This window comes from Doryrhamphus excisus, linkage group LG8 (genome assembly GCF_037039965.1).
Source record: "Doryrhamphus excisus strain RoL-2023G ecotype Guam linkage group LG8, RoL_Dexc_Guam_v1.1, whole genome shotgun sequence".
Classification (NCBI taxonomy): Eukaryota; Metazoa; Chordata; class Actinopteri; order Syngnathiformes; family Syngnathidae; genus Doryrhamphus; species Doryrhamphus excisus.
In genome coordinates, this window is record NC_136364.1 from 22,201,040 (window position 1) to 22,462,318 (window position 261,279).

At 40.5% G+C, this 261,279-nt stretch overlaps 21 protein-coding genes and 4 long non-coding RNA genes across 46 annotated transcripts; 11 read left to right on the plus strand and 14 right to left on the minus strand.

Annotated features, from left to right (window-relative positions):
• Positions 1–508: 508 nt before the first annotated feature.
• On the minus strand, positions 509–9,850 carry tmem25 (transmembrane protein 25). 2 transcript variants are annotated; one of them, XM_078793038.1, is made up of 10 exons: positions 9,528–9,850; positions 7,900–8,006; positions 4,992–5,336; positions 4,599–4,889; positions 4,395–4,526; positions 4,286–4,319; positions 2,838–2,938; positions 1,532–1,618; positions 1,285–1,419; positions 509–888 (listed from the first exon to the last, which is right to left on the minus strand). In XM_078793038.1, exons 2-9 carry the CDS (start codon positions 7,979–7,981, stop codon positions 1,346–1,348), a joined length of 1,146 nt encoding a protein of 381 aa, XP_078649164.1. In that variant the 5' UTR covers positions 7,982–8,006; positions 9,528–9,850; the 3' UTR covers positions 509–888; positions 1,285–1,345. The 2 variants fall into 2 exon arrangements, with proteins under 2 accessions (XP_078649164.1, XP_078649165.1); XM_078793039.1 differs by lacking the exon at positions 7,900–8,006 and having other exon boundaries at positions 9,528–9,849.
• Positions 9,851–11,379: 1,529 nt separating this feature from the next.
• sik3 (SIK family kinase 3) lies at positions 11,380–35,899 on the minus strand. 7 transcript variants are annotated; one of them, XM_058078990.2, is made up of 26 exons: positions 35,570–35,899; positions 29,087–29,203; positions 28,833–28,896; positions 28,376–28,537; positions 28,106–28,230; positions 27,134–27,257; positions 26,532–26,650; positions 26,193–26,303; positions 25,671–25,805; positions 25,385–25,462; positions 24,264–24,373; positions 23,939–24,095; positions 23,684–23,833; positions 22,318–22,391; positions 21,551–21,685; positions 19,945–20,086; positions 19,189–19,308; positions 18,504–18,562; positions 18,249–18,358; positions 17,843–18,009; positions 17,616–17,743; positions 16,339–17,096; positions 16,110–16,264; positions 15,501–15,630; positions 15,294–15,423; positions 11,380–13,768 (listed from the first exon to the last, which is right to left on the minus strand). In XM_058078990.2, exons 1-25 carry the CDS (start codon positions 35,858–35,860, stop codon positions 15,299–15,301), a joined length of 3,846 nt encoding a protein of 1,281 aa, XP_057934973.2. In that variant the 5' UTR covers positions 35,861–35,899; the 3' UTR covers positions 11,380–13,768; positions 15,294–15,298. The 7 variants fall into 7 exon arrangements, with proteins under 7 accessions (XP_057934973.2, XP_078649162.1, XP_057934974.2 ...); XM_078793036.1 differs by having other exon boundaries at positions 15,274–15,423; XM_058078991.2 differs by having other exon boundaries at positions 15,294–15,420; positions 35,570–35,898.
• Positions 35,900–37,369: 1,470 nt separating this feature from the next.
• Positions 37,370–49,452, plus strand: sidt2 (SID1 transmembrane family, member 2). Of its 8 annotated transcripts, none has more exons than XM_058078997.2 (27): positions 37,370–38,210; positions 38,290–38,411; positions 39,775–39,939; positions 40,078–40,123; positions 40,592–40,693; positions 40,894–40,977; positions 41,074–41,239; positions 41,319–41,412; positions 41,607–41,662; positions 41,906–41,932; positions 42,661–42,699; positions 42,774–42,860; positions 42,999–43,061; positions 43,781–43,896; positions 44,691–44,764; positions 44,850–44,916; positions 44,983–45,056; positions 45,140–45,263; positions 45,715–45,832; positions 46,003–46,139; positions 46,215–46,323; positions 47,598–47,674; positions 47,743–47,789; positions 47,872–47,977; positions 48,056–48,166; positions 48,708–48,821; positions 48,890–49,452. In XM_058078997.2, the coding sequence occupies exons 1-27, from the start codon at positions 37,959–37,961 to the stop codon at positions 48,950–48,952; spliced, it is 2,640 nt and encodes an 879-aa protein (XP_057934980.2). In that variant the 5' UTR covers positions 37,370–37,958; the 3' UTR covers positions 48,953–49,452. The 8 variants fall into 8 exon arrangements, with proteins under 8 accessions (XP_057934980.2, XP_057934982.2, XP_057934989.2 ...); XM_058078999.2 differs by having other exon boundaries at positions 42,777–42,860; XM_058079006.2 differs by lacking the exon at positions 42,999–43,061 and having other exon boundaries at positions 37,372–38,210.
• LOC131134122 (uncharacterized) lies at positions 38,300–63,751 on the minus strand. 3 transcript variants are annotated; one of them, XM_078793040.1, is made up of 16 exons: positions 63,519–63,751; positions 62,967–63,062; positions 62,759–62,844; positions 62,568–62,650; positions 61,917–62,028; positions 61,537–61,720; positions 61,249–61,350; positions 61,043–61,140; positions 59,352–59,574; positions 57,888–57,980; positions 57,625–57,722; positions 51,815–57,544; positions 51,397–51,507; positions 51,121–51,277; positions 50,962–51,030; positions 38,300–38,409 (listed from the first exon to the last, which is right to left on the minus strand). In XM_078793040.1, exons 1-15 carry the CDS (start codon positions 63,669–63,671, stop codon positions 50,983–50,985), a joined length of 7,374 nt encoding a protein of 2,457 aa, XP_078649166.1. In that variant the 5' UTR covers positions 63,672–63,751; the 3' UTR covers positions 38,300–38,409; positions 50,962–50,982. The 3 variants fall into 3 exon arrangements, with proteins under 3 accessions (XP_078649166.1, XP_057934970.2, XP_078649167.1); XM_058078987.2 differs by lacking the exon at positions 38,300–38,409 and adding an exon at positions 49,534–50,595; XM_078793041.1 differs by lacking the exon at positions 38,300–38,409 and adding an exon at positions 49,534–50,595 and having other exon boundaries at positions 57,888–57,953; positions 59,349–59,574.
• A 2,226-nt stretch (positions 63,752–65,977) lies between these two features.
• Positions 65,978–71,738, minus strand: LOC144894436 (uncharacterized). Of its 3 annotated transcripts, XM_078793042.1 has the most exons (5): positions 68,708–71,738; positions 67,211–67,339; positions 66,844–67,039; positions 66,692–66,752; positions 65,978–66,616 (listed from the first exon to the last, which is right to left on the minus strand). In XM_078793042.1, exons 1-5 carry the CDS (start codon positions 71,725–71,727, stop codon positions 66,309–66,311), a joined length of 3,714 nt encoding a protein of 1,237 aa, XP_078649168.1. In that variant the 5' UTR covers positions 71,728–71,738; the 3' UTR covers positions 65,978–66,308. The 3 variants fall into 3 exon arrangements, with proteins under 3 accessions (XP_078649168.1, XP_078649169.1, XP_078649170.1); XM_078793043.1 differs by lacking the exon at positions 67,211–67,339; XM_078793044.1 differs by lacking the exons at positions 65,978–66,616; positions 66,692–66,752 and having other exon boundaries at positions 66,843–66,936.
• Positions 71,739–79,349: 7,611 nt separating this feature from the next.
• Positions 79,350–81,601, minus strand: LOC144899686 (uncharacterized). Its single transcript, XR_013628025.1, has 3 exons — positions 81,463–81,601; positions 80,020–80,124; positions 79,350–79,424 (listed from the first exon to the last, which is right to left on the minus strand). It is a non-coding gene; the product is annotated as an uncharacterized LOC144899686 (long non-coding RNA).
• Positions 81,602–86,439: 4,838 nt separating this feature from the next.
• On the minus strand, positions 86,440–88,763 carry LOC131135079 (uncharacterized). The gene is made up of 6 exons (XM_078793051.1): positions 88,647–88,763; positions 88,161–88,229; positions 87,614–87,725; positions 87,309–87,495; positions 87,054–87,167; positions 86,440–86,568 (listed from the first exon to the last, which is right to left on the minus strand). The coding sequence occupies exons 2-6, from the start codon at positions 88,219–88,221 to the stop codon at positions 86,440–86,442; spliced, it is 603 nt and encodes a 200-aa protein (XP_078649177.1). The 5' UTR covers positions 88,222–88,229; positions 88,647–88,763.
• Positions 88,764–88,777: 14 nt separating this feature from the next.
• On the plus strand, positions 88,778–96,601 carry LOC144899685 (uncharacterized). The gene is made up of 3 exons (XR_013628024.1): positions 88,778–88,812; positions 93,468–93,578; positions 96,523–96,601. It is a non-coding gene; the product is annotated as an uncharacterized LOC144899685 (long non-coding RNA).
• Positions 96,602–96,624: 23 nt separating this feature from the next.
• LOC131135087 (apolipoprotein A-I-like) lies at positions 96,625–98,635 on the plus strand. The gene is made up of 4 exons (XM_058080944.2): positions 96,625–96,696; positions 97,122–97,173; positions 97,247–97,391; positions 97,690–98,635. The coding sequence occupies exons 2-4, from the start codon at positions 97,131–97,133 to the stop codon at positions 98,294–98,296; spliced, it is 795 nt and encodes a 264-aa protein (XP_057936927.2). The 5' UTR covers positions 96,625–96,696; positions 97,122–97,130; the 3' UTR covers positions 98,297–98,635.
• A 3,771-nt stretch (positions 98,636–102,406) lies between these two features.
• On the plus strand, positions 102,407–103,796 carry LOC131135086 (T-box transcription factor TBX1-A). Its single transcript, XM_078793053.1, has 7 exons — positions 102,407–102,434; positions 102,502–102,676; positions 102,757–102,858; positions 102,948–103,119; positions 103,207–103,362; positions 103,431–103,498; positions 103,631–103,796. Exons 1-7 carry the CDS (start codon positions 102,407–102,409, stop codon positions 103,794–103,796), a joined length of 867 nt encoding a protein of 288 aa, XP_078649179.1.
• Positions 103,797–105,652: 1,856 nt separating this feature from the next.
• On the plus strand, positions 105,653–113,289 carry bace1 (beta-secretase 1). The gene is made up of 9 exons (XM_078793047.1): positions 105,653–106,370; positions 108,218–108,306; positions 109,299–109,515; positions 109,607–109,744; positions 109,806–109,940; positions 110,027–110,128; positions 110,323–110,472; positions 111,261–111,432; positions 111,628–113,289. Exons 1-9 carry the CDS (start codon positions 106,068–106,070, stop codon positions 111,864–111,866), a joined length of 1,545 nt encoding a protein of 514 aa, XP_078649173.1. The 5' UTR covers positions 105,653–106,067; the 3' UTR covers positions 111,867–113,289.
• Positions 113,290–113,535: 246 nt separating this feature from the next.
• On the plus strand, positions 113,536–125,922 carry pcsk7 (proprotein convertase subtilisin/kexin type 7). Of its 2 annotated transcripts, none has more exons than XM_078793048.1 (17): positions 113,536–113,556; positions 114,716–114,987; positions 115,382–115,603; positions 115,768–115,902; positions 116,219–116,384; positions 116,487–116,577; positions 116,675–116,729; positions 119,602–119,740; positions 119,824–119,924; positions 120,907–121,074; positions 121,242–121,346; positions 121,779–121,881; positions 123,084–123,240; positions 123,336–123,430; positions 123,515–123,620; positions 124,726–124,843; positions 124,951–125,922. In XM_078793048.1, exons 2-17 carry the CDS (start codon positions 114,754–114,756, stop codon positions 125,227–125,229), a joined length of 2,274 nt encoding a protein of 757 aa, XP_078649174.1. In that variant the 5' UTR covers positions 113,536–113,556; positions 114,716–114,753; the 3' UTR covers positions 125,230–125,922. The 2 variants fall into 2 exon arrangements, with proteins under 2 accessions (XP_078649174.1, XP_057936910.2); XM_058080927.2 differs by lacking the exon at positions 113,536–113,556 and adding an exon at positions 113,865–113,967.
• A 945-nt stretch (positions 125,923–126,867) lies between these two features.
• On the minus strand, positions 126,868–135,408 carry tagln (transgelin). Of its 2 annotated transcripts, none has more exons than XM_058080948.2 (5): positions 135,245–135,408; positions 130,774–130,962; positions 130,461–130,632; positions 127,545–127,647; positions 126,868–127,455 (listed from the first exon to the last, which is right to left on the minus strand). In XM_058080948.2, the coding sequence occupies exons 2-5, from the start codon at positions 130,951–130,953 to the stop codon at positions 127,317–127,319; spliced, it is 594 nt and encodes a 197-aa protein (XP_057936931.1). In that variant the 5' UTR covers positions 130,954–130,962; positions 135,245–135,408; the 3' UTR covers positions 126,868–127,316. The 2 variants fall into 2 exon arrangements, with proteins under 2 accessions (XP_057936931.1, XP_078649175.1); XM_078793049.1 differs by lacking the exon at positions 135,245–135,408 and adding an exon at positions 132,576–132,719.
• Positions 135,409–136,947: 1,539 nt separating this feature from the next.
• cbln18 (cerebellin 18) lies at positions 136,948–139,329 on the minus strand. The gene is made up of 7 exons (XM_058080945.2): positions 139,196–139,329; positions 138,523–138,628; positions 138,039–138,218; positions 137,817–137,951; positions 137,660–137,748; positions 137,508–137,588; positions 136,948–137,433 (listed from the first exon to the last, which is right to left on the minus strand). Exons 2-7 carry the CDS (start codon positions 138,626–138,628, stop codon positions 137,305–137,307), a joined length of 720 nt encoding a protein of 239 aa, XP_057936928.2. The 5' UTR covers positions 139,196–139,329; the 3' UTR covers positions 136,948–137,304.
• Positions 139,330–142,597: 3,268 nt separating this feature from the next.
• Positions 142,598–143,654, minus strand: cbln20 (cerebellin 20). The gene is made up of 4 exons (XM_058080946.2): positions 143,499–143,654; positions 143,309–143,410; positions 143,108–143,248; positions 142,598–143,032 (listed from the first exon to the last, which is right to left on the minus strand). The coding sequence occupies exons 1-4, from the start codon at positions 143,506–143,508 to the stop codon at positions 142,605–142,607; spliced, it is 681 nt and encodes a 226-aa protein (XP_057936929.2). The 5' UTR covers positions 143,509–143,654; the 3' UTR covers positions 142,598–142,604.
• Positions 143,655–145,500: 1,846 nt separating this feature from the next.
• Positions 145,501–150,351, minus strand: ftr86 (finTRIM family, member 86). Its single transcript, XM_058080929.2, has 12 exons — positions 150,314–150,351; positions 148,461–149,071; positions 148,255–148,350; positions 147,906–148,139; positions 147,667–147,832; positions 147,518–147,592; positions 147,404–147,445; positions 147,275–147,316; positions 146,488–146,535; positions 146,355–146,420; positions 146,066–146,268; positions 145,501–145,937 (listed from the first exon to the last, which is right to left on the minus strand). Exons 2-12 carry the CDS (start codon positions 148,971–148,973, stop codon positions 145,602–145,604), a joined length of 1,821 nt encoding a protein of 606 aa, XP_057936912.2. The 5' UTR covers positions 148,974–149,071; positions 150,314–150,351; the 3' UTR covers positions 145,501–145,601.
• nudt8 (nudix hydrolase 8) lies at positions 149,388–153,369 on the plus strand. The gene is made up of 5 exons (XM_058080933.2): positions 149,388–149,957; positions 150,580–151,353; positions 151,423–151,555; positions 151,673–151,750; positions 152,764–153,369. The coding sequence occupies exons 1-5, from the start codon at positions 149,875–149,877 to the stop codon at positions 152,956–152,958; spliced, it is 1,263 nt and encodes a 420-aa protein (XP_057936916.2). The 5' UTR covers positions 149,388–149,874; the 3' UTR covers positions 152,959–153,369.
• Positions 153,370–153,434: 65 nt separating this feature from the next.
• On the minus strand, positions 153,435–161,885 carry mfrp (membrane frizzled-related protein). 2 transcript variants are annotated; one of them, XM_058080930.2, is made up of 13 exons: positions 161,615–161,885; positions 160,954–161,062; positions 160,689–160,814; positions 159,321–159,464; positions 159,038–159,257; positions 158,830–158,960; positions 158,614–158,739; positions 158,371–158,447; positions 157,177–157,325; positions 156,185–156,315; positions 154,977–155,111; positions 154,739–154,866; positions 153,435–154,663 (listed from the first exon to the last, which is right to left on the minus strand). In XM_058080930.2, the coding sequence occupies exons 1-13, from the start codon at positions 161,666–161,668 to the stop codon at positions 154,439–154,441; spliced, it is 1,755 nt and encodes a 584-aa protein (XP_057936913.2). In that variant the 5' UTR covers positions 161,669–161,885; the 3' UTR covers positions 153,435–154,438. The 2 variants fall into 2 exon arrangements, with proteins under 2 accessions (XP_057936913.2, XP_078649176.1); XM_078793050.1 differs by having other exon boundaries at positions 158,614–158,960.
• Positions 159,846–163,080, plus strand: LOC144899688 (uncharacterized). The gene is made up of 3 exons (XR_013628027.1): positions 159,846–160,577; positions 160,672–160,821; positions 162,945–163,080. It is a non-coding gene; the product is annotated as an uncharacterized LOC144899688 (long non-coding RNA).
• On the minus strand, positions 162,750–170,378 carry pnkp (polynucleotide kinase 3'-phosphatase). The gene is made up of 17 exons (XM_058080569.2): positions 170,077–170,378; positions 168,955–169,001; positions 168,475–168,738; positions 168,107–168,406; positions 167,933–168,012; positions 167,804–167,861; positions 167,622–167,729; positions 167,333–167,404; positions 167,216–167,264; positions 166,650–166,720; positions 166,312–166,404; positions 165,589–165,685; positions 165,445–165,506; positions 165,052–165,161; positions 163,650–163,737; positions 163,504–163,571; positions 162,750–163,384 (listed from the first exon to the last, which is right to left on the minus strand). The coding sequence occupies exons 1-17, from the start codon at positions 170,195–170,197 to the stop codon at positions 163,264–163,266; spliced, it is 1,809 nt and encodes a 602-aa protein (XP_057936552.2). The 5' UTR covers positions 170,198–170,378; the 3' UTR covers positions 162,750–163,263.
• LOC144899687 (uncharacterized) lies at positions 163,398–164,869 on the plus strand. Its single transcript, XR_013628026.1, has 3 exons — positions 163,398–163,794; positions 163,870–163,971; positions 164,834–164,869. It is a non-coding gene; the product is annotated as an uncharacterized LOC144899687 (long non-coding RNA).
• LOC131134887 (TRPM8 channel-associated factor homolog) lies at positions 167,211–180,135 on the plus strand. The gene is made up of 15 exons (XM_058080560.2): positions 167,211–167,324; positions 168,655–168,762; positions 168,860–168,918; positions 171,238–171,303; positions 171,457–172,126; positions 174,117–174,330; positions 175,173–175,464; positions 175,538–175,839; positions 175,931–176,105; positions 176,191–176,285; positions 177,272–177,482; positions 177,660–177,896; positions 178,691–178,914; positions 179,003–179,116; positions 179,219–180,135. Exons 5-15 carry the CDS (start codon positions 171,480–171,482, stop codon positions 179,459–179,461), a joined length of 2,754 nt encoding a protein of 917 aa, XP_057936543.2. The 5' UTR covers positions 167,211–167,324; positions 168,655–168,762; positions 168,860–168,918; positions 171,238–171,303; positions 171,457–171,479; the 3' UTR covers positions 179,462–180,135.
• Positions 180,136–184,789: 4,654 nt separating this feature from the next.
• On the minus strand, positions 184,790–188,064 carry LOC131134721 (endonuclease domain-containing 1 protein). The gene is made up of 5 exons (XM_058080285.2): positions 187,963–188,064; positions 186,668–186,768; positions 186,385–186,499; positions 186,122–186,278; positions 184,790–185,247 (listed from the first exon to the last, which is right to left on the minus strand). The coding sequence occupies exons 1-5, from the start codon at positions 188,038–188,040 to the stop codon at positions 184,853–184,855; spliced, it is 846 nt and encodes a 281-aa protein (XP_057936268.2). The 5' UTR covers positions 188,041–188,064; the 3' UTR covers positions 184,790–184,852.
• Positions 188,065–200,696: 12,632 nt separating this feature from the next.
• dpf1 (double PHD fingers 1) lies at positions 200,697–249,128 on the minus strand. Its single transcript, XM_058080819.2, is given in 13 exon segments — positions 200,697–202,733; positions 205,398–205,479; positions 206,415–206,527; positions 209,967–210,086; positions 228,708–228,839; positions 228,926–229,004; positions 229,531–229,620; positions 233,271–233,398; positions 233,585–233,692; positions 234,899–235,059; positions 237,098–237,127; positions 248,904–248,971; positions 248,973–249,128. Coding segments are annotated over 13 exon segments (1,320 nt in total). The 5' UTR covers positions 249,111–249,128; the 3' UTR covers positions 200,697–202,662.
• A 2,597-nt stretch (positions 249,129–251,725) lies between these two features.
• LOC131135026 (zinc finger FYVE domain-containing protein 1) lies at positions 251,726–258,759 on the plus strand. Its single transcript, XM_058080818.2, has 12 exons — positions 251,726–251,930; positions 252,867–253,148; positions 253,464–253,686; positions 253,896–254,113; positions 254,216–254,322; positions 254,551–254,659; positions 254,756–254,853; positions 254,933–255,050; positions 255,375–255,545; positions 255,821–256,013; positions 256,704–256,802; positions 256,940–258,759. The coding sequence occupies exons 1-12, from the start codon at positions 251,814–251,816 to the stop codon at positions 257,170–257,172; spliced, it is 1,968 nt and encodes a 655-aa protein (XP_057936801.2). The 5' UTR covers positions 251,726–251,813; the 3' UTR covers positions 257,173–258,759.
• The last annotated feature ends 2,520 nt before the right edge of the window (positions 258,760–261,279 follow it).

Sequence of the window (261,279 nt, forward strand, 5' to 3'; positions counted from 1 at the left end):
TGTTGAAAATTGTATTCAGAAAGTCCTCAACAGGTTTTCATATTTAATTTATTAATATTGAATCTGACTTTGAATCCTAATTTATTGTGTTTTGTCACAACCGTTTTGTCACTTCAAGGGAAATTTGACACTAACAGGGCCAAACGGTATGGAATAATTTTTTTTCAGGTAAAACAAAGACCCATGCATGACTTTGTACGTTCACATTACTAATTTAATTTTTTATCATGGTGTCGAAAAAATGTAAAAAAGTTTGTGTGTGGCAAGATGCAGGAAAGACGTTCCTCCCCCTGCTCAATACCACTTCCTGTTAGAACAGTCACATGAAAAGTATCAGACCTAGAATCAGCACCTGGTGTCTTATGCATATACTGTACATACACATACACACTACACATAAACATACACACTACACATACACACACGCACTTCTTTATCCTGCACCTTACTGCACCCCCTGGTGGAAGACAGTAGACCCACAGCAGAAAAAACATTGACTATTGTCATCTTTATTCAATACTACATAGTATACAGTACACATGTACATATGCAAACAAATATACATTACGTGATGTTATGTTGCATGTGCATATATAAATACATACATACTTTGCATCAACTCCATATGCCATTCTGCAGTATGATTGGACGATGAACAACAGCATGGAAGATAAGACTATCAGCATGGTTACACTTGGTGTCAAAACATATAGCATGTACTAGTAAATAGTACTAAATAGTAGTTTAGGTGTTTAGGTGTTCACACACGCTTTGTTGAGACATCACACCCACGATTTCATGTTGGAAACACACCAAAAAAAATTTTGAGTTGCAGAAACGGGGAATCCTTTTGCAGTTTTTTTGCAGTTGAATTTGTTATGCATGCACATATAGCACATATAGCATATATAGCATATATAGCATATATAGCATATATAGCACATATAGCATATATAGCATATATAGCATATATAGCATATATAGCATATATAGCATGTATAGCACATATAGCATATATAGCATATATAGCACATATAGCATATATAGCATATATAGCATATATAGCATATATAGCACATATAGCATATATAGCATATATAGCATATATAGCATATATAGCATATATAGCATGTATAGCACATATAGCATATATAGCATATATAGCACATATAGCATATATAGCATATATAGCACATATAGCATATATAGCATATATAGCACATATAGCATATATAGCACATATAGCATATATAGCATATATAGCATATATAGCATATATAGCATATATAGCATATATAGCATATATAGCATATATAGCATATATAGCATTTGTGTTTGGGGTCACTCAGAGCCAGATCTCCTCACTGCTTGTGCTGTTCACCTTGTAGATGTATCCCACCATTGGATATCTTGCAAACCCTGGGAGAGATCACGCATTAGAAAAAGAGTAGAATTAAAGAACTACACTGCTCTTCGTCTGTATTGGAAGTACTGCATACTGTGAATACTCAACGTAATAACATGACCTGACCTCTGGCTGCGTATGCTAAAGACAGGTCTTCATCCTCCTCTTCTTTCTTCTTCTGTCCACCACCGTTTAGCTGGCTTGTCTCTCGTGCTTTGGAGTCATGTAGGCATAACGGGGCAAAAAATGGAGTTTAGGAGCAAATAAACGTACGTGACGGCAAATATACTCGTGATCAAAACTGTAAAACTAGCTGGAAAAATGCAAGAATTTACAGTTTGCACTTTTACGTCTTAATTGGTTCTAAGTAGAGCTTCAAAATGTAAAAAGAAGGGTTGGGGTTAGGGGTTAGAGTTAGGATTAGGGGTTAGAGTTAGGGGTTAGGGTTAGGGTTAGGATTAGGGTTAGGGGTTAGGGGTTAGGGGTTAGGGGTTAGGGGTTAGGGGTTAGGGTTAGGATTTGGGGTTAGGGTTAGGGTTAGGGTTAGGGTTAGGGGTTAGGGTTAGGGTTAGGGTTAGGGTTAGGGTTAGGGTTAGGGTTAGGGGTTAGGGTTAGGGTTAGGGTTAAGGTTAGGGTTAAGGTTAGGGTTAGGATTTTGTGGTTGGGGTTAGGGTTAGGGTTAGGGTTAGGGTTAAGTTTAGGGTTAAGTTTAGGGTTAGGATTAGGGTTAGGGGTTAGGGGTTAGGGTTAAAATTAGGGGTTAAGGTTAGGGTTAAGGTTAGGGTTAGGATTTGGGGTTAGGATTAGGGGTTAGGGTTAGGGTTAAGTTTAGGGTTAGGGGTTAGGGTTAGGGGTTAGCATTAGGGGTTAGGGTTAAGGTTAGGGTTAGGGTTAAGGTTAGGGTTAAGGTTAGGGTTAGGATTTGGGGTTAGGGTTAGAGTTAGGGATGGGGAGGGTTAGGGTTAGGGTTAGGGTTAGGGTTAGGGTTATGGTTAGGGTTAGGGTTAGGGTTAGAGTTAGGGTTAGGATTAGGGGTTAGGGTTAAGGTTAGGGTTAGGGTTAGGGTTAGGGTTAGGGTTAGGGGAGGGTGTTAGGGTTAGGTTTAGGGTTAGGGTTAAGGTTAGGGTTAGGGTTAGGGTTAGGGTTAGGGTTAGGGTTAGGGTTAGGGTTAGTTCAGTGCAAAATCAGCTTCAAAATGAAAGCACAGCACACCCGGATTCTACAACCATCATACTTATTTTTAGATTATTAGCCAATGGAAGAAATGAGTGTAGCAGCTACGTATGTTAGATAAGAATATAAACTATATCAACCACTGATGGAAAAACAAGATCAAAGTAATGGACTAAAGATGAAAGTGAATATCAGAAGAGAAGAAGCGTGATTATGTACGTAGTATATTCAACGGTGATGAATCGAGTTGAAGATGTACCTTTCTTCAAAGTGCTGAGATCATGGAGCTGCATGTTGGAAGGCAGCGACATGTTCTCTCTTGGGATGTAAGGAGTCACTGCTTTTAGGTTGGTGGAGTCACTATGCACATACATAATACACACATAATAATATTTATTATTTCTGTTTCCTGTACGGCACCGTATGGATGCTGGGAGTGGCCTGCCTGCATTGTAATAACAGTTTCTCATTTATTGCTTTGGCTCCTACTAGAAGAACCCCAATTTGCATCTACGGTGTTTTTATTTTACCTTTCCTGAGGCTCTGATTGACCAGAGTGTTGGATGTTGACTATGACTACTGCTAGAATACTTTGTTATTTTGTCTCATTATAATTGCTGTTCTTGCATTTAAAAATAAAAATAAAAATAAAAATAAAAATAAAAATAAAAATAAAAATAAAAATAAAAATAAAAATAAAAATAAAAATAAAAATAAAAATAAAAATAAAAGTAAAAATAAAAATAAAAATAAAAATAAAAATAAAAGTAAAAATAAAAATAAAAATAAAAATAAAAATAAAAATAAAAATAAAAATAAAAATAAAAATAAAAATAAAAATAAAAATAAAAATAAAAATAAAAATAAAAATAAAAATAAAAATAAAAATAAATTTTAGGCTACACTGGAACCTTGGTTAGCGCCATTAATTAGTTCCAATAGGTCCAAGACCAATTTTCCCACAAGAAATAATCTAAATCCAATTAATCCATCCCAGAAAGCCCAAAATATTGACACAAAAAACATTTTGTCCTTAATTGTCTTGATCAATACAAGCAGTTGATGTTTGCTAAATACAAGGATGAAGAGTCTTGAACCAGTCATGATGTGCTATATATATCACTATATTGACACTTACTATGGTACCCATTATGGCATTGGATGCTCATATCACCTTGTACTTCGGTACGTGACAAAAAATGTAAAAAATAAAAAAAAATTAAAAATTAAAAATGTTCTAAAAAATTTAAAAAAAATAAATTTTAAAAATTAAAAAAATAAAATTTAAATAAAATAAAAATAAATAAAAATAAAAAAACCTTAAACTATATTAGGAAAGCAGGAAGTGAACAAATGTAACAGTTAGTGATTGTAAAAGTACCAGATGGAGGGGTAGGATTTAATAAGCTTTGCTTCTTCCTACTCCTTTTGGACATGTGGAACTGGGAACTGATTATGGGATGCACTCAATTGGAATCTGATGCATGTTCAAATCAAATTAAACCATTACCATTACCATTACCATTACCATTACCATTACCATAACCATTACCATTACCATTACCATTACCATTACCATTACCATTACCATTACCAATACTATTACCATTACCATTACCATCTACCATACAAAGGTCTACTTTTATCGCCATTTGATTAAAATGTGATATTCCATAATGGCTGACCAGGAACTAGCATGGTATTTACCTTTTCTTGGTCATCACAATCTCCACTGTATCATCTGGAACACAAAACGATAACGTTTAATATACTTCCTGATTTGTGTCACGCACCCATAAGGGGCCACACTTCTCACCGATGGACTTGTTCTTAGTTTTTTGCATGAGGCAGAGGACGATCAGGCTGAGGATGAGAAGGGCCATGAAGGCCATGGCCCCCCCGGTAACGATTCCCAGCATCGGCACCTCCACGCGAGACTGCAGGAACTCTGAGGGAGACACAGGAAGGCTGCGGTAAACGCCGGTCGTTCAAACGCGTTCCCTGTCCGAAGCCCAGTGACCTGCCAGGGTGAGGTTGCTTTGCGCCGCGCCGACGCTGTTGCTGGCGTTCAGCGAGATATTCCCTGATAGGCTGCCGAGTGTGACTTTCAGCGTGTGGTTGGTCAGGTAGGGGTAGCTACGTGAGTCGAGGACGAGGATGTCCGAAGTATTGGCCACGAGCTGACCCGACTGGTCCACGAAGGCGAAGGTGGCAGGCGGGTTGGACTGAACCAGAGCAAAGAGGACTAAGATAAGGCCGGGGTCTGAGGTTTCGCTGTAGTGTGCGCTGACCCTGAGGATCTCGGGCTGAACTAGAAGACAAAGCAGAACGATGCTAAGAACCTCCATTGCAGACCTTTTACAAGAACTCAGCGTGTATTCGGTCAAAAACCGAAGTATTTCCTGGTACTCACACTGGACATTGAGCGTGACCGTGGCGTTGTAGCTCTCTCCAGACTCGGGGTCCGACGCCACGCACACCAACTCTCTGTCCCACTTCCTGGCCCGCAAGGAGAACGAGCTGTTGCTCTGATTGGCTCCTGATCTCCTCATCGCAGAGTCTTTATGGGACGTCGTCACGGGGGCGCCTTTCGGACGGAGCGCCCTCTGCTGCTCCCCGTTCAGGTACCAGGTCAGCAGGGGTGGGGCCTGCCGATCCCAGCCGTCTGATTGACAGCGGAACTTGTGTGTCATGTTTTCTCTTAATGTTACCGCCGCCCGATGGTATCCGTCAATTTTGGGGGCGGGTTCGATAGCGCCTGTGGGAACAGGAAGTAACGTTTTTGAGGACTGAATTCGGAACTCAAGAAGTAGCAAAATGAAGGTCAAATATGATGGACTTTTGAATATTAATCATATATATCGTACTGTAGATGTGTTGAGGTGAACTTCTACCAGTGCTCCTTCACTACATCCATAAACCTCCTCTTTGGTCTTCTTCGACAACTCCTACCTGGCAGCATCCTTCTACCAATATATGGACTATCTCTCCTCTGGACATGTCCCAACCATCTCAGTCTGGCCTAAAGGACTTTATCTCCAAGGTCTATAACATGTAATGTCCCTCTGATGTACTCCTTCCTGATCCTATCCATCCTGGTCAGTCCCAATGAGAACCTCAGCATCCTAGACCTCTTCCATCACGCCTGACACTCTTCTCCATCCGTTCCATCCTGCCTCCACACGCTTCTTCACCTCCTTCTCACAATCTCCGCTCTTCTGAACTGTTGACTCCTTCAAATTCTCCACCTTCTGTGGCTCTTCTCTTCTGGAACCTCACTCTTCACACTTTTGACCAACATCCATAACTACAGTCGTAAAAACTTCCAAACATAAAGCTGCTTTTCAGAGTTCTTGTGTTTGAAATAATGCTGGGATAGGTGCAGATTCTAAAAGATCTAAAAAGGTTTCTGTGTGGGTTATTGTGTGTAGCTGCTCTATAGGAGTCCACAACTCAATACAAAGGGCCACAAATGAGCAACACGGCTCGTGTTTTTAGCAACAGGGCCCCTTCCACCTTCTGTAGCTCTTCTCCCTGGAACCTCACTCTTCACTCTTTTGACCAATATCTATTCCTACAGTCGTAAAAACTTCCCAACATACATCTGCTTTTCAGAGTTCTTGTGTTTGAAATATTGCTAGAATAGGTGCAGATTCTGGAAAATCTAAAAAGATTTCTGCGTGGGTTATTGTGTGTAGTTGCTCTATAGGAGTCCACAATTCAATACAAAGGGCCACAAATGAGCAACAGGGCTCATTTTTGAGCAACAGGGCCCCTTCCACCTTCTGTAGCTCTTCTCCCTGGAACCTCACTCTTCACTCTTTTGACCAATATCTATTCCTACAGTCATAAAAACTTCCCAACATAAAGCTGCTTTTCAAAATTCTTGTATTTCTTTGAAATATTGCTGGAATAGGTGCAGATTCTGGAAGATCTAAAAAAGTTTCTGGGTCGGTTATTGTGTGTAGCTGCTCTATAGGAGTCCACAATTCAATACAAAGGGCCAAAAATGAGCAACAGGGCTCATTTTTGAGCAACAGGGCCCCTTCCACCTTCTGTAGCTCTTCTCCCTGGAACCTCACTCTTCACTCTTTTGACCAATATCTATTCCTACAGTCATAAAAACTTCCCAACATAAAGCTGCTTTTCAAAATTCTTGTATTTCTTTGAAATATTGCTGGAATAGGTGCAGATTCTGGAAGATCTAAAAAAGTTTCTGGGTCGGTTATTGTGTGTAGCTGCTCTATAGGAGTCCACAATTCAATACAAAGGGCCAAAAATGAGCAACAGGGCTCATTTTTGAGCAACAGGGCCCCTTCCACCTTCTGTAGCTCTTCTCCCTGGAACCTCACTCTTCACTCTTTTGACCAATATCTATTCCTACAGTCATAAAAACTTCCCAACATAAAGCTGCTTTTCAAAATTCTTGTATTTCTTTGAAATATTGCTGGAATAGGTGCAGATTCTGGAAGATCTAAAAAAGTTTCTGGGTCGGTTATTGTGTGTAGCTGCTCTATAGGAGTCCACAACTCAATACAAAGGGCCAAAAATGAGCAACACGGCTCATGTTTTTAGCAACAGGGCCCCTTCCACCTTCTGTAGCTCTTCTCCCTGGAACCTCACTCTTCACTCTTTTGACCAATATCTATTCCTACAGTCGTAAAAACTTCCCAACATACATCTGCTTTTCAGAGTTCTTGTGTTTGAAATATTGCTAGAATAGGTGCAGATTCTGGAAAATCTAAAAAGATTTCTGCGTGGGTTATTGTGTGTAGTTGCGCTATAGGAGTCCACAATTCAATACAAAGGGCCAAAACTGAGCAACAGGGCTCATTTTTGAGCAACAGGGCCCCTTCCACCTTCTGTAGCTCTTCTCCCTGGAACCTCACTTTTCACTCTTTTGACCAATATCTATTCCTACAGTCATAAAAACTTCCCAACATAAAGCTGCTTTTCAAAATTCTTGTATTTCTTTGAAATATTGCTGGAATAGGTGCAGATTCTGGAAGATCTAAAAAAGTTTCTGGGTCGGTTATTGTGTGTAGCTGCTCTATAGGAGTCAATACAATACAAAGGGTCAAAAATGAGCAACAGGGCCCCTTTAAGACATTATCAATGTCCATCCATCCATTTTGTAGACTGTTTTCTAATATTTTTTTTAATAAGAGAATATAGTTGTGCACCACTTACCATCGCCTTTAAAACCAACAGGTAGCATTTGAAATTTGAAATTTGAAATTCCATTCCGAATGTATTATAAACGATGACTTCACATATGACAACAGTCCAGTTGATGAGACCAGAGATCTGGTCATCTTTACCTGCATAGGAGAAGGCCAGTGTCTGAAGAAACACAACAGCCCGACATCCAGATGACCACCATCTCTTGCACACATCGTCCATACTATCTCCGCATACACAAGCCTACCTGATGGGAGATGAGCATTTGATTAAAAAAAGAGTGGAGCACCATTTTCAAGAAAAAGCGAAAAAATGGTCTTGAGGAAGGGTGGTTGGAAAGTTGAAATACATGGACCGTTCATCCTTGCTAAATCCAAGGATGAAGAGTCTTGAACCAGTCATGATGTGCTATATATATCACTATATTGACACGCACTATGGTACCCATTATGGCATTGGATGCTCATATCACCCAGTACTTTGGTACGGGACCAAAATAAAAAAAAAAAAATAATAATAATAAAAATAAATAAAACTAAAATAAATAAAAATAAATGAAAAAAAAATTATGTCATTGTATGGTCATATCACCTTGTACTTCGGTACATGACCAAAATAAAATTAAAAAAAATAAAATTAAAAAAAATTTAATAAAACTAAAATAAATAAAAATAAATAAAAGTTAAATATTATGTCATTGTATGGTCATATCACCTCTTACTTCGGCACGTGACCAAAATAAAAAAAGAAACAAAAAAAAAATAAAAATAAAATAAATTAAAATAAATAAAAAATAAAAATTATGCCATTGTATGGTCATATCACCTCATACTTCGGTATGTGACCAAAATAAAAATACATAAATAAATAAATAATAGAAATTATGTAATTGTATGGTCATATCACCTTGTACTTCGGTACATGACTAAAATAAAATCAAAAAAATAAAAAACAAAAAAAAATAAAATAAATTAAAATAAATAAAAAATAAAAATTATGTCATTGTATGGTCATATCACCTTGTACTTCGGTTCGTGCTAAAAAAATTTAAAATAAATAAATAAATAATTAAAAATAAAAAATAAAATAAATAAATATATAAAACTTAAACTATATTAGGAAAGCAGGAAGTGAACAAATGTAACAGTTAGTGATTGTAAAAGTACCAGATGGAGATGTAGGATTTAATAAGCTTTGCTTCTTCCTACTCCTTTTGGACATGTGGAACTGGGAACTGATTATGGGATGCACTCAATTGTAATCTGATGCATGTTCAAATGAAATAAAACCATTACCATTACCATTACCATTACCATTACCATAGGATGTCCCATGAAGTTCTCGTACCCGCGGTTTAAACAGTTTGGACACCCCTGATTTGATGATGTTGTCACTTCCAAATTCATGCAAAGTATAGATGCTCTGATCTTCTCTGTTGGTTGAAAACATTACATTAGTGGTTGAACTGATGCCAACGTGCATTCAGGATTGCAGTTCCTGTGTCTGCTATTGGAGCCCAGCATTTGTGTCACCAAGGACGCAGTCCTGGTCCTCATCAGCCTGCCATGATGAGCAAGGAAATGATCCTCACCCAAGCGACGCTTGCTTCACACCAGCAAAGCAAGGCCGCAGGGACTACAAAAAAAAGGTCCACGCACATCCACAAGGCTGCATGCACGCTCGTACAGATGCTTGTGCTTCACGCATTTCATCCCTAAATCCTTCACCACCTTCATCACGCTCATCACACTCATCATCACAGTGTTACCTCAGCCCTTTGTGCAGACGCTGCTGTGATTCAGCCTGCCGGATCTCCATGGCAGCAGAGGAGTGAAGGATCGTGATGAGAGTCAGCCTTTCTGACTCAGTAGCTTTCCCATCTGCGTCCACTCAGCTACACACACACACACACACACACACACACACACAAGGTTCTCTGCAGGATACGGCACCTCCAGTAGCAGCATTCACTCACTGGTGAAGCCAGCTGACTCAGGCAGTCATTGAGAGGAGAGTGGGAGGGAGAGAGAAGGGGAGGTAGCATCCGAGAGGATGAAAGGATGAAGGGAAGACAAGTAGAAAATACAAAGGATGCTAAACAGGACAAAGGGAAGAAGAATTGGACTGTGGTGGAGATGAGAGCAAATTTAATATCTCCTTGTCGTATTCTTTATCATCATCAGACACGTTAAAGATGCACACAACTGCTGCTCATGTTTTCTGAGCTCCATTATTTTAGACTATAAAGCTTCTGCAGTGCAGCTGAACAGACAGACAGAAGCAGCCGCACACAGAGCACTGCAGCTATATAAATACATAGAACAAATGTGACACAGGTCCAATATCTGGAAAGCAGACTTCCATCACATTTTTACTTACATCCTATAAAGTCCAGTCAACCTTCACGTTCCTTCTCGGGTGTCCAACATGGAGATCCAACACTCAACCATGGATGAAGGCTGGCCTCCTCGTCCCCTCCACTGATGTACCATGTACCATGTCCAGTACCCGCGTGCAGGAGATGATGGTAAACAGGTTTTCTATGCTGTAACTACAAAAATATTCCATCCATAAATAAGGAATCCTATATGGCAGAAATTCACTCATCACTTTTTTTGCTTAATTTGTTCTTTTAAGTCACTATTGACAATATGTCTCAATAGCATTGACGACTACATAACTTATTATTCATTTCCAAAAATGCTTTAGTGTAGTTCAAATGCTCACTTTTCATCGGCTTTTTTTTTTTTTGCTGTAACTACAAAAATATTCCATCCATGAGTAAGGAATACTATCTGGCAGAAATTCACTCATCACTTTTTTTTTGCTCAATTTGTTCTTCACTTTTCATCGCCTTTTTTTTTTTTTTACAGATGGGTGTACTCGTTAAAGTGCCGCCATTATTATTTGAGTAAAATTCAATTATTTTGACTTTTGGTCTGAATCTGGCACTCTTATTAAAAATTGTTGTGAATTTGGTGCTATATATATTTGTATAATATATTATTTCCACTTTTAAAATAATAATGCCCAAGGAGTACATCAAATTGCTTAATTAGGCAGATTGCTGTAATCGCTTTAAGGTCCCCGAGGGGGGCCAACTCAATGGTAGGGTCCAAATAGTTGAGAGAGTGGGATTTTGCCTTTATTATTTCCACTCTAGGCTAATAAAATGATATTTTCTTAATATTACAAGTTAATTCATATGAAATTGCAACTTCTTTTCTACAAGTTTTTGTAGTTGTAGACTTTATTCTCATAAAATTATAGCCGTTTTCTCCATTTGTGTTTTTTTTTTCATTTCGGAAATATTATTCTTGTAATTATGACTGATATATATATTTTTTTAAATTATGTAATATTTCTACTTTGATACTAAATTGAGTAATTTTCTCGTAAAGTGACTTTTCCTCATTAATCATCTTTTCTTGTAAAATTTCTGCTGTTTTAGTTTTTTTGGTAAATTATGTTTTTAGAATAAATATTTCTTATATCAGTGTTGACTAAATTATATTATTTGGTTTTGCTCAGTACCTGAAAAAGACAAGAAATTAGTTTAAAATAAAAATATTCCAGTGTAGACCATGCAATGACTAGGTTGCACAAAGACACAGGCATCATGAGTTTAAATTATTTCTTTATTTATATATATATATATATATATCTATATATTTTTTTATTTATTCATCTTTGTTTGGTTGATATTCTTTTAATCATTGTTGTTGCACTTTAGTATTTTTGTAGTCAACAAAAATGAAAATTAAAAACAAAAGGCAAAAAATGATGACATAACTGAGTGGAGCAGAGAGCCGGCTTGCTGAGAAGGAAAAGCTGAGATGAAGAGTACACACACACACACACACACACACACACACACGCACACACGCACACACAAGGGCATCATCTAGGATCCAAAAACAGAAAAGGAGAAGAGTAGGATCAGTCTGGTGTGTGAAGCAGCTCTCTCCTCCCCGCTCTGCTTGAATCATGTGCAAGCCTCACTATTTGGCCACCCTGCCACTTCCTGTTTTCATGTCACATCCCATATCCATGGTCTTCCATATCTGTTTTGGCTTGGCGCTACACACGGAAAAGCAGTATAGTAGAATTGTGTGTTTTGTTCAGTCTTTCTTTGCAAACAGGAAGTGATGGGAGCGCCAAATCGTAAAGCACCGACGCATCATGACACCGACAAGAGTCGGCTTGCAAAGCCTACAGTAAGTCAACCGTGCAGTCTGGTATTGTGCAAACGGGCCAGTAGAAACATTTACAAGTCAATCCCAAGCTTTAGTCTGCACCAGTTTCTAGTTTGCCGTGACGTAACAGGAAAAGGTTGACAATCGTGTGTTGTAGCTTCCATAAACGTGAGCGCGCAATCATTCCCGAAACTTTGGAATTCATTTGCTCCAATCCAGAGTCCAATTTAGAATTCACTTTTCCAGTAAAGCTGAAATGTTTCCCGTTCTGCTTTTTTCAGTCCAGAGTCCAGGTTAGGACTACAAGGTTGAGTCGGGAAGAAGGGTCATCTATCCAAGATGGCGGAAGGGTGCAAAGCCACAGAACAGGGTGTGGTCAGTCTCCATCCTTGCAGCGTTTGGGATGATATGTCTGCTTCCTGTAACAACTTACTCCCTTTGTAATGTTTTTGTTTGGTTCACCCGCCCCGAGTGGGGAGTCTGTAGCACCCAAACCGACTGGGACAAACAAAGCCAAAAACCTGACCCTGTGTAGCCTGCCGCAGCTAGCTGAAAACAGGCCAATAGAATGACAATAACAACAAATGAAATACTTTAAAAAGCAACAAAATAATTACTCTCCGCATATTCAAGTGTCTTGATATAATATTAAAACAAATAAGAACAATCTTTTTTTTTTAAGACACAGAAAGAGCCCTGTCTCTTTTTTTTTTCTTTCTGTCCTCTTTTGGCAGGAAATCTCAAGATTCATACAGCAAAAAAAATAAGCAAACTTTTGGAAAACACTGAAAAATTAAAAATGACAATATTAAAAAAAAAGCCTCAACATCATCAACAAAATAAATGACAGAAATGGAAATAGCGTTCTATACACGGCATCGCTGTACAAGGAAAGTCTGGGAAAACTACCCACAAGTTCATAAACTGTTACACATGAGGGGGGGTGGAAAGATGGAAGTGGTAACTGTGGGGGGGTAAAAAAAAAAAAAAACATAGCATGACATCATGGGGGAATAAGGGAATAAGGAGAAAGGGAAAGTTGGGGTTGAGTCCAAAGTGCAGATATTTTTTTTTTAAAACGGTCCTCCTTGCAACAAAGAACATTTTTCTACAACATTTCAATAAACCTTTTTTTTTTGTTTTTTTTACAAGAAACCGTGATACCAAGAGTAACAATATTGACCGTTATGTCGAACATGGACATTACTATTTGACAATAAAATAAAATGAACAAAAAAAAGGGAGCAACTGAGTGTGAACAACAGAAGAAACAAGCTGGTTTGTCTTGAGTGATGACATTAAGCTCAGTCTTTGGAGGCTGGAATGATCTGTAGTCTGTAAGCATGGGGGGGGGGGGGGGGGGGGGCCCAGTAACGACGCCTTTTTCTCTCAATTCTAATAATGTGAATACTTTGGATCTGTCGCAGCGGTGTGTTTTTCTTTGTGTTTCACTGAATCCATCGCATATCGATGTACCCGGGAAAGGGTGACAGAACAAAATGGAGGTGAAACTCAAACTCAAGGGAGGTAAAAGAAATTAAAAAAATAAAAAAATGATTGAAGTTTGTGCAGGAGATGCTGGCACTTTGACCCTTTGAACCCTGAAACTGCGACGCCACCGCTTTTAAGTCAACATCCGGACAAACTTCCTAAAGCAGACCCCGCCTCCAGGAGACTGATGGAGACAGATGGATGTAAGAGCCCCCCCCCCCACACTCGGGCAAATGATGGTGGTTTGGCATGATGCTGCTAAACTCAAGTCAACAAGTCAGGGTGCTTGATATGGACCGCTGTACATAGGATACACTGCATCCTGGAAGGAAGGGAAGCAGACAAAAACACAATTTATCAACGCTATAAGTACAATACTGACCACAACCATCTACTCATTAAAAATATCTTTTCTGCATGCTCTTTTCAGCAATTTTTTTGAAGGAGGAACCAAGATGGCTGCTGTGTTTGGCTTGTCACTTGTTTTTTTTTTTAAATGTTTTAATGTTGTGGCGCCGACTATTGTTTATGATTGTCACCACCATTTTGTTCTATACGTTCTATCAGCCCACTTCCTGGTAAATTACGCCACAGAAGATGCGGAAAGAGCGGTGGATTAAACGTCAGACTGAACACGCACCTTTAAAATTTTCTAAAATCAAATACTTCAACTTGCTGATATAGTTCATCTTCAAACAGCTAAAATAATGCATAAGGCTAAAAATAACCAATTAGCTAAAAATGTCATCCAATACTTCTCTACAAGAGAGGAGAAATATGATCTCAGGGAAGAAGTACATTTGAAACACTTCTATGCTAGGACTACGTTATGCTAGCCATAGCATTTCAGTATGTGGAATCAAACTATGGAATGGATTGAGTAAGGAAATCAAACAATGCACAACGATGAGCCAATTCAAGAAACAATACAAGCAGTTGATGTTTGCTAAATACAAGGATGAAGAGTCTTGAACCAGTCATGATGTGCTATATATATCACTATATTGACACTTACTATGGTACCCATTATGGCATTGGATGCTCATATCACCAAGTACTTCGGTACGGGACAAAAATAAAAAAAAATAAAAAAATGTTTAAAAACTAAAAAAAATTAATAAAAATTAATAAAATAATTTAATAAATAAAATAAATTTGCTAAATACAAAGATGAAGAGTCTTGAACCAGTCATGATGTGCTATATATATATCACTATATTGACACTTACTATGGTACCCATTATGGCATTGGATGGTCATATCATCTACTTCGACAAACAATTATAAAATTTAAAAATAAAAAAAACCTTAAACTGTATTATGGAAAGCAGGAAGTGAACAAATGTAACAGTTACTGATTGTAAAAGTACCAGATGGAGGAGGGGTAGGATTTAATAAGCTTTGCTTCTTCCTACTCCTTTTGGACATGTGGAACTGGGAACTGATTATGGGATGCACTCAATTGGAATCTGATGCATGTTCAAATGAAATAAAACCATTACCATTACCATTACCATTACCATCCCCTCCAATGGTCAAGTCATTGCTGGCTGGAGCCATAGCAGCCCGCCACAAAGTTGATACATTCTAAAAAGACGACAAATCCACACATTCTCCACAACAAAGATGAAGATTAATCGGTGGCGTACTAAATTTGTGGTATGGAATGCATCGCTGCTACATCAAACCTTGAACTGGACAGTTGACTTGGCTTTCTTTACTTTCTAAAATGCTGAAAACCAAAGACCTTGCTATCATCCTTACATCTGACATGAATTAATAATTAAAAAAGGCAAAAACAGTCCCGATCCCCATCTTGTAACTCACCCAACAAAAGGATGACGTACCATTGCTAGACTCCGGCCTGCTCCATGCTGTACTGCAGGTCAGGGGGCTTGTAGCTGAGGAGCATATCTGTGGTGCAGGAAGAAGGATAGCAGGCCGCCGCATGGAGCTCCCCTTCAACGTCACATACTGCTTTAAATAGATATTTCATTGCTGTTAGGGATCTTCTGGGGGGCTGTTTTAGGTCATTTTGCTTTTTGACTGCTGACCTGACTCTTCCCGCTGGTGCAGCTGCTGGCTTCCTGACAGCGACGTCTGGCTGAGAATGTCTGACATGCGAGCAGAACTCAGGGCCTTCCCGGCCAACAGGCTCATCCCAGACATGGGCTCGGTCTGGTCCTGGGCGGAGAGTTTAACATTTCTTATAAACACAGGACATTTCAGTAATATTTATGGTTCATTTTATATTTTATGAAACCTGAAGAAGCTGAAGCTTCACATTATTTCTGTCTATGTTCCGATCGTGGCAAAATTTTTATGGCGGTTTGGGGTGTCAGACGGGACGTGACCGCATAACCGCCTTGCCACCGGTGTCGCCCCCTCCTGGCAGAAAATTGTAAATGCCAAAATTGTAAATCCCTTACGACTTTTCCGATCACCCCGGTTTTTTGTACGCCGTGTGCGTGCGCCCATCCGCTCATGCGCGTAGCCCCGAGCGCGTCGGGGTGCTCGAGCCCGCTCACTTATTGATTCACGTGTGAGGTCGTGGTGACATTTTGGAACATTTTTGGTTAGTGGTGTGCCACAAGATTTTTCCAACGTAAAAAAAACGTGCCGTGGCCCAAAAAAGGTTGAACAACACTGGAGTAGTCACTCACGTATGCGTCATCACACGTCTGGATTGTGTGGTGGCGTTGGAGTTGTCCTCGGGACCGGTACACATCTCCTTGCTGACCTCGTGAAAAGCCCAAACCATTATGATCAGGCACCTCCATGGCTTGCCCCGCTGGTCTACACTCTGCATGTTCAGGGTCTAATACAAAATAGTTCACGTTTAAACTAATGATTGTTTTAATTCATATTTGAATTAGCGTTTGGTCAACTAACCTCGAGTTACTGGGGGACTCAGACTGATGTATCCATGTCTGTGTGTAGGGGAGCTGTAGGGAGGGGTGCCACCTCTAGGAGGACTCAGGAGCTCATGACCGTCTGCCGCTTTGGCCAGCAGGCCCTCGTGTGTGTGATGGTATCCAGAAGGTACCTCATCTTCTTCCATGCTCTCCGAGTGGGGCAAACTGGGATTAGTGGCTTGCTGTGGCTGGACGTCTGGCGGTCGTATCTGGAGGAGGTGATGGTAGTGTTTGCCTCCTGGGGACCCCTGGGTTGCCTGCGGTTCCAAACTGTCACCCTGGCCAAGCTGGCGCAGAAGCAGCATCTCTTCAAATTCCGGTGCTGCGCTAGAGGGTTGTGTCGGAGGTGCTGGGCATGAACGAGGGATCTGCCTTTTCTGCAGTGCAGCCAGGTCCTGAAGCGGTAGTCTGGGATCCGCGTGGCCTGTTAAAGAGTGGCGGGGGGACAGCAGCCCCTGCAGAGTGGGTGTTACGTGCTGTTGTGGGGGACGGTAGTCCAACGGAGTCGGGGAGAGTAATGCTTGCTGTAGTGTCGATGGGGTGCCGTAACCACTGGTTCCCAATGTCCCGCTCTGGTAGCCTTCCAATCCTGGTACATTGAGAGAGGCTCCCTGCAGGTAAGGGTTATACGAGCTCACCACTCCAGGGGAGCCCCGGGTGGTCGCATCACCGGAAAAAAGGTGGGGATTGAACTGGGTCTGCTCATAAGCTGATGTGAAGCGTCCAAGGCTTCGACTGGAAGGACACGGGAAAAGAAAGCATGATAAGCAACCTGTCGACCAGTGACAATGTTGTGCATACAATGTCAAAGAGGTCACTACATCACTCCACACAGGAAGGACAAAACAAATTCAGGCACAAGTCTTCATTGAGAGATGTATAAAGAAATTTGGGGTATTTATGTAAAAATGGAAACACATTCTCTCAGTGAAGGCAGTCCAAAAATGTGAATATCAGTGACACGATACTTCCAATTAAACTACTGCTAACGTGTGCTTCCACACTACATAACGTACATCCACTCACCAAACACACAGTTTGAGCGAGCCTTGTTGTTGTCCGTGAGGCAACATATATAAACGCTCTAATCTAAGTGACAGTGTTATTTGATGCACAAAAATATAAATGAAAGAAAACATTGTGGTTTAAAAACAGAGGTCCGTCATGTTCCCAGGTAGACGTCAAATTAAAAAGTCAGTTGGCATTGCGGGCTTTTGGTAGTGATCGTTAGACCAAAAGGAAGATTCTGGTCACCTGTGCGACTCTGCATTGTCTGCACTCAACTGCTTCCCAAGAACTCTGTGTCCACAAGGCGTAGACAAAAAGCCGCCTTGTCTCTGTTGTCCGCCTCCTAATTCCACTTCCTGTACCTGGATCGTCACCTGAATAAGACACACGTTAGTTACCTACAATATCTGTTTACATTATCATATGGGGATTCCCAGGCAACAATAGATTAAATTAAAGCTATTAAAACTCACTTGCTGCTGCTGAGGTACACCCTGAGCCATTGGGACAGACGGGTGGACAGATGCTGACTGCTGATTGGTTGGTAGCGATACTCTTTGAAGACCTGTGGGGGGTGGGCTACCACTTTGGGCCTGGTACAGTGAGGGAGAACCGTGTTGGTAGGGGACTGAAGATGGACCTAGGAGGACAAGCACCAAACAAAGTGTTGAAAAATGGTGTTAAAACTGCACAGGCCTTTTATTGTGGCCATGGAAAGTGAATTAATTATGACTGCTCACTAATATGGGAGCAAAAAAAAGAAAAGCAAATTGTATTTTCACTGGGTTTTGATTGTTTTTTTCGTCTTTTTCCTGATTGAATAATATTTTACCTATGGTATGGTGATTATACAAGTATAATTAGAGTAGTATTACTTACCATGCCCTTGCATAATGCCTGCAGAGCCAGGCGGAGAACTCTGATTTGGCTGTCTGAAGAGGTGGTTGCTGGGATGTGTTGGCGGAGGACTGGATGGTTGGATGTGCAACCTGGGGGAGGGCGGGAGAGTGAGTAGGAGAGGAGAGAGATAAGACGATAACGTAACACTTGTATCGACAATGCTGCATCCCAATATCAAGTTCACGCTTCGATAGCTGAGGAAGCCTGCTATTGTTAAACTACTGTCAACCTTACCTCTGGAGCTGGTGGGTTAGGTGACTGGGCTGGCTCTCTCCGTGGCCTAAAGATAGACCCTGTGGGGAATAATTCCAGATTAAATACATCACTTGATTTTGCAAGGCTGGATGCAGGTGGTAATATAATAATAATAATAATACATTTTATTTGTATAGCGCTTTTCAGGATACTCAAAGACACTTTACAGGAAAAATGATCAAAATAAAATAATGCTGAATAAAAACTGTCGATCACTTGATTTTGCAAGGCTGGATGCAGATGGTAATATAATAATAATAATAATAATAATACATTTTATTTGTATAGCGCTTTTCAGGATACTCAAAGACACTTTACAGGAAAAATGATCAAAATAAAATAAAGCTGAATAAAAACACAACATTCAGAGCTAAAAACATGGCTAAAAGCGGGGCACAGCAGTCAGTCAGGTTGTTTTTTTGAAGATGGGAAGGTCAGGGCAAGCATGGAGGGAATAGGGCAAGGAATTCCAGAGGGTGGGGGGCACCAATGGAGAAGGCTCTGTCTCTTAAGAACTTAAGTTGTTAGGTGTCAAAGCCAAACATTGTATAAATATGGTATTATTACAGTTGCTTTTATTGTCTACAAAGACGTCAACACTAATGTTCTGAATAATCCACACATACAGCAATGCAGAAGCATTATGGTAACAACGTGCGCATACCTGGATTTGCTGGTGGAGGATTTGTTGCTCTTGCTGGTAGAGGACATGCTGTTGCTGGGTGTGCTCCAGGAAGCGCTCATCTTGCTGAATCGCATACATTTTCTGTAGCTGTTCACACTCCTGTAGAAAATTGAAATGTTAATTCTCCTCATTTGACATTCTCGCCAAGGTAATAATATCAGATTGTATTAAATGAAGTATTTCTTAAGTTAAATTGGGTGTTTTTATTTTTTGGTATATTTATGTACCAATTACCGAGTTACAACGTAGTGATTTAATATGATATAAAGTATTACTATAACAACCTTGCTTATTTATGAGAATTAAACAGAATATTAACAGTGTTTAATACATTACCAAAACTTAATATTTTGCCAATCTGGGCATATTGATAATACTTTTTGTGTGAAATGACAAAAACATTTACTACATTTCCACCCATGTTCTATCCTTTCAGTACAAGCAGAGGTTAACTTCTTCTCCATCGTGATTTCAACACAGAAGAAGCGGTGAGTGCACTGAATTTTAACCAGTAATGTGTTAAAACCAATGAATAAATAAACAATAGTGTGATTAGAACATAACACCACAAATGTCCCCCATCACTCTTTCATGTCTCATATCTGTCAGTCTTTCAGTCAGTGAAAAAATTTCACAAAAAACTAGTGTGACCTTAAGACAGAATAACTAAGAAATTAAACTCAATCTTTCAAAGCATGAATTGTCATGGGATACATGTAGTACCCGGTGGAATACCTGCTTGAGCTGCTTAAGGAGGCTACCATTCTCTAGGTGCGTTTTGAAGGCTTGGATGGTCGCGGCTCCATCAGAGAAGCGTCTGACGGGTGAGAAGCGTTCCATGGGAAGGTGGAGGGTGTTGCAATCTTTATAACTGGATCTGAGGAGATAACCACAGGGAACCAACAGACAAACAAAAAAAAAAACAAAACAGAAAATATCACACATGCACACACACATAATAGACAAAGACAAAGAAGCAACCAAAGACGGAGACGATGACGCATTCATGCACACACACACACAGACACACACAGACGACAGAAACACAAATAACAAGGATTAGGTAAAACTCAGTATAACTCACAACATCAAACCAGGTTTAAAATATCTGATTTTTGGGTAGCTGCAATGCAGGATACATCATCTTTTTTTTTTTTTAATTTGGGCAAATATATGAAACATTACAGTGCATTTCTTACATCAATCAAAATATAACTTTCCATTATTTATATTTGTATTCAACTATCTGATCACAAGCCCAAAAGGAGTAGGCTGAAGCAAAAGCTTAAAAATGCCTACCCCTTTTTGCAAGATATAATCATGTTCATGCCACTGTCTTGTTTTCCCCTGTTATTATTATCATTGTAATATTATTATTGTTATTATCATTATTGCCATTTTCATCATTATAGTTAACAATTTTTGATTTTTTTAAAATTAATTTTACAGACTTCATTGCTTCTTGTAGAGTGCTGTATCATTCCATCTCGTTTTCTGAAATCCGCATTATTTGTGCTTTGTCAATTTATTAGCCCACTTTTTTGTAACATTTACATATAATTTCCTGGATGCATGTGTCTAATCTTGTGCATTAAAAAAACAAGAACTTCAGACTGTGTCTGGACAGGTGACCAACCCTAACATCAGTTTCGTCTTGTTAAGCCCTACCTTGAAGTTTTTAGACGTGTTTTTTAGTTTGTGTGTGTCTAGTCTTGTGCATTAAAAAGCAATGTTTTAGGTAAGTTAATCAGTAATATAAATTTAAAGCATGCGGATGGAAATTTGACGATATACACGACCACTTCCTGGTATAGTGAACTAGACATGGACAGTTTCACGACCAAATTTAAAAAATCAATAGCAGATTCTCAATGTCCACATACATAAAGCCCCCACATGGATCAGTTGGAGCACAAATGATCAAACTTGACAATTGCTATTACTGCAACAGGTTTTGCCTACAACTGCATCAATCAAAACAACAAGAAGAATGCCATCACCCCCCCCCCCCCCCCCCCACACACACACACAGTAACTTGAACAACTCACCTACAGGGTTTGTCTACACAAACAGATATTTGTCACATACCTTCAACCAAGCTGGGTAAATTGCTGCTGTGGTGGTGCTATGACGGCCATGTTGTACGCATGTCCACCACCACCATTGGGGAAAAAAAAATCTTTCTTTCTTTAAAAAGGTGCAATTATCTTGAACAGCGTGTGTGATCTGTACTGTGTATGATTATGTGATAAAAGATGGGCGTAATGTGCCATTTCCTTTATGTTGGTCTACGGGTGTCTCTGTGCATAATAAGAGCTCGGAGTGGGTGTGTACCCTCACCGGGTGTGCAAGTCAGGGGCCCAGCCCACCCTCTGGCGGGGGCCCTGTGACCGCTGGGGCTCTGCCGAGGGATCGCCATGCGATGTGCTCATGAGTGCGTGCGTCGTGTGCCGCTTGCAGCGGTTCGCCAGGTACCTGGGCCGCAGGGAGGGGAGGACGGGGTGAGGGTGGGGAGACATGAAGCAGTGCTGGTCAGCTCACTGCCCGTATTTGCGACTACAGACAGGGGGAAGGCCCACCCATTTCCACCACTGCCATAAGGGGGCATCATTACATCCAATTGTATATGAGAAAAAAATGTAACATTTTAGAGTTTATAGGTAAACCACATCCCCCCGACATTCAAATGAAGGATGTTTAATCCACTGGCTTTGCAAGCGTTAAAGTTAGCAAAGCTGGGAGAGAAAGAGAAATCAAATGAAGAGGTGGATGACTGGATTTGTGTTGGCTGAGTTGAGAGCCAGAGAGGAAGGCACGACGGTAAGAGGAGGAGAGATGGGGGTGAGCACCACAGCAGAGTGGCCAGCACCCGTGGGGGGGAAAAAAAAAGCAGAGCAGCCTAGAGGCGCACACTCCCAGCAACCCAGGACACCAGCAAAATATACAGTAGGTGCTGTCTACAGAGGGCTACTTGAAAGAGCTTCCTTTGGACCGATACTCCAGCACTCACACACAAAACCCATAAAGATCAAGTGCCATGCTATCCTGTTTTGACAGCACCTCTGTATGAAATATCCCACCACCATAAAGCGGTCACAGCTGGTTACCTTTGCACCGCCTCTTGATCTGGTTCTCCGTCGGATCCCTCTTCATCCACTGGAGCGACAGCAGGGATAGGGTGCTTGGAGGGGCACAGAAATTGCTCTTCAAAATTGTGTTGTATTAACTACAAAAATATTGAAATTGCAAAAACAGACATAACTACAGCATCCTAAGCGACCACCAGGCACACCTCACTTCAAACCTGAGTTCAAATGCCTGCGTTTCGCACCTCTCTTACGCTTTTTATCCTTTGGTACATAAAATATTGAAGAATATTAATAAACATGTGGGCAGACTAATCCCAGCATTGCTTGTTTATTCACACTTAACACAGTTTACTGTACTTTTGTAATGGTAATGGTAATGGTTTTATTTTATTTGAATATTCATCAGATTCCAATTGAGTGCATCCCATCAGTTCCCAGTTCCACATGTCCAAAAGGAGTAGGAAGAAGCAAAGCTTATAAAATCCTACCCCTCCATCTGGTACTTTTACAATCACTAACTGTTACATTTGTTCACTTCCTCCTTTCCATAATACATTTTAAAGGTTTTTTTTTTTTTTTAATAATGTACCTCGTACCAAAGTACTGGGTGATATGAGCATCCAATGCCATAATGGGTACCATAGTAAGTGTCAATATAGTGATATATATAGCACATCATGACTGGTTCAAGACTCTTCATCCTTGTATTTAGCAAACATCAACTGCTTGTATTGTTTCTTGAATTGGCTCATCGTTGTGCATTGTTTGATTTCCTTACTCAATCCATTCCATAGTTTGATTCCACATACTGAAATGCTATGGCTAGCATAACGTAGTCCTAGCATAGAAGTGTTTCAAATGTACTTCTTCCCTGAGATCATATTTCTCCTCTCTTGTAGAGAAGTAATGGATGGCATTTTAGGTAATTGCTTATTTTTAGCCTTATGCATTATTTTAGCTGTTTGAAGATGAACTATATCAGCAAGTTGAAGTATTTGTGATTTTAAAAATAAGGAGTTAGTATGTTCTCTGTAGGCGGCATTATGAATTATCCTTACTGACCTTTTTTGCAGTACATTTAGCGAGTGAAGATTGCTTTTATAGTTATTACACCATATTTCCACACAATTGTCCATTTCATTTATCATTGTAATTATTTTTGCATTGTTTTATGCATGTAAAATTCTTATTCTCTACAAAATGTATATTTTGGATTATGTGGACCGGATTAGTTGGTTTTAATATTCTTACCTAAGGGAAAAATCGCAATTTGTATTGTACCAAAAACAACTATGACCTGTGTTCTTATGTACAAAACATCTGTATAGCGGCAGACATACTACAGTAATCCATGGTTCCATAAGTAATCCGTAAATATACTCACTGGACTGGTAACAAGCGGTGATGGGCCCCGGGGCCTCTTCAAGAGCTGAGCATGTAGTTGTATGTTGGCACCACCATCTGAAGCTCGTCGACCCAGGGGTCCCATACCATTGAGTAACTGCAGAGTGGGCGGTTGTAGCAACGACTGCTCCTGAAGTCCAAGCACACAAATCAATGAATTTGGTCCTCACACATAAAACGGCGGACATTGCACGATCTCGATGAGTTCAAGAGGACCCGACCGAAATGATCATACCTTGTATTCCAACTGCTGTGTGGGCTGGAGGCTCTGGGTTGGCATGAGAGTGTGCATTTGTCCCATTGCTGGCGAGAGCGGAGGAAAGGGAGGCTGAGGCACTGCTCCCCGAGGAAAACCAGGTGGCAGTTTCTGGAGGTCCTCCTGCATCTCCGTCCTGCAGTACAAAAGGTAAAAAAACATGAGTCAACAGCTTTGTAATGCAGTTTCAGCATTAATAATCAGTGGCCTGAAGAAAGGTATTTTTTTTCAAATAACCTAAAATGCAGACCAGAGAGGTAATGATCAAAGTGATTCAAAGTGTCGATAACTTAATATTGGTTACCTTTGGTCTGGTACACCCACAGTGTGCCGCCTCATTGAGAGGTAGCGAGCCATGGCTTCAGGGGATGGCTCTTCACCTTCATCGCTGTCCAGTGCCATATTGCCCTCCGGCTAAGGAAAAGAAACACAAGTCTGGTAATTGAGAGTACGTCATCACATGATGACACAAAGACTATGATGAAACACTGATTTGACTATGTTGGACTCTCCTCCTCCTCCTCCACAGTGCCATGAGTCTTTCTGGTTTAGTTTCAAGCCTGGTGGCCTTCCTGACTCGAATTGAACCCATGTCCTCTGCCGTGAAAGGCACATTATTAAATATTCTGATGAGTCCTATACAGGCAGTGGGAATATTTCGCTTTTAAACAGAATTAACACGGTGAGCGCATCAACAGTTTTCCAATGCTTTGACACTGCGCTGACGATATAATGACAATCGTTCATCTGCTAATTGCATGCAATGACAGGGTTAAGGGTTAGGGGTTAGGGTTCACACTCCCCCCGTCGAGAACGGTAATAAAAGTGAACTGCTTGACAATTAATCAAAGATTTGAAATTTGCACGCATCGACTTCTTGTTGATTCTTGTAAGTAACAACGCTCAGAGCTGCCATCTGGTGGCATCTAAACAAACTACACACATCCATCCCGGGCGCAGTAATATACCATCGATCGTGAGCGCAGAAATCGATCGATTTGTGTGTTAACGATGGATCCATCTCGGGCGCAGCGCTATCGATCGATCGCGCAGATCCATCGTTAGCACATAACACATATACAGGCTACTTCTGTGTCGAGCTAATGTCTCACATAGGTACAAGGTAAACTAGTGGCGTGAAGAAAACCTCTCAAAACTAAAATTAATGAAAAAAATGGTCTAAAAATGTTGCGCTAATACTGAATAGCGACTATATTTTGAAGCACAATAATTAACCAGCAAAATGAGTGACTTTGAGACAGTTAATTTGTAGTTCATAGCAGGAAGTAGTCAGTAACTTTAAATGATAGCAGTTTATAACCTCTTAATTCACTTTCTTTCATTTATTCTTTACTCATGTAGACAAAACAATATAAACAGTATAAGATGCAAATATTTAAATGTGAGAAAAAAATGCGATCGCACCTCCACAATTTGGTTCTCAGGGTTGATGAGCTGGACATGAGGAACAGTGATGCTAACTGGATTACCCTGTGGATCCATCTAAGACAGCAAACACAGACAGACACGAAAAGGTCAAGGGAGGATTGCGCTCAATATTGCAAAACAATCCGCTTAGAATAGTGGCTTGGTTTTCTGAGATTCCTGTAGTACATACTGCAATACTGTAATACTGAAGGTGAAAACTAGCCTGAACAGATTTTGCTGAACTTTGGAGGTTCCACTATACTGACACAGAACAAAAATGTACCTGTAGAGTGTTCAGGGGATAGCTAATGGAGCGTGGAGTGGGTGGAGCGACACGCAAAGTCTTGTGTTTCTTGAGACGATCCGATAGCAAAGTATAGATAGCGCTGTAGTGATCATATGCATCTGTTTGTAGGGACTGAAAAAGCATAAAAAATAAAATTAATAAAGTTTTTTTTTTTTTTTTTTCAACCTTGTTCACTCTAAGGGCAAATTATGACCACTTGCACAATTTTATTAATGTCCCAAAAGGGGTCTAGCAGTATAGAAAACAAATGGACTGATGGATAATGCTCAAAACTCAGCCAGAGAGGTATACATTTAGAATATATTAATTATTGTGAGTGTAGTCAACCAGATGCGGTACAATTCTACACCCGTGCAAACTACAAGCACAATAAACAAATATAAACATATTGTTAAATACCTATCTGGCAGCATCATTATCGTTGAATATGCTGAATAATATAGTGCAAGGGCTCATAATGTTGCAGGCAGAGGGTGAAATATAAGATTTTCACCTGACCTGTATTGTACGTTCTCGGTCCAGGCCCATCTCGGACATGACTATCAGCACCTGCTCGTTGATGAGTTCGGTTTCCCTCTCGGTCTTAACCTGCTCACACTCTGCTATCAACTGGTTGGGACAAGTTCAAATCAGAATAAAGCAAAGAACAACATGCAACACACATATATGATGTCAAACCTCCACAACCTCTTTGATGTCATAGCCACTATGATGATTCTTCAAACACATTTAAACAAAAGCAATGACATCCCATAGTTAGGACAGTCGTACAGTATTAAACATTACTAATATACTTCTTGGAATCCTGATGCATACGGCAATAGTCTGAAAGCTCACCCTGTCAAAGTCGGGGTCTGGGTCTCCTTGTCTCATCCACTTGTTCTTACATATCTGTTCCATGCTCAACCGCCTGCTGGGCTCCAGCACCAACATGTGTCTGATCAAGTACTCACAGTCTGTACAAACATACATAGTAATATATAAGTGTAAAGGTGACTACAGGGGTGTTATGTCTAATAATGTTCTCTAATAATGTTAAAAAAAATATTTAGAAGGAAACGTAAACAGGTTAACTACAAAAAGACTGAGATTGCTGTTATGTGTGAGCACAAGCAATGGACATTTTTCCTGAGTGCTCGCCATAAACCCCCATCATCTTTTCTGTCAGAAAGACAATTAATGCCAATTTTTATGCAGTAAAATGTGAAAAACTTACACCTTTTTAGTTCAATCTGTTCTTTTAAACTACTATTGGTAAAATATGGTAGTCAGTGGTGGTGTTCTTATATTTTTTGCTTGAAAAAAAATTTAATTTTCAGCCAGTTGCTAACATTCCCGTTAACCTTCTTCTGCAGTGTGTTATATTTTTTTCATTATCTGCTAAGCTTGACATGCATTTAGTGGTATCATTCTACAACTGGTGAAAGAAGATGACCTACCTGTAGACATGAAGAAGGGGATACGGAATTTGCCACTTAGGACACGTGCTCGCAAATTCTGTAGAGTACTGCCATCAAAGGGTAGAGCGCCACACACCAACACGTATAACACCACACCTAAGCTCTGAATGGGTAAAAGAGGACAAGACTGTATTAAATACACAATTTGTTTGTTTGTATTGGGTAGAAATGAATGACAAAAGATTCAGTCAAATCAGGCACAAACAAAACACGGAAAATGTTGATTTTTACACATTTCCATGTAAGATTATTTGTGAAAATCCAAGAATCTAATGTTTCTGAAAAAAAAAAAACAAGTTGTGGTTGTAAATTCAAATATAGTTTAGAGCCGTTTTCAAATAATTTTTACAAAGTGTACCCATTTGTACACATTTTTTTGGCCCTTTGTATCGAGTTGTGGACTCCTGTAGACTCCTACAGCTACACAAGCGTTTTAGTTCTTCCAGAATCTGCACCTATTCAGCTGTATTTCTTTGGATTCCGTGATTCCTGCGAAAACTGTCTGTTTTAATGTATTCCACCCATGGCCCGCCTCCAGTCACGCCCACTCTTCTGTGGTTGGTCACACTGCCGAGTGCATAAAAAGCGTTCCGTTTGTGCCGCTAACTTTATAGGAGAGGATCAACGGTATAGGAGTTGATAATGAACGGTGAGTTATCTTTTTTTAAATGTATGCTTTTAACATCGAGCCTTATGTGTTGGATCAGAAAAGTAGAAAAAGCATAATAGGTCCCCCCCCTTTAAAGGAAATAAACCTTCAACCTTGTGTTATGTATGTATGGCTGTCTTTTGAAGCTTCAAATCAATGTCCTAACATAATCTCTGAATCCATGCTGTTTGATAAGCACTTCAAAGCGGTACTTTAAAGTCCAGCCAACCAAATGTTAACAACCTATTTAAATAAGAAATCAAAAGAAACAATATAGCTTGGTAAATGACACTTCAACTCACCCATATATCTACTTTCGGCCCATCATACTCCTTGCCTTCAAATAGCTCTGGTGCAGCATAGGGAGGGCTGCCACACCAGGTCTTCAACAGCTGGCCTCGGGAAAACAGGTTACTGAAACCAAAGTCTGACAGGAAATACAACAGCAGTTAATTCAATTCCATCCCTTCCCTTTGCTATACAAAGATGTTCATATGTTCATATCACACATGCTGGCGCTTGCCTAGCCGACTCGTATTAAGAGTCACACTCTGTGGTGCCAACTCACACACCTGCTATTTTGATGTTTAGATTGTGGTCCAAAAGAAGATTCTCGGCCTTCAGGTCTCTGTGGACAATGTTACGGCAGTGGCAAAAATGAACTGCTGCCACAATTTGCTTGAACTTCTTCCTGGCATCCTTTTCTGCCATACGCCCATGAGCAACCAGGTGGTCTGGACAAGCAAAGCATAGTTGTTAGATTAGCCTGTGTGGTGTCATGGTACACTTTGGGGGTTCCATGGCCATAAAAACACTTGTATAAATTAGGCTTAGCTTGTTTTCCCTTACAGACAGGCCGAAAAATTGGCGTCTTTGGGTACCAATATTTTTGACCATGGCTGTATGCCAGTAAAAATCAATACATGAACACATCAAGTCTGTTACAATTTAATACATTTTACATGTTTACGTGTTTATGACAAAGCAAAGGTCAACGATATTGTGATGAGTATGGGGGGGTCTCCTTACCGAAAATCTCTCCACCACTAGCATATTCAGTTACCAAATAGATCATCCTCTCCGTCTCCATCACCTGAGGACAAGAACAAATGCTTATTACAATCAGAACACATACACAGATACGGGACATCATTTGGTAAAGGCATTAAGAACATTGACTGTGATTATTTTTTACCTAAAAGAAATTGGTGGCATTATGAAGTTATAATGTTGCATAAAAATAGAAAATATACGGTCATGGATATGTGTGGATGTGTATGCACCTGGTACAGACGGATGATGTGGGGGTGCTTCAGCAACTTCATTATTTGCACCTCCCTAAAGATCTTTTTCAAGTTTTCATCATCCAGCTGGGTCTTGTCCACTATTTTTATAGCCACCTAGAAGCAAAGAGACAGAGATGGATCGAGTAAGCGGGGGAGAGATAAGTGAAAGTTGTGAGTAGTGAAGTTGTCGTAGCTCAGTCCATAAAGGTAATGATACAAATTAGAAATAAATGTCAAACTAAGAACTGTAAGAAATTATAAATGGACGAAAACCAAGAAGTTTGTGAGTTATGCTGGGTCCTGTCTCTAACTTTGCTGACAAGTACAGGTGGAGATCAGATTGCTGTTCTGACTTCTGCCATTTCGAGCACATCCCCAAATGACCTCATTTTGGTCCGTACACACTGAACTAACTTTATTTCAACATACGGACGCAGTGGATCAATACTGCACAGTGTGTCTCCTTCACACTAAATGAATGACGTTACTTAGAAATGTACATTTTACACGTCATTATATCTACCGAGTGTAAGGCAGGTCCCTCTGGTGGAAGTGTGCTGAGAAAAAAAAAAAACATCACCATGTAAGTGAAAATAGATATAATTGAAAGCTCTGTGAGCCGCACTTTCGGTTTTAGCCGTTCAACTCTGACATGTATCATTACGGAAAAAGGACAAATCTGCTCCTATGACGACAGTGATAGCTAAGGAATGCTTGTGCTCTGGATGGAAGAATAGTATCAACATTGTGTCCCAGTTAGTTTTAGACCGATTCAGGCAGTGATCCTGAACCCTCGACATGAGCATCTCCTGCATCCTCCTCCTAATAAAACACAAAGATAAAAGTACCGTATTTTCTGCACTAAACGGTGCACTTAAAAGCCTTTAATTTCCTCAAAAATCTATGCTGCGCCTTACTTATATGTGCACCGAGTTCAAAATCTGTACAAGATTTTGTTGTGTGACTTTGGCAAACGCTCTGGTTCATTCACTGTCAGACCATTTCTTGATGACACAGGGACGTAATACATACAGTAGCAGCGACCAATCAGAGAACAATATTTACACTTAACGCTCCGCTACCGTGTGAAAAACCAAGTGAAGCAAATTAATTCGGAGCTTGCAATTCAGATACAAAAGATGGTTTCGATGGATTTGTGGGAGAAAATTAATTTAAAAAAAAAAAGAGGTGACTCGTAGATAATAAACAGTACAATAAAGTTCAACTAAACTCATATGGAACGCATATGTAACCCGAAAACCACCTGTAGTGAAGAAATAGTTAATATTTCAATCAAGAAAGACAATATGTTTGTTCTCCCAGTATTTTTCCCAGGAACCATCTGGGTAACATGGCCTCAACTATGACCTTTGACAGTGACTCATACTATTACATAACTACAGATTCCCCAACAATGGGATCAGCAGTGTGGAAGATGATGGCGTGTGACAGAATTTTGCTCTGCCACTTAGGAACGACTGGATTCCTTTCATGATTTACTCAAGCTGATCTAATGGGACTGTCCAAAAATGTACCTAGTGCCAAAAATAAATGAATGCTTGTTCAAGTGTGACTGGGAAAATTCCAACATGTGTGTCCAACATTAACCACATACACAATACGAGTATCCTCTGTCAAAATCTGTTTTGTGCCATCCCAAGATCCCTTTTCCGGACAACCGAGGAAAGATGGCAGCTTGACAAGACAGATTTCCTGTTAGCAGACAGGAAGGGGAAGTGAGGGAGAGTGAGGAGGGGGGGGCTCCTGAGACACCACACAAGAACATGAAACAATGAATATTCTGTATTATATAATATATTCACAAGTAGTTTACTGACCAAGTTTGACACTTTGAGTTTAAAATGTTTTTGTGAACCAGGGCTGGGCGATATGGACCAAAACTCATATTCAGATATATTTAGTTTGAATATTCATATACAATATTTTTCCACAAACTGAATTTCGACAAAAGTCAAAGCCAAATATGCGTGCAAAGTTTTATTAAACTGTAAACAGGCTGAAATAAAATACTATATTCTCTTTTTTCAATAAATATAGAAAAAGTTACATTGCATTCACGGTAGCCTCTCTTAGCGCTTCCATCTCACGTTCCCCATGATGACAGATAGTAAACATGGTTTATACGGTCTTTGTCGGGCAACCTTTGTACAGTCTTTTTCGCTGTTCACTCCCGCTATACAGCCTCTCCTCCTCTGTATCTCCATGGGGATCTCCAGTCGCTCGCAGTAAAGGGGTGCTCAAAGCTAACAGTTGTTCCCAAGTGTAAACATTAGCGCAATAGTAAAGCAAGACGAAACAAGATGAACAAATGAACATCCATAGCTGGCACAAAAAAATAATTAAGTAATGAATAAAGCACTATTAAAAACACTACAAACACTGCAGAAGATAGGGAACTGTCGTAACTAGCGTGCACTCGGGCAGTGCCATCTTGAAACATGAGACTGACGCAAAATCCAGTCTATATCGATATGTTTACTTATGATATCGTGCTTAAAAGAGATATCAATATTTGTAAAATATTGATATATCACCAGCCATACTGTGAACAGTAAAACTGAAGTGCTCCTTCATTAGCCGCTGTTAACTCGCTAGCCTACCTACTAAGTTTACTAGCATGGGTAGACTCTCAGGATGGGGCTAGTACCACATGTATTTATTTATTACATTTATTTAGTATAATTTTGTTTATACTTGGGAACATTGGAATGACATGTGAACAACTCCTGATTGCCATATGAATAGGACTTTATGTTTCTGGTTTATCATAGCTTTATGATATCCAACAAATACAGTACATATCTAACTTTGCTTTGAGCACTTTACATTGGAATTTCACATTCAACAGTAGGTCCATTGTGCATAGACACAAGCTTAAGGGAATAGTCCAGTTTTGTTTTTTTATTTATACATGAAGCTGTATCACATCCATATCAGCGGTGTAGTGCACCCCCCATTTTGTCCTGTGAGTCTAATTCTGGTCGGTTCACGTTGTCGAGGAAAATAGTTCTGTCTAGTTGCTGGGATCTGTTAAGTGTTTTGCTTTTTCGAAACAATATGCACTCAAAAGAGTAATACATTTGCATCACAAAACCACTGCCCACAAAAAGTCAGACCTCTCAATCGCTGTGTAATTTCTCTCCGTTCGCATCACTGAGCGCTGCCGCTTGTCCATTGTTTGTATGCGTGGATCAAGACCGCTGCGATTCTAACTCTTTTGCGGGATCTTGCCAAAAAGTTAGGTCTCAGAAATAATCCACTGAGTCCAAACTCATGGCTTTGCACTTCATTTATAAGTTGAATTATCATTAAATTATTAATGCACTCGCTTTGTCATATGCAAAAACAGAGAGCTGAGTTGAAAATTGTAAATGTTGAACCACGGAGACACAGAAATAACATGTACATAAGTACATAGGATACATGAAGTAAAACCAGTTTGTTTGGTAAAAGGACAAGGTACACATATGTTCTATGGGCAAGTTTCCTGGTTTGACCAGTAGATTGTGTTGCACAATAAAAAATTAAATTGCATAAAATTAACTGTCCTTCTCGGAGGCGGTGGGGGGAGGCACAACCTCCAAATATAATGGTAGGGGAAACACAGTAGTATTATGCTATTTGCATGAATTACAGTGGGATGGAAGACTACAACCTGTGTTTTTAATTTTCTGTATGCAAACCAAAATGTTTTCTGGCTACCTTGCTTTTTAAGAAAATCAACCATGTCTCTTTTATGTGACAAAAAAGATATCACCCAGGTCCACTCAAACAATTAAATTATTTTTTTAAATGTTAGATTGGACTTGTCAGCAATTCTAATTGATTACAATAACATATATGCCATAGCATGAAAGGAATGATCACAATTTGATTGACATGTCTACAAAACTAAAAAATACAATCAACACACACAAAAAGAGCAAAAAATATCTGCAAGCATCAATGAACATAACCCTCTGCTACTTCAACAAAGAATTCATGTCATTCTTCCAGAAATCAAGTGTTGTATCTCGTATTTCAATGTCACACCATCAGATAAAACACCATTGTACATGACATGACATGACACGGCACAACAGACGTCTACCTGGGCCTCACAAGCTATGAAAGAGGCTATGCTCACATGTACACATATTTTTAAAACCATATTTTACATTGCTCCACAATCAAAAATGTGTACATCTAGACACACTGCATTTAAAAACACATTCCGGCCAATCACAAGGCCTGTGATGAAAATCAATAAATCGCACAATAGAGAAAAATGAAGTATATTGACACGGACAAGGGTGTTTGTTTTCCTCCTCTCGCTCTACTAAGCAGGCTGGATGCAGGAGCTTTCACTCTATGTGCATCTGTCTCAACACCTGGGTGCGTTGATTCTATAGCGGAATGAACACAGTGGGTCTCTCCTGTCAGTCATTGAGTCTTGTCCCAGTCGAGAGGTAAAACTTAAATAGGTCCACATACAGAAACTTTCCTCAAGCTTCGGTATGACTCTAGTTTCTCCATAAAATGTGTGGCGTAACCATGTTATTTTATTGGCATGCTTTCATTTTCAGTTGTTGATAAAGTAGCTTCTGTGTTGAATACGCCTTACTATGTTTTTAACCTTCCTCTTGTGTTAGCTTTCTGGTATCATCTCTTATGTTAACGGGTCGGTTTTGACCCATGTACTAAATCAGCTATAAAATACACTACAAACACTGAGTTACCATTAAATTAGCTTCTCATGTCTTGGTTACCTTCTTAGGCTTCCTCATCCATGAAAATGTTGGTTTTAATACTTTTGGTGTGGGCATGTAGGCCTTTTGTGGTCACTATAACACTCAATTTCAATTTCCAAAAATGGTAAAATGAACCTCAAAAGAATCATATTAATAAATTGAAGGTTCGTTTGTTACCTGGTTATTACTGAGCGTTATAGAACATCCATTCGATTAAATTAGTTTTATTTATTTTCTTATTTTAGTATTAATCACTAGAACTATCTATGGTGTCCGGGTCAATTTTGGCCCTATATGTATTAATGTCAAGAAAAGGTAGAAAAAGTGATTGTTTTCAGCAACAGAACTTTAGTATAAACTGAAATCAAAAAGCAGAACAGGTCCAGATCTTGGTTCACTGTACTTCTTGCCATTCTTTCCATGATCCAAATTGTAAATGTGAAATCAGCCAGTCAAATGAGTGAATTCACTTCACATGTAAACTGGAAAAGCGGTCAAAATGAGAATCCCCTGAAGCTTACATGATGAGAAGACGAGCTGGTTGTCTTTGTGTTGGCTAATTGTACACTTATGATCTCAGTTGTGGCTCAAAACATTGCTTTCGAAACCGACCCTAACAATACAGTGGTCATAATTTCACCCGGACTATTTTAAAATGTAGTAAAAATTGTTTTTTTTAGTTTTATTTTGTTGAAATAAAGTTTCCTGACAAAGTCAAAAAGCCTTGATGCAATAAACAAATGTTTTTCTTGTGAATGTGATTCTTTTTATGCATTAAAATGTAAAACGGGTCGGTGCCAACCCTAACACAAGAGGAGGCTTAACCCACACACAATGCAGCTTTCACTGTGTCACTATCTTTTCTCTATACATCACTTGTTTCGCCTTTCACTGTAACGCCCTTTTATTCTGGCATATTGCTTACTTCACTTGTCTCCTCTTCTGTTTGTTATAGTTTGAGTTGCAATTTCTTACCATGACTGGTAATGACTGGTGGTCTTGAACGTAACCCCGGTGATCTAATGTACTTACAACTTTTACAATGATTAAGCAGCCCTTTTCCCAAAAGCTATAAAAAGGCCTCAAAATGGATGAAATAGTTTGAATGTAACTTGAAGAGGATGCGGATGCAGCGTCTCAGCGTGACTATTTGGCATTCATTTGATGTGAAGGGAATCAAGGAGTCAATGATTATTTCAAAGGGAGCAATGCAACTGTCACCGTAAAGAGCTCCGCGGCAGGACAACTCAAGAAAACCAGATTGACGTTCGAAATCTTGTTGTGATTTAAAGACAAAAGTTATAAGTGGGTGCAATGGCATCCGTCCAATATGTCTCCATCCAAACAAACTGCTAATTCGCGGCTAAAGCTAAGCTAGCTGCTATACAGCGGGAAGGCTCTCTTAGATCTTCGTACCCTTCTCTCCGTCCTCTGCGCTTCAGCGTATTTTAATCACGGTAATGTCGTAGCGATGTTATTTTCTAATTGCGTATTTTAAACACGACCGCTTTGTCTTTTTGACGAGCGCGTTCGGTGTCAACAACTCCCAGGGACGCCTGCTATTGAATGAACCCCGACAAGCAGCGGTGTCACCAACGCGAGCTGGCCGTTGTGTCTTGGGAGCTCGAAGGCCTCGTCCTCAGTGTGTGATTTCAACAAAAGCTCTGACAAACAAACAGTGACAACTTGCTGTTGTTCGCATTAAACGCTCAGACATTTATCGCCTTACCTTTGCTTTTGTGTAGATGTGCGTGGCGAGTTTAACAACCGCGAAATTTCCCTTGCCGATGGTCCGCTCGATCTCGTAGTGGCCCACTCGGGCAGGGGGGGGCCTGGTGGTCGAAGTCTGGACAGGATTGGTGATGCACCCGGCGGCGGCGCTCGGACGACTGGCGTGGCTGAGCCCGGCGGATGGCTGGACTCGGTTCTGGGGGCCCATGCCGGCGTGGGTCGGTCGGGCAGAGTGCGTTATCCCGGCCGCGGGAGTCCCAGCAGCGCCTCCGCTTGACACGGCCGCCATCTTCTCGCCTCTCTGCGGGAACAACAAGCAGCCTTGCGCAGCGCGCGCACACCCCCGCCCTGCGTCATTTTACGTGCGGCGCTACTTCGCAGCGCCCTCTCTAGGTTGTTGCCATGGAAACGACCAGCGTAACACATGACCTCATCTACAAGAACGTGTTGCGGTCGCCAAGGCGACGCGAGAAGTGCGCATTATCGCTCTGGCTCCCATCATTCCGTGATCCATTGCAGAGTGAGGGGATGAATTTGACTACAGCGTTAAACCATTACTGACCATGCGCATTTTAATAAGGTGTTCTGTCATAGCCATTGCAGCATTAGCACGAGCATGCTATAGCCATGTTATTTAAAAATATCGCTTAGATCATTTTCAGATAATTATCCCTTGCACAGATTTGCTGTAAAATAATCAAAAAGAGGGTGTGAAATTAAAGGCCATATTCTATTCTCTTCTATTCTATTTCATTCCATCCTACCGTATTGTACAATTCCACAATGTTGTAGACAGCGCCGTTTAGTGGTGAAATAAGTTATTGCACCTTATCAATAAAACATTTTCTAATAGGGAGAGTAAATAATAGTTACTCATTCTGAAAAACAAATCAAATAACTAAATCTACATTTTCTAATAGGGAGAGTAAATAATAGTTACTCATTCTGAAAAACAAATAAAATAACAATCTAATATTTAATGTAATATATTAGCCTATTATTACTATCATTATTCTTCTGATTATGACTACTAGTAGGTTAGTATTAGCCTGCTTATTGGCTTGCTTATTAGCCTGTTTTTGCCTTATTATATGAAATTTTTCAGAGATGAAGCCCCCATAAAATATTGCACAATTCCACAATGTTGAAAACAGCATCGTTTAGTGGTGAAATAAGTTATTGCACCTTATCAATAAAACATTTTCTAATAGGGAGAGTAAATAATAGTTACTCATTCTGAAAAACAAATCAAATAACTAAATGTAATATTTAATGTAATATATTAGCCTATTATTACTATTATTTTTCTGATTATGACTACTAGTATGTTAGTATTAGTCTGCTTATTGGCTTGCTTTTTAGCCTGTTTTTGCCTTATTATATGAAATTTTTCAGAGATGAAGCCCCTATAAAATAGGCCTAATGACGCCACTGATACATGCCTCTGACAGTGTCGATTAATACAAATATTTTTTTAATATAGAATTTTAACTGTACGCAGCCTATCGCCCAAAGTCGGCTGGGATAGGCTCCAGCACAACCGTGATCTTAATGAGGATAAGTGGTATAGCAAAAGGATGGGCGATTTATTTTTTTAATTGTTTTAAATGATAACAATATTATTCAATAAAAACAAAAAATAAACAGCCTTTATATGTACAATCAGAGTATAACACAATGTAACAATGCATCAATGCCTATACGAACAATAAAAAAAATATATATGAATAACGTACACACGTATCGATTCTATACTGGTATCTGACTACCGACACTTGGATCGATCATCCCATCCGTATTGAACAGGTACGTCTGTGTCCGGCAGAGGGTGCTGTTGTTACATGTTATTTCCCCGTGAGGAAACAAGAGAATTGCTTCAAGCTCAGCCACTATTTCAACAATCACACAAGCCAACGGCGACGCCACAAGCTAGTACAAATTGTGACACCAGGAAGGACCAAAGCGATTTGAAAGCTCCGAGCCTCCCTGTTTTTCCTCCCATCAGTGTCGTCGGACTCTTAACTTGCACATCAAAACATGGAGCTGTTGACTTAGCTCGTGATGGTAGCCAGCTAGCAGGACTTAGCACAACAACAGCAATGGTCTCCTCAAGATTGGCTTTGTTTCACAGAAAAAGGAAGGCTTTAAAGACGGTTTTCTTTTGACTTGCTATCTCGGACCGTGTGACTTTTAAGGTGGACAACCCGGAGCCTGTTGTCTCCATCGGGTTCGGGACGAATCACAACTGTAAAGCTACAGTAGGTGTTCCTATGCTAGCAGCTATTATTCGGGGTCATGGCTGGACCCGACACAGTTTGACTTGTGGACCTGTTTACTGAGACTTTGGAGTCATTTCAATGGAGGTTTGACAGTTTTCGTGAGACAAAATGCTGTTTCGGAGTCACTGGAAATCTCGGTATAAAACTATTAGTGGAGCTGCTGACTGCTGGTGGCGGCCATGGCTGGTCCTGTTGTGGTGGTCATGCCTGACCCAGTCAACCTGTGGCAGCGGGGCCCTTGAGGAGAGCAAACATCTCGTCATCCAGAGAGAAGGCGAGTTTGACGTGACCTACAACGACACGGTTACCAGCGAAAACCAGACCATCTATGCTTTCAATCATACTGTCTCCTGGAACAAGGTACCCGAATATAAGCCGGATGTGTGTCACAAAGTACAGTGTGTGTTATACCTTTGTCGTTTGTGTGTTTGGTCTTCAGACGGAAGGAGTGCGTGTATCCGTGGACGTGCTGTCACAGAACCTGAAGAGTCCGATCCTGTTTGTGGTGCGACAGAAGCAAGCGGTGCTCTCATTTCAAGTCCCTCTCATCCTTCGAGGCCTGTGAGTGATGGTGGTTTGGAATCACTGCTTTTCAGAGTACATGAACCCGCCACACCTTTTGAGTATACCAGTTCTTACCTGAAGTACTAAAAGACCCATTTTGTAGCACAAGATCTGAAATATAATGCTTTCGGGGTTTCGCATATCAATTTTAGTGATCAGATTAACTACAGCGAGCGATTGATTAGGTCTGCAGAGATAGACGTGCTCTTGAGACGGAGTCACAGATCATCTGTTTGTTGCGGTCGCCCCTTTTTATTGGACAAGGAAACATAATTGGGCTTAGAACATTAAGGGTGAGAGGACTGGCCTCTAGTCCATCACAGGGCACGTATAGACAACCATTCACACAAAGGAACAATGTACAGTAACAAACAACTGCAGGGTCTTCAGACACTTGCAAACGAGAGAGCTAGCGACCTAAACGGTAGCCTTCAAGTTATTTCCTTTCAACTTAAATAGCCAAAAACTTACCACTTCCACACAGACGGGGAGGATAACTATTAACGGTTATTTAACCTTTAACATGAACATTAATCAAACGTAATAATTTTTTCTGGGTACATGATACCATACAGCATCCATATCAAACTTGCGCGGGCTGCACTAACATTAAACTTTCATATCAAGGTGGGGGCCACGTGTTTGAGACCCCTGTCCTAGCATATATATATATATAATATATATTATATAATATATATAATGGTTGTTTTTAGCCTTATGCATTATTTTAGCTGTTTGAAGATGAACTATATCAGTAAGTTGAAGTATTTGTGATTTTAGAAATAAGGAGTTCGTATGTTCTCTGTAGGCTCTGTAAGTTCTCTTCATAGTCATTGAACTGTAAAAGCGTTATGGTGCACAATGCTATTAAAATATTATATTACTTGTTTGTGTGACATGCGTGTTGCGCGTCAGCGGTTACGGGATAGATGGCTTTTGCACCCTGCCAAATCAGATGGGCCTTCATCGTAGATTAGAAGTCCGGTCTACCGGCCAACTTGTCCCATCAGTGACGTGATCATTGTCTCCTCCACCCTCGTGAATTGTGCAACACCACAGTTGACCTTTGACTCTCACATGCTGAGATGGTAGATTACTGTCAAGTCATCAGTTGTTAAAGTAGTGACGCTACTGATTCGTGGAGTTTCTCTTCTCATTTTGGATGATGCAATCCTGCAGTTTTTACAGTTCTTTCCAAAGTTTCATTTATTGGTGGTGGCCCCCTACAAATTTGATACCACAATTTCTGTATCTACATGTTTATTTAATTGGGCAAATCGTGATTATAGCTGAGTACAAACCTGCAACATTTACGGTTGGAGTTAACTAATATCCCTTAATGTCTCTGGACTCCCTCCAGGTACCAGAGGAAGTATCCATACAATCATTTAGGCCGGACATTGTGCCAGCCTCCAACAAAGTCCGCATCGGAGACGCAGTACTTCTTTGTGGATGTTTCTACACTTTCCAACCAGGGTACAAATTACCAACTGAGGGTCAGTCGGGTTGAAAGCTTCACCTTGCAGTGAGTAACACCCAATATGAAATGAATAATTATTATAAGTATTATGCGAACAGTGAGCGGTATTACCCTATTTACCATCAGCTAAACTGTACTGCTTGATTGATTTGATTTTGATTTTGACTTTTTACATTGATACAGGACAGACAAGACATTCAGCTTCACTGCGTCCCCATCCCAACCTCAGGTACACATGACATTCACACTCCAGGGTTCACATTACAGGAAAAAGGAACTGGGAAACAAAGCACAGATACGGGAATATTTGATTTTACACAATAGCAGGAAGTCTTACGTGTGTAAACGTGTGACTCAAATAACATGTTTTAGTTGACTTTTTGTAGCAGTTTTCACACATCTTGATGATTCAGTACAAATTACATGTAATGTAAGTCAATATTGGATTTATTTTTTGTATTTCTGATCACCTTACCTAGATCAGTGGCCCTCAATTTCAGTCATGTTAATTAACTGATTAGAAATACTATTGAACACTTGATAATATTCATCTGTACAAACCACTGTTATGACTTCCTCCCTGCCCCTGACACCCCACACCACCCCGGTATTTTGAGAAGCACTGACATTGAGACACTGAGGTGGATCAAGAAGAAAATAGAATGTCCCTTTCCTGAATCCTTATCTCCTCTTTCAGTACTTCAAGTATGTATTTCCTGAAGGTGTGGACACTGTGATTGTGAAGGTCAGCTCAGACATGAACTTTCCCTGCTCTGTCATGTCCATCCAGGACATTCAGGTACAGTTACGCTACCTATTATTGTGTTCTTATCTCTCTGTTCCACCACAAGGTGATTTTGATATACACATGAAGGCGACCATAACGATTATTTTATATCAGTAGGGTTGTCAAAGTGAGTGAAAACTGACAGTCAGTTTTTCATATTTTATGAGATATTTTAGCATGTGATTAACTTTGATGCATGCATCTGTTTTCAGTGCCCTGTCTATGACTTGGATAATAATGTGGCCTTCATCGGGATGTATCAAACTATGACCAAAAAAGGTGCCATCACAGTACAGGTACTTGTTTCCCAGATGTAAAACATAAATAAAAGCTTTTTAACTCGAGCTTAGAGCTTGTGAATGTATTATAATTTATTTGTATTTTTTATCCAGAGAAAAGATTTCCCCAGCAACAGCTTCTACGTGGTGGTCGTGGTAAAAACGGAGGATGAGGCCTGCGGGGGTCCACTGCGTTTTTATCCACTGCGACCAGATGAGCTGATCGATGCTGGCAACCGCAGCAAAATCCTCGATGTTGTAGTCTCCCCTGCTATTAAGTGTAAGCAACTTTGTTTTTTCATGTGCATAAATGTGTTGTTTCCATAATTGTATAATTTAATGTGACGCGATCTCCACAGCGGAGGTGTATGTGATGGGCATGCTGTTCTGTCTGGGTATTTTCCTCTCCTTCTACCTGCTCACTCTGCTGGTGGCCTGTCTGCATAATAAACGGTAAGGTTATGACATCATCTCTGGAATAAAAAGTACTTCTGAAGGTCTAATCACAGCCAGCCTTTAAAGGTAGAAGACTTACTTTTGTCCGGCGAGTCTCTGCGTTTAGCTGCAATATTATGGGTCACAGAGGGGCCCGACTTCACTGAATACAAATGTACCTTATTTGCATATCTCTTCTTTTGCTCATGCAGAGCCAAGAAGAGAGAGCTCTTTGAGAATCTTGCTGACACATCACCTGCTGAGACAGGTAAACCAAGAACCAGGCGATGGGGGCTCAGTATTTACATAGTATCCTCTTGTATTGGTGCTTTAAGTTAAGTAAACAAATGTCTGATGCTCTAAGTAGCCAAAGATAAAGGTCATATAAGCATATTGCACTGCTAGTTGGTCTGAATCCCTTTTCTACATAATACTATCTGCGTTTATATATATTTTTGGAATAACCATGTGATCTCTTTTATTCTCTCTCCTACCTGCTCACATGGTTTAGCCTCTCTGCTTGGAAAAAACGGTGATGGTATAACAACACAGTTGCTCCTGTCTTTTGCTTGTTCATAGATGGTGTGCATACAATCACACTGAATGCCTTGCTCATGTGACTTCAGGACTATTTAGCATGTTCTTGCCTTGCGCTACGAAAAAACAAAACACATATACATCTGCATGCTATTTTATGTGTATGACAAACATATACGCACATGCTAAAAACTGCTCAGACTATACGGTGTCGCTCCGTAGTATAATCAAAAAATGTGTCATGACGAGCAAAAATGGTGGACTATTAAGTCGCATTTATTGAACAAAATTCAAGACCAAGAGTACACAGAAGAACAGGTTGAATAGTTGTATGTTAACGTAACAGTTATTCAGTTATGCACTAGCAGAACATACCTGGGAGGCTGGATAGGCTAAATTAACATAAGCAAGTGCAATAAGCAAGTTGCTAGTAAGCACATTCACCAAGTTCCCGATCTCATTGCACATCACTGAATGACAGGAGCAGCCTATAGTAGCATACCTGACTATAAGTTGCCGCACGAGCCAAACTATTAAAAAACTGATTTATAGTCTGGAGAAGAATGTAAGCTAATGTAATTAAATTTTGAATTTATTTTATTTTAATATTTTAACATCACCATGTCACATCCATTTCTAACTGAATGTGTGCATGTTGTGCTGTTCTTCTATGTGTGTTTACATTGATTTGGTCATTTCACCGTTTGAACTTTGTGTCCGCATCTACAGGCAAGACTCCAGCTTCCCCAAATGAATATGGCTCTCTTAGTGAGTTTTACTTCATATTGTTTTTTTTTTGTTCGTTCGTGACGCTTCATTTGAATCGCTATCTTACTCTCCAGCAGACAGCACCGTGAGTTCAGAGGCGGTCACCGACGGCGCACCCTCGCTTGACAGTGCCGCGTCTGCCGACAACTACGGATATCTGGGTATTGACTACATTTTTACCTAACCTCCATCTCTATCTACTGAAGCATTGACCACATCATTCCACCATCTGGACCATAACAACTCCTTGACGGACGTTCTGGTCCCTCACTGCTTTCCTGTGTGTCTTTGTTCATCAGGAAGGGAGCCTTTCAAACGTCGACCAATCCTCAATCAGACGCATCATATAGCCATCCGCTTTGGTGACGCACTGCCACATAATTGGCCAAAACCAATCAGCAAAATGTTAATCAAACTTCTGAAATGTTTCCTTATGGGACTAATAACTGGCATTTACGGTGTTGACATTTTGAAAATGGGGTGTTCCAATGGTTTCGATGACATGGAAAAGCAAGATTCAAAGTGGCAGCAATCAGTCTTTATTTCTAGACCGGGGGTGTCCAACCTTCCCCCAGAGGGCCACATACTGAAAATCAAAGAACGCAAGGGCCAGTTTGATATTTGACATTTTTAAACCCATGTAGATATGCAAAGAAATTACATATACTTCAAGCAAAAAATATATTTCAGCATTTACAAAGAGGTGAAAATACTTGCCCATTTCTGCCAATGTCCACTCCAAAAATTCCTGTTCTTTTTGGTCACCCTTTTTATTATTACTCCAATTATTTCAACTTTATTCTTGTAAAATGAATTTTACGAGTGATCATATTACAAGTGATAGAATGTGACCCAAATGGCCCCCAGACTGCACTTTGGACACCCCACCCCTGTTCTAGAGGATATTGTCAGAATGCGTTGCATTTAAGCACCGCCAAAGGTAATTCCAATAGTAAAGCAACAATGGTTTAGAAACTCTAAATGCAAATTAAAGGGGGATTTGAATCATTCAGAATGCAACAGTATTTGTAATCCCAATTGTAACGGGAAGTAAACCAATAGCCATTTTCTTTTCCATCAGAACGTCCTTTGGAGAATGTTGGAAGAAGCAGACAAGAGTCTTTGAGCTCCATCGAAGAGGATGACTATGACACACTGGATGACATCAACTCGGACAAAAACATTGTCCGCACAAAGGTAAACCTCATGTCGATTTGGAAAGGACATTTCCATGGAACGTGATTTTTTTTTTTTTCTTCTAATACTGTAAATTTGGGTGTATAAGCCACAGAGAGGCTGACGTCATCGCAACACCCCAATGATTGCGTCGCTGAGACACAATGCAGTATGTGACTAGTGCTAGGAATATACATTTTCACACACGTGTAGTATCTTTTTAATTTTATCACATGACTATGACACACTAGATGACATCAACTCGGACAAAAACATTGTCCGCACAAAGGTAAACCTCATGTCAATTTGGAAAGGAAATTTCCATGGAACCTGATTTTTTTTTTCTTCTAATACTGTAAATTTGGGTGTATAAGCCACAGAGAGGCTGACGTCATCGCAACACCCCAATGATTGTGTTGCTGAGACACAATGCATTATGTAGTGCTAGGAATATACATTTTCACACACGTGTAGTATCTTTTTAATTTGATCACATGACTGACACACTGGATGACATCAACTCGGACAAAAACATTGTCCGCACAAAGGTAAACCTCATGTCAATTTGGAAAGGAAATTTCCATGGAACGTGATTTTTGTCAATTTGGGTGTATAAGCCACAGAGAGGCTGACATCATCGCAACACCCCAATGATTGTGTCGCTGAGACACAATGTGACTAGTGTTAGGCAAATACATTTTCACACACATGTAGTATCTTTTTAATTTGATAATTTTTAAATCATTTCATTTTTTAAATTTATTCCACCCACGGCCCGGATGACTACTAATTATTGTGTCCTCTGCCAATGACAGAAGTATCTTTGTGTGTCAGACCTGTCTCGCAAAGACAAGAGGGTCCTCAGCAAGAAATATCAAATCTACTTCTGGTGAGAACTTATCACTCATTCTCATTTCTCTTGAAGTATACCTGCGTAAAAAAAAAAAAACATGTCATTACTGTGCTCCCTTTAGGAACATTGCCACCATTGCAGTTTTCTATGCCCTGCCTGTGATCCAGCTGGTCATCACCTATCAAACGGTACACTGAAACTAAACCGTGTGAAGTAAATACAAATCTAATAACGGCGGGTATCGTCTTTATCAGGTTGTTAACGTGACTGGAAACCAGGATATCTGCTACTACAACTTCATGTGTGCTCATCCTCTGGGAGCTCTGAGGTTTGTGCCGTTTTAATTAAACGCATATTGAACGCCATGATGGTATAGCTGGTTAAAGTGAACTCTACTACTACGCTACACAGTGCATTCAACAACATCCTGAGCAACCTTGGCTACGTGATGCTGGGACTCCTCTTTCTCCTCATCGTCCTCAAGAGAGACATCGTGCACAACAGAGCTCTGTCCTGCCAAGATATCAACGCATTGGTAAGTTGTGGATGTGCTTTCTTTTCAAAACTGGATTCCAAAACAAACCGGTTGCTGGAGACGTGCTAGTCTGCTTCGAGTGTTACTTAACGTTTTCCTCATAAATTACACAAACAATTTAACAATTCACCAGCCCCGGCAGACCTGTCTCCATCCATCAAATCCATTTTCTATGCCGCTTGTCCTCACTAGACTTGCCAACATGTACAGTTTTTATAGTCTTTAGTAAGGGCGTCATGAGATGAGATTTTAACATCAAGTACAACTCCAAAACAATTCCACGGCACATCATAGTCCGACACCTGGGGTTGCCATTATTTACTGCAGGTTGATCTGCCAAATATTAAATAACTTTCATCAAATGTAGAATTACTACAGCCTCTTCTTTAGTAAAGTAAAAGCATTATTCTACAGCACGGTTAGCCAACTAAATGTTTCATTTCTTATGCAGGAATGTGGCATCCCAAAGCACTTTGGTCTCTTCTACGCCATGGGAACCGCTCTCATGATGGAGGGCTTACTCAGCGCCTGCTACCATGTCTGCCCCAACTATACCAACTTCCAGTTCGGTAAGAGAACACATGTATTGTTTGTAAAACAGACATTGACAAAGGCCATTCAGAAATCTCTTGGGGTTACATGCAAGCATTGCCTGCCTTGCTAGCAACAATATTAATAAAAAAACATTGATATGTTCCTTTTGTTTGCATAATATGATTAGTGTGTCATGTCCTCTCAGACACGTCCTTCATGTACATGATCGCTGGCCTGTGTATGTTGAAGTTGTACCAGAAGAGACACCCGGACATCAACGCAAGTGCTTATACTGCCTACGCCTGCCTGGCTGCAGTCATCTTCTTCTCCGTGCTTGGAGTTGTACGTGCACACACACACAATGCTTGGTTGACGCTCTAACAATACATCGTGGTGACAAACTGTTTTTGATTTCAGGTGTTTGGGAGAGGAAACACTGTGTTTTGGATCATATTCTCGGTGATCCACATTTTGGCTACACTGCTCCTCAGCACGCAGCTTTATTACATGGGAAGATGGAGGCTTGGTGAGTTGACATGCCGGACTTATAGGTTATCACATGGTTTGTCTGGTATCAGGCCAGGTATCATGCCCTCGAGTGTCAGTATCAGCCCGAGACCGAAGGTCGAGACCATGTGATGATCTTATTATCACATACTATTTAATCATGAGCTTATTATTATTATTATTATTTAAATAAACCAAAACAAACGCTGTGTGTTCACGCTCGTGCGCTGTTCTCTGATTGGTTGTTTCACGGGCACGATAAGATTAAGATATGCCTTTATTCGTCCCTCAGTGGGGAAATTTGTATTGCACAGCAGCAAGAGTACAGAGTCAGTTAAGCAGTACAAAATACACAATATAGAAAAATAAACAATATAAACAACCCAAGTATTAACAAAATCAACAGTTTTTCCCAGTTATATACAAATACAGTATGTAGATAATATGAAACGAGATGAGATATATGACTAGTCTATACACTGAGATCATGTTGTAGAGTTAATATGAGGCATTATGGAAATACTTCCATTTAGAGCCCTTAATATTGCACATGGAGGTTGATCAGTTATTGCACAGTGAATGGGGTCTGGAGTAACTATATTGAGTATAAAAGTATTACACAGATGTACATAGCGGTGTAGAAGCTACGGGGGCTGATACTGGACATGGTTAAACTCTATATTTTATCAGTATCACTGCCCTGGGCTTTGACACAGTATCATTTCGGCCTTTTCCCGTATCAGTCATGGGCGGTTTCTAGGGTACAGGGACAATTAATACTGTAGTATGTGATAATGTACATTATAGGGACTGATGGCAAACTGTTCACACGGATACAGAAAATACTACAGTCACAGATGCTCCCTTTCAACTTGAATACTTCAACCTATGAGGTTATTTGTCATTGGAAGGACTTTTAAAGCCAACCTAAACAACATCACCTTCCTATGTGGGCCAACAGTGCCATCTAGTGGCCAACAGACACAAAGACAAGCCAACCTAAACATCACCTTCCTATGTGGGCCAACAGTGCCATCCAGTGGCCAACAGACACAAAGACAAGCCAACCTAAACATCACCACCTTCTTACGTGAGCCAACAGTGCCATCTAGTGGCCAACACACACAAAGACAAGCATTATAGTTAGGGAAGGCAAACACAGGCCTGACTTTTTCTAGCTTTCTTGAGGGGGACAAGAACATTTTTAGACATTCTTATTTATGTACATACTAGAACCCCTTGTCTATGCAGATGCCATCAACTGTCCATGAAAATGTGTAATCTCTGTTTCAGATTCAGGCGTCTTACGTAGGATGGTTTACATCGTCTATACAGATTGTATCAGACAGTGCAGCGGGCCCATGTACATTGTAAGTACTGTGTACATCGTAAGTAATGTCTGCAGTTAGTTTCATTCATCTTCTGTTTGTTTGCTTAGGATCGCATGGTTCTGCTGGTCATGGGAAACATCGTCAACTGGTCACTGTGAGTAATAAATGTTCTTACTGAGTGCCGTCATGGCGGTAAGGTAATGTAAGGTAAGGTAATGTAATGTTGGTCTCTGCAGTGCTGCCTACGGCCTCATCGAGAGGCCCAATGACTTTGCCTCCTACCTGCTGGCTATCGCCATCTGTAATCTTCTGCTCTACTTCGCCTTCTACATCATCATGAAGGTGCTTCACACGTCACATAAATACACAAAGGCTAATTTATTTATTTGATTTTAAAAGCGTTTCATTTGTTTTAAAAAGCTGAGGAGCGGTGAGAGAATCCAGTGTCTGGCGCTGGTGTGTATTCTGTTCACGGCAGTGGTGTGGGGCTTTGCGCTCTATTTCTTCTTCCAGGGTCTAAGTACCTGGCAGGTCAGTCACACAAACACACACACGTATCCTCACTGATGTGTCCCTAATGAAATGGTTTTTCAACCCAACTGCTCAAATTTGTATTTATACATCAAAAGAATTTTTTCTGGGTACATGATACCATACAGCATCCATATCAAACTTGCGCGGGCCGCACTAACATTAAACTTTCATATCAAGGCAGGGGCCTCAAACTAGTGCCCTGCGGGCCACATATGTTATCGTTGACATTTTGGGCCGGTATTGGGAAGAACGGCTCTTTAATGGCTGGCACTCACTCTTTTTTTTTTTTTGTTCAAATATATGAATAAACTGACAAGGGTGGTCTACAAATATTTTCCATGACTATTATAATGCCTTGAGGTATGCCAATGTTTTTCTACAGAACAATTTTTGAGACCCAAAGGGCAATTTTTGTGAAAATGAAATTTAGATTATTTAATTACCTATTTTCTCATTTTTGTATTTTTGTGTAGCCATTTCATCTGGCAAATTTGACCATGCTTGATTGATCATACCAGCATTGTTTCCCCCAAAACAGAAAACACCGGCCGAGTCACGTGAGCACAACAGAGACTGTATCCTGCTTTCATTTTTTGACGACCACGACATTTGGCACTTCCTGTCGTCTATCGCCATGTTTGGATCCTTCTTGGTTAGTCCCATCATTGTGTCGGAGTTATGGCGCAAACACATGTTAACCTGTCCTGTTCAACACTTAAGGTTCTCCTGACCATGGACGATGACCTCGACACCGTCCAGAGAGACAAGATCTACGTGTTCTAAAGTTCATCAGATCTGAGAAGTACATTCTACATCTTGCCTTATTGTCCTTCTCAATCCGTCCATGTGAAAAAGCAAAGCAAGTCGCCTTCCGGGATGTCCGTGTGTCCTCCAATCAAGACTTACGTTAAACCATTTTCTCATTGCTGCCATTAACGATCTTGCTGTTTTACTTGATACTGTGTACAATGATACTGTGTACAATGAAGTTCAACAAATAGCCGAAAATTATTTATTGTTGAAACTGTATTGAAATGTTTTTTGTTGACTGCAAATGAATGTTTATATGCTGTATGGATGCGTCAAATGTCTTTTTACAAACAAAAAAAAATGTCCGTTATGTGTCGACAAGCCAGCCAATGCAGTTTTCTGGAGAATATTTCAATGATTGTATGTATTGTAGGTCTGATGGAAGTATTTTTTGCACTAAAAAACGTTCATGTCGGACATGGCAATCAGCAGTTACTGAATAAAGGTTCCTTGTCCGGTAAACAAGACTCTTGTGATGCTGACATTTGATACGCTGTTGTCTTTTTTTCCCCAAAAAATATCGATAGATATATATAGAACAATATATCAATACATAGGAGGCATACATGACATTTATTGAAATGATAAGACATATATAATTTTTGTATCTCATTGCTGGGCCAATTTCCTGGTTTTCAGTCATAAGAATACCCAGAAAAAAACAATATTAAGCTTAATTAATATCTTCTGGATCCAAAGGAACAAAATATATCAAGCACATACTATCTTTGCTCCCAGCTCTCTTGACATCATTACCCGCTAAGACTCGTGCTTACTCATAAGAGGTGAAATCTTGTTTGGTGCCCGTAGTGAGATTATCGTGTATTGGCTAAGTGCGTTACTAATAGTTTTCTGCGCTCCCAACTCTCTTGAGATCATTAACTGCTTGGACTCGTGCTTACTATAAGAGGTGAAATCTTGTATGGTGCCCCGGGGCAAGGACTGTTAGCTTGTATTGGCTAAGGGTGTTCTAATGGTTTTCTGCGCTCCCAACTCTCTTGAGATCATTAACCGCTAAGACTCATGCTTACTCATAAGACGTGAAATCTTGTATGGTGCCCCGGAGTGAGGACTGTTATCGTGTATTGGCTAAGTGTGTTACTAATGGTTTTCTGCGCTCCCAACTCTCTTGAGATCATTAACCGCTAAGACTCGTGCTTACTCATAAGACGTGAAATCTTGTATGGTGCTCCGGAGCGAGGACTGTTATCGTGTATTGGCTATGTGTGTTACTAATGGTTTTCTGTGCTCCCAACTCTCTTGAGATAATTAACTGCTAAGACTCGTGGTTACTCATAAGAGGTGAAATCTTGTACGGTGCCCCGGAGCGAGGACTGTTATCGTGTATTGGATAAGTGTGTTACTAATGGTTTTCTGTGCTCCCAACTCTCTTGAGATCATTAACTGCTAAGACTCGTGGTTACTCATAAGAGGTGAAGTCTTATATGGTGCCCCGGAGCGAGGACTGTTATCGTATATTTCTGGTCATTTTGAATCATTGAATGGTGGTCTCCTTCTCCCCAAGGACAGGACTATGTTGGACGCTTCTGAGCTTTTTGGTACAAAGCACAGAGGCTCTGATGCTGGAACTTTGGACATGAATATGGGACAGCCATCTATAAAAAAATGACCAATAATAATGAGTCATATGATTGATTGTACTGTATTTTGCGGATTCTGGTTGGAATTGCGACTATGATTGTTTTTTCAGTCATACAGCCACAAGAGGGCCCTCAAGGCTTGTGTGACAGAATCACTCTTGTACCGCTGAAAATGTACAACGTAAACATCAACTTACAAAGACGGAACACACAAATATTCTACAGATGACAAAGTTCAAGTAGTGTAGTACAACCTACTTCCTATTCACATTACGTTAGTTCTCCATTTTATTGTTATTATTTTAATGTTATTACCGTATTTGCCTTTCAAGATGAAATGTCTGCATTGTGTACTTTTGGTTGATGCAACTTGTTTCTTACCTTCTCCATCACGTCACAAGCTCAGCAAAATAACGAATCCGTCAGATCCGAAATCTTCATATCTCCAAGCTGCAGAGACAGTCGCTTATTAAATCATGACTAGAGTAGTACTTCAAGGTACTGTATACTATGTAGAGGTACCATGCTGAATACAACTACCTCAGGCTTGAAAAAAAACAGGTTTTCCCTGACGTCTTGGTGCTTGGTCTTCTCCTCTTGCAGGTCCTCTTCTGAGTCGGCCTTCAGATGGTCAAAGTACTGCCTCCTCGGGTGGCCAGACATCCTCTTATCGCCGGATACGTCCGTAGTTTGGAATCTGAAAAAAATTTAAAAGATTTGAAAATAATCAGCCGTCGTGCCAGAGGCTTTGGCAAATTAATCCTAATTAATCCAAGCCATACATGGATTAAAAAAAAAAAAAAAAAAAAAAAAGACCTGAGTTGGGCTTCTTCTCTTTCCTGGACTGATGGTGTTAATTCCTCCTTCTGGCCAGATAACAGAGCCTCCTCTTCTCTCCTCCTTGCCAGGAGACACAGCCGCAGAGCCCTTAGAGATGCAATAGAGATCGATTAATCGAGTTGACACGGGCTGGTACGAGATTCTGACACATGACCCTTGGGCAAAAATATCATGGTTTCATATATGTATTATCATATTGTTATTTCATATATGTATTGTCATGTGATTGTTGTTAGCAACTGTTACTAAGCGGAGAGGAGACTATTGCGTGAATCTGTCTGTAGTGTCAACCATGTTTGTTTACAGATCCTGTCTGCGCCGAACCTCCGCTTTTGTCTCCTCCACCCACCTTCACACCGTGGTCAACACTGCTCTGTGTGGTTGTGTGAACTACCTCAGCCTTTCCTTGTACTCCAGCTTGAGTTTCTTCACCTCCTCTTCTCCCCTGGTGTCTATTTCTCGGAGACGCACCCTCTTTTCTTTGTCGTTCCCGTCCATTTCCCCCTCTGGGTCGCCCTTCACTTCCAGCTGGAAGATGCACCTTTTCTTCTTCTTCAATTGTTCCACCTCCTCTTCTTCCTCCCTCCTGAGCTCCTCCTGGCGGAGATGCAGTCGCCTCTCCTTCCGCCTCTTCAACTGCTCCACCTCCTCCTCTTCCTCTCTTCTCAGCTTCTCCTGACAGAGGCGCATTCGCTTCTCCTTCTCCCACTTTAGCCGCGCCATCTCCTCCTCCTCCTCTCGCTTGTGTTCTTCCAGACATAGGCGTAATCGCTTCTCCTTCTGCTTTCTCAACCGTTCCTCCTCCTCCTCCCTCCTCAGCTCCTCCTGAAACAGATGCATTCTTTTCACTTTTTCCTTTTTTAACTTCTCAGCTTCCGCCTCTTCCTCATTCTTCAGATCTTCCCGGTGTCGAATCATCCTCTTCTCCTTTTCCCTCCTCAACCTCTCCGCCTCCTTCTCTTCCTCCTTGCTCAGCTCCTCATAGCGAAGACGGGTTCTCTTCTCCTTCTCCCGCTTCAGCCGCTCCTCCTCTTCTTCTCGACATAGCTCCATCTGGTGGAGTCGTGTTCTCTTGTCCTTCTCTCTGTTCAACCTGTCCTCCTCCTCTTCTCTCCTCAGGTCCTCCTGGCGAAGACGCATTCGCTTTTCCTTTTCCCTCTTCAAGCACTCCACCTCCTCCTCTTCCTCTCGCTTCAACTGCTCCTGTCGGAGTCGTATTCGCTTCTCCTTCTCCCTTTTTAAAAGCTGTTCTTTCTCCACTTCATCCCTGCGAAGCTCCTCTTGTAGGAGGCGCGTCCTTGTCTCCTTCTCCCTTTTTAATTGCTGCATCTCATCCTCCTCTTCTCTCCTCAGCTCCTCCTGGCGTTGACGTGTTCGTCGTGCTTTCTCCTTCTTAAATCGATCAGTCTCCACCTCTTCTCTCCTCAATTCCTCCACCTCCTTGTCTACCTTCAAACTGTCAGCTTGCTCCTCTTCGTCTGTACTCGTTTTGTCCTGATGGAAACGAACGTGCTCCTCTTTCTCTGGCTTCAAAACCTCTCGCTCCCTCTTCTGCTCGTCCTGAAGTACACACGCTTTCTTCTCCTTTTCCAGATTTGGTGGCTGCGTCTCCTCTTTCTCTGTAATCAGTTTCTCCGGATGGGAAGATGTTCTCTTCTTCTTCCACGGATCCATCACCTCCTCTCTCCGTTGCTTTTCCTGAACACGGCTTTTGGCTTCTTTTTCCCTCTTTGGATGCTCCGTGTTTTCCTCTTTCCGATTTCTCTCCTTCTCCTGACGTAGATGTGTTTTTCTCTCCTGCTCCCCATCTTCTCTTCTCAGCTCCTCCTTGCTAAAAGGCATTAGCTTCTCCTTTTCCTTTTTTAATGGCTGTGGCTCCTCTTTGGTCAGATCCTCCCTGTGGAGACATGGCTGTGGCTCCTTCTCCCCTGATAGAGAATTAGCCTCCTCCTCCTTGATAACCTCCTCTTGGCGGACATGTCTTCTCTTCTTGTCCTTCTCCTTCTCCCTCTCCTGGCGGAGACGCAGCTTCGTCTCTTTTTCGCTCTGCGACTTCTCCACTTTTTCTTCTTTCTCTTTCCTCGGCTTTTCCTGTCGGACACGCATCTTCTTCATTTTCTCCCGCTTGAACTGCTCCATTTCCTCCTCCTCATCCCTCCTCAGCTTCTCCTTTAGAAGACTTACTCTTCTCTCCTTCTCCCTCTTCAAACACTCAATCTCATCCTCCTCTTCTCTTCTCAGCTCCTCCCGGTGCAGTATTCTTCTCTCCCTGCCTGTCTTCATTTGGAACTCTTGTTCTACCATCTCCTCCTCCTCCTCTCTTCTCAGCTCCTGCTGGCGGAGAAGAATTCTCCTCTCTTTTTCAGTGTTTAGCTGCTCTGCTGCCTCTTCTTCCTCCCTCCTCAGCTCCCCCTGATGGAGGCACATTCTTACCTCCTTCTCCTCCTTCAAACGCTCCACCTCAGCTTCTTCCTCTTTTCTAAGTTCCTGCTGGTGGAGGCACATTCGTTTCTCCAGCTCCCTCTTTAGATGCTGCACCTCCTCGTCTTCCTCTCGACGCAGCTCTTCCAGGCAGATGCTCATTCTTCTCTCCGTTTCCGTTTTTAAACGCTCCAACTCATCTTCTTCCCCTCTCACGAGCTCCTGCTGGTGGAGGCGCATCCTCTTCTCCAGTTCCCCCTTTAAACGCTGTTCCTCCTCATCTTCCTCAGTGCGTAGCTTTTCCGCCAGGAGGCTCATCCTTGTCTCCTTTGTGGTCTTAAAACGCTCCAGCTCGTCTTCCTCTCTCGTGAGCTCCTCCTGCTGAAGACGCAGCCTCAACTCAATCTCTTTCTTCTTCTTCCTCTCCTCCCTTTTCAGCTTCTCCACTGCTTCCTCCTCTCTCTTCAGCTCCTCCTGGCAGAGGTGTATGCGCAACTCCACAGACTTTTTCAACTGCTCCATCTCCTCCTCTGCCTCTCTTTTCAGCTCCTCTCGTAGGAGATTCATTTTTGTTTCCTTCTTGGCCTTCAACTGCTTCACCTCCTCCTCTTCTTCCCTCCTCAGCTCCTCCTCGCAGAGACGTATCCTGGTCTGCATGTCTGTCTTCATTTGCTTCACCTCCGCAGCCTCCTCTCGCTTCAACTTCTCCTGTCGTTGACAAAGTCTCATCTCCTTTTCGACCTTCATCTCCTTTGCTGCCTTCTCCTCCTCCTTCTTCAGCCCCTCCCTGCAGAGGCGCATTTTGGAATCCATGTCCAACTTTAACTTAGTCGCCTCCCTCTTCAGCTCCTCCATCTTTTTTTCTTCTGCTTTATTCAATTCCTCACAAAGGCACCTCATTTTTGTCTTCTTCTCCGTCTTCAACTGCTCAGCCTCCTCCTGCTCCTCTCGCGTTAGCTGTGCCCTGAGGTGCTCCATCTTCAATTTCTTTTCAGCGTTCAGCTGCTCCACCTCTTCCATTTCCTCTCTTCTCAGCTTTTCTTGGTGGAGATGCATTCTCGTGGCCTTCTCCGTCTCCAACTCCTCAGCCTTCACTTTCTCCTCCCGGCTTAGCTCCTCCAGGCGGAGTTGCATTCTCGTCTCCATCTCAACCTTCAAGCGCTCAGCCTGCTCGTCTTCCTCTCTGTTCGCATCGTCCCGCCGCTGGGACATTCTTAGTTCCATCTTTCTTCTCAACTGCTCTGCCTCCTCCTCCTGCTCTTTCATCAGCTTCTCCTTGCAGAGGGACATTTTAGCACTGATGGCTATCTCCTCCCTTTTGAACTCCTCCATCTCCCTTTCTTCCTCTTTCCTCAGCTCTTCTTGGTGACAGCGAATCCTTTCTTCCTTCTCCCTCTTCCACTGCTTCACGTCTTTGTCCTCCTCTCGAACGAGCTCCTCGTGGTAGAAATGGACTCGAGTTTCCTTCTCCTGTTTCAGCCTGTCCATCTCCTCCTCCTCATCTCTCCTCAGCTCTTCTTGGAAACAGCGAATTCTTGCTTCCTTCTCCGCCTTCCACTGCTTCATGTCTTGGTCTTCCTTTAGGATCAGGTCCTCCCTGAACTGGCGTACTCTCGTCTCCTTTTCCTCTTTCAACCTGGCCATCTCCTCCTCCTCCTCTTTGCTCAGCTCCTGCTGGCGGAAATGTTTTCTCATCTCTTTGTCCGCCTCCAACCGCTCTGCTTGCTCCTGCTCCTCTTTACTAAACTGGTCTTGGTGGAGGTCGAGTTTGCGCTCCTCCTCCTCCTCCTCTCTCCTCAGCTGTTCCCTGCGCTGACACCTTCTCGCCTCTTTCTCTGCTTTAAAGTTCTCCAACTCTTCCTCCTCCTGTCTTCTCAGCTCCTCCTGGTAGACGTGGATTTTCATCTCTTTCTCCAGTTTCAACCTCCTCGCCTCCTCCTCTTCCTCTTTACTCAGCCGTTGCTTGTAGAGCTGAATTCTCTTCTCCGTCTCCGTTTTGGAGCCGATCTCCTCTCGCTCTAACACCTCCTCTTCCTCTCTCCTCAGCTGTTCCCTGTACTGACTCATTCTTGCCTCTTTCGCTGCTTTCAACTGCTCCAACTCTTCTTCCTCCAGTCTTCTCAGCTCCTCCCGGTAGACACGAGTTCTCTTCTCCTTCTCCACTTTCAACCTCCCTGATTCCTCCTCCTCCTCTCTCCTCAGCTGCTGCTTGTAGAGCTGCATTCGATTCGCCGTCTCCGTTTTTGCACTTGTCTCTTCCCGCTTCAACACCTCCTCTTCCTCTCTCTTCAACTGTTCCCGGCGTTGACGCCTTCTTTCCTCCTTCTCTGCCTTCAGCTGCTCCAACTCCTCCTCTTCCTCTCTCCTTAGCGCCTCCCGTCTGAGATTTATTTCATTTTCTTTGTCAATCTTCAACTGCTTTATCTCCTCCTTTAATTCTTCTGTCATCTCCTTCTGGTGAAATAGAATTCTGGCCTCCCTGTCTTGGTTGAATCGCTCCGCCTCCTCCTCCCTCTTCCTCTCCTCCAAGGTCAAATGCCTTTCTCTCTCTTTCTCTCTCATCAACTCTTCTACTTCCTTTTCTTCCTCTCCTCGTAGCTTTTCCAAAAGGAGGCACATTCTTCCCTCCTTGTCCCTCTTCAGCTGCTCAATCTTCTCCTCCTCCTCCTTGCTTAGTTCCTCCTGGTAGGCCTGTGTCCTCAGCTGCTTCTCCTTCTTCAATTGCTCTGCCTCCTCCTGCTCTTCTCTCATCATTTCCTTTTGGCGCAATTGTCTTCTCTTCTCCTTTTCCTTTTTTAATTGCTCCACCCATTTTTCCTCCTCTGAACTCAACTCCTCCATACAGAGACGTATTCTCATTTTCATCTCCTTCTTTAAAAGGTTCAACTCCACCTCCTCCTCCTTCCTCAGCTCCTTTAGTCTGAGGCAGGTTCTCACCTCTTTTTCCCGTTTCAACCTCTCAACATCCTCCTCCTCCTCCCTCCTCAGCTCCATCTGATAGAAGTGTATTCGTTCCTTTTCTCTCATGAAGTGCTCCGCCTCTGCCTCCTCTTCTCTCCTTAGTTCTTCCAGGTACTGTCTCTGTCTGGTCTCCTCCATTATCAACTCCTCCACCTCGTCCCTCTTCAGCTCATCTGGACAACGTTGTGCTCCTGCTTCCTTATCCAACCTGACGTTTTCTTCCTCAACTTCAACTTCTATCGGTTGTTGCTCGTGGAGTGGTCTTTGCTTCTCCTCTCTCCTCATGTCCCCCTGGTGGTTGCAATTTACCACTTCCACCCGATTATCCTGCCCAAGTGGCTCCCTTTTGTCTCTCTGCACCTCACTGTCGCCGAGATTCATCTTCATCTCCTTCCCTCGCATTAACGGTGCTCCGTCCTCCTTCCAGGCCCAATCATACTCCTCACTCCCTTTCTCAAGCTCTTCAGTTCTCGCTCTCGGAATGCTCTCCCCTTTTTCAGGACTGGACTGACCGTTTCTGTCCCTCTCCTCTTCTGGCCCGGTTTCACAGTTTTGGTCAGGTTCCCATACGGTGTTAAAATCTTCTACAGGTGCTTTTTGTTGTTTGATTTGGGATTTGGAAGTAAGATCACGTTGGCATCCAGATGTTTCAGTTGTTTGCAGGTCAAGATCTGCTTGATCTCCTTGCGCCACATCGAGAGGACTTTTGGACAGATGGGTGCCATCTTTGTCTGAGCAGAGCCTTGGCAAAAATGACGCCAGTATTAATGATGTCATGAAAATGTATAGAAAAATCAATAGTAGACATTTTTATGAACGGACCTCATTCCATTTGCAGCTTTTTCTGATCTCCCCTCTTCTATCCTCGCTTTCATTTCTGTCGCCATGAATTCACCAGCATCCAGCAGCCCTGCTGACACCTTTCGGAGATGAAAACAAATTGTAAAAGTTGATTGTTGAATAGTTTAATTCATTTTAATGACATAATTCAAGGAGGAAGTAACATTTGGACAAAAAGTGCCATCACAAGTAACACCGAACGCTACCAATTTAAAGTGGATGGATGCGGACCGCAGGACATTTACCTTTGGTTGAGGGTATTCAGTTGCATTGACTTCAGAATTGGCCTTTTTAATTTCTTCTGTAGGATCCACGTGAGAACCACATAGCTGCTGATTCTATATAAAAACAAAGAACGATGAAACAGAATAAGGTAGAAAAACAGATTATCGGGTGCAGAATTTATTGTTAGCGCGCATTTTTAGTCAAGAATTCACCATTACGGTACAGTATTAGTAATATAGTAGATAGTATAATAGAGAGCTGCACGGTGGTCTAGTAGTTAGCGCACAGACCTCACAGCTAGGAGAACAGGGTTCAATTCCACACTCGGCCATCTCTGTGTGGAGTTTCCATGTTCTCCCCGTGCATGCGTGGGTTTTCTCCGGGTACTCCGGTTTCCTCCCACATTCCAAAAACATGCTAGGTTAATTAGCCACTCCAAATTGTCCATAGGTATGAATGTGAGTGTGAATGGTTGTTTGTCTATATGTGCCCTGTGATTGGCTGGCTGGCCACCAGTCCAGGGTGTACCCCGCCTCTCGCACGAAGACAGCTGGGATAGGCTCCAGCACCCCCGCGACCCTCGTGAGGAAAAGCGTTAGAAAATGAATGAATGAAAGAGTATAATAGAGAAGATATTTGACATACAGTAAGATAACACTCTCACACTGGACAACATACAGTAAAGTCTCGTTATATCGATATTCTCGGGAGTCGGAAAAAATACCGATATAACCGGACTATCCATATATCCGATCCTGCGCCGAACTGCATTAAAAGTGGGCAATAATGCACTCGACATTGTTCTATAGTATAGAACTATGTCGAGCAGCTTAAATCAATCTTTGCTTAAGGATTTCAATACAATTGATTTCAATTGATTTAAGCTGCTTTTGTATTGATATAAGCAGACCAAATTGGCTGGCGGGAGATGAAAAGGGCATCGTAGTAACCGGATTATCATAATAACCAGGTATCGTACTAACGAAACTAATTATATCATAAAAGACTAGAAATTTGCCGGGAAATGAAAATAGTATCGTAATAAGTAGTAATTCGTTTTAACCGATATCAATATAACAAGACTTTACTGTACTTCCTTTGGTGGTTATTGTCTCATCATCCATTCATTTTCTATACCGCTTATCCTTACTAGGGTCGCGGGCATGTCTTTTAGAGGCTTTTGGTGGCCAGCCAATCACAGGGCACATATAGACAAACAACCATTCACACTCACATTCATACCTATGGACAATTTGGAGTGGCTAATTAACCTAGCATGTTTTTGGAATGTGGGAGGAAACTGGAAAACCTGCCACGCATGAGGAGAACATGCAAACTCCACACAGAGATGCCCGAGCGGGGAATCAAACCCTTCACGCTAACCACTTCCCACCTGTCTCATCACTATAATGTTCAAATTGTGATGTAGTAAGGGACAACAATCAAGTTTTACTTTTATGTTTACTAGAGTAATAATGACTCACTTCCTGTGATTTGAGTAAGTCCTTGGTCCTTTTCTTTGCCTCCCGTTTGGCTTTCATTTTCTTCTTGTTCGCCTTGACGCCAGAGGCGCCCTTAACAGCTGTGCACTGGAAACGCTCACGCTCTTGAACCACCAGCTCACAGTAGCAGGCCTTGCTGGGATGTTCCCAAATGGATGTGCCCGTCTGGAAGTTGTGACGGTAAATATTCCCACTCTCATCTTCTCTGGATTTATGAATTGAGAGGAGAGGATAAAAGAAAGCATAGATTTCAAATGTAAATATTCTATTGTTGGATGTCGTAGAATAGTCCACTATTCGATTCGGAGGAGTCTGATTCAATCAAACAAAAATGTCATGTGATCCAAGTTAGTAGTATTTTGACTACATTGGGGTGCACACAGCTGCTGCTGAGCAAACAAGTCTTTGTTTTTGTAATAAATAGCCTATTTTGATACAAATTCATCCACATTTGTGTTGATAAAGAATTTAAAATGATGTGTTTAACACAAGTTCGTCCAGATTTGCAGTTATTTCGCTCATGTCGGGTCTGGCTTGGGTATTGGATTTTGCAACACCAATGTTTTTAACCCCCATTTTCAACTCGTCCCTGAGCTCTCCAGTGTACTGAAGTAAGGTAGCAGCCAGGTGGAGGCGCTAGCAAGTGGCGTCGAGGGCTATACTCAGATCAGTCAATCAACTCTTTCAGAAATGTACACTTCAAATTGTTGCTGCAGTCTGGAATCTTTAGAAAGAAAAATGACTATAAATAAGATCATTATCACATGTCATGTGATTAACCCTTAGATGCATAAGTGGGTCAAAAATGACCCGGTCAGGTTGTTTTCTTGAAATATCTTTGTAATGAAAATTTTTTATCATTTCATATTCCAGGTATTCCTCAAAAAACATGTTTTTTATATCATGCCATTCACATTTTTAACTTACCTTTTATACATTTTAAGAATTTTTTGTTTTTGTGTTACTACACCAACCTTCCATAAGTGGGTCAAAAATGACCCGGTCAGGTTGTTTTCTTGAAATATCTTTGTAATGAAAAATTGTTATCATTTCATATTCCAGGTATTCCTCAGAAAACATGTTTTTAATATCATGCCATTCACATTTTAAGAAATGTTTGTTTTTGTGTTACTACCCCAACCTTCCATAAGTGGGTCAAAAAGAACCCGGTCAGGTTGTTTTCTTGAAATATCTTTGTAATGAAAATTTTTTATGATTTCAAATTCCAGGTATTCCTCAAAAAACATGTTTTTGATATCATGCCATTCACATTTTTAACTTACCTTTTATACATTTTAATAAATTTTTGTTTTTGTGCTACTACCCCAAACTTCCATAAGTGGGTCAAAAAGAACCCGGTCAGGTTGTTTTCTTGAAATATCTTTGTAATGAAAGTTTTTTATGATTTCATATTCCAGGTATTCCTCAAAAAACATTTTTGATATCATGCCATTCACATTTTCAAAGGTGGAAAAAAGTGAAAAATGAAGATGTTTCTAATATGAAATCATTCTTGTGTGGTCCTAAATATAATACTAAATATCATACAAGTGATTATTCCTAACCAAAATGGCAAAATTGGCATAAAAACGCATGGATTCTAATATGACCCACTTATGGAAGAGTGTAGGATCCAGTCACTCGTGCATCTAAGGGTTAAAAAAACAACACACCTCTCTGCAGTCTGTTGTTCCTCGTTTTCTTCAATGTCAATCTCTTGCCCGTTGTCATGGTAAATGAAGTGGTCAGAGACTACAAACTCTGTAAATTGCTTTGGGACAAAAAAAGGACAAATGGACAGTTTAGAAAGTTGCCTCACAAAGACATGACTATGAGAGTACGGCTTGGGTAGAATACAAGTACTAGGCACACCGTGTACCTGTTGTTGAAATGTTTCACTACTGTCGCTGCACTCAAAATGGGCTGGGTTGTGCATTTCTGTCTCCATGATCTCTTCTCCTGCGTCAGCACCACTGCAGTCCTAAATTGTACACATGTAGAGAAACCTACCATCTTACCATTCAGCATTCACAATCAAGTGTTTGTGGTAGCACTTTTATCGGAAACAATGATAGCACGCAGAACTTCTACAGTATAAACTTTGCCGTGTTCTAAAGTAAACAATTTTATACAAGACTGCTTAATGATGCTTTAACTTGTGACTTACATCGGTTTTAACTGCCCCCTCTTCTCCTATATTCTGTTTGCCTTGCGAGGCCAAGAGAGCATTCTGCTGGATGCGCTCACGCTCCTCAGACACCAATTGACGGTACTTGGTATCGCAAGGATGCTCCCAAGTGCATAGACCTAAACCGTCGTTGTAATAGAAAACATCCTTACTCTCATCCTGGCTGTGGGGATAAAGTTAGAGAACAAAGTTTCAGTCAACAGTGATGTTAAAGATTGGCTGTGGCAATTACTGGGGAAACATCTTTTTCATGTAAAAACTGCATTTTCTGTTCAGATGTGATACGATTGACATATATCTGAAACGTTTCAGAACACTGTATATGTATGTGTAGAACTTTTGATGTTTTATCCACTTACAAAACAATCCAATCTTTGGGCAGTCGGGCATACATGGCCTCCTCGGCAAGCCACATAAGATCCGGCTCGGTCTCTGGATCGATACCCATGTCTCGCGCATATTCATTGAAGCCTGATGAGGTGGAGAAAAACATGCAAATGACAACCATTAGAATATGACTCAAGTACAGTAAAATATTTAAACAGAAACGCCCCGAAAGTTACACAATTTAGATTTCAGCTCTAGTGATGTTTTGGAGAAAAATTGGGAGGGAATAAATTCATTCATTCATTTTCTACCGCTTATCCTCTGGATAAGGCTGGAGCCTATCCCAGCTGTCTTCGGGTCGCCAGCCAATCACAGAGCACACCTAGACAAACACATTCATACCTATGGACAATTTGGAGTCTCCAATTAACCTAGCATGTTTTTGGAATGTGGGAGGAAACCGGAGTACCCGGAGAAAACCCACACACACACACGGGGAGAACATGCAAACTCCACACAGAGATGGCCGACGTTGGAATTGAACTCGGGTCTCCTAGCAGTGAGGTCTGTGTGCTAACCACATCAGTGGGGTTATGATCTATGACACATTTTAGACTGGAACTATTTGATGTTGAGCTGGCGAGTTTTAGATGTTTGAATATTGGAAATATGAATATTCACACCTTCTTCTGATAGTTTAAAGTCTTCATCAGGGTGCTCCTCAAGGATCTGAAAACTATGGATAGCTCCTGTGAACGGAAAACAACTAACAAAACAATGCTCATGCGGTCTGTGAACCAACATTTCAAACAAAAACTTTCATCTGAATTGAAGAACTAAAAGCACAAATGTGATCATAAAGAGAACTGGAAACCTCTGAGGTGCTTTAATCTTCTTATTTTTCACCAAACCACGCTCCGCTTCAACTACCGTCCCTCGAACATCCAATTCTCCTGACAGCTTTGCAAGAAATAAGAGTTTTACATCAACTTGGGCAACATCCAAATACAGTTAACAATAAAATAACAATAAAGTAAAATAATAAAACACCACAATCTAAGCAGACTTGACAAGCGTTGTACCTGTTGTCTGGGGGATTCAAAACCATGGTCTCCAGAACTGGCTTTTGGTATGTCTTGGTAGTCGTCATCTGGATCTGGATCGCTGCTTTTTGAATCCTAACACACACGTATACAGTCGATTAATTATCACATTTCAAAAATCCACTTTTCCAGAGATCACCATCGATCAAACGTGATCACGGTGAAGCATCTACAAGCCTCGGTTGTTTAGGTTGGTTACCTTCACGAGACACATCATGAATGACCAGCCACAAATTTGAGTCTACGAGACAATACGAGATAACTGATATCGCTGATTCTATGTAACAAACGCGCCAAGGTGCCGAAACCAATGCACAGAGTGAACCCCCTTGTTGCCTGTTTAGGCAAGAAACAAAAATAAGCACATATCATGTGTATGGAAATACATATATTGAGGCCGGCAAAATGAGTTCAATTTCATTTAATGTGTGATTAATTTGTTATTTGCTGTCCCAGGCCAAGTGCCCACAAAAACAGTTTGAAGAAATCCTGTGACACCCTTATTCAGCATAGAGAGAAACAACTACTCACTCCCTGGATTTTCAACACGTCTTCCACTCCTTCTTGTTGCTCCTCTTTTTCCTTGACTTTCTTCTTCTTTACCGCTGAGGCCACGTCAACAGCAGAGCGCTGGAAACGCTCGTGCCTGTACTTCACTTTGCACGGATGCTCCCAACTGAACATGTTCAACTGGTGGTTGTGATAGTAAAGGTTCCCGCGCTCATCTTCACTGCAGGGATCCAGTGACAGAAGGCTTTCGTCAAACAAAGGTGACAGCTATGAAACTCCAGACATCAAAGTACAGATTTCAAATACGGTTCTCAACTTTGATGTTTTGATGTCTTTTTGTTTCATTTCTACGTTGTAAATATATTTTTATGGCATTATTACTTTAATGTTATGCTCAACATTCTAACAAAATATTAATAAAAAACATAATAGGTCCCTTTTAAACTTACCGCAACCACCATCCTTGAGGTAATTGGGCTTCTGGATGAATGTCTATGTCCTTTGCATAATCTCTAATCTCTGATGATGATGAAAAACAATACATAATTACAACATTTGATGAGGATGATGTCGAATTATGAGCAAAAAGCTATTTAAATAAAATTAAACACACTGAAAATAAAATAAAGTTAAAATGAAAAACAAAATAGACAATTGTAGTAATTTTTCATGGAAAAACTGTAGTAATCTTATAAAGCTGAAATATTAGTCATAATGTTATGAAATAAGTTGTACTTGAATTAAAATAAAACCAAAAAAATAATACCCAGCATCCATTTATTCATTTTCCACTGCTTATCCTCACGAGTGTCGCGGGGGTGCTGGAGCCTATCCCAGCCATCTTCGGGCGAGAGGCAGGGTACACCCTGGACTGGTGGCCATCCAATCACAAGGCACATGTAGACAAACAACCATTCACACTCACATTCATACCTATGGACAATTTGGAGTCGCCAATTAACCTAGCATGTTTTTTGGAATGTGGGAGGAAACCGGAGTACCCGGAAAAAAACCCACGCATACACGGGGAGAACATGCAAACTCCACACAGAGATGGCCGAGGGTGGAATTGAACCCTGCTCTACTCGCTGTAAGGAATATTAAACAGATTTAATTAAAAATATTAATGTATTTTAGGATTTTTTTAAAAATAATTTCCATTATATTTTTACACTAGAAGACAAAAAAATCTGTGGGCCACAAACGGCCCTCGGGCCACACTTTAGACACACCACCTCACGAATAATATTGTAACGTCGTAGAATGACGACAGTCAGGGTGGCTCTATCGTTGCATGATTTTTATTTCCAAGGCAGCATGGAAAAACAACTTACTGGCCTGTTGCAGACTTAACTAACTAGCTGGGCGCACGGCAACCGAACTTCCCCTTTTTTCCCTCTCGTTCCTCTTCTTTGTTCCCAAAACGGCCGCTCCAAGACCGCGAGCTGAACATGACTGCCCCCCTGCGTCCATGCGTGAAACTACAGCCCGGAATACAACACACACGCAACGCTACAATATTATCATTTTAATATTTTAAATTCTACTTTTAAAATATAAAGTTGCGTCCAAACCCTTTTTAACATTACTACTACAGTTTTATTCCTTTCTCTTACTGTACAATGAATGTTTGTACACCGTAAACACAGGAAGTGAACCAATTAGCAATAATTGCTACTCTTCGTCTTCATACGCCTTGGCGGGCATGAATTATGCAATATGTATTTCATTGCAACTTTAAGAAATGTTCAAAATGACTAAACCGTAGGGGGGAAAATCGGACACCTGTTTATTGAAGAGTTAATACATATAATAGGAACTGTACCTCTACAGACGTCGACGCTGCTTACCTTTATCAGAGATGTCAAAATGTTTATCGTGGAGTTCGACAAGGATCTCCGGCCCACTCATGACTGCTCCAAAATGATTAACAAGACATTTATAATCTATAACAAAGTTAGTATTTTATGTGTAAATTACATTTAAAGCGTACAACAGACCGGAAATGGCGATCACAGCAGTTGGGGGAAAATAACTTTCTGCTGTAAAAAGCAGATTCGTCACTATTTCGGACTTACGTGTTTCATAAATGACTCTTTGAGGTAGTGTGACGCTACGTGACGGGCAGAGAGGTTGCTAATCCATGTCCACATTCGATCCAAAAATATGGAAAAGACAAACGAAATTAATTAGTCTGGTGTTTGTTGAATTGAGTAATTACGCAGCGGCCAGTAGCTAGGGATGGAAGCTACTAAGGCAAGGACCATCACTATCAATAAATGTTTTTTTTTTAATTGAATTGGTCGTGGTGATGTTTTTAAATATTGTTAAATTGCAGGGAATAAATTCTTAGACACAGATTGGCTTTGAATGAGAGACAAAAGTCAATTTAGTTTATTTTGCTTACTAGTAGTACATTGTTGAATTTGCTAAATTGTTCAAACAATTTACCTAAAATGTCCTGCGTTGTATTCTTACACACCACATTATATATTATGTAAATATATAATACACACACCACACTATTCACAATGAGGGTGAGGGATATTTTCAGTGTTCTGGTTGAGGTTATCTAATCAACTTGCAAATTTTTTATTATTATTTTTTTATGCAGATCAGAGGATGTGCTGGAGTGGAGCTTCTGATTGGTCGGCCTCATTAGACTGATATCCAACAGGCTAAACTAGACAATAACAGTTTTCAAGCCAAAATCCAAATGATTGCACTGCTTACACTATTTATTCATAGATAGATACAGTAACAAGGATAAAGTTCTTATGAGGAGGCAGAAGGAATCCGGTCACTTGGACTTTATTTCTGGAACTGCCGAACTGTGATCTCGTTGAAGCTATTTAAGCTCAGCTGATCGCAGTATCCAGAAGGGTTACCTAGATAGGCCGTGGAGATGAATGAGTCTTCAGTCGCTGCTGCAGTGAGGGGACTGGGCAGTTGCTCGGGAGTACTCAATAAGGTATGCGTGGGTCTGTAGGCGGGGCAGTAGACGGTGGCGGTGGGCAGCGACAGAGCAATGGACAGAGCCGAATTGAGGGCCGGGAAGTGGGTGGTGTTCAGACGAATTGGCCCCAAACCACCTGACATTTGATTCTGGGACTCCATAGCTGTTGATGAAAGATGAAATATGATCCATTTTATGTTGTGTAGTTACATTTTTTTTGTAATTTGTAAGATATTACCTGTCTCACCGAGTGGCTGAAAGGCGCCGCATGAGCCCGAATTCAGCATCATCTGTCGTGCCTGTTCAGACACAATTTCACTTTGTGGTTCCCAAACTTAACAGTACCACTTCAGTCATTTGGCCTGAAACCAAGACACTCAAAAAACAAACCTCAGGTGTTAGAAAGTGCAAGTTCTCCTCCCGCTCGTCTTGAAGCCTGGTTTTCAGTGCGTGCAGCTCCTCTTCTGACTCCGCCCTCAGATGCTGAAAATAATGCCTCCTTTGAGTCTTCAGTCTGTCATGTTCGGCCGCTCGTTCTTCATCAAGCGCAAGGCAAATTGTTCTGAGAACAGCTTCACGGTCCTGTCTAAACTCAGACGCATAAATACACAGGTACATTGATAGTTTGCAGCATTATTCATAACCATAAAACACCAATGTGAAAAACTTTGTGTCGATTTATTTATTCCTTGACTCAGATTTTATTTAGAAATCTTTTGCAAAAATGTGCGTTTGTGCAATTGTGTGTGTGTCTGACCTGAGCTGAAGTTGCTCCTCATCTGGCTCCTTCTGGACAGATTCAGATAATCCTTCTTTCTGCTCGGATAACTTGTTCAGTAATGCTTCCTCTTGTTTCCTCTTGGCCCGAAGATACAGTCGCAGAGCCCTCAGGAGGTACATATACACAGACTATTCTATTCTATGTACTATACACTGAGTATTCATCAGATACTTAAAGCTGCACTCAACAAAAATAGCAATGCAACACTCCTGGTTTTGTTCCCATCGTTCATGAGTTGGACTCAAAAGTTTTCTCACACAAAATGCACAATTCTCTCAAATATTGCTGACTTCTCCTTTGCTGAAAATCCATGTGTCATATCAAGACATGAACCCTTAGATGCATAAGTGGGTCAAAAATGACCCGGTTAGGTTGTTTTCTTGAAATATCTTTCGTAATGAAAAATTGTTATAATTTCATATTCCCGGTATTCCTCAAAAAACATGTTTTTGATATCATGCCATTCACATTTTTAACTTAACTTTTATACATTTTAAGATTTTTTTGTTTTTGTGTTACTACCCCCAACCTTCCATAAGTGGGTCAAAAATGACCCGGTCAAGTTGTTTTCTTGAAATATCTTTGTAATGAAAAATTGTTATAATTTCATATTCCAGGTATTCCTCAAAAAACATATTTTTGATATCATGCCGTTCACATTTTTAACTTACCTTTTATACATTTTAAGAAATTTTAGTTTTTGTGTTACTACCCCAACCTTCCATAAGTGGGTCAAAAAGAACCCGGTCAGGTTGTTTTCTTGAAATATCTTTGTAATGAAAATTTTTTATCATTTCATATTCCAGGTATTCCTCAAAAAACATTTTTGATATCATGCCAGTCACATTTTTAACTTACCATTATGTAACACACAATGGATCCGCACATTTTCTATTGTTGTACGGGGTCATTTTCCTTTTCAAAGATGTTAAAAAGTGAAAAATTAAGATGTTTCTAACATGAAATCATTCTTGTGTGGTCCTAAATATAATACTAAATATCATACAAGTGATTATTTCTAACCAAAATGGCAAAATTGGCATAAAAACGCATTGATTCTAGAATAAAATAATAAAATCAAATAAAATCAAATAAAATCAAATAAAATCAAATAAAATCAAATAAAATCAAATAAAATCAAATAAAATCAAATAAAATAAAATAAAATAAAATAAAATAAAATAAAGAAAGCAGGAAGTGAACAAATGTACCAGTTAGTGATTGTAAAAGTACCAGATGGAGGGGTAGGATTTAATAAGCTTTGCTTCTTCCTACTCCTTTTGGACATGTGGAACTGGGAACTGATTATGGGATGCACTCCATTGTAATCAAATGAAATAAAACCATTACCATTACCAAAAACAAAGACCAAGAGTCAACATGTGAAATTTGAATGGTCAGCCCCAAAAAAAGCCTCGTTCACAACAAAGTAACTTGTTGACTTTGACAGACGATGAAGGCAGAGGAACTCACCTCAGCTTTTGTTTGTACTCAGTTTTCAGTTTCCTCTCCTCCTCTTCTCCAATTTGGTTGATATGACGGAGACGCATTCTGTGCTCCTTCTCATACTTCAATCGCTCAATCAACTTGTCCGCCTCTCTCTTCAGCTCATCCTGGAGAAGACGAATCCTGTGTTGTTTTTCTCCGTTCAACCTCACCGCTTCCTCCTCTTCCTCTCGCTTCAATTCCGCCTGACAGTAATGCATTCTCTTCGCTCGCTCCCGCTTGAAGAGATTCACCACATCGTCTTCGTCTTTGTGTAACTTCTCCTGGCAGTACAGCATTCTCCGTTCCTTCTCCTTCCTGCATCGTTGCTCCTCCTCGTCTCTCTGAAGCTCGTCCTGGAGGTAACATATTCGCTTCTCTTTTTCCCTCCGTAACTGTTCCACCTCTGCCGCTTCCTCTCTCCTCAGCTCTTCCCGGTGGAGCTGCATTCGCTTCTCCTTTTCCCTCTTCAACCTGTCCGCCGTCTCCTCTTCCTCGATCCTCAGCTTCTCCAGATGGAGACACATTCGTTTGTGGCGGTCCAACCTAGACCACTTCTCCTCTTCCTGTCTGCTCAGTTCCTCTTGGTGATGCCATATTCTCCTTTCGTTTTCCCACTTCAGTCGATCCTCCTCCTCCTCTTTCCTAAGCTCCTCCTGGAGGAGACGCATTCTCTTCTCTTTGTCCTTCCTTAACCTCTCCGTCTCCTCGTCTTCCTCTGCCTTCAGTTCTTCCTGGAGACGGCATATTCTCTCCTCCTTTTGCCTCCTCAATTCATCCGCCTCATTTTCTTCTTCTATTCTCAGTTCTTCCTGCTGTTTGCGGATTCGGTTCTCCTTTTGTATCTCTAACTGCTTCACCTCCTCTTCTTCTGTTTTCAACTCCTCCTGGCAAAGACGGAGTCTTCTCTGTTTTTCCCTCATTAAAAGATTTGCATCCTCCTCTTTTTTCCGCTGGGAGAACGCCATTAACTTTTCCTTTTCCCCAATGAACCCTTGCACCTCCTCCTCCGCACTTCTCAGGTCCTCCTCACTGAATTGTCTTTTCAGTCCCTTTTCCCTCCTTCTCATATCAAACTTCTCCTCCTCCCTTTCAAGGTCTTCCGGCCAGCGATGCCGAAAAAAAAGGAAGTGCTTTGCTCCATTCCTTTCCTCCTCCAGTTCTTCTTGGTGGCCATGTTTATGAGCCTCCTTCTTGAATTGTTTTGTGGCCTCCTCTTTCTCCTTCCTCAGCTTTCCCTCTTTTTTTAATAGCGCTGCCTCCTTCGCTTCCACTTTCCTTAAATCTTCCTGGGAGAGCTGCCGTCTTCTCTTCCTTTCCCTCTCAAACTGTTCCGATTCCTCCTCTTCCTCCGTGCTAAGTTCATCTTGATAGATATGCGTTCTGTCCTCCTTCCTCCTTTCTCCTCTACTTCCATGTTGGCGCGGTGATCTGGTCTCCCTCTCCCTCTTCAATACATCCTCCTCCTCTCTTCTCACCTCCCCTTGGCGCAGCCACCTTCTCATTATGTCCATCTTCAAGCACTCTAAATCATCTTCTTCTGCTCTCGTCACTTCTTCCGGGTAGAGGAGCGCTATCATCTCCTCTCTCCTGAAGTGCTCTCCCTCCTCTTCATCGCTCCTCATATTCACTCCATGGTGCGGCGCTTTTTTATGGTTTCCCCTTTTTAGTCGCACCATCTCTTTGTCCTCCTCTCTGATCACCTCCTGCTGGCGGACACGCATCCTTGCTTCCTTTTCTCTCTCCAACTGCTCCATCTCCTTCTCTTCCTCTCTGTTCAGCGCCTCCTTGTGGAGATAAACTTTGGCCACGTGTTCTCTCTTCAAAGACTCCATCTCATCCTCTTCTTCTCTCCTCAGCTTCTCCTGGTAGAGCCTCATTCTCTTCGCCTTCTCCTTCTTCATCTGCTCCAACTCCATCTCATCTCTGGTGTGTTTGTCCTGCAGGACAAGAGAGTTTCTCAGTTCCTTCCTCATTTGCTCCCTTTCTTCTCTCCTTCCCCATTTCTCCTTCATCGATCGCTCATCCTGCAGGTCTTCTCTTTCCAGGTCGTCCTGGTGACCAAGACGTGTTACGGCTTTTTTTCTCTTTGGTCGCACAACCGCGTCGTTCTTCAACCATTCCTGCTCCTCCTCGTCCATGGCTTCTTTCTGGACGTGGTTTAGGGTGTCCTCCTCCCGTGTGTTCAGATGTTGCATGTGGCGTTGCATTCTCCTCTCCTTTTCCTGCATCAGTTGCTCCACTTCCTCCTCTTCCTGCCTCCGGAGCTCCTGGCGACATTCATAGATTCTTCTCTCTTTCGCCTCCTTTAATTGCGCCACCTCCTCATTTTCCTCTCTCGTCAGCTTCTCTCTTTGTTGATACATTCTTGCCTCCTTCTCCTTCGTCAGCTTCTCTACCTCCTCCTCTTCCTCCCTTCTCAGCTCATCCTGACAGAATTGCATTCTCATCTGCATCTCCTTCTTAAAGTCGGCACTGAGCTCATCCTGGAGGAGACATTTTCTCATATAAATGTCCATCTTCAGCCGTTCCACCTCCTCCTCTTCCTCTCTCCTCAGGTCTTCCAGGCAAAGACAGATTCTTCTCCTTTTTTTCCTCTTCACTCGATCCACCTCTTCCTCCTCCTCGGTGCTGAGCTGCTCCTCGCAGTGATGTATTTGGATCCCCTTCTCCCTCATGAACCGCTCCGTCTCCTCTTGTTCCTCCCTCAGCAGCCCCGCATGGAAGACTGTCGCTCTCACCTCCTTCTCCCTTTTTAACTGTTCAACCTCACTTTCTTCCTCCGTGCTGGGTTCCTCCTGCCAGAGATGGCTTGGTTCCATCTCGCTTTTCGACTGCTCTCCTGCGTCCTCTTCGTTCTTCAGCTTTAGCTGACTGGTGGAGCTCAGTGGCTTTTCATTCGTGACGTTGTCGCTCCTCAGATTCTCCTCACTGAGTTGTCTTCTCATTGACCTTTCATTCGTGACGTTGTCGCTCCTCAGATTCTCCTCACTGAGTTGTCTTCTCATTGACCTTTCATTCGTGACGTTGTCGCTCCTCAGATTCTCCTCACTGAGTTGTCTTCTCATTGACCTTTCATTCGTGACGTTGTCGCTCCTCAGATTCTCCTCACTGAGTTGTCTTCTCATTGGCCTTTCATTCGTGAGGTTGTCGCTCCTCAGATTCTCCTCACTGAGTTGTCTTCTCATTGACCTTTCATTCACGAGGTTGTCTCTCCTCAGACTGTCCTCACTGAGTTGTCTTCTCATTGGCTTTTCATTCATGAGGTTGTCTCTCCTCAGACTGTCTTCACTGAGTTGTCTTCTCATTGACTTTTCATTCATGAGGTTGTCTCTCCTCAGACTGTCTTCACTGAGTTGTCTTCTCATTGACCTTTCATTCATGAGGTTGTCTCTCCTCATATCCTCCTCACTGAGTTGTCTTCTCATTGGCTTTTCATTCACGAGGTTGTCTCTCCTCATATTCTCCTCACTGAGTTGTCTTCTCATTGGCTTTTCATTCACGAGGTTGTCTCTCCTCATATTCTCCTCACTGTGTTGTCTTCTTAATGGCTTGAGGCTCTCGCTCCCTAGTTTCTCCTCACTGAGTTGTCTTCTCATTGACCTTTCATTCATGAGACTATCTCTCCTCAGATTCTCCTCACTGAGTTGTCTTCTCATTGACCTTTCATTCATGAGGTTGTCTCTCCCTAGTCTCTCCTCACTGAGTTGTCTTCTCAATGGATTTTCATTCATGAGGTTGTCTCTCCTCAGATTCTCCTCACTGAGTTGTCTTCTTAATGGTTTTTCATTCTTGAGGCTCTCGCTCCCTAGTTTCTCCTCACTGAGTTGTCTTCTCATTGACCTTTCATTCATGAGGTTGTCTCTCCTCAGATTCTCCTCACTGAGTTGTCTTCTCATTGACCTTTCATTCATCAGGTTCTCTCTCCCGATGCTATCTTCACTGAGTTGTCTTCTCATTGGCTTTTCATTCATGAGACTATCTCTCCTCAGATTCTCCTCACCGAGTTGTCTTCTCATTGGCCTTTCATTCATCAGGTTATCTCTCCCTAGGCTATCTTCACTGAGTTGTCTTCTCATAGACCTTTCATTCATGAGGTTGTCTCTCCTCAGATTCTCCTCACTGAGTTGTCTTCTCATTGGCCTTTCATTCATGAGACTGTCTCTCCTCAGATTCTCCTCACTGAGTTGTCTTCTCATTGGCCTTTCATTCATGAGACTGTCTCTCCTCAGGTTCTCCTCACTGAGTTGTCTTCTCATTGGCCTTTCATTCATGAGACTATCTCTCCTCAGGTTCTCCTCACTGAGTTGTCTTCTCATTGGCTTTTCATTCATCAGGTTGTCTCTTCCCAGATTCTCCTCACTGAGTTGACATCTCATTGGCCTTTCATTCATCAGGTGGTCCATCTGCTCCTCTTCGTTTTTCTTCAGCACCTCCTGGTGAATATGTATTCTTATCTTCACATCGCTTTTCAACGTTTCATCTTCTTGAGTACTCATCTTCTCCTGGAGGACACAAATGACCTTTTCCTTTCCGCTCTTTAAATGATTGGCCGCCTCCTCATCTCCTCCTTTCTCCCTGTCCCTCACTAATTGCTCATCTTCATCTTTCCACAGATCCACCTGGCGGAGATGCATTCTTGCCTCCTGATGTTGTCTCTTTAAACGTGCCTCTTCTTTCTCCTCCTGTCTCAGCAGATCTTCTTGGTGGACGCACGCTCTTAACTGAGCACCTCTCTTTAAATATTCATCTTCTTCCTCTTCATGTTTCAACAGCGGTTCCGGGCAGAAGTGCATTCTTGCCTCGCTTTTTATCTTGAAACATTCCTCTCCGTCTTCCTTCTGCCTCCTTAGCTCTTCCTGGTGGAAACTGGGCCCCAATGACAGCTCTGTCTGTACCTGTTGCCACGGTGATTCAAAAAGATGCAGCGAGTTAAGACTCAGTAATATCATTGGAAAGGTCTACTGAGAGAATGTTGTTATCTTCTAACACCAACAATATAATTTCTTCATGTACAAAATGTCCACCCTCGGACTGGTTGATTGACTGACATTGATTGACATAGGCGGCTGTCGACATTGCAGCAGTTTCATTTATCCATTGCTTGTACATTTACGTGTGTCCTTGGCCAGCGACATAAGGAGAATGGGTGATAATAAAGTATTTTGAAATTGTGGTAGTCGGTTCACATGGCTTTCCTTCGTGTGTGTGTATTTATTTCTATTATTGGCGATGTACTGTACTGTAGGTCAAGGTCAACTTATAACATGGTGGACCGGGAGTCAACAAGCGGGACAAACTAAAATGGCTTCCGCAGTGCTAAAGAGAATCAGTCACTAAATTAAAGGGGACCTTTCATGTAGTGCTGGAGCCTATCCCAGCTGTCTTTGGGCGAGAGGCGGGGTCCACCCTGGACTGGTGGCCAGCCAATCACAGGGCACATATAGACAAACAACCATTCACACTCACATTCATACCTATGGGCAATTTGGAGTGGCTAATTAACCTAGCATGTTTTTGGAATGTGGGAGGAAACTGGAGTACCCGAGGAAACTCCAAACAGAGATTGCTGAGGGTGGAATCAAACTCGGGTGTGAGGCCTGCACGCTAACCGCTCGTCCACCGTGCAGCCTAAAGGGGACCTATGATGCTTTTTCAATTTTTCTGGAAGTGAGCCCTCAAAGAAGTTTGGGATGGCTCAAAATGCAACGGTTATTGTGTGTAGCTGCTCTATAGAAGTCCACAACTCAATACAAAGAGCCGTAAAATTAGCATAATGGTTCCCCTTTAAACTCAATAGATTTCAGATGTTTATGATGGCTACAAAATATGGACCTGCTCAATTACCTTGACAAAAAGATGCGGATAACAGGAGTGCTTATGCAATTCTCCATCAATGGCTACAATTGCAGCTCCACTGACATATGGTGGTTGTGACTGTGATCAAAGGAAGAGGTCAAATTCACGGTAAAATGTGATTTAGTCAAAAACACAATAAACAAAAATTATCAACAGCTACTTACTCCTGGTGTTTTGATGAGCCCGTTGTCCGCTTCGACTTCAGAGAACCCACTTGGTGGACGTTGAATGTGTTCAGACCACTGATCCTCCCGGACGCTGTCCACGTCATCAGCATAAAGGTCATGACCTAATTCATCCAGGCTACACAAGTGAGAGAACATTATGTCAATCATCAGGCGTGCTAATTACAATTTGAGAATTTGTGACAGTAATAACCGATGGACTGGCGCATTGACTGGTCATTACATTAGGTACACTAGCATAGTAGCTGCGTCAAACACCGTCTGTATGGCTATGGTCCAATATTACGCCCATCTCAATGTGTTTACAGTATGCACGTTGCAATCTTGGTCTTGGTCCTTGGTCTTACAGTCTTACAGATCACTTATACAAATATAGCGGAATAATAATAAATATAGCAACCTCTGATCAAGTCACATCCATGTCGGACTTAAGATAATGTCCTGATGTAAGACACACCCATTTCTGGTTAAACCGTGTCCATATTCGGTTTATGCCCCGCCCACTCAGAGTACAGGTACAGATACAAATCATTGAGATACCAGATACCGTTTTGTACCCACCCGTCCCTAACATTCTCCATAGTAACTACAGTAATCGGCGTAAAAACTGCAAACCTCCTGGAAGTACTGGCCTCCTCCACGATCCCGTCCTCGTTGGCATCCACTTCCAGATGACTGCTGGAAGCAGAATCATCGGAGTCTAGCTGTTAAGACACAAATAAACAAAACTTGTTAATTCATAATTCAGGTTTCGACTGAAGTCACAAAGTGAGACCTGATCAGAACTTATTCCGTTTGTTGGAGGCTAGACTTAGTGATGGACTTAAATGTTACATCTCATCTTCAGGGCGGCACGGCGGTCGAGTGGTTAGCGCGCAGACCTCACAGCTAGGAGAATTCCACCCTCGGCCATCTCTGTGTGGAGTTTGCATGTTCTCTGCGTGGGTTTTCTCCAAGAGGCCAAAAGGTTAATTGGCCACTCCAAATTGTCCATAGGTATGAATGTGAGTGTGAATGGTTGTTTGTCTATATGTGCCCTGTGATTGGCTGGCCACCAGTCCAGGGTGGACCCTGCCTCTCGCCCAAAGACAGCTGGGATAGGCTCCAGCACCCCCCACGACCCTCGTGAGGAATAAGCGAGATGGAGATGATTAGGCTCAACCTAACAGAAGTTACTGTCAGCTAAGTTGGTGACTTGACTTTATCCTTCACGTTATGTTGTTTGCTCCGTTTCCTGTTAATATCAATCATATCCCATCAAATATAAGGTGATTATAGGCCCTCAAACTTTTAGATAGATACTTTATTAACTCTTTATAATACATTATCTCCAGTTCAGAGAAGATGCGGTCATGTTCAACATCTTTAAAGCTGCCTTTTCCACTCCAAAAAAGTGACCAGCAACACTGATTGTATAAACTAATTCATGTTGCAATCATCAAGGTGGTTGTAAGAAGACATAATATAACAGCTACTCACTGCAGGAGTTTGGGTAGACTTATCTCTCTCCTTGCCCTGTTTGGCATCAGAGGGCACCTGAACCACCAGGTGATCGTAGACATCCACACTCGAAGGGTCACGCCCCGAGTCATCTTGGCTACTGACAGGAAAGAAAACAAAGATAGAATAGTTGATGGACCTTAGAAAGAATGTTGCATCCGTTTGATAAAACAGTGTTTCGCTTCAAATTGTGGCTTTAGTCCAGAAGGAGTCATCTGACTGAAAATCTGATTAAAAAGTCGAACAAACCTCTTGGAAGCCTCAGTGTCATTTTCTGACCTTTCTTTGGAATATGTGTCCATCTCAAAAGCAGAATTGGTAGAGTCCAAAAACTCTCCCAGCAGCTTTATGTCACAAAAAGAACAAAGTGGTGTCACAAAATATACTAAAATATGTCATCTTGATGAAATGAAGGCCAATGTAACGTGGATGCACGTGCACAACCTGTTGCTTTGGTGATTTAGAATTGTGGGCCAAAGAATGGGGTTGTTTCCCAGATATTTCGTCAGGCTTGTCTGATTTCGCCACTGCACTGCACACACACACACACACACACACACACACACACAGTTTATATCCAAATGTGAAAATTGTAAATACTCATCTTATACAGTAAAGTCTCGTTATATCGATATCGGTTATATCGAAGTACTGCTTATTACGATACTATTTTGATTTCCCGGCAAATTTCTAGTCTTTTATGATATAATTAGTTCCGTTAGTACGATACCCGGTTATTATGATAATCCGGTTACTACGATGCCCTTTTCATCTCCCGCCAGCCAATTTGGTCTGCTTATATCGATACAAAAGCAGCTTAAATCAATCTTTGCTTAAGGATTTCAATACCAAAAAAGAACACGGCCAACGGCTGCTTCCAGTCAACTTTATTTTTCACACTTCCACCACCAGAGCACAGCACACACACCGATTCCCGCACTTCCTGGTTCACAGGTCATGCTCAACCCGCCCCACATAGCTGGCCAAACACATGCCTGCAACAGAAGAACCAACTGACATAGCATACACACCTATTCCAACGAAGACACAAGCGTACAAATACATGTATTTAATTGTGTTGTATTCAGATATCTTTTTATCGCTTGCAATAATCACAGTTGGTTCTTCTGTTGCAGGCATGTGTTTGGCCAGCTATGTGGGGCGGGTTGAGCATGACCTGTGAACCAGGAAGTGCGGGAATCTGTGTGTGTGCTGCGCTCTGGTGGTGGAAGTGTGAAAAATAAAGTTGACTGGAAGCAGCCGTTCGCCGTGTTCTTTTTTGGTATTGAAATCCTTAAGCAAAGATTGATTTAAGCTGCTCGACATTGTTCTATACTATAGAACAATGTGGAGTGCATTATTGCCCACTTTTAATGCAGTTCGGCGCAGGATCGGATATATCGACAGTCCGGTTATATCGATATTTTTTCCGACTCCCGACAATATCGATATAACGTGACTTTACTGTATTGCTGTTTTAAAAGAAGGTTAACAACTACAAACCTGTGGCTACCTTCAGTATCCTCATCCTGCCCCCGTCGTTTGAAACCTCTCTGCAGCTGACTATCATAGGAAACAGAACCACTGGAGTCCATACTGTAGGGAGAATTAGCAAACAGGAAAACATGAATGAGATACACAAGAAAAATTGGTTTATTTATTGTATCTGGGCCACCTGGTGGGAGACCTTGTGCTAAGGGAAGATTGGTATTTATATAAAATAATGTTGATAGCATGTAAAAAAAGCTGACATTTTGTTTATAGAACAATTTAAAAAATAAAGTAAAAAAAAAAATTTGTTTATTTACTTTATTTACATAATTTAACACTTCAAATGATAGCTGTTGTCTGGAATTGACCCAGTCAAAACGTTGGCGTTCCTGTCATTTTAATATGCGGCAGTAATAATAATAATATTGGTATTGTTGTGTTAAAATGGACCAATTAAGTAGGCTTTAAAATAAAAGTGGGTTCATTTGAACTGTTCCAGTCTTGTTACTGAATGTAAACTAACTTGCATGAAACAGGTATGAAGTATTTAGTTTGAAATGTTTCAATAATTCCTATGGTATTGAGTACAAATGGCAGAATTTGTATTCATTCTGCAGGACGGTTACATGCAAGTGGGTCCTCGAAAAACGCTCTCACCTGTAAGCAAATCATGGGCCCAAAAAGTTTGAGAACCCCTGATTTAAAAATACTACCACACATGTTTTCCACCAATATGGGAGTACAAACAAACCTCTTGTCTCTCTCCTCTTCGTGCTCCCTCCCTTCCCCGCTCACAGCCATCTTTTGCTGCCTGTCATAGCAACCAAAGCTGTTGTTGTGAACAATGTCTGATGATACCTGCGGCACACAAAAAAATGATTTAGAAAACTGTAGAAAGTAATGACCGTATGTATTGGTCTATATATTGCAGCCACTGGCTCTACTGTAGGTCTTACCATACTTATTTCCTTCTTGTCGTCCTGCTGATGGACCGGGTCAGCCACATAATGGCTGCAGGGAAAATAAGACCAGCAGAAACGTTCCTTCACATGAAACAGTTTAACATGTTTACACAATCAAGGATGCTATTTAAATGGTCTTTTTACCTAATAATAAATTGGAAATGATGCGTCTGATGCTTCCGCAACTTCTTAGCGGTCTCATCTTCTTCCTCCCCTGTCTTGAAATCTTTCGTCTGCTGTCTGTTACAACCGGAACTGTCAGTATCCGGTTCTGGTGCCTACATCGGACAAAGAAAACTACCAAATTAAAAATCATTTGTGAGATTTCACATGAAAAAAAACAACACAGAGTGGAGAAATCATAATCACGATGCAATCACCTCTTGACGTGACAATTCAGGACTCCGGCCATCAGAAGGTGACTCGGTCGTCTTCTCCGTCGGACTTGTTTCGCTGCTACTTGTCGTCTTAACGTTGCAAAAAAATATATATAGATGTGAAGTTTGTATCTGGTCTTTTACATTGATTTGAGATGCCACAGCAACGGCTTTACTTGGAGCCACTTTTTGGATCACAGGAGCACCAGCGTTTACTGAACAGACAAACACTTCATGTGGTACACAATTCATGTACCTGTGTTGTAGTAGTGTCTGATGTGTCTATCCCGGGGGTCTCGTCTGATGGACTTGTGTCACTTTCACTTGTATCCTAACATTGGACACACAAAAATCTATGTTTTTTTAAATGCTATATTTATATTAAACAAACAAAGAAAGCTATTGCGATGTTGATTATTGACATTTGATTAAATTATATTGATTGACAATGAGGAAAAATAACATAACATTCATTCATTTTGTACCGTTTATCCTCACAAAGGGTCGTGGGTATGCTGGAGCCTATCCCAGCTGTCTTCAGGAGACAGGCGGTGTACACTCTGGACTGGTGGGCCAGCCAATCACAGGGCACATATAGACAAACAACCATTCACACTCACATTCATACCTATGGACAATTTGGAATGTCCCACATAAGGAAATTCTGTTATAAGGAACAACGCATATATGCATTACAATATATATATACCATATACATACAAAAACAAAATATGACTGTGCTAAATATTGGTGTAATTTTTAATTCCTTGTTAAGCCAGTGTATTGTTCATACCTATGGACAATTTGGCCATTACATGAATCTCGAAATGACATGAAGATAAGCTGTGATACCGTCCCCGGAATCACACAAACACTATAACATTAAAGTCAACAGAAAGCGAATTTGCGGTAAACGGTGCATGCACCTGTTGCTGCGGTAACTCAAAATTGTCATCCTTGAAAAATGTCTTGTCAGACATTTGCGGCTTGGTCATCTCCTCTACTGCAACTGCATCAGACATTCTTTTGGCCTGAAATTGGACACAAAAACACAAGTGTAAAATATCGCAATAAGTAGTCAAAGGGGTTCACTTTAAATATCTGAGGCAGAAAATAAATGTAAATACATGGCACAGTCTATACACATGAATAATGTGATTGTGACTGGGCTCCACATTACATGCAGGTCTGATTGCCAATACAATAGGTGTCCAACTTCCTCCAGTCATAGTCGGTGCATATAGACGTCAACAATATCGATGCATGCATTACAGTAGCCAGAATAACAACACCGCACCTGCCGTTATTATAAAGTTCACCAACAAAAAAATGGTGGCTTTGTCGAAACAGAGAAGCACCCTGAAAGGTTAAACGGCGACGTAAACAAACATAGAACAAAACGCAGTGCAGAAGTCGCTAAGAAAGCAAGTGACTTAAGGAAGCAAGGGAAAAAATATTTGGGGCAAAATCGTCATCAAGTTAAATCGAGGACACAGGAGGCCAAATTACTTGTCAAAGACATCAAAGAAGCGGACAAATACTGAAGATGACATCATCTCGACCTCAATGAAATTAAAGACACAACTCACAAAGACTAATCGCTAATAACGACTCCACAGTATAATGTGTTTTATGTTTGTTTTATGTTTGTTTTTATGATTTATAATTATTAAATTATTAAATTATTAAATTATTAAATTATTAAATTATTAAATTATTAAATTATTAAATTATTAAATTATTAAATTATTAAATTATTAAATTATTAAATTATTAAATTATTAAATTATTAAATTATTAAATTATTATAATAATACTAATTATAATTCTAACTATTATTAATGTTGTTGTACAATAAAGGAATTCTATTAAATTAAATTCTATAAATGATGCTAAATTCCACAATAAGAAACATTTAATGTATTATGCTGTTAATACATCCAAACAATCCAGTCATTTATCTTCTGTTCATGAAATACAGTAAAAATCGGCTTATTTCAGACATAGTTGCTAATGGCGATTAATCATGATTAATGTTAAAAACAGATTAATCTGATTACAATTAATCGACCCTGAAAAAAATATGAAAACATCACTACTGGGAAGCATATGTTAGTCCTCCCCAAAAAAGGGGAGTGGCTTTAGTGTCTGTCACTCACGGCTTGTGCACAGGCACACGCCCATTGTATGCGCATGCACATGCACATGCACATGCACATGCACATGCACATGCACATGCACATGCACATGCACATGCACATGCACATGCACATGCACATGCACATGCACATGCACATGCGTTTGGACTCAAGTACACACAATTACATTAACTATTACATCAAATCCACAAAGTAAGTACACTAACTCACTGTTTGGTTGATGGTTGGCTCCTCTTTGTCGTTGGCCCGTTCTGCTCCTGGGTCAGCCCCAGCATCAGTGCGCTGGGTGTATCCATGCTCTTTATCCGCACAACAACCAACAGCTTCGTCCCCAGACGCAACTGGACTGCAGGAAGTAGTAACGGGATGAAGCAAAATAAAGTTTGTGAAAAATGTCACACTTCGGAATGCATATTAGGCAAAATGACATCTCCAGTTTGGAGTCATCCACCCATCCATTTACTACACCGCTTGTCCTTATTAGGGTCACAGCCTATCCAAGCTGTCTTTATAAAGTTTCTACTTAACCTAATATATATATTTGCGGAACATGGAAACTCCACAAAGACAAATCCAGATGTTACGGTTCTCTGACTGCACAGCCGATATGCTAATCACCGTGCGACCCCGGTTTGGAGTCGTACCATTTTTTTCCCCCATGAACATTTGAACAACAACAACAAACCTGTGAACTGCCTCGCTAACTCTGGCGTCCTTCTCATCCTGACTATCACCGCAATCAGAATTGTCGCTGTACACAAACTCTTCCGGCATCTTCACGACAAATGACAAATTAATTCATTTTTTTTTATAGTATTTGCAACATAAACGGTTAGTATGTCACACTATACTGCAGATAAGACCAGAGCCTAAACACTTGGAAATGTGGTATTATCACAAGAAAAATATCAAAGCATGTAGAGTATATGTGGTACGTGTACCTGCTGTAATGACTTAAGACTGTGACTGCCTTGAGACTTTTCCTCTGCTAAGTCCTCTGCTAGATCTGCATCACTGCCACTGTCCTAAAATTGCACAGACAAACAAAAAATACACACATAGAGCATTGAAACGACTTGTAACAACATAACACGTCAACATACAAGGTCATCTATACTGCACCGTTTGGGAATACTAATAAACATCTATACACAACACCCATAGATTCCTGCCGCAAGGGTTGCTGGGTAACTTGTAGCACTCTACATGTCGCTGTGTTTGTTGCATTTTTGCTTGATTGCAAAATATCGACGGTGAAGTAAACAAGGAGAGACGCTCACATACTCCTGGGATCCAATGTTTTATCATTCATAATTCATATTGTTTTTTGTTGCCATAGGACTACCCGGCATGCCCTGCGGGTAAATAAGAGTTTTCGTTACAAGTTGTTTTGCGCTCGGTCGTTTATTACCCACGTAGTAGCATTAGTTGATTTAGGTGATACATTAAGTTGCTGTGAATGTGTTGTTGCACCGTGAGTAAGTATGTCGTTCTGGTTCATGACCAACTACATATAGACGGCCCCTTGGCTAAATTATTTAGGATAGTGATTTTTTGAGAAGTGATTTCGGTCAAGTAAAACCAGATTTATGATAATATTCGCCATGATTTTGTCGGTGGGCACAGAAAGGCAGCCGCTTTTAAAGTGAAAGTAAACACTATGTGAAAGTAAGCACTAAAACCTAATAGTGGAAGAAAGGTGGTCATCAATCAATCAAAGTATAAACAGCTGCTTGTATGCAGACAGAGGGGGGCGTGAAAATGTGAGCCAACAGTGCCATCTAGTGGCCAAATGACGCATAGCTGCATGTCATGGCTCTGAAAGCCCAGGGAAGGTCTGACATTATTTTTTCCTTTTAATGAGTTCTTATTCAGCCTTCGTCAGGTGGACTTTTTTTTTTTGAACGGATGAATAAAAGGTTCAATAGATATATATATTTTTACAGACACACAAAAAATATGGTAATTTTAGGCCTACTGTGTTGCAAACTGTACAATTTCAAAGATGATGCCTTCTCCATCAGAATAACAGACTGCTTCTTCCTGCTGAGTGTCTATAACGCTCAGGAACCCACTAATAAATGGAGCCTGACAAGATAAAGATAATTGCAGTGATAATGACTTTTAGAATGGTTTTGTATCTTCATTATCTTTAAGAGCCACTCATGTCATGTGTTGTGTTGTGTTAGACTCTCCTACCTGCTTGTCCTTTTCAGATCCGGAACCTCCAACGTCTCTTCCCGGGGATTTTTTACCAGGACTTTTCAAGGATTCATCTAGGCTGCAATGAGAAGGAGCGTCAAAAAGAAATTGGAGAGTAAATACTACACAAATGAGAAAGGTTATTTACTTTCTCCATCTTATTATTAGTAGGTCAGGTGTTGCACCAACCATTCAGTCATTTTTCACAGTCTCATTCTCCAACCAAAAACCTCATCCCCATCCACTCAGGGCCCGGTTTCTCAGAGTCAGCGGGAACCATAACACATCTCCACAAAACCTTCTTTGATGAAGATTATATACTGTACCGCGCTTCCTGGAACATCTAAATCAACATGGCGTTCCAAAGGTATTTAAGGGTCAAAAGAGGCTGAATCAATTCACGTCTCCCTTGGATTGCTTGGGGATTTGGATTTTTTTTTCCTCTTGTCCAAATTTGAAAATATTTCCCAAGATCGGACATGTCCCAACCATCTCAGTCTGGCCTAAAGAACTTTATCTCCAAGGCCTCTAACATGTAATGTCCCTCTGATGTACTCCTTCCTGATCCTATCCATCCTGGTCACTCCCAATGAGAACCTCAGAACCTACTGAATGAACCTACCCAATGATAATCCACTATATAGCACAAAACCGACTTGAAATACATATAAAACATATTTTTCATATATGTGTACCTCGTTGGACACCCCTGACTCAAGTGAGTTCTGAGTTCCAGTTTAGCAAACTTAAGACAGCTCTGGCTGGAGCTGACCCCCAGACACATGGCCCCCATCCAGACCCGGCAGGGCGAGCGAGAGAAAAGAGCGGCGACAGAATACACTTTCAGAATTCACTTTGTATACAAAACATGGAAACAACAACAAACCTCTTAGCGGCCTCAGTCTCGTCGTCTTCCCCTTGCGCTCCGTTGACAGGCACCTCCAGGCGAGTGTCCAAGTCGACAGAACTGTCCAGAGCCTCGACTGTGAGCTTGAAGCGTGTGAACAGAAAATTCATGACCAAAAACTACTAACTAAAGTTGATTCGTTTTCCAAAGACAAACCGTACCTGTTCCTCAGACGAGTCGGTGCTCGGGTCCTGAATTGCTAGTTCGCTGCTATCCTCCGTTATGCACACGTCACTGCTTCCTGAATCCTAAACAAAAGTTACAACTGTCAGACACCAACGGTCGTGAAAATACGCTTCTTTAAAAGTATCCATTGAAACTACTAAGGCGATATCCATCACATTAAAAAGATATCGTCTTTGGCAGTGTTACCGCTTTTTCAAATGAGAGGTCATTGTCTTCGACATCATAGCTGGGCTGTGAAAAGGGAAAAACTGCTTCTTCCTGCCCACCGCTTAAAACACTCAAGAATCCACTACAAAAGGGACCCTAGCAAAGCAAAAATCATTATTGTATTACATTAGCATTGAGAGAGGATGGAATTTAGTGACTGCTGTAGAATCTATATTTCAACATACAAGTTATTACTAAATGGGATTCACTTGTACGGCACATTTGTTAACACATTTAGCACTCATTCACCAACTCTTGCAATGGTTGATGGGATATCTTGTCATGAAAGGAATGGAACGGCTCATTCACACACTGATGATATGAGATGAAATGCATTATCCTCAAGGATGCTATGACAGAGATGCGGGTAAGTTGGGAATTGAACACACAACATTCAGGTTGCGAGACCACCACCCAGTCATGCCACCACCAGGAAATAAATATAGCAGATGCACACTTTTCAAGTTCAGATCAAAATTTGCAGTAAAAGTGACTGCAACACAATCTAGGTTCAAACCCTTAATACAGTAATCCCTCGTTTATCGCAGTTAATTGTTTCCTAAGCTGACATATTAGATAAATAAGACATAAAATACACAAAAAAAAACACATTAGCATTGGGGAGTTTCTTGTTTTCTTCTGGCGAGCTTACTTTGGTAACATTTGTAACATTACTGACACCTAGTGGTCAGTGTATAATACTATCTTTTGATAGTATCCTTTTCCACTGTGGCGACACCTTGAAGTGAATCTTCTGAATATTATATATTATATATTTGTTTTGTATATTTGCCCATTGTTATGTTTGACAAAGTGTAAATTTAAGTCAAGAATAACTAAAAATAAAAATAAATTGCTGCCCCTGCGACCCGGACCCGGATAAGCGGAGGAAAATGGATGGATGAATGGATGAATAAAAATAAAAATTAATAAAAATAAAAATAAAAATAAAAATAAAAATAAAAATAAAAATAAAAATAAAAATAAAAATAAAAATAAAAATAAAAATAAAAATAAAAATAAAAATAAAAATAAAAATAAAAATAAAAATAAAAATAAAAATAAAAATAAAAATAAAAATAAAAAATTTTTTTGGCCTAATAATTGGCAGTAGTCACATGTACTCACAACTAATGAATTATAACATAAGATGATTGATGAATGGAAAGGAAATTGAACCAACCAGGCCATCAGGCTAGCGCTAGCTTGTGGTTCCGTAGCCAAACAAACTTTGGCATCTGAGCACCCAACTATGTTGTGTTCAAAGACTGCTAAACAAAGTGTGACATCTCAACACTTAATATTATCTGTGTATCGTAAACACGTGTAAAAATAGTATGCTTTCTGCCGCTGTATGCTATACATTTCACTAATAAATATTAATAAATTATTACCGACATATGTTGAATTAAATAATTCAGCAAATATTCAGAGTTGTGAATTACAAGGAAAATGTACACGAGTTCGCTGTAATCATAATCAGCAAATTTAACACATATTTTTTTGTTGATACGACCGGATGTCACTTACTGTTGGTGTTTTAGTAGGCTCCTGTTTCTTATGGCCCTGTTGGGCTTTTGAGCCACAAGGTTTATGGTCCTGTATCGTCTCCTTCTGGCTGCATGAGAGGACAAGTTCCAAAGATAATGATATATTTTTTACTTTTCTGTGTAATCTATAACATTTCAACCATTTCCAACAACATAAGACAAAACAAACCTTTTAGCAGCCTTGGTGTGTTTGTCTTTATCATCTGTTTCCACCTGACTGTCAGTGGAAATGGAACTATCGGAGACTTCAAACTCTCCTGATGGCTGTCAGAAAAAAAATACATGACTTAGTCAATAATCTGATCACAATTTTAAAACAATTTAAAAGCAATATTTTCCGAATAATCCTAGTAACAAAAGTTCCATTTATAAAATACTTTATTTCTACGGCCAAAATTTTGAGATGTGATGTGCCTTATTATAAGTTGTTACACATACCCAATTAAAGGGAATCTGCGATTTGGGGGGTAATTTTTTTATAAGTGCAGTTTTCCTTTAAATGTTAGCATATCATGTTGCATGGGTACTGAAAATAAATAGATATGTATAGCAAATTGTCTGTTCTACCTTGCATTGTTTACCCCATAGGTTCACAGGGCCCTTGTCGATATCACTGTTAGAAGAACAAGGAACTGACTGAAAAACAGTAGACAAACATTTCAAAAATATTTACTGTATCTTGCATTTTTTTTATACTTGGAGAGGAATTAGTACACACTGATGAGAGATGTCTGGTGTTGTTACTGTACCTCCTTTTCAGAAATTAACCCGTCATCTTCGTCGTCAAAGCTCAAAGGTGTCAGAGATGATGTTTCTTCGTGCTTGTTACCTATTATACTCAAGAATCCACTGCTGAATGGACCCTAATGAAGTAAGAACAACCACTGTGATACTTTAGTAACACCTTTTTACAGACGAGATTTTTAGGGCATTTCAGTGATTTAATATCATCTGCAAATGTCACTCAGCTGTTTGATACTATAATCATCTTTGACGCCACTCACCGCTGTATTAAGTGCATCATTCTCGTTCTTGCTTTGTGTGCCTTCTGATCCTGGAAAAGCACTCGTGCGCTTAATGTGTTCCCGTTCCTGGGCCACCAGCTTCCGGTAATGCAGTTTGCAGGGGTGTTCATCTGTGCTGTATTGCAAGTAGTGGTTGTGATAGGTGGTGTTGCCGCTGTCGTCTTCACTGTTGGGATACAGTCGGTGTATGTTGCAGTCAAAAGGCAGTTCTTGTATACAGTCGTTACTTTGAAGGGATGGCAAAAAACAGTATGCGTACTGCAACTATTTTTACAGCAACTTACCGCTCCGACCATCCTGGAGGTAGCTGAGCAAACATGGCCTGTTTGGCAAGCCACATAAGATTCTGTTCCGTCTCTGGATTGATCCCGATGTCCACTGCATAATGCTTGATATCTAATGATAAGGAGAAAAAGGAAATATGGATTGATATTAGCTCATTTAAAGTATAACAACATCTGTCCATCCATTCGTTTTCTATACCGCTTGTCCTCACTGGAGCCTATCCCAGCTGACTTTGGGCGAACATGCATCCTGACTGAGGCAAACATGCTAACCATTCGCCACAGTATCAACAAAATGAGAAAATCATTCCCTAATTCACAGTTGTTTGATCAAAATATAGTAGTGTACATAGAAAGCTATATTGGCTCCCATTTGCTTAATTTGTCAACTATATAACAATATATACACATATTAACAATGTAATAACTTCAAAAACACAACATACATATTTGAAAAAAAATAGAACAGAAAAATACTAATCTGATACGACCCCTGGTATCCAGGGAATCGATATTGGATCAACCTGCCCACCCCAGGTTGCATTACCTTCAGTAGACACATCTGAAGGTTCTTCAATGGGCTCATCCGGACTCTCAGTGCTACTCATGGCTGCCACTGTCTCAATACGGCAAACAGAAAAATACTTATATTATCTCCCAAAGTGTGCTTACTACATTTATACAGGCAGAGTACTCCATGTATTAGCAGCAAAAGGCCATCACATCGGAGTAGGATTATGGTAAAAACAAACTTCTGATGTCAAAAGCATTTTCGTCACGCACGCCGTCACACAGGTGACAGGTGGTGGGCTTTACATCATTTCAAATGTACGCGTTTCATTCAAACCTTTGGAGGGGGAATGCAGGCACAATTTATAAAAATCAGGGGGTAAGAAGTGTAACTTTGGTCGGTATGCATTTTATTTGTTTATCTTAGCCAGGGACCTAAAAATGTTTGAATGTGCCGACAGCTAACGCGTTCGTATGAAAAAAAATCAACTCGTTAGTGTTTCTTCTTCGTCAGTTGACTTACAAGCACAACGTCACCTCCAACCGCTATTTGGCAAGAAGGACGCAGTTTTAAAAGGTGACTTATTTTAAAAGTATGTTACCTAAAGAGGAGAGAGGAAAGTGATAAGTACTCACGTAAGCAAGCTAGCAAACAGAGGTCTGTGGATCGAGACAAATACCAACTAAAGGTAATACCGCCTGGTCGATACTGTGTGACGAGGTTCACTTCTATATTTATTTTTCCGTATGTGTGTGGATTTTGTTACATTGTTTGTGTTATAGTTGTATGTTGCTATATGTTATGTACGTATGTATAAGTAAGTCAGATGTTTACGTTGTCTTTTATAGTTAGAGAGTGTGTTAGACACAGAGGGCGTGTCTCAGTCGGGTGGGGGCGTGGTTTGTATCCCAGGTATGGGCGCGAAAGTGTTTAAGTTCCTCAGTTTCTTGCAAATGCCCCTACCTAGAGTAGCTATACAGCAGGGGTCTCAAACTCAATTTACCTGGGGGCCACTGGAGCTAGGGTCTGGGCAAGGCTGGGCCGCATCAGGTTTTCCAAAAAAAAAAAAAAAACGCATTTATTAAAAACAGAAAAATATACAAACTTTTTCAGTGCTTTGGTTCTGATTTTCTACAAGAAAAGCTCTGATAAAACATTCCACTGTTCTCAAATATCTTAATTTTTATTATAAGTTATTTCCTTTCAACTTAAATAGCCAAAAACTTACCACTTCCACACGGATAGGGAGGATAACTATTAACAGTTATTTAACCTTTAACATGAACATTAATCAAACGTAATAATTTTTTCTGGGTACATGATACCATACAGCATCCATATCAAACTTGTGCGGGCCGCACTAACATTAAACTTTCATATCAAGGCAGGGGCCTCAAACTAGTGTCCTGCGGGCCACATTTGGCCCGCGTGCCGCGTGTTTGAGGCCCCTGCTATACAGTAACAATGTTCACAAATAAAAATATATATGTTTTTGTCCGGCAACCAGTTACAGTTTGAAAGCGAAAACTGACCAATAATTAACAAAATTCTGCAACTGCTTAATTTCTTAAGTAGGGTTGAATACAAACCATCCCATGACACTTGAGTACAGCGCACAAGGACAACTATTGGTTCGCATTCATTACATTTTAAGGTTTGAATTTTGTTCCGATTGTATGAAAAATTAACCGAATTGAATTAACCGAGTACTAACAAAGTACCTGTAAACTCCCCTGTATACAAACAGTATAAAAGTAACTTTGTTGTTTAAAAAAATTGTAATTTCTATTTGGTCTGTTGTACGATCGGACGAATCACCACCTTTTGTCAACATTTTAACAACCGCCATTACAGTTCAAATGATTTCCTGTGACCTGCCGAGGCTCCATTCCAACAAATGGTGAGTGATTTACATTTCTGTGGAGTGGTCCCAATTTAAGGATCCCTGCGGTGCTCCAAACTGTTCTTTTTTTCACAGCCGGGGTTTGGATGTTAATGACTCACTAAGGCCCTGTGTCCATACAGGAATGCTCCTGTTTGTTTTGGCGGTTTGAAAAAAAAAATGGCTTCCGCACATGGTGTCCATTCCATTTTTTTTCCACTTATTCGGGTTTAGGTCTCAGGGTCAGCAGTCTAAGTAGGGAAGCCCAGACTTCCCAGTTTCTGGCCACCTCTTGTAACTCCACAGGGACAACACCAAGGCATTCCCAGGCCAGCTCTGAGATGTAATCCCTCAAGCTTGTCCACGGTCTGCTCCTGGGCCTCCTCCCGGCGAGGCATGCCCTAACCAGGGAGCCGTCGAGGGGGCATCTGGACTGGACTGGACTAAACTAGCTTCTCTCGATGTGAAGGAGCAGCAGCTCTACTCTTAGGCCCTTCCGGTTGGCCGAGGTCCTCACCCTATCTCTTAGGGTGTCGTTGGAAACTGACTTCCGCCTCTGGTATCTGCAATCTACGTCTTTAAGACGTGACCCAAAGCTCACGACCACAGGTGAGGGTGGGAAAACCGATCCATCATTTGAGAACCCTGCCTTCCGGTATATCCGGTGGTGTTCCAACCTTCCCTCACTTGTGAACAAGGCACCAAGATACTTTAACCTCCATACTTTAAGCCTCCGTCTAGGCTAAGACCACATTTCCAACCCTTCCGATTCAGAACCATGGCCTCAAATTTGGAGGTCTCTTGATGTGGGCATCAGGACCACACCACCCGGGCTCTGCGCTTAGAAATTCTGTCCGTAAAAAAGAGGCTGGACTTACTGCTGACAATGCGAACCGGGTTCCTGGTCTGGTGGTACAAGGACTAAAGGACTAGCGCATAGAATCAGTAATCCTGTACTCCTGGAGCACACACTACAGGACACCACAAATCATCATTTGGGCAAACGTTCATGTACCCAAGGGTATAGAGCTGGTCCAGTGTTTTGTGACCAGGACAAAAAACGCATTGCAGTAGTAGCAACTTTGTTGCCGTGTGGATGAAAGGCTGAAACGGTAAAATACTTGACAATTTCAACCTGAAAGCCTTCCAGTGCGGACATCCCCTAAACTAGAAGTGTCCAAACCTTTTCCACCAAGGGCAAGCGATAGCAAAGCCAAGCAATAAGTCTACAAAGAACGAGGTCTACAAAGAACTAAGCTTAAGTCATCAGTTTGCCATTTTGTTTATGATGCTAAAATTCTCAACATCATTTTCCCCCAAAAGGCTGCTTTATTCAATGCAGTTATTCTTTTTGAGTTAAAACATTTTTTTTTAGGTCGGGCGTGGGTGTTGACTCAGCTCAAATAATAATACGGATCTTGTTTGTTTTGTGTTGTGGGTGGTTTGACTTCTGGGGTAATCGGGTGAATAACCTCTATCTCTCTCTTGAGCAATTGGATGTTTACCCACCGTCCTTGAAACGAAAAGGATTAAAACCACACATATGCATCAAACTACATCATGTACAGACCTAGTGTGATCGTGTGAACTTAATAAGATTTATTATGTCGCTTGGTAAGGATTATGTTGCATGTTCAGGCAAAAGGCTGAAGTCATTTGGCTTACCATCACATCGAGAACAGTTCTTGCTGACAGAGGCATGTCTTCTATTCGTTTGATTATTTAGTCTGTAGCCAAAAAGTCATCAAAAAGTTCATTTGCCACATCAATCATGAATGTTTTGGCAAATTGGCCATCAATGAATGGCTTTCCAATCCTCACTATTGCTAAAGTACCAGCAAAGCTAGCCGAAGTCCAGTCAGCTTGTGTGTTGTGTATTTGCATGTGTCAAAGTGCCGCACGATATTTGTCCGTTGCATCGATGGAATTTTATCGCTGAGTATTGGACACGCCACCGAACCTGCTGTCTGTCTATTTGTATCGATATGTACCGTACCCCTCATCTTTCTTTTTGCCATCTCTTTTGGCAAAAATGTTTGCGCTAGCAAGGTGCAAAGTTCACCTCCAGCCAGATATAATCGTGCATTGGTGTCTGACCGGAAACTACAGGAAGGACAACCATGTCAGCATAAAAATGTGATATCAGTATTACATTTACATTTACATTACATCCCGATCATGTGTTCATTCCACCACAGGAGATATGTCATGTTATTCATGTTCACAAAGTTCATTTTTCCAACTCCATTTCATTTGTTGGTAGATGTATTAATTACTTAATGACTAGTACAGTAAGTATTCCCACCTACGAAAATTACCTAATTCAGAAAAAAAACCTATGTATTACATTTTCTACTACTATATTACACTAACAATCGATTCCTTAAAACAGAAGTTCCTGTACCCGGAACCCGGAAGCACGCGGTAGTGCGAACTCAAGCAGTTCCGTCTCGATATTACGGAATAACTATGTCAGCGTCGCCATTTTCTATCATCTTTATTGGCATGAGTATTACACACTAATTGCGAAAAAAAAATATTTTATTTGTTTACATTTACATCCCGTAGATCATGGCATCCAAACGAAGAAGAACGGTAATTACCGTGGAAGTGAGACGTGATTAAGTGAGGCGGGGTACAAAGTCCATCCGCGGGCATGCTGAAGCCTATGCCATCATAAATAAATAAATATAATAATAATAATAAAAGGGCAAATAATAAAAACTTAAGAAACCACATATAGTTGGTGGATAGACAAATTATTTTTTTCAGATTAAAATGAACAAAGCATTATTAGAGCCCTGTAGACATGAGAAAACACGACTATAGTCACATTTATACTCTTTTTATTTACAACATATTGCGCAACTGCAGGGTCTTGAGACACGTGCTAACTCGCAAACTAGAGAGCTAGCGACCTGAACGGTAGCCTTCAAGTTATTTCCTTTCAACTTAAATAGCCAAAAACTTACCACTTCCACACGGATAGGGAGGATAACTATTAACAGTTATTTAACCTTTAACATGAACATTAATCAAACGTAATAATTTTTTCTGGGTACATGATACCATACACCATCCATATCAAACTTGCGCGGGCCGCACTAACATTAAACTTTCATATCAAGGCATTAAGGTTTGAGACCCCTGCTGTATACTATATGCATTACAATATATATACGTATTAACCATATACATACAAAAACAAAATATGAGTGTGTGCTAAATATTGGTGTAATTTTTAATTCCTTGTTAAGCCAGTGTATTGTTTTTTTCGAGATTATCTGTATCCTACGATGACTGGCGATCTGTCCAGGGTCTACGGCAACATCAGCTTAGGTAAGCTCGAGCTCACCCCCAGAACAGCATAATCCAAAATTTTGTCTATGCATGACTTTTATTGGTGTCCTGGAAACCTTCCGGTTACCCGAGTTCATGATGAACGACTTTGCTTTCCCCAGTCCAGCAGAGCCATGCAACCCGCAAGGACACTTGAACCGCAGCGTTGGCTCAAGCATTAAAGCAGAAGCGACCTCAACAGATGTGACATTACAACAGCACCATCGCAAGAGGTAAGCAGACGGGGCTAAAAAAACGATGTGTGGTGGGGGGGGGGATTAGCGTCGCTCAACAGCTGAGATAACCACCCCTGCTGATTTGAGAGCAGTGCTCCATCATCCCCAACAATGGGGTGACCTCTGACCCTCAGTCAGAGCCTGATCAAGTGGTGGATTTGCTGATGAAATATTTATCAGCCGCAGGAAATCACTCCACACCTGTCTGGCCTTTTGGCGGTCACAACAAATATTCATGTTTTTATTTTTTTGTAGTTAGAATATGGTCACAATTGTAATGACAAAATATATGCAAAGTGTCAACATGTAAAAAAGATGGTGTGAATACAGTTGGATTGCATTCTTCCTACTCCTTTTCTGACATGTTGAACTATGCAAATGTAATCAGGTGATGTCATTTCTTTAGCATAGTTGACATAAATGAACCAAACGTATACACATTAAAGTATACTCTATCACTCCCCAAATACTACACAAATATAAACATAGATCATCTACTTTTAGATCATAACTGTCATTCTAGTTCTGCATGGCGTTTGCCATTGAAGTGTTATGAAAGGAGCAAGAACTGTCGTGTTCCACTTGATAACAATTATGGCGCCAATCTAGATAGAAGGATCAGCGTGGATGCTAAATCAATGAGGTTGGCTGATGCGGTCTCAAAGGTTGCTGTTGGAGATAACACCCTTTCTTAGTCCTGGTCAGCAGCTGATATGTAGATCAGGCTTATCTGTCATGTCTGTACAGTGCTGTACAGTGACGACGCAAACCACAGCAGCCTTGCACAGTTCAATGCCTCTCTCTCTCTCCATGTACGTACATACGTACATACGTATATATACACATACATATTGCAGAGATCTTAATTTTGTACTCTTGGTTCATAGTGTCTTAATTCATTTTCTACCGCTTATCCTCACGAGGGTGGCAGCATTGCTGGAGCCTATCCCAGCTGTCTTCGGGCGAGAGGCGGGGTACACCCTGGCCTGGTGGCCATCCAATCTCAGGGCACATATAGACAAACAACCATTCACACTCACATTTATACCTATGGACAATTTGGAGTGGCTAATTAACCTAGCATGTTTTTGGAATGGGGGAGGAAACCGGAGTACCCGGAGAAAACATGTAAACTCCACACAAAGATGGCCGAGGGTGGGATTGAACTCCGGGCTCCTAGCTGTGTGGCCTGCGCGCTAACCACAAAAAAATTAAAGTTTTTGTTATTATGTTATCACATGCTTCACCTGCATGCATACATATCTTAGCTCACTTTTCAAAGTCATAATTCATTACTATTGTCACTATTTTAGGGGGTTATGAACCAAAAATAAAGCACTTTTTTTTTTTTAAACTAGGTTTGCGAGAAAAGTACGAGAAGAACATTAACAAGAAGAAAGTTACATTTTTTCAGAATTAAAAAAAGAAAAAAAAAATAGAAAAAAGTTTGATATCAAGAAAAAAAGTCAGAATCTTACAAGAATAAACTTGTAATATGACATAATTTTAGTAGCAGAGTTAAAATGCCGACGAAAAAAACTTGCTTTTGTCAAAATATTATAAGATCCATAGTACTAAACAAAGGTTGTAATTTTGGGAAAATTACTTTTTCACTTTTTAATTTTTTACTTTTCACCCCTGAGTCACCATGGAAGTGGCTGTCAAAATATAAAGAGATGAAAATCCATGGATAAATATTTAAATTAAATAAAAAAATAATGAAATGACACGACACAAAGTCCATGGCAGAATGGACACATCACCTGATCCTTGGAGGCAGGTTCCTTTTGCAGATTTTGACCAGATTTATCAAGCAAGCGACCAATCGCTGCTCGTAACAATGATTTACTTTGCACTCAGTCACCCTGAAAAGATCGAGCCTGCATTCCATATATTGAACAAGTTGAAACAAAGACTAACAAAACTTCCCGATACACATTGCTGACATTAACAAATCAAACTAGCGATTTGTTGTACTTTGTTAACAAAATTTCAAACATACTGTATATAATAGCATATCAAGATCAATAAATTCTTCATTGTTCATCATTTTTGTAATTACTTGTGGTCAGCACACATGCCTCGTATTATCCCCATTCCTTGAATTACATGAAGCCATCGCGACAAAGTCCACTCATGATAGGACAACAAACAACAGCACGGTACACACACACACACACACACACACACCACTCTTTAACCTATTAATCAAGCACGCACCCACACACACCAAACACACATTTAAGCTCACACACAAGTTGTTATCCTCAAAGTGAGATAAGTTTATGTTGATAATTTGCTCTTGCTTCACGATGAGATGTACACCAACGCCATATCAGTTCCAGCTGGGACATTTAATTGCATCAAGTTCCTAAGCTTTTCATTATTAATCATTGGGATTTTTTTTTTTCATGTTTTTTTGTTTTTGTTTCATGTCTGCCAAGATGGATGTGTCATAGGCTGCAAACATGGAGCCCAACAAGTCGAGTACAAATAGAGTCCAAAGAACTTTCACCCTCTTTTTTTTTTTTTTATATATACATATTGGCTTGACTTGTATTCAGTGCTTTCCCTGTTAGGTTAACATTTATCTGGAATTGTAATTATACTAGTGATATAACAGTATAACAGTATAATATACAGTATAATAATAACAGTAGTTACGCTTTCTATCTTTTATGACAAATTGATACAAGAGAGGTTTTATTTAAAATTTAATATTTTATTAAAGGTAAATAATTTAGTTTATGTTCTGATGTTCTAATTCAACTCCCTGTTATCAATATTAAAAAATGAACAAAGTTATGATTTTATGTGTGCGATGTAGTTAGAAAAAAAAACCCGTCTTAGAAAAATTCCCCGACTTATTTTTTTTAGTGTCTTTTAAGTGTGTGCGTACTGAGTGTTCCCCCAGCGGGTGACCATTGAACTCTCAACTTAGTCCCCTGCTGAGGGAGATGTCTGGGGGGTGAGGTCCACTTCCACGGAGACACACTGCTCGCACACCTTCCCCCCCCCTCACCCCCTCCTATGTGCGAGGGCTCATCCCTGATCAGAGCGCTATATAAGGTCGGCTGCCGCTCGGGTTCTTCAGTCTCTTCACGAACTCCACCAGGTAAGACATACTGCGGTCGCATGCGGGATTTGGGGCACCGTGAGCAAAGTTTCATAGCCGGAGATCACCATTTCATTTTATGTATCCGTGTGTACATTGTAGCTTTATTTTGTTAAAATGTCTGCATCTCCAGAGGGTTTTAGCAGCTAATTCTATGATTGTGTCTAATTGAAATACCTGGATTTGGATTAGCGCGCTGACCAAATCTGCCAGAGCGGTCGTTGTAGATTTGTAACCATCCCTTATCAACACACATTGCATGTTATTTTCATAGAAATACTTTTAATAACTCAAGTTTTGTTGGGTCAGACAATCCGTGACTAGATTTTATACTGTTATGAATATAAAATAAATCTGGTGTTAACGCTAACCACAACACCGTGGCCGGATTTGTTGACTGAAGCAGTTCCCTTTCACTTTTTCAGACCTCCATCATGAAGTTTGTTGCTCTCGCGCTCACCCTGCTGCTGGCCATTGGTTAGTAGTGCACTCAAACTAGCTTTGGTACACTCCTACACTCTTTTCTGAACTCATCCACGTTTTTCCACAGGCTCTCAGGCTGCTTCCCTGCAGGCTGACGCTCCTTCCCAGCTGGAACATGCCCGGTCTCTGGCTAATCTCTTCTTGACCGAGTTAAAGGAGAGCACCAAAAAAGCCCTGAACCAGCTGGATGGTACAGAGTACCAGGAAATGAAGTACGGCAAATCGAACGGATATACTGCTTGCCATACTGTTGTTCTAATGAACCCATGCCATAGTTCTTACTGTTGTTCTAATGAACCCATGCCATAGTTCTTACTGTTGTTCTAATGAACCCATGCCATAGTTCTTACTGTTGTTCTAATGAACCCATGCCATAGTTCTTACTGTTGTTCTAATGAACCCATGCCATAGTTCTTACTGTTGTTCTAATGAACCCCATGCCATAGTTCTATAGCTAATTTAACGTGCTTAAAAATTGGTGTTCTTTCCATCGTCTCTGTTCTGATCCAGAGTCCAGATCAACCAGCGCTTGGATGATTTTCACGCTCAACTTCAGGCTCTGCAGCAATCTGTCGCTCCCATGACCGACAGCGTTGTCGCCACCGTCATGGGCGCCACCGAGGGCTTCCGCACTGCGATCGAGAGCGATATTGACGAGTTGAAGAAAAGCCTTGAGCCCCAACAAGCTAAACTGAAGGAGGTCGTCGACAAGCACATCGAAGAGTACCGTGTTCTCCTGGAGCCCATCATCAAAGAATACCAGGAGAAGCAAGCCGCTAACATGGAAGCCCTGAGACTCAAGCTGGAGCCCGTTATCACCGAACTGCAAACCAAGGTGTCCGCCAATGTGGAGGAGACCAAGGCGGCCCTGATGCCAATGGTCGAGGCTGTCCGTGCCAAGGTTACTGTACATCTGGAGAACTTAAAGGCAGCGGCTAAACCCTACGTGGACGAATATAAAGAGCAGATAGTCTCGGCCTACAGCCAGGCCAAGTCCATCAGCTCAGACGACCTTGCCGCTCTGAAAAATAAGATTACACCTATGGTTGAGGATGTCAAGGTAAAACTCCAGAGTATCTTTGAGGCTGTCTACGCGACCGTCAGCCACAGCGCCTAAGTGACCCGTCCCGTATCTTGTCAGAAGTCGACCGTTCCGCTATTATCTCCATCTCTAGTTCTCTCACACGCAAGTCCACATCTCCCATCCAAAATGAAGCAGATGCCTAATTGATGCACTTCTTTGCAACAAAATGGCTGGACTCTTGTTGTTTATCTCTCTTGTGCGGGCACCTTTCTTCAAGCATGGCGGTCACCAATCCACACGCTGTCATTGTCACAGACCGAGGCCAACCACTGACCTTTGATGTGCAGTCACTGTAATGGATTATCAGAAGCGGCTCTGTGTGATGATGATGCTTTGGCCAAATACAGCTGAATAAACATGTTTATTAAACCAGTTGGCCGTGTGTCTATCACGTTTGATATTGCATGATGCAATTACATATCTTAGATTTAATTATAGCTGGTCTATACAGCTCATTTGGGTAGGTAGGTAGGTATAAAAAATGGAGAGGGGACAGGTTCCTTGATTTTGCAACACAACAAAACTGATAATAGCCAATATCAAGAAGGACAAAAACCACATACAAATACCACATACTACCCAACTAACGAGGGATTTAGAGGACATAGCTAAAGTAGACCCAGGTAGTGATAGTAGGTTGGTAAGAACAAAAGTACAACTGAAAAGAAATTCAAAAGATCAAAAAAAAATTTAACATACTTAAACTGTTAAATAGGAAGAAGAAAATGTTTTGCAAGCCTGAAATGCAGATTAAAAACAGTAAATTTGACTTCATATAAAAATACAAATAAAAAACCTTTAAAAAAAACCTTAAACTATATTAGGAAAGCAGGAAGTGAACAAATGTAACAGTTACTGATTGTAAAAGTACCAGATGGAGGGGTAGGATTTAATAAGCTTTGCTTCTCCCTACTCCTTTTGGACATGTGGAACTGTGAAAATAAAAATAAAAATAAAAAACTATATTATAAAAGCAGGAAGTGAACAAATCTAACAGTTAGTGATTGTAAAAGTACCAGATGGAGGGGTAGGATTTAATAAGCTTTGCTTCTTCCTACTCCTTTTGGACATGTGGAACTGGGAACTGATTTGACAAAAATAAAAAAATTAAAAAAAATATTTAAAAAAAACCCTTAAACTATATTAGGAAAGCAGGAAGTGAACAAATAACAGTTACTGATTGTAAAAGTACCAGATGGATGGGTAGGATTTAATAAGCTTTGCTTCTTCCTACTCCTTTTGGACATGTGAAACTGGGAACTAATTTGACAAAAATAAAAAAAATTGAAACAAAAAACAAAAAAAACCCTTAAACTGTATTATGGAAAGCAGGAAGTGAACAAATGTAACAGTTAGTGATTGTAAAAGTACCAGATGGAGGCGTAGGATTTAATAAGCTTTGCTTCTTCCTACTCCTTTTGGACATGTGGAACTGGGAACTGATTATGGGATGCACTCAATTGGAATCTGATGCATGTTCAAATGAAATAAAACCATTACCATTACCATTACCATTACCATTACCATTACCAAGATACTTTATATCAGTACTGTTCAACCACAGTACATGAAAGAGGTCCACAGTTGCACCCCATCTTTCCTAAGTTTTGAACTGTACTCATTGAATACCACTCATATACGTATAATAGTTTTAATAACAACACGACATCTTTGCTCTGTAAGATCTTCCAGACATCCGTCACCATTGATCATGTGATCAGATGATAGAACAGTGATAGTTCTGGCCAGGATTCTGAAAGCTGTGATTAATGAGTTGATGATTCTATGGTGTGACTTGGCCTATCGACAATCTTAAGTTATGGTCTTTATTAGAGCAAGCGCTCTTTCACTCCCTTAGGCAGAAAACCGTCAACACCACCAAATCGTAGACGCATTTGTACGCACACACGCACATACACTCAATCACACACACACACACACACACACACACACACACACACACAAAAGGGCTTCGTTATTCTATAAATTAAATATAAATGTATTAATTTATATTTAATTATATTATTATTAATTTTTTTCTACCTAATTATGCATTTTTGCCTTGTGTGACTTATACTCCAGTGCGACTTATGTATGTTTTTTTCTACCTAATTATGCATTTTGGCCTTGTGCGACTTATACTCCAGTGCGACTTATGTATGTTTTTTTCTACCTAATTATGTATTTTTGACCTTGTGCGACTCATACTCCGGAGTGACTTATGTATGTTTTTTTCTACTTAAGTATGCATTTTTGGCCTTGTGTGACTTATACTCCAGTGCTACTTATGTATGTTTTTTTCTACCTAAGTTTGCATTTTTGACCTTGTGCGACTCATACTCCGGAGTGACTTATGTATGTTTTTTTCTACTTAAGTATGCATTTTTGGCCTTGTGTGACTTATACTCCAGTGCTACTTATGTATGTTTTTTTCTACCTAAGTTTGCATTTTTGACCTTGTGCGACTTATACTCCGGAGTGACTTATGTATGTTTTTTTCTACTTAAGTATGCATTTTTGGCCTTGTGTGACTTATACTCCAGTGCGACTTATGTATGTTTTTTTCTACCTAATTATGCATTTTTGACCTTGTGCAACTTATACTCCAGTGCTACTTATGTATGTTTTTTTCTACCTAAGTTTGCATTTTTGACCTTGTGCGACTTATACTCCGGAGTGACTTATGTATGTTTTTTTCTACTTAAGTATGCATTTTTGGCCTTTTGTGACTTATACTCCAGTGCGACTTATGTATGTTTTTTTCTACCTAATTATGCATTTTTTACCTTATGCAACTTATACTCCAGTGCTACTTATGTATGTTTTTTTCTACCTAAGTTTGCATTTTTGACCTTGTGCGACTTATACTCCGGAGCGACTTATGTATGTTTTTTTCTACTTAAGTATGCATTTTTGGCCTTGTGCGACTTATACTCCGGAGCGATTTATGTATGTTTTTTTCTACCTAATTATGCATTTTGGCCTTGTGCGACTTATACTCCGGAGCGACTTATGTATGTTTTTTTCTACTTAAGTATGCATTTTTGGCCTTGTGCGACTTATACTCCGGAGCGACTTATGTATATTTTATTCTACCTAGTTATGCATTTTGGCCTTGCGTGACTTATACTCCAGTGCGACTTATGTATGTTTTTTTCTACCTAAGTATGCATTCTTGACCTTGTGCAACTTATACTCCAGTGCGACTTATGTATGTTTTTTTTCTACCTAAGTATGCATTTTTGGCCTTGTGCGACTTATACTCCGGAGCGACTTATGTATGTTTTTTTCTCCCTACTTATTCATTGTGGCCTTGTGTGACTTATACTCCAGTGCTACTTATGTATGTTTTTTTCTACCTAATTATGCATTTTTGACCTTGTGCGACTTATACTCCGGAGCGACTTATGTATGTTTTTTTTCTACCTAAGTATGCATTTTTGGCCTTGTGCGACTTATACTCCGGAGCGACTTATGTATGTTTTTTTCTCCCTACTTATTCATTGTGGCCTTGTGTGACTTATACTCCAGTGCGACTTATGTATGTTTTTTTCTACCTAATTATGCATTTTGGCCTTGTGTGACTTATACTCCGGAGCGACTTATGTATGTTTTTTTTTACCTAAGTGTGCATTTTTGGCCTTGTGCGATTTATACTCCGGAGTGACTTATAGTCCAGAAATACGGTATTTTTGCACATGATAAATAAAATAAATAAACACTAAAACTACAATTACAACAGCGTTGATACCTAACATTGAAACAATTCCCAGAAGCAATTCTTTTCATCCGTCCACACTGAGTAACTACGGGCTCATTTAAAAGTTAATAATGAGGAAGTCGCAAGGCAACATTTAGGCTGGGGGCTAAATGAAAGAGAAGTTAACAAGATGTCGGTCTCGGGGCCACATGCGTGTGCGCAGCTGCGACCGGTGCATGTCAGTGGCGTTATGTTTATTGTAATGGATGAGGACGGTACCCGTGGTCCCCAGTGAGGGGTGCAAGATGTATAAAACCCGCTTGCACTTCACTCTCGCATTGTCTGGGTTTGCATCTTGGAGTGTGATTACCATTTTAGATGAAAATGCTACACTGCTTTGCAAAGTCTGTAATATAAGAAGAGGAGCAACTTTTAGACCCTTCATGGAAATGTCCTCTCAGACGCGGAATAGTAAGTATTTAGCAATAATAAAAAAAAAACAACTGTATTCATGCCACCCTAATACATTTTCTCTTAGGTACACGACTGCCTCCTAGCTGCAAATTATCCCCGCCGGGTCGCACACACGGGGTGTCGCTGTCAAACATTAAGGTCCCCCAAGTCAGCGAGGTCAGAGTTCAGCTGGAGATGCACGCACTTTGGCAGCAATTTGATCAGCTGGGCACGGAGATGATAGTCACCAAAGCCGGACGGTACATTGCAATGTTTCTCCTTCATGCTTGTTTCATGGGATTGTTTGAAAGGAAGTTCATTCTGTTCTCAATCACAAAAGGAGGATGTTTCCGACATTCCAGGTGAAAATCTCAGGGATGGATCCTTCTGCGGAATATGTTCTGGTTATGGATTTTATCCCTGTAGATGACAAAAGATACAGGTACGCCATAATTATTATTCACAGTGATTGGAGAATATAAAACTTCCCATCAATTACAACAATATGAGTTTATTTTATATGTGTTTCAGATATGCTTTCCACAGTTCCTCGTGGTTGGTGGCAGGACGAGCGGATGTCGCCGCTCCGAGCCGGATGCACTTCCACCCAGACTCACCAGCTCGTGGAGCCCAGTGGATGAAGCAGACGGTGTCCTTCGACACTCTCAAGCTCACCAACAACCTGCTGGATGACAACGGACATGTCAGTGCTTGCTTGTGTGTGTATATTGTTAAAAAAAAACATATACAGAAATTACAGTATATGACATTTTTTGCTTTTCTCTACCAGATGATATTAAATTCCATGCATCGCTACCAGCCACGCTTTCATGTTGTGTATGCGGATCCAGCGCCCGACAGTCATTTAAATGCAAATAGAAACTTTTGCTCCTTCTTTTTCCCTGAGACAAAATTCATGGCAGTCACCGCCTATCAAAACCACCGGGTAGGACATTTAATATTCCACTGGATTATTATTATTTTTTTAATCAATCTAACCTATCTTTCTCTCAGATCACACAGCTGAAGATTGCCAGCAATCCGTTTGCTAAAGGCTTCCGAACAACAGACACACAGGATTGGTTTGTACTAAAGTACAGTAGTAGTCCAGAATTAGCGTAGTGTATTGAGTACATTGTGATACACGTGGTACATGTATGTATGTACGCCTGGTATATTTCTCTGTGGGGTGAATGGTTTGTATGGACGCTTAGGGGGGGCAGTTCCAGGCCTTGTGGAGAGTGGTGTCCACCTGAGGACAAATCTGAGGACAATTTCACAAAACGGAGAACGGACAGGGGATCAAAAGACTCAAACGGTGAGTGCCATGTCTTTTTTTACCTGGTGGTGTGTGCGCTGGAGAATCAATGCAATCTCTAATGGTGATATATCTATATATGTATGTATAGTACATATATATAGTATATATGTCTATGATTGTGTATATTAACATATATGTATATTTAAGAAGGGAAGGAGGGGCTACAACAGGGGTCTCAAACCCAATTTGGAGCTAGGGTCTGGGCAAGGCTGGGCCGCATCAGGTTTTCAAAAAAACAAGAACAACACATTTATTAAAAACAGAAAAATATACAAACTTTTTCAGTGCTTTGGTTACGATTTTCTACAATAAAAGCTCTGATAAAACATTCCACTGTTCTCAAATATCTTAATTTTAATTTTTCTGCACAAAATAAGATGAAAAATAAACAAATCAAAAATAAAGAAAATCAATCAGTAATAAATAAATATAATAATAATAAAAACTTAAGAAACCACATATATAGTTGGTGGGTAGACAAATGATTTTTTTTCCGATTAAAATGAACAAAGCATTATTAGAGCCCTGTAGACATGACAAAACACGACTATAGTCACATTTATACTCTTTTTATTTACAACATATTGCGCAACTGCAGGGTCTTGAGACACATGCTAACTCGCAAACTAGAGAGCTAGCGACCTAAACGGTAGCCTTCAAGTTATTTCCTTTCAACTTAAATAGCCAAAAACTTACCACTTCCACACGGATAGGGAGGATAACTATTAACAGTTATTTAACCTTTAACATGAACATGAATCAAACGTAATAATTTTTTCTGGGTACATGATACCATACAGCATCCATATCAAACTTGCGCGGGCCGCACTAACATTAAACTTTCATATCAAGGCGGGGGCCTCAAACTAGTGTCCTGCGGGCCACATTTGGTCCGCGGGCCGCGTGTTTGAGACCATTTTTTGCTAGTACCAATTTTCACGACCTTTTCATTCAGCCAACTTTCTTCTCAGCATCCCACTCACGTCTTTAAAGATGCATTTCCCTCAGGCCTGTGGGCTCCGCCAGCCCGGCTAACCTCGGTTTGGTTCTGTCAACTTACAGCATTTTTTTACAGCATCAGTTGTTTTGGGAGTTTGGGTGAATGTTCCGGATTTGCAGCTTTTTGCTTTAGCATTTGTTTTATAAATAACAAAAAAAAAAGGATTTCCTGAATTTCCAGGTCAGGAGGTCTTGCATCTGGTGGAGCAGAGGGAACAGTTTTACAACTACACAGACGCGGTGGTCGTCGACATGGGAAGAAACAACGGAAATAGTATTTTAGTCCCGGCTTCTCTCCTCAGCACATTTCCTTCTTACTGGGATTGTGCAGGGTCATCTCATGACAATAACAACCTGTGATTGGACCTTTGCTTACATCCTGTTGTTGCATATTAAAAAAGTAACATTAAAATAATAACTAAGACCATCATATACTAACAAATATCACCTTTTTATGTCATATCAGTCTTGCAGAAAATGTACGCAACTGTATGGAAATCATTTTTGCCGTGTATAATAAAAACCACACTTCAATCATGTTATTTTAATTATTTTTAACTTGAAAAGATTTAAGTTTAATTTGTGCCAGCTACTGTGAGCCAACGAGGAAACACAAATGCAAAAAAAAATAAGCATTTGCAGTAGCACAGTGGTACCTCGGTTAACGTCCGCCTCCGTTTCGCCCTGCAATTGAGGTATTATAGATATTGGAAATGATCGCCCACCTTTAATTTGAAGTACCCTGCGTGTAGCATACATTTCAATTGAGTAACCGATTATGAAGTAATTGCCCGAATAGTAATACAAAACACTGAAAAGTAGTGATATGAGAAAGATATGACTTATGTGTTTGCGTTGAGTTTTTATCCCGGTTAGTACACTTTTACTTTGAAAATTCCGACAGGAAGTGTCTCTATCCCGTTTTCCGGCGGTGATGCTGTGTCTGTCCGGGCTTTGGAGGATGCAGCAGGGCCGGAGAAGGAAGATCGGGAGGTGAAAGACGGCGAAAAGCATGATCGGAAGGGATGAGGAGCGGAAAGCCTGCCTTTGTTTTTGTGCTTTCGGTCGTTTGACGTGAAAATGAGGCGAAAAGCCGAAGGCCTTGTTCGTTTATTGCTTCCCCGGAACTCTCCGTGACACCCAGTTCTGGTTAGGGATGATGACCAGCGTTTCTTGCTCGTCTCGGTCGTCATTGTAACGGATAAACCGAAGCAGAGCACAGCGTGCCGTGTCATGGGTTTCGTCTTCCATTTCATCATCGCCACCACCTCCATTCTCCCGCGTCGCTTCTGACAGGAAATCAAGTTAAACGTCATCGCGAACATCACAACATGAAGTCGTCGAGATTCCAGCCTCGCTCCTTGCCGCTTTTTGTGGCGTGGTCGATCCTGTGTCACTTCGGTTACGGTCAGTCCGTCCCGGACGCCCCGGGCCTTCCTGTCGCCATCCGCGTCCCTCTTAGCCAAGGAGCTCGCTCCGAGCAACCGCCGCCTCCGGCCGGGAGGTTGGGTGGTCGCAGGCGGAGAGGAGTGACAGCAAGTGGCGTCAGCTTCGTGGACATGCTCGATAACCTGCGTGGGAAATCAGGCCAGGGATATTATGTGGAGATGGCGGTGGGATCTCCTCCGCAAAAGGTAACAATCAGTATTTGCTAATACTGGGTACAGGGATCTAAATATCGATTTTGTCGATATCATAGTAGTGTCGACGTGTTGTTCAAGTGTATATTTATATACAAACTCAGGGGTCACGTTTTAGGGCCAAAAGCTGTTATTATGTTGCAGTATTGGCTTCCATTAGCCTCAAACAGGTGCATATAATGAGTGTAGATTACATACATTACATTTTCTTATATGGTTTTGTGGCTGTGTATGAGCTCCCATAAATTCGATAAAAACTACATTTTGGTCCCAGAGACTTGCTCGAGAACTAGTTAGTTTTTAAAAATGATTATTTTATCATTTTCAGTTGGAAGTTGTCATTCGCCATGATGTGAAATTCTCATAATGCTCCTCCATAAGCTTATGGATATTAGATTTAGGAATTCTATCAGTTGACCTCCCATTCTGTCATAGAAGGTTCAATTTCCCAGGATATTGCTGTTTTTCGCTTTATCTACACTGTAGTTAAAGGTCTCAAACATGCGGCCTGCGGGCCAAAGGTGGCCCGCAGGACACTAGTTTGAGGCCCCCGCCTTGATATGAAAGTTTAATGTTTAGTGCGGCCCGCGCAAGTTTGATATGGATGCTGTATGGTATCATGTACCCAGAAATATTATTACGTTTGATTTATGTTAAAGGTTAAATAACTGTTAATAGTTATCCTCCCTATCCGTGTGGAAGTGGTAAGTTTTTGGCTATTTAAGTTGAAAGGAAATAACTTGAAGGCTACCGTTTAGGTGGCTAGCTCTCTAGTTTGCGAGTTAGCATGTGTCTCAAGACCCTGCAGTTACACAATATGTTGTAAATAAAAAGAGTATAAATGTGACTATAGTCGTGTTTTGTCATGTCTACAGGGCTATAATAATGCTTATTAATTTTAATCTGAAAAAAATAATTTGTCTACCCACCAACTATATGTGCTTTCTTAAGTTTTTATTATTTGCCCTTTTATTATTATTATTATATATATTTATTTATTACTGATTGATTGATTTTCTAACATTAAACTTTCATATCAAGGCAGGGGCCTCAAACTAGTGTCCTGTGGGCGACATTTGGCCCACGGGCCGCGTGTTTGAGACCCCTGCCCTATTGCGTTGCTTTGTGTGTAGTTCTTCTTGACACCAGTACTAGGACGTGCGCTTGAATACCCTCTAGTGGCTCAAATGTGACATGACACGATGATCTTTGATTGACAATCTTAATGATAATGTTTTCTTTTTTTAATAATGTGGAAATTATCGAATACCGGTCAATAATTAGTAGCTGCGTGGGGCGGAATGGCTCCTCCCTTCTTGATGACGCCCATTTATACATATATCCTTTTTCCTACATTAATGGCATATATTTTTTTTTTAGTTGAGCGAGGTGTGTGTGTCTATTAAAACAACAATTCATGCCTCAATCATGAGTGTGAAGGAAAATACTACAGTATATTACAAATGCATACCCGATCTGTACACCAACATTGACAGGGGTCATCTTCATCTTCAGCGACTGTTTTGTCTAACTATGCAAAATGTGATACTCACATGGAGATGTACATGTAGACTAGGATCAAGAGACTGAAAGTTAAACGGGTAACCTGAGTGGTGGAGGGTTCGATTAGTGACGGACAGGGGAAGGACATTTAAGGCAACAGGAAACTCAGCTGAGGACGCGACAAGATAGCACTCTCTCCGATGCTCTTGTTATGTTATCTGCGTGGCAGCATTTTTGAAACAGCGATTTGTGGGTCTCACTCTATCGTGGTGACGTACTTGGCATGTGAGCGTATTCGTGATGATCATGTATTCGCTCTGTTTCTCTGCGCACACTAGTTGAACATCCTGGTGGATACAGGAAGCAGTAACTTTGCAGTTGGGGCGGCCGCTCACCCATTCCTGCGCCGATACTACCATCGCTCCCTGTGAGTACCGACAACATCAGCAGTTGCAGTTATGTACACATTTAGAATATATCAAATATAATAATATAATAATACATAGTATATTATATATAGACTGCACGGTGGATGAGTGGTTAACGCGCAGACCTCACAGCTAGGAGACCCGAGTTTGATTCCACCCTCGGCAATCTCTGTGTGGAGTTTGCATGTTCTCCCCGTGCATGCGTGGGTTTTCTCCGGGTACTCCGGTTTCCTCCCACATTCCAAAAACATGCTAGGTTAATTAGCGACTCCAAATTGTCCATAGGTATGAATGTGAGTGTGAATGGTTGTTTGTCTATATGTGCCCTGGGATTGGCTGGCCACCAGTCCAGGGTGTACCCCGCCTCTCGCCCGAAAACAGCTGGGATAGGCTCCAGCACCCCCTGCGACCCTCGTGAGGATAAGTGCTAGCAATTGAATGAATACTCCAGTTGAAAAACTGCAATAATTTCAATTTTACGCTGTTGGATCTTAAGGAGGTTCTAAGTAGGGATTCAAAATGCAAAAAGAAACCAAAAAAAATTCATTCATTCATTTTCTACCGCTTTTTCCTCACGAGGGTCGCGGGGGGTGCTGGAGCCTATCCCAGCTGTCTTCGGCCGAGAGGCGGGGTACACCCTGGACTGGTGGCCAGCCAATCCCAGGGCACATATAGACAAACAACCATTCACACTCACATTCATACCTATGGACAATTTGGAGTCGCTAATTAACCTAGCATGTTTTTGGAATGTGGGAGGAAACCGGAGTACCCGGAGAAAACCCGGGGAGAACATGCAAACTCCACACAGAGATGCCCGAGGGTGGAATTGAACCCTGGTCTCCTAGCTGTGAGGTCTGCGCACTAACCACTAAAAAAATTGAGTAAGCAATTTACTGCAAACAGCCATGAAAGCGAAATAGTCTACTGATCCGCTGATACAATCCATGCTCTTGCTGAACCCGTGCATCCATCTTGTGTCCATTCCCAGGTCAGCGTCTTACCGTGACCTTGGAAGGAGCGTGTATGTTCCGTACACACAGGGCCGATGGGAAGGCGAGTTGGGCACCGATTTGGTCTCTGTCCCGCATGGTCTTAACGCCACACTTCGTGCCAACATTGCTGCAATCACCCAGTCTGATCGCTTCTTCATCAACGGATCCAACTGGGAGGGAATCCTGGGACTGGCCTATGCTGACATAGCGCGGGTATCGTCATAAAATCACACTGTAGTACTACAACTTTATTGTGAATTGTTCTAGTTATTTCTGTTCCATGTTTTTTTTTTTTCGTCTCCAGCCTGACGAAAGATTGGAGCCCTTCTTTGACTCCCTGGTTCGCCAGACGCCCGTCCCAAACCTTTTCTCTCTCCAGCTGTGTGGAGCCGGCTTCACCCAAAACTACTCGCTGGGCAGTGCCGCTGTCGGAGGCAGCATGGTAAGACGTGACACCGTTTCATCCAAGCCAACGGAGCACAAACTTTGACGATGCCACGCAGATCATCGGAGGTGTGGATCCATCCCTCTATGTGGGAGAGCTGTGGTATACGCCCATCCGTAGGGAGTGGTACTATGAGGTGATTATTGTGCGTATTGAAGTCAATGGACAGGATCTGAACATGGACTGTAAGGAGGTAAGCAAGGCTTGAAGCATGAATGGCAGCATAAAATGGAGAGAATAGTATTTGGTAAATATTTGTCATGTATTTGTTCTTTACAGTACAACTATGATAAGAGCATTGTGGACAGCGGTACCACCAATCTTCGACTGCCAAGAAAAGTCTTCCAGGCTGCAGTGAAGGCCATTGAAGCAGCTTCCTCAGTCAGTCACATTTCATGTGTACATCAAGTAAATAGATAAAATTAGCGGGCAATTCTTGAGTTCAGCATTACCTTTTTAAATAATATATACGTATATATATGAAATTTCAAGTGCTATTGTGTCTCACCGTAGTGTTCATCTCTCACATGTACCACAAAAAGCATGTCAAGCTCAGTCGTCCTTCTTTGTTTCAGACGGAACAATTCCCCTCCGGGTTCTGGCTTGGCGAGCAGTTGGTATGTTGGCAGGCTGGCACCACGCCCTGGCACATCTTCCCAGTCATCTCCCTTTATCTGATGAGTGAAAACCGAAACCAGTCCTTCAGAATCTCCATCCTTCCCCAGGTAATGGTAACGGTAATGGTAATGGTAATGGTAATGGTAATGGTAATGGTTTTATTTCATTTGAACATGCATCAGATTACAATTGAGTGCATCCCATAATCAGTTCCCAGTTCCACATGTCCAAAAGGAGTAGGAAGAAGCAAAGCTTATTAAATCCTACCCCTCCATCTGGTACTTTTACAATCAGTAACTGTTACATTTGTTCACTTCCTGTTTTCCATAATACAGTTTAAAGTTTTTTTTTTCTTTTTTTTTTTTTAAACAATGTACCTCGTACCAAGTAGGAGGTGATATGAGCATCCAATGCCATAATGGGTACCATAGTAAGTGTCAATATTAATAATTTAATTTAATTTTATTTTATTTTATTTTATTTTATTTTATTTTATTTTATTTTATTTTATTTTATTTTATTTTATTTTATTTTATTTTATTTTATTTTATTTTATTTTATTTTATTTTATTTTATTTTTGTCCTGTACCGAAGTACGAGGTGATATGACCATCCAATGACATAATGGGTACCATAGTATGAATTATCCTTACTGACCTTTTTTGCAGTACATTTAGCGAGTAGAAAGTACATTTAGCGAGTAATGACTGGTAAAACCTGGTCAACCATTTGTGACTTAGGTTTACTTTCACTTCACTCTTCACTTTCCTTTTCCTTGACTCACTTCCATGATCATTTTGCATTGGTGTGATGTTACACCATGGAATATAACCATGGAATACACATAAGAGTATGGCTACGCCACCCTTGACATATTTTCCTTTCTGGTATACAGCAGTACCTACGGCCAGTGGAGGACGTAGCTTCGGCTCAGGAGGACTGTTACAAGTTTGCTGTGTCCCCATCAAGCACTGGGACGGTGATGGGCGCGGTCATCATGGAAGGATTTTATGTGGTATTTGACCGAGAGAAGAGACGAATTGGCTTTGCTGTCAGTACCTGTCATGGTGAGTAAAACTGGATGAAGTCCTAGCAGGAGGGTACGGAGGGGCAGAAGCGAGCCACGTGTTTAAAAATAGACATCTTTATGGGCGGAGCAATTACTCATGGATTTATGACATTTGCTGCCATTAGCATTGCTGCCATTGCATTTATGCCATTAGATTATTTCATCCTAATCAATGTCATTCTGCCATTTTCAGTTCATGATGAGTTCCGCACAGCCTCAGTGGAAGGCCCGTTCCACGGCATCGACCTGGAGGACTGTGGCTACAACATCCCCCAGACAGACGAGTCCACACTCATGACTATTGCCTACATCATGGCGGGTATCTGTGCTCTCTTCATGCTGCCACTGTGTCTCATGGTGTGCCAGTGGCGCTTTGCTCGCTGCCTTCACCCACAAGGGGACTTTTCTGACGACATATCACTTCTAAAGTGAACCGGTGAACTGGATAACTGACTCGTTAGAATCGTGGCGGAATGGAATTGTATGACGTTGCAAAGTGTGCAGGAATATAGTGAATACTCTCTAAGGTGCTCTGAGATTACACCGACTCCATCTGACGCTCACTTTTGTTACCAGGATTCCATTTCTGGTGTCATTTTCAGCCCCCATAGCGTAGCTGGTGTTCATGGCGACTGTGCCATTGCTCAAAACTGGAGGCTATTGGTGTGGCAAATGTAAAAAAAAAAAAAAAAAAAAGAAGATGCTCCAATTAGGACAAAACTAAAACCTGAACTATGAGTGCTTCAAATAAGATTGAGGAGAAAACTAAATAATATGAGTAAGGTTATGTACTTATGCAGATCAGTGTTAAGATACACAGGTTATCTTGAAAAAAGAGAAGAAACTTTATATATAACTAAACAATTACATTATATAACTATTATTATAAAGAATTTATTAAAAACAAGAAGTATTTATTACTCCAGATAAAATGCTTCAGTGCTCCATGAAAAGGAAATGATTAAAAATGTGTCAAAGTGATTTGACCTGGGTGTTTACAGTCTAGGAAGCCATAATTGACATTATTCATGATGGCATGATTAATGTTAATGTGTGGTCCTGGTGTTGTTTTTAGAGCTACTGTTATTGTTATTACAAAAGGGATGATGATCTATTAAAAGATATTACTTTGCAAACTCCACCAAAGAATTCTTAATGCAAACTATGTAAGCATAAAAGGTCAAATTCTATCAAATGTATTTGTTTTTGCTCGATGTGAAACTGAAAACTACTGAACACTATACGTATCAGATGTCACTCCTTGTACTGTAAGCTTAAATATATCTATTGTACATCAAATTTATTTGACAGATTATCAGTTTGTGACAAAGTACACACAAACACATGATTATTATTATTATTATTGCATTGTTGCACATGTTACCATCACATTAAATGTTACCAATCTATTACCTACAGGGCTTCTTTCAATGACGCGGAAACAGACTAACTCAATGCTGGATATCTCTTAAGAGGACTATATACAGAACACTATGCTTGGAAAAGGAAACCAGCACAAAATGTTCTACACATTAAAACCACAGCGTAACTCCACTAGCTGTAAATAGAGAAACTGAACCGTGTCTTTGTCTGCCAGACACATGTGGTACTGTTGTTCAAATAAAGTACATGTTCTGACTGTACTATACAATGTATTATTTATTTAATATATTTTCTTCCACTAAAACATAATCATGACAAGAAGTGTATGTGCAGGTACAGTATGTGATAAGCTCGAAACATATGCAAACGTTTGAAATGAATATACAAAGTATTAAAAGTGGTCATGATATATTTTAATCATTTAAATGAACGTGTTGTGACGTCATCATTCAAATACATGTTACCCCCTGAATGTGTCCTATCTCTTTGTGTAAGTGCATGTCTTTAATTGTATTTTTTAAGATTCAAACTGTAGTCATTCCATCGTAATTTGCATTTATTTTTGCGTGATGATGTTGTAGTTGCTCGAAATTCTGAAATTTTATTCACATAATAGAAGATCAGGACTGGTCAGATTTTGGTGTTAGAAAGAAAGTAGTTCCGGCAAACTGGTGGGGTCATAAAAGTAAAAAATTTAGCTTCTTACAACAATATGCGTTCAAAACAAACATCACTCGGTGTTAGTTTCTCTCACTGTGCGATGCCGCCTGTCCTTTATTGTATGTGTTTTTCAATGTTTACATACATTAGATTGAAGACCGCTGCGACGCAAGAGCTAGCAAGAGCACTGAAAAACAACAGTGGGCATGCGGAATTGTTGTGTGTATTGAAGTGGGGACGGCACATTTAAAAAAAAATATTAATATATATATTAAATATATTAAAATTTATAACATTTTACAACACGGCGCAACTTTAACCAAATAGAACCAGCTACGAAAAGAAAACTACATTTTTAAAACTTAAGCATATTGACGTACACGGTCACGTGCCGGGTGACGTCATACGCACAGGTCGCGACCCGTTTATTGCGGAAGTGACAACAAACATTTCGACAGAATCACGGGAGAAAATTAACTGAATTTTCAAGGTGGGTGACGAAAAAGCGGTTACATTACTTATTATAAATAGACTCTTTTATTCTGACCAAAGGCAAAAAAATAACGTTTTGGCGAACGTACTACATTAGCAGCACTACTGTTTTGCTAGGCTATACTGATCAACTTCGCAGTTACAGTTGAAAGGCTAGTGTTTAGAAGTGTTTTTAAGTGTTTTTAAAGCTTTTTAAAGCTTTTCAGTGTCAGGTATGTGTATACCTAACGTGTCTTACGAGCGAAACAAAAATACACCTGTCGGCTAAACACAGAGCGACATTCGTTTCATTAATTAACCGCAAGACCATTTTACAGTGTCAACAGTACGTTACATACTGTATTATGCACGTATAACCATATCCGGTATATGGTTGTATACGTGTTTGTTTGCGATGCCTGATATTTTTAATTTAAAAGTGTGCTGTGGCTTGCTTCGTCACAATCAAATAATATGATGAAAGATCTGAGTTACTGCATTCTATACCCCAAAGGTCAAATTTTCATGTACTATATAAGCAATATAATCTGAATATAATATCATCTGTTTTGTACCGCTTGTTTTGGGGGGTTTTCTTAACCGATAAGGTCATACAAACGACCATTTATCAGTACATATTTAGTACTAAAGTTTTTAATTTTATCCTCCACAGTGACTCCCACAGACTATAGTGGGGCAAGATCTGAATGCAGAAGACCTTCAGTTACCAGGACCTTTTATATTCTTTCTTGTTGTCTCACATCCAGGTTGGTGTTCAGATGAGGAAGGTTCACCTTATTTTGCGATGGCGCCTCCCCATTTTTCCACATTCCTTTTCCTTCTTTTTCTCTCCTTTTTTGCTGTTTTGCTTCTGACCCATTTGCCTTCCGTCGCCCCGTCATCCCCCTTACCCCAATCACCTTCATCACCTTCCTGTGGCCCAGGTCAGTCTTGGGCTGTCCTGCTCCACGCTGAACCACATCATGAAGATGAAAGTGGCGAACAGAGATATTTGAAACTGGATATGATTGCAAACCAGGTACTGTGCTTTATTAAACGCTTAGTGGCTTGGTGTTTATTGTTCCCTTATCTTCAGGTAGACAGTCACCTGACTGAATTGCTGCTAATAAATTAACAAATTTAGTTCAGAGCATAAATAGAACAGCTTGGTGAGTAAAGGTTCAGACAACTCCTGATGCTAATAATGAAAAGGTTTGCACACCCCTACACAAAGGCAATGTTAGCTAACTGTTGTCTGTAATACTATTGATTTATTTCATGAAACTGCAGTAATACTGTCACATACAGTCTTTGCACATGTATCAAAATGAAATAGTCACTTCCTATTTTATTCTTTACCACTTCCTCTGCCATCAATGTTGTGTCATTGTTTTAAGCCGCAGACAAAAATAAGTTGTGCTCTGCCGTTCCAGGTGGCAGAACAGGCTGGCCTGCACAACCACGGCCAGATTGGACAGTTAGAAGGCCACTATTTGCTGTGTTCTTCTCAGCCTCCTCACGTTCAGAGAACGCATGCATCAGATGTTCTCGCAACCCACCCCGATGTCCTTTGGTACTCTCAGGAGAGGGTTCTCAGCCGCTCCAAAAGATCCATGGCCTTCAATGACCCAAGATACCCCAAACAGTGGCACCTGGTAAGGTTGCAGGAAAGGGTTGTACAGTACAATGTTCTGTATATCGTGTTGCAAGTTGATGTACATATTAAAATTAAGTTAAAATGTATAAAAAGTCATAAAAAAACAGACACATCCTCCAAATGACATTATCCATGTTGACTTTCTTTTTCCTTGTGTTGAAGCATAATGACGTCAATAAGGCTATGGACATCAACGTAACAGGAGTGTGGGAGCGTAACATCACCGGCCAAGGTGTGACAGTGGTGGTGGTTGATGACGGCGTACAACACACCCATCAAGACATAAAACCCAATTATGTGAGTCATCGACATTTAGTGAGCAAGAATAATGTATCAATGCCAACAAATAATTACCTTCAAGATGTACATCAAGCATCAAGGAAGGTGCATTTATTATTTCCAATATTGTCTTAGTTGATTTCAGTCTATTGAAATTAAAATCTTTGATGTAGTTTTCCTGCGTACAGCAAAAAGCATTATAATTTTTTCCTTTATGTGTTTGTGCATGACAGTACACTGAGCAATTTAAATGAAATGTTGTGTCACCTAAATATTGAAGATCTTTTTTTTTTTTTTTTTTACACACAAATTAATTTATTGATTTTGTGTTAAGAGTCCAGAGGGCAGCTATGACCTGAACTCTAATGATCCGGACCCCATGCCCCACCCAGATGTGCACAGCGACAATCACCACGGGACTCGATGTGCGGGTGAGATCGCTGCTGTCCCAAACAACAGCTTTTGCGCTGTGGGCGTGGCGTATGGCAGTAAAGTGGCAGGTAAGATTTTATTTCTTTTGTGGTTATTTCTTGCTCCCAATGATGTAGGTTGAGTGAGATATAAGTCATTTGGGCTGAAACATCCATCTTTTATATCCCCAGGTATCAGGGTCCTGGATGGCCCACTGACAGATAGCCTGGAAGCCATAGCCTTCAACAAACACTACCAAGTCAACGACATCTACAGCTGCAGGTAACGCACTCTGCCTGTGTGACTCTCTTTTGTATTTTTGGTAGTAAATCCATGTCTAGAATATTGTGAAAGGCTGATGTGCATTGTGGTCTTTTAGTTGGGGCCCTGATGATGATGGACACACTGTGGATGGACCTCATCACTTGGGAAAGGTGAGAGACACTTGTAGTACAGTGAAGAAAATAAGTATTTGAACACCCTGCTATTTTGCTATTTCTCCCACTTAGAAATCATGGAGGGGTCTGAAATTTTCATCGTAGGTGCATGTCCACTGTGAGAAAGATAAACTAAAAAGAAAAATCCAGAAATCACAATGCATGATTTTTTAACAATTTATTTGTGTGATACAGCTGCTAATAAGTATTTGAACACCTGAGAAAATGAATGTTAATATTTGGTACAGTAGCCTTTGTTTGCTATTACAGAGGTCAAACGTTTCCTGTAGTTTTTCACCAGGTTTGCACACACTGCAGGAGGGATCTTGGCCCACTCCTCCACACAGATCTTCTCTAGATCAGTCAGGTTTCTGGGCTGTCGCTGAGAAACACGGAGTTTGAGCTCCCTCCAAAGATTTTCGATTGGGTTCAGGTCTGGAGACTGGCTGGGCCATGCTAGAACCTTGATATGCTTCTTACGGAGCCACTCCTTGGTTTTCCTGGCTGTGTGCTTCGGGTCGTTGTCGTGTTGGAAGACCCAGCCACGACCCATCTTCAATGCTCTGACAGAGGGAAGGAGGTTGTTCCCCAAAATCTCACAATACACGGCCCCAGTCATCCTCTCTTTAATGCAGTGCACTCGTCCTGTCCCATGTGCAGAAAAACACCCCCAAAGCATGATGCTACCACCCCCATGCTTCACAGTAGGGATGGTGTTCTTCGGATTGTACTCTTCATTCTTCTTCCTCCAAACACGCTTATTGGAATTATGACCAAAAAGTTCTATTTTGGTCTCATCTGACCATAAAACTTTCTCCCATGACTCCTCTGTATCATCCAAATGGTCATATGCAAACTTAAGACGGGCCTTGACATGTGCTGGTTTAAGCAGGGGAACCTTTCGTGCCATGCATGATTTCACATCATGACGTCTTAGTGTATTACCTACAGTAACCTTGGAAACGGTGGTCCCAGCTCTTTTCAGGTCATTGACCAAGTCCTGTCGTGTAGTTCTGGGCTGATTCCTCACCTTTCTTAGAATCATTGAGACCCCACGAGGTGATATCTTGCATGGGGCTCCACTCCGATTGAGATTGACCGTCATGTTTAGCTTCTTCCATTTTCTAATGATAGCTCCAACAGTGGACCTTTTTTCACCAAGCTGCTTGGTAATTGCTCCGTAGCCCTTTCCAGCCTTGTGGAGGTGTACAATTTTGTCTCTGGTGTCTTTGGACAGCTCTTTGGTCTTCGCCATGTTACAAGTTAAAGTCTTACTGATTGTATGGGGTGGACAGGTGTCTTTATGCAGCTAACGACCTCAAACAGGTGCATCTGATTCAGGATGATACATGGAGTGCAGGTGGACTTCTAATGGGCAGACTAACAGGTCTTTCAGGGTCAGAATTCTAGATGATACACAGGTGTTCAAATACTTATTTGCAGCTGTATCACACAAATAAATTGTTAAAAAATCATGCATTGTGATTTCTGGATTTTTCTTTTTAGTTTATCTCTCTCACAGTGGACATGCACCTACGATGAAAATTTCAGACCCCTCCATGATTTCTAAGTGGGAGAAATAGCAAAATAGCAGGGTGTTCAAATACTTATTTTCTTCACTGTATCTAGACCAGGGGTCTCAAACACGTGGCCCGCGGGTTAAATGTGGCCCGCAGGACACTAGTTTGAGGCCCCCGCCTTGATATGAAAGTTTAATGTTTGATATGGATGCTGTATGGTATCATGTACCCAGAAAAAATTATTATGTTTGATTAATGTTCATGTTAAAGGTTAAATAACTGTTAATAGTTATCCTCCCTATCCGTGTGGAAGTGGTAAGTTTTTGGCTATTTAAGTTGAAAGGAAATAACTTGAAGGCTACCGTTTAGGTCGCTAGCTCTCTAGTTTGCGAGCATGTCTCTCAAGACCCTGCAATTGCGCAATATGTTGTAAATAAAAAGAGTATAAATGTGACTATAGTCGTGTTTTGTCATGTCTACAGGGCTCTAATAATGCTTTGTTCATTTTAATCAGAAAAAAAATAATTTGTCTACCCACCAACTATATGTGCTTTCTTAAGTTTTTATTATTTGCTGTTTTATTATTATTATTATTATTATATTTATATTTTTCATCTTCTTTGGTGCAAATAAAAAGTAAGATATTTGAGAACAGTGGAATGTTTTATCAGGGCTTTTCTTGTAGAAAATTGGAACCAAAACAAAGTTTTTTCATGTTTCTGTTTTTAATAAATGCGTTTTTTTTTGGGTTTTTTTTTTTTTGGAAAATCTGATGCGGCCCAGTCTCGCCCAGACCCTAGCTCCAGTGGCCCCCAAGTAAATTGAGTTTGAGACCCCTGATCTAGACTGATTATCACTCCCATTTAATCTATATGAAGTATCAAGTATCAGATTTGTACGTGTCCCCGGGCACCACACCTTTTGTCTTGACTAATGTAGTGTTTGAATAGTGTGCTTTTGTTTATACTTTAATAACTGTAAAGAATGCCATACAGTATTCTTATTTATACAGTTTCTGTACAGTTACTGACAATTAGATGGAAAAATGATTGGTCTTAGAGGTGTGACTGTATCTGAAAGGTAAAAGAGGAGGATGTCTGATAAATTTGCCGCAGTGTGGACCAGTAGAGGGCAGTACATCCCAGCAGATTGCATACACTGGTATCCAAACTTTTTCTAGTGAGGTCCACATACTAAAAAAAAAGAAAGTCTGCAAGTGCTACTTTGATATTTAGTATAAAAAGTATGGGTATCACAAGATCTCACAAGATTAAAACGTGACAAGATGTTTTCATTCAGAAAAAAAGTGAAGTAAAATACTAACTTGAACTTGAACTTGAACTCCACAGGCTGCGCTCCAGCATGGCGTCATTGCCGGAAGACGTGGCTTTGGCAGCATCTTTGTGGTCGCCAGTGGAAACGGAGGTCAATACAACGACAACTGCAACTATGACGGATACGCCAACTCCATCTATACCATCACTATCGGTATGATTGGGTCTCAAGTGTGCAACTTTGCATTAGCTTAGACGCATCCATGACTAATTGTTTATCCACTGTGCACGATGCAGGGGCTGTTGACGAGAATGGCAGGATGCCCTTTTACGCAGAAGAGTGTGCATCCATGCTGGCTGTCACTTTCAGCAGCGGTGGGAACAAGATGAGGAGCATTGTAGGTCACATGAAGTGCTTTCATTTTGTTTGATCATTTTGTGGGCCAGTTCTCATCAAATGGCAACTGTTGTGTTGTGAAAACGAACGAGTAGACTAGTAGATTTGACACATGATTATATTCCTCTTTAAATGAACAACTGTCCGAAACACCAATAGCTAAAACAAGTTGAGGATGTTGTGTGTTTTAGGTAAGAAATTATGTTTCTAATTAGACTATACAACATTCTAGATAATAGTCCAGTGACTGTACATACAAATTGCATCATCAATCAGTAGTAGTTTTACTATTTATTATAAGAAACTATTTTTTATCTGTTACCATGAAAGTTGTTGACGGGGTAATTGGCCTTTAGTAGCTACATACTTTTATTTGGAGCTGTTTGTCACTTGTCACTATGGAAACGGCTCGCACCAGGAATATCATTGCCTCGGGGAAAAGAGCTTTGGCGGAATCGCCTCTCTCTGGAGAACGCTGATGCACAAGTTGACCAGAGTGTGCTTGTAGGCCAAGTGTTTGCAAACCCACAAGTAGAAATATCGATGGTTAAATTATGTCATTGCAGAAAGACATGACTGCATCTACACCCTCACTCTCAGCTGCTCGGCTGGACGTTATCGGTCTAACTAAATGTACAGCAGACTCAGAAAGCGATAATGCTAAAGTGTAAACATACATGCAACAGTGATTAGCTTCCTGAACCCTTGAGTGGTGCTTGAACAGCTGTCCAGAAAAATCCCTTCTGCTTTCTGTGTGTTAATTGAAAGTGTTGAAAAGTCCTCCCTCTATTTGCTACAAAAGCGCTTTGAGCTTTTGAAGTAGCTGCTAATGACCTGGATGGTCTGTGGCGCGCATACGTACGTACTCCTGCATTTCTTCTGTTTGGTCTCCGAGCAGGACGGCTACAACCTCAACACTGTTTATACCATACAAGGACCTCAACGGTGGTATAGCATCCTCTCAAGCCATCTGTCTCCTATAGGTGACATCAGACTGGTCTATGCAACAGGGGACCGGCTGTACAGAGGGCCACACTGGCACGTCAGCTGCTGCCCCCCTGGCGGCCGGAATGGTGGCTCTCATGCTGCAGGTCCGACCGTGTCTTAGCTGGCGGGACATCCAGCACATCATTAGCTTCACTGCCACCAAGGTAAACCTTAAATGAGCATGTAGTAGGTAGTATGTGTTGTGCATTTACATAATAGTTTGAATTAAAATGCATTAAAACACATTTGATATGACTTAGCTGATGTATATGGACATTATACATTAAAATACTCTTTCTGCTTTTATCTGAATTGAACATTGTCATAACAGTGTGACAACAGTTCAGACTGGAGGGTGAACGGAGCAGGTTTCCATCACAGCCATCAGCATGGTTTTGGTCTTCTCAATGCATGGAAACTCGTTAATGCTGCCAAGGTATACACAAGTTACATACACAAGTCGCATACAGACAAATCAGAGAGCAGGTTCACAGCCACGGGGCGGCTGAGGGCCGGTGAACCAATACACAAACGAGCGCACACGATTGCTCCACGACAGTTACATTTGACGACTGTAAAATCAATCACAGAGCTCCAAAAGATTTAGATATAGAAAGGGCATTTAGATATAGAAAGGGCATGCTGTTGTATCAATAAGATAATGTGATAAGACTATATAGGTTGTTGTGATATGGCATAGTAAAAAATACAATGTAATAAAATGCACTTGACCTTAGGCTCGGGTGCGCCCTGAAATAATGGCACAGGAAACACTGAACAGTAATTAAGATATCCGTTCAATTGAGTTAATGTATACATATATTTTTGTTCTGCCCCGATGAGATGTTTACTCTGTCGTGCCTTACAGATATGGGAGTCTGTGCCATTTCTGGTGTCCTATCAGAGCTCAGTAAAAGAGGAGAAAGTGTCCATTCCGATCTATCCCATGGATCTGGTTCACACGTGGACAGGTAACGTTTCTGTGTGGCAGCTCCTTTCTCTCAGCTCTGCATTCAACAGTTAACTACTACAATGTAGCGACTATGCAGCCACCACCCTCCTCTCCCTCCTCCCTTTTCCTCAGTCAGTCTGGGCCTCCATATTAGGTAATGTTCTTCTGTTTGTGTTTGGCTGCGTCCACACTGAAATACTTGGCGACATGTCTCCTCTGCATTGCCACGGACTGTAGATGTACTCTCTCTATTTGCAATACAGGTTGCTCGTTTTTTTGCATTGTGCACTTTTGACATGGCACAAATTTGATTGTGTCTGCTTTTTCACACACAGTTTGGTGCTTGTGGTGACGTCATCAGAGCAGAAATATTTCCTTTTCTTCATCTCACTTCCTCTCTCCCCTCAGCTGCCTTCCCATTTTGCCCGCCTCTTAGTGTTCAGGCCCACTGCCCGGATGCGTGTTCAGATATTCAATATTGAATATCTTGGATACTTTAGGCTTTTGCCTTTACTCTATAATTTGTCAAATTCAATCATTTCATCCAAGTTAGACCTTTCATTTGTCCTCAAGTCATCCACTCCTGCATTTGTTTACATTTACTGTGTTCCATCATCCTTAAATTTTCTAGATCTTCCCATTAACTCATCATCTTCACCTCTGTTTACACTCCTCACTGTATCCATCCACGTCCCTCCCAGGCCCTAAGATGTTTGCAGCCTTACATGGGCAAATAGCACATTGGCTCATTAGTCGTAGTTCAGACAATACAAAGGGATTGTCTCATTGGGAATCTTGGTTGGGACGACCTATGGAGGAAGAGGTGAGGAGTCATTTAAAAAAAATGACTCCAAATTGTCCATAGGTATGAAAGTGAGTGTGAATGGTTGTTTGTCTAAATGTGCCCTGTGATTGGCTGGCCACCAGTCCAGGGTGTACCCCACCTCTCACCCGAAGACAGCTGGGATAGGCTCCAGCACCCCCCCTTGTGAGGATAAGCGGTAAAAAATGAATGAATGAATGAAATACACAGGCTCCAGCATACCCCCGCGACCCTAAAGAGGATAATCGCCATAAAAATGTATGTTTTTCCTACAGAGAAACTGTGTTGTTGTAAAACATTTTCCTGGTCGTGTATAAAAAATCACGATGTTTTTGTGGGTTTTGTTTTTCCTGTACTATGGAATACCGTAACTCTTGTCTGTGTCTCTCCCCGCTCAGTCACTGCTGCTGATCTGGAACAGTCTGGGATGCAGACGCTGGAGCATGTAGCTGTCACGGTGACGATAACCCACCCTTGCCGCGGCAACCTGGAGATCGTGTTGTTCTGTCCTAGCGGTATTCCATCAGTCATCGGGGCTCGCCGGGCTGTTGACAGGTTAATCCTCATCTTTCTCTACGCTCACATATTTTTTTTTTTGATGCATCCAAGTCATACTTGTGGTTTGCCTCTTCTTCTTCTTTCGCACACAGAGACTCTGCAGGCTACCAGGACTGGACCTTCTCTACTGTGCGTTGCTGGGGGGAGGAGGCGCAAGGCCAGTACCACCTCAAGATATCCGACCATAGTAAGATAAAATGACAACACATAAAGTCTATTTATGTTGGTCTTTGTAATGTTAATTGGTCTACTAATTCATCTGTCAATGTAGAGGAGCCATCATCACGGCAGTGTGCCAGTGTGGGGGAGTTACGGCAGTGGAAGTTGACTCTGTATGGGTCTTCTATGACCTTCAAGGAGGTCAAAGACAGGCAGAGGTAGGACCTTGAATGGATTTCTTATCAGTTCAAATTGGCAAGATTGATGGAAGTTTGTGCAAAAAAACACAACTCAATGAATTGGAACAAAGTTACTGGTGTAAGTTAAATTAAAACCATTGTAACGGATGCCAACCAGCCAGTGTGGCTGTGAGAGTCAATGTTGAAGAGCCATGCTAACTCGCAAACTAGAGAGCTAGCGACCTAAACGGTAGCCTTCAAGTTATTTCCTTTCAACTTAAATAGCCAAAAACTTACCACTTCCACATGGATAGGGAGGATTACTATTAACAGTTATTTAACCTTTACATAACCTTACATGATACCATACAGCATCCATATCAAACTTGCGCGGGCCGCACTAACATTAAACATTTCATATCAAGGCGGGGGCCTCAAACTAGTGTCCTGCGGGCCACATTTGGCCTGCGGGCCGCATGTTTGAGACCCCTGGTCTATACCGTACCAGGAGTGTCCATTGTGAAAATAATAACAGCAGCATGGAAAAATCTGTAAGAATAAAGTTAATAACTAAGAAAAAAGGTGTTGCAATTTTACGACAATAACGTAAAGTTGGCTGGGATAGGCTCCAGCTTGCCTAGTGAATTTAAAAGAAGTAGAATGTTTGGTCAATGTGTGGTATGTATGGATGAACAAACAGTCATTGATGCCTGAAGTAGCCTGTTTATTCTATTCTATCTATTGATTAGAGCATCGAAAATGAGGGATTTTTAATGAGTTATTTAACCTTTAACATGAACATTAATCAAATGTAATACTTTTTTCTGGGTACATGATACCATACAGCATCCATATCAAACTTGCGCGGGCCGCAATAAACATTCAACTTTCATATCAAGGCGGGGGCCTCAAACTAGTGTCCTGCGGGCCACATTTGGCCCGCGGACCGCGTGTTTGAGACCTCTGTTCTAATGTATTCATATATGTATTCTCATGTACCATCCACATAATCTTCCACAAAACAGGGGTTTATGTGTCAGCCATTACATTTTGGTGCTGTTGAAGACTTTAGGCGTGAATTAGCATGAATTAGCATTGATGAAGTTTTACTAAGCTTTACTACTGTACGTCCAATCAATGACAGGCTGGTGGAGGAGGCCATGAGTGGCAAATACCTGGACAGCAACTTCTCCCTGCCTTGTCCCCCAGGCCTTGATATTCCGGCAGAGATTATCAGCCCATTCACCTCCAACAGCCTCAAGGTATGGTGCCTCAAAAAAAAAAAAAAAACGTTTAGGCCACAACTAGTCACTAGTCACAAGGAAATGTTAAAATTGTTTATTTTCCTTTCATCGATCCTTTCCTGCAGTTTCTGCTGTTGCTCGGCTGCTTTGCTTTGTTCTGGTCTCTCTACTACATACTGGAGGCCACCATGGCCCACCTGGACCTCAGAGGCCTCCTGTGTCAGTCCTGGAGGCACCGAGGCCACAAAGTCAGGAGGTTGCGTCGAGGGAGAGGAGTGGAGGAGGCGTTGAAAGAGGACGAGTTTGGAGACGACGAGGAGACGAACGTTCGGGTGGAGCTGCATGCGCTGCTGGACTCCGGGGCCAAGGCGCCACTCACCAATGGAGGGATGCCGGCAACATAGCGATGAGCCTGAAGGTGGGTCTGAAGTGCTCCTTGGATTTCTCAGGCATTCCTCGCACCCACTTTACTCCAGTGTGGTAATGACGGGTGAAGGAACAAATTACAGAAGAACTTGATTGAAAGAATAAGACGCGGGTGTTCCTGTGCACTTGACAGAAAGCGTGTAGGATTTTTAACAAAGTTGATGCTTCCGGAAGGAAGAGCTACGTGTCATCTGGGGTGGTCAAACCAAGATAAACATAATATATGCACTTTACAGAAGCGTGCTGTGTGTGTGTGAGTGTGAGAGTGTTGTGGAAATGACTGTGAGCAAGGTCTTCCGCTAAAGTGTCCTCAATTCAGAATTCAACTGTGGTACTGCTATATTTTAGGAAAAATATATTTTTGACATGGCAAACTGCATTTGACATAAAGCTGCGGGATTTTTACCCGTGGCGAAGCAACTACTGGAAAAAAAAAAAACTTGACATTCATTTTGACATTGAAATGTGGAATAGTACTGTATATTTTTATTCAAGTGTCACAAATATATGCCTTATACATTTTATATAATTTATGCTGGCTCTAAAATCGTGTTTATTGCTTTTATACAAAACATTCTCATTGGACTGTAGTACAGTTAAAGAGAAGAGTTGGAAGTTGTGTTTTGCTGTGCAAGTCACATGAACAAATGATAATAAAGGACTTGATGGAATATCTGGCGTTTGGAACGTATTCACACTAATATTCTGCCCCTTTTATGTTGCTAAATGAGGTAATGAACCACATTTTTGTTCTCATTAGATTCAGGTAGTAAGATATGATTTAAAATATGTTGGAAAATAAAGAGAGTCATCCCCATGATTTACTGTCGGTATTTTAGTAGCATAAAATATAAATATATATAAAAAAAAGTTGTAATTTTTGGAAGATTTGGTTGAGGAAAACGTTTTGATTGGTTGGTAAATTCAAACAGCAGAAAGGGGAAAAACAGCTGTAATATTACAAGAATAAAATCTAAATATTAAGAGAACATTTTCTAATTTTACAAGAATAAACTTGTAATATTGTTGGAAAAAAATGCCATTTTAGTAGTGTTTGGTAGAAATATTAAAACAAAGTAAAATTCTAATCTTGAAAATTGGGGCAAAAGTTACAATATTGGAATCAGGTCAAAATATTATACATATATATATGAATATAATCATAATATTATAAGAGGAAAGTTTAAGTAGTTGGAAAATAAAACAGCAGAAATGGGGAAAAAAGGCTATAAGTTTATGAGAATAAAACATGAAGAGAAAAAAAGTTGCATAATAAACTCATAATATTATGAAGTGGTTATTAAGTGTTATTTTTTAAAGTCATTACCAGAAAAAAATTGGAAAATTAGGTTGAAGAAAGTTTAAATATTTTGGAAAAGAAGGGCAAAAAGTTCATATAATAATGCACTTTTTCACCAATATTACAAAGCTGAGATGCAGTTTTTCTAATACATAACCGTGTACTTCGGTTTCCTCCCACATTCCAAAAACATGCTAGGTTAATTACTGACCCCAAATTGTCCATAGGTATGAATGTGAGTGGGAATGGAATGGAAAATAGAATCATTCCAAACATATGCATAAGTCTGATTACAAATCACACAGTACATACTGTATATATTTCCCAGTCATGATTTAATATGAAAATGTACAAAAGATATTAGTGCTGATACAGCAGGCATAGAGCAAGTTGGAGACAGTATAAATGAGAGTTCCCCATAATGTAACCATATTTCAGAAAGTCATGGAAACATTTATTTATTGTGACCAAATAAAAGATAATACGCTTTTGTTTATGTTGTGCAGTATCATATTCAACAGGACGGCTAAAGTTGCAGGACTCTTAGAAGCAGTGTCATATTTATGTTGACCCTTTTAGTTTTTCAGCAGTCTCTAAATGAAGTGAGTAAATAAAGAGAGGTGAGGCTCTGCGGAAGTCAGCAGTGTGATTTGTGTTAAGGGGGTTTATTTTATTTTTTCATAAAAAATACTGAAGCCACCATGGGAGGGCCTCTTAAGATGGAGTAATGTGCATCAGATGGGACTGAAGAGATTTTAAGTGACATTACAAGATTTGTCTCGGCCTTCCGTAGCTCATTCCCTCCTGACTGGCTCCTTTGTTGGACCCCATCTGGAGGCCGATTACATTTTTCCCTGCCTTCATTTGATCATCGGTGAAATCTCTCCTGTTCTCTTGGGATTTCCTGCAACAACAAAAAAACAACCAAAAGAAATATTTTAACGCTTTTTGAGATGTTAAAATAGTAATGGTTCTTTTCATGATGGCACCCACTTGAAGAACCAATTTGGGTCGCCCTGGTATGTTCCCTCGTTCTTGGTGACGGCCAAGCTGCCAAGAGCCGACAGGGTCCTCTGCACTGCTGCCATGTCCTTACCTGCACATCAAAAATAGATTAGATATGTTTTAAGGCTAAACATGACATTATGTATATTGTGACTTTGCATCATCTTTGTGTTAAAGATGACGAAACATATTATTAGTAACAATGTTTACGCTAATAACTGACTTGTATGTATATTAACCAAGCTACACAGCGTGTTATTATACACAACGCCTTGCTAGCCGCTGGTCTCAGCGTCATTTGTTGTCGCTTTTTTTTAGAGGGCTTCATAATGGAAATAGGTGTGGTCCCAATGACAGCATTGTTAGCTAGCTCATATTAACTCATTTTCTCATGTTATAATGCAGAGAAAAGGATTGTAAATGTCGGGCAAAATTTCCAAAAAGTGCACTTCCCGTTTTTAGCCTTTTGTATTTTATTTAGGGCTTTAGTTTTTCACACAATTAATCATGATTAATCGCCATTTGCAGCAAAGTGTGACATTTTTTGTGTATTTTATGAGCAAAAAATTAAATGACAGGACAGAATTACATAAACATTTGAATGTATTAATAGTTCCAAGTGAATTGAAAATTTAAATTAAGCTAAAAGATAGCACACATACAGTGAAGAAAATAAGTATTTGAACACCCTGCTATTTTGCTATTTCTCCCACTTAGAAATCATGGAGGGGTCTGAAATTTTCATCGTAGGTGCATGTCCACTGTGAGAGAGATAAACTAAAAAGAAAAATCCAGAAATCACAATGCATGATTTTTTAACAATTTATTTGTGTGATACAGCTGCAAATAAGTATTTGAACACCTGTGTATCATCTAGAATTCTGACCCTGAAAGACCTGTTAGTCTGCCCATTAGAAGTCCACCTGCACTCCATGTATCATCCTGAATCAGATGCACCTGTTTGAGGTCGTTAGCTGCATAAAGACACCTGTCCACCCCATACAATCAGTAAGACTTTAACTTGTAACATGGCGAAGACCAAAGAGCTGTCCAAAGACACCAGAGACAAAATTGTACACCTCCACAAGGCTGGAAAGGGCTACGGAGCAATTACCAAGCAGCTTGGTGAAAAAAGGTCCACTGTTGGAGCTATCATTAGAAAATGGAAGAAGCTAAACATGACGGTCAATCTCAATCGGAGTGGAGCCCCATGCAAGATATCACCTCGTGGGGTCTCAATGATTCTAAGAAAGGTGAGGAATCAGCCCAGAACTACACGACAGGACTTGGTCAATGACCTGAAAAGAGCTGGGACCACCGTTTCCAAGGTTACTGTAGGTAATACACTAAGACGTCATGATGTGAAATCATGCATGGCACGAAAGGTTCCCCTGCTTAAACCAGCACATGTCAAGGCCCGTCTTAAGTTTGCATATGACCATTTGGATGATACAGAGGAGTCATGGGAGAAAGTTTTATGGTCAGATGAGACCAAAATAGAACTTTTTGGTCATAATTCCAATAAGCGTGTTTGGAGGAAGAAGAATGAAGAGTACAATCCGAAGAACACCATCCCTACTGTGAAGCATGGGGGTGGTAGCATCATGCTTTGGGGGTGTTTTTCTGCACATGGGACAGGACGAGTGCACTGCATTAAAGAGAGGATGACTGGGGCCGTGTATTGTGAGATTTTGGGGAACAACCTCCTTCCCTCTGTCAGAGCATTGAAGATGGGTCGTGGCTGGGTCTTCCAACACGACAACGACCCGAAGCACACAGCCAGGAAAACCAAGGAGTGGCTCCGTAAGAAGCATATCAAGGTTCTAGCATGGCCCAGCCAGTCTCCAGACCTGAACCCAATCGAAAATCTTTGGAGGGAGCTCAAACTCCGTGTTTCTCAGCGACAGCTCAGAAACCTGACTGATCTAGAGAAGATCTGTGTGGAGGAGTGGGCCAAGATCCCTCCTGCAGTGTGTGCAAACCTGGTGAAAAACTACAGGAAACGTTTGACCTCTGTAATAGCAAACAAAGGCTACTGTACCAAATATTAACATTCATTTTCTCAGGTGTTCAAATACTTATTTGCAGCTGTATCACACAAATAAATTGTTAAAAAATCATGCATTGTGATTTCTGGATTTTTCTTTTTAGTTTATCTCTCTCACAGTGGACATGCACCTACGATGAAAATTTCAGACCCCTCCATGATTTCTAAGTGGGAGAAATAGCAAAATAGCAGGGTGTTCAAATACTTATTTTCTTCACTGTATCTGAGAATCTATTTGCCAAACACCAACAAAGGTAACATATGAATGTACTTTAACTGCCTTATTATGAGCCATGAAGAGTTGCGTTCAAAGACACCAAGTAGTTGAATTCATGTTTTGTGTGTAGATGTATTTTCTGAATGAATCAAACTGTAAGAGTTAGGTTAGTGATTGACAAGAGTATTCAATTTTTGTTTTTCTTTGTCTTTCTGTTTATTTAGATCACACATACACGCATAATTAAAACATTGTTGTGATTTTTGGAGTGTCCATGAATGCATCTCGCAGGTCTCGTGACAATTATGCAGCGTCATTGCGGAGGGCTAGAGAAGTGTTTTGGGAGTTGGCGATATAGCTAGAATATGGTGTTGGAATTACACTGCTGTTTATGTTTTCAGGTAAGAATAAAGTTATAAAAGAGCTTCAGACTGTGACTATGTGGGGACACGACATTATGCTAACATCTGCGTAGTTATATGGCTTGAGATGGTGTCCATGCTAACAATTTTAGCACGATTAGTTACCGCTGTTAACATGCTACTTTTGACAGCCCTAACTTTATTTATACATGCGCTCATGAACAGTGCTTTAGATACCAGTGTTTAATAAAAAACTGAGACAAACAAAGCCAGTGTACCTTCCCAGAGGTCCACAGTCTGGAACATGTCTGTCTTGGTGACGCCATACTTTTCTGCAGCATTCAGGAACTGAGAGATCTGCTCCATTTGCTTGAAGGCCATGGGGGAGCTCTGTATCTTCTTCACAGGTTTGTCTCCAGGAAAAAGAGTGTTAATCAGCTCACTCAGGACCTGCGAACAAGCGAAGGAAGTGATGCACAGGGGGCACCACTTATTAATTCTCCTGATTTGCCACAAGCAGGTGATGGTTTCATACATGCAAGTAAGTAAATAAGTAAGTAAAAATCAACAAACTAGAGCAAGTGCACTCACACATCCGTCTTTCAGCCAGGCCTGGAATCCTAACTTGCCTGACTCTGGCCTTCCGACATTAGCACCACATTGACGGGAGATCCACTCCACCAGAACCTGCTCCAGTTCTGTGTCATACTTGCTCTCGATCTTATCCTGAACCTGCCGGCTCATGCCGTAGGACGGCCCTTTGTTTGCCATGCCAGCTCCCTGAGGTAAAAGGAGGAAGTGGAGAAAATCATATTTAACATACATGCTTTTTGAAAAAATTCCACTCTATTTTCAAGAATAACCAGCTTTATTGAAAACAGTTTAGTTTTTTTTTGTTTAAAAGTATAATGTCAATTTATTTAAAGTGGATCCTCCAAAGTCAAACACATTTCCCTTGTGGATCAATTAAGTCTAAGTGTACATTTTTGGGTGAAAACTACCTTAGCTCAGTGAGCATTCAATGAAGGAATCATCTCTCCATGATGAATGTGGGAGAACATGCAAACTCCACAGAGAGATGCCCCATCTCCTCACCGTGTAGCCAAAATGCTAACCATTCGGCCCTGTGTGAGCTTATCTTTTCTTCAAGATATTTTTAACCCACCTGGCATCCTGGTGTAACGCTGCACAAAACCATAGCCAAACATCATTTTGGAAGATGAAATAAATTCATTTATCCTCAACTTGTTAGTTAAAAAAATATTTTTCACTTATCAGGCAACCATTGTCTCAGAATAAAGTGTTTGACTTTGGAGTTTTCACTCGATGGTTAAAGGGATAGTTCGGATTTTTAGACAGGAAGTTGATTGCAGTGAAGTTTCGTCAACAGCGACTCATTTCCCCGCTTTGTGTCATGAGCCGAGTTCTGGTCGGATTTTGGTGCTGAGGAAAGTAGTTCCGGCTAGTTGCTGGGGACAGATAAGTAAAGATTGTGGCTTCTCAAAACATCACAAAAAATTCCTACTCGAAAAAAATCAGACCTCACAAATCGCTTGCCGTTATTTTCTCTGCTGTCGTATCACTTTGCGCTCAGGACCACAGGTAAGAACTAGCTAATTTGTGCCGCCCATTAGCACCTTAGCAACTCTGTGACACTAGCACCGAAGTCCATCTTACCAAGTTCGGCATCCGTATATTCCGGCTTCTAAATATATCCCTTTGGCTTCATGCTAAAAGGAATGTCCAGTAGTAAACACTGTGAAACCAGTGAAGCAAATGTGTGTAACAATGGACAGGCGGGAACTCTGAAAATAATTTTGTGATGCAAATGTATAATGCTTTTGAACGCATATTGTTTTGCTAAACCAAACTTTTTATTCTCTGTCTCCAGCAACTAGCTGGAACTATTTTTCTCAGCACTGACATCCGACAAGGACTCGACTCAGGACACAAAATGGTGAGTGAGTGGAACTATCCCTTTAATACAGCTAACATGTTCGGAATACACTCATATTTGGATGTGATTTGCAGCTCAAACATGCATGTGGGACATTTGCTGATGGCTAATTATTATAATATACACCTGTAAAAATGTATCTTTCACATGCATGTCACAAGCGTGTAATGAAGCAATGATGCTCAGCACTTTTTTTCCTACTGTACACCATTTTGTCTCGTTGGGCGTCTGAGGCAAAGTGGTGTACAAAGGGAGGTCGGACTCAGCCGTCTTTGCATCGGCACATTTCTTTGTCAAGCAGAGCCATGGTCTCTTTTTGTTCTCTGCCAACATACATACGCTCGCCAACACTGTTCGCTTCAATGCTGCTGTATCGCTTTTGTGGCCAGCAGCCAAGTGCAAAACCCGTATCAAGGTGCTGTCTGCACCATCCAACCTTTGCTGCCATCTTGACGTCAGGTCACTTCACTTTTTCCTGTTCCTGGTAAGAAGGTTCAAAATTCAAATGAAAGGATTAAACCATCAGGAGCAGGGAGGGGTGATGCTGCTCTGTGTGTTGTCGTTGTCATTGTACAGAGACAGTAGATTTGCGTGTTCAGCCCGACAACGGTTGCACACACTCAGCTTTGCTTTCAATAAAACACACACAGATTCTATTATGGAGATCAGTAAAATATGAAAATAGTATGTACAAAAATTCATTCAAAATTTAAAAGACAGTTTTTGTCCTGTTTTGCTCTACAGTGTTGCTTTTTGGCAATGCTGCATAATAATTACTTGGTCCTCTTTTGTAAAAAACACCAACGAGGTGCTTTTATCTAAATGCCCACAGAGCATAAAGCTGAGAACTGGAAGTAAGTTGCTAACCACTGTTGCAGTACCGCTTTGGTAATTTAGGTTTTGTTGGGCTGCATCTTGAACACAAAGCCTAGTTTGGTTGAACCATTTTCACAGTATACTCCCTAAAGCAGTGGTCTCAAACACGCGGCCCGCGGGCCAAATGTGGCCCGCAGGGCACCAGTTTGAGGTCCCCGCCTTGATATGAAAGTTTAATGTTAGTGCGGCCCGCGCAAGTTTGATATGGATGCTGTATGGTATCATGTACCCAGAAAAAAATATTACGTTTGATTAATGTTAATGTTAAAGGTTAAATAACTGTTAATAGTTATCCTCCCTATCCGTGTGGAAGTGGTAAGTTTTTGGCTATTTAAGTTTAAAGGAAATAACTTGGAGGCTACCGTTTAGGTCGCTAGCTCTCTAGTTTGCGAGTTAGCATGTGTCTCAAGACCCTGCAGTTGCGCAATATGTTGTAAATAAAAAGAGTATAAATGTGACTATAGTCGTGTTTTGTCATGTCTACAGGGCTCTAATAATGCTTTGTTCATTTTAATCTGAAAAAATTAATTTGTCTACCCACCAACTATATGTGCTTTCTTAAGTTTTTATTATTATTATTATATTTATTTATTACTGATTGATTGATTTTCTTTATTCTTGATTTGTTTATTTATTTTTCAAATTATTTTGTGTAGAAAAATAAAAATGAAGATATTTGAGAACAGTGGAATGTTTTACAGAGCTTTTCTTGTAGAAAATTGGAGCCAAGCAAAGTTTTTTCATTTTTCTGTTTTTAATAAATGTGTTGTTTTTTTTTTTGGAAAACCTGATGCGGCCCAGCCTCATCCAGACCCTAGCTCCAGTGGCCCCCAGGTAAATTGAGTTTGAGACCCCTGCCCTAAAGTGTTTTAATAACAAAATGTAAATACAGTTAGTTTAACAATTTGAAAAAGTCCTAAAAGTAAAAAGGTCTTGTAACACGCTTCACCAGTTTAGTCTTTGGTTGGCTGTTCCAGTGTTTATATCAGTGTCCACATGCAGTTTGTCTTTTTTATTGGCCTCTCTATAGACATGGTCCACGTCATAACATTACAAAGGAGGACTCAGGCCAAGCTGGAAAAAACCCCAAAATAAAAGGTTATGTATGGTCCGTTACAGCGACTACATTATTGTAGATGCTGCGGCGATCTGCATTTGAACTCCTCCACCTGGGACAGGACCTCATTCCCAACCCGGGTGAAGCGCTGCACCCTTTTCCAACCGAGAACCATGGCCTCGGATTTGGAGGTGCTGAGTCTCACCCCAGAAGCTTCACACTCCGATACAAACCGCCTAAGTAAACACTGAAAGTCACAGCTCGAAGAGGCCATCAGGACCACATCATCTGCAAATAGCAGCGATTAGATCCTCAGGCCCCCAACCTGGACTCCCTCGATGCCTTGGCTACACCTAGAAATTCTTTCCATGTACTGGTGGCCAGCCAATCACAGGGCACATATAGACAAACAACCATTCACACTCACATTCATAGCTATGGACAATTTGGAGTGGCTAATTAACCTAGCATGTTTTTGGAATGTGGGAGGAAACCGGAGTACCCGTAGAAAACCCACGCATGCACGGGGAGAACATGCAAACTCCACACAGAGATGGCCAAGGGTGGAATTAAACCCTGGTCTCCTAGCTGTGAGGTCTGCGCGCTAACCACTTGACCACCTTGCCGCCCCTCATTAATAATTTATTCATTTTATTAATGATAAAAATGAGCTGTGGGCGGTAAATGGCCCCCAGTCCGCACTGTGGACACCACTGGTCCACAGCCAGGATAGGTCTGTGGCACCATGCCATCCGGTCAGCACAGCTCTTGATGATTTGTGTACTAATCCTCCACCAGCAGCTCCGCACTTGAGCTTGTGGGCGTTGGCTTGCTTTCTCTTTTCTTTCACGGCTTCGTGCCAAGTGCAGACTAAACTTTTGCCAGTCGAGAGGATTTTCTACACTTATCGTTAAGAATAACCACAGTTTTTTACTTCAGTGCTGCACTTTATCCAAGTTTATTTACTGTTATAAGGTTTGAAGTTGCATTGCTATTTCAAACATGGAAATGCTCCCAATTGAATGAGGAATTGCATTTCTATACTAAATCCGCAACAACCACACAGTGGAGTTGATACAGTATCAACTGCTGCATCCTTGGGTGGTCCTCTATAAGCTATAATTAACTTCTTAAGGAAGTTTGTGACAGCAATAAAAGAAAAGCGTACTCACTGCGAGGGAATAGATGGGTTCTCTGCTGGTGCAGCCTGTGGTGAGAGTGTGGATATTTGCTTTAAAAAGCTGGCTTAAAAGGGGCCGATGACTTAATGACAGTAACGTCTGAGAGGGCGGGCGCCAGCGACGGAGGGAGTATCAAGGGGAAATAGGAGGGACGGATGGGAAGGGGGAAAAAAGGAAAGTTCGTCCTAAAAAGGGCATGGCCTTCAGCAGCTCCGTGTCACTGCTTCCCTACTCCATCAGCTCACTTAAAAAGCCCGGCCTTATTTGGGTAGAGCTCGTCCACGCAGAGGACCCGCAGCAGTCATGCCGTCCTGGTTTGCTCTGCGGGAATTCTCCAAATATTTTCATCGCATCACTCCTCTTTTAGAGTGGATGCATGCGGATGAACTGGAAAAACAAAATCAAGTCATAATGTTTTTATACACAAAGTCCATGCAGAGAACTTTCATTTTGAAGGAGGATAAATCCATCTCAAAGTGTGTGTGCAGATGTGTGTAGTGGGACAAAATTTCCACTGCATTCCATTGCGGAGACGTCTTTGCACAGAGCTGCTTCCGAGTACGGAGGGGGCGGGAGGCGGCTTAGTCTCTGGACTGATCACCGCATAGACAACCTCCCTGATGTCATTTTACATAGCAAAATGTTAGTGAAGTCGTTTTTTTTTTTTTTTTTACGAGATCCTTTTATTGCAATTTCATGGATTGAGTGTCATCTGATGGATACCAGGAAATTATGAATAATTGCCACAAAGGCACAGACAACAAGAACAAAACAATTGAAGTACATGTATGTCATGTATGGCTATTTGAATGACAAACTAACACTAACTATCAATTTATTCAAATATATATTAACAAATTGTGCGGTTTAATGGTTGAATACAGGTCAATATATGTCAAAAATATGAATATTTAGCACCAGGGTAAACTTTATTGTTATGAAAATAAATCTTCAGTACCATTTGTCGCATTTTCTTCAGCTAGAAAGTGTTTGTAGGGATGTTGTGTATCTAAACTGGAATAAGGCAGCAATGGGATGCTTTGATATTTTTCTGGGGAGCTAAACATCTACTTCACGGTCATTTCTGCGCCGTTCTCAACACTTCCAAAATAGCAATTTTGTGCACAAACCAGTTTTATGGCAATATTCATTACATAGCAAAATGTTAGTGTTAGTCGTTTTTTTTTTTTTTTTTTACGAGATCCTTTCATTGCAATTTCATGGATTGAGTGTCATCTGATGGATACCAGGAAATTATGAATAATTGCCACAAAGGCACAGACAACAAGAACAAAACAATTGAAGTACATGTATGTCATGTATGGCTATTTGAATGACAAACTAACACTAACTATCAATTTATTCAAATATATATTAACAAATTGTGCTGTTTAATGGTTGAATACAGCTCAATATATGTCAAAAATATGAATATTTAGCACCAGGGTAAACTTTATTGTTATGAAAATAAATCAGTACCATTTGTCGCATTTTCTTCAGCTAGAAAGTGTTTGTTGGGATGTTGTGTATCTAAACTGGAATAAGGCAGCAATGGGATGCTTTGATATTTTTCTGGGGAGCTAAACATCTACTTCACGGTCATTTCTGCGGCGTTCTCAACACTTCCAAAATAGCAATTTTGTGCACAAACCAGTTTTATGGCAATATTTCAATAGTAGTTCAATTATATTGAATTCTTAGCAAGACGAGTTTATTTATAGAGCACCAGTCGTACACAAGGTAACTTAAATTGCTTTACAGAAAAGAAGGATAAAATCACTTCATAAAATCTTCACTTGAGTTTTTTTTTCTGTTTATTGCTAACTATTAGCACGTAATGTTGAGTGGGTCTCAAGCCCTAGACCCATGCCCGATCCCAACAGAAAAAGTCTGGTCGGTGAAGAAGGCCAAGAGAAGAAGAAAGCAGATTTACCTTTAAAAAAAAACTTCAGTATTCCATTAAATGAAAGTTCCAAGCTGTCCCACTGGGATCCAGGATCATTTTGAAAGCTTGAAATGAGCAGGATAAAGCATCGCTGTTGCTTTACATGCTAATCATCCGGGTAGGCATACAGCATGTAACCAGTAAAAACATTATTATTCAGATTTTTACACAGTTTTCGTCCAGCGTCCAACTGCATGTAGACTAGATCGCCTCTCTGCAACTCCAACGTAATCATCTAATAACATAAAAAAAGGAAGTAACTGAAACTCTTGTTTCTTTTTTCCATTTTGCATCAATTGGACTCGTTACCTGATTAGCAGTGTCTTCGTTATCGTCTCGATTGTCCTCCGACATGCTCGTCATCACCTCACCATTCTTCATCATCTTGACCTACAGGTATGATGAAAACAACCATGAAGCTTCATGTGTTCCACATTGTGTGAAAGGATTGTTGTGTCTACTTTGTAATAGAGGCGTTGACCCGAGGTCACCAATGAGTACACAGTGGAGGAGAAGACAAACACTCCAGCGTGAGGCGCAGTGAAGACACCTGGGAGACATGATGGGGAGTGAGACGGATGGAAGCAGAGACAGTAAACAAAGGTGTGTATTTCCTACCCACGGAAGGGTTGTATCCGTTGCCGTCATTCAGAGTCACCACAGTGTAAGCAATTGGTACATTGGTATTGAAAGGCCCATAGCATTGATCGGGATTTGGGCCCATACTGGCTGCAAAGGCAATATTCATGCCAGCTGACACAAAAAAGGCAAAATCAACTTACTGTCCAGTTATCATACAAATGACCGCCACTTTGTTTGCGTAGGAACCCACAAACTTACTGGTTAAAGCGTGCACGTTGCTCTTGAGTGAGTTGATATCGTTCCTCAAAGACGTCATCCTATTAAAGGTTTCATCCTCCACTCGGAACATGTCGTTGGCTGCACAACAGCAACCGCGCTGGCGGTCAAAAGTACACTTGCAATCCCACTTTGCACAGGTTAGGGTGTTATCCAAGTTTACTGAGAAAGGACAGAAGGTTATTAAAGAGCTAAAAAAACTATTGTCATCTATAATGGCTGTACTTATCATTAGTACTCCATTCCATGATATCAAACTGAATTCATCCCTATCCCAGACCTATGCAAACTAACTTTTGGCCAATTTAGAGTCATCACTTGACCTTTTGGGGCTGAAAAAACTGGAGTACAAGTAAGCCTGTACCAAAACACCAAAATATTAGAAACACGGTAGAGTTCCTCACCACTGCAAATTACAACTGCAACAATAAACATAAAAAAATGTTGATGTATTTGTCGAGCTTACTAGCAATATCTTTGAGAATTTGATTGATGGGCTGGATGGACTGGGCCTCTGCACAACCATGTAGAGAGAGCACCCCCAACAGGGTCAAAAGGGTTGAGGCAAGCATCTGAAATAAGATTAGACATTTTAAAAACATGCACCAAGCATAAAGTTGAACATTTATGAGGAAAAAAAAAACATTCACGAGTATAAAGTGCTAATATTACATGTCAGAGCGAAAATAGAGCACAGTTCTTCAAAATGAAAGGGAACTTTTTATAGTGGCGGCAAAACAGAGCAATTGTCACAGGCAATATTTACAACTTATTTTAATACTCCGATTTTTTTTTCATCAATGTGGTCCTAATACTCTAATGTTGTAGTATATACAAATATAAACATTTACATTTTATATGTAATATACTGTATGTATTATATAAATAAATGACATCCATGCATTTTCTATGCCCGCCTATCCTCATTAGGATTGCAGGGGTATGCTGGAGCCTATCCCAGCTGACTTCAGGCAGATACACACAGCTCGCCAGCCAATCACAAATATATAATATATAATAATATATAATAATATATATATATAATAAAATATAAAAAAATCCCAACAAGGTGGCTTTTGAGTCAATCATCATGCAGTAATAAGTACACTAAAGTGGAAGCATAAATTGATTCAACTTACTGCGTTTGATCCTCGTCCTTGTTCTGCAAGATACAGACTCAGGTGTGTGTTGCACTAGTTTTGTGCACTTTGATTTCTTATTGACATAACCCTCCCCTGAAGGAGGTGGCGCTTGTTTCCCTCACCTCCTAAGAACAGGAACACAGGTCTGACATTTCAGCCCTTATGCTCCACTTTTTATGTAACTCAACAATGCAGCGCGCAGTTTTACTTTACAGTCAGTGAAAAGACCCGAGCGTGACGTCGTGTCACTTTATATGGAAGGTCACCTCCTCCCGGGGAACTGACATGAACAACATTGTTGTTAGATCTCCAGAGGGCGACGAGCATCTAACAGACCTCAGTAGAGGTTCGGGTATAACAACATGCAATAACCTGATTCTCACCCTGGGATAGAAGTTGGTGCAGTACAGTCATTCTACAGCATGGAAGCTTGCAAACAATACTGTACCCCTCTGGGATTTCTCTCTGTTACACCTACACTGTACTGGTTTTTATGAAAGGCGTATATTGTTGGTAAAAAGGAGATCACATACCACAGGCCGTAATCCCAGCCAAAATGTCATGTTTTGTGATTTTATACGAGTACATCCATCCATTTTCTATGCTGCTTATCCTCACTAGTGTTGCGGGTATGCTGGAGCCTACACCAACTGTCTTTGGGTGAGAGGGGGGTACACTCTGGACTGGGTAATGAACTCATCTTATAATAAAAATCTCAAATTTTTACAGTAGCCCCTTGTCACTTCACTATTTACATTTTGGAGCGTCACTCTATCACAGGGGTGGGCAAACTTTTTGACTCGCGGGCCGCATTGATATGACAAAATTTACGGGGGGGGGGGGGCAGACTATATATTTTACATGTAACAGTCCACCTGGTATTATTGTATCTGTAAAATTGTCATGCAATCTGCTATTATTATTTATTATTTTATATTTATATTTAAATATTTTAAAAATAATAAAATATTATAATCATTACAATAAAATAAAAATAATAATTATTATATTATTATTATGTAAAATATGCAAATATAACAATAATATTATATATAATTAATATAATAATTAGCATTAATATAATAATTATAATAATCATAATAGTTCTAATAATAATTATAATAATCTACTAATAATAATAATTATTATTATTATTATGTAATTGTGTCCCTTTTTTCAGGAGCACTTTGTAAACAACAGACCATGTCAAAAAACGAAATTGATAAAACCATCAAAAGGTTGGCTCAGGCCATGATGCCAGGTTGTATGTTGAGTTTAAATGAAATACTTTGGAAAGATTGGGCGGGCCGTATTCAAACACTTGGCGGCCCGGATGTGGCCCCCGGGCCGTAGTTTGCCCACCTCTGCTCTATCACATTTCTTTAAAAATGACTATGGCTTGCTCTCGTTAATATGCTGTAGCCACTCCCACCTTTTAGAGGTAGACAGCCATCATATTTTTAAATCATGGCATGAAAACAACGCTGTCATGGCAACACATTGATATTGATATTTTATACACACAGGTAGACAACTTGGTGCCAGATGGGTCCTTCAGTGTTCACACAGGTCTTCCCTTTTCTTTCATCCATTTTAATCCTATTATGATCATTTTTCGGTCCTGAGTTGAGTTGAGCTGTGGACTCCTATAGAGCAGCTACACACAATAATCAGCAATTATAAAAAGCTTTATAGTTCTTCCAGAATCTGCACCTATTCAGCTGTGTTTCTTTGGATTTCGTGGTTACTGTGAAAACTGTTTTTAATTTATCTCTCTATTTATCTCTTTAAAATGTCTGCTTTTGACACACAGCCATATGTGTTGGACCCCGAATCCGATCCGGAAGTGGAGACTGTATGAAGTTTCTCAAGAAAAGAGGTTACTTCAAGACGTCTATAAATGGTAAGTAGCTTTAGCATTTTAGCGTTAGTTAATGTACAGGTAATTACGCACAGGTAATGTATAATGAGATTTGCGGGACTACTAGTGTGCAAGAAACTCGGGTAGAGCCACTGATCGTGGCGGGAACTCCAACCACTCGTGCCTGATGGTGGCGTCTTTAGGAATTGTAAACAAATGTGGCTTTCCCTTTCGAGGCATTGCTAGCAAGTAAACAGCGTAGCAGCGCTTGGGGGAGGGCAGAGAGTTGCCCCTCTGTGACATCACAAAGGGGCAGTTTTACCACGCCTTTTGAAATTGAACATTTTGAGCCTTCCCAAACTTCTCTCAGAGCTCACTTCCAACTGCGCAAACCTCATTATCTGAAACTTTGGCATCGTTTCAAACTATATTTATTGATCAAAATGCATAATAGGTCCTCTTTATTGTAATTAAGATGACAAGTCATCAGTCATGTTTCCTGTTGAGTACATGTTGTATGTAAAAAATGTATTGAACACTTATAATTTACAATCGAAATCTAAAATGTATGCAGTAGTGCCTTGACACGTCACGGTTTGAATTTTGGAGCTTCATGCTCATGTATTAAAAAAAAAAAATTAATAAACAAAATCATGCTGTTTTGTGGTTGCCCCCCAAAAAAATGCTTTTTGAAGAAATATTACCCTTTTGGACCATATTAAGTATTCTCAAGCACCAACATGGCCACATTAAGTCAAAGTTCATGTATAGAGGGCTCTAATAATGTTAAAAATACTTATTTAGAAGGTCGTGAGCAGGGTTTCTATGCTTTAACTACGAAAATAACGAATCCTATTTACCAAATTAATTTATTACAGCCGGGTCTGGAACCTGTTATTTCAGGTCATCGAGGAATTACTGCTTTATTTCAAAAACTCATCTTGTAAAATCGTGATTACAATTATTATTAACCTTCAAAGCCATGCCAGGCTTCAGGCAGTTACTGTTTACAAACTATGCACAGTAGTGTGTCTCGTATATATATATATACACATATATATCAAAAGCAAAGGAGAGTTGGAGGAATGTACATATATATTTTACCACCAATAGTGAAGACTGCCTTGCTCACAAATGAGAAATAACGTGACAGGACAAGAACAAAAAACATTACTGATGGATCACATGCCTGGCCACCCGAATGCTGTGTGAAAGAAAAAGTTGTGGATAAATATTTGGATTTCTTTGTTTGAAAGAAGCTTTTAGAAAAACACAAAAGCACTTTTTTGTGACAACCAAAGTTTATTATTTGCATTTTTACAGATGAATCTCAATACCACAATCGGATTACATAAACCGAGTAAAAGAAAGTGTGAAAGTTCAGTACATGGACAAATGCACGCCACATGGATCAGGAAGACGACTTAGTTGATGATCAAAACGGCCAATGTAGGAATGAGTTAATTTTTTTTACATCAAAGCAACCAGGCCAAGGTGGTTCCCTCACAAAGCTACACATTTCATACGAGACCCAAGTCTTCAAACTCAGTCGGTAGCATAGAGAAGAAAGCCGGTGAACGTGTTGTAACGGTTGCTGTTATCACAAAGGAAGCATCCGGCCAGCAGAGTGACAGCCACCTGGTCCCCAACCTCCAGGTGGCGGGCCACAACAACAGAGCCGCTGTCTTCATGGTCTAGTGTATTTTTTTCTTTTATGCCGGCCACCACTACACCGTTGACGTGCAGATTAGCGCAGGCAGCCAGGAGGCTACCGGAGGAACCGACATCGCTGTAGACGGTCAGAGCCAGGCTGTACACACCAGCACGAGGGACTGTGAAGACCCCAGTCTTTACATCATAGCCCCCTCCCAAGTTGAGAAAAATGTGGCTGTAGGTGATGACATTGTCATCACGGAAGGGTCCGTAGCACCCAATGCTGTTCAATAGAGCCACAGAGAAGGCACTGCGGCTTGCTGGAAGAAACGGACATATTGAATGAATCGGAGAAAAAATTGTTTTATTTTCTTTGAAATTCTCACGTTCCTCACCTCGGATATTGTTGACCGTGGTTTGGGTTTTTATCAATTCTTTCTCCAGCTCGTTTAGGCTCGTGTTAAAGAACATCTCCATCCTCTGCATCTTCTGCTGCATCACGCAGCAGCCACACGAAGCCTGGTCTGTCACGCACGCTGAACACGCACAGCATTAACCACTGAGAGAACAGCGTCGCCATTTTCAAAAGATCTTACCTTCCTCCAGGCTGCCTTTGTCATTTTCAGATGAGTCTGGCTTGGATCCCGACCAGGTATAGTCAGCAAATGCAAACCCCAGAAGACAAAGGATTATAACAGCTGCAAGGAAAACAGTGTGTACTTCAATAATGCCCCCGTCAACCTCCTTGATGTGACAAAATGCTAAGCTACCTCCAACGAGTCTTACCCCGCATCATGCCAGCGGCAACGAGCAGCCTGAGAGGGAAAAGGTTAAATTGACTGTTGCGGGGTGAGGCTTTACGGCTCTTTATATGCCTCTATTTAGCCTGTTCAGGTGATATCCAGCTCCACCCTGCTCCAGATACTCTGGTCCCCACCCAATAATCCTTTTATTCATGACACATAAAGATAACACCTTTTTGTTAGGTCGGGTATTATTATGAAACCAGATTTGTGTCAACTCAAAAGAGTGTCTTTCATCCCAACGGCACAGTGTAAACATAATAAGCTGAAATGTTGATACTAATAAATAACAACACAAAGCTTCGCCTTAAAAGTTACATTCAACGACCACCAGTGAATGTGCTTGTGTTGCCAGACAAACTTTGGTGTCTCGGCACACGACTACGGTACAATCAATCATGACATCCGAAATACAATCAATCATGACATCCCAATAACTAAATTAGAAAGGTACGGAATAAGAGGATTAGTTCTGAACTGGGTCAAAAGCTACTTAGCTGACAGGAAGCAATACGTACAGCTAGGAGAATACACAGAGTGGAGTTCCCCAGGGGTCAATACTGGGGCCAAAACTGTTCAACTTGTACATCAATGATATCTCCAAAGTTACGAAAGACTTAAAGCTGGTATTATTTGCGGATGATACCACTGCTTTTAGTTCCGGAGGGAGTACAGATGAAATCATTAGAAAGGTCAGAGAAGAAATGGTCACACTAAAAAGATGGTTTGATGATCATAGATTGTCCTTGAACCTAAGTAAAACTAAAATCATGCTGTTTGCTAACAGCAGAAAGGACATGCACCAGCAAATACAAATAGACGGTGTGGACATTGAAAGGGTGAACGAAAATAAATTTCTGGGGATCACAATAGATGAAATATGAGCTGGAAACCTCATATTCCAAATATACAACATAAGGTGGCCGGAAATATTTCAGTATTGAAAAAAGCAAAATTTGTTCTCAATCAGAAATCACTCCACACTCTTTATTGCTCTCTGGTTCTACCATATCTTACTTATTGTGTGGAAATATGGGATCATAACTATAAAAGCAATCTTCACTCGCTAAATGTACTGCAAAAAAGGCTAGTAAGGATAATTCATCATGCCGCCTACAGAGAACATACTAACTTCGTATTTCTAAAATCACAAATACTTTGGTACGAGGTACATTATTTAAAAAAAAAAACTGTATTATGAACTGATTATGTGATGCACTCAATTGTAATCTGATGCATGTTCAAATTACCATTACCATTACCATGGTGCATTGAATGATGGCCGAACAAAGCGGGAAATTGCAACACCGTCAGTGAAGCATAAAGACATAAACATGTAAATATTGTCAGTTTTCTTAGAATAGTACACGCTTGCTGTACATTTTATGTGTTAAAAATTAACTTATTGCAAATGATGTTTTCTGTAGGACGAGACAGATTTTTGGCAAAAAGCTACATCAAAAATGGACCTGCTAATTTGCTGAATCCTGAATGCACAGGGTTCCACTAAGTCTGGTTACAGATTGTAAAAAATTCAGTTTGTAGCCCTCCATGGAGCTTCCAGTTTGCGCCATTGTAGCTATGGTGCCTGTCTCCAAGTCTTTAATGTATTTTGTTCTGCGGAACCAAATTAAATTAAGACCCAGTTAACTTTAGTTGATGTACTTGTACTTTTTTTTCAACAAAGGTCAGCGAGGTACGATGGTACTTTTTTTTTTTTTTTTAAAGACATGGGCTTGCTCTTCTTAAAATGCTGTAACCACTACCACCTTGCCATAATGTTTTTAAATCATGGCGTGAAAACACCAGTCATGGCAACACATTGGTATTGATATTTTATACACCGAGGTAGACAACTTGGTGCCAGATGGAATCCTCTGTGTTTTTTTTGTTTGTTTTTTTTAAACATCCCTTTTTTAAATCCATGTTTACATAATTAAGATGACGAGTCATCAATTGAGTGTAGTCATACTAGCAGGTATTGATTTTTTTCTGCTTATTGTACATTTTATTAAATCGAATATGTAAGATTACATTCATGCTAGTGAAAGAACCAAAAAGGAACTTGTTCACTGAATCTATGCTTTCACTCCAACTGGCAGATTGTGACTGCAGCTCCAACTCCACCCCAGAACCGAAATCCCGGGTACAATGGACCGGTGAACTGGGTCACATGTCTGTGGATGAGGTCGGCCTGGTTGTTGGTGATGCGGTAAAAGGCCAGAATCCCTGCATGCTGGTCCAAGTAGGTGCCGATCCGTCTGCATTTGGGCGAGCCCAGAAGTTTTTCATGACCGTTATGCCAGAAGGAGAAACCTGTCCCAGACCAGTACAACGCCCAAGAAAGGGGATTGTGGCCCAAACGGCTTTTGTCATCGGAACATTTCCGATCCATCTCCTGTAAGGCCACTCCAATGGTGATCTGGGGGATGAAGAAGAACAACTTTAGTACATTTATTCTAGAAAACTTGATTCACGCTAGGTAAACATAATGGTGTTAAGTGGGCTCAAGCGTGGTTACACCCTCGATGGAGGACGTATCTCTGGTACCTTTTGGCCAGTCCACTCCACCTCCCAGTAGTATGAGCTGCCTGCCAGCGGTTCTCTGCAGAGAAGCTGCCTCCAGTACTGGAAACGTTCAGGGTGGTCTGCTGGGTTCAGGTTCTCTGCCCGCAATGTGGCCTTATGACCCCCATCGGACAGCTGTATGTGCCGATACACCGTGTTGGGGTCCATGGTGGGCTCAAAGCGAACTGAAGCGAGAAAGTTGGTTAAATGTCTGCAACGAGAAGGAGGATTTGACTCCCGAGATCCTCGTGTGAAGAATTCTTTCACTTACATTTCATTAATTCTTCTCTTATCTTTGGTTCTGGACTTACAAGTCCAACTGTCGTTAGAGAAGATGCTAAAAAGGCAAAGATGGCCGTAGTGAATGCTACAAGTTGTACATCATGTTGTGCTTTGGTGTTTACCTCGAGGAGGAGCAGGAGGAGGAGGAAATGGTGGTGGCGGCACGGAAGCTACATTTACAGACAGAAGAGTTTATTTAAATTAAAGACATCACATTCTCCCCGTGCATGCGTGGGTTTTCTCCGGGTACTCCGGTTTCCTCCCACATTCCAAAAACATGCTAGGTTAATTAGCCACTCCAAATTGTCCATAGGTATGAATGTGAGTGTGAATGGTTGTTTGTCTATATGTGCCCTATGATTGGCTGGCCACCAGTCCAGGGTGTGCCCCGCCTCTCGCCTGAAGACAGCTGGAAGTTTTCTGTTAGAGTTGTTTTTTAACTGTTGCAGACTTAGTGAAATTGTTCTTATTTTCATAAATCTACATACAAAAAATGACTAAATACGATCACACAATTATACATATACTATGTAGATATATATACTAGTCATCTGAATAAATTACAATGGCATGCAGTTCTGTACTTCCTGCAGCAACATCGGGACATTATAGTACCCCTCTATACATATATTACCATACTAAAAACTACAATCTCAAGTAGTGTTACGACATTTTCTACACCGCTTATCGTCATTAGGGTTACGGGGGTATGATGGAGCCTATCCCAGCCGACTCCAGGCGAGAGGCGGGGTACACCCGGGACTTGTCAGCAACCTGTGGACAATTAACTTAATTAATTGGAGCCTACAATGAACCTACCATGCATGTTTTTGGACGTTACCTGGAGAAAAGTCACGCAGAGATGGCGTTATAATGTTGGAGGAGTTAAACTAAAAGAGTTTTTCTTACGTCGTGGAGGTAGATGTGAAAGTTTAGTTGAAGAATCAGGCGCTAATGGAAAATCAGCAGATGAGCTCACAGTAATAACATGTTCAAAATCAATAAGTTATAAGTGTAAGAAGCTTTTTTATCACTTACTTTGGGGTCGTGGCGGGGGTTCAGGATTTAGCATCTCGTAAACTATGGAATAAAAAGAAGCGAGTTATTTACCGTATAATCGTTAGAGATCTTGAAGATGTTAAGTTTCACCACCTGTGTTTTGCACATTAGCCTGTCCATGGGTATCTACTGGAGTAATGCTTGGTGCTACGGAGGAGTCCTCGTTCACTAGGGCGATAAAAGACAGTGATCACTATGACATGAAAAGGCTGAGAAGCGAGGGTGGAGGAACCGAAACTGACCTAACGAGCCAAATGTGGCCAGTGTAGATTTGCAAATCTCCTTTACTGACTCTTGTAGTTCTTTTAAGGCTGAGCGTAGAGATGTTGCCACCGCTTCCTCCTTGCTCAGTATTGACCCTCCTGTGGTGGCACTTGTTGGAGCCGCCTGCTCCATGGTGAAGAAATTCTAAAGAAAAAAAACACAACGATATTTATTTGCAAAATGTCATTCAAATCTTTCTTCTTTGACATTCCGCTACCTTTAGGAAGCAGATGGGATCCTGCATATCTGCCAGCCTCCTCAGCTCCTCTGCCTTCCAGCGGAGTTGGACCACCTCCTGCTCCAGTCGATGGATCTGGCCTTCAATTTGGCTGCCTAAAGACCTTTCATGGGTGTTAAGAAGCTCACCAATTTGAGTGCCAGTGAGAGCGATGAGGCTGGATGCCTCAGAAAACAAATCAAGCCTCTCTTGCTGCAGAGCCTGGACCAAAGCCTGAAAAGAGAAGAATGATGGGAAGGTGAGGGATGATTCGATTCTAAGCAAGAAAATTGCGATTCCCATTTTTTGCAGATGTTTCTAAATAAGAAACAAACACAAATGTTCATACCTTATGTTGACGAGCAACATTTGGGAAATCCTTTAGTGACTTCTCCGTCTCTTGGACTCGTTTCTGCACCTCTGCCTGTGCCTGTATTAGCTCTTTCTAAACACACACACACACCATCTATTATTTAGCGACAAAAAACATCACACTTGTTGGCCAATACATGGATGTAAACCAAAAATAATGCAAAACTCAACACTTCAACATACCTGTCTCTCTTTTCTCTCTTCTTCAGGTGTGAGCACGTGGTGTCCTTTGTGGCCATGCTGACAACACACCTCACACACACACTCCCTGTCGTCATGGCAAAACAGATCCAGAGGCCGGTTGTGCTGAGGACAAGGCCTGGGAGTCACAGCCGGAAGCTGAGGGTACATGCCGCCATCTTGTGGTCCCATATCTGGAAGAACTTCCAAGTACACCGGTTCTGATGGTGGTGCAGAAGACACAGCTCTGGAGCCGCTTTGTTTGAGGCTGTTGGTCCTCAGCTTTTCCATGGCTTCCACTAGAAGCATGCTCTTGGCCAGTGAAGGTCGAGGATTGAAGAGCTGCCGGCATTGGGGGCAGCTGTACTGACCCTTGCTGTTGCCTCGGTCCCAGTGACTTTGGATACAAGTCAAACAGTAAGAGTGTCCGCAGGGTAGAGTTGCCGGGTCCTTCAGGGTCTCCAGGCACACGGAACACACAAAAGTCTCCTCCTCAGACCATGCGGAAGCCGCCATTGCAGTGCCGTGATGGGGTCGGGTTGTCAGCTTTCCAAGGCGTCAGAACTCCAGAGTCCAGCGATTCCCTCGGGGTTCATTCGTATGCTGCGGAGAAACTGAAGCAGGTTGGACTCTGTGTTAAACTGGTTCATCAGGTTCTGAGGAGTTTCCTTGTGTGATAAATCACAAACTATGCCACTGTGGTTTCATTGTCATGGTAAGTTTATTTGTTTTGGACATGCTTAACAGGTTACATTAAGGAACATCACATGTTTACATTTAAACAATTCAACATGTCTGGAAAGGACACAGTTTATTTTAATCCTACACATTCTTATCTATTACTAGTTTACTAATTTATTATTTAATGTGCTTATGTTAATTGACAATACGTCACATGTTTAGATTTTTGTCATAAATACATGTATCCACTTCCTGTGTTTAAATGTCAATTTTAATAAGAGAAAAGAATAGAGACTGTGTTGCAATAGCTTATGAAATGATGAATGGAATAAAATAAAAAATAGATCGTTGAAAATGTAAAATGCAATACAAACCATTAGTATATAAAAATAAATTACAGACTACAGCATGAGCAGTGATGAAGGAAAAAGAAACAACCTTATACGTAAATAAAAAGTACAAATAGTTACTTAAACAACAGTAAATAGAATAAAAATAATTAATTAAAAAAATTTTAAAAAAAACACAATATTGCAAATTCATAAGAAACATGTTGAAAATCAGTGACTCGTGATGAAAACGACAAAGAATGCGGGCTTTGCTCAACATGTCGTCAGTAAAAATAAACAAAACTGCTATTTAGCCTTAGCTGCCCTTTAGTTGACACTACTTGGACAAAAATGTTGTGGAACAGGCGTTTCGTCGTGGCTGCTCAGTGAGGGCAACAGTGACGCACATGAAAGGACCGGATGCCATATTTACTAAGGGCAACCGGCAAGCTAGGCGGCAGGCTAAAATGCTGTGTAGTCAACTTTCAAGGTAAGCCGTTTTCAAAATGTACGCTTTCGTGGTAATCGATGAATCGTTACATATATCAAACTTAAAACGGGGCGTATTGGAATCGACTGTGTAACTGAATGTAACGTTATGTTTTGGGACGACGAAGGACTTTGTTATGTGTTGTACCTTTAGCTAACGCGTTAGCCTGGTAGCAGTCAGGCGTAGCCATGGACGCCTAAAGTTGATGCGGTGTATTCAAAGTATCTAAACGCAACCGCGGCATTGACATAGACTCTCCACGGTTCATTCATTTTAAAAGTCCACTTTAAATACAATAATTCGACGACTTTTAAAGAGCACAACTCCTGCTAGCCGACTGTGAGAGTGCAACTCACCTGGACATGCAATCACTACTGCCCCTCGGCAGGTGAAGGCATTCGTCTTTTAAATGTTGGATGAGTATCATTATCATTTAACTTTTTAGTATTTTAACTAGTAGTCGTCAAAACAAGACAAGAGTGCTGAAGAAATCCCTCTCAAATGTTGTTTACGAAAAAATGATTTTTAGTTTATCTGTGAATATTAATATGAAAATGACTTGCTATACTAAACAGTTCTTCTCTCTCCCTTTCTCTCTCTCTTTTTTTTTTTTTAAAAATAGAATGTTCCGGAGCCCACAAATGGTGATTGGATCAATGCTGCGACTGACTGAGACCCATACAAGTGCTATTTCCAACCATTCCTGTGCTAGATGGCATGTAAATGAATCAAAATGTGAAGGCCTTCATGGAAGTAGAGGTTGCTCCTTCCTGTCCACAGAGACTGTATCCGGCCCAAGCAAACGTTCTTTATTTAGTACTGACTGTGAAAATCAAAAGACCCCATTTCATAACTTCAAATTCAAGGCTCCTGCAAAGTCCAAACTGTTGTATTCTCGTAGGAAGCACACCGAAGTGGAGGATTTTGCCCAGAACCCCAAAACTGTGAGCACACATCAGGACTGTGTGTCCTCCACAGCTGGCCTCCCACCCTGGAGAAGAGATGGAGAGCTTTCACACTCGCATTTTACCGGTCAAAGTTACTGCAGTAATTTCAGCTACAGACAAAACTTTGACAGATCTTTACAATGGTTAAGAAACATTCACAACAGGGCACAACCCTATAGCCTCTCTTTTCACCGAACCAGAGCAGTTCATGCAGCCTGGAGTGATTGTCTATCACTCGACAATGAAAACAGGTGTCGACAACTCCTGGGACCCAATTCGACAATTTATGAAGTAGACAAAGGGAGAAAATTGCTTAGTCAAAGCAAAGTAAAAAATCAGGGAAGATGGGCGTCCATTCTGGTGTCACTTTGCAGTGTAGCAGGTGAACCGGCTTTTATCTTCACACTGCGCTCCAGAACGCTCACGGGCAGGCACAAGGGAGACGTCAGGTGAGTTGAAGCCAAATAACCAACACATCGCATACATCTGTACGTGTCCTCATTTTCTATTTTGTGTAGCTTTGCGGGGGGCAAGAGCGATCCGTCAGACAGCGACGTGGTGGCCACTGCACTGAGGGAAGCACGGGAGGAGCTTGGTGTTGATGTCTCTCCAGAAAGGGTGTGGGGTGTTCTCAAGCCCCTCAGGGACATGGTGAGTGGATTAGGTGAACTACATTTGGACCTACATGAGCAAAACATGAAGTTGGTGTCGGTGGAACGTCATCAAATGAAAAGTCGTATTTACAGTGTTTGTCTTACCTTTCTACAGTCGGGGATGATGGTCGCTCCTGTGCTGGCAAACATAGGTCCTTTTGAGGAATTGTCCTTCAAACCAAACCCTGAAGAGGTACAGTCATTTTGTGTTGTTGCAGGATTTAGTTAAAGGTCATTCTCATGAAAAGGGTACTAAAAGTGTGACATTGTAACCAATTTGCGTATTAAAATAAATTATTACTTTAATATATGTATATATAGCTACCTCATGTAAATCTATCACTGTCATTACACATGACAACATACTGTTATCTTGCACATAACATGGAGCTGGTAGATGGACCCTGCTTCAAATGGTGTTCTTTAAAGGGGACCTATTATGCCTTTCCACTTTTCTGAGGTTTGCGCATTTGGAAGAGCCCTGAAGTTTTGGATGGCTTTGCATTCTCAGTTTTACAGAATTTCTTCTAACACTGACTTTTACTGACGTCAATGCGATTCGGACTTCCTTAGATGAGCTGCAGATTGCTATGTAAAATAACCTATGTATCTGGAAGTCCTCGGGAGAGCGGAGTGGGTGAGCCTGGAGGCGGGCCATGGCTGGAATAAATTAAATAGACCATTTGAACGGAAATCCATGGAATCACTGCATAAAGAGGTGCAGAATCTGGAAGATCTAGAAAGGTTGTGTGTAACTGCTCTATAGGAGTCCACAGCTCTATACAAAGGGCTGAAAATTAGCATAATAGATCTTCTTTGAAACATTGTTAGTTAATACTGCAGGCACATACTGGACCTTCTGTGGGACCATAATGTAAAAAAACAGATTCCCAAAGTGAATTGATTAGAAATCTGTGCCACTTATATGATTGTGGACCTGAAAATGGACCCATGCCATACAATGTGAAGCCACCCTCTCCGGTACCCCTTTCAGAAGACTGACCCAAATATCATTTACTCTTGACTTTGGGTGTGTAATATGAGTTCCATCTAGCTTTGCTGGGCAATATAGTGTTAATATTTACATGTGACTTAATCTGCATCATCTGTATCCCCATCTCTAGCTAGTCTGTGTAGTCACATGAATACGCATCAATTCCTGTGCACCCAAATTCAGATGTTCTTTTTTCCCCCTCCTCATCTCAGGTGGAAGAGATTTTCACTATGTCCTTGTCCCATTTGTGCAACCCTCAAAACCGTGGCTACACTCACTTTCGCACCGGGGACAAGTACGGCTACACGTTACCGGTGTTCCGTAATGGGAAGCATCGCGTGTGGGGACTGACTGCCGTTGCCTTAGAGCAGACGCTGAAGGTTCTTGTCCCGTCACACCTGCAGTGAAGGTTGCTTATCACGTGACTGAAGATTTTTGTATTTTAAAATGTGCAATCAAACTTGATGCAGTTACAGACAGAATCATGTGAGTACCACTCTCCTGGGCATTTTGACATATAGATAAATATTCTAAAAGCTGTGTGCGTGATTTCAAGTGAACAACTTTTCATTTTGATCAAACTACTTTTAATTTAGTGGAGTTGTTGTGAATTGTTGCTTGAGCTCCTTGTGGTTAAGGAACTCAGTTATTTATTGAGATGCTTTATTGGTTGCTCAGTGATGCAAAGCTATTCATTATTACCGGCATCACGTTTTTAGTTCGATCCTGTGTGAACTCCTTTACACTGAAAGTACATTATCACGTCACAATGTGGTGTGTTAAAGGACAAATGCATTAAAGATATGAAAAAGTTGAAAGTCAAAGTAGTTTTCATTCATTCATTCATCACGTTTCTGCCAAGGCAATAAATAGTGCATGTAGACCAGGGGTCGGGGCCGCATCAGGTTTTCCCAAAAAAAAAAAAAACGCATTTATTAAAAACAGAAAAATATACAAACTTTTTCAGTGCTTTGGTTCCGATTTTCTACAATAAAAGCTCTGATAAAACATTCCACTGTTCTCAAATATCTTAATTTTTCTGCACAAAATAAGATGAAAAATAAATAAACAAATCAAGAATAAAGAAAATCAATCAATCAGTAATAAATAAATATAATAATAATAATAAAAACTTAAGAAAGCACATATAGTTGGTGGGTAGACAAATGATTTTTTTCAGATTAAAATGAACAAAGCATTATTAGAGCCCTGTAGACATGACAAAACACGACTATAGTCACATTTATACTCTTTTTATTTACAACATATTGCGCAACTGCAGGGTCTTGAGACACATGCTAACTCGCAAACTAGAGAGCTAGCGACCTAAACGGTAGCCTTCAAGTTATTTCCTTTCAACTTAAATAGCCAAAAACTTACCACTTCCACACGGATAGGGAGGATAACTATTAAGAGTTATTTAACCTTTAACATGAACATGAATCAAACGTAATAATTTTTTCTGGGTACATGATACCATACAGCATCCATATCAAACTTGCGTGGGCCGCACTAACATTAAACTTTCAAACTAGTGTCCTGCGGGCCGCGTGTTTGAGACCCCTGATGTAGACTAAACACATTTCTGGGAGTTTGTTGCAGCTATTGCCCAGCTAGTATGCTGGACGTCACCGCCTACGTATCCGTGTATGTGGGCTCATTGTGATGGACCATGATCCTTTGCCAAGAAGGTAGATAAACATGACTAGTATTGTTTTAAACAAGAGTGAAGAAAGTTTTTTTGTTAGTTTTTTTGGAAAGTTAAACAAATTTGTCAACAGTATGATTGAAAGCAGCTATATTATTTGTGATGTTGTGCAGGGTTTGGCAAGCCTCAACAAGCTCTTGCTTTCTTTTATCAACACTGATCATTTTCCAAAGAGTCAGTCAAGGCAGTGAGCACTCCACGGGGTCGTTTGAGTCCGGCAGGAGATGGCAGTTAAAGGGCCAGCTGAAGGAGAAGAGGTCCAGGGCTTGGCTGCACTGTTGCTCGGCCGAGGAGCAGACTGAGCGGCAGGGCTGGAGAACTCCTCCTTGGGGGCTGCACTGTGGCAGGAACATCCCACAAACCAGTCTCCTCAAGGGCTCGAAGCAGGCCAGCTCCATCAGAACCTTTGGTCACAGAGGAGGGAGTTTTGGGTGCTTGTCCACTTTGGACCATTTTTTCCCAAAAAGCTATAATTGTACCCTGTACTGTCGCAAAACGGTGGCAGCTTCTCTCTGATCGGAGATGGAGAGCCAAATGTTGGGGAACGAGGTGAGGTTGTAGCTGAGGCCCAGACACATCTCCACCTCGATGGACTCGCACGGTGAAGCTGGCGGCATGAAGTCAACAACTCAAGGTATTAAATGCAACAAATCCATATATTGTTTCTAACGTGTGATTCACAACCTCAGATGAAGGTCAGAGGTTGCATTGACTCACTGAAGGAAGGATAGGTGGAGTTGCCACAATCTTGTTCATCTGCTCCATCTGAACAGTCGTTCCAGCCGTCGCACAACCACTGTGGCTGAAGACACTCCCCGGTACTGCATGTAAACTGGCTCGGACCACATGTCCCTTTTAGGAACGACACAAAAAAAGCACAGGAGGACTTCACTGGAGGTAAAAAGATACAGTACTCATGTGTTATACTGTTTTATATATATAGTGTGGTATGGAAAAGTGTGGGCACCCCAGGTAATTTTCCTTTATAAATCATGTAGCAGACAAACACTGATGTATGAGAAGTGAAATTAAGTTTATAGGCTTTACAGAAAGTGTGCAATAATTAAAAGCAGGCAGGCCGTTTGAATACCGTTTTAACACAAGTTATTGGAACACAAAATTTGTTTGGTAAGCTCATTGACCCTTGACCTGCATACACAAGTCAGGTGGCAAATTGCATCTTCTCTGAAGAGTAGCAACATGGTAGCCTCAAAACAACTTGCTCCACATCAGGGTTTAGGGCAGGGGTCTCAAACACGCGGCCCGCGGGCCAAATGTGGCCCGCAGGACACTAGTTTGATAATTAATAACAGAAAGCTTTGGCTGTGAATACATGCTAATAGATTTTATTATTTTATTTTTATTACTAAATAAAACTAAAATAAAGCAAAATGACAGGCCCCCGCCTTGATATGAAAGTTTAATGTTAGTGCGGCCCGTGCAAGTTTGATATGGATGCTGTATGGTATCATGTACCCAGAAAAAATTATTACGTTTGATTCATGTTCATGTTAAAGGTTAAATAACTGTTAATAGTTGTCCTCCCTATCCGTGTGGAAGTGGTAAGTTTTTGGCTATTTAAGTTTAAAGGAAATAACTTGAAGGCTACCGTTTAGGTCGTTTAGTTTGCGAGTTAGCATGTGTCTCAAGACCCTGCAGTTGCGCAATATGTTGTAAATAAAAAGAGTATAAATGTGACTATAGTCGTGTTTTGTCATGTCTACAGGGCTCTAATAATGCTTTGTTCATTTTAATCTGAAAAAAATCATTTGTCTACCCACCAACTATATGTGCTTTCTTAAGTTTTTATTATTATTATTATATTTATTTATTACTGATTGATTGATTTTCTTTATTCTTGATTTATTTATTTATTTTTCATCTTATTTTGTGCAGAAAAAGGGGGAAGGCTAGAAACGACTCACTCTCCAGCAGGGACACAGACTGATATGTTGCGTTGAAGCCACTGTCAGCCACTCCCTCATCAGCCACAAACAACACGGTCATGTGGTGGCCGGATGAGGTCAGGTCCGGGGGGAGGGTGGTTCCACAAAACCTAGGACAACATGGGTAGAAAACACAGGAACCGCCTGTCAACCTGTCAATAAGTCACATGTACCACTACATATAGAAACCCTTGCCCCTGAAGTTACCAACGGTGTCAAGTATATGATGACAAAAGTATTGGGACAAAGGTCTCCATCCGCTGGGATGGACTAGACCTTGAAAATTGGCATCAAACTAAAAAAATAAACTTACAGTATTTTTTTGTAAATGAACAGAAATAATATAATAATCGTTGCTGGCTGTATGTACAAACAGAGAGGCCAGGGGTGTCCAAAGTGTGGCCTGCAGGCTCGTTTATTATTAGCCCGCTGCATGTTGTATAAATGAAATGTAAACACTACAAAAAATGTAAAGAAAAGGTTGAAATGTTGACACTAATAACACAAAACTTTGTTTTTAAATGTATGAAATTGTTTTAAAAAGCGTTTTTATAAATAAAACATCAAAGTAGTACCCTGCATCCTTAGATATTTCTCTTTGTGGTAAAGTTTTGGACACCCCTGAATATTAGATAATTTCCCGCGGCGTATCTGATGAGCTTTGATGGCGCCGTGGTTGGAATACCTGGTCTAATATATTTCATTACTTCAGGTAAATCTATACATGATAACAGTTTCTATGACCTTTTGCTTTTAGTGTAGCACCAAACCTAACTTAACCGAGTTTGGTTTGAAGAACTTCATCCTGTCAGATACTCTAAAGTGCACGTGTTATTCTCGATGAAGGAAGAAAAAATTCCCACAATCTCATAGAGAAACCTCCCAGAAATGTGAATGCTGCCAAGTGTACAGGAGTCCCAATATTTTTGTCCACATGGTGTATTGAATAATAAAACAACCATATCTTTCACCTTCCCAGGACTCTTCCAGATCCCGTGTTGCTGCTGTCATGAACTTCCACGTAATCAAACTCGCACACGTCCTGAATCTCCAGGCTGAAGTTCTTGAAGCTCAGTGTGATGACGTGGCCTTCCTCAACAGATATGCGCCATACACAGAACTAATGGCACACAAAGGAATATGAGGTAGGTAAACCTTTTGACATGGGGGGGGGGCATATTGGCTTAAAAAAAATGTAATACAGAATATTAACTATTAACATTGAATATCAACACAAATTGTCCCTTCTTGTTTACTTGTAATCAAGCAAAACTCTGTCTGCTTGCCCCTATAATTACCGTAATACTAGTAATAAGGACATAGAATGGATGGACCGGTGTACATATTACTGTTATTGAAAATAGTACTATTACCGACTACAGCTTTGATGATAAAAGTTTTTTAAAAATACACTTTGGAAAAATTTTGACCTTCATGAGGATAAGTCAGGGGTGGGCAAACTTTTTGACATTGATATGACAAAATTTACGGGGGGGGGGCAGACTATATATTTTACACGTAACAGTCCACCTGGCATTATTGTATCTGTAAAATTGTCATGCAATCTGCTATTATTATTTATTATTTTATATTAAAATATTTTAAAAATAATAAAATATTATAATAATTACAATAAAATTAAAATAATAATTATTATATTATTATTATGTAAAATATGCAAATATAACAATAATATTATATATAATTAATATAATAATTAGCATTAATATAATAATTATAATAACCATAATAGTTCTAATAATAATTATAATAATCTAATAATAATAATAATTATTTTTATTATTATTATTATGTGCTTGTGTCCCTTTTTTCAGGAGCACTTTGTAAACAACAGACCATGTCAAAAAACGAAATTGATAAAACCATCAAAAGGTTGGCTCAGGCCATGATGCCAGGTTGTATGTTGAGTTTAAATGAAATACTTTGGAAAGATTTGGCGGGCCGTATTCAAACACTTGGCGGGCCGGATGTGGCCCCCGGGCCGTAGTTTGCCCACCCCTGGGATAAGTGGCAGAAAATGAATGAATTAATGAATGGAACACAGGGTTAACAAGCTTGACGTGCACTTTATGGCCCACAGGACGTAGTTTGCCCACCCCTGGTTAAGCGTGTGATTGCCGGGCCCGGAACAGATTAGAATGTACCTGCTGGTGAGGGTAAGGCCTGGGGTGGTTTGGACTTGCCAGGAAGCCATGCGGCCTCGTCTTCTGCCCACCGCATTCTGTACATGAATGGCATACATCGACTATCAATCAATACTAATCAATCAATCAGATGATCCACGACATTGGTGGAATAACGATGCATGCTTCATGCCTTTCATGGAAGAGGGAATGGATTTGATTGACGCTTCTCATTCCCCGGTGTGTTCGGTTGCATTCTCTCACCGTTGTGTTTCTGGCTGCAGTTGGCCTCGTCTTGTTGGTCCTGGCAGTTTGGGTGACCGTCACACACGGACACGGGCAGCAGGCAGCGACCACCGTCACACATGAACTCCTCTCTGGAGCAACTTTCTAAGAAACACGTAAAGGTACGTAACATCAAATGTGTTCTGAAGGAGTCCCTCTGCTTGAATTCCTCATCCACGCCCACAAACCACTGACTGTGTCCGGGCAGTAATGTCCTGTACTGCGCCGTGAAGCCGCTGCCTGCGATGCTGCCGTCGGAGCGGAAGGTCACCCACACCGTGCTGCTGTTTGTGTTGACCGTCGGTGGAGCGACGACACCGCAGAACCTTACAGCGGAGCCACACACGGCCATTTAATTGGAACGTTTGTTCCAGTTAATGAAAGAAATGTCACCGCACGCAACCTGGTGGCCAAAGAGCTGTGCTCCACGTGCTCCTGCACCTCCAACCAGTCAAAAAGACATGGAGACGGGCCCTCCACGTTCAGCGACGACACATGGATCTGGATCAAGTGAGGGGGCGTGGCTTGGATCACCCACACACACAATGTGTTCGGCGGATAGGAGCCGGGATGGTTCGGTGAGCTGAAGAAGCCTTCGGATTCGGTTAAAAATCCTCCACAACCTGAGGAAGAACATTGTTACCAGGATGAATGCATCGCTGGTAGTGAGAGCAGCAAAGTCCTACGTGTTTGAGTCGTGGTCATGGCCGCCGTACTGTCATGTTGGTTTCTGGTTGCAGGACTTGTGGGCCCTTCTCCATCTCCTGCGTTCTGCATGTTTGACGGGCTGGTGGACAGGAGTTGCTCCTCAACCTCTTCACCTTTTGCCTCTTGGTTGAGGATACAGTAGAATGTTACAATGGTAATGGTAATGGTAATGGTTTTATTTCATTTGAACATGCATCAGATTCCAATTGAGTGCATCCCATAATCAGTTCCCAGTTCCACATGTCCAAAAGGAGTAGGAAGAAGCAAAGCTTATTAAATCCTACCCCTCCATCTGGTACTTTTACAATCAGTAACTGTTACATTTGTTCACTTCCTGCTTTCCATAATACAGTTTAAGGTTTTTTTTTAATAATGTACCTCGTACCGAAGTAGGAGGTGATATGAGCATCCAATGCCATAATGGGTACCATAGTAAGTGTCAATATAGTGATATATATAGCACATCATGACTGGTTCAAGACTCTTCATTCTTGTATTTAGCAAATTTATTTTATTTATTAATTTATTTTATTAATTTTTATTAATTTTTTGGGTGTTTTTAAACATTTTTTTAATTTTTTAATTTTTTGTCCCGTACCAAAGTACTGGGTGATATGAGCATCCAATGCCATAATGGGTACCATAGTGCGTGTCAATATAGTGATATATATAGCACATCATGACTGGTTCAAGACTCTTCATCCTTGTATTTAGCAAACATCAACTGCTTGTATTGTTTCTTGAATTGGCTCATCGTTGTGCATTGTTTGATTTCCTTACTCAATCCATTCCATAGTTTGATTCCACATACTGAAATGCTATGGCTAGCATAACGTAGTCCTAGCATAGAAGTGTTTCAAATGTACTTCTTCCCTGAGATCATATTTCTCCTCTCTTGTAGAGAAGTATTGGATGACATTTTTAGCTAATTGGTTATTTTTAGCCTTATGCATTATTTTAGCTGTTTGAAGATGAACTATATCAGCAAGTTGAAGTATTTGTGATTTTAGAAATAAGGAGTTAGTATGTTCTCTGTAGGCAAAGTAGAAAGTAGAAGCAAAGCTGGTACTTTTACAATCAGTAACTGTTACATTTGTTCACTTCCTGCTTTCCATAATACAGTTTAAGGCACAACTGCGTTTTGGAGAAAGACACTTTGTCCACCAATGGGACAATAAACCCATCAGTTGCTGTGTCATTTGGATTTGAGTCCAAAGTCTCAGTCTCCACCTCCGGTTGGCACAGTTGCAGACTCTGTTTTAAGATGTGTTGTGAAGCCTGCCTGTCTTTTTTTAACTGTTGTCCTCTGTAATCAATTCTGAACTATAGAAGAAGCAGCGACATACGCGTGAGGATGAGGGCCAATGTCAGACCAAGAGCTGCAACCAGGAGCAGGGCGGCAGCAGAGACCACCAGTCTACATCGATGCCGCAATGGCAGAACACACACCACAAAAAGACCCCAACCTCGGCCTAAACGGTAACACACAAACACACACGGCAAGACACCAAACATCCAATGTATTTCATAGTTTTTCATCGTTTATGTACATACATGCCAAGAATACTCTAAAGGCCGTTTAAGGCGCACTTCCAGAACGTGCATACTTACCAGTTGTTTGTGGTTTAATTGGCTCAGAGGTGGACGAGGTCGCTCGAAATCCCTCCGCATGTTCTTCACACTCCCCTTCTAGCTCAAAGGCAGGGTTGCAGAACACATTCTGAGCGCAGCAGAAAATATACATTCATTGAACGCATCTTAATAGGACCCAATGCAACAATGCTGTGTTCTGTTTATTTAATTTACCCAGTAGTTGTACATTGCTACTAATTTGTAGTATTTGTAGTATGTAACATTTCAAGCATGCTGCTTTTTTACATGCTGTATATTTTCTATTGCCGCATTATTTTATACAATAGGAAGTGATTATAGCGTAATGGAGAACATAATTGGCTATTATGGAAACTTGAATAGTGAGTTCATCATTTTGTGAGGTGTACCAGGGATGGCTAAAAAGAAAAGGGGATAACAAAAGACAACAATGGAACTTAACTTAAACATCTGGCTACTCAGTACAATGAATATCAATTATGTACACAATTTAATTTTATACCATATATAAACTGTACTTACTAGGAATAATGTATTTCCAGCAATACCATCTTATTTTTAAGAATGTTAAAATGTTAGTTAACACAGCCTTTATGACTAATAAATTAATTGACATTATTTCCAACTTTGTTATAAAATGTCAATAGCCATCAATTTTCACCTTGTAAATGTCTGAGGTGTCAATGTTGATGACGACTTGGCTGAGATCAGACATCTTTGCTGCGTTGCTCCTGTCAGGGAACCAAAACACACTCCATGTGTCCACCGGGAAATATTAAACAATTATTCCAAGACTCCGGTGTTGACTCCTGCTTTGCATCAGAGCAGTCTCATGATGGACAACCATCGACATGATCCACATGGAGACGTTAAAATGATCGTATTCATTTCACTTCCAAAAAATATGTCCGCACTTCTCATGGTTTGAGATGTCGGAGTGCCGACAAAAGACTTTTTTAGAAACTCCTTCCAAGTGTTGAACAAAGCCGAGTCAGCTGAGAGGACTGAGCGCTGAAGGTGGGGGGCACAGAAAGGTGGGGGGGCCTGTAATCCCTATTAATGATCGCCTAAGCTTCTAAAATGTTTTATTTATACACGTTCACGTGTAGATGGAAGCCTTCACTTCATTTCATTTCTTAAATATTACTGTTTTTCTGCTGTATGATATAATTAACTGAAATTGCTGATCTGAAAAACCAGGGACTTATAAAGGACAATCTGAAATTATCCCCATGAAAGCAGGGATCTGTTTATAGCAACAATAAAAAAATCTTACTTGCTAGATGTGTCCCTATAAATCAGGGGTCTCAAACACGCGGCCCGCGGGCCAAATGTGGCCCGCATGACACCAGTTTGAGGCCCCCGCCTTGATATGAAAGTCTAATGTTAGTGCGGCCCGCGCAAGTTTGATATGGATGCTGTATGGTATCATGTACCCAGAAAAAAATATTACGTTTGATTCATGTTCATGTTAAAGGTTAAATAACTGTTAATAGTTATCCTCCCTATCCGTGTGGAAGTGGTAAGTTTTTGGCTATTTAAGTTGAAAGGAAATAACTTGAAGGCTACCGTTTAGGTGGCTAGCTCTCTAGTTTGCGAGTTAGCATGTGTCTCAAGACCCTGCAGTTGCGCAATATGTTGTAAATAAAAAGAGTATAAATGTGACTATAGTCGTGTTTTGTCATGTCTACAGGGCTCTAATAATGCTTTGTTCATTTTAATCTGAAAAAAATCATTTGTCTACCCACCAACTATATGTGCTTTCTTAAGTTTTTATTATTATTATATTTATTTATTACTGATTTTCTTTATTCTTGATTTTTTTATTTTTCATCTTATTTTGTGAAGAAAAATAAAAAGTAAGATATTTGAGAACAGTGGAATGTTTTATCAGAGCTTTTCTTGTAGAAAATTGGAACCAAAGCAAAGTTTTTTAAATTTTTCTGTTTTTAATAAATGCGTTTTTTTTTTTTTTGGAAAACCTGATGCAGCCCAGTCTCACCCAGACCCAGACCCAGTGGCCCCCAAGTAAATTGAGTTTGAGACCCCTGCTATAAATGATCAGACGTTTCTGTGGAAGCATACAAAAGGTAATCACAAGCATGTTGTACTATTTATTGTCAATGTCGATATCGAAAGCTTACAGTCTAATCAATTTTTGTACATGTTTCTCTTAAACTTAATACGAGTGACATGACGTGAAAAATCATCCTGGTTGATTTGTCCACGTTTTTCCTTCATGATCGTTCCTTGCTAGGACATTTGTTCGGAATCTTTATTTGTTGTTGATGAAAGCAAAGCTTAAGACCGTCATCCCTCTGAGAACTGTCTGAACAATGTTTCTGATTGGCTGTCTTTAAAGTTCGGTACAAAGTGGATGCTGAGAATCTGGGAGAATCCCTCGGAGAGAACAGGAGCCACAAAGTGTTTTCTGTTAACGAAAGACAAAAAGTCACCACATCGTGCAAAGGTAAGATGACAGCTTGAGTATATACATGGACTAAACCAAATGAGAAATCAAGCTAACTGCTCTTGTCCGGTGTCACTTACTTGTAGCTTTGGAAAATCATGTCATTGACTTTCATGTGTTTGCTGTCGGAGGGCATCATCTCGCGAAACTGACGGCAAAAACAACACGTTAAAACTCATCAACAGAACACGGGCCACACGTGATAGCATGGAGAAGCGAACCATACTCGGTTGTTGTGTTTTGCTTGTTCCAGAGTGGCGGAGAAGTGAAAACAACGACAGGTCACCCCCGCCGCTTTGGCCACGTCCAAGTAACTGAAAGAAAATGCCAAAACATGATGCAGTCAATATTTATTTTACCAGCGCAAAGAGGTGATTAGTTATCAATGAACAAAATGAAACACTGTTGCTTTCTCAGATAAATCAATATTAATATTCTCTCTCCAGTGACTGAAATCAACATTGCTGCGCTTATGCGCCCTCTCCTGGCGGAAGTAGTAATAACAGGATTCTGGTGCAGTTTTGGAAGAGGACATACAGGAATCTGAGGTACGCTATTTGAATGATGACATGATGATAACTTGTTTGTGACTGAGGTGTGAATTATGAAGGACTTTGAGTGCCTTGAAAAGTACTACGAAATCTAATCCATTGTTATGAAAATGCTACTATACAGTATTTTAAAGAATACCCTAAGACACGGCTATCCAACAAAATGGGGGACTGGACTTCTCTTCTGTGCTGTTTATAACAGGGGTCTCAAACACGCGGCCCACGGGCCAAATGTGGCCCGCAGGACACTACTTTGAGGCCCCCGCCTTGATATGAAAGTTTAATGTTAGTGCGGCCCGCGCAAGTTTGATATGGATGCTGTATGGTATCATGTACCCAGAAAAAATTATTACGTTTGATTAATGTTCATGTTAAAGGTTAAATAACTGTTAATAGTTATCCTCCCTATCCGTGTGGAAGTGGTAAGTTTTTGGCTATTTAAGTTGAAAGGAAATAACTTGAAGGCTACCGTTTAGGTCGCTAGCTCTCTAGTTTGCGAGTTAGCATGTGTCTCAAGACCCTGCAGTTGCGCAATATGTTGTAAATAAAAAGAGTATAAATGTGACTATAGTCGTGTTTTGTCATGTCTACAGGGCTCTAATAATGCTTTGTTCATTTTAATCAGAAAAAAATCATTTGTCTACCCACCAACTGTATGTGCTTTCTTAAGTTTTTATTATTTTTTATTTATTATTTTCATCTTATTTTGTGCAGAAAAATAAAATTTAAGATATTTGAGAACAGTGGAATGTTTTATCAGAGCTTTTATTGTAGAAAATCGGAACCAAAGCACTGAAAAAGTTTGTATATTTTTCTGTTTTTAATGTGTTTTTTTGGTTTTTTTGGGAAAACCTGATAGGGCCCAGCCTTGCCCAGACCCTACCTCCAGTGGCCCCCAGGTAAATTGAGTTTGAGACCCCTGGTCTATAACATTCACTTTGAATTTTAACTTCAGCAAATGGACAATACTGTATGCTGAAAGGATGACTATCTGCTTTTTTTTTCATGCAACTGTAGCGTTTAAGTATTTAAATACACATATACTACGTACTGCAAGAAAGACACGTTGCGGGTTACCGTTTGCGGGACTCCGGGTCAGGGTTGGTGTTGTCTACGGCGACGCTGCGGCCTTCTTTCAGAGCACGCTGACATGCAGCCACACAATTCTGCCATGAACCAAGCGTGTCCTGAAAAATACACACAACATTTAATCCCGCCTGGAAAAATACTTATATGTCACAAATGTACAAATCCTAACAATAACTATAATCTCAGTGAAGATGTCAGAGTTTGGTGTCATGTATAGTTAATCATTCAAAACAAGTACTTGCTAATAATTTGACAACAAAGTAAACATATACAGCTTTTACAACACATATGTGCTGGCGTTGTCATTTTGTTCCTGTGTCTGCAGACCCTCAAGCAGGATGAATTCAAAAGATGGCTTCTTTGACTAATAGCAGGACTCACCCTGTTGACATACACGTAACCCTTTGGGATAATATGCGTGTGGAAGAATGTGGATTTACCCGCTGCGGAGAAAAGGGAAGCAATCAGATGGACTGTACTGTGAAAGAGATATGAAAGACAAGTTATGCATCACTTTCCACTTACCTGCGGGGAAACCCACAGCCACGAGGACTTCTGGCTGGCTGGAGGTGAGAGAGGCGGACGGAGGCTCATACAGTTGGGCAGTGGAGTCAAGCTTCCTCTAATAATTAAAAAAAAAAAAATCATGATAATATGTACAAATTCTAAATCTAAACAGCAGGGACAGTACAGTATATCGGTGTGTCAGAATAGTTCCAGGACTGTCGATACTGATGACATTCTTCGATGTGAACTTCCACAGATGCCAGATAATCAACCAGCATGTCTGTCATCCGACATCCTGCAGTGTTTGCTTCGTTATGCGTGAGAAGAGGCCAAAGTTGTGGCCAGGACGGCTCCTGGCAGTTCCAAGTCCAAGATGGCCGTGCTGGAGCAACCTTCCTTCTCACCCGACCTGGCTCTTTCCAAACCTCCGGGGGGGGGGGGGGGGGGGGGGGTCATCAAGGGGACTCGTTTTCAAGACATAATTAAGATGGTAAGATACTGGAAGAATGCTTCCAAGAGTGAATGAAGGCGTACGGAGAAGGCGGGACTACTTTGAAGGGGAAAACTTCAAATCAATCTTTTGTGACAGTCCGGGAACTGTTATGAAACACCTCAAATCTGGTTTGTAACTTTTTTCCAATAACCCAGAAAAAAAAAACACAACCTTGTAACATTACACGTTACCGCTAAATACACACATTTCTCAACTTGCAGTACTTTTTTTTTTTTTTTTTAACTCACAGGGTCAAATTGTGGTAGGCTGTAAGGAGCGCTTTTCCAACCCAGGAAGTACTCCTCCGGAGTGTGGAATTGTAATCCGATATTCAGAGCGAACTATAGAAATGCAAAAGAACAATAACACAGTTTTACTATTTTATCAACACTTTATATTCATTTTTAAACACATTTTTAAAGCATTTTCAGTTGCCTCATACATGTTCAAAATTCTGTATCCAAGGTAATGATAATGACTGAATCTAACAATTGAACTATTTTATGATCAAATATATATTCTTTAGCAGGTAAGAACTAACAATACAAGTACATTAATTTTCCACCATGAAAGACAGAGGTCTAACCAGTCTGTCACTGCAGGAGAAGTCCTTCTTCTTCTTCCCTGGAGCCCAATTCTCAGGCCGACCTGCAGCATCTTTGAGGTAAAATCAGAGGATGTGACTGTACACGCTGTATTGTTATGCGGTATAGATGTGCTTTCAAGGTATGAATCTGTGCAATCAATCAAATAATAAGAAATAAGTAATAACTACTTCCCATGAGGATGGGAAATTTGTCCTAAATGCAAATCAGTGCTCATGCACTTCTTAACGTGACAGGCATCATCAGTAGCGAGAAGAAGCATGACTGTAAGAATGTGCTCACTATTAACTCTGTTATAATATTCTTCAAACAAAGATGGCAAAGACTAACAATAAGCAACAATATTAGCATCAACGCTAGCACTAACATGTGACAAAAGCACAATAGGAGACCAGGCCTGGATGGTGCAGTGTTGCCATGGCATGATGCAACATTAATACCAATAGAAGACATTAATAGGTGAGAAAGGCCAAGCTCTGATTTGGTTAATTTGGAGTGCGGAAATATATCTGAACACTTTGAAAACAAAGCATTCAAGCAGACTTACCTCCAACGTAAAAACTCTGCGTCTTGTCAACAGGAACCCCAGCATTGGCCTGTGGAGGAATCACACATAACGACTCCGATGTTGTTGTCATACAGCTTGTAATCATTTGGTACGTACCTTTTCACACAAGTGATTCCACATTCCCATTGTCGGTTTTCTGTAGATTCCCGGTCCAGTTGCTACAAACACCTTAGGAGCAGACAAGAATCCAAACATAATCTCAAGTGTACACGCTAGGCAAGTTCATGTAATTAACAGGACATGTCAAAATTTAGTATGGAGAAAAGTGGTTGACCATGAACATCCACTTTGACCCTTTTCATCATAACAACACGGTGGATCGGGACTCGAATTGTTGGACTCTTTGGTAGGGTTGCAATTGACTAGTCTTGGACTCAACATCCACCTGCACGGGCAGCTGCAGTGTGGCGAGGATGTCTTCCACTTTTGATTTGAAGACCTCTGCTTTCAGTTTTCCTCTAGCGATCCCCATTTGGTTGGTAAAGAACACCACCTAGAGGAAAGAGAAACACATGGAACGACTCTTCCATACCGAAAAGTTGACGTCATTGTTTTGCTCCTTCTTACCTTGTACCCTTTTTTGATCAAGCTAGCCAGCCGAGGTTGAATCTCAGGGTAGAGAATCCTGTTAATGACGCAAACAAATAATAAGATTTCAAACATTTCAAACTGCAGCTTTAGGGACCGTTTGCGTACTTCCAGTCGTCCGGTGCAGTCGGAAAGACTTTGCCTGATTTCGTGGTGATGACGCAGCCGTCTATGTCAAAGCCAGCAATCTGGGGAAGAAATTCAAGTAGTATTTGCTGTATTTATTGTGTATTCATGAGAAAATACCATACAGTATGTACTGTAAAGTACTGTACTGCCAACCTTGTCGCTTCCTCTGACGCCAGCTGCCGTATAAAGCATGAGGTTGCCGATGTGCTGCCACGTGCTCTTTACGCAGACCGAAGAGGAGGAGGAAGAAGCCCAAGATGATGCGGGCTTGGTATCGTCGTCGCAGCTCTCAGACTTTTCCGCCAATTCCTGCAGCTGCCTGAGCTTTTCCTCAACGCATCTCTCATCCTCATCTACTTCCTGTTTATTCCATCCACCTGAGGACGCCTCATCTCCTCTGGGGCGCTTTGCATCAGGATGCTCCCTTTCTGAGCTCAGCTGCCTTTTTGACGACTGGACAGAGATGGAAAAGGGCTTGACTTGACTGAAGTACAGATACCGTAGATCGGGAAAGTCCATACCTTCATAGGAGAGGCAGAAAAAAAATCCTTTATACTACGCTTGGGCGGACTGCAAGGCGCTTGTTTTTCCTGCCTGTTTTTCCCGCCTTGTGTTTTTCTTGTATCTTTCCGCCCTTTATGTGCAGGACTGTTTGATTCTGAAGTGAAGCAAACTCGAAACGGGTATTTCTGGTTGACCAGGTAGAGGGTACCCCCATGACCGAGTTTACCAGACTGGCCGCGGCCAAGCTTCTCGTCCTCCAGGAAACTGGGATTGGGCCCCAGCTGGGAAAGAAGAGAATAAAGCATGTAAGCATTTATCTTCTTACATAAAAGACCAAGCAGGGAATTCAATGACTTGCTAAACGCACCAAAGACAAATATTAACTCCATGATGTGTTTTTAGGTTTAGTGTTACCTGGTGTCTTTCATTAAGAACTACAAAGCCATAGATGGACACATAAGGTATGTCACAATATTTCCCCCTGTTTGTCTTCATACCTGAGTGACAACCACATCCTGGTCTGCAAAGCAAGCCACCACCTTCACTAGAGGAAACACAAACAGCTTTTACAGCCACACATGCAATGGACAACGTATCAGTCATGTTTCAATTTCAGATTCTGGTGTTGACGTTGCCTCTTCCTGCTTTAAAAACAAGACACATTAGTTATGTTTGCTGTCAGCTAATAATAGTACTAACGTTAGCTATCATTGAATGTACGTATAACCACGTATAACGTGTGTTTTTTTGTCATTTAAAACTTTATTTTACCAGCATGGAGTGTGCACTTTTGAACATGCATACCGGAGTACATCAGACAGTACACTTCACAAGTCCACATCTCCAAAAAAGGAGTAGGAAGAAGCTAAACTTATTTAATTCAACTCTGTTTCACACCAGTAGGAATGAATTCCTTCACCTCCTGTTTGCCAAATGGAGTCAATTATGAATACATAGGAATGATAATGGCAATAAAACAATGTGGTGTAATGACAGTCAAGGAATATAGAAGACATTAAATTAGATAATATCTGGGAGAAAGAATAAACGTGCTTCACGTCCATTCGCACTCCGTAAGGGAGGAATTTTAAACATTTTTCGGCAACTTTTTTAGTTTTCAGGTCGCCGTCTGGACATGTTTTGGGAGGGATGAGATAATGTTTGTGATGCCATTCCGCCACGTTTGGGCGGTCCGTCGAAAATATACTTCCCACTTCCCGACGACAACAACATTTTATTTATTTACATTTCTGCCAAATTCCACGTTGAACAGTAGATTAGATTACGTTTTTATTGGCCAATTCCGCGATTCCCTTAAGGCGGAAATCACAGGCCAGAGTTGTGGCAGAAAGACACAAATATTCCCGTTTTGTCATGAGTTATTTCGTGAATTCGGTTCAAAAACAGTGTTTTTCTTTAGCAAAACGCTGGCACTTGAACGTTTATTTGGCTCAATTTTAGGTTGTTGTGTTGAGAAACATTATTGAATACGAGAAATGACTAAAATAGAAAGGTATTGTACGTGTGTCTTTGTGAACACTCACAAGAATCACGTCTTCAATGAAGGTAAAAGTCATCTTTAAAGTTAATTTATCTCTTGTTGATAATGTTGAATTCACCTTGGTGTCTGGAACACTTCTTGTCGGCGACTCCGGTGTCCGGACCCCGACCCAACAGAACCGCTCGTCCGTCCTCCAGAGGCACCCGAGCTCCAGAATCACTGACCAGCAAGCAAAACATCGCGGAGCAAACTTATTGAATAAAGTACTAATAAAAGTCGTAAAGGGTCATTTAAACACAAAACCCTAACAGAATCGACGTTTTTCAATCAACAATCACGATTCCAACCTCTCCAAAAGGTCCATTCATGGACTTTGTTTGGTAGCGGTGCCGACGGTCCTTCACTATAATAGGCTCGTCCGGAAACAACTTCGCATGAAAGGTTCCGGTTAAACTTTTCCGCAATTTCCGGATTCACAACACAACAACAGGTAAAGAACCGCGTTTACATTGTTGGTGTTTAGATTACTTGAATTCTAATATTTGTCACGTTTGCTGGGAACAACAGTAGCATTTACTGCTCCGGAGATATATTTATAAGAGAATACATGACTCTAAATAAGAGGAAAAACTGGAAAAACGAAGCTCAAGACAATTACATAAAATAAGAGTTTACAAGTGCTGTTTTCCCTGGTTTGTCACAATTTCGGTGAGTAATTATGGGTGTTTTATCCGTTTATTAAGTTTAATATGGAGAATGTTTTGTACGGTATAAGCATGTTATGAAACGACTAATTAGGTGTGTCCAAAGTGTGCCCCGGGGGCCATTTTCACGCATTTTTTTTATTGGCCCCTGACATTTTGTAAAAATTAATTATTAATGAAAATTTGCTACAAACAAATTATGAATGAAATATATTACGTAAAACTTAAATTTTTAACTTGAGAACTATGACACAAAGATAATAATCAGACTTTATTCAGATTGGATCTGACTAGCGTTTGTACAACTTAATGCATTCATTTTGCTATGTAAATGATTCAAAATGTTAGTTGTAAGAGTTGTGTCTTCTTTGCGTTTCACAAACTTAGACAAATACAGTAGATTCATGGACTTGATTAGCGAGTTTTACCAGGGCGTACACCTTCCTAAAATAAAAGAAAAGTATCCTGTTTGACATGTCATTTAATATCTATTTGTCCAATAACGTTTTATGTTTTTATTTCTTAAAACAATTTTAATTGGTTGTTCTAATTTGTCCCGCCTCTGTTGTGTTTAGGAGTTTGAATAAATGTGCGTGCTGCCGTGTTGCTCTGTGTTTCTTCGAGTTGAACTGCTAAGTCTGGTAAAAAATATTACCTCGTAATCTTTTATTTTAAAAAATATATATATTGTAGACTTAAATCTCACTTGGTTTAAAGCTGTTAATGAAGATCTGTGAGTGTACAAAGTCTGTTGTAATATGTAAGATATAACCAACTCTTTTATGTTTTCACAGGACATCCCTTTTTGGTAATCACCATGTCGACGCAGCCGCCCCAAAGTCCCCAGCAGCGTGCCTACTTGGCCCTGATGAGAGGCTTAAAGGAGGTGGACCTGAGAGGCAATCCTGTTCCTTGTAACCTGATTCTCACCGGAGACCATGCCTTCCCTTTGGTTATGAACAACCGAGGCCAGATCCTGATGGCTGCCTCTCAGTACGGCTCCGGAAGGATTGTGGTCATGGGTCACGAGGCCTACCTGAGTAAATGTGCCGATCTCGTAGAAAATGCACTGACCTGGCTGAGAGGGGATGAGTCAAACAACCTGTCAGTGGGCGTCCACAGCAGCGTTAAAGCAGTGGCTGATGGGCTCAAAGGTTCCGGTTTCCAAAGTAAAATTATGGGGGCATTCCAAAAGAATCTGGACGTTGGGGTGTACGTAACAAGTGCCTACACCCTTGGAAGCGATGTACAAGACCTGGTGGCATTTCTGAGAAATGGTGGCGGAGTGTTGATTGGAGGGCAAGCGTGGCATTGGGCTTCGAGTCACCAAAAGGAAAACACGCTGCTTCATTTCGGAGGGAATAAAATCTCTGCCGTGGCCGGGATTTACTTCACTGAACATCCCGCTGAGGCTGAGTGCGTGCCTGTGTACCCTCAGATTCCATCATCCTGGAAGGGTGTGGTGTAAGTATATTCTATTTTTATTTTACTGTACATTTGTATTTGCAATACTTTCACACATTTTAACTCTATTAATCACTGTTACAAAAAGCATATTTATTGTGGAAAACATGTATGGCAGAGATGCTCAATACTATATTGGGTTTCTCACTGATATTCGATATTCCGATATTGTCCAGTACTTCATCACAGATACCGATGTAAGCAGCAGCTCTTCCTCTCAAACTAATGTTGTGTAAGTAACTCATTATATTTTTGTTTTTTTACTGTGATGAAAATTAGACAAATACAGCAAGTCTTCTGAATAAATGTACACATATTATATATTTATTATTATACATATATTATCAAATTATGCCGGCAACTTACAATTTGTAAAGCTGCATTTTTCAATGTGGCACAAACATCCGCATAAAAGTGCAAAGTGTGAAACTCCCGACTAATACAATGAGTGAAATTATAAACTACACGCATTCAGCATCATCACGCAATATGAACAAAACATATTAGTGCCAAATTATTGCATCATATTTACAAATGACATATTTGCAATCCAAAGGCCTTGGCGTCACACATGCGCCGATATCGTTACCACTATAATTATAATATGAGCTGACTCATATTAATTATAATATCAGCTGATTCATATTAATTTTAATATCAGCTGACTCATGTTATCGTCCGATAGTGGCAAAAAAAAATGAGATGTCGTTGCTTATATTTATTGTGACGCTCAGTCGCTATTACATATATTCACCATGAATGTGTGCAAAGTTATTAATGCGAGCCGTAGAATAAACACATTATAGGACACTACTTCCATCCATCCATTTTCTATACCTGCTGGAGCCTATCCCAGCTGTCTTCGGATAAGAGGCGGGGTACACCCTGGACTGGTGGCCAGCCAATCACAGGGGACATATAGACAAACAACCATTCACACTCACATTCATACCTATGGACCAGGGGTCTCAAAATCAATTTACCTAGGGTCCACTGGAGCTAAGTTCTGGGCAAGGCTGGGCCGCATCAGCCCCCCCCCCAAAAAAAACGCATTTATTAAAAAATTAAATTAAAATTTTTTTAAAAAATATACAAATTTTTTCAGTGCTTTGGTCCCAATTTTCTACAATAAAAGCTCTGATAAAACATTCCACTGTTCTCAAATATCTTAATTTTTATTTTTCTACACAAAATAAGATGAAAAATAAATAAACAAATCAAGAATAAAGAAAATCAATCAATCAGTAATAAATAAATATAATAATAATAATAAAAACTTAAGAAAGCACATATAGTTGTTGGGTAGACAAATGATTTTTTTCAGATTAAAATGAACAAAGCATTATTAGAGCCCTGTAGACATGACAAAACACGACTATAGTCACATTTATACTCTTTTTATTTACAACATATTGCGCAACTGCAGGGTCTTGAGACACATGCTAACTCGCAAACTAGAGAGCTAGCGACCTAAACGGTAGCCTTCAAGTTATTTCCTTTCAACTTAAATAGCCAAAAACTTACCACTTCCACACGGATAGGGAGGATAACTATTAACAGTTATTTAACCTTTAACATGAACATGAATCAAACGTAATATTTTTTTCTGGGTACATGATACCATACAGCATCCATATCAAACATTAAACTTTCATATCAAGGCGGGGGCCTCAAACTAGTGTCCAGCGGGCCACATTGGGCCCGCGGGCCGCGTGTTTGAGACCCCTGCTATGGATAATTTGGAGTGGCATGTTTTTGGAATGTGGGAGTACCCAGAGAAAAGCGTAAAAGAGAATAGCTACTTTTCTTGTAAAAGTAAAAGAAGTGTACTGTGGTATTTCATTCCGCAAAACTGAAGTGCTGGATAATATTGGTATATCGGACATCGGTAAGAAAGCCGCTATCGAGAAATAATTTTTCTTTCTTTGAATCAGCCGATAAACTGCAACAATTACAATGACGTTCATGCTTCTGCTCTTTTTCAATACAGCATCGGTAAAGATTTTCAGGAAGACCTGGAGTTCTTACTGCAGGGGATATCCGAGTTTAATACTGGCAACGCGATTACGTCTGAGATTGTTGTTCATGGACAACTTGCCTTCCCCATCGCAATGACAGAAGATGGAACGCCATTTATAGCCGCCAGCTATTACGGACTGGGGCGTGTCATCGTTGTGAGCCATGAATCGTTGCTAGGAAGAGAGGTACCTTTACCTTAACGCAGGGGTCTCAAACACGCGGCCCGCGGGCCAAATGTGGCCCGCTGGACACTAGTTTGAGGCCCGCGCAAGTTTGATATGGATGCTGTATGGTATCATGTACCCAGAAAAAATGATTACGTTTGATTAATGTTCACGTTAAAGGTTAAATAACTGTTAATAGTTATCCTCCCTATCCGTGTGGAAGTGGTAAGTTTTTGGCTATTTATGTTTAAAGGATATAACTTGAAGGCTACCGTTTAGGTGGCTAGCTCTCTAGTTTGCGAGTTAGCATGTGTCTCAAGACTCTGCAGTTGCGCAATATGTTGTAAATAAAAAGAGTATAAATGTGACTATAGTCGTGTTTTGTCATGTCTACAGGGCTCTAATAATGCTTTGTTCATTTTAATCTGAAAAAATCATTTGTCTACCCACCAACTATATGTGCTTTCTTAACTTTTAATTATTATTATTATATTTATTTATATTTATTTATTACTGATTGATTGATTTTCTTTATTCTTGATTTGTTTATTTATTTTTCATCTTATTTTGTGTAGAAAAATAAAACTTAAGATATTTGATAACAGTGGAATGTTTTATCAGAGCTTTTCTTGTAGAAAATCAAAACCAAAGCAAAGTTTATTCATTTTTCAGTTTTTAATAAATGCGTTTTTTTTGTTTTTTTTTAAAAACCTGATGCGGCCCAGTCTCGCCCAGACCCTAGCTCCAGTGGCCCCCAAGTAAATTGAGTTTGAGACCCCTGCCTTAACGACTAGCGTACTAGAAGTCGACTATTTTGTGTCATTTGATGAACAGACCGGTGTTGTTATTTTTGTTCAACACAGGAACTGGCTCCATTTTGGAAGAACGTCGTTCACTGGTTGGATCAAGATCGACGTGGCACTGTTGGCGCCCTAAAAGGGCATGCCTTCAACCTTTTCAAGACGTTTGGCTTTGAATGCAGCATGACCGACTTCCATAATGACCTGAGTGTGTTTGTGGGCTCGGTGTACACTGACAAATATGCAAAGGAGATGCACAACTTTGTGGCGGAAGGGGGGGGCCTGTTGCTCGGCGGCCATGCCTGGTACTGGGTACAACAACACAGAGGCCAAAACCCACTGACAGAGTTCGCAGGTATGAGACTCTACCACGAGCTTCTGTCGTAGTGGGACTTGAACATCAGAACTGACTTTGCTTGTAATTCCAGGGAACAAGATCCTCAACAAAATGGGCTTGAGCCTGTTGGGTGCATACGTTAGGGGGGAAGTCTTCAAGGCGCCGGTGCCCAGTCAGAGTGCCAAAGACGCTTACCACTTCCGCCATCTTTTACAGCGCTTTGCTGCTCATGTGACTCAGGGACAAGATCTTACCAAGAATGAGGAGCAATACTATAAAAGGTTGGGAAAGGACTGCGCCACCTTCTTAAAGATGAACGGCCATGACCGCTACTCATACGCTCAGGTCCTGTCCACCCTCATGCATGTCATAAAAAAAACCGGCATGCCCCAGGTAAGTACGGTTCTTGGGTATACTGTACATTACCGTACTTAGCCATCATCCCCATTGTCACAGCTTTTTTTATTTTATGGCCAAATTTAAGATAAGTGAAAGCCGCCCAGTGACGTCTCCCAAAGACCACTTCCTCCTCAATGTGGGTCAGGAGTTGTACAAGGTTTGCCCCGATCCTGACAACCTGCTGCCTTACCTCATCAAAGACATCCCCCCATTAGCTGTGGTCTACAACCACAGGGTTCCTCTGAACGTCAACACAGCAGGTTAAGCCTTGTTAGGCGTTTTGAAGGCTCAATCTCGAAACTGTGTTGACTTATTTAACTGTTGATTATCGATCTTGTGTGTCAGAAAAAGAAGAGTGGATCAGTACTGGTCTCTATCTCTCTCCTGGTATGAGGACCTACATGGCCATACCTGCTCAGCTTGTCAACACGGAATGGAAGGTATGACAGGACCTCATAATATAATATATAATATAACTATATTGGGGAACAAAATGGTGCCTCAGTCCCCTGAATAAGAACACAACCTTCATTTCTTTCAACATACTTGCTCACGGTGCAACAAAACCAAAAAACGACACATCCACAGCAAGTTAACGCATCACATTAATTAACAACTAAGTGCTCAACATATCATTAATTCATTTTTATACCGCTTATCCTCACGAGGGTCACTGCTGGAGCCTATCCCAGCTGTCTTCAGGCGAGAGGCGGGGTACACCCTGGACTGGTCGCCAGCCAATCACAGGGCACATATAGACAAACAACCATTCACACTCACATTCATACCTATGGACAATTTGGAGTTAGCCAATTAACCTAGCATGTTTTTGGAATGTGGGAGGAAACCGGAGTACCCGGAGAAAACCCACGCATGCACGGGGAGAACATGCAAACTCCACACAGAGATGGCCGAGCGTGGAATTGAACTCGGATCTCATCGCTCGACCGCCACGCAGCCCGCTAAACATATCAAATTTTTGATATTATTTCAAAATGCCCGCAAGGCATCCTGGATAGTCCAGCTTTAAAGGGGACTTATTATGCTCATTTTCCTTTGTATTGAGTTGTGGTCTCCTATAGAGCAGCTACACACAATAACCAGCACAGATTTTTTTTTCCATTTTTCAGAATCTGCACCTATTCTAGCTGTCTTTCCTTTTATTTGTGCTTCCTGGCAAAACGTCCGCCAGGCATGCCCACAACGCTTTGATTGGTCACATGCACAAAATGTTTCCTAACTATGAACCATGTAAGGAAGTCCGTCCCTCTGTGACATCACAAAGTAACGTTTTTAACAAGCCTAGACATCCGAAGTTCCCATCCCACGTTTGAACATGTCTGTGGAACTTATCAATGAACATCCACATTGCAATATTTATTATGAATTAATATATATTTATTATTGATATATATTTCCTCCACAGGTCCAAATTGGTTGTCAGACAGATTTTCTTAAGTCTGAAGAGTTGAAGAGAGCACCCACTGTTTGTGAGGAATTTCCCATTACCGCCGAGATAATGCAGGTGTGGAACTTGTGGGGGGGTCTCATCTACCTGGTGGCTCCACCCCAAACCCAAGTGGGAGGCGTAGAGGTCATAGTGCAGGTAGCAGTACCAGCACCGTATTATAAATCTGGTGAGTAGGGTACGATTGTCTGATATTTAGAAAAGTAAACGCTATAGAAGTAATACTGTTGGAGATGTTTGACCATATACTGCATATACTATTTTTACTACAGCAATAGATATTAAATCAAAACTGTTAAAATGATATTTTCATCTGATCTGATGTTTTGTTCTGTCTTCCTTCCAGGTGTGACAACAGCAGCCGATTGGTCCGTTCTGCGTACAGCTCCTTCCCCCTGGGCAGAATTGGAGTTTGAGAACATCGTCCTCACTTTACCGTCTGATGTAGTCCGGAATGTGGATCAGCCAGACCTGCTGGCAACATTCTGGGACAGTATCATGCGAAGCGTTGCTGACTTGGCTGCAACCCCTCCAAAATTTTCCCGCAAAGAACGCTTTGTTGCAGATGTGCAAATATCTCATGGTGTGTTATGTGTATGTTATGATGAATGCTAATTTGCAAGTTTTTGCGTAATGTGTCCTAGAACAAGCTAGAACAAGAATCCCCTCTGGGACGTTATCTGCATAACTGTATGGCATCTATGCAAAAGGCCTCTTTATTTGTCATACATTATGTTTTTTTTCATCACTACATTTTAAGGTCACAGAGGTGCAAAATATTTATCAAACATTTACAAAAAGAAATTTTTTGGGCTGCATGGTGGTCGAGTGGTTAGCGCGCAGACCTCACAGCTTGGAGACCAGGGTTCAATTCCACTCTCTGCCATCTCTGTGTGGAGTTTGCATGTTCTCCCCGTGCATACGTGGGTTTTCTCCGGGTACTCTGGTTTCCTCCCACATTCCAAAAACATGCTAGGTTAATTAGCCACTCCAAATTGCCTATAGGTATGAATGTGAGTGTGAATGGTTGTTTGTCTATATGTGCCCTGTGATTGGCTGGCCACCAGTCCAGGGTGTACCCCGCCTCTCGCCCAAAGACAGCTGGGATAGGCTCCAGCACCCCCGCGACCCTCGTGAGGATAAGCGGTAGAAAATGAATGAATGAATGATCGAGTTCTCCTCCTATTTTGTGTGGAAGTGGTAACTTTTTGGCTTCTTATTTTGTCTTTGGGCTGGCCACCAGTCCAGGGTGTACCCCGCGATGGGCTCCAGCGACCCTCGTGAGGAAAAGCGGTAGAAAATGAATGAATGAAATGAATGAAAATGTCTTTTTTGTCTTCATGGATTCACCATGATGCCACTTGATCCAACCCCCAGGTTGGATGCACGCAGGATACCCGATTATGATGTACCAGGCTGCGGCAGATAATGTGGTCAATATGGAGAAGGCCAAGACTGCGGGCCTTTGGGGACCAATCCATGAGCTTGGACACAATCAGCAGAGAGCATGCTGGGAGTTCCGACCACACACTACAGAGTGCACGACCAACATTTGGTCGGTGTATGTGCATGAAGAAGTGTTCGGGATCGACAGGACAAAGGTGAGGTTCTTACTGTTTCTTGAAGCGACTGTTTACTGTTGATGTCTGCTTCACGTACACATCAACATCATTTCCTGCCGTGTTACAGGCTCACGGCGCTCTCACTCCCGAGGACAGGAAGAGTCGACTGGAGAAATTTGTAAAAGAAGGAAAGCCACTCAAGTCGTGGGAGGTGTGGTTGGCTCTGGAAACGTACCTGCAGGTGAGAGAACGTAACCTTTCATGATAAGTTCTTGAAAAACGATGACACCTCAGACAGAACTAATGCGAATGAATGAAAATGTTCATCTTCCCTTTCACGTAGCTCCAGGAAAAATTTGGTTGGGATGCCTTTAAGAGCGTCTTTGCTGCTTACCACACCATCAACGACTATCCAAAGGACAACGACGGAAAGATGAACCTCTACGCTGAGACCTTCTCCCAAGCTGTGGGGATGAACCTGTGTGGGTTCTTTAAGGCTTGGAGCTGGCCGATAGATACCGGTACCGAGGAGAAGCTATCCAAACTTCCTCCTTGGACCGATCACCCCATGGTTCAGTACAACTGAACCTTTTCACTGCTATTGATCTCCGTGCAGACATCTACAGGGTTTAGTGGGTTCTTCTACTAGAGTTGTTTTATCTTAGTACTTGGGTAATATATTTTAAACTACTCTTGGAGAGGTGTGACTATTTACCTTTCTCTTTATGTGGCTTAAAAAAACACATTTTATGCAATATTGTAGTATGAATGCCAAAAATGTCAGTGTGAGTAACCAAATGTTCATCCATGGAAAATTGAGCCATACATTTCACATTTTATGGATTATTTCATGCACAAATCAAACTATAAAGTCACAAAAATATTAGTCTTGTTTAAACTGAATTTGTTATAATTGTCTTAATCCCCTAAATTATTGTCCGTACCCGGGCGTCTAACCATATAATTTTCATGATAGTATTTTATTGTAGTTATTCAAATAAGAAAAGCACTGATGCATTCAAAGTATCTATAGCACTGACATGATGATAAGATGAATAACAAGTAAGGTTGCATCGTCATTAGAATACGCAAATACTTCATTCATTTGCAAGGCTGTGGGAGATAATAAAAGGCATATTATGTAAAGTAAGGATTATTTAGATGAATTAGGATGTTATTGATTCTTTGATTGTATGTCTACATTTCAATGAACTCAATTACATGACAAGTTAGAAATAAATAATTTGCTGCAACAACTCATTGTAGTTGTCAATTTGTTGGGTGGAAGAACATGACAGTTGCACAAGCACAGCAGGATTACAATTACTTAATTGTAATTAGAACTGGTTGAGCCATTATTACAGTAAGATTTTTTTTACCGTAATTTCCATAATAGACTACGACAAGATTGGGAGATAGAGTAAGAATACAGGGCAAGATGAAATTAGTATCTGAATACAACAATATTTCATTCAATTTTTAACTATAGAAGAGAACCGATCTTTATAGTATTGTACCGGGTGAAGTGTAAGGTCGCTCTTTTTTGACAAAAAGGACGTGTGGGCTCCGTTTATTGAACACAACAACAACAACACCCACCAAAAAGCCGCCAACCTCTCTACTCGGGTCGCATTTTCTTGACGTCATCAGTACACCCAGTCTCACCCAGGCATGACCAATCAATTTACACCAAATTAAACTGTCACAGTATGAAGGAATATTAGCATCGATCAGCTCACCTTTACTGTGCAGCAAATCAAGGCGCTCCATTGTGGATGAAGTCCACAGAACAAAGATCGTACGTGTTGTTAACGTCACACACACACACACGTTTACATACAGGTTACTCATTCTTCCAAGCAGTAGTAATTTATGTCAATCGAAACAGACGACTAGCAAGCTGTTAGCATCATACATAATTCGGTATGCCTTACAGTATAGCATTTACGACAACAGACAAGCTAGGATACGGACACATCCATAGCCGTGCTGTGTAGTGCACTATCGGTACGACTCGAATAAATATTAACATTTAGTTTAGTTCAGCCATCTTGAAAGTCGAGGCGTCATTTCCCGAGACGCTTCGACTATGGCGGGTGTCACCATGGCAACCACAAGTAGCGTTCAGTTAGACGGGGATGGTTTCACATGAATCACGTGATGCCAAATAGGTCAGTTACAAAGTACATCAAAAGTTCAAAGAGAGTCGCGGACACATTTTAAAGGACTCAAGACGGGAGGCTGGGATTTTTGGATACGGAAGGGAAAATGTCTTCTTGGACAAGTTCAGATTCTTCAATTGCATCAAATTGTTCGAGTAAGTGAATGATGCTCATAGAATGCTCATATTTAATTTATAAGCTAATGTATGTGTGTAGGTACACATTGTAGACACATTGTTTTCTTTGTTTATGCGACGTGTAGTCATATACATTCATTATTTGCATGTATTATTACTTTCAATGGATGACTCAGTGTAATTATACTTGCAATAGTTTTAGCTTTGGTGATTTATTACTGCAAGATTCTAACTTTTACAAATTGATTTTACACTAAAATATTTAGATCACAATTGTATTTTTAATGCAATCCAAATTTGGCCTTTATTAAGGCTCTCTTCTGATTGACACATTAAGAGTATTTAAGAATGTAGTGCATACCACCATATCATAATGAGGTGTTTCATGTTTTTTAATTTATTATTATTAGTATTATTATACATATTATTTTTTAAATAAAATAATAAAAAACAAATAAATAAAATATATTATTTTATTTTAATTAAATATAAACAAACAGGGAAATAAATAAATAAATAAATAAATAAATAAATAAATAAATAAATAAATAAATAAATAAATAAATAAATAAATAAATAAATACATTTAGGGATACCGGATAATTATTGGGACCAATAATTATTGTTAATTATTGGTAAAAAAAATTATATTTAAAACATGCTGTATACAACACGTGTGTACATTCCACCACATGTCATGTTACACATATTGGTATCGGCTGATATTGGTATCAGAAATTGAGAGTTGAACAATATCGCCATATCGGATTTTGGCAAAAAAGCCAATATTGGACATCTGTAATTATTATATATTCTATATTTTCATATATCCATGATGTGCATCTCAATATATATACATCCTGTTATTCATCGGTCTCGGGAGGGTCCAATTATTGACATGTGTCACTCATGGGAAAACATCAAAGCAGAAAACGGTGCATCCAACGCGGAAGGACGGTGGTCCGAATCTCTCATCATCAAGATCAATGCAACTCTGGACAGAAATTAATAATGCTTGTGGAAATATTTAAAAAGACAAAATGCCAGTAACTCATTTATATTTAGCGTCCTCCTTACCTGATATTTAATTTTTACCGTTTTTTTATGCGATTTTGTGTGTTTAAGAAGTTTTTTTCTCCACCTTTGCAGCGAAAACAGCCAAACATGAAGTGAAGCTCGGCAAGGTCTTGTACAGCCACTGCAGTACTTACTCCATCCTGACTTTCATCGGAGAAGGCTACTTCGGAAAAGTGGCAATGTGCAAAAATGTATACACGCTGGAGACGGTAGCCATCAAGATCCTCAAGCACGATGCTCACATCAAACAGGACCACGAGAGAGAACTGTTCATGCTCAAGCAGATTAGCGTCTTGGACCCCGATAAGACCAACGTGGTCAGGTTCTATGAGCATTTTGAGCACGAAGGAAACATCTGTCTGGTGTTTGAGATCTTGGACTGCAACCTCATCCATCTGGTGGAAGAACGACAGCGTCAGCCGCTGTCTCTGGCTGAAATCCGTGTCATCGCACATCAGCTGCTGGTGGCCTTGGACTCCTTGAAGGTCATCGGCGTTGTGCATACCGACATCAAACCCGACAATATAATGCTCGTTAACAGGCAAGAACAGCCGCTGAGGGTGAAACTCATCGATTTTGGCAACGCCATCCTCGCATCCAAAATCAAGAAAGGGTTAGATATCCAGCCTGTGGGCTACAGAGCCCCAGAAATCACACTGGGTCTCCCCTACAACGAGAACATCGATGTCTGGAGTGTCGGCTGCATCCTGGCTTTCCTGCTCCTGCCCGGGAACCTCTTTTGTATCAACTGCGAATACCAAATGATGAAGCGCATTATTAGTCTTCTGGGTCAGCCTGATGATCACGTGTTGCAGACGGGAAAATACACCGAGAACTACTTCACCGAGGATGAAGATGTCGGTTACTTTCATTATAGATTCATGACACCGGAGGAGTACGAAGCAGCCAACAATGAGAAACCGAAAGAACCCAGCGGTTGCAGACCCTGCGCCAAACCCTTGGAAGAACTTCTTCTGCCCCCCGTGGAGGGAGAGGTCGCCCAGGGTGAGCTGGAGGAAAGGAAGGCGTTCATGGAGCTCCTGAAATGCATGCTGCATGTGGACGGGCTTCAGAGGATCTCTGCCACGGAAGCTTTGCGGCATCCCTTCACCACGATGACACATCTGGCGAACGGCGCCAGCAGGAGTCTGCTGACGCACAAACGCATGGCGCTGTTTGATGACGAGCAGCTCATTCCCGCCAATCAAAAGGCGGCCAATGGAACCAGCAAGAGCATCTTGAGGAGGATTCGCAGATTCTTCCGCCGAATGACGTCTTCGTTCTATCGCAGACGCATGCTGATGGACTGATTACGACGCAGACGAGGGGAGGTTCATTGATGGACCAATTAGCAAACAGGATGCTAATCAGTACGCTATACTTCCCATGTCAGGACATTTCAAAAAAAAGATGGCCGCTACAAATAAGACAGCCAATCCAACATGAACACGTCGCTCGCCCGTGTGCATAGTTTGCTACGCGTTGGCGTCGACTTTCGCCAAACGTAGTCGTTTGTTGCCTACTGTGTTTGGCGTCCATAAATGATCATTTATTGTCAATATGATCCATCCATTTTCTGTATACGTCTTGTCCTCATTAGGATTGCAGGGGGTATGCTAGTGTCTTATCGTCTAAATTATATATATTATATATAAATTAAATATATTATGGATTATAATATATTATAATGTGGGTGGGAATGGTTGTTTGTTTATATGTGCCCTGTGATTGGCTGGCCACCAGTCCAGGGTGGACCCCGCCTCTCACCTGAAGACAGCTGGGATAGGCTCCAGCACCCCTGCGACCCTTGTGAGGAAAAGCGGTAGAAAATGAATTAATGAATTATAATATATTATATATATATATATTATAATATATATATAATATTATTATATTATATAATAATATACATATAATAATAATATATATATTATATATACATATTTAATTTTTTACATATTTTTTAAATTTGTGATATATATTATTTTTGTATTAAATTAATAAAATAATTTTACACATCACTTTTGTATCCATAGCATCAACTATGCAAGTGATTACATTTACATTATAGTAAATTTATTTTTTCTTTATTTTTAACCAAATGTTATATATTTTATTAAAGAGACAATAATAAATATTTTTTTCATATTTGACTTCCTCGTGTTCTGCATTGTCGTTTGTGACAACGTTAGCGAGTTAGCCTGCCCCAGTAGCCTCCTGCAGTCATGCCAAGATGGCGCCCCAGCAGGCAGGATTTATGCCCACCGGATCAACCAGTCGACATCTCAGCTTTCAGACCCTGCGACTCTTCATCGCCTTCATAAAACTTCTATAAAGGACATAAGCATAAAGATGCATATGAAAGAATGTGTTCCTATGAAATAGACAATGATAACTAAACCGTGTATAATATAAGCTTTCAATGGGTTCAAGCCGGATATCCACTATGTAAGAAAACATGATAAACTTGATCATTTTTATTCATAGCTGTATGAGATGATCAGTCTCAATGCTGTGCAAGGGAAGTATGCCTCATTATGCTTCATTATATTTTCCATTTATACAAATTTGACATAATATATTTATGGCTACTCATTCAAATCAAACTGCCATGCAGTTGTTGTGAAACAGCTCCCCCACTGGTTGGTTTGAGAACTGTTGCAAGAACTCTCCCAGCTCATCCAGGGAGAGTTTTTCCACCCAGTTGTCCTCCGTGTTCCTGGCTGCGGCGGCGCCCCCCTGAACGGGCTCGTCATTGTTGTCCAAACAGCAGTAAGCATTCCACAGGTAGTCCGGGATGTTGACACGCTTCACGTTGTTCTTGACGATCCAATTATCCGCAGAGGGAACAGCTCCGACCAGAACGTAGGCCTTGGAGCACTTGTTCCGGAAAAGCTCCGTGAGCTGAGACTCATGGATTCTCCATGCATTCTGGTTCAGTTTGGGGTTCTGAGGCACCACATTGGTGAGGGTGAAAGTGGCGTTCCGACCGGGAACTGACAAGAAAGCGGAGAGAAGCGAGACTTAAAGGGATAGTTTGGATTTTTTTCACATGGAATTGTATGACATCCCCGTCAGCGATGTAGTCCATCAAAGGTGACTTGCTCCCATGAGCCCAGTTCTGCTTGGACTTTGGTGATGAGAAACGTACTTCCGGTTAGTTTGGGGGTTCCTCAAGCAAGGAGTTGACAATATGTGTTCAAAAACAGGACACAATGCCTCCTCAGATAAATCACTTGGCAGCCTCGTGGCGGCCATCTTGTTGTCAAATGAGTTCCACAGCGGCAGGGCCAGCCCGAGCCTCCACGGGACCCTAAGATATAATGAGTATTTTTGAGGAAGTATTTTAGTTATGCTCTTTTGAACGCATATTGTTTTTTGACGCCAAACTCAAGTCATTTAAGTATTAAATAACCCCAATAACTAACCACAACTATGTTTGTCATCACCGAAATCTGGAATTGAACCCTCGTCTTCGAGCTGTGAGGTCTGCGTGCTAACCACTTGACCTCCGTGCAGCCCTGCTGCTCGCAAAAAAACAACATAAAAATGCAAAAACTGTGCATATGTATGTATATTATATATATATAAAAAAGACCCATATTTCCATAATTGATTGTTATTTACATAAAATTAAATTGTTTTTGGTTGGGGCACCCCTGGTCTATATATGATATTTGTGCATATTGTGAAGGGGTTATGCTTTTAAAAATATATCTACTTTTACAGGTGTACTTTGTATACAAAGAAAGTAACTGTATCTTTGTTTATTTTATTTCAATTATTGCATTGTCACTATCGCTTGGATCATAATGAATTCAATATGAAAGAGAATGTTGTGTATTAAAAAAGATATATATATGTAAATACCTGGATGGTGTCCATTAGGGTTAAGGTGACCTCGGTCAAAGCCAGAGTGTGTGTAGTCCTCATTAAGAGCTTGCTTCTCCCCCAGGTAGACCTCAGGATGGTCTTTCCCCAGCCAGTACCCATCCTTCATCTCAGCTTGCCAAGATGGATTTACCAGCTATATTAAAATCATAAAGTGTGAATTTTGGAACTATTCAACAGTAATTTTATTTTTTTTTATTGGCTGAATTTTGTACGGAATATGAATTGAGTTTGGTACCAACCTGAGGTTCCACAAACCACCTTCTCTCCCGACCGCCTCCATTGCTGGGCTGGAAAATGTACGCAGAGTAAAGTGCAATACGATGCTTGGTGTCATACAGCGTGGCGAAGTGATACCTGTTGGTGCAAATACTCCTTAACATCGTACACGCTTGTCACTGACGTATCCAGTATAATCACATTTCATTGGTTGAACAAAAGTATCGAGACCTCCGGCCACACAGATATTAATATATAATATAAATCCCAGACATGGAAAATTGATGGAGTGACAGCTCATTTCACCTGTTGGCAAAGCGCTGGCAGAGGCGTGCAGTTCCAGGTAGGGAAGCCTGGTATTTTGGTACTTTACTTTTGTAGAAGTACTTCATGCATTCTGGCGCATCCTGGGATAAAAAAAACAACAACAATAGAATTACAGAATTATTATAGAATTATTATAGAATTATTACAGAATTATAATATAATATAATATAATATAATATAATATAATATAATATAATATAATATAATATAATATAATATAATATAATATAATATAATATAATATAATATAATATAATATAATATAATATAATATAATATAATATAATATAATATAATATAATATAATATAATATAATATAATATAATATAATATAATATAATATAATATAATATAATATAATATAATATAATATAATATAATATAATATAACATAACATAATATAACATAACATAACATAACATAACATAACATAACATAACATAACATAACATAACATAACATAACATAACATAACATAACATAACATAACATAACATAACATAACATAACATAACATAATATAATATAATATAATAATATAATAATATAATAATATAGTAATATAATAATATAATATAAAATTATAATATATATATATAATTATAGAATTAATTATAGAATTAATATAATTATAGAATTATTATAGAATTATAATATAGAATTATAATATATAATTGTAGAATTAATATAATTAAAGAATTATAGATTATATATAGAATTATAATATAATATGATAATAGAATATAAAATTATAATATATAATTATAGAATTAATTGTATAATTAATATAATAATAGAATTATTATAGAATTATAATATATAATATAATATATCATTGTAATATATAATTATAAATTAATTGTAGAATTAATATAAATATATAATTGTTTTAAGATTATAATATATAATATAATATAATAATAGAATATAAAATTATAATATATAATTATAATATATAATTATTGAATTAATTGTAGAATTAATATAATTATAGAATAGAATAGAATTATTATAGAATTATAATATATAATATAATATAACAATAGAATATAAAATTATAATATATAATTATAATATCTAATTATTGAATTAATTGTAGAATTAATATAATTATAGAATAGAATAGAATTATTATAGAATTATAATATACGTATAATATAATATAATAATATAATATATAATTATAGAATTAATATAATTGTAGAATTATTATTGTAGAATTATTATAGAATTATTGAAGAATTTTACGAAGCAAGTATTAAAAACACAAACCTGAAATTGTGCCACAAGGTCTGCATGAACAACAAACAGGAGCGACAGAAGAGTACACAGAGTCGCCAGCGTTGCCATTTTGGTAACAATTTATTGGTCTCGCCTGGCTGAAAATGAAAGATAGAGGTCGGGTTAAGGTCGGAGTTAGGGTTAGGATTAGGGTGGAGAAAATATCTTTCAAAAACATGAATACAAACGTCAGCCAAGAATACTGTAAATGTGTGTATTTTCACTTACCGAGTGTTACTCTCACCAGCTGCCACAGGTGAGCGAGTCTTATATATGACTTCACATCACCTTTCGCCCCCTTTCATTATCTCCAATTCAGTCAACACGTGACGATACAGTTTGTACATGTTTGTTTGACAGGAACCTGAATCAAATAATACAGCTGTTTTAAAGAAAGTACCGATACATATTCAAGTATTTTTTGAGGTTATGGTCACTATGGTTAAAATGACATGGACCAATACTAAACGTTTTAAGCTCTTGGTTATCTCTGGCTTCATATGCTATTTTCCCAAAGATCACGACACAGGTGGTGCGCTAACCTCCCTCAAAACCGTGCACTTTATTATCACTTCACTGGTAACAAGGTACACAAAAATAAAGTAGTTCATGAAGAACTAATGAATACTTACTGAGGAACTAAGGTACCCAAATTTTAAGTAGTTATTGAAGTGTCTGATATCACTATTACGACCTCTTCCTTATTTTTATATTAGTTAAAAAAGGCAAAAAAACATTCTTAGGAATGTTACATTTTCCAATTAATTTATTTTTCCGCACAAGCCTCACATGTTCACGTAATAATATGGTATATTAATCGTGAGCTATGAAAAAAAACTGTGTCATCTTAGAAACAGTATTAAAACCACACAGCAAGTTAAAATCATCACACAGCAACTTAACACTCAAAAGGTACCTAGGAAATACCAACATGAGTTTAACATGGTAAACAGCAGCTATGTTAACATCAGGAGGGCAAGCACCATTGATGGATGGCTCTGCAGTGCTGCCTCTGTCCACAAGAGGAGCCCAGAGTTTAGACCCCAGAGGGTGGCTGAAGTTATTTCAGCATTAATGAAAGTGTTGTTTAGATGCAATGTGTTATGGTACATGTTTGTATATTTCTGAGGTATTCTTTTGGTGTGTTGTGTGATGAATTTAGTGCTGTTCTCAGTCAGATTGTTACCTTGTTATACTGTTATATATAACAATATTCATACTGGTAATATGCTATTTCACGTATATGTCAAAGCTGAGATGCAGTTTTTTATTGAAATATACGACAATTGTTCCAGATCTCAAAGAGCTGTCGTGTCCTTTCATTGATGAGAAGGTTTGGAAAGCCCTGGTCTGCACACGCAAAACAAGAACATAGAAAATCCAAGGTTTGAAACAAGAATAAAAGCAATGAAAATGTTCCATTCTAACGATAACATCTCTTGCGGAGCGTCGATGAATGTCGATAAATGTCGACCCTGTCGTCACAATGAAAAACCCACGACTCCTTTTAATTTATGAAGTTGTTGACAGCCAATTGAAGTAAAAGTGCCGTGTGAAGGTTGAATGATGTTGATTGGAAATAAAGCCAAAGAGAACCACGGAGGCCAAACCAAACAAACAGAGAACGTTGGGGATTAGATAAAGTAAGCAAGGCTTTATTTAATCAGCCCTGAATTTTCCCATTACTCTGCTCCGTATTCATTTTTCATATTAACGACTCGGCATAAATCCGACTGCTCGACATTCAGCGACAGAACACGGAGTTGTTACTGTGTTTGTGCCGTGTAATTGTTTTATTATTAAGGACGCGGGATGAGTTGAATGTTTAATGATGGATGATGTTTTGATTGCTACTTTTTCCTCATATAAACGCCATAAACTACAAAGGGCAGACAGATGATAAAGTCTAATTATTTGGACTGATTCAACTTTATTGTCTGATACCGACGACATAAAGACAACCATTCGAAGATAAAAATCGGTGAAAGATGATATTTTCTAACAATATTTGTCATGATCCAATAGCTGCTAGTTTTAGATCAGGGGTCTCAAACACGCGGTCCGCGGGCCAAATGTGGCACGCAGGACACTAATTTGAGGCCCCCGCCTCGATATGAAAGTTTAATGTTAGTGCGGCCCGCGCAAGTTTGATATGGATGCTGTATGGTATCATGTACCCAGAAAAAATTATTACGTTTGATTCATGTTCATGTTAAAGGTTAAATAACTGTTAATAGTTATCCTCCCTATCCGTGTGGAAGTGGTAAGTTTTTGGCTATTTAAGTTGAAAGGAAATAACTTGAAGGCTACCGTTTAGGTCGCTAGCTCTCTAGTTTGCGAGTTAGCATGTGTCTCAAGACCCTGCAGTTGCGCAATATGTTGTAAATAAAAAGAGTATAAATGTGACTATAGTCGTGTTTTGTCATGTCTACAGGGCTCTAATAATGCTTTGTTCATTTTAATCTGAAAAAAATCATTTGTCTACCCACCAACTGTATGTGCTTTCTTAAGTTTTTATTATTTGTCGTTTTATTATTATTATTATATTTATTTATTACTGATTGATTGATTTTCTTTATTCTTGATTTATTTATTTTTCATCTTATTTTGTGCAGCAAAATAAAAATTAAGATATTTGAGAACAGTGGAATGTTTTATTAGAGCTTTTATTGTAGAAAATTGGAACCAAAGCAAAGTTTTTTAAATTTTTTTATTTTTCATAAATGAGTTTTTTTTTTTTTTTTGGAAAACCTGATGCGGCCCAGTCTCACCCAGACCTGAGCTCCAGTGGCCCCCAAGTAAATTGAGTTTGAGACCCCTATTTTAGATTGATGTTTGCATCACACACAACCAACTGATGTCAAATACACACTAGGGTTGATATTACTGCAGTCCGCCTCTAGGTTGCAGTATTGAATTGTTCTTTATCCCACACCCCAACTTGCTTATTTGTTACCTTTAAATTGCCATTGCAGATCATTGAAGTGGTCCCCTATCAGGAAAACACAAATTCATGATCCACTTTACTGATTATCAACACACATTTAGCAACGCTTTTGTCTCCATTGATCTGCCGAGGGCAGATAATCTTTACACACGATTATACAAGACTACGGATGGCTGGGAAATGGAAGGAGTTGGGAATAGTTTTAACGACAGCCCAGGAATGGAACGGACATCACAGCCTGGCCACTCAATCAATTAGCACTTATTCAAATATTGAATACAACTGATACGGTTTGTGGTTCTATAAATTCACTGACCAGGGGTGGTGGGGTGGGGCGGAGTCATTTATGCCCCATGGCTTGTTTTTATTGGCCCTCTCTATATTGGACACGTAGAATCAAAACCGAAAGGCCAATTCTTAGTCAACACATATGCATATTTACGCAAATGTTACTTATTTTTACCTAAATTAAGCATTTTTACACATAAAAATGAATAAAAATACAAATATTAAGGCACTAAATGAATGCATTCAAAGATGTTAACGGATTTGGAACTAATTAACTACAATAAATGAGGGATTACATCATTACAATATGATGTACATTTGCACAATTACACAGCATGCAACAACATAGCGAGCATAAAAGTGTATTCGAGTGTCAAATTGTATGTGGAGTACTACACATTTGTACACGTTGGTAGGTCTGCATTGATTTTTTAAATTTTTATTTCATTTGAACATGCATCAGATTCCAATTGAGTGCATCCCATAATCAGTTCCCAGTTCCACATGTCCAAAAGGAGTAGGAAGAAGCAAAGCTTATTAAATCCTACCCCTCCATCTGGTACTTTTACAATCACTAACTGTTACATTTGTTCACTTCCTGCTTTCCATAATACATTTTAAAGGTGTTTTTTTTTTAATAATGTACCTCGTACCAAAGTACTCGGTGATATGAGCATCCAATGCCATAATGGGTACCATAGTAAGTGTCATCATGACTGGTTCAAGATTCTTCATCCTTGTATTTAGCAAATTTATTTTATTTATTAATTTATTTTATTAATTTTTATTAATTTTTTTGGTGTTTTTAAACATTTTTTTTTTTTTTTTTTTTTTTTGTCCCGTACCAAAGTACTGGGTGATATGAGCATCCAATGCCATAATGGGTACCATAGTAAGTGTCAATATAGTGATATATATAGCACATCATGACTGGTTCAAGACTCTTCATTCTTGTATTTAGCAAATTTCTTTTATTTATTAATTTATTTTAGTAATTTTTATTAATTTTTTGGGTGTTTTTAAACATTTTTTAAAGTTTTTTTTTTTCCCGTACCAAAGTACTCGGTGATATGAGCATCCAATGCCATAATGGGTACCATAGTAAGTGTCAATATAGTGATATATATAGCACATCATGACTGGTTCAAGACTCTTCATCCTTGTATTTAGCAAATTTATTTTATTTATTAATTTATTTTATTAATTTTTAATAATTTTTTTGGTGTTTTTAAACATTTTTCAAATTTTTTTATTTTTTGTCCCGTACCAAAGTACTGGGTGATATGAGCATCCAATGCCATAATGGGTACCATAGTAAGTGTCAATATAGTGATATATATAGCACATCATGACTGGTTCAAGACTCTTCATTCTAGTATTTAGCTAATTTATTTTTTTAATTAATTTTTTTTATTAATTTTTATTAATTTTTTGGGTGTTTTTAAACATTTTTTTTATTTTTTTATTTTTTGTCCCGTACCAAAGTACTGGGTGATATGAGCATCCAATGCCATAATGGGTACCATAGTAAGTGTCAATATAGTGATATATATAGCACATCATGACTGGTTCAAGACTCTTCATCCTTGTATTTAGCAAACATCAACTGCTTGTATTGTTTCTTGAATTGGCTCATCGTTGTGCATTGTTTGATTTCCTTACTCAATCCATTCCATAGTTTGATTCCACATACTGAAATGCTATGGCTAGCATAACGTAGTCCTAGCATAGAAGTGTTTCAAATGTACTTCTTCCCTGAGATCATATTTCTCCTCTCTTGTAGAGAAGTATTGGATGACATTTTTAGCTAATTGGTTGTTTTTAGCCTTGTGCATTATTTTAGCTGTTTGAAGATAGTTATTTATATTTATTATGCATTGTTTTCTGCATGTAAATAACAAATAAATGGGAAAAACTGCCTCTGTTTTTGTATGTTTTGGTTTTCATCAAACCTTTTGGATGGAATAAATAATTTTTAGTATGTGGACATCCCTGCTATGCATACATTATGATTTGCAGGCTGGGAGACACCATTGGAGACAGCCATCTTTATGCAGGTGGACAAATTTAGGAACATATTTTAAAAATGATACAAAAGTAGCTGAGAAACATTTAAATGTGTTAGCAATGTTTATTAAAATTGTTTTTTTTCAACCACCGCAGAAGAGAGCCCACTTTGCTATTCAGGGCAGGTCCGGTTTTTGCTCTTTGTGATGTAGTCCTGCAGACCAGACATTCATCATAGCGCCTGTGTTGGCCAGACCCGACTGAGCAGCGGCAGGATGAAGTCGAGCTGATCAACAATTCAGTTTTCTCTTCTCTTGCTTCCGTCCACCAGCCAGACACCCAAAAAACGACCGCACGGGTGCTTCCTTGAGGGAATAAAGGCAAGGAGGCAAGGAAAGAATTCTTCCAACCGTTATGGCAGGACTCCAACCTTTTCCAAAATGTTCACCACCCCCCCTACTAGAAACCCCCCCATGCCTCGGTGACTGCCATACACAACACACACAAATGTGCTTCTCCATTTATACCTCATGTGTAACACACACACACACACACACACACACACAGCCTAGAGCTTCCCATCTTATGAGCTTCATCACTGTGACCCCAGTTTCCCTTTGATATTATGAAAATATTTGTGTGTGTGCGTGTGTGTGTGTGTGTGTGTGTGTGTGTGTGTGTGTGTGTGTGTGCGTGTGTGTTGTATGACTTACCAGCCAATTACCACATCTCCCAGACAGAGTGAGACTGCCAATGCTTTGCCCAGCCAATCAGACAAGGGCAGTGCAGTGCTGGGTCGGGAGGTGGTTGCTATGGTAACCAGGAGGCCTGTTTGCATGGTGGCTGATGGAGGAGTGATGGATTACCGTAATGGGATGGGAGAGGGCTGGGCGATAGGGAAGGCGAAAGGACAGAGCCGTGGAAAAGAGGTGAGGAGGGAAGGAAGCAAGGAAGGAAGGAAGTAGAGGAATTAAAAAATGGGGCGTGGCACGGGGGGGTGAAGACTAATACATAACTATATTGGAAATGAATGCATCGGGAATGAAGGGACTTCTAAAGATGAAAAACGAATTAGGCCCAGCAATGAAAGAAATGGATTGAGGAGGGGTTGGGGGGGGGGGTGTAGATGGGCTTCTGCAGGGGGGGGGGCTTTGAAGGTTTGGGATTCTCATTCTTTCTCCTGGTCTGGTCTGGTCATCCGTCTTTGCAGAGAAGGAAGTATGTAGGAATGCAACACTGTATTGTTTTTTCCCAACCAAAAATGATCAAGAAAGCGTCCAAATATTAAATATGACATCAGCTCGGCTACAAAGGAAATGAAAGAATGACGCCGTCTAACGGAATGAAGTCATGGACATTCAACAACGTCAACATTACAACACAAAGGATGGCTGAGAAAGCGAGAACAATACATCAGTAACGATCGTTTGACAATAAATAATCAATAACTTGTTTAACAACGCACACTTATGTGCTCATTTCGATACAATCAACAATTTATGCAGTGAACATTACAATATAATGCTTTATTTATATCCTGCATATACAGTATTCATACATGATCCAATGTTTCTGTCAGTTCCGGCCTTTTTATTATTTATGACCTATTCATCTCTACTCCGTTTTTCTATTCCATTATGAATTGATGATTTTCTATGTATTAATTTATTCTACTTATTTTTTCCTTTTCTCCATGAAATGTCAAATGAAGAAAGTAGTGTATTTCTTTGTGTTACACATTTTTTTTAATGTATTTGGCATGATTTAATGTATGATTTGAGACCCCGATGCTGCAATACGCAGTTCGAAAATGGCAAAAAAACACTGAAAGCACAGAAAATTGGTGCTATACGGTTTTGTCAATAAGTTTGAAAATGATTTTTATATCTGAATTTTGCTGTTGAGATCGCCGCTACATAGGTATTTAATAGCTAATAACTATAAAAGCAATCTTCACTCGCTAAATGTACTGCAAAAAAGGTCAGTAAGGATAATTCATAATGGCGCCTACAGAGAACAAACTAACTCCTTATTTTTAAAATCACAAATACTTCAACTTGCTGATATAGTTCATCTTCAAACAGCTAAAATAATGCAAAAGGCTAAAAATAACCAATTAGCTAAAAATGTCATCCAATACTTCTCTACAAGAGAGGAGAAATATGATCTCAGGGAAGAAGTACATTTGAAACACTTCTATGCTAGGACTACGTTATGCTAGCCATAGCATTTCAGTATGTGGAATCAAACTATGGAATGGATTGAGTAAGGACCTCAAACAATGCACAACGATGAGCCAATTCAAGAAACAATACAAGCAGTTGATGTTTGCTAAATACAAGGATGAAGAGTCTTGAACCAGTCATGATGTGCTATATATATCACTATATTGACACTTACTATGGTACCCATTATGGCATTGGATGCTCATATCACCGAGTACTTTGGTACGGGACAAAAAATAAAAAAAATAAAAAAATGTTTAAAAACACCCAAAAAATTAATAAAAATTAATAAAATAAATTAATAAATAAAATAAATTTGCTAAATACAAGAATGAAGAGTCTTGAACCAGTCATGATGTGCTATATATATCACTATATTGACACTTACTATGGTACCCATTATGGCATTGGATGCTCATATCACCCAGTACTTTGGTACGGGACAAAAAATAAAAAAAAATTAAAAAATGTTTAAAAACACCCAAAAAATTATTAAAAATTAATAAAATAAATTAATAAATAAAATAAATTTGCTAAATACAAGGATGAAGAGTCTTGAACCAGTCATGATGTGCTATATATATCACTATATTGACACTTACTATGGTACCCATTATGGCATTGGATGCTCATATCACCCAGTACTTTGGTAGGGGACAAAAAAAAACAACTTAAAAAAATGTTTAAAAACACCCAAAAAATTAATAAAAATTAATAAAATAAATTAATAAATAAAATAAATTTGCTAAATACAAGAATGAAGAGTCTTGAACCAGTCATGATGTGCTATATATATCACTATATTGACACTTACTATGGTACCCATTATGGCATTGGATGCTCATATCACCGAGTACTTTGGTACGATGTGCATTATTTAAAAAAAACAAAACAAAAAAACACTTAAACTGTATGGAAAGCAGGAAGTGAACAAATGTAACAGTTAGTGATTGTAAAAGTACCAGATGGAGGAGTAGGATTTAATAAGCTTTGCTTCTTCCTACTCCTTTTGGACATGTGGAACTGGGAACTGATTATGGGATGCACTCAATTGGAATCTGATGCATGTTCAAATGAAATAAAACCATTACCATTACCATTACCATTACCATTACCATTACCATTACCATTACCATTACCATTACCATTACCATTGCCATTACCATTACCATTACCATTACCATTACCATTACCATTACCATTACCATTACCATTACCATTACCATAAATGACAAATGTATGGAAGGTATTGTTGATGTGGTCTTCCTGTATATTCTGGTTGGACTTCCTGTTTGAGACTATTATTTTGTAGTTTTCGGCGTCACCTTTACTTTGCATTTGCTGGACGTTTATATAAAGTTTGCTGTTTTGCAGCCTTGGATGTTTTTGCCTGCTTGCCTTTTGCATTCTTTTGCAGACTTGTGTGCTTTTGCTTGTGTGATTCGTCCATTTATGAGTCAAATCACTCCATGGAAGGTTCTTAGCCCTTTAATAGAGTAAGACTTCAATAATATTGGAACAATATGACAATATTGAATTCAGTAGTGTCTCTCACCTTCTTTATCAAATTGCATGTGAAACTTTCTTTGGCCCCATGTCGGGTTGTTTAGTAGTCACACTCAATAAAAAAATGAGTCGGCAACAGTTTGCTTGGCCTCTTGATTTTGAGGCCGATAACTTGTATTCTAGTTCCACTGATGTCACTACGACCTGGACTTCCTTATATGGGCTGCAGACTGCCTGCACTCAGTAAAAGCGTACCTACATACCTGGAAGTCCTCCGGAGTTTTACCAATCACAGCGGAGTGGGCGTACCTAGAGGTGGAGAAAATAAACAGACCAGTTGGGTTGGAAGCAGGGAAGAATCTGGAAGATCTAGAAAGCTTTCTGTGTTATTCTGGGTTATTGTGTGTAGCTGCTCTATCTGAGTCCACAAAGGACCAAAAATGTGAATAATAGGCCCCCTTTAAGTGAAATGTTGCTCAAAATCTGGGACAAAATGTTAGTGAAAATTTGCAATAAAACCCAAATAATTTTTTTTTAGCTTTTTCACTTTCCTTTGTGCTCAATTTGGACTGTTTTTGTTTCATTTTATGTCTACAATGTGCCAATAAAAAATAAACATCAGGCCTCCTTTGGTTACCATGCCTGGGTTCAAACACATAAAACGACAACGCAGACAAAGAGGTCATTTTTGATCTTATCTTTTTAATGGAAAAAAACTAAGTCAAGGGAAGAAAAAATGGCGACTGTTGAATAAACTTACAGAAAATGACTGCAGTGATGACAGCATGGGAATAAAAACTGTCTAAGAAGATTGGATCTTTTTTCTCAAGGTAGAAAATACAAATTAAAAACTTTGTATCCAGGGTTATTTACAGCAGACAATCACATTTAAAAAAATAAAACTAAATCATAAGCGCTCTCGCTCCCACACATACAGTTCTTACAATTATCGTCATTTTGGAGGGGGAAATTAAAAAGTGCAAGCAAGATCACAGAATGATAATTTACAAGAGAGGCCGAGAATGGCCACAAAAAAAAAAAGCATCAAGTCTCTGACCTTGCCAACCCAACAGGGCGTCCATTTTACAATATGACCCCCAACCTCTCTCACTTAGTACAATCAACACTGACTCCAACCGTTAAGTGCCAGCTTTACATTTAAAAGGCTTTTCAGTCGCCATCGTTAACACCCACCCCCCCAAAAAAAATCACACAATCCCAATCATAATATCCACTCCAACCTGTTTCACACCAAGATGGCTGATATTGGACATAACCATCGAGAACCATCTATCATGGCGGCATCAGATTATTTTCAGTGCAGCATTTCATCAAGTGCATGTGTGGGATTGGTACATTTGTAATATTTGGACATGTTGACGAATAAATTCTGGTGAGAACATCCTGACATACACGGGAAAATGTCAATTAGTCAAATGTGCATTTTTGTTGTTTTAACATGACAATACTGCAATGTGCCATATACTGTATATACTGTATATACTACATATACTGTAGGTGCGCAATAATAGCAATTAATTAGTTACAGAAGTTATCAATTTGCACATGAGTGCAGATTAATTTGAGGTGGGGGGACTCATGTGTCAGACTTAAATGAAAATAACGATATTTTTGTCAACGTTTCCATCATGACAATATGGAATTAGTTTTAGCTGTCAATCATACTTCAGACTTTACACCGGGTTCACCCCTCCCTACATGAAGAACACAACACATGCTGTGCTGTCCCCCAATCCATGAAGACCCCCCTTTTATGCAAGGTGGCGGATTCTCTACAAATGTGCTGCAGAGACCACCAAGTCAGGACACAAGTAAGGAGTAATAGGAGTTCCATCATGGCCGAAAATGTTTTTCTATTTTTGCTATTGTTTTGTCAGAAAAAAATCAATCTTTTTGTTATGAATTGTTTTTGATAGTGAAGTTCCTAATCCACATTGATCAAAAACTAAACAACTATATTCGTCGGCCACCCTCTTACAGTATGTCTGTGTGAAAAGGTTTGGTTAATTTAATGCAACTTCATGTTAGGTTTTCATCCTGTATGTGAACCTTTATCCAGATTCTCACCGAAATGTACTCGTCTACGTAATACTGTTCCTGCATCTCTCCTTCGTTTGTTTCTGTTGATGACGGCTTCTGGAGTTTCAAACTCACCTGATTTTGGACCGATCCATTAAGAAGATGCTAGTTTGTATCTGACTATGCAATACAATGCACTGAACCGGCGCCAGTTGGTGCCACTTGGTGCCAGTTGGTGCCAGTTGGTGCCAGTTCGCACCAATGCAATTTGCTGTGGCGCCTAGTGTCGCCAATAAGGCGCCTAGTGGCGTGCAGTGGCTCAAACTGCCTCCCAACTGGCTCGTGGTGGTCCGTAACGGTGCCAAAAAATTAGTTTGGCGGCAAGAAAATTTCAAAATGTTTCAAATTTTCAGCATGTCCACCAAGTGGAACTAAACGTCGCAAACAATCCGCCTACTGGAATCCACTGGAATGTAATGGCACGAGCCAAGTTGCACCAATGATACAAAGGGTCCACTGGGTCGGTGCCAGTTGGTGCCAGTTTTCGCCAAAGTTTATGTGATTTCCGCGTAGTGTCTTGCTGGGGCGCCGATTTAATGTTCGTTCGACATGTTGCCGTTATTCAACATGACGAACATTAATTTGGCGCCACAGCGAGCCACTACGCACCAATCACATCACAGCTGATTTTTATAATTGTTGACCTTTAAGGTGCAGAGCAGTCAAAATATATTTTTTCCATACTAGGAATGTACTGTGAATGTCATAATACTATGCCATAATATGTCATAATAATGCCATAATACCTCACATGACTTTAACGTTGTCACCAAGCCCAAAGATTGAAAGTACCGGATGTCACGCTGCTGTAATTGGAACGGATTTACTCATAATAGGACATATTGTATTTTATGTGGTGTGTATTGATGAACATAAAGGTGTTTATTGTGTGTATTCATCCCAAAATATGAGTTATGTCACAAAAGGGAGGCATAAAAAGAAAAACTGCATCTTATTAAAAGAATTAAGAAGTATAGTGTGTAATGTGTCACAGTGAGATTTGTAAGGGTCAGTCTCCGGGGAGGGGTACCAGAGGGGGGGCAGGACGTGCACAAAAAATTCAAATATATAAGAAACATATGAAATAAACAGTAAAAAAAAGTGTTGAACTCTCTTTGCGCCTGTTATATATATATATATATATTATTTTTTTTTATTTTATTTTTATATTTAAAAATTGTTTAATTTTTAAAAAAATTATAATTTTTTAAAACAATTTATAATAATGATTTTTTAAATAATAATAAAAAAATTTAATTTTTAAAAAATAAGAAAAATGTAATTGTATGGTCATATCAACTCGTACTTCGGTATGTGACAAAAAAATTATATATATATATATTTTTTTTTAGTTAAAATTAAAATGTTTTATAATTTTTAAAATTTATAGTAATGATTTTTTAAATAATTAAAAAAATGTAATTAAAAAAAAATAAAAAATATGTCATTGTATGGTCATATCACCTTGTACTTTGGTGCATGAAAAAAGCAAATTAAAAAATAATAAAAAAACACAAAAAATTAAATTAAAAATATTAAAAATAATTTTTTTTTAGTTAAAATTAAAATGTTTTATAATTTTTAAAATTTATAGTAATTATTTTTTAAATAATTAAAAAAATGTAATTAAAAAAAATAAAAAATATGTCATTGTATGGTCATATCACCTTGTACTTTGGTGCATGAAAAAAGCAAATTAAAAAATAATAAAAAAAACACAAAAAATTAAATTAAAAATATTAAAAATAAATAAATAAATAAAAAGAATTGAATTATATTAGAAAGGCAGGAAGTGAACAAATGTAACAGTTACTGATTGTAAAAGTACCAGATGGAGGGGTAGGATTTAATAAGCTTTGCTTCTTCCTACTCCTTTTGGACATGTGGAACTGGGAACTGATTATGGGATGCACTCAATTGGAATCTGATGCATGTTCAAATGAAATAAAACCATTACCATTACCATTACCATTACCATTACCATTACCATTACCATTACCATGATTTTTGGTACCCCTTTCAGGAGACTGACCCATAACTATACAGTACTATGAACAGTACCTGTGACATTTCCTGGTAAAAGCAATGACTTTGTCTCATCTCCATCACTGCTGGAATGCACAAAGCGGAAAACGTTGGGTTTTCCTCACATTCAACTGACATCCCTCCTACACACGTTGCCCCCACTGAGAGTGGCGTTAGCTACAACTACTGCACCGGTCACATCCACACGCACAGACACACAAAAACACTCCTCATTTGGCCAAAACAGCTCTTATCACAGTCACATGATTGCGAATGAAGTGTGCTTTTTTTTTTTGGAGTACAATTATCAAGGCCGGAAGCGTCGGTAGGGAAGCCCAGACTTCCACCGTGGGGGGGGGGACACAGAGGTGTTCTCAGGCCAGCTGTGTCAACATAACGTCTACGACGGGGCTTCCTTTCGGCCACCAAAGCCCGGAACATCTTACCAGGCAGGTACGGAGCCAGAAGCTCCACCCACCCTGCAGAGGAAACCCATTTCAGCTAATTATGAATATGCTAACGACCCAAAGGTGAGCGCAGGAATGGAGATCCACTGGTAAATTGAGAGCCGATCCACCGATCCGCCTGTCAATCTCATGCTCCGGCCTTCACTCACTCGTGGAGAAGATCCAGAGGTACTTGAACTTACAACATGCGAATGAAAAATAATACAAAAACAAATCATAAATGTAAAAAAAAAAAAAATCCTGCATTTTCCACAACACACCAACAATACACACCAAGCCCCTGGTGGTCTTCAGTCTTTATCTCCAAGACGGGTAAGGTGAGGACATCCAAAGCCGAAATTGTCATTTTTCATGAGAGATTCTTGACTCTTCCACAAATCCTAGAACCTTCATCATCCATTCCAAAGTCTGTGGGAATCCCATGCAGGGTGCAGTGGTTCAATCTCCAAATGCTTCTCTCTCTACAAGAGCAGAGTTTTAGAATCAGTCGGAATTCTGTACAATTATCGGGAAGCGCCCGGAGCAGCAGAAGCCCATCCAGGAAGTAGGACTCTGCCAACTTTAACGGGGGGTAAAGTTTATTTTCCACAGTTTTTACGACTACAACAATCTGCTCCATTGTTGTCCGGCGTCTTCCAAGTCACGTCTTCTACCTGGTGCCCATCCATCTTGTTAATTCTCACTCACTACTTGACTGAGTTGCAGCCAAAGCTCATTAGGGCTCTTCTGAGGGCTCTTAAGAGGTTCTCCAGTGGTGTTGTGTTGCTCCAAAGTGCCCTTGGCAGGCTGGAGTGTGTGTCTTTGGAGCAAACCTATTGCTGGCTGATGAATTCGTCTGAGCCAGAGGAAGTGTGGAGGTGTGTGTAGGTGTGTGTAGATGTGTGTGTGTGTGTGTGTCATGGCGTTGGAAAGGGTCATCCATCAACAGCAAGGAGTGTGAGTGACACAAATGGACGCTAGAGGTTACTTCTCCTCTGAAGAGACATTCTAGAATAGATGCAGAGTCGTTGGTTTCTGTGAAAGGTGAGTCAAATCATGGAGAAGGGGCCGGCCGAGGCACGCACAGACGGTCATGGAGGGGGCGGTAGAGGGAATGTTTAGGAGACGAGGAAGGGCCCTCGGCAGATTAAGTGAGGGTGATGTAGGCTGAGGCCTTCTCCTTCAGTTGTCTCAAACACAGATGACAGCTCCAGCTCCCTGAAACACAAAGCGGCAGTTCAATCAACGTTCATGTAGATGTCTCCTACCGGTGTGTGAAGTCATACGAGGTCGTCGCATCACAAAACTGTTTTGGATCATTGTCCTGCTCAAGAACCCAAGTTGGGTTCAGTTTGAGGGCACCAACACATGGCTGGACATTCTTCTTCAGGATATTTCACCGGAAAGCAGAATCCGTGGTTCTATTTATTTTATTTATCAAGTTTTCCACGCTGTGAAGAAGCAAAACTGTCCCAGACCATCACACTACCACCACCATCTTTTATTGTTGGTATGATGTTGATTGTATGATTTTACGCCATATGAAATGGGACACACACCTTCCAAAAACCTCAACTTTGGTCTCGTCAGACCACATAGATTCCCAAAGGTCTTGGAGATCATCAAGATGGAGACGAGTCTTAATGTTCTTTTTTGTTCAGCGGTGGTTTTTGTCTTGTAACCATGCTGGCGTTTTTTGCCCAGTGTCTTTCTTATATCCACTATATTGACAGTTGCTATGGTAACCATTATGTCATTGTATGGTCATATCACATCCTACTTCGGTACGGGACAAAAAATAAAAAAAAACAAAACAAAAAAAAAAACCCTTAAATTATATTAGGAAAGCAGGAAGTGAACAAATGTAACAGTTGTAACAATTGTAACAATGTAACAATTTATAATAATGATTTTTTAAATAATAATAAAAAAATAATTTAAAAAATCATTGTATGGTCATATCACCTTGTACTTCAGTATTTTTAAATATTAAAAAATAAAAAAAAAATAAAAAAAATTTTTTGAATTATATTGGAAAGGTAGGAAGTGAACAAATGTAAAAATATATAAAAAAATAAAAATAAAAAACAAAAAAAAACTGTATTAGGAAAGCAGGAAGTGACCAAATGTCAGTTACTGATTGTAAAAGTACCAGATGGAGGGGTAGGATTTAATAAGCTTTGCTTCTTCCTACTCCTTTTGGACATGTGGAACTGGGAACTGATTATGGGATGCACTCAATTGGAATCTGATGCATGTTCAAATGAAATAAAACCATTACCATTACCATTACCATTACCATTACCATTACCAATACCATTACCATTACCATAGTAGAGTCATGAACACGGCTCTTAGCTAAGGTAAGCCAGGCCTGCAGTTCTTTGGATATTGTTGTGGGGTCTTTTGTGACCTCCTGGATAGGTAATGGCTGCACTTTTGGGATCATTTAATTTGGCTGGCGACTCCTTGGAAAGTTCAGCACTGTTCCTTGTTTTCACCATTTGTGGACAATGGCTCTCACTGTGGTTTGCTGGAGTCCAAACTTCAGAAATGGTTAGATCTTGGCATGATGTCTATCTAGCTTTTAAGGATCGTTTGGATTACTTCACTTTTGTCAGGCAGGTCCTATTGAAGTAATTAAGTGTGGCAGTGATGCAGTAATCAGGCCTGATTGGGTTGGGGTCACATTTTCATCCAGGGCCATGTTGGTTTGGGTTTTTCTTCTCCATTAATTATAGAAAAACAGGGTAATATTTCAATTTATTTGATGATATGAAACATTTAAGTGTGACAAAAAAAAAAAGAAACCAGGAAGAGGCAAACCCACCATTTAGGTTCGTGGATTTGTGACATGAATTATGAACAAAGTCGCAGAGTTGATGTTTCTGCTTATGATGAAGATGTTTCTGCTTATGATGAAGATGTTTCTGCTTATGATGAAGATGTTTCTGCTTATGATGAAGATGTTTCTCCTTCCAAATCAAACGTTGCTGAATGTTAAATCTCAACCTAAACTCTTGCTGCACTGATGTGTGGGCAGACTATGAGTGTTAGAGTAAAGTGGCACCTCCGCTGTTGATGTTCGCTGCGGGGACACTTTCGCCATGGTAACAGATGATCTTGGTGCTACTAATTTCCATGACAACACCATTAAGCATGCTCATAGATCCGGCCTATGCATCTGGAGTAAAAGGCACCTACACGTCAGCGCTAATCATTTGGTGTACGCTCGCCACGCGCACTTCCTCGTTTAATGTAAGATATATCAGACTTTGTCGGGTTCTGGTTTCTGACGATGTCATTGGCTGAACTGGAACACTTGCAGACGATAAAGACTGAGGAGGCAGTCTTAGTATGTCGACTGTATTGGGTAATACAAGTGTGACCGTGACTATAGGGGTGTTATTTCATGTCTAGAGGGCTCTAATAATGTTAAAACCATTCATTCATTCATTTTCTACCGCTTATCCTCACGAGGGTCGTAGGGGGTGCTGGAGCCTATCCCAGCTGTCCCACCCCGGACTGGTGGCCAGCCAATCCCAGGGCACATATAGACAAACAACCATTCACACTCACATTCATACCTATGGACAATTTGGAGTGGCTAATTAACCTAGCATGTTTTTGGAATGTGGGAGGAAACCGGAGTACCCGGAGAAAACATGCAAACTCCACACAGAGATGGCCAAGGGTGGAATTGAACCCTGGTCTCCTAGCTGTGAGGTCTGAGCATAACCACTTGAACACCGTGCAGCCCATTTAGAGGGTTTTTTTAATAAGAAAATTAAATTAAATACAACTAAGAAATTAATTGTGTCTGGAACCAAATAACTGCGCTAAATGAGTAATCGTGTACTTCAAATTTGTGGACTTGCATACCCTCTGGTGGTTCTGACATTGGAGGGCTCAGACAGTACATGTGGTAGCCTCTGTCACAATCATCGCAGAACAGCAGCTGATCCTGGAACAGAAGATTCAAAAGTTCATAAATGACATCAAAAGTTGAATTTCCTTGAATGGTAACAACATTAACGCTAATCCAAAGTTTGGATACACTTTCTTATGCTCTTTTGTTTCGGTACTGTACAGTTCCATAGACGTGTTATTATCTGTTAATATTGCCAGATACACTGCTCTTGCATTCAAAAGTTTTAAAAAAGGTCCAATTAAGTTGACCTAGATGTTTCAGGTTCATCCTGAAATTTCACTCGAAAGCTTTTAGTGAGGAGTCGACTTTTGTTGGGTGTGGAAAAGGTTGCGAAATAGAACCTTGATTTGAATGAATCTCTACTCAAGGTCTTTTTTCATAATTACCCTGTGACTGATTAGTCGTCCTATCACCCAAAATCATCATCCTCGTGGAACAAAACTTTCTGTGAACATTTCTGGGAACATTTACAGTGGTAACATTTAGCACCAAAAATGTGTCAAATGTGATTTTTTATTATAAATGTATAAAAGTTTAACCACTTTAAAATCTTCACAATATACAGTATGGCCTTTCTGCAAAATATCATATTATCCGGACTTTTATTATTATTTTATGATTATTCACACTTTTTTTCATGGTTTGCCTGGTCCTGCCACTTATACTCCAGAGCGACTTAATGTATATATGTTTTTTTCACACTAACAGCCACAAAAGGGTGCTCTAGACTCATGTGCCAGTATCTTTTCTACTCCTATCACTGCTAATTTACAATGTAAACATCAACTTCTAAAGACAAATGTCCCACTAAACTTGTTTATGCTATAGCTATTTTGCTACAGGTTTGAAAGAATGCGCCACTATTGGGGTTTTCACATGTACACGGAGCTGGGGCGGTGCCCGCACACGCTCCTTCATGAACATAAAATAAATAAAAACCGGGTCTCATCTTTTGGTAAAAGTCTTACGTCGTTCTCAGAGGTGCCGCACAGGCTGCAGGACTTGCACTCGATGCACTGCCAGCGATAAGTCCTCACTGCAGCTGTCATGTTCACTGTGAACTGCAAACAGGACGGGTGGCCTGGGTGCACGCGCACACACACACACACACACACAAAGACACACACATGCCCACACAGTTTTCACCACTACTCGCTGTACTGTGAAGCTGCCAGCCCTCGTCCACCGACTAGCGTATAGCTAGCCATTAATTAAATGGCTTGCTTGCAAGTGATTGGTCAGATTTGAGTGGCGGTTAACAGACATCACATTTTATTTCATGATGCAGAGATCCTTTTTGGATTGTTTTAAACATATTTAACAATGAATCATTACATGAATATATATATTTTGTGAGGAATGGTGAAGTTTTTTTTGTCATTAATTCAAAGTATTTCATGTTATATGACATTAAGAGGGGCCTAATTTGTATTTTTCAGATTTTATTTCCCAGCATTTTGTTTCCTTTGATGTACTGTCATCATTATAACAAATAAAATAATAATTTGATGAAATATTTTTATGAGATATTTCTACCTCAATAAGGACCATACCAGTGTTTTGCATGCTTTAGCCCATTCACTACAAATCACATCATTTTTCATCTCTTTTTTTTATTATTCGACATAAAGAAACAAATAGATTGACATTATATGCATACATATCATACAATTAAATAAAAATACAACAACCCTATTTTATATGCAACCTTTGCATTAATATAAATACTTCATGGATGTACAATGTTTTCAGCATTCACACCACTCAAGACACAAATGGATAAGAAGTCGGAGAAATTATACAGCAGAGACAACATCATATTCAGTTAATATTCATAACGGAAAATCATGTGAGAAGTCCATTCTATCAGGAAAAAACAATGGCTTATGGAAAATGCATGCAGCATACAACATTTTTTCAGATGAGAAAATGGAAACAAAAGATATATTTACAGTATTTTTATTGTAAAAAGACAAAAAAAAAAAAGCAGATCATTTGGAATTTGGGCTGGTTTTAATTTTCAGCTTGTATCAACATAGTCATAATGGAACCTTGCGTTTTTTGTGTATTTTTTGTGGTGAAACCAAGGTATCTTTCAGTGTTACATGGTATTCCAAGCTACTAAAACTTTAGGACTAAAGCTGACTCAGGACCAGTTTATATTATAACGGATATGTCCGTCGGCCTCAAGGACGTCTTTATCTTGTGTGTGTTTTGTTGACATGACCGGAATAAATTGTTGAAATTGAGCTGAGTGAACTTTAGCCCCGAGTAGCTGTGTGGGCTTCCTGTTCACTCTTCTTTTTTTGCTAACGAGATGTTTTTTTTCTAATAACCTTCCAGGTTCCTAAAGACTGTAGAATTCTAACAAAGAAATATATCCAGCATGAACAAGACTAAACTGTACTCTCTGCAATGTGATGTGAAGTTATGAAACTGAGAAATGTTATAAATAATAACCCGTTGTTTGTACAATGGAACCCGCTTATCTTGATGGTCGATTTGATGTCAATAAGGCCGTTGTTGATCCACTGCTTGGATATTTTTTTTGGCCGGAAACATTAAAATAATCTATAACAATTTGTTGACGTTGCTTTCCTCAATTTGTACACATTTTTTATTTTGATTCTTCTGTTTTTATTATGATATCTTAACGACAGGAGTATTGTGGATGGATGTGGTTCAGTGATTGGCCTGTAGGGGGTGCTGATGTTTACCAGCCGTTAATATTGCCAGATACACTGCTCATGCATTCAAAAGTTTTAAAAAGGTCCAATTAAGTTGACCTAGATGTTTCAGGTTCATCCTGAAATTTCACTCGAAAGCTTTTAGTGAGAAGCCGATTTTTGTTGGGTGTGGAAAAAGTTGCGAAATAGAACCTTGATTTGAATGAATCTCTACTCAAGGTCTTTTTTCATAATTACCCTGTGACTGATTAGTCGTCCTATCACCCAAAATCATCATTTCTGGGAACATTTATAGTGGTAACATTTAGCACAAAAAATGTGTCATATATGATTTTTTATTATAAAAGTATAAAAGTTTAACCACTTTGAAATCTTCACAATATACAGTATGGCCTTTCTTGCAAAATATCATATTATCCGGACTATAAGTCGCACTTTTTTTCATGGTTTGCCTGGTCCTGCCACTTATACTCCAGAGCGAATTAATGTCTATATGTCATGATGGGACCTTGGAGCCAGTTGCATGAAAGCGTATTTTGTGTATTTTTTGTGGTGAAACCAAAGTATGTTTCAGTGTTACATGGTACTCCAAGCTACCAAAGACTTTAGGACTAAAGCTGTGGTTCAGTGATTGGCCTGTAGGGGGTAGTGATGTTTACCAGCTGGTTAGAGCCAGCCCAAGAGATGTGCCCTGGGATTGGCTGACAGCTGGGATAGGCTCCAGCACCCCCGCGACCATTGTGAGGATAAGCGGTAGAAAATGAATGAATGAATGAATCAATGAATGTAAACGATCCCCTTGTGTCTCAAATTTCATGCTAACAAAAGCGGGTACTTTTTGACTTGACTTGATGAGTTAAGATCGACTTAAGCGGGTTCCAATGTAATTTGACCATTTGGGCCACCATGGTTAATTTCTGCTTCAAATATGAAAATGTTTTTGCTTGAGTGGCGGCACGGCGGTCGAGTGGTTAGCGTGCCGACCTCACAGCTATGAGACCTGGGTTCAATTCCACCCTCGGCCATCTCTGTGTGGAGTTTGCATGTTGTCCCCATGCATGCGTGGGTTTTCTCCGGGTACTCCGGTTTCCTCCCACATTCCAAAAACATGCTAGGTTAATAGCATACACCAAATTGTCCATAGGTATGAATGTGAGTGTGAATGGTTGTTTGTCTATATGTGCCCTGTGATTGGCTGACAACTGGGATAGGCTCCAGCGGCAGAAAATTAATTAACGAATGTAATCCCCTTGTGTCTCAAATTTCATGCTAACAAAAGCGGGTACTTTTTGACTTGACTTGATGAGCTAAAATCGACTTAAGCGGGTTCCAATGTAATTTGTCCATTTGGGCCACCATGGTTAATTTCTGCTTCAAATATCTGGGATAGGCTCCAGCATCCCCCGTGACCCTTGTGAGAATAAGCGGTAGAAAATTAATTAACAAATGTAATCCCCTTGTGTCTCAAAATTCATGCTAACAAAAGCGGGTACTTTTTGACTTGACTTGATGAGTTAATCGACTTAAGCGGTTTCACTGTAATTTTTGTCCATTTGGGCCACCATTGTTAATTTCTGCTTCAAATATCTGGCATAGGCTCCAGCAACCCCCACGAGGATAAGCGGGATAGAAAATGGATGGAAATATGAAAACGTTGTTTTTGCTTGACACCATTGGAGATGGGCTGAATAGAAAAACATTGGTATGGTCCATCCATAAAGGCTTTACTTCATATTCTGTATTGTGGTCTACTTGATGTCTATGTTGGGTAAAGGAGGCATTAACAGAGGACCGCCTTGGTCCTCCCAAACATCCCCTTCATCTTTGCCCTACCTGAGCGTCCACAGTCCGCACAGGAAATTAGGTCTTCGGGACAGCCGGTCTTCTTTGAGCCGCCGAGACAGAAGTCGCAGTATCCGTTGGCGATGACCGAGCCGTCAGCCGCTTTCTTGGCTGGCAGAGGGAAGAAAAAAGAGAACGTTGGAACGTCAGTCATTAGAGGTTGAAAGTCAGGGTTAGAGGTCGGGGGGTGAAAGATGGTAATAAAACAACCACTGTGTGCATTATTAGGCTTCATCAAAGACCCTCACGAGGTTGGTTGCTGGAGCCTATCCCAGCTGTCTTTGGGCAAGAGACAGGTCACACCCTGGACTGGTCACCAGCCAATCACAGGGCACAAACATTGAGATGGCCCAGGGTGGAATTGAACTTGTGTCTTCTAGCTGTTTGGCCTCCCTGCTAACCACTATTCATTCATTCATTTTCTACCACGCATGCACGGGGAGAACATGCAAACTCCACACAGAGATGGCAGAGGGTGGGAAAAGACAAAATAAGAAGCCAAAAAGTTACCACTTCCACACAAAATAGGAGGAGAACTCGTTCATTCATTCATTTTCTACCACGCATGCACGGGGAGAACATGCAAACTCCACACAGAGATGGCCGAGGGTGGGAAAAGACAAAATAAGAAGCCAAAAAGTTACCACTTCCACACAAAATAGGAGGAGAACTCGTTCATTCATTCATTTTCTACCATGCATGCACGGGGAGAACATGCAAACTCCACACAGAGATGGCCGAGGGTGGGAAAAGACAAAATAAGAAGCCAAAAAGTTACCACTTCCTCACAAAATAGGAGGAGAACTCGTTCATTCATTCATTTTCTGCCACGCATGCACGAGGAGAACATGCAAACTCCACACAGAGATGGCCGAGGGTGGGAAAAGACAAAATAAGAAGCCAAAAAGTTACCACTTCCACACAAAATAGGAGGAGAACTCGTTCATTCATTCATTTTCTACCACGCATGCACGGGGAGAACATGCAAACTCCACACAGAGATGGCAGAGGGTGGGAAAAGACAAAATAAGAAGCCAAAAAGTTACCACTTCCACACAAAATAGGAGGAGAACTCGTTCATTCATTCATTTTCTGCCACGCATGCACGGGGAGAACATGCAAACTCCACACAGAGATGGCCGAGGGTGGGAAAAGACAAAATAAGAAGCCAAAAAGTTACCACTTCCACACAAAATAGGAGGAGAACTCGTTCATTCATTCATTTTCTACCACGCATGCACGGGGAGAACATGCAAACTCCACACAGAGATGGCCGAGGGTGGGAAAAGACAAAATAAGAAGCCAAAAAGTTACCACTTCCACACAAAATAGGAGGAGAACTCGTTCATTCATTCATTTTCTACCACGCATGAACGGGGAGAACATGCAAACTCCACACAGAGATGGCAGAGGGTGGGAAAAGACAAAATAAGAAGCCAAAAAGTTACCACTTCCACACAAAATAGGAGGAGAACTCGTTCATTCATTCATTTTCTACCACGCATGCACGGGGAGAACATGCAAACTCCACACAGAGATGGCAGAGGGTGGGAAAAGACAAAATAAGAAGGCAAAAAGTTACCACTTCCACACAAAATAGGAGGAGAACTCGTTCATTCATTCATTTTCTACCACGCATGCACGGGGAGAACATGCAAACTCCACACAGAGATGGCCGAGGGTGGGAAAAGACAAAATAAGAAGCCAAAAAGTTACCACTTCCACACAAAATAGGAGGAGAACTCGTTCATTCATTCATTCATTTTCTACCGCTTATCCTCACGAGGGTTGCGGGGGTGCTGGAGCCTATCCCAGCTGTCTTCAGGCGAGAGGCGGGGTACACCCTGGACTGGTGGCCAGCCAATCACAGGGCACATATAGACAAACAACCATTCACACTCACATTCATACCTATGGACAATTTGGAGTGGCTAATTAACCTAGCATGTTTTTGGAATGTGGGAGGAAACCGGAGTACCCGGAAAAAACCCACGCATGCACGGGGAGAACATGCAAACTCCACACAGAGATGGCCGAGGGTGGAATTGAACCCTGGTCTCCTAGCTGTGAGGTCTGCGCGCAAACCACTCCACCACCATGCAGCCTCAAAGGATGACTAGTTTTCCTTTATTTTAGTTTATTCACTTCTATTAGACCGTGCCCATGTTCTCCTTCTACGTCTTCACCAGCAATAAAATGCTCCACAAAACGCCGCCTGTACAGTTAAATGTTTTATGAATGCACATTTCATTATAAGTAATAAAAAACATTGTTTTTAAATGACAACAATTTGGTCAACCCACATTACATAACCACTAATTGCACGCATTTCATTATCGCACTTTTAATCCTCTTATTTATTTATTTTTTACTATTGTCTTCACCCTGTCTGTCATATTTGTCTGCTGTGCAGCCAAAACAAAGCCGTGCGCTGCGACCACCAGGGGGCAGAAGTGAACATGATAGGACAAAGCAATCAAGGCTTTATGTCCATCTCTGTAATGTCTCTGCTACTTGTTCTGCTCTTGATTGCATAATAGCTTCAAGGGAAGCAATCTCATGACCTCTGCAGACCGTTTCTCCCTGTGAGATGCAATGCATGCTCCATACGTTTGCTCGAACAAGATAAATCCACACACATGCAGGAAGACAATAGCATGTGATCGTGTGTGTGTTTATGTGTGTCCATGTTCACAAGAGCGAGAGGTCATTAATCCCTCCATTCCAGGCTGGAATTTTGTTTGTCCGGAAGGCTTTTAGGGGCTGGGAAGAGAGTGATAATGTGATTGAAAAGGAGTAAAATCATTCTAACAAGTCTGTGATCGGACCGGAACCAGCGACCACTGAAACAGACAAAAAGCACGGGAACATACTGTACTGCAGGGGTCTCAAACTCAATTTACCTGGGGGCCACCGGAGCTAGGTTCTGGGTGAAGCCGGGTTTTCAAAAAAACCCAAAACGCATTTATTAAAAACTGGAAAAAAAATCAATAAAAAAAAACTATCTTCAATGCTTTTGCTTCTGCTATACCCTACACTTTTTCAGTACTTTGGTTCTGGTTTTCCACACCAAAATATCTGATAAAACATTCCACTGTTCTCAAATATATTCATTTTTATTTTTCTATACACAAAAAATAAGATAAAAAAAATAAATAAATTAAGAATAAAGACAATAAATCAATCAATCAGTAATAAATAAGGAAAATAATAATAAAACAGCAAATAAGAAAAACGTAAGAAACCACATACAGTTGGTAGCAAAATATTTTTTTTATGATTCAAATGTACAGTATTAACAGTTATTTAACCTTTAACATGAACATTAATGAAACTTAATAATTTGACCCAATTAGCAAGTTAGCATCGTACTCAGTTCCATCGGGGCAAAATCATGTTAATTGTGTCCGGTGTGCACACGGCTTTAAGCTGTCATTTCAATATTAACCTTTGGTATCAAGGTGGGGGGCCTCAAACTAGTGTCTCGCGGGCCGCGAGTTTGAGACCCCTGCTGTACTGTATGCAAATACTAAATAGTACAAGTGGTATTGGATACTGCTCCAGGATATAAAAAGGATCCCTGAAGGTCTCCTCAGGGAGTAAGGACAACACTTTATTTATGTAAATACATATTTACAATCATGGGTGCTGAAGCCTATCCCAGCTGTCTACACCCTGGACTGGTGGCCAGCCAATCACAGGGCACATATAGACAAACAACCATTCACACTCACATTCATACCTATGGAAATTTCAAGTTGCCAAGTGACAGCCTCAAACCATCAATCGTTCATTTATTCATTTTCTAACGCTAATCCTCAAAACGGTTGCGGGGGTGCTGGAGCCTACCCCAGCTGTCTTCGGCCGAGAGGCGGGGTCCACCCTGGACTGGTGGCCAGCCAATCACAGGGCACATATAGACAAACAACCATTCACACTCACATTCATACCTATGGAAATTTCAAGTTGCCAAGTGACAGCCTCAAACCATCATTCATTCATTCATTCATTTTCTAACGCTAATAGTCACAACGGTCGTGGGGGTGCTGGAGCCTACCCCAGCTGTCTTCGGCCGAGAGGCGGGGTACACCCTGGACTGGTGGCCAGCCAATCACAGGGCACATATAGACAAACAACCATTCACACTCACATTCATACCTATGGACAATTTGGAGTCGCCAATTAACCTAGCATGTTTTTGGAATGGGGGAGGAAACCGGGGTAACCGGAGAAAACATGCAAACTCCACACAGAGATGGCCGAGGGTGGAATCGAACTCGAGTCTCCTAGCTGTGTGGCCTCTGCGTTATGCTAAAAAGTAACTCCAGTTCCCATGATGCTTACAGTGCTGTACCAGGAAGTAGCGAATGAAGTCGCTTATATCATATGTTCTTATGTTTTGATCTGAAAAATCTTAAGTAAGTTTGATCAAATGTAGAATTACCACAGCTTTTACTTGGATATATATGAAAGTACCCACAGAATGATCAGTGATGCTGAGATCACCAAGGTCGGTAAAGGACTTCATGTACGGTTCCGATCCTACCTTGCGTACTTCCATGTTAAGTGTATTGTCATTCACAGTAGACGTCTGCATGACCTTGTCAGGGCCTGAGGTTTACCAATGTCTTAAGAAATGTTCAAATACAAAATCGGCGATACTGGTCATGTGTTGGTATTGAATTAATACCAACATTTGTCGTATCGCTTGTGTCATCCTGGAAGAATTGCACTAGTGGAGCCTTTTGTTGCAACCACCTGCAAAAGTATTCCTTAATAGGGTTTATCTTGCTAATTGCCTCTCCTGTCTACATGGCGTCTGTCCCATTTGCACTGGAGGACGTCACATTGATGAACAATCGTTATTGCTCCCTAATTGGAGAAGTGAAGACACTGTAATGATGATGTGTTCCTTGTACTTTTTGAGTGGTATTTACGTATTTAGCAGGGTGATACTGTACACACACACACTGAGACTATAAATAAATACTAGTCCCAAGTATAAAAACAATAACACGCACAGTTAAACAGGAGGAAGGGTCCGATCACAACATTCTTACAGCACATATAAAATATATTTTCAAGTACTCGGGGCTTTTAAAGTACCACAGCATTAAAACAAGTGGCTATTGCTCCATGTGTTATCTTAGTCATAAGACAGATTGCTCTATCCCATTTTTAATCATCTTTTTACCAAAGATAACATTCTGAAAGCTTGGTGGTATCAGCTTTTCATTAGAGCGAATATTCTCTGCAGTTCATCAAACCTGCGATGGCGAACGTTAGATAGATGGTTTCCCGCTTTGTGCTTTAGTTGTTCTTACTTTTATTAAAAATCACCACACTGACACATCATTATATATAATAGCATCACACTCGTACATGATTTAGGAGGATTCAGAAGGAATATTGTAGTTACACATCGGCTTGCCACACGTCAAATTGTTATATATCTCATAGAAGTACGCCCACAGTACATTGTCAGTGAGATAGTTGTTGTAGTATAAGTACGATTCCACCTTCACTAAGGCTGAATTGTTAACATCCATCCATTCATTTTATACCGCTTATCCTCACGAGGGTTGCGTGGGTGCTGGAGCCTATCCCAGCTATTTTCAGGCAAGAGGCGGGGTCCACCCTGGACTGGTGGCCAGCCAATCACAGGGCACATATAGACAAACAACCATTCACACTCACATTCATACCTATGGACAATTTGGAGTGGCTAATTAACCTAGCATGTTTTTGGAATGTGGGAGGAAACCGGAGTACCCGGAGAAAACCCACACATGCAAACTTCACACAGAGATGGCCGAGGGTGGAACCGAACTCGGGTCTCCGAGCTGTGTAAACCACTTTTCACCGTGCAGCCTAATTTAGCTTTATGTTTATGCTAAAAAGTAACTCCAGTTCCCATGATGCTTACAGTTCTGTACCAGGAATGAAGTCGCTTATATCATATGTTCTTATGTTTTGATCTGAAAAATCTTAAGTAAGTTTGATCAAATGTAGAATTACCACAGCTTCTGCTTGGATATTGACGCTGCTGTAGCTGTTGAAAGTACCCACCGAATGATCAGTGATGCTGAGATCACCAAGGTCGGTAAAGGACTTAATGTACGGTTCAGACCCTACCTTGCGTACTTCCATGTTAAGTGTATTGTCATTCACAGTAGCAGAGTTGCTAATTAACCTAGCATGTTTTTGGAATGTGGGAGGAAGTACGGGGAGAACTTGCAAAATCCACACAGGGATGCCCGAGCGGGGAATCAAACCCGGGCCTGCACGCTAACCACGTTTTTTGTAAACATACTTGACAGAAATAAATAAGTGAAATTTGTACTTCCAAGTGTGGAAGTACAGCATTTGGAAATACTTCCAAATGATGAGCTATGATGAGCATATGCAAATACTATGTAGTTTTTCGCTGTCGGACTCTGGATGGTATTTGGAATGTGGGAGGAAACCGGAGTACCGGGAGAAAACCGATGCTTGCACGAGGAGAACATGCAGGGAATCGAACCTAGGTCTCCTAGATCTGTGGCCTACGCGCTAACCACTCACTCTTAGCCATTTCCATTTTGTAAAAGTATATCTCACAAGAAAAAAATGTATTGACCCTTAATATAGCTAGTAGTACATTTAAAACATTTATTGCATGTATGTGATCGGTATTGGTATCGGCCGATTTCACTTATTGATTATCGGTATCAGCATCCTAAGATGCACCCTATCCTTCTCCAGAAAAAAACTCTACTTTGTTGTAAAAGTCTGATCACCTTCTGTTGAGCTTGAATGGCTCACATATGTCACCACCCCTACATGGTGAGTTGGAGTACTTTTTTTCTGTGTATTTTATTGTCTGATTATTAAAAACAACGATATCGCACCTATTAAATGCAGTGTGGACTCACAGCTTAAATGTGCAAATTCAGCTACTATGTATACTATATAGTATACTATATAGTATTACTATGTGAGGACTGCTGACTCTTCTGAGGCGAAATTGGTACGTTGCACAAGTAATGTACTTAAATCACCACAGATACCACAATCCCTCCCAGGAGGGGCTTGAACACATCATTTCACACATCTAATTTGGCAATCTTCCAGCTGCTTTTACAGTAATAAAAACAGTAACTAGTAAATGTGTCAAATACATGGAAAAGGCGAAAACTGCACAAGTTTGGTGTGTTTAACTAGAAGAAAGTTATGCGCTCATTTCCAAGCGAATATGAATGTATTTGTTGCTGGGGGCTGCGGTGTGGAGGAACCGCACTGCATCACGTAATGCGGAATGGTGCTCGGATACAAGCATGTGTAGTCGCTATTCCTGGTCAGTTTCCGGATACTTTGGGGAAAATCAGCCCAGACAGATGTTTTCTGTGCCAAACAGTAAAACACATAAAGCTTTGTTGTACGTGCCTGGAGCCAAAGCAAACACGTTTTTTTTTGTCTCCTTGTTAGGGTCAAATATATTGCTTTTATCTGGCGTGTTATTTATGTTTGCCGCTACTGATTGGGCGGCGGAATTCCTGGCGGGATACACTAGACGGTCACATGAGCACACACGAAATGAAACGCATTCAGGCTACATTTTAACTATGTGTGTGTGTGTGCAAGTTAGCTTGGTGTTTGCATTGCAGCCCGCCATTGTGTGTGTGTATATGTGTGTGTGTGTGTGTGTGTGTGCGTGTTTGAAGACCCCAGGGTGTGAATCAGCAGGTCTTGGTGTATCCGAGCAAGTCAAGGCTGCCTGCCGGCTTATAGCAGAGGGGAAGAAGCCCATCAATGATTAAATGCTTGTGGCCTTGTTTTAAAGCCTGCAACTACAGACAAGCCCCCGCTGTCCGTACGAGGGAGGGGGGGGGGGGGGGCGATGATTGAGACGAGACGGATAGGAAGCCAATGAGCGCAAAGTATAAAGGAACAAATATTCCACATAAGACCCATACATTTGTGTGTGTTTCTTCCTCGCATTATCATTTCTTGTACAGTTTTATCTCCTATTCGCTAACTGACCCCCCCCCCCCCCACCGCTCTCCGCCTACTCCCCCCCCCCCCGCCCCTCTTCCAATTACCAGGAGGAGCATGAGCAGAACCACACACTTCACAGCTTTCAAGTGTTGGAGAGACACCCTCCTGGGAATTATCCAGCAAGAGATGAATCCACAAATACCCCCCCCCACACACGCCCCCTCCCTTATTTCTCCCCCACCTCGTTGCTCCAAACACCTACGCTACCTTTCCTCACCCTTCCTTTTTGTGCTGCTCCCTGACCCCCGACCCCCTCATCTTAATTCCTCCTTCTCCCACAGTTGCAGTATCGGACAATACAACGACTACATCGCTCTTTTTGTCAAGGGATCAGTTTCTATACCTCATAAAGGTCAAAGGTCGGCCTGTCACATGACAAATTTTGCTGGTGGATAATTGTCCTATTAATTCTCGACTGATATTTAAAACAATAATAATTATCATTAAGATCATCATTGAAAGATTATGGTACTCAAGTGTAGTGTACCTGTGTAATGAATACTGTATTAGCTGTATTAATACTGTATTGGGACATCACAAGCCCGCACACCGTTCCGAGGTGTGGTGTGAAAACTACTGCACACAGCAAACGCAATAGGCTGATAAAACAGACAATACACTACCACTGTATAAGGCAGAATATGAACCAACTACTATGTGAAAAGCAGAAAGTTGAAAAAATTAAGAAAAAAGTTATAATATGAGAAACGGAACACAGTTTTTGGAAAAATTCTGTGTGTAGTGTAGTGTAGTGTAGTGTAGTGTACCTGTGTAATGCATACTGTATTAGCTCGGAATCATGGGACATCACAAGCCCGCACACCGTTCCGAGGTCTGGTGTGAAAACTACTGCACACAGTAAACGCAATAGGCTGATAAAACAGACAATACACTACCACTGTATAAGGCAGAATATGAACCAACTACTATGTGAAAAGCAAAAAGTTGAAAGAATTAAGAAAAAAATTATAATATGAGAAACGGAACACAGTTTTTGGGAAATTTTTGTTGGATTTCCAATAATAAAGTCAAACTATTATGAGAATAAAGTCATAATATTATGAGAAAAAAATAAGATGGAGAAATTATTTGTACTAACCATACACTAATTACACAAAGCTGAGATGCAAGAGATTTTGCAATCTGGCTGAGTGGTTAGCATGTAGGTCAGTGCTTTTCTCCAATTCCCTCCACATTCCAAAAACATGCTAGGTTAATTAGCCACTCCAAATTGTCCATAGGTATGAATGTGAGTGTGAATGGTTGTTTGTCTATATGTGCCCTGGGATATGCTGGCCACCAGTCCAGGGTGTACCCCGCATACCCCCTAGTGGGGATAAGCAGCATAGAAAATGGATGTATGGATTTTCCAATCTACTAATTTTATCTCTATGATGTTAGAATCGTCTGCACTCTGTGTGTATGCTCCCGGGCCGTGCCTCTCCCCATTGAGACAATGAGAAGCTCCGTTTGGAAGCTGGAGATGAAATTATTGAGTTCATTTAACTTGAATGTGATTTTATTGGTCATTTATGTTGTCCTGCACATATGGACACCCTTAGGAATTATAACATTTAAAATGCTTCAGGAATTCTAATATTGGCAATAAAAGCGGAAAGCTGAAGTTTTGTGTCGATGGCTGAATTCCAGTTGGTGGAGAAAAATCAATAATTGCAATGGTGGCCATTCTAAGGTGTGCAATGTGAACGTCTGGGAAAGTATTATTATTATTAGCGTAAATGCGACACTGCTGATATGATAAGCGTACAGTAACACCACAAACAAGGCTAATGAGAAAATAAATCACACACTTGAATCTGTTGTTTGGAAATGTAAAAGACCTGGAAAAAAAAATGTGGAGGTCGAAAAAGACAATAGGAAAAAGGCAGTAATGGATGACAGGAAGATGGAGACGGACAGAAAAAGAAGAAATGCAAAATGAGGTGAGGTTGGAGGTACAAAGAGGAAGGAAAGGGAGGTGAAAAAAAAAAAAAAAAAAGTGGCTCTGGTTGTATCGGAGCAGCCGTGTGTGAAAGCACACACTCTGCACTCCTGTCGCCTGGCTGCTTAATGAGGAGAACCTCTCAAGAGTAAAGCGCAGTACAGTAGACACACACACACACACACACACACACATTTACAACCCAGCCTTTGCTTAATAACTTTTGCTGTCCAGTTTCAATCCCATCCCCCACTTTCTCCCATAATGTGATAAATGAGAGCTCCTATGCTGCTTGCCTGTAATCAATATGATATTTTATTTTGAAAGGACTCCAATGCACATCACATGGAATATGTGTGCATGGACATACAAATAGAAGAAAGACATTTTCAGGTTTTCTTGGCAGACAAGAAGGTAGGCATGCAGTCAGATGGAACGCGTCAGTCACAGAAGAAAAGTCACCGCCTTTTCCTCTCATCCCGTCTTCCTCCCCTCCGCCTATGTTCGCCCATCCTCATCCTCTACCTTCCTCTTTGCACTTTCATACATTCTCATTATTGCTGTTGTTCTCTCCGCCTCGCCATTCCATCACTCCTTTGTGCTTTTTTTTTTGCTACCTTTTTCTTATTCAGTCCTTTTCTCTTCAATATATGTACCATTCCGCTATTCCACCATTCCACCATTCCACCCCACATGCGGAAAGGAAATTGGAATTCTATCCTACAATACATCTGGCATCACATTAATGCCGCCACCGATGCCATCTCTTTCCTCTTTTGGGCCGTTTCTGTTTTTATCCACTGCGGCCATCAAACAATTCTGAATCCCCTCGTGTCTACACACACACACACACACACACACTCGTGATACTTTCACTCACTCAGCAGGTTGCGTAACTCCTGATGCGTTGTGGCTGTGGATGCATGCATATGTGTGTCCACAGTGTGACATTGCACAGTAAGGATGTTTGGTGCATAATAAAACTTGATGTATGTCTGCATAGTAATCACACACACACATAAAATATTCCCATTCTGCTATCCGCACTCATGAGTTCATCTCCTAAACATCCACAGATGCGTGCTAAACCACACACTCCAGTCTTGCATTTATGTGGTTTTATGCACTCCTTTGTGGACTCCCTTAAAAAAAAAAAAAAAAAAAAAAAAAAAAAAAGACAGAACGTCAGTACAGGCTTCTGTCCCCTCTGTTAGAATGCAAATTATAAATCCTATTTTGTTCCAGGGTGAACTGGCTTTGAATGTGTGCCCAACCTCCACAACAGTCTGTCAGCCTGGCACGAGAAGGAGCTAAAAGGGAAAAGTCATCTTAAGGAAAATGACTGTTTTTGTCCTAAAAAAATGAAACTAAAAATACAAATTGATTAATAATATAATATAATATAATATATGTCTTTGCTGGGTGTGTGCAGATGTACAAAATTCAGTGGATGGAGACAGAAAAACAGACAAAGATGCCAACAGACAGGATGAGGGTGGATTTGGGAGGTGCTGTGGCTGTTATTCTCCACTGGTGTGAGGGGGGGGGGGGTATTCAAACATGGCCGAAACAAGTGCGGAACCACAAAATAAGCAGCCAGCAAGCCACAGCACAGCATCTTGAGACGGAATAGCAAATGAAGCCAACGTTAGCCTGCCTTCACCAGCCCAACACTCGGGGGGAATCTATATGATGAATCATGAAAAGACTTTTTTTCACTCTCTGCTTCTCCTCTTCGTATCCTCGCTCTTATTTTATGGATGTTATTTTTAATTCAACTCTACTGTGCTTCGTCCATTCTTCTGTTTCTTTTTACCCCCCCCCCCTCACCATGACTGTCTGTCTGTCTGTTTGTCTGTCTTTTTTTTTAATGTACATAACAGTGTAGTCTTTAGGTGGGAGCCCTGCTGGTATCCATGGCAACCAGATTGCTAGGCAACAGCCAATTCCCTTCCTTTCCTGAGCTGTGCAGCAGTGGCAACAATCAACCAATCAACAGCTGAGAAAAAAAAAAATGTCTGTGTATATGAAAAAGTTGTGAGCACAGCGCTCAACGCTGTGGCTCAGCATGTGCGGTACGCTTGGCGCAGTTTGTGTATATTATATTATATTATATTAACCGGTGGATACGATTCATCAATAAAAACGTTCAATAAATGTTGAACGTTGAATAAATGAACATGAAAAAAAGCACAGAAAATATGAATACAGTCTTCCCAAATACAAGGTTTGTATTCATTCATAAATTATGATGTTTAATGGTCGAATACGGTCTATTTGTTTAAAGAAATATACTTTTTGTACATAAATTAAGCAAGATCCAAAGCAAAGATCTTCCAGAATCTGCACCTATTCAGCTGTATTTCTTTCGATTTCGTGCTTCCCATGAAAATGGTCCGTTTTAATGGATTCCACCCATGGCCCGCCTCCAGGCACGCCCACTCCGATGTGGTTGGTCATACTTCCGAGTGCAGAGAAACCCACAAGCTGCAAAACCGACTATAAAGGAGTTGATAAATAATATCGGAGTGGAAAATAAACTGCAATTTTTAAAATGTCCGCTTTTAACATCCAGCCATATTTGTTGGATCCCGAATCCGGTCCAGATGTAGAGACTGGACACGCCAACGTTTCTCAAGAAATTAGGTTACTTCAAGATGTCTCTCCATGGTAAGTAGCATTAGCATCTTAGCATTAGGTTTTCTATAGCATCAGTAACATGGAATGTGGTCATTATACATTTTTTTGCAGGACTACCAGTGTTTAAAAAAGTCGGGTAGACCCAAAGATTGTGTTGGGAAAAGGTTATTAGTGATCCCGGTCCCTGTATGCACACTCTATCGTGCTACACAGACAACAATGACTTACAGGGAGGCGTCCAGGAGATGTTCAGACAAGCCAGCTGCTTCACTCTGGGCTCCCCCAGGATGATGGAGCTACTGACCCTAACTCTTCAGGTGAGTCCAGAAACCCGATGGAGGAAACTTATTTCAGCCAAGCTGCTCTTTCAGTCACTGCCCCCAAACTCGTGACCAGAGGTGCGGGTAGGGGCGTAGCTCGACCGCTAAATTGAAAGCTTTGAACTTCCGGCTCAGCTCTGTCTTCATCCCGATGGTCTGGAACAATGTCACGCTCCAGCCTTCCCTCGCTCATGAGCAAGATCCCCAGAGACTTGAACTCCTCCACCTTGGGTGCAATCCACTTTTTTTTTTTGTCTGAGAACGGTGGCTTCAGATTTTTTTAAAGGTGTTGTTCTCATCCCAGAAGCTATAACCTTTACAAGTGAACCTGACCTTCTAGAAACTTTATAATGCACACATTCAACTGTTGGAAGTTTCAACACTGAATGGCAAAATTCCCAAATGTGTGACATCCATGACCGTTGAGCGGTTGGACGTGTGCATTTACAAGTTTGGTAAAGATCAAATGTTAGTTCATTCTGAAATTTCATCTGAAAGCTGAATATCTCTGACTTAAACTAAACTTAAAATAAAGTGAGATGGTGCTTTCAGGGACTGTCGTACAAATTGGGACAAGTCACCGCTCACAACAAACAACTATGCAAAAACGGTGAGATTTTGGACTGGATATTATTTTTGGAATAAAATAATGGTCCATATTTCCAAAATTTGAGTTATTATTGAGTTATTATTTTTTTTAAATTATTTTTATTATTATTTTATTTATTTATTTATTTTTATTATTGCTTTGGGAATTAAAATTTAGGCTAGGTTTGATGTAGTAAAAAAAAGGATACAAGTTATTATTTTTTAAAATTATTTTTATTATAATTTTTTTTTTTTTTATTATTGCTTTGGGAATGGAAATTTAGGCTAGGTTTGATGTAGTAAAAAAGGATACAAGTTATTATTTTTTTAAAATTATTTTTATTATTATTTTATTTATTTATTTATTTTTATTATTGCTTTGGGAATTAAAATTTAGGCTAGGTTTGATGTAGTAAAAAAGGATACAAGTTATTATTATTTTTTTTATTATTTTTATTATTATTTTATTTATTTATTTATTTTTATTATTGCTTTGGGAATTAAAATTTAGGCTAGGTTTGATGTAGTAAAAAAAGGATACAAGTTATTATTTTTTAAAATTATTTTTATTATTATTTTATTTATTTATTTATTTTTTATTATTGCTTTGGGAATTAAAATTTAGGCTAGGTTTGATGTAGTAAAAAAGGATACAAGTTATTATTTTTTTTAAAATGATTTTTATTATTATTTTATTTATTTATTTATTTTTCATTATTTTTTTATTATTGCTTTGGGAATGAAAATTTAGGCCAGGAATATATAAAATCTGCATACATATGCATATTTATGTCTAATAAAAGCGGTAAACAACCATTAAACTACTCTCATAGCGCAATTGTTATTTTGAAAAAAGCGCTATATATTGAAGTCGGAAAACTGGAAATGCAAAGTGGCGAGGGACGACTGTATATACAGCATTTTTTAAGATGGTCTAATACTCCCATTTTGTCCATACGACTCAAAAAGTGTGCCTTACCATGCTGAAAACTTTACTTTACTACTACAGAAGAAAGGTTCAGAGAGTAACCTTAGAAGTACATGTGACCAACAATTCAGAGTAGCCATTTTAGTAGTTGTGTAAGAAAATATCGTTTTGGCGATATATCGCCATACTTCGTTCCACGATACTGTATCAATATTAAAAAGTATGATATGGATATTTTTAGGCATTTATCATAGACTGTATATGGTATTTATTCAAGTGGAGACACGGCAAAGGTTCATTTCTGATTTTAATTTCAACCTCCGATCGTTAGGTGGCAGCACTCACTTAGTCAATGAGTCAATTCCCGAGTGAAACGTCCTCACACGTAAACACAGTTCAACATGGCCGAATGCCAGCACATAACAGCGGCCCCCCCCTGCGTCGTACAAGGCTGAAGTGTGGACACATTTTGGATTTCTACACAAAGTAGCACTACACAAAGCGCAGAAATTGACAAAAACCCATGCCGTTTGTAAAATGTGTCGTGCCCGAATAATGTACTCGGGAAACACGACAAATCTGCGAGTCCACTTTGCGAGACACCAAGGTCCTTGTACCACTGTAAACTACAAAAGTAGTACTGTGATATTGCAGGTATTTTGTTTTTCAAATTGATATCACTATTTTGTTAAAATATGGTTATTTCAAGCATCCTAAAAGGACTTTTTACTGATGTTAGTTACTTTGTTCCACAATAATACTCTTATTAGTCTGTTACTATACTGTTAAAATACTGTTTAAGTCAGGGACTGTGTACATTTTTTCACAGCTAATAGAATGTGAACATTTGAGCAGGATTTTGAGACATAATTTAATTTATTTTTTTTTGTTTTTTTTTTTTGTAAATTTAAAGCTGGATGTTAAAGCTTTATCCAAAGTTTTTACAGAGGAAAGTTTGTGATAATTCGAATAAAAATATGTTTAGTAACTGCATATTGCTGGTGTAATTTAGTGTTTCCAGTAAATAATCTTTAAAAAAAAATATGACATTGTTAACAGTATTGTGATATGTCGTGATATATCGTATCGTATCGCCAGATTCTTGCCAATACACACCCCTACATTTTAGCACTTCACTTTTTTTTTAGGTCGGCACTGAAGTTACCTAATCAGAATTTACCTTTAAATCTGCAGTCTGGAAGCCATTTTGAGGCAGAGCAAGAAGCCAAAACAACAACAGTGAGTATGAACAAAGGGGCGCTGACCTTCAAAGAGCTCTCACACACGCAAACACACACAAACACACACCATGACTGCTCATACAACACATGCACACAACCGAAAGCAACTACACAAAGTGTCCCCGTTGCTCCACACTGCTGGACCGTCTGTCCGTCCAGATAAAGTAGCCTCTAAATCTCCGTCCGCATCGCTATTGTCGCTTATTCATACCGCCTTTTGCCATTTGACTATGTGCCCTCATCAACCTCTACCTGCCTCTTCCTTGCAACCAAAACGATTCTCAGGTGGACAACGACAGCCGCCCCCAAAGAAAGTCCCCTCCTTTATTCATGCAGCCTCCTCCACCCATCTGTCTTCTCGTATCACCGCTCTCACAACACACACACACACACACACACACACACTCACACCCTCCCGCTCGCCATGCAACGTCATTCTTGGCTACTTATTCATAGACAAAATGAGAAAACAACGCACAAAACAAACGTTTAGCATATATACTGTACATTAGAATGCAACATTTAAATAGCATATAGCGAACACCTATCACTACGATGGATTGTGTTACGCAAGGAACAGAAGAAAGGGAAGATATGTCATTTTCTGATCAAATCATCTTTCACTAATAATAGCAAACGTGACTTTTTGTGATCCGTTCCACTGTAGATGGCGCATACAGTATACAGTATACAGTATACGTATGCTTCGCTATAGCGTCTAGACGGCTTCTTTAGAGCCGGAATAAGACATGAATTATGCATGCTCTCATTCAGTGCAGCCATATTAATATTATTACATATGGGCCAATATAAAGAAGGCTGGTGCTGTGTCCTCCATGACACTCAGACGATTGGGGAGCCTTAATGCCGCAGCATAGACATCAATGCATGCACGGGCGAACGTGTGTGCACATTCACAAGACCCAACACACACACATATATATAAATATATATATATATATATATATAGCCACCAAGACAGCTAAGCTTCCTTTTTTTCATTTCAGCAGAGAAGATTGCATTTTTGAAGGCCTTGGTGTGTGTGTGTGTATGTGTGTGTGTGATTACAGACTGTTTGAGAGGGAGGGATGGGGGATATTAAACATTTTAAATTTCCACACGTAAACTCAGCAACAGACACATACGCGCCTGCACACAGACGCCCTCACCCACGTGTGCACAGCGGACTGGTCTGTTCCGTGAGATAGGCGGTCTAGCACCATATACTGCCAATTAGCTGAGAGGCATGCATTACAGTTTGAGCAGGGACATTCTAGCAGTGCAACAGTGGAGATAAACAATGCGGGATTGGACTCGCCGGCCACAACAATAGGTACACCAAGAGCTGTATTCAAAATATAGTGTGCCTTTACAAAGATAATAATAAATATTGTAACTCCTTATTTCTAAAATCACAAATACTCAAACAGCTAAAATAATGCATGAGGCTAAAAATAAGCAATTAGCTAAAAATGTCATCCAATACTTCTCTACAAGAGAGGAGAAATATGATCTCAGGGAAGAAGTACATTTGAAACACTTCTATGCTAGGACTACGTTATGCTAGCCATAGCATTTCAGTATGTGGAATCAAACTATGGAATGGATTGAGTAAGGAAATCAAACAATGCACAACGATGAGCCAATTCAAGAAACAATACAAGCAGTTGATGTTTGCTAAATACAAGGATGAAGAGTCTTGAACCAGTCATGATGTGCTATATATATCACTATATTGACACTGACTATGGTACCCATTATGGCATTGGATGCTCATATCACCCAGTACTTTGGTACGGGACAAAAAATAAAAAAATTAAAAAAATGTTTAAAAACACCCAAAAAATTAATAAAAATTAATAAAATAAATTAATAAATAAAATAAATTTGCTAAATACAAGGATGAAGAGTCTTGAACCAGTCATGATGTGCTATATATATCACTATATTGACACTTACTATGGTACCCATTATGGCATTGGATGCTCATATCACCCAGTACTTTGGTACGGGACAAAAAATAAAAAAATTAAAAAAATGTTGAAAAACACACAAAAAATTAATAAAAATTAATAAAATAAATTAATAAATAAAATAAATTTGCTAAATACAAGGATGAAGAGTCTTGAACCAGTCATGATGTGCTATATATATCACTATATTGACACTTACTATGGTACCCATTATGGCATTGGATGATCATATCACCGAGTACTTCGGTACGGGACAAAAAATAAAAAAAATTAAAAAATGTTTAAAAACACCCAAAAAATTAATAAAAAATAATAAAATAAATTAATAAATAAAATAAATTTGCTAAATACAAGAATGAAGAGTCTTGAACCAGTCATGATGTGCTATATATATCACTATATTGACACTTACTATGGTACCCATTATGGCATTGGATGCTCATTTTACCTCCTACTTCGGTACGAGGTACATTATTAAAAAAACAAAAACAAAAAAAACTGAATTATGGAAAGCAGGAAGTGAACAAATGTAACAGTTACTGATTGTAAAAGTACCAGATGGAGGGGTAGGATTTAATAAGCTTTGCTTCTTCCTACTCCTTTTGGACATGTGGAACTGGGAACTGATTATGGGATGCACTCAATTGGAATCTGATGCATGTTCAAATGAATTAAAACCATTACCATTACCATTACCATTACCATTACCATTACCATTACCATTACCGTAGAGTTTTGAGTCAGACTATTATTATTGTGACATTTAACTCTAATACATTTTGTAATGGTATGAATGAGCACACGGAGCACACAGCAGTGCAATTCCAACACAATATATATACGTATGTATCTCCACCTCACAAACACTTCCACATTGTCACTAGACTACCAGGAGGTGCATTCAGGGACACTCCGAATATCACAATATCGTCGTTATTATGTATGTGTGAATGTGTGGTCTATGGAAATCCCTACATAAAATGAAAGATTGCGAAACAAGGACCACTTTTGCGTCGTGTACACAATGTATACGTAAAAGTAAACAACAAGTCAGCAGACTCACGCTTGTGGTTGTTCTTGCGTTGAAAGGGTAGTGTGTGTCGTTCTGAGTCTTCCTCGCCTTCTTCATCCGCCAGATGTGTGTGAGTGTAATGATAACTCAGTCCTGGGCGGTTCTTATAGCGCTTTCCACATACTAAAACACACAAAGATAAACACAGTAAACAGAAAGTGATCTTTTTTTATTGTCAATGTAACATATAATATTATTGGAACACTCACTGTCACAGACATAAGGCTTGTCTCTGTCTTCGATGGCGGGTGGTTCTTGGCGCTTTCTCATGCCACCAACCCCATACGCCTGACACACACACAATAAACACAATAAACATCACAGATGAAGTACACAGAAAAGTTTTTTTTTCCACAAGGGCAAACGCACACACATTAAAAGACTGCAGCAACACACTCATCACTCCAAGTGTCGACACATCCCTGTTTGCATTCTAATCATCTGTTCTCAGCGTAAAGCCTCACTTCCAGCAGGAAGTGACTGATGACACCTAGCAGGGGACCAACAGCTCCAATTAACAAGCCTGGTGTCTCTGTTAATATTGTTTATGTGCGCACGTGTGTGTGTGTGTGTGTGTGTGCGTGTGTGATAATTTCCAAGATACATTGTTAACACTTGATTATATTCACACAGGATGCTCCAAAAGAGACGGAAAAAAACGCTAAACTCAGTAATCTAATCAAAGCGGTGAAAGAAAAAAAGAAAAATAACAAACAAAAACTGTTTGTGCAAACCTGTGTGCAAGTCTTATAAGTAACTTATGAGTAACATATAACATTTGTTTGATTTTTACTATCTTTATTTGATGGCCTACCCGTGCTTTGGTACGGTTCTTGCGCTTCGGCACATCTTCCTCCATCTCATCCACCTCCAGCTCATGAGGGAAATCTCCAACAAGCAGTTTCTGTACGGCAAATTAAAGCGTACACTCAGTCAACACCCTTTTTGCTATTCAGTGCCCCCCCCCCAAAAAAAAATTACTGTGTTTTTATTTGTGGGAAAACCTGCCCATTTATGCCTTTTTTTTTTTTTTTGAAGAAAACCCATCTTCCATCTATCCATTTTCTACCGCTTATTCTCACTTGTTTACTTTAAGTCAGTAATAATTTATCAATACGTGACAATCGGTCTGAAGTCCAGATGTGCTCTATTGATCGTCTTTCATCGATATTCATCAGTGGTGAGTATTTTATAATTCAAAATACATTTTTTTGCAGTCACATACCCCTTCAGATGTTTGACCTGAAGCCATTGACCCCCCTAGTCCTGCACACTTAAAAAACATTAACCTTATTATGCTAATTAACTTGAAATATTGAAGATAATTCATTGGTTAATAACTTTTCTGGGTCAAAAATGTGTATTTTGCACGGTGACGTGAGGATAAGGTTTGACATGCGATACACAGATAATACATAAACATCCTACATATCTTTTATTCTACTCTGATGTTGGCATGTTCCCTTTGAAGCCATTCCAATTGAATAGACGTCATTTAAACTTCTAAATTATTCTAAATTAATTACTATTTTAAACAATTTGTCCACTCAGGATGGCTATGGTTTAAGTCTGCATATTCCTTTCATACCAAACTGATGCACACGGAGCAAAGAATAACTTTGTCTTCTTCCTGCTACGGTCTCCTCACACATGTGAGGTGTTCAGGCGCACTCGTAATTTTGAGTGTTGGACACTAATTGTTTTTCATTTTTATGCACATACCCCTTACGGCAATTGACGTACTCCTGGGGGTACGCTTACCCCGCTTTGGGACCCACTGACCTACAGCATCCAAAATAGCCATTTGTCCATTTGTTTTGCGTAATTCTCGTTAAAAGTGAGGCTTTACTGTACCTGCTCAGAATGGGGGGTATTAAATCAAGAATGTCAATGTGGGCAATTTTAAAAAATACAGCAGGGTTTGATCAAGTTTGGGTCGTTACTGTTTGTGGGACATTCACGTTGTTATAGTAAAGCGAACTTATCCATGGATGTCTTAATGGACCTCCTCAAAAGGGTGCAAGCATAGAATTGCACCAATGTGCCCGAGTAAGCTGATTTAGAATTTATTAGACATTTATAAGGAAATAACGTTGTCTGATTGATTATGTAATTGAGAGGGCAGCCTCGTTATTTTTCTTCATATAGTAGAATTTGTTACATTTGTGGAATAACGAGGAATAAACACAAGGAAGTGACAGGAAAAAAGAGTACCCTGCAAAAATGTATCAATGTGGTAATGACCGCAAATAACTACAATGTGAAAAAAGAAGACTCCTTCCTGGTCCATGAAGGATGACAAACAGATGGGTGGGGACACAATCATTCCGGATAATTGATCCTCGAGCTGCATCTCAGTGATGTGTGGAGAGCGTCATGGCTGGTGAGGGACTGACTCCTTTGGCGTTTATGTTCATATAGGTTACACATAAGAGAATCATTCACTTTTGGGAAAAATGTGGTTTGGAATACTGTGAATAATTGTTGGGGAAAAACGGCAAAATATTTGTGGGTTTTATTTGTATTTAAAGTACATGTAACCTATCCATCCATGCATACTTTGGACATATAATCCTTTATCTTGGCAGTCAAACCCGTCCAACCATCCATCCATCATCCATCCATCCACCCACGCACCTACTTTGGACATATAATCCTCTATCTTGGCAGTCAAATCCATCCATCATTTATCCATCCATCATCCATCCATGCAATCATCCATCCATCCATTCATTCACCCATCCACCGACCTACTTTGGACATATAATCCTCTATCTTGGCAGTCAAATCCATCCATCATCCATCCATCCATACATCCATCCATCCACCCAACCACCCACCCACTTTGGACATATAATCATCTATCTTGGCAGTCAAATCCATCCATCATCCATCCATCCATCCATCCATGCATCCATCCATCCATGCATCCATCCATCCATCCACCCACGCACCTACTTTGGACATATAATCCTCTATCTTGGCAGTCAAATCCATCCATCATCCATCCATCATCCATCCATCCATCCATCCATCCATCCATGCATCCACCCATCCATCCATCCATGTATCCATCCATCCATCCATCCATCCATCCACCGACCTACTTTGGACATATACTGTAATCCTCTATCTTGGCAGTCAAACCCATCCATCATCCGTCCATCCATCCATACATCCATGCATCCATCCATCCATCCATCCATCCATCCATCCATGCATCCATCCATCCATGCATCCATCCACCCACGCACCTACTTTGGACATATAATCCTCTATCTTGGCAGTCAAACCCATCCATCATCCGTCCATCCATCCATCCATCCACCGACCTACTTTGGACATATAATCCTCTATCTTGGCAGTCAAACCCATCCATCCATCCATCCATCCATCATCCATCCATCCATCCATCCATCCATCCATCCATGCATCCACCCATCCATCCATCCATGTATCCATCCATCCATCCATCCACCGACCTACTTTGGACATATACTGTAATCCTCTATCTTGGCAGTCAAACCCATCCATCATCCGTCCATCCATCCATACATCCATGCATCCATCCATCCATCCATCCATGCATCCATCCATCCATGCATCCATCCACCCACGCACCTACTTTGGACATATAATCCTCTATCTTGGCAGTCAAACCCATCCATCATCCGTCCATCCATCCATCCATCCACCGACCTACTTTGGACATATAATCCTCTATCTTGGCAGTCAAACCCATCCATCCATCCATCCATCCATCCATCCATCCATGCATCCATCCATCCATCCATCCATCCATCCATCCATCCATCCATCCATGCATCCATCCATCCATCCATCCATCCATCCATCCATCCATCCACCCTCGCACCTACTTTGGACATATAATCCTCTATCTTGGCAGTCAAACCCATCCATCATCCATCCATCCATCCATCCATCCACCCATCCACCGACCTACTTTGGACATATAATCCTCTATCTTGGCAGTCAAATCCATCCATCATCCGTCCATCCATCCATCCATCCATCCATGCATCCATCCATCATCCATGCATCCATGCATCCATGCATCCATCCATCCACCGACCTACTTTGGACATATAATCCTCTATCTTGGCAGTCAAATCCATCCATCATCCATCCATCCATTCATCCATCCATCCATTCATTCATTCATTCATTCATTCATTCATCAGAGTATTGCAATTTCCTCTATCTAGAAGGACGGCAGTGACAAGCCCCTTCCAGGTCACACAGATATGACATTTCTCTGTAATGTGTTGTGCAATTAGCAAAAACAATGATGTCACATTGAAAGTCTAAATTGACAAACATCTCAGTGCCGTGAGTGTTATAGTACGCTAGGACGCTAGGCTCAGCTCGTGCACTTAAGGCAAGAGGAGAGATTTGCCGCAGCTTCATCTCACATTTCCGCCCTGTCCTACTTTTTGCTCTGACATTAACGATAACGACTCCTGAGGAATATTAGAGACAGACCAAGAAAACTAAAACAAACTAAAAAGACACCAAAGCGACGACACGCCTCACCTGACACTCGCTCATCGGCTCTTCCTCTTTTGTTTCCACCTTCTTGTCTATGGTTTCCCCAGCGAGCAGCGACTCCAGCACGGGGCCATCTGGAATACCCCCCTCCTTTTTTAGAGAGGCCTCATAATCTGGTGAAGCGGTCATTGCAATGAGAAAAGACACCGTGATGTGATGACAAGACATTGGGACATTGGTCAGGGCCTCATTGCTCCTCCAAAATAAAACCTCAAGCCGCCATATATATATACCATATATATACCATATATATATACACATCTGTATACTATAAGTCTGTGCTTCCATTTCCCCCTTACCAATCTTGAACTCAATCGGTACGAGCCGTGGGTCCTCCAGGATGTTTAGCCGCCTCTTCTTGCGCCAGCAGCGTGCGGGATATGTGTACAACTGACCTGGCGCGTGACCTGAAGCTCAAAACATAAAAAAAACAAACACAACTCAGTTGGGAGATAACCATAATGTATAATGCATACATTGTGGCTAATGACTGCAGATACTGAAATGCCGGCAATGAAGTGGAAAACACTGTAGTTAGGATAGCAGTGACAATAGGGAAGTACAGTAAACCTCGGATATATCGGATTCAATTGTTCCCACTGGTTTTGTACGATATAGTAAGGGAAATCCGTTATATGCATTTACCGGAAAATGTCCGTTTTACGCATACAGTAAAGTCTCATTATATCGATATCGGTTATAACGAATTACTATTTATTACGATACTATTTTCATTTCCCGGCAAATTTCTAGTCTTTTATGATATAATTTGTTCCGTTAGTACGATACCCGGTTATTATGATAATCCGGTTACTACGATGCCCTTTTCATCTCCCGCCAGCCAATTTGGTCTGCTTATATCGATACAAAAGCAGCTTAAATCAATCTTTGCTTAAGGATTTCAATACCAAAAAAGAACACGGCGAACGGCTGCTTCCAGTCAACTTTATTTTTCACACTTCCACCACCAGAGTGCAGCACACACAGCGGAAAACACCCGTCCCTCGCGCCGACCCCTCCGGGTGGCAACACCTTCCCTATCGATAGTTCCGTGGTGAATTATGTCCCGGTAACCGGTAATCACTACAGCGTAAGTTTATTTTTATTTACTGTAGTACAAAATGTATTGTAGTACAAAAGCATGCTAGATACGCAATCCATGAACTCAAGGAGAAAATTACATGCCATATCAAAGATCCGCCCACTTTTAATGCAGTTCGGCGCAGGATCGGATATATGGATAGTCCGGTTATATCGGTATTTTTTCCGAGAATATCGATATAACGAGACTTTACTGTATTTGATGGTGTGTTTTATGTTGTTATTGTGGCACCCAAAAAACTAAGTAAAAGACTTCTGGCAAAAAAAAAGTACAAACAGCTTGCACAAGTGTCTCTCAGGAGCAGCTGGTGCCAGCGGCGTATCATCGCCACAGGGGTGTCTGACTGCCAAAATACACTAATGTTAGAAAGTGTACAGAAGAAAAAAAGAAGGTGGCACGAGCTGGAAGCTAAGGAGACCAGAAGAATGAAATGATCGAGGATGCCAGAGGATAGAGAATTAAAAAAAGAAAACCCTTTGTGATGGGGTAGCTTCCATGCCCAGACACCCACCTGGTCCACGGTGGTTCTTCTCCATCCAGATGTAGCAGTTGCTTTGGGCCACACCTGTCTGGGAGTCCAGGAAGGGGAGACGCATGGATCGCTCGGCACATAGACGAGCATTGTAGCTGCGGCAGTGCTCAATGGCCTCCTTGTAGAACTCTTCACCGAGACTGGACCGGAGGAAGGAAAGTCACTTTTAAATGTGTGTATCACACACACACACACACACACACTTTTGCCTACAAATGAATTAGGCTGGATTTACACTACATATTTTATTTCATTGAATTCATAATTATGTGACTCGGTTTGGGTATGTGTCAGCAAAATTAATGCATTAAATCAATGAATCCTGGATTCAAATCAGACAAAAACCCAGGTATGGATTCAGTACCTGTCCTGGGACTTCTTTGTAAGTGGTCTCCCCAAACATACCCACTTCAAATTAAAACTACAGAGAACTACAATACGCTAAACGAAACAACAAACAGTATTCTACACTGGTAGTCACTGCTTTCTGTCAGTAACATTACATTGATGAGACATTAGCCACTTAAGGAAGTACGCTGTCAATGCTAACATGTGAGTCTATGCTATGTCTTATGTCTAAGATGTCATATTTTCTATTATATTTACTATAATCAAATCCATAATCATGCTAAAATACGTATTTAGAAGGTCGGGAACTAGTATTCTATGCGCTAACTACAAAAAAATTCAATTTCCTACTTCACAGAAATTCACCTATACTTGGGTCTGGAACCAATTAATCTCAATAAACGAGGGTTTACTGCAAAAATGAATAAAGTGCACTGTAGTACTTTCTGGAGTCACACACTTCTACTGCAGACACACAAACCAGTGTGTTCCCAGTTGGGCTTACTACAAGTACTTTTAAAGTGACTAGATTTTGGGCAACACACTTCCAATACAATATTGGCTAACTTCTAAGACTGATATGAAATGGTTGAAAAGTAGTATAATATGGGAACATGAAGATCTGCAGTGTAATATATTTGCATGTACAGTAAACCTCGGATATATCGGATTCAATTGTTCCCACTGGTTTTGTCCGATATAAGCGAAATCCGTTATATGCGTATACCGGAAAATGTCTGTTTTACGCATAAATCGGATTTATATCCGTTATAAAAAGGCACTTCCTTGACTATGTTTCCAATGTACCTGGACTGGGCAATGAAAAGAGACTTAAGGTAATGAGAATTTAACTTTATTGGACTCTGAGCATAACAAATTGTTAATTAAGCTATTAATTAAGCGCTGTTACGCCCGTCAGGCCTACGTTATTTCCAATAGTGAGGTTAAGATCTCATTCACTGCTGTGCTAGTATTATTGACGTCACTCGCTTTTATATTTGTCCTAAATCTGGAGCCAAGAGAAAGACACGATGCAGCCATCCGATATAAATTGGAAATTGGAACGGGACTGGAGATTTTGTCCGAAATGGGCGAAATCCGTTATAAAAAATCCGATATATGCAATGAATTTTTATTGGAAATGCATTACAGAAAAATCTGTTGTGAGTGAATTTCCGATATATCCGAGTCCGATATATCCGAGGTTTACCGTATTTATATTATTAGTCAAAAAATATACAACATGGAAAAAAATAAGTTTTTTATCAGCAGGGTGAAAATGATTGCTGAATAACTGAGCAACACAAAACAGTATAATTATGCACGCAGGTCAGAAATTGAAATTGAAGTTGTCATTTTGTAAAAAAAAAATACTGCTGTTAAGAAACAAAACAAGTGGATAAAAATTTTTTTTTTTTATTGTGAAGTACTTGCACATACTTATACACTACACACTTCTATCATCTGTTTCCACAAATACCAGCTTCCAGCATTTAGTCAGAAGTAATAACATGCCCCTGTGTAAATGTGTTTTCAATGCTGTTGTCATGGAAACTGGTGCCCCCCCAAAAAAAAACTGTTTTTAAGCGTTTCCAGTTGAAAAAAAAGAAGGTGTCCTGTAAATGGTCCCTGTGTGTACGATTGTTGAGATAAGCTTCCACAATCCCATTAAACTGCAGCAGATGAGCTAGCAAAGACACACACACACACACACACACACACACAAATACACAATATAAGACACACACAGTAAAATGTGGCACCTTCTTCACTCATACTTGATTGAGTTTGATTAACATTCAGCGCCATTCTCTCCCTCCCATCTCTTACCTGTTCTTGATGACTGCACCTCCAGATTGCCTGTGGGGGGGAGAGAAAAAAAAGAACCCCAACAAAAGGATTAGACGTCACCTTTCCTCTCGACCCTATTTCTCTTCTTCTACTCCTCTGTTGCTTTAGTTTCCACTTCCTCTTTGCACCTCGGGCTTCCTTCTCCTTCATAAGTGAATCTTTATTTACTTTTACACTCGCTTGACATCGTTTATTTTGCCTTCACACCTCCTTGTTCATCTGGCTACGGTTAATCACGTTTCTCCTGGGTGTTCCTGCTGAGTGGAGGCGCCAAGGTCACTCTGCTCTACACACAACACAACACAACGCAACGCAACGCAACGCAACACACAGACCCACAAGTCGTAAATACACATGCGCGTGCAGGGTCATGCAGTACTGAATGTCAATGTATAAAAACTACTAATGCAAGGCCGTTCTTTGCCATCGGCACCCCGCTAGTGCTGCTTGTTGTTTCTCCTACAACCTTATTTCCGGACAAGATTCCTCCACTTCCTGTCTTGGAGGATTTCTTGGACTACTTAGACTACTTAGACTACTTAGACTGCTTTCCATGAAACTGATTGATTGTACGCTGCTGACGGAGGAAGAGTGGTTAGCACGCAGGCCACACAGCTAAGAGAACTGAGTTCGATTCCACCCTCGGCCATCTCTGTGTGGAGTTTGCATGCGTGGGTTTTCTCCGGGTACTCCGGTTTCCTCCCACATTCCAAAAACATTCATTCATTCATTCATTCATTTTCTACCGCTTTTTCCTCACGAGGGTCGCAGGGGGTGCTGGAGCCTATCCCAGCTGTCTTTGGGAGGGAGGCGGGGTACACCCTGGACTGGTGGCCAGCCAATCACAGGGCACATATAGACAAACAACCATTCACACTCGCATTCACAATTTGGAGTGGCCAATTAACCCAGCATGTTTTTGGGATAGCAGCACGGCAGTCGAGTGGTTCGTGCGCAGATCACACAGTTAGGAGACCAGGGTTCAATTCCACCCTCAGGCATCTCTGTGTGGAGTTTTGAGTTTTTTGGAATGTGGGAGGAAACCGGAGTACCCGGAGAAAACCCACGCATGCATGGGGAGAACATGGCCGAGGGTGGAATTGAACCCTGGTCTCCTAGCTGTGAGGTCTGCGCACTAACCACTCGACCGCCGTGCCTCTATTCCAAAAACATGCTAGGTTAATTAACAAATTGTCCATAGGTATGAATGTGAGTGTGAATGGTTGTTTGTCTATATGTGCCCTGTGATTGGCTAGCTGGCCACCAGTCCAGGGTGTACCCCGCCTCTCGCCGCAAGACAGCTGGGATAGGCTCCAGCACCACCGCGACCGTTGTGAGGATTAGCATTAGAAAATTAATGAATGAATGATTGATGGTTTGAGGCTGTCACTTGGCAACTTGAAGTTTTTTTTTTTTTTTTGGATGTTGTTTTTCTTTTATGTTACCATAAAAATCTGTCAATTTCATATATTTAGTATAAGAGGGGTAAAAATGACTTCCCCCACCGTACTGCAGTGTGTGTGTGTGTAGCATTTTAAAGCCTCCTGTACTAATCCTGCAACCATGCAGGCCAACACTGGACATGTGACATTTAAAGGATGTGATCGGGGCAACAATATGCGGGGGCAAAGCATGCCAATGTTTGTTAATATGTCACTGCAAATGAGCAGGCCACTGTCTCTTGAAGAGAATATGTCTTTACAGCTATGGTGTGTGTCTGTGTGTGTGTGTGTCTGTGTGTGTGTGTGTGAGCATCTGTGTATGTTGCAGCAATATTTTCACATACTTTACTATTTTAATGCTGTAGCAGTACTCATCCCTGTAAGCCCATGCATGCACGCTCATTTTTTCGACCATTTGTATAGAGTTGTGGGCTCCTATAGAGCAGCTACACACAATAACACACACGGAAAACCTTTTAGATTTTCCAGAATCTGCCCCTATTCCAGCTGTATTTCCTCGGATTTGTGCTTCCTGCCAAAACGGTCTGTTTTCATTCATTCCATCTGACAACTTCACTGTGATTGGTCAGACAGTGCTTCCTAACTATGAACCATATAAGGAAGTCTGACCGTCTGTGACATCACAAAGGAACGGTTTTACCACGCCTTTTGAAACAGAGCGTTTTGAGCCATCCCAAACTTTTTTTAAGGCTCACTTCCAAATACGTAAACCTCATTAACTGAAACTTTGACATGTTTTAACACGAGAATACAACATCTACATTTATATCTACATTCATAGAAAAGAGGAAAAAGCATAATAGCTCTCCTTTAAGAGTTACTGCAATAATTACTGCAATAAAATGTAACATAACTAATACAGTACATCTGTTACCACCATTAATATTGTATTTTTGGCAGTCCTGGAAAAAGCATTTCCTTAGGGATAAAATTAAGTAAAATATATACGTATGTACACTTGATTAGAAATTGTGCAGAATCTTTTTTCAGAACACAAATTGAGGAGGAACATGACAACTGCTTTTATAAAATGTGCCAATTAAAAAAAAAACACATTCTACCTAAATTTACTGAAAAGCACCCTGCCTCATATTAACACATGACAGTCATATTTTTTCATATATTTGGGGGAAAACGATAAATAGAAGACTTGACATTTTAGAGCAGCAACATGAAATAACACGGAGAGAGACCGAGTGGAAAAAAGGGAATACATTGAAAATGTAAAATAAGCCACCAAAGAGCTCCCCATCCATCTCCTCTCTAAGCACCCACTCACTTCAAATCCACCACCCTCCATCACATTCCCCCCTGCTGTCCATAAAGATATTGAAAAAAGTGCCCCAATAATACTGTAAGTTGACAGCTGAAGAAAATGGCTTCCAATTTGGCTACTCCCAATTCTTTATCACCGAGATAGGCAGCATGCGTGGCTGTTTGCATGTTTGTGAGATGGAAGGCAAGGAGAGCCAAAGAAGACGTAGAAGAAGACAGTGTGATTAAAAAAAAAAAGGTCGTCAGAATATAGCGTGACAAGGACGAAGGAGATGGATAAGTGTGACCAGCGAGGGACAAAGAAACGGGATGGGAGCAAGATGACCTGTGAAAAGCTCATTTTTCGGCAAGGACATCGCTCGCTGATAGCACATCTTTTATCCAGTTGTTTAAAAAAAGAGCTGCAGACATATTATGGAGACCATGAAAGCCATTATTCGGGGCATCAGAGAAAGTTGGAGCTTTCAGCTGCGCGTGCTTTGAACAAATATAATAGTATATTCTTTTGATTTGCTTAATTCATTTATTGAAATGAAAGAATGCTGATCATGAAAAGATATGTGCTTATACTGAGATGTAGCCTAAAGTCAATGTCCAATTATTATAAGAATAAGGTCTCATATTTCACAATTTGCAAGAACATGATGACCGAATGATAGTTTGGGGTGTGAGTTATCTTACTTCTGTTTAAAGTAGGGATGATTTGTTCACTCTAAGCCAGGGGTCTCAAACTCAATTTACCTGGGGGCCACTGGAGCTAGGGTCTGGGCGAGGCTGGGCCGCATCAGGTTTTCAAAAAAAAAAAACAAAAACGCATTTATTAAAAACAGAAAAATATACAATCTTTTTCAGTGATTTGGTTCCGATTTTCTACAAGAAAAGCTCTGATAAAACATTCCACTGTTCTCAAATATCTTAATTTTTATTTTTCTACACAAAATAAGATGAAAAATAAATAAACAAATCAAGAATAAAGAAAATCAATCAATCAGTAATAAATAAATATAATAATAATAATAAAAACTTAAGAAAGCACATATAGTTGGTGGGTAGACAAATGATTTTTTTCAGATTAAAATGAACAAAGCATTATTAGAGCCCTGTAGACATGACAAAACACGACTATAGTCACATTTATACTCTTTTTATTTACAACATATTGCGCAACTGCAGGGTCTTGAGACACATGCTAACTCGCAAACTAGAGAGCTAGCGACCTAAACGGTAGCCTCCAAGTTATTTCCTTTCAACTTAAATAGCCAAAAACTTACCACTTCCACACGGATAGGGAGGATAACTATTAACAGTTATTTAACCTTTAACATGAACATTAATCAAAAGTAATAATTTTTTCTGGGTACATGATACCATACAGCATCCATATCAAACTTGCGTGGGCCGCACTAACATTAAACTTTCATATCAAGGCAGGGGCCTCAAACTAGTGTCCTGCGGGCCACATTTGGCCCGCGGGCCGTGTGTTTGAGATCCCTGGAGTAGATGCAAGTCAAAGGAAAAGCTACCAGCTAGAGACAAGTAAAACCAGACCACAAAAGATCCATCCATCCATTTTCTATACCGCTTATCCTTACTAGGGTTGCACACATGCTGGAGCCTATCCCAGCTGTCTTTGGGCGAGAGGCGGGGTACACCCTTGACTGGTCAGCCACAAAACATACATTCATTCATTCATTCATTTTCTATATACCACTTATCCTTATGAGGGTCGTGGACATGCTGGAGCCTATCCCAGCTGTCTTTCGGCAAGAGACGGGGTACACCCTTGACTGGTTGGCCACAAAACATTCATTCATTCATTTTCTATACCGCTTATCCTTATGAGGGTCGTGGACATGCTGGAGCCTATCCCAGCTGTCTTTGGGCGAGAGGCGGGGTACACCATCGACTGGTCAGCCATAAAACATTCATTCATTAATTTTCTATACCGCTTATCCTTATGAGGGTCGTGGACATGCTGGAGCCTATCCCAGCTGTCTTTCTATACCGCTTATGTCGTGGACATGCTGGAGCCTATCCCAGCTGTCTTTGGGCGAGAGGCGGGGTACACCATCGACTGGTCAGCCATAAAACATACATTCATTCATTTTCTATACCGCTTATCCTCACGTGGGTCGTGGGTGGTGCTGGAGCCTATCCCAGCTGTCTGGGAACAGATCTCCATGGAGGAGGTGTAGACTCTGGAAGATCTAGAAAGCTTTATGTGCAGGTCATCGTGCGTATTTGCTCGAAAGGAGTCCACAACTCAAGACGAAGGGACAAAAATGAGAATGATAGGTCCTTTTTAATTCAGACAATAGATCCTGTGATGTTGTTATGAATGATTCGTTCATGCATTCTCCATCTGTGACCAGCTTCCCCCTCCTTAGGATGTGCTCTGCAGCTAATATAGCAGCTGTTTGCTGTGCTCAACCTTCCGTGGTTGTCGCTCTCTTACGCCCATTTGCAGTTAGGCACTTTTCAGAAAAGGCTGTACTCGGATCGGATGGGGGTGTGGTCTTGGAGGGGGGGGTTAGTGTCCTTGGCATTGAAGCCAAAGGAATGCATCTATTCAGAATATACTATATTTAGTGCCGATATTTCTCTTTTTTACTCATGGTCATGGATAGTTTACAGGGGTGGGGGGGGTAGCATACTCTGATGATGTCGCGTTCGTGTTCCACTGACTGTCGCTGCCCTTCTCTTGCTCATTCAATCAACAGAGAAAATGTCACGCACTTGCAGGGAGTTGAATATTTCATAAAATACACATTTCCGCCACTTCAGAATTAAAAAAAAAAAAATCACAGAGCTCGGCGTGGGAGCTGCAACAAGAAGGCTAAAGAACTCCGGAGCTCTGGGCTAAGACAAGGGGTAAGGGGGTAGAATTGGGTTTGGTTCTAAGACATGTCCACAAGGCAAAGAAGCCAAACTAATGTACTTTATGTATTAAACATTATATTAAAACTAACATGTATTAAACATTGTTACAGTTCATGGTTTGAAATAAACATCTGATATTTTCTGCTTCATACTCACCGCAGCGCCGCTGTGGTTTAAGATGGTTGCGGAGATTACTCACACCACAGACGGACTCATCCAGAAACCAAATTAAGCGTCAGACCACACATTTTAACAACAAACCACTTTCTACTCCTCAACGTAAAAATAAATGTTTTTTTCCAACATTTGTATTTTTTTTCTATTTACCAGGACTCATTCAGCTAATTTTAGTAACAAACTCTTATGTGCAATTAAAAATACTTTCAACAACACAAAGAAGCTATGATGAACAAAAATGTCAGAAATAGTTCAACACCGGTTTTGACCGTGGAACCGCCCCCCCAATGAAACACAACCCCCCCATGCATGACTGGGATCAGAGAGAACATGCAAAAGCACAAAAACATAACTTTATGAAGTATACTTGCACAATCTAACGAAAGGGCTTTTATAAAAACTCAACCTTGAGATAAGAATATGCAGTTTGCATTGACAATGAGGGGGTGGTATCATTTTAACAACCTTTATTAATATTGAACGGGACAGTTGTGTAGAACTATACCGCATCATTTGGGAGAGATGTGACAATAATATGGTTACACCTCACGATATGATGCATGCAAACACAATCACCATAACAAAAGACATTATTATATCTGTAAGGACCCCCGAATTGGATCGATCCCAATATCAGTCCCACCAATACCACTGTAGTATCGGTATCAGATTGAAACTACCTTAATGAGATGAGTATTTTTCGGTTAACTTTTATCCGTATGTTTTTACAGTGTCTTTCACATTGTGGTTAAAGTTCATTCATTCATTCATTTTCTACCGCTTTTCCTCACAAGGGTCGCGGACGTGCTGGAGTCTATCCCAGCTGTCTTCGGGCCCTGGACCCTGGACTGGTGGCCAGCCAATCACAGGGCACAAATAGACAAACAACCATTCACACTCACATTCATACCAATTTGGAGTCGCCAATTAACCTAGCATGTTTTTGGAATGTGGGAGGAAGTGGTTAAAGTTATACATTCCTATTCCTTTATAGACAGTTAATGCACCATTGGGTGTCATCCTGGCCTCCTGGTGATGAGACTGGTATAGAGCCAGTTTGAATAGAACCATCACATCTGTTGATGTATTCCTCAAGTGCATACCTTTATGGGTTTTTCTGAGAGGGTGCTGAGGGTATCTTGACGTGTGTCATGGTTTTGGGGTGAGTCGGGTTGGATTTGCTTCATCCTGGGATTTTGCTCGGTGGCCCAATGACCTGAGCTTTGTGTAAATAGTTAATAATGAGAAAAATAGTGATTGTCGTGTTATGAAGAAATTAAATAAAATATGCTTCTTCCTGCTGCTTTTCAGAGGTTTGAACTGTGGAACTGTTGCATTCCTATGTAACTTTATACGCATGTTCCAAATAAACAAAAACTGAACTGATTTTGAAAAATTTCAAGTAAAAAGCAACAAGGACCGTGTACAGCAGGGGTCTCAAACACGCTCTCAAACAAATGTGGCCCGCAAGACACTAGTTTGAGGCCCCCGCCTTGATATGAAAGTTTAATGTTAGCGCGGCCCGCGCAAGTTTGATATGGATGCTGTATGGTATCATGTACCCAGAAAAAATTATTACGTTTGATTCATGTTCATGTTAAAGGTTAAATAACTGTTAATAGTTATCCTCCCTATCCGTGTGGAAGTGGTAAGTTTTTGGCTATTTAAGTTGAAAGGAAATAACTTGGAGGCTACCGTTTAGGTCGCTAGCTCTCTAGTTTGCGAGTTAGCATGTGTCTCAAGACCCTGCAGTTGCGCAATATGTTGTAAATAAAAAGAGTATAAATGTGACTATAGTCGTGTTTTGTCATGTCTACAGGGCTCTAATAATGCTTTGTTCATTTTAATCTGAAAAAAAAAAATTGTCTACCCACCAACTATATGTGCTTTCTTAAGTTTTTATTATTATTATTGTATTTATTTATTACTGATTGATTGATTTTCTTTCTTCTTGATTTGTTTATTTATTTTTCATCTTATTTTGTGTAGAAAAATTGAGATATTTGAAAACAGTGGAATGTTTTATCAGAGCTTTTCTTGTAGAAAATTGGAACCAAAGCAAGGTTTATTAATTTTTCTGTTTTTAATACATGCGTTTTTATTTTTTTTTTAGGGAAAACCTGATGCGGCCCAGCCTCGCCCAGACCCTAGCTCCAGTGGCCCCCAGGTAAATTGAGTTTGAGACCCCTGGTGTACAGTATTTACAGTACATGCAGTATTGTCCAACCCTAACCTATTGAAAGCTACTGTAGTTGAGCGTATTCAAACTATTTTTTAAAGCCTGTATTGTGGGAGTTGTTGTGAGTCGACTGCACGGAGGAAAAGGACGCCGTGAAAGACAGACAGACACAGCAATCCCACCAGGCACACCCAGAGGAATCTATTGTCTGAATTGAATTCTCGCAAGTCCTGTCCAGCAGAAGCAGCCCACTTCAGCTCAGTCCAATGTTTCATCTTCCCTCTGTGTCTCTCCATGAGACACATTGCCAACTGTAGTTCCTGTTCACAGCAATTAACGCTCATTAAATTGCAATAGGGGAACACATAGCTCCCCCTAGAGGTGAAACACAATCATTGATGCCGCTGATGAGAAATATTACAGCATTTTTAGTGGATAATAAAAAGCCAGGGTGCATTCGTGGTTTGTGAAACCGCACCATGTGGCAATGAACTACACCGTGTGTCGATGACTTTATGAAATAATTATTGTCACATCCCGGTGAAGAGCTGTGTAAATGTATGCAAGTGCGGGGATTTTTATTTTAAGCTTGCAAAAACACTTATGCCAATATACTGAAGTCTGCACACCTGGTCCGCACACCTGTTTTACCCACAGCCGTCCATCTGTGCACTTGCTCACAGGCACTAAAAGCACAAAGACACACACGTTGGTGTTTCCTGGCCTTGTGTGTGTGTGTGTGTGTGTGCACAGTCGAGACATAATATCAGGCGGCCTTCTGTAACTGCTCCTCCCCTCCCCCAACCCGGTCCCTCCATGGCTGAACTCAACAGATTAAACTATGCAATATCACCCGTACCAATCCACCACCCCCCCACACTAACCCTCCACGTCCCCACCACCCTCAATTCAATTTCTTTTCCACTGCCCTCCACTCACTCGCTCGCTGAAATGTCTCTCGCTCTCTCTCGCCCACTAATATATACAAGTCCTGCAGTATGTTAGATGAGTCTCCAGTTTTAGTGCAGCACAGAAAAGGGTCACATATGTGCATGAAAATGATGGTAAGAATATATGGAAGTATATGATGACGCCTCGTATACAGGCGTTATCTTATCTTTACAGAAATGCACTTTTTGTGTGCACACATATTTATGTCTATCTCACGCTCGCATGCATATCTGCTCTTGGCGTGTGGGTGTATACGTATAGCGCATAGCTATAGCTGCAGTGTGTATTAAGGGCAGTAAATCAGCGTAAGGCAATCTGCCTCTGAGCAGCTCCTTCAGGTGAGATTTATTGCCACTGCACTTGGCCTCTTATAACAGCGATGGACTCCTCAGCCCTGGATCTGGCCCGGTGTGCGCATGTGAGCGTACGGGGCTGGTGATTTCTCACTTTAACCCCCTCCCGCCCTCTGAAAACACCCCGCCGCCGCCGCCGCCGCCGCCAACAACTACTACACCTCCGCTGTCTGCATCCCAACAGGAGCTGCAGAGAGAAGCACCGGATTGGCGACTCCACCCCTGAGAACCGGTGATAAAAACAAATCAAGTGCACGTACGCAAACGTGAGACTCATCTCTCTCCTCTTACCCCCCCCCCCCCCCGGACCGCACCTCTTCCATTTGGACTTGAAGTGCACATTCCTGGATGGAAATCACGCAAGGTCCCAGAAGCAGTGGAGCTGACTGACTGTCAGTTAGGTAGCACTGGAGAAATAGGTCATAGAGCTAAAAATACTTATCTATGTCTCTCTCTTTTCTCTCTTCATCCCTCTCTCACGGTCTTGCTCAATCCTGTCTGCTAAAAGAATCCAAAGTGAAGAAGAACTCCGATCCAAATAAAGACATGATGAAAGGAATAAGTTGGAAAAAGAAACACCCTTAAAGCATCCGACCTGAGGCCTGCGTGCCGTCTCGTGAATAAAGCATGACATGGCGTGCACGTGCACGTGCACGTGCGACTGTGTGTTGCGTGTGCATGCGTGTACACATTTGGGCACATGTGTGTACACACGGGAGCAAGTGGAGGAATGTAAAAATGTAGACATGGATGCTCAGCCTGTGCTTTGGCGCTCATGCACAGAAGAACATCAGAACCGCTGACAACCCGTGAAGTAGAAAAGAAGCCTTTTCATTCAAGTATTTCCATTTTTAAGTATCATCTTGTGTATTTTACTCGCAGTAAACACATATTTTTTGCCAGGATATTTCCCGAGTCCATCCAGGAAGACCTCAAAGAGACTTAAGGAAAATGTGCAGAATGCAAAAAGGCACTTCTGAATATGACAAAAAAAAACGTGACAGGAGGTTGGAGGGTGGAATGGAGCGAAAAGAGTGATGGAAATGAGTGGCGCGTGGTCCTGAATGTGGAAGCGGGTCAGCAGGGGTGATGGGGTGGGACAGAAGAGAGAAGGAAAAAGAGAGATTATCACTAATCCAAGAGAGCGAGTGCACAGGGATGTGGGATGTGTGGATGTGTGGATGTGGGGATGGTGGGGGGTTGCAAAGTACCCAAGTACGTAGATTGGAGTGAGTTGCTGCTCCTCACACAAATGAAGCCTCCGCTGTGGTTTGCACGCACACACACACACGCCAACTGCAGTGGACAACAACCGGAGATACGGCCTCACGCTTTTACAGCCGCTGAATGAATCAGCAGCTTCCAGGGCAATTGGGGACAAAGACGAAACCTGCTGTAGGACACACCTAGAAAACCCGTGCTGACATTTTCACCCAGTGTGACTACACTAAAAGCGCTGTGCAGTATTGAGCTTTTGACTCTTTGCTGTAGTTCTTCTTTTCATGTTGAACTATTAAAATGCCTTCACACGTTTTGTTTCTTGCATTATTCTTCCCGGTCTTGCCCTCTCATCAGCACCATAATCATACATTCAGTGTGAATCAGCCACTTCCATCCACTTGACACCATGTGACTGAAGGAGGCAGAACTGTCTGCACAGGCAGTCGGCTTCAATATTAACACATCCACCCGAGACCCAGGTTTTTAAAAATGCTTCAAGGCAGCACATTAGTGCTCAGTTTCATCCTGAATGTCAAGTGCTCTTTTAAGGCAGCACAAACAGGAGAGTCATTCATGGACTTGCACGACATGTCCACCATGCCTGCATCACACTGAGACAGATTCGAGCCCAAAACGGTGCAACCACTCATATGGGGGGGGGATCTATTGTGCCTGGGTTGGAGACACGCACAACGGGGGTGCAGAGAGTCACCGAAAATCATACAAAAAAAACTTAACCTCCAACACAATAATGGCAGACATAAATGCGTGCTGAATTGTAATACAAAAGCATGGGTGTAAATATAAAAAGCTACTATATGTAAAGCTACTTTTTTTTCCTACCTGTCTCCACCCCTATGTCCAAAATTGAGCATGCAAGCATGCATGCAGGCGGTGTAAAGCTATTCAAAGTGCCTCCATCCTGCCTCCATCCTGCCTCCATCCTGCCTCCAGCCTGCCTCCAGCCTGCCTCTGACCGTGATCTTGGCTGGCTACAGTGGCAAGGGACCTACCGGGTCACCCGAATCTCGCCCCGGCATTCCTGCATGCCCGGGCACACATGCACATGGGAAACGATAACACTGTTTGCACCGGAACGCAGAACCCATTGTGCAGCAAGACTACACAAATGGAACTTTCCTGCATTATTATCTCATCTGTGCTGTATGCACGGCGTCAGAAGACGTGTTGGCAATCGCTCCGAATGTGGAATGATCATTTCAATCGTACACGCAACGTGCAGCAATGCAAAACAAACCAACGAGCTCCGGGTGTGATGTACTTACGATTTGAGGTGGTTCTGTACCGCTGTGGCCATTTTGCTGTAGTATGATAGAATGCAACGCTGCAGAGCCCCGGTATTGTACATGTAATGTAGCAGCTATTTCAATTTCATTCATTCTCTGGGGCTGCGGCTGCAGCCGCCAGCCAATGGGAGGCGGGAGCGCACGTGACGACATTGGGGAAGTGTAGTTTTTTACACATGTCAACATGAAACCCGTCCAAGAGGACTGCACTACAAGTACCAGTGTGGGTAGCGCCGACAACGATGCCACGGTCCCGCCTTGGCTCTGAAAGGGCAAAACCACCCCTCAACAGACACATTTTTAAACATACTACATTTAAGACAAAGCCTGGTTTCCTCGCTTTTGGCTGGGATGGTTCAAGTTGCCATCAATCTGAGTAATTATATGAATAATCAAATTCTAATAATCATAAAAGCTGTATGGGATGCATGCATGTGTTTCCACCAAATGAAAATATGTTGTGGTCCATAGCCTTGATAAGTCCTGCTCCCAGCACCTTTAATTATTCATTAATCAGGAGCAATGAGAGACCGGCTATAATTGATTCTTTCAGACTCATGGTTGAGTAAGGCTTGTACTTTCTCTGACTCCTAACAGCCACTTTTATTGAAAAAGTACATTATTGCACAACTTTAGGGGAAACTTTGTGAGGGCCTTTGTGATACTTTTCATTTTGGGAAAAAAAAACAGGCTTAAGGAAAGATGCTAAGACACAACAATGCATTTTTGTCCTCTGCAAGAGACACAAGTGTTTCAATGCCTTATTTGTAATGCAAAACACTCTAAAACAGGGGTCTCAAACATGCGGCCCGCGGGCCAAATGTGGCCCGCAGGACACTAGTTTGAGGCCCCCGCCTTGAAAGTTTAATGTTAGTGCGGCCCGCGCAAGTTTGATATGGATGCTGTGTGGTATCATGTACCCAGAAAAAATTATTACGTTTGATTAATGTTCATGTTAAAGGTTAAATAACTGTTAATAGTTATCCTCCCTATCCGTGTGGAAGTGGTAAGTTTTTGGCTATTTAAGTTGAAAGGAAATAACTTGAAGGCTACCGTTTAGGTCGCTAGCTCTCTAGTTTGCGAGTTAGCATGTGTCTCAAGACCCTGCAGTTGCGCAATATGTTGTAAATAAAAAGAGTATAAATGTGACTATAGTCGTGTTTTGTCATGTCTACAGGGCTCTAATAATGCTTTGTTCATTTTAATCTGAAAAAAATCATTTGTCTACCCACCAACTATATGTGCTTTCTTAAGTTTTTATTATTTGCCCTTTTTTTGTTATTATTATTATATTTATTTACTTATTACTGATTGATTGATTTTCTTTATTCTTGATTTGTTTATTTATTTTTCATCTTATTTTGTGTAGAAAAATAAAAAATAAGATATTTGAGAACAGTGGAATGTTTTATCAGAGCTTTTATTGTAGAAAATCGGAACAAAAGCAAAGTTTATTCATTTTTCTGTTTTTAATAAATGCGTTTTTTTTGTTTTTTTTTGGAAAACCTGATGCGGCCCAGCCTCGCCCAGACCCTAGCTCCAGTGGCTCCCAGGTAAATTGAGTTTGAGACCCCTGCTCTAAAACAAGCGTGGCCAAAGGGTGGCCCAGGGGCCAATTTGGCGCGCTGTCGGTCCGGAGGACTAACCACTACTACTCCTACTTGATGTAGAAACACATTTGTGAACCCACCACGCCCAAAAAATTACTTTTTGCACTAACATTCATAATATTGATGATATGATAATACTCGGTCGTGCCAGAGCCTATTCCAGCTGACTCAGATAAATACCAATACCAGTTGTCTGTTTTGAAATGTCTATAATGTATTTGTTTGTTATGACAGTTGTTAAAAAAATGTTGATGTTGGCCAATTTTGCACTCTGTCGGTCCGGAGGACTAACCACTACTACTCCTACTTGATGTAGAAACACATGTGTGAACCCACCACCCCCAAAAAATTACTTTTTGCACTAACATTCATAATATGAGATGCATAAAATACCCAAATTTAGAATATTCAAGTTCAAGTGATGGTTTTCAATGTTTTTTTTTTCAAATGTGCTAATATAAGGTATTATGAAGGTATTAAAAACAAAAGCGAGTCCAGGTATACATTGCTTTGCATTGTAAATATTTTATTATATGGTATTTTTAAATAGTATCTTGTATAAATTGCATATTGATTGCTTTATATATTGTTTGCATCGACCCTATGCTGCACTTTTGCTGCCCTGCATTAGGCGGACTGTATATACTGGGCATTTTTGACACAGAAAGTGACAAAACAACAACATTGGCTCTGTGGGGATTCTTCTTCTTAGTCTTATTTTATGTTACATTGCACATCTTGACTCAACGTGGGCCTATAAGTGAGCTACAATTAGATGCAGCACAGAAGAATGCAGGGAAATCTCTTCTAATGTCATGTTAAGAGTGGTGGCGCCGCCTTAAGCCCTTCAGTGACATGTGATATTTATAGATCTGAGCTAACAAATATTTAATGAACATGAGCAAGCAAATCCAGTATACTGTAGCAGCACTACCTATGTATATTATGTTAACCCATGACGTCATTTTAATGTTGTAAAGTTACGTGGATCCCTTAAATGTGTATTTTTGTTAGAAATGTATAAAATGATCCATTCCAAAATGCACTAGAATTTGTAGTCAGTAGAATTGTACAAGTGTCATTCAGCATTTCAGCCACAAGGTGGTACCCAAGAACCACAACGAACGAGCCAACGTACCGCGTCATTGGCTGCGTCCGCTTTGGCTCCTCCCCTTTCAGCTCTACACGCGCTGTTGTTTTGATTGACACCAGTAGTCGGGGGTTGAACTTTCGTCTTACCCTCCGTCGTCAAAAACATGTGTTAAATGATTGAAAATCGATGTCTGAAATGCTGATGACAGCAACGGAGGACATATCGCTGTGCCCAATGAAACCAGAGGAGTGTCCAGGCGGTGTACGGAGCTTCCTTTTGGTGGACGACCAGGAAAATCTCCAGGTGAAGTTCGCTAACAGTCGCTAGCATTTAGCTGCTAGGCTAGGAAGCGACAGTCAACTCATTGTGGTTTTTATTGTCAGTGTGTTCGGATACATTTGGCCAAATACATCAGCCCCCCACTAAAATACCACCTTTACTAACGTAACAGCCGTGAAAGTCATTCGGCCAAGTTGAACTGTATGTTGTGTTAAAGGCTGTTCATGGTAAGAACTTACGACCTCTCCATGTTATCAAAGATATAAACTAATGACTCATCCAGACCTGCTAACTCACAGGAGTATTTAATGAGCAGTTTAACAGTGACGAGGCAACAATGTTATTCCTCAGCAACTTTGTGTCTTGATAAACAACAGAGGCAGATGGCTTCACAACAAAGAAATACATGTTATTATGAAAGGATTTTAATCTTGAGCCTGAAACTTGCTGTGGACTGTTTTTTTTTGGCACTTATTTTCTTTCTGGGAAATAATACACGAATGTTAAGGGTAGCATTTGTAGAATTTGTGGACCTTGATGATACATAAGGGTGTCCCAAAAATGTTTACACCATTTTGTTGTCAAACTCGGTCACATGATCTCAGATTTTAGCAGGATTGGTAAAAACTATTGAAGTATCCATGTTGTGTCAGTGGTGTGCTGGAGCCTATTCAAGCTGACTCAGATAAATACCAATACCAATTGTCTTTTTTGAAATGTCTATAATGTATTTGTTTGTTATGACAGTTCGAAAAATGTTGATAGGCACTGTAATTAAGCAAGGTTTGGACATCCCTGGCCAAGGACATGCAGTATAGCATTAGCTTATATAGCTTATTAGCTTGTATAGCATTACACTTATTTTGGTGAAAATCATTTCCAGACACAAGATTCCCTTTCCCACGCAGTACCATATTCTGCTCAACTTTTCATAATGGCCGCTCACTGTGCTCTCTCCAGGTCCACGACGAGTCTGATTTTGTTGAGAGGCTCAACTGCAGGGATGTCGGAGGTGTCAAAGTTATCTCCATCTTTGGAAACACAGGGGACGGCAAGTCACACACCCTTAACCACATCCTGTTCGGTGGTGAGAGTGTGTTTTATACTTCCAAGTCCCCTAGCTCATGTACGGTGGGTGTGTGGGCCGCTTACGACCCTTTCCTTAGCCTGATTGCCCTGGATACGGAGGGCTTGTTGGGGGCCGCTGCCAATCAAAATCAGAGAATGCGGCTACTGCTGAAGGTAATTGATACCTGGTTGTTTGATCGCTTGATATGTTTAATCAAAATATGCTGTATTAAATGTCACAGCTCAGCGACATATTAGCAGCCATAGGTACTGATACTGTACATAGTCTAGCGACAACGTTATGTCCACCTGTTTGTGTCCAAACACCATGACTTGTAAGATTTCAGATTAGTTTTTTCTACAATATATAACAATAATTGATCAGCAAATTCTGATTCATTATCAGCTTTTATTTTAGTTTGTAACTGCTTGTTTGGTATTTGATGAGTACAGTAGCTCCTGATACCTGCATCCTCTCCGATATTCCAGGTACTGGCGGTGTCTGATATAGTAATCTATCGAACGCGAGCCGAGCGCCTGCACAACGATATGTTCCAGTTCTTGAGCAGTGCTTCGGGGGCTTATCTGAAGCACTTCACTCCAGAACTGAAGGCCTTATCCAGCCGCTGCAGTCTGGACGTGCCTCTGTCACATCTCGGCCCTGCGGTTATTGTCTTCCAGGAGACGACACACACACAACTACTGGGCCATGGTAAAGGAAGGAAAATAAATGTCTTTTTTGTAGTCACACACTCACAAACCACAACATTATGTACACCTGGACGTTATATGCAGGGAGGAAATTATTAGAGACATTAATTAATGGATACGCTGGAGCCTCTCACAAAACTTAAATTGTAATATACAGTGCCTAATGTTGTGCTTGGTGTCCACTGACTGCTGATGTTATGTGTGGTGAAGATTCAAAGGTGGCAGGCCACGGTGACACGCAGCTCCAAAGGCGTTTTCATGACCTGGGCTTAGGCACAGACGCCTTCAGCTCAGTACAGTACGTGGGAACCCAAACAATTACGCCTCCCACCGACTACAGCGGGCTGCTGGAGACCATCAGACAGCAAGTGAAGAACACACACACGCGCTCGCCCCGCCATCCCGGCATAGTGTTTCATGCTCTAGAAGTAAGTTGATCATGTTGGAAGACACACAGGAAGTTGACACGCTTTTTATTATTTTCGCCGTGTCTCTCGGAGTGGTGTTTTTTCCATCGTATGTGTTCCCAGGCCCTTAGTGAACGTTTCTGCGGTGAGCTTTCAGACGACAAGGTGAATCTGTACACCTTCTTCCCTGACGAGTACTTCACCTGCTCTGCTGTTTGCCTGAGTTGCAAGTAAGTCACTTGTGACTTCTTCTGCACGATGAAGGCACTTCTTAACAGACCATTTATACAACCATTTGAAGGCGCAAAGAAACCACTGTTGTACCAACCAAACCAAAGCCGTCAGTTATAGTGTAGTACTATAGTACTAAGTACTATATGTCCAACGTTCTGTATGTGATCTGCCCGTTTGAAGATCTCAAAACTCAGACTTAAAGTCTGCTTTGTTTTGTTATCTAGTATTCGCTGCAAGAATGGAATGAACCATCTGCGAGACAGGGTTCCCCACATGGCAGATGGACTGTGCCAGTATGCACACCAGTACAACAACAAAGTCCTTATTTGTAAGGTACTACCAGCTCCTGGTGGCACTATGTACAGCCAGTTTAAATGTACTGGACACTGCTTTGATAATTGATTGATCATATTTTTGTGTCGTCACCAGAGGTGCTATGAAGGAGGCAGGGAGGTGACAGTTGTGCCTAAGACTTCTGCATCCTCTGACAACCCGTGGTTCGGACTGGCCAAATTTGCCTGGTCAGGGTAGGTGTACAAATACACACATCTGTTTTCACTTCCCTTCATCTCATCCTTTTGTGTCCACTGTCTGCCTTTCTCTCAGTTACGTGTTAGAGTGTGGCAGCTGTGGCGTCATCTACCGCAGTAGACAGTACTGGATAGGGAACCAGGACCCTGAAAGCAGCGTGGTGCGTTCTGAGGTCAAACATGTTTGGGAGGGGGTAAGTACTCCATTTGTGCTTAATTTAGTGCAATAATAACCCCTAATAAACGTAAACGGATCACATGGAAGTTCTCAAACTTTTACACTGTTTTTGTCTTGGAAGTACAGTTTGATTGAAATCTGACTCAAGAAGGCAGATTAATTTCAATTTATTAGTGAAAGACTTTGGATGTAATCCTGCTGTTTTTCAAGGGAAGAACAAGCCGATGCAATGCCAGGCCTTTGTGGCGGTACATTATCCTCCTTAACCTCTCAGAGATTGTTTGTTTTGAACTTTGTCTGCAACTATACTTTTTAACATGTTTGGCACATTTTCTTTCAGTCAGACACCTTCCTCAGCACCCACCAGAATGCAGCTCAGAGGGTGCTGGATGGGATGAACTATGTGATCCAGTCAGTGTCGGAGTACAGCACCGGTCCCACCAAAACTGTCACATCCTGGCTCACTGACCAGGTGGCACCACCGTACTGGAGACCCAACACAGAGATCGCGGTATGTGTCAAAACTCTTGACAACTGGAGAAAGGGTTGGCCTTCTCAGGTCCTAATCCTTTGTAAATGTAAACATACAGAGCAGTTCCTGTCATACACGATACAAATCCCAACCTCAAGAATTGGAGTAGGGAAACGCAAAATGGAGCAAAAATAGTTGAAAACTTAAATAATTGCATGGACTATTAGCCAAGTACACTTTCAGATATGCAGAAGAAAATCGGGGTGATCCGTTGTATTTTATTGATTGCATCATCACCCTCTATGCTCTTTTAGGCCTGTCATGGCTGTCACAAAGTGTTTGAGGAGGCGGAGCGTAAGCACCACTGCCGGTCATGTGGGGAGGGCTTCTGCCACCCTTGTTCCAGCCACAGGATGCCGGTCCCAGAGAGGGGATGGGGCAGCACCCCCGTCAGGGTGTGTATGGCCTGCTATCAACAGGGAGGACCTCCTGAAACCAACAGTGAGGGTACGGCATGAACGCCCCATTGATGAACTTTGATCATCTTTATCTCTATGCAGTTTTTCACAGTTCAAACATAATACCCTCATTCTATCTCATTTTTGCAAAATTTCATCAATTACAAAATGATTGCTGTCTTATTGATTATGGCCAAAGCGTATGCAATGACTTTGATTTTTTTCAAGGGAAGGAATTGGATGTCCAGTTGGTGCCCTTAAATTGAGGAAATTAACAAGTGGCCTTCAAATTATGCATTTTATTATAAAATATGCACCTGATGCATAAATATGGTTTTATAAATCGTCTGTTAAGGAGTGGCTTGTTTTGTATACTCAGAGTAAAAAAATATTACATTTATCAAAGAAGAAATCGTACTTGAGATTTCTTCTTACGCAGAAATTAATCTAAACCAAGATAAATGAGAGTTTACTGTATTTGTACATACATTTTCAAACTATGTGTTGCAGTGTTTAATTTTGCATATACTATGTATTAGGGGTTGGACAAATGCCAATATTAGGGTATATCACATTGTAATCTCTCACACTACAGTACAGATACATGAACATGCAATATCAATACCGCCACTGTCTGTTGTGCAACAAGTACCAAATATTTGATGTCTGTTTGTATATGTTGTTGAATGTTTGCTGCCCATATACTACATATATAATCATTGTATTTTTCTGCATGTAGTGTGTAAAGTGGAGCCCCGCGGACTCATCGCTCGCAGGGTGGCAGAGGTGGCTCAGTCCACATTGGACATGGTCAGCACCGCTGTGGACTATCCGCTCTGTGAGTTTCATCTGCACACTTTGCTGGGTTTTTTTTGGGCAAGTAAGACGTTGTCTCAGGGTGCACTTAAAAACAAGGTCTCAGATATCGATATTTGGTCAGAATGATTGAAGTATTCATGTTTGGTCCTTTGCCAGGCTTTGTGAAGGACGTAGCGCGACCAGACTACTGGGTTCCAGACCAGGACATCACCCGCTGCCATCAGTGCTCTAAAGTCTTCACTCCAATCATGTCCAAGCACCACTGCAGGGCCTGTGGTCAGGGGGTGTGCGGACCCTGCTCCACGCACATGAAGCCCGTACCCTCCAGAGGGTGGGACCACCCCGTGCGAGTGTGTGACAGCTGCAACACCCGCACCGATAGTCTCTAGGCTCTAACTGTGGAATGGATCTGAAGGTACTGTATAATCATAGGTGCCGGCCAGATGCGGTCGTCGTCACCACAGGTTCCAGGTGCTTCCTGTTTTCCTCAACACATGGAAGTGCTGCACAAAGTGACTTAAAAGTGTGGAACAACGAACAAGTGGGAGATTTTCAGATAGAATATTTGAGCGTCTTTACCTTCTGGCTTTACCTTCACGTTGTTTATCATGTTAAGTTTGTCTGGAGTTAGCATAAGGTTACAAGGATGGACGGAAGCCAGCACAGTTTACACTGACCTTGGAGAAAAGACTTTGTGTCGTGTTCAGGAAAGAATGTGTGTTTGTTTGTGGTTCCATTTTTACTGTTAATCGCAGTATCTGAAGAAAATTGATAATTAGGAATTAAGTCGCGAGGAGAAGTAATTCCCTGGCGGACTGCTCAACTGTGGCGGAATCTCATCGCCCCCTCCCAAACTAAATATGTCGAAAAGGCGACCTGAAGCTCATCTCTTACTGAATGGAAGCTAGCTGGGTTAGCTTAGTTTAGCAGAGCATGCTAGTGCGGCTGTCTATGCCACTCGGGCTGTATGAGTGTGTTTACACAGTGTTGGGCTTTTGGGATGCCTGCTGAAAGTTCTGAGCAAAATAACCTACCAACAATCATGCAGCCTTCAAAATAAGAGCGCAGTTCACCACAGCTTGTCTAAAACAAAAGAAGGGTATCATTTTTTTAAAATAGTACATTAATATAAACACAATTGGAGTTGCATTGGTGACTACGTCTTCCTTAATCACAAGCACGGGCATTACAGTGTGTTGATGATTTTGTAACAATAATGTGTTGACATCCCATGAGAAAAGTTAGCCAAGCTACATTCCTTTGTGAAATATTGGCCAATGAAGGATTGCATCCCTAAATCTGTACAAATAATTAACATACATTTTATTTACTATCACATAATTACACACTCCATGCTGGTAAAATAAGTGTATTTGGAAGGATTTCATAGGGCCCTAGAAAGTGATGGCAGTATCTCAAATTCCACATTCAGATATCACGCTCAAAATGGGAAAATAAGTGTGCTGTTGACATTCCAATGTGTGGAATCCACTTGTGACTAAGTGGCCTCCTGCACTGACTATACAATTGTTTTACGGATATCTGATACACTCACTAGTGGAACAAACACACGGCAGTCACTGCAAAAATTGGCCAACTGTTAATGCAACACAAACTGGACAAATTGGCCAACTGTTAACTTGATTTTAATTTGTTTATTATGTTTACGTAAATAAATAAGGTTGAATTGTCTTATAAATAACTATGTTGTGTTGTCATGAATACATGAGTGATGCGACATCCATGGTTGACTCCTAAATGTGGATTTAACAGCAAAAAGACTTCTGATCTATTTTACATTCCCTGATGACTGAGGAGTTCTGATTTTAAACGATCAAGCCCTGAAAGGTCATATCATCTCACATATCTTCTCCTGTTATCTTGTTTGTATCGAATAAAGAAATGATAAATGGTCACTGACAGAATTACCAAGGTCAAAAAGCAACAGTACACCATGTACAAACCTTTTTTTTGTCTGGATAATGTAAAATACACTCAAAGAAATGCAGAAACTATTAACCGCGGTTTGTTTATTCTGCAAAAATACATTGCTATACCAAATATCAAACCCTATTGTTTGTTGGGTTATTCTTGTAATGCCCCATATGTACACAAGGGGGCGGTAGAGGAACAGAGCGCTTTCCGTAAGCTGAGAAAGGGAGACCAACTACTGTTAATTGTCGGGACTGCTGGGACTTTTTATGAAGATGTTTTACAATATTTGGGACTGCGAAGTGTACAAAGTGGTTGTATTTTAGTAGGATTTCACACACAGCAATGAATAAGAACATATAATTAATGAGTGCTATTGAGGATAAGCGGCATAGAAAATAAATGAATGGATGAGCGCTATTGGTCAGGGGTGCCTTATAAATGGGAAAAGTTAGGATAATTCAAAGGTCCCTTGACTGCCAATGGGGCCCAAAACAAGGTAGTAACTAATAAAAGTAGTCATTTTTAAGGAAGAGTGGGTTCTAACGTGAATTTTGTCATGGGACCCCGAATTAGACAAAAACAATGTAACACATAATGTAACGCTCAGCCAAACACCAGACCAGACGGGCGGAACAACAACCGGTTTCTGCCTCACTTCCTGTCCGTCACCCCTTTTCCTTCCCAACCCCGGAACATATCTATCTCTCCATTGCAACACATGTGCAATTACAACACATACTACGCCTAAGGGTCATTACAATAATATTTTACGCACGTTTTGAAGACAACACATATCACTCATGAAACATGAGGATGAGACGCCTTCTTTAAGCACATTTCGTCGAATCCGGTGTCTTGTGCGGCACTTCCGGGTTATGGTTATTAGCTTAGCCGTCTGCTAACACACGTACAAGTGAGTGTTAGCCAATGGCCGCGTTAGCTGCCGTGACCGCGAGCTTCGAAAAACTCACCATACTCCGTCAAGTGTTCTTCAAAGGCATATTAAAGCTTTTTCAACGTGCTAGCCCCGCTATGTATCTCCTGGCTGTTGTTAGCAGTAGCTTCCACAAGGCGGACATGATTGTTTTAAAGGAAGTGGAGGCCAAAACCGCCAAAGATGATAATTAGGTCAAGACACTACCATGTACGAAAAGGGTCGCTGCTTTTATCGGCATGTGGCGATTTTTTTTACGGAAGTCATGTAACGAAAACCACGAAAATACATATTTTACGCAATACATATTAAAGTGACATAATATTGTTGACATTTTCTGCTGGTATTTGCTGCTGCAAACAGTTGTGGACTATGACAATGGCAAAGCAGCTGCACTAATCATTAGCAAGCGCTTGCAATTCATCACTGTAATTACTTTTTCCTGTGTCTCCACAACGGTCAATGACATTGCTAACGTTTCATGTATTGCAATTCACCACAAAAAAGAGCTAAATATTTCTATAGTAAATGCATGTTATATTACACACCCACTGCTTCCATACAGTATTCATACCCACAACCTTCTCGCTGCAGGGCGACTGTGCTACCCACTGCACCATTGTGCAGGCCCTTGGGCATCCAGAAGGACGATATTGTGTTTGCAGCTGCTATCATTGCCCAAGGCGCTGTAATTGATATGTATGGGAGTACATTTTTGCACACAACAGCACTTTCCAGATGTTATGAATTAGTTTTTGATGTGTCGCCATAGCAACAGAGCCTAACCCCCAACACTCGCCACCGCCGATGTAGGCAATCCATCTGTAACCCACAGTGTTATGCACCGTGCATCAGAAACATGGCGGCAACGGAAATGATCATGACAACCATTATACTTACCATTAAACCAGATTAGGGGATGTATAAATATATTGAATAGGACACATTACAGTACTACTAGCACTACTACAGTACAGGCATTATTGTTGGATATTTTGGATTGTTGTGGCTGCAGTGTGCTAAGGCGCATACAATATAATGCATTTTTGCTGTATCGATACAATGTTGGCGCTTTCATGCTAGAAATATACAGCGTCATCATCAAGGTAATAGAGGCGATGATGCGTTGCCTTCACTGGACTTGATTCATCAGAAACACACACACACATACTCGCTCTGTCTTTGGATCAGAGGACAATAGCTGTACTGCTGCCATAGCGCAAGAGTTCAGTGTGTGTGTGTGTGTGTGTGTGTGTGTGTGCATTTGCTCCATTTCTCACGGCCCCCCAAGGAAGAAAGGGGGCCCTGTCTCGTTCCATCAGCGAGCCAAGCTGCATCGGCAGCACAGCTCAGCCCGTTTGACCCAAACACACCACTGGTTACATCCTGTTTGAGCCAAAAATGAATAGAAATGACTATTCATTCATTTTTACAATATGCACTAGAAAACAAGCCGTGGGCTGAAAATGGATCTCGGCCAATTGTTCCCGCAGGACCAGCTCCATTCGCTGGGCATCGCTAGTCGATGCTCCTCTTAGTCCCGATCCAAGTGAACTGGGACTGCAAAAAGTGATTGCATCAGCGCATTTATTTCCATGCATACCAAAATGGTAGCTGGTCGGTTTAG

Coding starts and splice junctions, on each gene's coding strand:
- tmem25 (XM_078793038.1), bottom strand. CDS start 7,981: ATGGACGATGTGTGCAAGAGATGGTGGTCATCTGGATGTCGGGCTGTT. Junction 2,939..4,285: donor ATTGTGATGACCAAGAAAAG/GTAAATACCATG, acceptor GTATGTGCATAG/TGACTCCACCAACCTAAAAG. Junction 1,619..2,837: donor TCTCAGCACTTTGAAGAAAG/GTACATCTTCAA, acceptor ATGACTCCAAAG/CACGAGAGACAAGCCAGCTA.
- sik3 (XM_058078990.2), bottom strand. CDS start 35,860: ATGGCGGCCGTGTCAAGCGGAGGCGCTGCTGGGACTCCCGCGGCCGGG. Junction 18,563..19,188: donor TCCTCCACCAGCAAATCCAG/GTATGCGCACGT, acceptor TATTCCCCACAG/GGTCTATCTTTAGGCCACGG. Junction 18,359..18,503: donor CTAACCCACCAGCTCCAGAG/GTAAGGTTGACA, acceptor GCCCTCCCCCAG/GTTGCACATCCAACCATCCA.
- sidt2 (XM_058078997.2), top strand. CDS start 37,959: ATGCTGTTTCGGAGTCACTGGAAATCTCGGTATAAAACTATTAGTGGA. Junction 41,240..41,318: donor AGTCTCCCCTGCTATTAAGT/GTAAGCAACTTT, acceptor CGATCTCCACAG/CGGAGGTGTATGTGATGGGC. Junction 41,413..41,606: donor GCCTGTCTGCATAATAAACG/GTAAGGTTATGA, acceptor TTGCTCATGCAG/AGCCAAGAAGAGAGAGCTCT.
- LOC131134122 (XM_078793040.1), bottom strand. CDS start 63,671: ATGTTCAGTTGGGAGCATCCGTGCAAAGTGAAGTACAGGCACGAGCGT. Junction 59,575..61,042: donor GAACAACAGACTGCAGAGAG/GTGTGTTGTTTT, acceptor TCATAAATCCAG/AGAAGATGAGAGTGGGAATA. Junction 51,031..51,120: donor TGTTTTTTTTCAAGCCTGAG/GTAGTTGTATTC, acceptor CTGTCTCTGCAG/CTTGGAGATATGAAGATTTC.
- LOC144894436 (XM_078793042.1), bottom strand. CDS start 71,727: ATGAGAAGACAACTCAGTGAGGAGAATCTGAGGAGCGACAACGTCACG. Junction 67,040..67,210: donor GAGGAGCAACTTCAGCTCAG/GTCAGACACACA, acceptor GTCTGAGTTTAG/ACAGGACCGTGAAGCTGTTC. Junction 66,753..66,843: donor TGCACTTTCTAACACCTGAG/GTTTGTTTTTTG, acceptor GTGTCTGAACAG/GCACGACAGATGATGCTGAA.
- LOC131135079 (XM_078793051.1), bottom strand. CDS start 88,221: ATGAGTAGCACTGAGAGTCCGGATGAGCCCATTGAAGAACCTTCAGAT. Junction 87,496..87,613: donor CCTCCAGGATGGTCGGAGCG/GTAAGTTGCTGT, acceptor GTATCCCAACAG/TGAAGACGACAGCGGCAACA. Junction 87,168..87,308: donor ATGATGCACTTAATACAGCG/GTGAGTGGCGTC, acceptor TTACTTCATTAG/GGTCCATTCAGCAGTGGATT.
- LOC131135087 (XM_058080944.2), top strand. CDS start 97,131: ATGAAGTTTGTTGCTCTCGCGCTCACCCTGCTGCTGGCCATTG. Junction 97,174..97,246: donor CACCCTGCTGCTGGCCATTG/GTTAGTAGTGCA, acceptor GTTTTTCCACAG/GCTCTCAGGCTGCTTCCCTG. Junction 97,392..97,689: donor ACAGAGTACCAGGAAATGAA/GTACGGCAAATC, acceptor GTTCTGATCCAG/AGTCCAGATCAACCAGCGCT.
- LOC131135086 (XM_078793053.1), top strand. CDS start 102,407: ATGGAAATGTCCTCTCAGACGCGGAATA. Junction 103,120..103,206: donor TGCTGGATGACAACGGACAT/GTCAGTGCTTGC, acceptor TTTCTCTACCAG/ATGATATTAAATTCCATGCA. Junction 103,363..103,430: donor CCGCCTATCAAAACCACCGG/GTAGGACATTTA, acceptor TCTTTCTCTCAG/ATCACACAGCTGAAGATTGC.
- bace1 (XM_078793047.1), top strand. CDS start 106,068: ATGAAGTCGTCGAGATTCCAGCCTCGCTCCTTGCCGCTTTTTGTGGCG. Junction 106,371..108,217: donor TGGGATCTCCTCCGCAAAAG/GTAACAATCAGT, acceptor TGCGCACACTAG/TTGAACATCCTGGTGGATAC. Junction 111,433..111,627: donor TGCTGTCAGTACCTGTCATG/GTGAGTAAAACT, acceptor TGCCATTTTCAG/TTCATGATGAGTTCCGCACA.
- pcsk7 (XM_078793048.1), top strand. CDS start 114,754: ATGGCGCCTCCCCATTTTTCCACATTCCTTTTCCTTCTTTTTCTCTCC. Junction 114,988..115,381: donor TGGATATGATTGCAAACCAG/GTACTGTGCTTT, acceptor CTGCCGTTCCAG/GTGGCAGAACAGGCTGGCCT. Junction 116,385..116,486: donor GTATGGCAGTAAAGTGGCAG/GTAAGATTTTAT, acceptor TTATATCCCCAG/GTATCAGGGTCCTGGATGGC.
- tagln (XM_078793049.1), bottom strand. Junction 130,633..130,773: donor CCTGGCTGAAAGACGGATGT/GTGAGTGCACTT, acceptor GCTTGTTCGCAG/GTCCTGAGTGAGCTGATTAA. Junction 127,456..127,544: donor GACCCAAATTGGTTCTTCAA/GTGGGTGCCATC, acceptor TTGTTGTTGCAG/GAAATCCCAAGAGAACAGGA.
- cbln18 (XM_058080945.2), bottom strand. CDS start 138,628: ATGCTTGCCTCAACCCTTTTGACCCTGTTGGGGGTGCTCTCTCTACAT. Junction 138,219..138,522: donor AATTCTCAAAGATATTGCTA/GTAAGCTCGACA, acceptor GTCCTTTCTCAG/TAAACTTGGATAACACCCTA. Junction 137,434..137,507: donor ACGAAGACACTGCTAATCAG/GTAACGAGTCCA, acceptor TTATGTTATTAG/ATGATTACGTTGGAGTTGCA.
- cbln20 (XM_058080946.2), bottom strand. Junction 143,249..143,308: donor CAAAGGCAGCCTGGAGGAAG/GTAAGATCTTTT, acceptor GTGCGTGTTCAG/CGTGCGTGACAGACCAGGCT. Junction 143,033..143,107: donor CACGGTCAACAATATCCGAG/GTGAGGAACGTG, acceptor CGTTTCTTCCAG/CAAGCCGCAGTGCCTTCTCT.
- ftr86 (XM_058080929.2), bottom strand. CDS start 148,973: ATGGCGGCTTCCGCATGGTCTGAGGAGGAGACTTTTGTGTGTTCCGTG. Junction 146,536..147,274: donor TTCACATCTACCTCCACGAC/GTAAGAAAAACT, acceptor CTGTAAATGTAG/CTTCCGTGCCGCCACCACCA. Junction 146,269..146,354: donor AAGAGAAGAATTAATGAAAT/GTAAGTGAAAGA, acceptor TTCTCGCTTCAG/TTCGCTTTGAGCCCACCATG.
- nudt8 (XM_058080933.2), top strand. CDS start 149,875: ATGAAAGGACCGGATGCCATATTTACTAAGGGCAACCGGCAAGCTAGG. Junction 151,354..151,422: donor AGGCACAAGGGAGACGTCAG/GTGAGTTGAAGC, acceptor TATTTTGTGTAG/CTTTGCGGGGGGCAAGAGCG. Junction 151,751..152,763: donor TCAAACCAAACCCTGAAGAG/GTACAGTCATTT, acceptor TCCTCATCTCAG/GTGGAAGAGATTTTCACTAT.
- mfrp (XM_078793050.1), bottom strand. CDS start 161,668: ATGTCTGATCTCAGCCAAGTCGTCATCAACATTGACACCTCAGACATT. Junction 159,258..159,320: donor CATGACCACGACTCAAACAC/GTAGGACTTTGC, acceptor GTTCTTCCTCAG/GTTGTGGAGGATTTTTAACC. Junction 158,961..159,037: donor CACAGCTCTTTGGCCACCAG/GTTGCGTGCGGT, acceptor CTCCGCTGTAAG/GTTCTGCGGTGTCGTCGCTC.
- pnkp (XM_058080569.2), bottom strand. CDS start 170,197: ATGTTTTGCTTGCTGGTCAGTGATTCTGGAGCTCGGGTGCCTCTGGAG. Junction 168,407..168,474: donor TTTCTGCCTCTCCTATGAAG/GTATGGACTTTC, acceptor ATCTCTGTCCAG/TCGTCAAAAAGGCAGCTGAG. Junction 165,507..165,588: donor GGCTGTGGGTTTCCCCGCAG/GTAAGTGGAAAG, acceptor TTTTCTCCGCAG/CGGGTAAATCCACATTCTTC.
- LOC131134887 (XM_058080560.2), top strand. CDS start 171,480: ATGTCGACGCAGCCGCCCCAAAGTCCCCAGCAGCGTGCCTACTTGGCC. Junction 175,840..175,930: donor AAAAAACCGGCATGCCCCAG/GTAAGTACGGTT, acceptor GCCAAATTTAAG/ATAAGTGAAAGCCGCCCAGT. Junction 178,915..179,002: donor TCGGGATCGACAGGACAAAG/GTGAGGTTCTTA, acceptor GCCGTGTTACAG/GCTCACGGCGCTCTCACTCC.
- LOC131134721 (XM_058080285.2), bottom strand. CDS start 188,040: ATGGCAACGCTGGCGACTCTGTGTACTCTTCTGTCGCTCCTGTTTGTT. Junction 186,769..187,962: donor ACCTTGTGGCACAATTTCAG/GTTTGTGTTTTT, acceptor TTTTTATCCCAG/GATGCGCCAGAATGCATGAA. Junction 185,248..186,121: donor CCCTAATGGACACCATCCAG/GTATTTACATAT, acceptor CTTTCTTGTCAG/TTCCCGGTCGGAACGCCACT.
- LOC131135026 (XM_058080818.2), top strand. CDS start 251,814: ATGTCTGAAATGCTGATGACAGCAACGGAGGACATATCGCTGTGCCCA. Junction 251,931..252,866: donor ACGACCAGGAAAATCTCCAG/GTGAAGTTCGCT, acceptor TGCTCTCTCCAG/GTCCACGACGAGTCTGATTT. Junction 253,149..253,463: donor GAATGCGGCTACTGCTGAAG/GTAATTGATACC, acceptor CCGATATTCCAG/GTACTGGCGGTGTCTGATAT.